Genomic DNA, 287634 nt, shown 5'->3' with positions numbered 1-287634 from the left:
CTGGTTCTTGGTCCCTCGAAGCGCAATCGCTTGGTACATACTACAGTTAGGTGCAACTTATGTCTGGAATGGCCCTGCCCAGATGACCGAACATTAGGTGCTAATTGCCTTCATGACTTAAAAAAATCACGAAGTACTCGTGGACTTTGTGATGTTCCCCGGAAGTGGGGTCACCAGTTATGAGGCTCACGGTGCATGCCCATTGGTGCAGGCTTCGGTGTGTCTGCCCTTTAGGAGGAAATGCTGCAGACTTTCAAGTTTTGGACCTAATAGGTGGATAGCAAAATCATGACTTATGCAATGGAATGTGGACTACGGCGCCCGTCTGCACCAATTTCCAGTTCGAGGTGCTGTGATGTCATGCAAGCATTCTAGCCAGTGCCGGCGTTTTTTGCGCATTACACCTTGCACTCGTGTCATTTTCTTATAAATTGCTGCGTAATACTTCTGAGTGCTATGCAGCATAATTGAATAACAAATGCAATCACTACGAGATAGTTATAATCGTGCGAGCGGTCATTTTTTCTTTGAAATAGTTTGCACCTCCTGACACATGCTTGTTGTTTTGCAGCGAAGGTTATATAGTGCATGTTTTGTCACATTCCTGCACATCATGGGATCACGAAATATCCATTCACTTGTTTTCATGTTGCTCACGTACCCGTAAAATGATTTATTTACCTTTTGGTTGCAAAGATACCATTCGGGGCTCGATATAGCAAATGGCCATAAGTAATGTGTTTCATAGGCTATAAACGAAATGTGCTCATAGTTCTCGGACTTTTTTTTTTCTTTTTACGCCTATAAATATCTCTTTAAATGAGGTGTCCCTCACACGCTCTAACAATGTTTTTCAATGCATGCAAAATTATTCGTACTCGGCCTACAGTTGTGCAAGATAGCTTTTAAGGCTATGAGTCGGAGCAGTGCCTCCTCTTAGTTTTTCAGTGCTTGAACGAAGGAGCGGATTTCAATGGGAGGCGGCCGTCGCTGCTAGTGCGGCGTTTTGCTGCCAGGCACCGCAACTGGAGTAGAGGTGCCGCCGCGTCGTCTCAAACGAATGCCGCGGCTGCATTTGAAGCTGCTATACGACTCAGTTTTCGGCTGTAATCGCATTGTTTAAGATGTAATGGAAACCTAAAAATGATAATCGAGAAGCACTTCTTGTTCTGGGCACTCAGCTCATTTCAAAGGCTTGAGTAGTCCGGGACTACTTGATCGAGGCTCTCGCTCGTTGTCTGCTAGCTAGGGCAATACCAGATAGCTCATGCAAGTAATCCGCGGAATATCGTTTTGTTACCGTGGCGTTCGCTAGACTGAGAGTTGCTTTTTTGACTAACTGAAAGTCGATTTCTGAGAGAAGCTTTTGCCAGGAGCTATTATTAAAAGCTTGGGTTCCTTATGTTCCCCTGTGCTTGCTACTCTCAAGTGGCATAGCACATTATGCGGAAGCGTAGAGTTCATGCAATAAATAGCACAAAATGTCACTAGCCTGCTTCCAGGGATATAGGTCATCCGTTTCCTTCGAAAGCCTGTCATGTGTTGCCACCGAGAAAAAGCAAGTGTCAAAAAATGAGCAACTATGGCAGGTGATTTCACCATTTGAGAGCTTAAACAATGAAATCATCGTGAAATAGAAAAGAACAGCTCCATATGCGGCGCCATTTCTGCGACCGTTGCCCGTTCTTCTAACAGGCGCTGTTAAAGTCTGAAGTCTAGTGCCGACTCTCAACTTGAGCCAAGGTGACAGGCATGAAAAATCCAGCCTGTGGTCAGTTGCTTGAGCTTGTCTGTGTATTCTTGGACGGATTGTTGTAGCCTTAATATCCGGCTGCTCAGCTCTGTTTCTGCTTCCATCTGGCATCTTAATTCAGTAGCGAGCAGAGTAGAGGCCGAATAGCTGTGTGCTGCCCATGGGCTACCATTCAGCTTGCCATGTTGCCAAACGTGACGGGTAGTCTTCAGCCGCCACTACTCATAATTTATAAAATACTGGGGTTGTAAATGACGGCTACATATTAGAGCGTAGTATGAAGATTGATCTATTATGAGACCAATTGTTCTGCCCGATTACAGCAAGCACGCTCTCCCGAACACCAGCGGAAGCTGCAATTTCACGGAGCTACAGCCGTACAGTGCATTAAAACGATATTTTTAAATTTCTCATCAAAAGCGAAAATAGATCCGCGACGGTGTCCGACATCTTCTCGCGTTGGCGGCATGAACACAAGTGATGCAAGAAATCATCATTGCATGAAAATGTCATGATATGATGTCAGATATTATAAATGTTTGTGACGTATCAGAATGTCACATAATTTGGTGGCATTATATAACATCTTCGTTTGGTTGAAATGGCCAATCATGAGTGCAGTGCATAACCAGTTGAGGGGCAGAAAGCTAGCTTTGTCTCCAATCCTTGAGGCAGTAAAAAACCATGTTCGGTGCAGAAATATCCCAGAGAGAAGTAGGAAACGTTTAGTGCATTGAATTGGAAGAAAATGAGGATAGTTTTTGCCTTTCAGTCGTCTCAAATTTCCATCGAAATTTTAATGGAGTTCGTCAAAAAAACTTGAAGTTATTATCTTCAGATTCCAGTGCGGTGTTTTTCTTATCTTTTCTTTTTTGTAAGCAATAGTGCAGTTACAGTCTATAGGATGCTATATGTTTTCTTGGCCAATCGCCCAGAGTGGGTATGTGCCATGGATTCCAGGCTACAAACAAACAAGTCGTCTCAGGTGAATTCATAACCGGACCTGCGATTTTTTTTTTGTAACTAATATCATTTCTTTGTAGAAAGTTTGGCTAGAGCTCAAGAACATTTTGCGACAGGGCATTTCTTTCAAGCAGCTTTGCAGCAGCGTTCCTGTCGGTTACTCCTTACAGCACACTACAGCGTTGCGTGTTGGTGCCCAGTCATCTCTCGAAATCGCCTCGAGTCACAGGTCACGCAAACTGCTCTTCGAAGCACAAGGTTTCACCGACGTGTTCAACAGGCAGGTGAGACAGCCGGCACGTTCTTCACCCCCTGGGAAATACAGTGAAATGAAACCCTGCTATTCCTATTCACGGGACATATAAGAGCGACTGATCTGCAACCGTTTTACCATTGGCCTTCGTGACACGAATTTATCGGATATTGTGTGGCCGACCAGTTCATTTACATATGCTTGAATATAAGCGGAGCGCGTACACTGAAGGTAGATTGCCATCGCTCTGATAGAAAGCGCAAAAAAACAAATCTTTGGGTGGCACAGTGCCTGGACTTTCCTATCTTCACCACACACACATATCAGAACTTATTGCAAGGAACCTTGTTGAATGAATGACAACAATGCCAGTGCAGTGAGCCTGACGAAAGATGTGAGCTTTGTACACGCAGTTTTATTCCACCATTTCCTCCTGGTCATCTGTGCAAATTTTCCGCCGCTTGGCATGTGCCGCCATGCGTTCTTCCAAGCTTCCTAAAAAAAAAAACGCAAGAGCGGGTATGAACTTCCCAGTGGGTCCCCTTCCAAGTTGTACTTGGCATAAATGTATGGGATTACGGACTAATTATGACATATGGCAGAATCTTGTAGACGAAGTTTTAACAGGGACCGGCAAATGCAACGAATAATATAAAATAAAATCGAATAACTGAAACAAGCTTCAAGAAGTATCCAGATGCAGAATGCTGGCAAGTCTGCAGTTGTTTACACTAGTTGCAACTTTACTTTTCTGCCACAACGTTTCACTGAGTGAGAAAAACGAACTGAAACTGAAATACACTCATTAATATACACTCAAGTAATATACACTCAAACCTCATTATAGCAAAGTTGCATCTTACATGAAAATAAGTTCGTTATATTCAAAAATTTGTGATAAAGGTTCATTTCTAGCACTACTGCAAAACTATATTTCTACTTCATTTAATTTGTTTATAACCAATATTTCGTTTTATCGAGGTTTAGGTGTATTATAGATAATGCTAATACACATGTATATGTATCTGTCACTTGTACAGTGATGGAAGTGACTTTTTACTTTTTGGAGCATACTTTGGAGCAGGAAAAAGTACTGCTTCGGAGCAGCCACCGATGTTTTCGGAGCAAAAAAAAATGCTAGTTTAGAGCAGCTACTGGTGTTTAGGAGCAGATATTAAATTTGCCTCACAACAATGAAAGTTCAGACCATTGTCAAAGCATCTTGTAAATACTAATATACTTAACACATAACAATCAATGTGAGTTTGATGAAGCAAACAATGGCAGGCTGTGAAAAATGTGCTGTGAAATGGGCTACAATTTAAAACACTGGTATTTGTGACAGAAATCAAACAGCAAAAGCTGAATGCCACATTTTAAAGTAACCACACTCCCATATAACTGTTGCTAAATAAGCAGTAGCAGTGATGGAAGTGACATTTTGCTTTTTAGAGCAGATTCTGGAGCAGAAAAAATGGTGCTTTCAAGCAACTTCAAGTGTCTTCGGAGCAGAAAATAATGCTATAGCTTAGGGTTGCTATTAGTGTTTTCGGAGCAGATGCATGTTTCTAACGACTCCTGAATTCTAAAACATCACTTTAGTATCTAATAAATACTTATATGTATTATTAAACATGTCATATGCTAGTATGCAGCTAGTATAAAAGCAGTGCAGTTGGCGTAAATCATGGGCGGGGAGAGGGAGATGGGGGTCAAGAGAGTTTGAATTTTTCTGGTTTTCAAGCTGGGGGGGACACCTTTTGCAAGTATCCCACTTGAGATTCAGCTTATAATTGAGTTAACAGTTGTATAGCGCGATCAACTTTTAAAAACGCTTTTTATATTTTACTGCGTACATCTGTTAAATGCCCCTCAGCTGTGTGAACTATGGAAATCGAAAAAAGGTGATAAAAAAAGACTGAATAGAACAATGCAATTGCTCGAGCTCGAGACCTATGCTCGTTTTTTTTTTAATTTTAAAGCATGATTTAATTCCTATATAAATATGAATTGGACACCATGGCCTAATATGTGTCACCCCTTGAGATTTTTCTGGATTTATGCCACTGAGTAGCATACTAGGATGATAGTGTATACAGCTTGCTTTCGGTTTCGCTTAGGCTGACGGGATGGTTTCATGGTTCAACTTCATTCATTTTAGTTTGCCAACATCTTTTTGGAGCAGGTTTGGAGCTGTTACTAATAAATATAGCACTTTGGAGCAATTGGAGCAGCACTTCCATCACTGCAGTAGATAATCAGTATGAGATCAAATCAATCTTGATCGTTTTCACATTTCACCATACTAGCGTGTAAGTCTAGCTGGAAAAAAAAACCTGCCGAATGTGCCATATGCCTAACATGCCAGTTCTTGAAGCATTATATAATGAGACTAGAGCCGATAATGCAGCACACTAGCATACTGAGGTATTAATATTCAGATTTTTTTCAGTTTATGACTTATGAGAACAGTAAAAGTTTGTCATTCATGTTCTCTCAGTGCCATTTTGGAGCAGGTTTGGAGCAATTAGTAACAAAAAGTGCTGTTTGGAGCAGCATTTCCTTTAGGAGCAGTTTGGAGCGATTGGAGCAGCACTTCCATATCACTGCTTGTTGTGCAGCACAATGTGTGATTATTAGAGCATAATCAAAAATTGGTCAAGAAATTAATGATGACTTATATTTAACTGCCACTAGTAAATTTATAGCATTGCTGCTCGTTTACAACTGCAACGAAACATGGGAAGCTTCGGAAAATCATTCTCTAAGCAGGCCACAAAATAGCCAACGTTAGTCTGGCACTGCGCTGGGGCTTTCCACTGTGTTGTGTATCACGTTTTGTCGCATATGACCTGCACAACGCAGAAAATTAGGAGCTAGACTCGGGGTACTCTTTATCTCAATGCTGCCTGGCAATGCAAGGAAGACTGTATCGCAGCAATAGGCAAAGATCTTCTTTTAATTTTTCTGTTTGTTGTAAGTACTTGGCATTGTGAGTTACAATCGAACCCCTTTATAAGAGAGACTGATGTAACAGAGAAATGGGAATAAGGGACAACAGAGTGCCAACATTGAATTAGGGTACCCTTCTTACAAGAGACACCTCGTATAAAGGACAAGAATCGCTCCCTGTTGCATGTCTCTTATAAAGGGGTTCAACTGTATTTATGCAGGAATGGGTTATTATCACATGATTTCAATTCTTCCTGTAGAACTTGCATTAGTCATGAACTAACCAGCTCGTTTGAATGCTGTCCTCACTATATTCGCACGTTCTCGTGCAATTAGGAAGGCAACTACAATCCATAGGCACACAGTGATAACGAATAGTAAAAGACGACGCACCACACAGGGGCCTTTCAAGAAGTGGTTTGTGGTTCCGTGCAACACGTGCCAGTAGGCAGCGAGGTTGACTCCGAACATCGGGCAGGGTGGCCAGCATGCTCTCCATCACTGCACTCCTTCACAGCAGCAAAGTGGGAGTTACAGTAAAGATGCGGTGACTCCCCAATCGCACAATAATCTTGCATCCTCTACACGTGAATACAATGCAATGTGGACACCGATCATATTGGGTCCGTCGTTATGCTTCATACTATGTTTCGTTGAAAAGCACACTGATGCCTATCCCACACATGCAACATTAATGCTGATATTGATGGTGCAGCCATGCTGTAATCGCATAAAGTGTAGCAATGACAGTCGGTGAAGTGGACGCAGCAAGTTTGTTTCGCGATCCTAATATACCCCATACGAATGTGCATTCAATACCAACTTCACATGGGAATTTCTGATCGCAATTAGGGCTGACCCAGGTTGTATTTTTTTAAATACGGTCGTTGTCTTTCAGACAAAGAGCTTGAACTTACATTTGAAAGTCACACTCATGGCCAATGGTGGTGATGCTACCTTTTAAGGCCTTGCACATCCTATGATAGTTTTCTTGACTTTATTGTTATTGCCACTTGTACATTTTTTTTGTCCCCTCATTAATGCATGTCTTTTCTGATGGTTCTTTCACTAACTGTATAAACTAAATGCATTAACCCTTTGGGTTCCAAAACTTTCATCCAATTTTCGGCTCTACCAATCCGAAACTATTTGCCATTTTCTCGCACCGCGAAGAAAAACACAAACTGCAGAAGAAAAATTTGCAGGGTAGTTAATTTTTGCTCCCGCATTCTACGAAAAACTTCTTTACCGATGTTAGGGCAGCGTATAATACTGCTTAAAGCATTCTTCTGGGTGTAGGCCAGGGTGGTTACTACAGGTTTTGCAGAAAACAGAGGTGTTGACTCCGCTATAGTCATCATCGTCTCGTCACTCACTTCTGCCGAATTACTGTCATCCCTGTCTGGTGAAGCACGCAATTTTCTTCCTTGCTAAAGTCATGCTCACTTTCGCTAAAAGCACCAGGTGTTGACGTTTTCACCAGGTAAAATGCACGTGGTGAAGACGTGGCCATGCTTGTCAGCGAACTGAGCGGAAATGGGTACGCTCTAGGCTCATGCTGAACACAGTGCTGCTGAACACCCAGTGTAAAAAAGGTAAACTTCAAGAAACAAAGCTCTCCTATTCCTAAAGAGATGGCACTTCATGTATTTAATAAATGCACATGACTTGCAGTGAGAAAACTGCAAAATTTAAATCACAAACACCCTTGACGGGCAGTGCCCGACAACGGACCACTACGACCGTGTTGCGTTTAACGGACCGCAGAGGGTTAATAGCAAACCTGCTGTCGACAACATGCACATTGTCTTATCTGTATCCACACTTAACCTCTGTTCTGTACACTTCCAACGATCTGTATGAAAATCTTCGTTTAAGCTACGCTGCACGGTAGCTCCAACTGAAAAGACAAAGCAGTGACCTACTTAATTCTGGCTTGTGTCCACAGTGCCTGCAGATGCGTGGCAACAGCCTCTGCCTCCGCACTGCTCTGCTGCCACTCCAGTCCTTCGAACTGGCAGTCGTACAGCACCAAGGGAAGCTCTGCATATTGTAGAGTACGCACACTTTGACATCACGAAGTTAGATGTTTCAAAACAAAGCACTCACTCTGAATCCTCCAAATTCTGATCTAATCATGCCGAGCTTAGTGCAAGGGCCGACAGCTATACTCCGTTTCATACATCAGGTGCAACAGAGCAGAGGCTATGCAAAAAAATTATGGACCATCTCCTCGAAGAAAACCCCGATAGGACGCGAAGCAGCAGCGATGTGCATGGCGTTGACTTGGCTGAGACGGGCGTCGACGCGGGTGCTGGAAGAACGGTTTGAAGCAAAACCCGATGTAGCATTTACTCGAGTGAACGTTTGTTCGAAACGCAAAGACACAGGAGGTGGGTTGAGTTTCCTGCAAGTTTCATTGCAAAAAGGTCGTTCACTCGATGTGCGTTTGACTGTTGCGAGCAGTGGAGAGGGTGAAGAGAGAGATGACACGTTAAGAGCGGCGACAAGCTAGGGAGAGGGTGCAGTCAACGCGCGCACACTGCGAGGGAAGATGTGGCCTACTTGATGCCGCCCCAAAACCTGCGGCAAGGGGAGCACGGTGCGGACGGAGGGACAACGTCACGCAGGCTAGTCAAAGAGCTGCTTTGCATCTAAAAGGTCGGTGAGTGAAATGTGCAAGCCCATGTGCGTCGCGCTTGAATTTTTTTATTGAAAGTGCTCGTGCAAACCAAACACTAGTTCGTGCATGAGACATGGCGACGGGCCGCTCATTAATTTCTGGCCACAGGGGGCTTATTAACATCCATCCACGCAAGGTAAAGCAATTATATTGCATTCTGGTCACACAAGCATGCAGCCGTAGAATCTTAGCACCAGAAAGTGACTGCACCATAATCTCTGCAGCACGATGTTTCTGCACTGAATTTTTGCATATGAATGCTATACAGAACCAACGTAGAAGGCGATAGGCTGGTTACTGGGCTTACCTGATGCAATGGCATACTGTGGCTTGCAAGGGTTCTTGGCAACATCCAGCAGCTCCGATATGACCTGCGGGGAAAACACGTGCCCCAGACGAAAGACATGGGTAACATGAAAACTCGTGAGTCAAGCACTGTTTCCTATTAATGATGTGTCCTGATTGGGAAGTTTAATCTCATTGTCATTTTATTTGCTCTATTGTAATGTGAGCGTTGTTTTCCAGATTTCACTGCTCAAAGCCAGTCTTTCTATTTGTATCGAACAGTAGCCAAAAAGAATATTGCAATGCACCCAATTCGAACATAAATATCCATTTTTGGCAGTTCCATGATAAATGTTTCTAACATGTGTGCACACACCCTAACTTGGATCCATCACAGATCACCAGTCAAAAGGATTTTCTACGGATTTCTTCGGCATTTCTCTAGCATGTGTCAGCCGCGCTAAAGGTTTCATTGGTGAGCGGTGGTGATTTTTACCAATAATTTGTGTTTGCTTCTTGTTTTCACAATTTATTGTCATTAAGATGGCAGGAAACCAGAGATGCCCTTCCTGACAACAGAAAAAGCATTATTATAAAAATGACACAGAAATTATATTTCATCTTGTCTTCTTCTGCAGCCTTAGTCTGCTCGCATTTGGTTAAAGGCACAACAAAGTGAAACAATGACTTTGGTTTATATTGATAAACTGTACTCCGAGAGCTCTAATGTCCAAAGTTTTACCATCATAAATTCATTATAAGAAAATGAAATCAAGGTTGAAGTTTCATTTTTAAATTTCACACCAAAATCTTCTCATGTAGCGTCATGAATTTCAAAATGTGTTTTTGTATTTTTGCAACATTGGCTTTGAAATTTTCTGAAACTGTGTGTGTTAGGTCTGTGGCCTCCACAGATGACTTAATGTACTTCATTTTTACCGATTAAGAACTACGCAGGACGTAGTAGACACCGTCAGAAATCTATGATATCACAGTGTTTCGTGCAAGAATTTCATGACGACATCTCCACCCGCATTAATTTTTTCCACGTTTACTCGCTTCTAAGCATGTCTCGAGATAAGAGTGGTGTCTTCGGAATTGGGGAATCGTACTTTACTCACACACAAAAAAATTAATTTTCTTTTTGGTGTCCCATCAACGTAAATTCAAGATCAAAATATGCACTACATTTCTCACCTGTGGTTCCTCGAGCCGCTGACCGATAAGCAGAAGCACGGCCACGATGCATCGCACCTGGTGCCACAAGAAGGCCTGACCCACTATCTCTAAGCACAACAGGTCATAGCTGTCTTCCGCGATGCCATCCTTGTGGAATGTGGTAGTGTGTGAGTCATCCTCACTGCAAAAGTAACACATCGGCGCAATTGCAGGTTATTCTTCACAAAACAAACAATTCCTGGCACGCCAATGTGGCTTCTGGAATAGACGCTGAGCACGCAGATTTGCGAAGCTGCATGAACATATCCAAACCGAAAATGTATGCATGATTCTATGTTACACTTTGATGCTGTTGTTTCAGTTGCCTTAGGAATGATTTGATCACATTTTTGTTTTCTTACAATAAATAATATTGCAATAAATAACTAATAAATGAATGAATAATAATACAATAAACAATGCTAGCAACATGCTTTTAACATAAAATCTAATTTCTCTTCAATCAACCCCATTTGAGAGTTCCTAAGCGCAAGTACTCTGTACTCACATCATTCACACTTATTCTGCTCTATTGTTTTAACCTTCGCCTTCAATAATGTTTCAGTCTAAAAGAATTCAGTTCTTTAATTTTTTTTTTGTTCATGACGATTTTTTGAGCTGCTACACGATGAACGTAACCGAACTTTTAAGTTCTCTATTCTTCTACAACAAATTTTGATCTCTCAACAAAGTCTGAGTAAATTTGATCTAAATTCAGCACGAAATGCTTTGAAGCTGTGAGAATCGAACCGCCGTAACTATGGGCTAGAATACCCAGCTGGCGAGGCAAGAAGTGGTGGCTTTGACGGTGGCCACTGGAATATGCTGGTACGAAGGATGCGCCGCGTGTAGTTGGTCACACCGTTGGCCACATCCATCTTGCACAGGTTCCGGAAGTCGTGCTCGCCCACCAGGAGTGAGGCCCCCTCCCACATCCTCTGCACACAAATGAATGCACAGGCACGCGCTGGTAACCTGCAATGCCTCATTTCTTTGCTGATCTGTACTTACTTGTTGCGTGCACTAAGCACAAAGCTGGCTGCAAAAGCTAGTTCATGTGCATTACAATTGTATTCTATCATCACCAAATTAAGTGTGATCAAGTAATTGTTAAATGGAATGCCTATCATGAGTTTCAAGTTAGAAGAAAGTGCAACTTTGCATGAGTGGTTTCCCAAGATGGTTGTAGGTGCAGAATGTAGTGTAAAAGCTAATATCACACTGACAAAACGTTAAATGGCGACAGTCAAAAGAAAAGAGTATATTTGTCGTGCCTGAACTTGTCAACCTTTCATATGTCTATTACACTACATCAAAGCAAATGTGCTGAACACAAAAAGCCTTCCCCGAGAAACGGGGCAAGTAATTGCACTTCAGAGCATGCTGCAAAGAAACTTGAGCACTGCTGAGACTCATTTCTTTCAGTGAACAAATCCTTTAGAGAAAAAGAAATGATCAATGCTAGGAGAATACACGAAGCACTTAGGACATCAACAAACATTTCCCTGAAGAGCAACAAATCTAACAACCACAGACCAAAATTACACAATGATTTAACTGCACTGCACTACTATATACAGCATGCATTTGATTTTGCCAAAAATAGAAGTTTTGTAAACATTACCACATTGATCTATTGATGTTAGTAGTATTACATTTAGCATGTGCAAATTTTTCATTTATTAACATAGCTGCCTTTTTAAACCACTTTTCATTCAGAATCTCTGTGTTGCAACTGAGGGCTGTGCACACAAATTTTTCCTATAGCAGCAGCTTGGAGGAACCAAAAAACGCGAGCTGTCGAGTTCAGAAAAATTTGTTTCAGAGCACCAACTCGGAAGAAGATCAGCTCTGAAATCAACTTCAGAGTGCTACGCCACCTGTGAAGATCTAGAGGTATGAAAGTAGTGTTCACCTCGACATCCAGATTGCCGCGAGGGAAGAAATACCGGTATGTCCGCTGACGGCAGTCGAAGCTGCAAATACAAGAAAAACGAAGTAAGCTGAGTTCCACACAATCGAAGCTGTCGTAACATTGAAGTGCTTTCGTGCAAAGTCTCGCTACCGCTCGTGACGAGCAACTTCTCTTTCAGGCATACAAGTCTTGCCCACCCTCGTTAAGGTCATGGTGCACATACCCCCCTCCACCGCACCTATTCTCATCACGCTCAACGAAGCTCAAAGCAAGTACAATCAAACCTCATTAAAACAAAGTTGCATCTTACATAAAATATATTTGTATCCAAAAATTCGTTATGACAGTATATTCTTAACACTATATCTATTGCAAAACTATTTTTTATCTACTTCGTTATAACCAATGTTTCGTTATATCCGGGTTTGTTATATTGAAGTCTGAGTGTATTGAATAGCGAATAGTGAACAGCCACCATGACCCATAGTCAACCCTGTAACCTTTTGCTCAGAAGGGAATGTTGCATTATGGCGTACTACGCATCTAGTACGCTACCTCCCAGTGCCAAAATCAATCATATTATAGATTGGTGCTCCTTTCGAACTTAAAATAGCCATGTTACACTTGTCTATTACTTCAGTTAGTTGTATTTCTCTACAGGCAGCGGACCATTGTTTACCTCTTAGTTCTTTTATCCTTTATTTATCGACTATGCCTAATTGTCTGATGGCACTACTGCAGGGTTTTTACAGCATAAACATACCTTCCATTTTGACGCCACGCTAGCACTTGAGACAACTTCTTCCACTCTTTCATGTTTTCAACAAAAAGGAATTTCAGGAACAGGTCCGTCCCGGTATGTAGTTCCCTTATTTTTAAAGCATAGTCACATTTATACAATTGTAAATGAGGTTCTCTAAAGTATTTGTTTTTGTTTATTTGTTTTATCACTACGTATTTGAAAAAAAAAAAAAAGCCTTCAATTGGAGTTTTTGTCAATGCTAGGAAAGCAGTTCCCACTCGAGTGCATTTTCCACCTGAGCGCAGCTCTGCCCGGCACTCTCCTACCATCTGATCATGAACCTAGACACCTGTTTTCAAGTTTTCTCTAGTTCACCCCTTTTGGAAGCCACACTGAACATTTGTTGAGACACTGTTTTCGATTAGGTGTTTAATTATTCTGTTCAAGAGAACCCCTGCTCCCCCTTAGATGTAGACCCTTGAGGTTTTTGAATGGCAGCGTACAAACCGTGCACTGAAGGCTTGGTCGACAGGGGCCCAGGCCAGCACGCGGATTTCTGGTGGCAGGACACCATTGATTATCTTGACATAGTCAAGCTCCTTCCTCTGGGACGCTGCACAGAGTTGACCCTTCCCTCATTAGTTCCTAGTGTGAAACAGCCAGCACTGTGGCTTCTAATTGAACATGAACTGGCTAGCCAAACAATGTGTATTTCTAAGCCAGATGCAGCCAACAGGAAAATCCATTCGCACCTCGACATCTCGGGGTAATGTTACTTTAGTAGAAACATGATGTGTTATGCAGTTGATAAGAAGGTTGTTGATAAAATACACTCAAACCTCCTCATAATGAACACAGATACATGCAAACTTTTTTTAAAACGAAGTTGCATCTAACACTGAAATAAGTTAGTTATAACCCAAAATTCTGAACTTTGAACACTATATCTAATGCAAGACTATTGTTTATTTATTTTAATATAAGCAATATTTTGTTATATCTGGGTTCGTTATATTGAGGTTTGAGTGCATAACAAAATATTGGTTATAACGAAGTAAACGAAAAATATTCTTGCAATAGATAGTGTCAGGAATAACCATTATAATGAATTTTCGTATACAACAATTTTGTTAGCAATCTTTTTACCAATGGCATCAAACTTGATGGTCACATGACCTAAGGCTGTCAAGGTGCAAACACACTGCCACAGCCGCCGTCTGAGTGAGTGACTGAGTAAGCAAGGAAGCCAGCAGGCGGGCTTGCTTGCTCAGAGTAGGTGGTTGGGTGGGTGCAAGCCCGCCTGCTGGCTTGCTTGCTTACTCAGTCACTCACTCAGACGGTGGCTGTGGGAGTGTGTTTGCACCTTGACAGCCTTGGGTCATGTGACCATCAAGTTTGATGCCATTGGTAAAAAGATTGCTAACAAAATTGTTGTGTACGAAAATTCGTTATAAAGGTTATTCCTGACACTATCTATTGCAAAAATATTTTTCGTTTACTTCGTTATAACCAATATTTTGTTATACACTCAAACCTCAATATAACGAACCCAGATATAACAAAATATCTGGGTTGAGCATTTGACGCAGAAGGGCAAGGCATTGCTTGCAGCGGCAATACAAAAAAAATAAAGAAGCCGCATGGAAATTTGTCTGGACATCTGGTGGCAAAATCCTTGCACGCAAAGATGAAGGATTGCGAGCGATACACATTGCGGATGAGACAAGCCTGGCTAAAATTAGAAATTAGATGTGGCATATGTCATAACAAATTGAAAAACACTCCACTATGACTGATCTTGTAAATAACCAAAAGTATTACAGTGTTGAAGACTTTAATAGGGCATTTCAATCCAGAAAAGGCTTGTTTAAAGCATTGCATATAAATTGTAGAAGCATAAAAAGAAAGGTCGACGACATTGCTAATTTTATATGGTCTATAGCTATCGGATTTGATGTGCTAGTTTTCTCCGAGACATGGATTACTTATAAAGAAGATGCGCCGTTCTTTCCAGGCTATAGTCATGAACTTCTCTGTCGTAACCAGCAAAAAGGTGGAGGTCTTGCTATTTATTTTAAGGATACGCTTCCGAGTGAACTGCTTGATGAGTATACTGTTATGGATAATGACGTTGAATGCATTACAATGTGTGTTGGCCCATTCATAGTAATTGGCGTATATAGGCCACCACATGGCCACAAAAAGAAATTTATTGAGTTTCTTAATGTTGTGTTATCCACTGTTCGCGGGAATACTCCTTGCATAGCTATGGGTGACATAAACATTGACCTCTGTTCCAATGATCCTTATGCCAAAGATTTTGAAACGCTCTTACTTACATACGGAAGTACAAGTTTTATACGTTCACCTACTAGGATTACATCAACAAGTGCTACGCTCCTTAATATATGCGCCTCAAATTTAAGTTCACAGAATATAAAATCCGGGGTATTTGCGTATGACATAAGTGATCATATGCCCATCTTCTTTCTTGCACGAGTTACTTCTCAAATTGGTCAGAAAACAGAGACATCTTTCCACCGAATTAAAAACGGCAAAACTCGGGAACATTTTTTTCAGCTAGTTCAGAACATAGATTGGACCACTGTTTATAGACAAGAAAATCCTGATGATGCTTATAACACATACATAACGTTATTGAGTACTAGCTATGATGCGGCATTTCCACTTCAGAAGCGCTCACGTGGCAGAAATAAGAAATGCAGAAAGCCTTGGATAAATTGTGATCTTTACCGGCGTATAAAAATAAAGAATAAATTGTATAATGATTTCATCCGTTCGCGGAACACAGACGCCTTAGCTGAGTACAAGAAATACAGAAACGTTTTAAATTCAGAAATACGGAAGGCTAAACAGAACTACTATGAAAAATTATTTGAAAGCATTTACAATGACCAGAGGAAGCTATGGGAGGTCATAAATGGGCTTACGAAGAGAAATAAGGGTTGTAATAGGACACAGGACCTAACAATTAATGGTCAGATTTTCAGTGGTGAAAGGTTGGCCAATGTCATGAATGAACATTTCATAAATGCGGGTTCCTTTATTTTAACGGATGAAAAGCGAGATAATGTTCCAACTCCTGATAAGCCTCCTTTGCCGTATTCTATTTTTCTTGCACCCACAGATCCGGTTGAAGTAGAAAGATTAATCAGAAAACTTTAAAACAATGTCGCATCAGGGATTGATGAGATAGGTTCTGTTGAGTTAAAAATGGTGTCACCATTGATATCTAATGTCTTGGCCTATATTATCAACCTCACCCTCACTAACGGTGTATTACCAGAGCAGCTAAAAGTAGCAAAAGTCACTGCAGTACATAAAGGTGGTGATATCAATACTTTAGCGAACTATCGACCTATATCCGTGCTTCCAACAATATCAAAAATATTTGAAGGGGTTATTTATGATAGACTTGCATCCTTTTTTGATAAGCACCAAATAATAACAAAAAGTCAGTATGGTTTTCAAAAAAATAAATCAACAGAACAAGCTCTACTGTATATCAAAGATAAGATAATCGAAAATATGGAAAACAAAAAATATACTCTTGGGCTCTTCCTCGATCTTCAAAAGGCATTTGACTCCATACAATTCAAATCATTGATTCATAAATTATCAAGTTATGGGGTGCGTGGAGTTGCACTACAACTGTTTAAAAGTTACCTAGAAGATCGTTATCAATATGTAAAACTGAATAACACTATTTCTGCAAAGATAAAGTTGAACCAAGGAGTCCCCCAAGGGTCTATACTGGGGCCATTACTGTTCCTTGCCTATATAAATGATATTGTCGATATACCTCATTCTCCTGAACTTATAATGTACGCTGACGATACGAATGTTTTCTTTTCATCAGACAATCTAATATCACTTGAGGTCAGTGTAAATAATTATCTAAGCAATCTTTCAAATTGGTTAAGGCAGAATGTACTGCGCTTGAATGCAAAAAAAACAACCTATATGATATTCCGACCTATAAACAAACCTATTAGTAACATAGCTGTAAAATTCGAAGGAAACTGCATCGCACATGTTAGGGAACAAAAGTTTCTTATTGTATGGTTTCAGGAGGAATTAAACTGGAACACACATGTAAATCATCTGATCACCGCATTAGCGGGAATAGTTGGTTGTTTGTTTAGAACAATGCACTTAATTCCATTGAGGTTAAAAATAAGTATGTACTATGCACTCTTCCATTCTAAAGTAAGTTATGGGATGTTAGTCTGGGGAACGACATCACAAGGGAATTACCATAAGTTAATAACTATACAAAAGAAAATATTGCGCTGCTTTGAAAATTACAGGGAGAATCTACAAGACTTGCGCACTGCTCCACTATTCATTAAACATTCTATACTCAGAATTGATCAATTATATCATTTTAAATTACTTCAGTTAATACAAAAGACTAAGCTATATGAAGAAAGTTGCACCGAAAGACCACACTACAGTCTGCGAGAACAAAAAAAACGAGCTCCTAGAACAAGAACCAAGTATGGAAAACAAAGTATTGCTTACCAGGTACCTCAGGTTTTAAATACCCTTGCAGATCAATTGAACTTTAGGGCTAGTAGCGCGACTTTCAAGAAACAAATAAAGAACTTATTCATAACCACCGGTCTACACTATCGAAACTACGTAATGGAGTCTCATGCCTCTGCAAATGCTTAAATTGTTCATAAACTTCTGTGTCAATTATACGAGTGTATACAGCGGAATTCATTGTATCCGCATGCATTTTGTGTCTGTTTTTGAGTTGTTTCATTGATATTGTTTAGTTGTGAATTTTAACGAGAGTGACCTCTAATTCTTAAAATGTGTTATGTAAACTTCTTATGCTATTTATGTTTGAATTTTGTGTTTACAATTTCAGGTTGCTTGAAACCAATGTATTGAATATATATATTGTTTGTCAATGCTTATGTCTAAGCTTTGCACTGTCACGGACTGCGGAGGGACAAGGGCCTTTGTCAGGCTGTTCGCCTTTAGCCCTTTGCCCCTGCAGTGAGCTCTGTATCCGGCTTACTGTAAATAAAAATACTACTACTACTACTACTACTACTACTATTGCTTATAATAAAATAAATAAAGAATAGTCTTGCATTAGATATAGTGTTGAAAGTTCAGAATTTTGGGTTATAACTAACTTATTTTAGTGTTAGATGCAACTTCGTTTTAAGGAAGTTTGAGTGGGTGGGTGATTGGGGGGGCGGGTGGATGAGTGAGTCAATCAGTCAGCACAATACAAAAAGTGAGCAGAAAGAGTGGTACAAGAATGCAGAAAAATAAGATGAGGGAGCAGGAGGTCAGAGGGAATCAATCAAGGACAGAAATCAAATAACAAATACAGGAGTCAGAAATGTCAAAACAAGGGCCAGGTATCTCCCTTTTTTTAACCACTGAATTCACGCAGAAAGTGTAGGCATTCCACTTCAGGTTTACCGAAACAGAAGGCAGAATATTTGAGAAAGCAAAGTAGTCCAACAGTTCAATGCATAAAAAAAAGTGCAATGCAAAAACTGAACAACTGAACTTTATTGCACTGCTGATACTGATCGAAGAACAAACCTTCACTTGCACTTGGCTGGTAGCCTTCCTGAGCAAAGACCCCGACACCTTCGGTAAGATTGGTTCTCAGGTCAATGGAGATTACCTGCATTCAAGCAAGATAGCATGTGTGAGAATTTATGCAGTGAACTTTTCTTATTGCTTATTTTACTTTGGGGACTTTTGTTTGAGGAGAGTGATACAGGCAGTTTGCAAAGCAGGTTACTGTTTCTTGTCTTCACTGGTTACAACAGTTACGTTACCGTAGTTCACAGTAGCTACCCGATACCTTCCTTTTTATTTTCATGCAGCATGTTCTATAATATGGATATCACATACTGGTACTCTTGTTTTATCTTACATCAGTAAATAATGTCTAAAAAAGTGACAAGACTGTTTATAGCTGCAGTTGCCATTTCTTTTTCTTTTTGAGGAGTGCTTTATCTTATGGGTGTCTTCTACACAATCCCCAGCTTGTCACCAAGTAGAGAGTAGCCCAACACCTAAAACAGAGTTATACGCAACAGTATGGTGCCTACATCTTTGAAAATTTTACACCTATACAAGTTTAATTGTGCACCACAAAGGAACCCGAATCAAAATGCTATTCTGCACGAAACAGCACGGCATGCCAAGACATACACGGCATTACCAGCCGGAAAATGCCAGAAGTACAGCATTCTACCAGAAGGTGTCACAGTTTGGCCGCAAGGGCAAAGCAGTAAATGCAGTAGCAACTAACTGAAATGCTACTCAAGCTAAGCCTAGCGGCTAACTCTATAAGGATCAAATTTGGCATAACTGCAAAACGCTGCAGTAGGAGAACACGGCCACTCCAAGGAGCGACACGGATTTTGTGCTCTGTCACTTCGACATGAAGTAAGCGGTGCAAGCACATTATGTATGTGTCTTCTACTGATGTCAGTTGATATAGCGCGCACATGACTACATCTTTCTGATCAAAGTTTGCAGCGGCTACCTGACCGACGCAGCCCCCCCCCCCTCCCAATCCCTCATGCTTCTTCGCCAGCCAGCACATCTCATCTCTAGCCTTTGCAACCTTTCAGCCTCACATAGTATATACAACAATGGGGATGACATTATCGATTCGGACTTTATGCGGGGCATGATGGCGACAGCATGACTCAAGCGTTCATATAATTGCTGCTGCAACAAAACATGCAGGCAAGCCTGACCAATATCGTGGATGTGAGGCAAAAACGTATTCTAAATGATTCCCAATTCCTAGGAGCACAGGGTTTAATTTGAATAGTAGAGGGGTACAGCACCTGGGAGAAGGCGGAGACACCTTTGTCGGTACGTCCACATCGGTGGTAGTGCGAAGTGGCACGATCCTCGAGTAGGCGGGTGTGCTCGAGAGCGTCAAACAGCGCCGCCTCCACTGTTCGGCCGGTATCCTCCTGCAGCACATACCCGTTGTAGTCCCAGCCCAGGTAGAGAAGGCGCAGTGCCACGTGCCGGCGCTTGAATCTGCGCACACAGTAATTGTACCTCGTGTCTCACAAAGGCTAGGGCAGACACACCATGCTCGATAAAGGCAACTCGAAAAAACAATAAAGCTCGTGGTTATACGTGCACCAATGTTACGATTTGATCATGAGGGATGCAGCAGTGGTAGACTCGGCATTAATTTTGATACCTTGGTTTTCACTGACATGCACCCAAATTTAAAGCGATATACGCAGACGTTGGCACAGGTGTATGCAGAAATTTTTATGCTCTTCCTTTAGTCAACTGGTAACTGCACAAAATCTCCTCTGAACTAAGGTGATGCTATACGAGGCAATGTTGTAGCATCACTTTTGATGGGATTTGTCCAACTACTGAGCATCAGAAGCATTTCACTTCCTGCTGTTGGAGCAAATAATGATTAGATTATGGGGTGTAACAACCCAACACCACTCGTACTACGAAAGACACTGCAGTGGAAAGCTCCAAATAATTTCGACCGCCTAAAAGGCTCTTTAACATGCACTTAAGTTGAACAGTACACATGCTTTATCATTTCTCTCCTATCGAAATGCAAACCACTGCTGCAAGGACTGAACCAATCGTTTTTGAGACAACAGCTGCATTAAAGTAGAATAATGATAACTAGCTCCTATGAATCAATGATTAGATAGTTACAAACACCAGTAGACCAGCAAGTGAGTACGACATTGACGCCACTACAATACCCTATTGCACTCTTGTTGATGCCACAAGGTGGCATCAACAACAAAAGAAACACCAGTAGACCAGTAAGTGAGTACGACATTAATGTCATTGCGATACCCTATTGCACTCTTGTTGTTGATGCCACAAGGTGGCATCAACAACAAAAGAAATGTGATGTTTATGTTGATGCCACGAGGTGGCATCAACATAAACATCACATCTCTTTGTCTAATAAAGGCAGCAGTTGGGGGGAAGATGAAAACCTGCACAAGTGCAAAATTCTTGAAAGCATTCTGTCACTGGAGGCAACGTTTCGTTAAGTGGACTGTCAGTTGCAGCCTAGAAGAAGACAAGTCTGCTCATTGAAATGCTGATACTTGTTCAAGAATTTTTTTAATCTGCTTGTCTCGGTTCTATAATGGCTGATGGCAAAGGTAGGCATGACGACGACGACAAAACACTGACCGGGTGAAGTCGAATGGCTTGCCTGACCGTGCCTTCTGTGGTTTGTCCTTGGACTGCAGCAGGTTCTGTAACTGTTGCACGTGTATTTCCAGCTTTCGGATTCGCTCCACAAGGGCCTGTTAGTGTAAATGAATCAAAGTGAGAGGCCATATTTTTGGGAAGGGTTTCAAAGCAAGTTCACTGTGATGGCTTATGACAAGCATAATATGCTGCCCCAAAGCTGCAACTTTAGGTAACCTAGTTCATGTCTACCAATGGGAAACGTAATGCCGAAATGTGAAACGAAGGTGTGAGATGTAAGGAACGTTATGCTTGTTACAGGCTAATTGACAGGTTCAAGGCTTGAGAATAACTCAAGAGCTTCCAGTTAAGCATGTGAGATTAGTTATTCTTAGTATAGGGGGACAAAAGAGGGAAAAAAAGAGAGAATGGGGGAAGTGTGCTCGATAGCCGTCTCTGTATAGGCCACCTCAACCAAAAGATCTGAGGGGGGGTAGGGATATGAAGGAGGTAGGAAGAGAGATGAGGATAAGAAAAAAGGTAGTGAATCGAGTGAAGGAAGAAGTGTCAAAAAAATAAAGGCAGGAATGTTAACCAGTCTAGAAAGACCGGTATGCTACGCTACACCCGGGAACGGGATGAGAGAGCTTTAAGATGGAGAGAAAGAAAGAGAGAGGAAAGCACGTATACACAAAGTCGCACACATCTCGGTCATGATGGCTGGATTTATGAACCACTTAAGGAGAAGCCGGTTGTAGTTGAAAGAAACGGTTCAACATGTAACAACTGTTTCACGCTTAGGAGAAATCTCGGAGCGCATGGCGTCAAGATGCGGCCAGCGCTGCAGTCATGCCGGCAGCAGCTCATGCATGCGCAGACACTTGAGGAGCGTCTATTGAACCGGATCGTCTGCTACGGCTGTTCGCGCTGGCTACATTGTCGGACAGCCTGCGGATTTCATCGTTGCTGCGGAACTAGGGCAATATCCTGTACTAAACACTGTGCAATGCCAACCTCTTGGCCTTCATTGGCGACTAAATGGGGTTCTAGAAACAGAGTTTGACAGCATACGTTGTTTGCTCTTTTGAAACGCCGTAGTACTGAGTGTGTTCATGAATATTGTGTGTGTGTGTATGTGTGTTTGTGTGAAATGCAGTACGCTACGACGGGGAATACCATAATGAGCACGTACCGTGCGTGGTATTTATTTTACACTTAAAAAAAAAATAGCATTCTACAGCGAATTATGTGCAGCTATGCGGGTTCAACACAATAAAACAAACGAGAACACGTTCAGAAAAGCTGTAGGTTAAGACAACGACCTCAACGTGCTCCTTCTCGATGTCATTTCATTGCTTGAAGCAGCACTCACTCACCGGCATCGAGATGCACACGTGAAGCTGACCCCAGCGGCAGCGATGACAGCGCTAATTTTGGACGGCAGTCAGGCGTACTGCGGCACGATGAGAAATGTCGGTCCAGTTTTCGCCGCGATGATGAAATTCACCCCCTGCCTGACAATGAGCCCAGTGCGTGCCGCCGTAGCCGACGACGCCCCTGAAGTGTCTGCGCACGCCCGAGCTGCTGCCGGCGCGCGACTTCCACGCTGGCCGCATCGTGGGGCCACTCACTTCGAGATTTCCCCTAAGTGTGAAACAGACTGTACAAACTGTTGGATAATTATTGATCTAGGCCTGTGAAACTTTTTTTTTACAAATGTCACCGAGAATATAGCGACATAAGCATCAAATTCACACACATATGAACCAGAGAAAAATTTTTTTACAAAAGAGAGAGATCACAATTCCATGCATTTCTTGGTGCCAACAGCAGACAAAATTTACCGCACCTCTGCGATTTTATTTGCGATCAAAGCTTTACAGGTAGCGTTACAGGTATAACTTCGGGTAAGCTGTCGACTAGTGCACGGCAACTTGTGCACTACGTACGCTTCTTAGCTAGAAACTGGAAAACTGAAACTTGATTTTCGTAGTGTGTTACAGGAATGTAAACTTTTTCCTGTAGCTTTTTTTCTTTCTTGTTATGCAGCGTGAGTGTGTGTGTGCGTGCAAACATGTACGTATAGATTTGTAAACCTTTATATTTGCATTAGAAGTTTTCATTTGGTTTCACTGATGAGAACAAAATGATCGGACTGTAACTTGCATCCTTAATTTACGATGGTAAACATCTTTGAATGCTTGTGGGGATGAAATTACCTTTGGAACTACGCACAGACGGACAGTCCGCATTGTTTACTCGAGCTGCTGCCAGTGCATCTGCGACGCTGCTGTCAGATTGATGCCGATCACAATCAACACGATGGTGCCATCACACAACAGGTACATGAAACTATTTCCGCGTCAGCCTCTCAAAAAAAAGTTGAGCGCGCACGTGTTTGCTTTTACCGGTTTCTCAAGCTGCAACAAAGACTCCTCGGTGGATTCTCCTTCGCGGTTCGTGCGATGCTGTTCCTTCTGAGCGGCTTCCATAGCGACGAACAACGATCGTACGTTGGTTGCGTCTTCACACTGTCACCTCAGCCTGAAATGCCAATGCTGAAACGGCGACATTCGACGAATGATGGCGAAAACTTCCGTCCAGTGTCAAGCGCACGGAGGAAATAAATTTGAGGAGGCGGCCATGTTTTAAAAAGCCGGTCGTTAGCTGTGATAGTTCTAAGCCAAGTCAAGTCAATCTTGCATACAAGTTATGGTTTCGTTTTAGTGCAACCAGTTCCGCACCAACCTTGCAGATAAACCTAGAAAGAAGCAAAAGGTACACAAATGTGTCAGAATATCGAAGACTAATTTAAATCAGACCCGTCATTACTCCATACCATTCATTTGTTTATGTTCTATGCACATTTGTGCTGTTCTGGAGGTTTTAAACATCCCAGTGCGCGCACAATCATAGGGTTAGTTATTCCTAAAATATATATTTCCCCGTATAAAGCTATCACAAAACTAGTTGTCAGAAGTTCACAAGACACCGCCTTGACCACTATGCACGCTCCTAATTTTGAAAAGACAATCTGCTCGACGCACCCATGGGCAACATAGTGAGGACAGTACTACATAGACGTTCAAAGTACGGGTTAATTTCTCGATCGTACACCGATTGCGTTGATGGGGACCTCACGGAACACTTCATTAGGTCATGGAAGAAGGAACAGCATACTATTGCTGTAAAGCGTGACTGAGCGCGCCTTCTCCGTCAAGCTTCGGGTGTACGGAATATATTATTATGTTTTGTTTATATGCGACGCTGCGCATTTCAGGTCCACTGTCAGCAATCACTTTTTGTAACCACCCCGCTGTTGTCTTTTCTCTTGATTGTTTAATATCGTACCCCTCCTCTCTGTAACGCCTTACGGCATTGAGAGTAAATAAAGGAAAAAAAATATCTTCGGATGTTTATTTCCACATTTCCATCAAACGAGCTGTTCGCAGATTTTTGTGACGTGTTTTTTTTTTTGTTCTTATGAACACTTATTTGGTCGTTATGAATGTACTTACTGTGATTCAGCGGCATTTTAATGAACGTCTTCATTTAAGGTGTGGCATCAAGAAGAACTGCTGGCGGATACCTCCAATAAAGGAGTATATCGGCCACAGGTACGTAGTAAGTTTATGAAGAAAATCCGTGAACATCGATTTAAATGTAAAAATATAAACTGCGTGCAAAACACTATCATCAAGAGAAAATAGAAGGATGAACCTAATGTAAAACAAAGAAAACGATATCACTGTGGCGTACCTGAGTGGTCCAACACGTCCTTCCCCCTAAAGTTTTCGACCTTGCATGTGCATATATGAGCATGTATGTTCACATTTTTACGAAAACAAAAAACTTCTGCAAGACGTCTCGACGTGTGTACAGACGTATTGGTGTACGAGAAGACCTAAAATAGACACTTTTTAAAAAGATTTTCACCTCAAACGCACTTGCATACAGTTCATTGACCTTTGTAACTACTGCGGGAGCCTATTCTACCAAACAAGATCATAACGTCTACGTTGTATTGTTGTAGATATAATATAACGAGTTCTCATCGCAACAGGAACGAATCGATTGAGAAAATCCGCCATAACAGCACTACGGCTTGCACCAAAGGCTTCATGCACATATATGAAAAGAGGTTCGATGCTGACAAAGTTATAAGCCCAGCCATTCCAGCTAACCGTAGAATGTTTATTATTATTGTAGCAAACTCCATTCAGCTTATTGGATGGGGGCAGGCAAGGTAGAATCCAGCACTGGCAGTGTATTATTTACTCATGGTCGGCAAGATTAGTAGCTAGCTAACAGGCACGCAGGCACATTTTTTTTTTTTTTGGGGGGGGGGGGGGTGGTTGACACCTAGATCTGAAAGGGAACGGGCAGGTGAATGGTGGTCATTTCGCGCTATGTGGACTGTGGCGAAATGAATTTTCGGGGGAGTGGGCCACGTACCCGGTGTGCCAACCATATGGCTTCGCTACTTGTCAAAGGGTGTCTTGTGAAATTGGCTGGCGATCGTGAAGGACCTGGCTGTGTCAATCAAGCTTATTGCTATTTTGCATAAAAATATCAATGAAGTTATAGGGAGAGAGATGTAGGGGTTCTTGATTTCTCCCCCCCCCCCTCGTGCAGCCATGGGGGCAGGCAAAGCGCCTGCGTAAGAAAATAAAAGGCGTCGATTGTTTCTGGTACATTTCAGTATAATATTTCACGGCGGATAACTAAAAATAATAAAAAATGTTCAAGAAAAAAATTTCGACAGGGAAGAATTTGGTGAAAGCTTGTTAGTGTCACTTGGCGTTGACGTGAAAGACGTATCGCACGTGCCGGCCGGCGCGCACCACGGGCTTGTGACGAAATAGAGGATCCGCAGCTAGCGCCACGCGCCGGCGAATCGGCACTCGCGCGATCGGAACGGGCGGTGCTGGGCGGCGGCGACACCTGTTTTTCTTAGCCCGGCCCAGCAAAACCGCCAAGACGTCCGCGTTGACCCACCTCCATCAGGGTCGCCCCGAGAGCGGCACCCGGCGAGCGAAGGAGATGCCGGTCGAAACGGTGCAAGTGAAACCGTTCGATGGCCAGAAGCCCGGCACGAGCGGGCTTCGAAAGCCCACCAAGACGTTCATGCAGCCCAATTACACGGAATGCTTCATCCAGTCAGTCTTCGACACGGTGGGACCCGAGGTTCCCGGTTCCACGCTGGTCGTCGGAGGCGACGGGCGCTACTTCGTCAAGGAGGCCACCATCAGGATCATTCAGATGGCCGCAGCTAACAAAGTACGTGTACCACCCATCGTATACTGGCCGTCGTCGATTTAAAGTGAGATGAAATGCTCTCACGCGCGTTTGTTTACAAACCGGACACCTCAAGTTGACGTTCAGCAGCAACACCCCTCCCCCACACACCCCGCCTTGCGGTAGTCCGGTCAAGTACGTCGCGGAGAGAGCACTCGCACAATTGAACACGTAGAAAAAATGCTGTTCAGTCGTGTCGCGCACGGCTATAGTGCGATGACTCGCGATCTAGCTTAATTGAAGTGTGTACATACATCGGGAGCACGTGACGTCTGACGTGAGCGAGGCTGGTCACGTGACGCAATGACACGTTCGTCCTTGACCATTCTGCCATTCAGTTGTAATCGCGCGCGCGGTGCAAATGCCTCGCTTGTTGTGGCCTTCTGTGAGCGATACAAACGAACGTACGTGTGTGTTCACTATCAGCCGCGCGGTAATTTTCCCTGCCTCGTCTCGTTTTCACTGCTTTAGAAATCGCTTCATTCGGAACGTCGCCGTTTGGGGGAGATATCAGCGATATTCTTGAGTTCTCGCAGAAAATCAACTTCCCGAGTGTCGCTGCGTGCGTCTTTATTACTATTAATGCCAGAAATGCCAGGTGCGATTTAGCTGAGAAGTGTGCAGCTTGGGCTAGGTGGTATGGCATGACGATAGTTACGGCGCGAGAATAAAACGACGACATAGAGACCTTCGTCTCCTTCTTGTCTCTGTGTCGTCGTTTTGTTGCGCTATAACTATCGTCATGCGATTTAACTGACGTTACTTATCAAGCATACGCTCCTCGACCCTTTTATGAACGGATTTGAATTCAACGCTGCACCAAAGGTTCGCATTATGCCCGACTGCAATTCGGGCACAATGCGAACCTGTTTGCTACCGAAGAAGGTGGGGTGGGGGGTCTTCCCTATTTTCTCCCTGCCCTCCCCACCCCCCGCGCAGCCGCAGTGCTTTAGTGGCTAAGGTACTCGGCTGCATTTTTGATAAAGGATAAAATGCTGTAGGCCCGTGTGCCCAGATTTGGGTGCACGTTAAAGAACGCCAGGTGGTCGAAATTTCCGGAGCCCTCTACTACGGCGTCTCTCACAATCATATTGTGCTTTTGGGACGTTAAACGTTACATATCGATCAATCAATCACTTCCTGCCCCCTCAACAGCAAGCAGTCAAAACAACACGATTTCCTGTCCACTCTCCCGCCCTTTTCCGCGGTACAAAAAGTTGCCAGACGCGCGTTGCACTAGAAATATAGCTCGCTCAGTTTTTAAAACGCTTTGGTATGAGGTAATAACCACGTGTACTAATTGCAACGTGTCAGCGCGTAGTATGTCCTCTGCCTATTAGGTGACGTGAAACCCCACATATCAATCTGCCTGTTAAGTGAGATAGTGCGCATGGAGAGAGGGCACACAACGCGCGCCGACTCGTTGTACGCATGCGTGTGGTTTGTATTGCAATGCGCCTTTTGGATGAACTGCTCTTCTTGTTTATTTCAACGCCGCGTTAGATTTACTCCAGGGCCTGTGCATACCAAGTCAGTATATTTGATATTTCTGTGATTTAAGGCAAAATATTACAATGTATAGCAATGGCATCACGCAAACAAAATTTTAGTACGATATGGCATATAGCAAAGCGGTACAAAAGGTGTAATACACGTGCCAACAGTACACGACGCCTATTGCACATGCATTGGGTGTCGCAGATTGTAATTTGCCTTGTGTGTGGCGAGTGGGGGCAAGGGGGTGGGGTACGTCGCCACAATTGTTCAGGCAATCATACGTACATTAAAAAAAAAGTTACAGCAGTGGAATACAGGACAGAAAGGATATACGGAATCAGCAGGCGGCATGGGTGAATCGGTGTATAAAAAAATGCAGCGGGGTACAAAAGAAATGCGAAAATTCAAAGAGAAATATCAAAGAAGAAGGTCGCTGTCCTTGATTGAAAGTTCATTATCTAGATCACTTAGGCTGCTCATAAAATTCGGTCCATCGCTTACCAGCTGTAAACCACATCTGCGTGTATAGGTACGTTGTAACAATTTGTAACGTCTCACGTCACAATTTATGGCGCCCTGGCGTCAAGATGGTGCCCGAACTTATGCGTGGCGGCAACCACCTGCATTTTGTCTACAACATCCTCGTTTTTTTTTTTTTCTTCAACTGTTGAGGAATACATGTACCAGTAACGCAGACAGGGGGTGGCGCTCCGGGCCTCAACCCCATATCTCAAGAGGACTTGTGGGGAATACTGGACTAATCTTTTAAAGGTTATCTATAAAGTTAACAAGGTAGTTATAAAGTGGGAAAAACAGGTATCCAAGCCTACTGAAGTAAAATGGGGTCTTAGACAGGGGTGTCCTCTGTCACCCTTGTTATTCATGATGTACCTACGAAGATTAGAGGCCAAATTAGAGGGAAGTGGACTGGGCTTCAACCTCTCTTTCATCAAACAAGGAAAACTCATTGAACAGGCACTACCAGCATTGATGTATGCAGATGATATAGTGCTAATGGCCGACAACAAGGAAGATTTGCAGAGATTGATGGACGTCTGCACTAATGAGGGAGATAGGTTAGATTTCAGATTCAGTAAGGAAAAATCAGCAATCATGATTTTTAATGATAATGAAGGTAGTGAGCTTAGAATACAGGAGGTCACGCTAGAGAGAACAGATGAATACAAATATCTGGACGTATGGATAAGCAGTGGGGCCGAGTACCTAAGGGAACACGAAATATACGTGACGACTAAAGGTAACACGAATGCAGCGCTGATGAAAAGCAGGGCACTGTGAAATTACAATAGCTATGAGGTTGTGAGAGGAATATGGAAAGGGGTCATGGTTCCTGGTCTGACGTTCGGCAATGCGGTCTTGTGCATGAGATCAGAAGTTCAAGCAAGATTAGAAATTAAGCAACGTGTAATAGTAGGCTTGCCTTAGGAGTTCACGGGAATACACCAAATCAGGGAGTACAAGGTGATATGGGATGGACATCATTTGAGGGCAGGGAAGCTAGCAGCAAGATAACATTTGAGAAGCGATTGAGAGAAATGGGGGAGAAGCGTTGGGCTACCTGTAATGAAGAATGTCGATACAAAATGGAGAAAGTGAAGCAGAAAATTGACTGGTAAATACTTAGAAAACAGCAGGGGGCCAAACCAAAAATAATTATCGGTTAAGAAGAAGGTGAAGGAAGCTGAGACCGATATGTGGAGAATCGGTATGATTAAGAAGTCCGCACTAGAGATCTATCGAACTTTTAAGCAGGAAATTGCCAAGGAAAGGATCTATGATAATACTCGGGGTAGTTCTCTCCTGTTTAAGGCCAGGACGGGAGTATTGTGAACCAAGACATATCGGGCCAAATACGAAGGGGTAGACACGGTATGCAGTGCGTGTGGAGAGAAAGAGGAAACTGCCGAACACTTGATAACGTTCTGTAAAGAACTTCACGCTATAGTTCAGGATGATGGCGCAGAGTTCTTTAAAGCACTGGGGTTTAAGAACAGGGAGGGCAAAATAGATTCTAAGCGGGTAGAAATAACTAGAAGGAGGTTGTCTAATTTGTGGCTGAAGTCAAGGCACGAATGAAAATTAAACCCTTCACTGCAAAGTACCAGTCCTCAACTTCACTATTTTAAGGAAAAGATAACATCTAGTTTTTGGTTCACTAAGTATTACTGCTAAGTGGCGTTAGCCACCGCCCTATATAAAGGGTACAGCCATACAATTCATCTATCCATCCATTTTCTTTGTGTTTTTTTTAAGTCTATACATGAAAACAAAATGGCACTTCACCGCATGTGCCTGCCCTGCACGCAATTCGGATCAGGGTGTTCCCCCCCACCGCCTAAAAAAGTTCAGCCTACGCACCTAATACAGACTAAAGAAAGACACTGGGCTGGTTTGGTGGGATTCCATAATACAAATGTTAAACAGCGCTTAGACACGGGACGAAGGAAGAAAGTGACAACACACGGAACCGTTTGCCTTGTCATGCAGATAACCAGCGAAAAGGCACTGCCCCCCCCCCTCCCCGCTGGTTATCTGTATGACTGTTCATGATAGAAAATCCCCAGCGCGTATCACAAGCCAGCGATGACATCAGGAGAGAACACGAACGTGTACATGCTGAAAACCTCCCACGATTCATTCCTTCCAACTAGCCCACTTTTTCGATATCACTGCCGCTCGATCGACCGAGCGGCCGTGTTCTTATGCTGCTAGTCTTCGCGGCCGCAGTTCCATCGTGTTTCATTGTCTCTTCAGGCCTGCCTAACAGCCCGGCTTATACGCGTGCGCGCAAAAAAAAAAAAAACGAGCAGAAGCAAGGACCACTATATCCGGAACACTCGGGGAGATCTTTCTCGTGCGGCGGTATACACGGGCGATGTCAAGTGCGTAGGAAGGTCATCGCGAAGCACGCGTGGCCGCCCTCGCTGGCGCACTGCCCGGCCGCGCCTGAAGTTGGCGCTCGCTCTGCGACGGGGAACGCCGGGTTTCTGACCGTAGTGCTGTTGTTAACCCCGCGAGTGATTGCGCAGTGCCAGAATTGCTCGCGATATGCGATTCCTTCCACTCTAGTGGCGTTAGTTGCGTAGTACCCTTTGAGGGACACCATATACAGCAGGAGTTTTCAAGCCCAGTACGTCCCGTTGGTGGGCCGCAGAATTTAGTCTTCTGGCTCAGATTTGGGAGCACGTAAAAGAACCCCAGGTGGTCGAAATTTTCGGAGCCCTCCACTACAGCGTCTCTCATGATCATATGGTGGTTTTGGGACGTTACACCACACATACCATTCAATTTAGTCTCCTGATGGGGCCGGGACATGGAAGATTGGATGATTTTAGTGGGGGAGCCAGAGTTTAGTTTGAACTCTGCCTCCCCCCGCTAAACTAAATGTCATATAAAGTTGTCAGAACTAAATTTCATATCTAAAGTTGTCAATGAAAGATGCCGTGTAAGTATATAATTTCTCGCGGACAATTGACATCAAAAGCTGAGAAACGTATACCGGTCTAGAGTGTCTGAAGTAAGGCGTTCTTTTGTTTTTCTGTTTAGACAATACAGTTTTTTTCGAAAGCACTAAAAGGCAGCCTCCGGTCGTTTCCGCACATACATCTCTTGTTCAGGTGGAAATACTTTGGATAGGCTTCAGCGCAATTTAGAGGAAGACAAATGGAGACACATAGAACACATCTCTATTTGTCTTTGTCTAAATTGTGCTGATGCCTATCCAATTATGTACCAACTCGCCCAAGTCAAAGTGCTTTTAGAAATACTTTGGTGCGGCTAAATTGACGCCACGAATTAACATTAACTTTTTAAATGATTGAGTTTAGTGCAGTTTATATTAGGAAGTTCTACTGCGTGGTCATTTTTGTGCAACCCGTTTTTTTTTTTTTTTAAGAAGTCGCACAATTTGCACGTAGTTCGAGGTATTCATCGTCCAATTCTCAAGGGCGAAATCGAAACTGATATACCCGGCGCGCGACAACCCCGCTACGTCAGATCGGAACTACCTAAGCTAGCGGCTAAATTGAAATCCGCGCGCAATCTACGTGCGAACTATACGCGCGATTTTTGTGATGTTTAAGAAATTGGCATTCCTTAATTAGAGCAACTTTCTAATATAAACAACTGCATTCAAGTCAATATTGAAAAAGTTATTGAACGTGTTAATTTACGTCAATGTCATTTTAGTGGCGGCTATAGAAAATTCCGCGTCGACATAGAAGACGTGCGCGAAAACGACAGGATAGGGACTGTCATATGATATTTATTTTAAATAAAACAAAAAAACACGTTTATAGTTCTTGTTCCACGTTTAACACATGGTGAGCGCATGTGGTGTCTCACGGAAAAGATGCGGGAGACGTCGCTCACGTCTGTGCAAACACGTAGCTCATGAACGTAACTGTTTAATGTACCGCGGAGTGGTTGACCACTCCGCGGTACATTAAACAGGTACGTTCGCGTGTTCGAGACGCAAGCCGTAGGGTAACTTGATTTGGATGGTTTTACTGAACTGCCCCCGGCCAATGCTGAATAAAAGCCACATTGGCAGAGAAAAGGGCGTTAGGTGTGCTATAAGAAAAAAAAAATGCAAGGAAAGACTAATAGTCAGGGTAGGAAGTTGCCGGGTGGGGTGGGGGGCTTGCTTCAACTGTTCACTTTTGGTCTATGTGAATGATAGGGGTGGGTAGCGGCTTGTTTTATCTTTACTCAACACATACCCAATATTCGAACGACAGGAAGTACAGCTAAGCGTGCAAGAAGTCGTGATAAGATACACATTAGTGTAAACACGGAGGCAATCGACGAAATAGACTACACAAACGATCTGTTTTGTGTTATTTTGGTCTCTTCAATTGTCTGTGTTTGCACGCATATATCTTTTCTTCATCATAACACCCAATGTTTGCGCCGACTGTGCGATTGTTGCATATATAAGTACGTCAACTACTCTTCAACTGAGCATAATAAAACATGCGCATATAATTCTTTATCCTAAGCATGTCATTCCGATTTCCAGCCGCCTTTGGATCGAAGCTGAATGCAGGAACACTCGTGTTCTTAATTTCAGGTGCACGTTATGAGGAACCACAAGTCAGCTGATCGGCCGAGTCCAACACAACGGTTCTTGCTCCTTAATCGGTTCTAGCACGAAAAATTCCACACCCCTTAAAAATATTTCTCCAGAGAGGGACCATTATGGATGGATTGCAATGACATCACTGAAGCCACCATGTTTGATCCCCAGCACGGGTGTTTCCGACATCGCATGCAGGTTATTTCGTTTTTCATGGCGCTCAGAGGCGTTCCCTCATCACGTTGAAGCAGGTTACCCGCAACCTTTTAGCGATTAAAGCCGCCATTTCGGAGTAGCCAGTATACGCTCAGAAGCCGAGTTAATGATGTCACGTGCCAGCCGTCTTACGCATTCTCTTTCAAGAGGCACTGACACAAATATTTCACACTTTTTTTTTTGCAATAGGTAGCTTATGACCCACTTCTCACAGCTGGAAACCTTGTTTGCGCGAGTGCACGACGATTACTTTAGAGACGTTTTTTAGAGCGCCCAGTCTGTTTCAGTTTCAGAGATCACCGAGCCAGGCAGGAACAGTTCCGGGTGCAAGGTAAACACATCTGGTCGCGTGACCGCGCAAAACTCTGACCTGGGCACCGCGCGCGAGGGTATTTATATGCACAAGCGGGCGTAGCGCTAACACGCAGGTAGACAAAAATTAGCTCCTTTGTCATTCCCTTCAAGAATCACTCATCATCACCAATGTTCGCGAAATGGCGTTGCACAGGGAGGGGGGGGGGGGTTGATGCCCCATCTTCCTAATACGTCGTCTTCAATTGAGTTCGATTGATTGCAAGGGCTAAAGGGTGCCGGCAAGGTGAATAGAGGCTTGCTTCAGTGACACCCCACCCCTGCGGATCTGGAGGAGCCGTCGGAAAGCTACCACGGCGAATCTAAAGACGAGTCAGGATGCAGCATTCGCACTCGGCAACCTGCGAGTGTTCTGTAAAGCTGGCTCCTTTGCAGGCGTGATCTGAATGAGGGGAAGTCCACTTCAGTGGCTTCCTTGATCATGGTAGCGGGTTTCCAAGTGTTCTACAAGATTGAACCGGGCCCTCAGCGGCGGTTTTTGAGTTTGCGTAAAAACAGGTTGCATTAGTTTCTGGCGAATTAAATCACGAGGTAATGTCGTATATCACAATAAGTACAAAGTATGCAGCAGCGTTACTTTGAAAAGAAAATTCGCTGTTTTTGTGCTTGTGTGAATCTTACAGCACCTGCTTGGGTTATACCGGCTGTTAGCTCTGTTCTTAATCTTTCCATGCACCCCTGTGACAATGTAATAAGCAGCTCATCTTCGTCGCAAGTTTGAAGCAATGAATGACATCCGAACTGTCAAAACGACCTCGGCTCTATGCTGGCCCAACATGCCTTACCTAGCAGGTCATAGCCCGAGCTTGGTCGTCAAGGTTGGGCTAAGGGTGATTTTTGTTAATGGCCTCACACCGGCCGACCTTGTAGACAGCAGGTAATGCACAGCTGGATTTAACAATCTTTTGTAAATAATCTAGTGCATTCTAGCGACAGTCGATGTGAACGCTCAAACAAGAAATTTTCGCTGACCGAGAAAAAAATGTGCGCAGTGTAGGAAGTGAGTGAGTGCCCACAGATATAACGCGATGTCAGCTTGTGGCAGGCTCAACTGGCCAACGTGATATAGGGTCATCAAAGCATGACCTTATATAAAGGACCGCGTACGGTCGCCCAGGCATTGGGTGCCGACCATTTTCCTATCATTTGCCTACCGTTGGCTGAACGTCTTTGGGCAACTAATAACCAGCGAAATTGTTTGTCAATCAAGGGATTCACTTTGTGCCACCATTGGTCGGCCGACAAAAGGGGTTGCCGAGCACTGCCCATGGCTTGTTTAGCAATCATCGGCCGTCGGTCAATTTCACTTGGTATAGCAACAGTTTTAGAAAGTTATAGGATGGGGCGACAGGTTTGCTCAAGAAGCTTACACTGCAAAGCGACCGGGAAGGTACGCGACGTTCTCCAACGTCATCGCGCACGAATACGCTACGGCCGGGTTCGTCGATTTTTCGACACGGCGCAGGGAAGGCACACGAGACAGGTCATCAAGAAACACTGGTTTTCGGGCCGACAGGGAAACTTCGCAAGACGGATGGAGTGAATGCTTGCAAGCAGGCGCTACGGCCGTCACACAAAGGGCACCAGCCGAGCGCACGTACGAGAAGACGCCTGCTAGAGCAGTGCGTCTACCTTCCCAGCAGGTCTGTGTGCATCTACTGCAACACGCGAGCTCCGGGCAGAAGCAAGCTAACGGGAAAGGGGGCTGTCATGGGCGCCCAATGAGGATCGGCAAAGCACCATGACGTGTGCTAGCGAGACACGAGTGGATGACATGGTCCGGGCATGTTCGAACAGGCATCTCCGTGTTGAAAAAATGGACGCGTGGCTCGCACCAAACAAAAAGACCTGGCAGCGAACCACGGTGGCCATGTTCCCGGCGCGTGAGCCGCCCAGGGCCAGCACTTGCGCTAGCCGAGGAACGAGGCGCTGAAGGTGAGGGCGCGCTAGAGTACCACAAGGAAGAAAGGCTAGCAGCTCTTCCCCTATTTTTAACACGAAAGTGTTTTGTGCTGGGGTCTACTACGACTTCGCTGACGTATTTCCGTCATGGATAAGAGGTTAAATATACTTAACAGATTGCGAAGGAAAAAAAAAACGATAAGGAGGGGATCTTCCGCGGGCGTCGAACCAAGACCTCTTTATATACAGCGTGGGGCGCTACCCACTACTCCACGGTGCTTTTTATTGCGATAACAATTATATGAACAGTATCGGCTATTTTTTGCCGTCGCCACCGCTGCCGCCGTCATTCACGTATATGTATGTAAGTCTATATATACGGGGAAGGATGCGCTAGCCTTGTCTTTCTGTGGAGCAAACATCGCCTTTCTGGCCGGGCTCGTCTGCGCGCGCGCTTATCTCGCCAGTGAACAGGGGAGGCGCATATGGCTGCCGCTATCGCGCCTTGTGGCCCCACAGCAGGCTGCCCTCTCAACACGAAAAAACGGTGCCAAAAGTCTACCTGGAGGGGCCGTGTTCTCTTACACCAGTGTTTTGTAGAGTTACGTGAGATTGGATTTAAGTGAGTTGACTGCCAGTCTCACCTCGTATATCAATGCCGTCACTACGCACGAGCCTTGTTGTGGTCATCTACTGTGGCCGCGCAGCAAGAAACTTGGTTCCTTAGCAAGCGCATGTTTACCACAACTAATATTGCTCCTTAATATGCTAGCCTTGCTTCGTAAAACATTCGAATGTGTTGCTATCGCATTTATTGCTTCGCCGCTTTGGCGAAACTGTGACTTCTTTTTAGGCCGCTGTGGTAGCTCAGTGGTGGTGACTTCCTTTTTTTTTTTTTTGTCGTACGTTGTCAAGAATGCTAACGGCAAGCCATTGTACCGTTTGGCGGTCTCATAGGTTCAGCGCGTTTTTGTTACCCGTTGCAAGATTGTGCGAAGGTCTTGCGTTGGGCGCGCTTCAAGGTTGTTGCCGCTAGCGTTGCGACCAGCGCCTCCGCCACCGAGCGTAATCTCTTTCGTGCCCGCGCTTATCAGACTCGTGATTTAGGAGAGCACGAAGGTCACTTCACTCGCTGCCGTGACCGCGTCTACGAAATGAGCGCGCTGCTGACACACGACGCAGGAAGAATTGTGACAGTTGCTCGCGCTTGACCTGCGTATACTTGTGCGTTCGTTTCGAGAGCTTTTCTTTGTGTTTGAATAGCGCGCTTTAAGCGTCGAGCTGGGATAGTTGTTAGTGCGCACACGTCCTGTGCATGTATCTCCTTGAGGTATGTGCTGCAATTTTCGAGCTGGTTGTCGTTCTTCGCGTGATTTTGCAATTCGCTGCTGTACCATTCATTCCTTCGCCCTTGTGGCGAAGAAAATGCCCCAAAAAATGCTCAACTACCTCTGTGAAAGCGTGTTTCACTTTCGTGTTATGCCGATCTCTAGGAGAGGGAAACGCGGCGGTGAGCGAAGGAATCTCCGCGTGCATTCCGTGGCTTCAATACGATAAGAAGCACACACAAAAATAAGCCGTCTGCTCATACGGACGTACTATGACCAACCACACCCGGTTGGTCATAGTACACGTTCCCTGGCAGTGCCATGCACCCCCCCCCCCTCCTCGCCTTCGCGGCATTCCTCAATATGCCGTCCGCGCAACAGAGACGACCAGCTAGTTTCACCTCTGCTTCAACGGTGTTCGTCAGTGGTCTGGTCGTAACAGTGTCATATGAGAGAGTGTTTCACCGTTGCTGCTGTTAGTGACATCTAAAAGAATTTTGTCAAATGTGGCGGTGTCTCTTTTGAACTGACTATCTTTAACAATACGTAGCTGAAACCTAGTTTGTTTTCGCTAGTTACAGCTACAAAGATGGGGGGGGGGGGGGGGGCAGTGGTCTTAACTTTTTTTTTTTTTTCGTAAAGTCGCCGGGACGCTTCCGAAAAGTCACCAATTTTTGCCAAAAGTCGTTAAACGATGATGCGTGGTGATCATAATTTTTCGCGAGTCTAAAGTGTTTTTACTTGTTAAATCACGTGAAGAGAATTTTTATTTAAACACTATGGTAAATCAATTTCTGTTGCGGCGAATGAAAAAAGACAGTGCCGCTAACTCCTGGCAAAGTGACTGTGAACAGGTGAGCAGTTGTAGTCCACCTGTATGCGGCGAACCGTGAGCCATTGAACAGAGCCCTCAACTGGAAAACGGGAACGGCCGCAATCAGCTTGATCCTGTATGCTTCGGCCTCATTTATTAAAGCTCGTTCTGAGCATTCCACTGTTCTTACAATTTTTTAATGTTCTATGTCTGTTTTCGAACGCTCTACCTCAAATTTTAAGGTCCCCAAAAAAGTCGCTAAAGCTCCAATGAGACAGAATTGTCGCTAGCATGACTGCAAAGATGCTAAATTCAGCGACTTTCTCGCTAAGTTAACGCCACATGGGGAAGGGGGGGCTCACATAGGTGCATACACGTGGAGCCTGTAGACCTGTTTAAAGGAGAGAGGTATCATTACTGTAGCATGGAAGCACAAAGGCTGACATCACTGTCACGGCAATGCTCTTTTGCCTTCGTTGAAAACTGGCATGGGAAATGTGCAGCACCTAAAGGCGGCGCAATAATCCACCGCATGAGTGCCATGAGGGGCCATTTGTTTCCACCATGCATGCTGCAATGTCCTTCTCTCCATTCACAATGCCCCGCATTGTGTGTAGTGAGCAATAGATTCTGTATCTTCAAAGTGCATGTCGCTGTGCCACCTTCTCTTGTGCAAGCGGTACACAACCCGGCCTTGCAGGTTGGGCACATCGTGGTCGGTCAGCACGGGCTGTTCTCCACGCCTGCTGTCTCGTGCATTATTCGCAAGCGCAATGCCTTGGGAGGCTTCATTCTCACCGCCAGTCACAACCCCGGAGGCATCGACGCTGACTTCGGCATTAAGTACAATGTCCAGAATGGGGGTAAGTATCCCTTCATTATCATCATTATTAGCCTGACTATGCCAACTGCAGAGCAAAGGCCTTTCTTATGATCCGCGAATCAACGTGGTGGTGTGCTATCTGCTACCACGTTATACCTGCAAACTTTTTAATCTCGTCGGCCCACCTAACTTTCTGTCTCCCCTGCGTTTGCCTTCTCTGGGAATCCAGTCAATTACCCTTAATGACCACCGGTTATCCTGCCAATGTGCTACGTGTCCGGCCCATGTCAGTTTCTTCTTGATTTTAACTATGATATGCTTAACCCCGGTTTGTTCTTTGACCTGCTTTGTCCCTTCATTATCATCATTATTAGCCTGACTATGCCAACTGCAGGGCAAAGGCCTCTTTTATGATCCGCGAATCAACGTGGTGGTGTGCTATCTGCTACCACGTTATACCTGCAAACTTTTTAATCTCGTCGGCCCACCTAACTTTCTGTCTCCCCTGCGTTTGCCTTCTCTGGGAATCCAGTCAATTACCCTTAATGACCACCGGATATCCTGCCAGTGTGCTACGTGTCCGGCCCATGTCAGTTTCTTCTTGATTTTAACTATGATATCCTTAACCCCGGTTTGTTCTTTGACCTGCTTTGCTATCTTTTTTTCTCTTAAATTTACACCTATCATTTTCCTTTCCATCGCTTGCTGCATCATCCTAAATTTAAGCTGAACTCTCTTTGTAAGCCTCCGGGTTTCTGCTCCGTAGGCAAATACAGGCAAGATGCAGCTGTTATATACCTTCCTTGTGAGGGTTAGTGGAAGATTACCATTCATGATTTGAGAATGCTTGCCGAATGTTATCCATTCCATTCTTATTCTTCTAGTTAATTCACTCTAATGGTTCCACTCTGCTGTTACTACCTGTCCTAAGTAGACATATTCCTTTACCTCCCTTCGTTATGACACATTATGACAGGAAATAACTAATCACTTTAGACTGGTATAGTTATCGGACATTTATTAAGCTGAAAACCTTTGATGCCTCATCGAATGTGAAAATTGACTGGTGGTGCATGTCGGAGACATCAACACCACTAATTAAAAAAAATAATCACATATTGACGTCGTCTTATATTGCAGAGACTGACATCATTATATGGCACCACTGAAAAGTTACATAGTGACATATTCATGCGACATCATTTGTTGGTCAAAGGCCGTTCCTGGTGGAATTGCAAAACCCCATTAGTTGTTCAAAGTTTTGAGAAGGTGGTACAGGAGGTTCAATGCATGAACATAAAAGAAAAAGCAAATGTATCCACCTTTGAGTTGATTTGAATGCAGAAGGACTGCTGAGAGTTTTTCGTGGTGTGAGCGCCGATTGACACTCTGGTTCCTTGCACAGTGCTCTTCCGCTTTATCTACCAGCTTCCAGTTTAAGTAAAAAGTGTGCAAAAAGTTAAAGTCATATAAAAAAGGTGCCTATAATTGAGATTCGTGATATATATATATATCAGTGCTAAATTTAGTTTGTAATGGTTTCATACGTGCAACTGATCAAGTGTCTGAAATAATTAACAAGACAAAAAATAATGGCAGGACTGCAATTTTTATAGCAGAATTCCTGTATGCAGATGTTCAGCATAAGTTAATGTAGAAACTGTGCGGAAGGTTTTAGTATTGCTTTAACTTCTGCTCTGAAGCTCCTCCACGAGGTGGCCAAACTGCGCTGAACAAGTGAACATTGAATAAAAAACTACCAAGCACCGAATCTTGAAGGAGCACTGACATCAAATTTACTCATGCCAAGATTTTTCCCCAGCGAGTAGCTATAGACCCCGTAGCAGCGATCCGCGACATAAAACGCAACTGAGGCATGAATAACTATCGCTTTTATTGATTTATATTACTGTGATCTAGCACTATTTGAAAACGATCGGCATTCCCGCCATTTTTAGCGCTGAAAGCACCAGCAGTAGCGCTACCTCGTGGTCACCTCCAGATCACGCCACAGCTGGCCACTTCTCCACAGGAAAGAGTGACATCAGGCTCAGCTGCTCCGCGAACACTTCGTCTGCTGGGCGGACACATTCAGTCATGCCTTGTCACCTGCAATGCTGTCGTCGCTGTACAAAGTGTCAACTCAGGTTCAATACGATAGTCTGGAGCTTGGAATCCCCGCGATTCGTGACGTCGCGAATTATTTTTGCTTTGATTGACCTTTTGCAGAACAGTGATAACGAAATGGACGCCGTTCCAAGCAGCACTGCAGAGGTGCCCGAGGATGCACGCTTCAGCCATGTTCGCTCGTGTGTCTCAGATATATTGGTGTGTTTTGGCGTGCAAAGCATTCAGGTATATGTAGAGGGGTCAATGCAATATAGCTATCGCGAATGAGCATCATCGGAAAAATAGAATACGTTTCCTGCTTGTCAGGTTCTTTTTTGCGCCTCGAGATGGCCCCTATCCAGGTGGAGCCACCTATCCAGCCTCTCGCGGTTAATGCGGTATTACCACTTTCACGTGGACACAAAGTCTACACATGAACTAAAATTCAATGATACCTGCATGTTAGTTGTTAGCGATGATATTTGACTACACGCTCTTCCACTTTTGATAGCTTGTGGTTGTGTTGATGTGTAACACATACGTGATATGAAAAGACACCCTCATTGTGCTTTTTTTGTACTTCGAACTAGACGACTGCAACTCACCTGCAACTCGCAACGATTCCCCGCCATGCTGACCGACAAGCACACGTTCAATCATGCTCTTTTCTTTCGCCATTCTTTTAAAGGTGGTTTTTATTTTCATAATTTCACGAAATCATTCGAACCGGTGCGATGAAAATCAGACGGGACGAGCCACGGCCTAGCTAGACTGCACCTGCAAGTGCTAGCCCGGCCCTGGCCCGGCCGTGGACGAGCAAGTGCGTTTCTGCACTTCGGCGCCAGTCGGTGCCACGATAAGAACACTCGGATCGTACACGTCGTTGCTATAAGGGCATCGTCACTCAGGATGGTATTTGTGGAATGTATCACATCGAACACGTAGCACTAGTGTCGATGTTGCAGGGCAGTCAGTCTATTTTCGTTTTTTCTCCTTAACTTTTCTATGCTGTGTGACGTCGAATTAAAATAGCTTCTATGCGACGGATGTGATTCAAATTTGGCCAAGAAGACCTATGCATACCAAGCGATCGAATGATGGGCACATCTCAATCTTGAAATTTGATGTCATTGCTCTTTTAATGGCAAATGCCATTTCTTGTGTGAAGTTGCATGACGGGCTGACGCACTGCTGTCTTCGAGGAGCATTCAGTCACAAACACAAATGTTGACTGCATCACATGATGCCCCCTCTTCATCTTTCTTCATCCACAGTTATGTTCAAACCAAGATGGTGTCGATATTGCGAGTTGCGCAGTTTTGCATGAAGTTGCGTGATACATGCTTTAAAATGATTGTTAATTATGTTCAAGGCTCTACTCATCAATGCTTTGGGGATGATTTTTGTGTGTGCCTACACAAATCAGTCTCACAAGCTATCTTAAATTCATAACAGTGTCAGTACTCCTTTGACGGGACACTAAAGGGGAACAATGGGTCACTTTATACTTATAAATTACACTCTAAAAACAGTGATATAGTTAATTTCAACATCTTATGGGCTTTAAGAGAGCAGTAAATTAAAGTCGAGGTTTCATCATGGATCGCGAAGCATACTTTTCGTATTTTGGTGACATGGTTCTGCAGTGTTTTTTTGAAACTTACCATGCCAAGTTTATGATGCCCTCAGTGGCCTGCATACTTATTTTTAACTGATTAGGAACTATGATTACTGATTGGTAACTAGTAAATGCTATCGAATTTATGTCACATGTTTGGTGTGGGAATTTCGAGTTGCCACCCACATTTTTTTTTCCCACATTTTGTTGCTTAACCAGAATTCTTTGCATGGTAAAAGTGATGTTTTCAGCTTTCTGAAATCATAGCTTACTGCTATAGGAAAACTTTCTGCCTCTTTAGTATCCTGTAATCTGCGGAATAGTTTGTCGATGTACATTATCAAATGTCTGTCTCCGATTCGCCATGTGAAACTTTCTAATCTTGACGAAGCCTGGATCATGACGTCTCGCAGGTCCAGCTCCGGAGTCTGTGACGGAGCCCATTCACAAAATGAGTACGTGCATTCGGGAGTACAAACACTGCCCCGACGTGGTTCCGGATCTGGGCAAGCTGGGCACCCAGACCTTTGACATAGAGGGCCGACCTTTCACCGTTGAGGTCATTGATGCGGTCAACGACTACGTTGAACTCGTGCAGCAGGTATCCAACCAGGCTACTATGCATGTGCACGTACTTACCATATATGAATGCGCACATGCTCGTAATATGCACTGAGACTTGGACATAAAATTCTTAGATGGGTGAATTCTGGTTTATACAAATCTGGATGATGGTAGTCGCACATCACGCATGTCATGAGACCAGAGGGGGAAAATTAATAACTGAAAAAAATGAGTATTCTTATGATGATGGTCAATGAAAAAATAGCACTAATCTGCATGAGGGTAGTCTCACATCACGCATGTCACAAGACCAGAGGGTCTTGTGACATGCACAACTATTAACAAAAAAATGGTTGTGCTCAAGATGATGGTCAATAAAAAAAATAGTGCTGAATGAATAGGGACATGAGAATAGGACACTTAACACAGGCACACAAAGGCACTCTTCTCGTGTCCTTGTTTATTCAACGATATTTTTTCGTCAACGGCATGTACCAGCAAGCCCAAATTACAGCCGTGGTAACGATGGCTGATCGTATACACTTCACGCTTTCAGCTTTGCTCTCCGACGGTTTTTAATGCTAGGAATGGGCTGAATTTGTTTTCATCACTGCTTGGCCAACGTATCATACGAGCAACACATTATCGTGCAGTCAGTATCATTGCCTTTTCACCTATAATTGATGAAATTGTACTGCGGCTGTATAGTCTTTTACTGTGTAACGTTTCTAAAACTCGTAATTTTATAATTCAGTGCAGAAGCTTCCATAACATTTTAGCGATCCACACTCCCGTCTAATGTGCTAATACGCAAACGCGTCAATCTCCTTTACTGGGCTCAACGTCGCACGAGTCGGCTCTTTGTCGTCTGCTTTGCGTAACGTTGATTCTCACAGCGCGCACAACCTGCTGTAACATTGTAGGGGGTTGGGAAGCGTCATTATCTAATCTCTTGAAGAATCCAGCTATAAATGTTACAAATTTTCGCTTTTGAACTCGGGTAATTCAAGGCAGTAATCATGATTCGATTGTTGGGAATTGTGCATGGCGCCGACATAGACGAAGAAGAGGAGTAGTGAGGTAGAGGCTGGACATGTTTGGGCGGAGATCTGGTGTGTTTCAATCAAGAAGAGGGAAGCAGGGAGCTTCGCCATATAAGGACAGCAGCTTGTCCTTTTTTTTATAGCAATCTTTTTCTCTGTGATTGTTCAAAGAAACTTCAGCTTGGGATAACAGTTTATGACATTCCGATGATATTTCACTATATTAAAGCAAGATTCTTAACCTGGCCTTGTCTAGCGGACTGCAGTTGCCAAATGGTCCAATAAGGGTCCGGACAGTGAGGATGATGGAAGGGGGAAGAGAGAGGGAGAGCACTTGAAAGAATGCCTTTCCCACATCTTCTGTGAGGGTCATTTCTGAAGGGCATTTCATATCAGGTTTCAAAACATATATACACTGATTTCTATAATGACTGAAATATGGATGCCAATTCTGACAGCTTTCGTTCTACAGGAATGTTTCAATTCATAATCATTGCATGGGGTGCTTTACAAAAAAAAAATGCTGTAGAGCAGTCTGGTCTCAGCAGCTTACCCCAGCAAAGCACTATCAATTGAAATAGGCAAGGAAATAATGCGAGTACTATTTAGCATAGTCTTGACTTTTTGTTTCATGTGAAGCTGTGGGCTGGGCATTGTTTGTACCTTCGTGTTATGTGGTTTTCGCTTATCCTTTCTTCATATTATGTGCCCTTAAATGGCCCTTGACAATGAAATCTTTGTGACATTTTACTGTGATTTGTAGCTTTGCCTGATAATAATGTAATTCAATCGTAAATGTGCTAACGTAACATAATCAATGCTAGCATTGTTACAATCAATTTTAGCAACACTTCAAAACATTTTTAAAAGGGAAGCTGGAGCACTTCATAAAAAAAATGTCATTATCCTTGATGTCTGAATTCTAAAACTAATGTACATTAGTATTCACTCGCAGGGGAAGGGTAGCACTGTTTTCTTTTGTGTAGCTCCTTCTGCAACAACTTCGTCCTTGTTGACCACAGTATTACCAAATTTTCAATCTGCTTTAGCGTCACCGCCAAGCACATTGCAGTACCATACCTCTCTGGCTGTGCAGATATTTGACTTCGACGCAATTCGAAACCTCATCAAGGGTCACGACGGACGTCCCCCTTTTCGCGTGCTCATCAATGCCATGCATGGTGTAACGGGGCCATACTGCCGCCGCATCTTCTCCGAGCTGCTGGGTGTGCCCATCGAGGACATCCGCAACAGCGAGCCCAGCATCGACTTTGGTGGCAAACACCCGGACCCGAACCTGACATACGGCAAGGAAACTGTGGACGAGATGAAGAATGGGCCGTACGACTTTGCTGCCTGCTTCGATGGTGATGGGGTATTTAAACTTCCTTCACTGTATCGTCATAGCTCACCCTCCGTAATACCCTTGTCATGTGCACATAGAATCACTGAAGCCATTATTTCTTATGGATCACTTCTGTGAAAGTCTGAAAAATGTGGCGAGGTACAAAAAGACCTTAAATTTTCATTCACGCGATTGAAGAGCCAAGCTACTAAAGAAACCCATGTGTACACGGTTCGCAGAAAGAAAGTTTGATTGAAGTTGCGACAATCGCCCTCTTTGGCGATTCACTTACTCAACAACAAACCAGGTTTGTTCGCCTGGTAGAGCGGACAGCCATAGAAAGGCACTGGTTGCATATTCAAGTCTCTGTGCAGGATAAACCTTCCTTCATTTAAGAAGCTTGTACCCCTTTGGGTTACCTTTCACAGCTTGCTGCTATGAAAAGTTGCATGGTAAATCTATAGTGAAGTTGTTATACAGACCCTGTGCTGTCGGATTCATCGGTGTGGTCATGCTAAAAAGCTCGCATTACCAGGTTAGAGAGAAGGGAGTTTGATGAGAGGAGAGGGGAATGGGTTGGCAATTCAGAGGCTGGCAATTCAGAGGCTGGCCATTCAGAGTGGACTGTAAGGCAATCGTGTGATGAAGGTTACGTAAGATGTACAATTTAACAGTGCATTGAGTGGAGAGCTGTTGCCTCTGTGATGGCAAAAGATAGATTGGCACAAAGACTTAGCAGCAAGAGAGAAGAGTTTAGTGAAGGAAGTGTCTAGGCTCTTAAAAGAACTGCTACATAAAATATTGTGCAACCACACATCCTGGCGGCGACACAAATGAAGGCTGAATGACTCTGTGCAGTGCTTTAATTGAACAGCGTGATGGGTCTCAGATGTCATCATGCATTGTGTTCGCCGCAGGACCGCAACATGATCCTCGGCGCCCATGCCTTTTTTGTGACCCCCTCCGACTCGCTCGCCGTGATTGCGGACAACATGCATGTCATCCCGTACTTCCAAGCGACGGGCATTCGGGGACTGGCACGCAGCATGCCCACTGCGGGCGCTGTAGACCGTGTGGCCACAGCCAAGGGACTGCCCATTTACGAGACTCCTACTGGATGGAAGTTCTTTGGAAACCTCATGGACGCTGGACGCCTGTCGCTGTGCGGAGAGGAGAGCTTCGGCACTGGCTCCGACCACGTCCGGTAAGCAGATGGCCCCGTCGAAGATATTGACCTTACATGATTGTGACTGAAATATTTACTGCTATCCCCGTTAAAGGGGCCCTGCGACACAAATTAAGTGTGTTGTTTTCATCGCTTCTTCTCGAGCTATGGAATGCACCGATATCAGTGAACGAGTGGCAGGGCCAAAAACAGAGCTGTAATTATTTCTATAGAGAAACCGCATTGTTATTGGACTAGAGTGACACACAGGGCCTATTTTTGGGATCAAAAGTGGCGCTTTATCACGTGGCAGTGACGAGTCTGACGACAAAGGCTGTGCGTTTTCCTTGGTACGAAGAGACAAATTGCATGTAGTATTTATGCGGTCTTAAATAGGCCACACTATTGTGAACTAAAAATTATAAAAGCACTTTTTGTACTTCCTCACATACAAAAGAATGTTTCTTTAAATATGAAAGTATGAAAATGATTGCAAAATGATGCTAGAAGCACTGCAGAATGGCCACCACGAAGCAAGTCGTCTAGTACGTCTCTATGAGAGGCGTGTGGCGATTAGAAGTCACCTTTGACGTCAGTGGGAGAGTGAAAGGGGATATTTTTTTTACCCAGTTTTGCTGGGGTTTTAAAGTTTAAAGGCTAACAACATCCTTACCGTGTACCAATTTCGATCATTCTTCTTGCGATCATCTCACTATTCAGCACTGCATGAACTCCATTGGTGCGGAATGCAGATGAAAAAGATTTACAGGACCAGATTTATGAGACTCGCAGAGTTTATGTATATTTGCAAAAGTTCAAATACATATGCTGTTTTTCTACACTTGGCAACAACTTGACCGTGGCTACAGTGACGAGGCTTTTGCACATTCGTGTTACTTTTCAAGTAGTACGGAAGCTTGCAGCTGATTTCAGTCATAATAATTCGTCATGGACAACGCTAATTTTTGCTCACAACCAGTGATGCCAACGCCATAATGTCTGCAGTACGAGCTCTATAACTCTATCAGGCTAGCGCGTGAAAAGTGTTTGGCAATTTAGAGCATTGTGTGCTATACGAATACCTATATACGAATGTAAACTCGTGTGGTTAGATAAAAGTATGTTGTTTAGAAGCAATGTTGGATGATTTATAGTTAAGGGTACTCTAAAAAGTGAGCGTTGTGTCTCGCACTGCTCTCGATAGAGTGTGTTTAGAAAAAAAGATTGGCAGATCTCGCATACAGTGGGAATCAATGATATGCAAAGCACGAATGTGAAAGTGTGATATGTCACTTCAAAATCAGCACAACATTATGAGGCGAGATAACAAAAAATGTGAATGGGAGAGACATTTCAATTGTTCAGTGTACATTTTAGTGTTATGTTATGAATATATTTTCCTTAGAGAAGTAAACTGCGCATTCGTGGCCGCACACTGATCAAGTAGTACACAGTTTTCAGTGCGTTATATATATGTATTCACATTTGTATTGTAATTACTAGATATAACATCCCCTATACTTTCCTTGGCGCTATTGTTTGTTAGTTCTCATAAACATTTCGTCTGGCACAGGGAAAGGAGTACTAGAAGTTTTCCTTCTCTTGTCAGTGTTACATTCCTATATTGTATAGTTACCTTGAAATCATCTCTCGCAAGTCCAATTCTATCGACCGCTTCCCTGCTTTTACTGGTGCCATTGTCGGAGAAAGAAAAAGAATTTGGGAGGAGCGTCGAGCTACAATATTGAAGTCTGGTCACAGAAAACTTAAGGAAGAAATAGGCCCTGTTAAAAAAAATCGTAGCATATCCATGGAGTGAATGATGAGTGGGGCGAAGAGTCAGTCAGCCCTTCCGTGCTTCTGTCCTGCTTCTGTCCGTCCCTGCTTCCATCGTCCGCGTATCCATCTATGCGTCCGTTCGTAAGTCCGTCCATCCATCTGCCTGTCTGTCTGTTCGTGCGTCCATCTAGTGAACACTCCAAGTGTCGCCATCTCCCATTTCACATTCCCTGTGGCACATACCCACTCTAGAGCGGGTATGTGCCATCGGTGGCTACGTACTACTACATACATACATACAAGGGATGGACAGACTCGCGCCTTAAGGAGCTTCGCCCCTAAAAGAAAAGAAAAAAAAAAAAGCCAGCTCTACCATTGGTTGGCTCTCTTGAGAGCCTATATAATTAGGCACTGCTCCTGAGGAACATTGTTGGATGAGGTTGGTTTGCCAAGGCTAGCGAAATCGCAGAATGCTCCCTCCCTCCTAGTTATTTCCTCCCTCCACTACTGGTAGCACAGATACTCAATGATAATGGTACACTAGAAGACGAAAGGCACAGTCTAGGAAGCGGTGTACTGAATTAAGTTCTCGAAGCAGTTCATTAGTATTTCCCAAGTACGAAGAGATCAAACTGTTGTTACCACACCTCCAGGAGGCTAGAGCTACTGTCAGCAGCATCGTTCCTTCCTTGCCCTCTGTAGTTACCTGACCCTAGGGTCTAGTCCTCTCAAACACTGATGAAAACTTTTTCTTGGGCAAGCTGGCTCACTGTAGGGCTAGGGAGTAGCAGCGCGAATACACGAGACAACACGGACACACAAGAACCGACTTGCAACTCATTTTTAATGGTAGAATGAAACGCATTTTATATGCCTGAGTGGAGCACAGAAAAAAAAAAAAGAAAAGTGGGTTAGAAGGTTTATCAATGGGGTGGGTTAGAAGGCACAGCACCAACAATGCAAAAACCCAGCCAAGGCATAATTGGAATAAACACGTGATCTATGATTTTTCTTTTAGATCCAAGACCAGGCGGCTGCATCAAAGACGGCAGGAGATGGGGTGTTTAGTATGCACTTGTTATCAAGTTTCTCAATATGATACGCTTCTAAAATGATGCATGCAGTCTTGTTTTTGCTCCTACCTAGAATCTTCGTCTCTGATGCTGCCAGAGATTAAGCGTTGCACATTGACGTTGATTTTCTCTGACAATAATGACCCTATGATGGTTAAAATAATGGCAAAATAGTTTTTAAGGTATAGTTTATCAGTGTTAACTTATTCATTGTTACGATTTAGTGTCCGTTCAGTGTGACCCAGCTTGTGAGTGCACTATACTGGAAATGCGAGGTGATGTGACCTTCATGTGAAGCACTCTGCATTGCTTCTGTGAGAAGAATGGGGAATTGATGCGGAACTGTATATATACCCTCACCTGGTCCGTTAACGCGACACACATTTATAGCACAGTACACCGCTGTTTCAAAGGGTGCAGTGTGTTACAAACATGACGCTGCACGGCCGCATTTGTTTGAAGACAGTCGCGTGTACTTCCAGGGAGAAAGACGGTATTTGGGCAGGCCTGGCTTGGCTGTCAATACTGGCATACAGCGGCAGGGGTGTTCAAGAGATGTGCGAGGACCACTGGGCACGCTATGGGCACAACTTCTTCACGCGCTATGACTACGAAAACTGCGAGACTGATGCCGCCCACCAGATGGTGCAGCACATCGAGAACCGCATGAACAACCCGGACTTCAAGGGGCGCCGCTTCCTGTGCGACGGACACACCTACACCGTCGACAAGTATGACAACTTTAAGTACACCGACCCCATCGACGGCTCCATTTCGGCCCATCAGGTATGTACGCAAGCGTCTTGACAACGAAGCACTCGGAAACCTTAGAACGCTTTGTTACACAATTCATACAAGGCGGAATGTTCATGAGAAGGTGAAAGATTGAGATGATTTTCGAACAAGAGGTGCTGCACAATGAGTACATGGTATTGACATGATAGCATTTTCAACAAATACACGTGATACATGATACCATTTTTAATGAATGCACAGTCTTCATGATGGCAACTCACTGGAGATAATGTTTTGACGAGTGTTCTAGGCTTCTACGAGAAAAAAAGCTGTTTCTGCCTTGATGAGGACGTGACCACTTGTCGAAGCGTTCACTCTAGTGACACTTCCTGCTCAAGAAACTGTTTCTCTTCATTACACAAGTAATCTTTCTTTGAAGCAAGGCCTCAAAAACGCAGTTGACGAACCTTTTGGGAGTAGCCTGGCCCGCACGTGACTGTGGGGGTCCCGTATTTTTAGGGGCGAAGCTCCTTAAGGCGTGGGCTGTGCATCCCCTTTATGTAGCCGCCTCTCCTTTAATTCTTGCACTGTTCACTAGATGGCGGTGCCGTCCCCTGTATGTAGCCACCTCTCGTTTAGTTCTTGCAGTATTCACTAGATGGCGGTACTTGTAGCTGATGATGAAGAGATGCAAGCTGTTATTAACTAGACGGTGGTACTTGTAGTTGATGATGAAAGATGCGAGATGTTACAAAATAGGAATGATGTCACATATGGCGCGTGTCATTGGTGAAAGGCAATCGTTCTATTTAGTGCGGCGACGTACGCTAGGGGGAGCGTTGTAGTAAAATCGAGTGGGCAAAATGTACGGAGGATTCATGGTTTACCAGGTTCACCTCCAGAGTTTCACCTGCTCATCATCATTCACTTTGGGACTTTGCTACTGAAGTTTTGTGGCTTTGCTGAATGGTACTAGCATTATTTTCTCACCTATTTGTATTAGTGCATTGTTCTGGTGTGCTGGGCCGGTGCAACTGGTCTCTAGCGTTGTTTTCGCGAGGCACATCGTGCGGTTTCCATCTGTTGCGGTGTAGAGAGACTGTATATTTCAGAACCAGAATACCAATTTCAGTCATTCAGGAGATTGGTATAAGTACATTGTTCGAGTCCTTATTTCATGTTCTTCTTAAAAATGTCCAATATGTACAATATGCGAAAGGCTGAAACGGCAATGTTAGCTGACCTTTTGTTCAGTCTAGCATTTAGCGCACCCAGTGAATTTTGTTAGAAACTTGAAATGTTCATTGTTTTTTCTTGCTATAACCAAGGAGCACTGCTCTTTATGCTGCGCATGCTGACTGGGAGCATAGCCGGGATTTTATACCTGTGTTACATTGGCCTATTTGAAAGGCCATCCAGTCTCTATGGACTCTGAGTTGTTGTGCTGCTACATGGCAGATCTGAATAGCCAAACTGCTGTTAAATGGTTCAGGCGTCTTGCGAAAATTATGTGGCACTGCAGATCTTTATTTTCGTAATCATGTCACCTGAAAGTAAACATGGTACAGTCGTCTCTCTTGGAGTCTACTTTCAGAGCAAATCTCAGCTGCATACTTTTTCTCCACGTAGCCTCTAACATTCACTTTGGCTGCGCAACAAAACACTTCAGTTTTCTGAAAGGAATACACCATGGTGCCTGCATGCTGCACTTTTTCTTATGTTTTATGGTTTCAGTGATTGTTGTTGCAAAGGTATGAGTAGTACAGACCGTAAGTCGCGAATATCCACACTATAACCAGAACATTTTCAAGGGCCGCACTTTCACAAAACGTGCTGAACATGCATGCAGCCTCATGTCTCCGATAACAGAAGCATGCAATGCATGGTGCTAACCACCAATTGAATTTCCGATTGTTACTGAAATTTGACGTTCAAAAACCCATGTTGCCAACGAATCTCTCTGGGGGGGGGCTCAACAACAAGCAACATCCTGAAAATTTGCAGACTAGTAGTTCTCAGACCACCTCGATTATGCAAATCACACAGAAACTACGTCGAATCACATCCAAAAAAAAATTCCGGGCGCTGGAAGACACCGATCGTTATATTTTACGTGCGTGCACCCGATTTGGACATTCAAATCCTAATGTGAACTACCATTCGAGTGCTTCACATGCCACTCTCGTTTTTTTATAACAATATGTATCCCTTCAAGCGCAGCCACTGTAAAAAGTTTCGTTGATTTTATACCAAATTGCAAGTTTGATTAGGCCTAGGCTGCCTTTCGGTATGTTGTGCGGGATGTTTGTCCATGACATGAAGGTAGGCGTGACATGAAGGTAGGGTGGAGGGGCGTCGAAAAGGTCGCACTCAAGCAATGAACCAAGAATAGCGTGCGTGATACGAAGTTTCCATTGGTGGCCGAGAGACCAAGGACAACAAAAACCTGCCAAGCTTATGTACTGTGGGGTCTCAAACTGGCGAGCGAGCGCCACGTTCTTGGAGTGAATGGACACAGCAGACACTGTTGGAACAAACCCAAAACAACACACACGTTTATTTAACACCGTCTGCCAAATTTTTATAACATCAATCGTGATCAACACACTAAGACATCCTTACACAATATTAAACAACACTTAACAACATGACAAACAAGGTTGTATCGTTAACGCCTGACTCACCTCGTGGGCCCACCACTGCGGCCCACGCCAACAGATACTCGCTAAACTCTCTCTGCCGCCAGGGGTCACCGCCGGCGCTTCCGCTGAAACAATCATCATGATGATAGCAGTGAGCTACGCTCGCGAACACAACGCCATCTACAGCGCAATACTTGCGACTCCTGAATGCGGCTTCTGTGCGAGACACATGCACCACGAGGCGCAAACAACTTCACAAGGGGTGTCAGCACCCGCACAGTAAAAGATCGCGCACGGGCAGCAAAAGCGAAAGCTCGCGTCATAAAGCTGTAAAAGGATTTAAATTTATGGACAAGCTTGTAGCAAACGCGATATCTGTCGCAAGCTCGATAACGACTCCTCTTCCTCACAAGAAACTGTTAAGCTCAGTTGATAAGGACGGGACCACACGTGCCCTGTTAGGCCGCTTGTGGCTGAAGCCACACTAGCGACGCATGCAATGTAGCACCGTCGGCGCCAGTGCAAAGGCTTGTCACCAAGGTAACCACAAGCACCTCCTTTAAATGACCGCCCACGCAGTGTGGCGGGGTCTTTTTTTTTTTTTGTTCTTTCCTTCCCCCTTTGTTCGTTCGCTCCGCGTCCCCTCCTCCTCCTTCGCAATAATCTCGTCACTCGCTCCTCAGCTGCGCATCTCACGCGCCTCCTTTCAGAAGTGCACTTGCTACCGTGTTTGTCAAAGATTTTCTGGCAACCTCATTTTAACCGGTATTACAACTTGGGGGACTGCACAGTAAGCGGTATGCATATACATGGTTTTATGGGAAGTCGAATGGGAGTAAAAAAAGACCGCATTGTAACCGGCACTGCAAAGCTGTTACATTATGGTCTGCACTGTACAACACATAATCTGCCCGTAGATGTTTCCCTACTACCATACAAGTGACAATAAGTTTTGCACGTACAGAGCTGAAATTATCGTGATGGTCTAGTTTTGTGGTCTCTGATTGTGCTATAATATGCCCATATAAATTTTTTTAAATGTTCAGTGATAAAAATTTAAAAAACCTATGCAAATTGATGTTTTTAACATGCTAATTACCTTGAAAACTGCTTTAGCTAAGATAGAATGTATTGCATATGTGCCTCTAGTGAACTAAAATATGCTTTGCCCAAAAATTTCATTTGTATGTCATGAAAATTTTCGAAATCTCTGTTAACAGACTCATTTAAAGGCATGCTAAAGAAAAACACTGACTTGGTTTAGCTATCATAAGTTCGCAATTAGCAGAGAAAATCAAGGGTGAAGTTTCATTTTTAAGTTCGGTGCTGGAACGTAAGTGCATGGCGTCACTAATTTCAAAACGTATTTTTCGTATTCTCTCAACATTAGCTCGAAATTTTTAAAAACTTCATACACTAGATCGATGGCTCCCACAGATTACAATGTGCATCATTTTTATCAAGTAGAAGCTGCGTAGGATCCAGTAGGCGCCTTCAAAATCGATGACGCTGCTGCGTTTTAGTGCGGTAATCTCGAGGCGGCGTCTCCACCCATATTTTCTTTTTGCCCGTTTTCTCGCTTACCAAGCATTGTCTCCCGGTAAGAATGGCGTTTTCTCAGAATTGTGAAACTGTACTTTAATTATACTCAGTGTCCCTTTGAAGACCCTTACCGGATCATCATAGAAGTATGTCCGTAAAATTGCTGTTATTCTCCCTTAAATAGAGATGCCTGGTGGTCATTTTGTTCAAACGCTTCGTTGCAGGGTTTGCGCATCGTGTTCACAGATGGCTCACGTATTGTGTACCGCCTGAGCGGCACGAGCGGCTCTGGCGCCACCATTCGCATCTACATCGACAGCTATGAGCCGAACCTTCAGAAGGCCAAGGAGGACTCTCAGGTACGTTATGTCACGTACAGCAAAGTATTCTTTAAAACGACCATGACACCCAGTTTTCTATCTCGGTCGGTGTTACACGGGTTGATCCTTGTGCATTGACAAACAAGCTAGCGAAATTTTTAGCGCATTTGATCTCGCACTTAATTTATAAGTGAGTGAATACACGCGAGAGGCCCGAGAGCTAGGCAACACTGGTACACTTGCAAACCATCACATAACAAAGTATTTCCTATGTGAGCTTCTGCGTTCTAGTGAATGCTTTTGTTCTGTCCTCTGGTGCACGTGGAGAGAGCTTTTTTAGATTTCTTCAGCTTGGCATTGATATTGGACTGCACCAGTTTAAATGGTTATGGAAGACGACTGCTTTGCTCTATGCAGAACATGACGCCACACGCCGTGGCAAAATAGCTGTCTTGTTGTGCTCTGAAATATCCTTCCTCTGTCCATTTTCATGTGTGTATAGGCACGGTAAACTCTCCTCTCACACTGACGATGCCAGGAGGTGTAACTGTAGAGAAGGACATGTATCCAAGTTCCGGCAGCCTAAAAAGTGCATTTGCGAAAAGCACATAGGAAAAAAAAATGTCTTTAGAAAACAAAAACAATAGTACTTCCTGTGTGAGCTTGTGCGTTCTGGTGGTTGCTCGCGGCAATGTTTCAGGCCAAGAACAACCATACACCATGAAACATGTGCGGCGGCACTCGCTGTACAATACCTTTAGCAGCATTGCCTGCCAAGTATGAAATATGGACTACACTCAACCCTCACAATAACAAAGCATCTGCCTCAGAAATTTGTTATATCCATAAATTTATTATAAACTAACATGTTATAACCAATAATTAGGTATACAGTTAAACCTGCTTATAACGAACCTTTATATAACGAATGCCACGACATAAAGAAGTTTTTCGATTTCCCGCCGTTGCTCCACAGAAGCACATGTATTTGTGACCTCTATGTAACAAAGTAACAGCGGGAGACAATCTTGATATAACGAATTTTGCCTACAGACAATCTAGGAATTTCCTCCGCATTTTCGCATTTTGGTACAAGCATGCATCATCTGCAGCTGCCCCGCCGCCGACGAAGTGGGGGTGGCGGCGGCAGCACGCATGGCGCACCAGGCGAGAGAGCACGACGCGTGCAGGAGGGCCTTCACCACACAAGCCGCCGCTGCCGCCTTTCTCGCCGCCGCGTGTGCATGAACGAGTGTGCAGCCTCCCTTCGCTCCAAACAAACAAACAAACAAACAAAAACTTTTTTGCATGTTGGCAGTGCCACGCTTCTAGATAGCGTCACATAGTGGGGCCACGCTGCATAAGGAGAGCGCTTTACTAAATAGTTTCCCGCGATATCTGTGTCGCTCGCTCTTCGTTTTCGACGCCGCGTGTGCATGCATGTTTCACTGCATATTCATGATGTGGCCCCCAACGGCGTTCGGCTTTGCTTTTTCTTTTATTACGATAGCAATTATGTGGACTGTCTCGGCTGGTTTTTGCCGTCGCCGCTGCCATTCATCCCATATGTATACGTATCTTGTATATGAAAGCTCAAACAAAAAAAAAAAGCCTTCGCGCACAGCGCCAAGCTTGTCACGATGCGCCGATGCATGCTTATCTCTCACGTGTACTTTGCCCCCGCGAAGGGGGGGGGGGGGGAGGATTGATGCTTGTACGCACGCTCTTACCCTTTGGTGGGGAAAATCGCACGCCTTCGACTTTGACTGGAACGGTTGCGTGTAGTTGCCGGGCGCACAAAGATTGCTTCGCTCGCTGGACAGGTGCCGTTTGCGAAAAGAGTATGCTTTTTAAACTCGGCGAAGTAACAACTGGAGCACTTCTTAGTTCGCACTCATATCTGTACCTGTTATTACGTTTCATGCCTCGTTTCTGTTTAAACAGTGCGTCAAGTACGTGTCGAGCATTAAACCTTGTTAGTTGGTTCTCGTCCTCGTGTGTAATTTGTGCGTGAGCAGCGCAGCGCGCTGCACATTTCGATCTGCTTGCCATTCTCAGTGTAACATTCCAAGTCGTTGCTATCGCATTCAATGCTTCACCCTTGTGGCAAAACTGACTTTTCTTAATTTCGGACAACCATGTTGTTACCACCGAACGGATGTCAGATTAGGCGCTGATTGAAACTCTCGGAGACCACTGTGGTGAAGGTTTTTCGAAGGTCCGCTTGTCACGCACTTCCGTCTTGCGCCCCGACTTCGCAGGTTGGTAGCTTTCACGATTAGCCGATTAGTTTTGGCAACACGAGGGTGCATTGAATGCAATGTAATTAACGGAATGGCAAAAAAATTTTAATGTTATAAGAAGTAAGGCTGGTGCCAACTCTTTTCGATCTGATATTGCGGAACTCCTACAAAACGCTGGTGCAAGAAAATACGGCTGCTCCAGGGAGAAGTGCTCTTTTCGCACAGTCCCTTCGCGTTGAAGCCGCACTGATACTCGCCGAGATAGCAAGCGTGCCAGCGATCACGACCACCCTTAAAATACAAGTTCTTTATTGCTATTCGAGTGATTTCTCCCCTCTTCGCTTATTTTCATGCTCGTTCAAAGCGGCTTGTTTACTTTCTGTTTGAGCATTCGACAGCAGTTCTAACACGGTGGAGATGTTATCTTATGCAATTTCCAGGCGATTGGGATGAGCCAACTCATTTAATCTCTGCTTAAGCAGCGCTCGCGCCCTTTTACCCGCTTGTGGAAGTTGCGATGCGCGGAGGCATGTTATCAATTTGGACTTGTTACGTAACAGGGCGATGACGGCAAAAGCCCGCCGAGAGTGTTCATATAATTGCTATAGCAATAATAACACAGATTTTTTACTGTAAAATAAGTGTTTTGGGTTAGCTCTGTCTTCAGCCCGCCGCTTGTTTGATTTGCGCATTTACTTTCCGAACAAGAGTACCAAACGTGGTTGCTTGGGCGAGTTGGTACGATATTATTCAGATAAAAACAGCGCCAGTAAAGAGGAACAAGAAAAGAACAGAGCGTCGTCCGTCTCCTTTTTTCTTGTCCCTCGTTGTTGAAGCTGTTTTTGTGTGAGTACTTTTCGAAGTTTCGTACCGAACCTGCATATAACGAAATCCTTTTTATCACGAATTTTTCCAGGAATTTATAAATTTCATTATATCCAGGTTTAACTGTATTCAAATTTGTTAGATCTAAGTTTGCTTACAAATTTTAAAAATTTTCATAACATACAAATGAAATTTTCAGGCAAAGTAAATCTTAGTTCACTAAAGGCACATATGCAATACATTCTATCTTAGTTAAAGCAGTTTTCAAGGTAATCAGTTCGTTACAAAACATCGATTTGCATAGCTTTTCTGCAGTTTTCACCGTATTGCAGTGAAAGTACTGTAACAAACAAAAGCAATGCTCTTGGAAAAATAAAGCCAATTTGTTTTTGTTTTTGTCTTCTCATTTTGCCTTCAACCCGTGCAGACGATGCTGCGTCCCCTGGTGGCCATCGCCCTCCACATCTCGGAGATCAAAAAGTTCATCGGGCGCACTAAGCCCACTGTGATCACGTGAGCTCGGAAGCCCCGGCCTCGGCTCAACATCACTCCTACCGCTGCCCCAGCCGCTCCCGGGGCTCAGCTAGTCTTCACTTACCCGGTGATAGGACGGCGTGACGCAAAGCTGCCAAAAATTTTAACAAGTTGTGGAAAACAGGGAAAAGCATTGGATGCTGCTGCTCTGGTTTCGTCCATGCTCGTCATAGTCCGCGGCCACACTTGGTTCTTTGCCAAGCAATAAAAGTTGCTCGTTCGGACTGGCTTCGTTGCAACAGTCAATCAAACCAATTGCCACGTTTCCTGTAGAACGCACCCACGCAGTGTTTGTGCTACACCAAACCTCGGTGTAACAAATTTGGATATAACGAATTATCGGTTATAACATAATAGCTTATAACAAATTTTTGTATATAACAAATCATTGAAGCAGATGTTACTTTGTTATTGTGAGGTTTGAGTGTAATCCATATTTCATACTTTGTGGGCAGTGCTGCGAAAGGTATTGTGCAGCTAGTGCTGCCGCTCACATTTCATAGTGTAAGGTTGTTCTTGGCCTGAAACGTATTGCAGTAAACGTTCATATAACCGGACCTTTTTTAACTCTGCACACAATGACCCTCTCGACAGAAAATCCTTGCTGGTACACTCAAACCTCCTTGTAGAAACTCGCATCCGTCACGAAAATACTTTGTTATATCGAAAAATTCGTTAGAAACGAAAATTTTTAACACTATGGCAAACATTGTTCTCTTCTAACCGATGATTTGTTATATCCAGATTTGTTATGCAGAGGTTTCATTGTACATGTCGAAGAAATCGAATTTCTCCTCTACTCGACACTGTGTTGCTTAAGTAGTCTTAGTTAAAGCAAATACATAAAAACAATTTATGGATATATAAAAATAGAGGTTAGGAGTTTTTTACCTCTCGCCCTGAATTTTTTAAATTTTTATGTGCATATACAGTACTTCCACGTGTCCATGACTGTAAAGAAGGCAATGCTATGCGTATTTATGCGAACTTGTGGTCGGGAAATGAAAAAACAAGCAATGCAAGCTGTGCACTGATAGTGGCGAGAACAGTATTGGGACCAAGGAATAAACCAATTTGTGGTAAAGCACATCAAGATATATTCATGCTGCGTAGAAGGTCCTTGCAATTTTTCTGGTGCTCGCAGAAGTTCTGGGTTAAACTTAACCATTATTGTCGTGTGCATAATCATAACTGCAGGATCGAAATTTCAAAGCTTCCCAGTCATTTCAGTGCTGTCTGCACTGAGCATTGATAAGTTTTCATGGGTGAATCCCAAATACATCAAAATGTGACCATAAACTCCCATGGCAATACCTATGCCCACAAGTGTACACAAGGGTAAGGTGAAATCGCCTGCTCGTCCCGAATCCGTCGTGCCTAGTTGTATCCTAGCATGGCACCACATTGGACGTGTAAGGCACATAGTTAATCGTGCAACCAGGGTGCTTTTGTCAAAGGTGATCGAATGCACTGTGGCTGACGTTTTGTGAATGATGTGTTTAAGAATGGTTTGTTTTTTAGGGCACTTGTTCAAAAACATTGCTTTATTGTTTTTGCACAAGAAAAAAAGACCACCTTTATAATTTGGTACTTCTGCATTAGAAATAAGAAAGGCCAGATGGAATGCCGCGGAGACTGACAGGTGGCTGACCTTTTTTCTGACAAATTGACAGTCTTTAATGCTCTAAAATTTTTTAAGCCACTTACACGCATTAAACAGATGTCAAGTGCGGTTTAATGAAGTGTCAGCTGGTGTAGTAGCCAGTGTGGTGGCCTCAACACCCAGCTCACACCCGCTACTCACTCCTCCACTTTTCATGGTGTCTTCTCTGACCACAACAGCAGCACCTATCCACTACGAGATGAAGGTCATCGATATTGTTAACGTAAAGTTTGACACGAGGCGTAGCTATTATCTATTTACAAGCTGTATTTTCACTGATGCATATAGCATTGACCAAGATGAAGCAACCTGGTTGCACATACAGTGGACAGACCAGCCCTTTTCTTCGTCGTCTTCTGTGTGCAGAATCTCTGATCACTGATATGTCCGCTACGTAGCATTACCCCCCGGTTGTGAAAGTGCCGCCTCGGTGCACATAAATTACAGTCTTCAAAAAGCAAGTGGTAGGGTTTTAGCCTACTGCTGCGCACCACATCAGTCGCCGTGGCTGTAGGCAGGGAGGTCTCAGAGACAGCCTTTACAAAAACCTTGTGCTGCTATTTCCCGTGACAGCCATATATTCACTGTTGCTTGATCAACATGCACATATACCCGGAATAAGCTAGTGATCATCACCTGACCCATGGCCGTGTGCCACAAACACTCTGCTGGAATGGCTCAGGGGGGCAGTGGGTGTCACAACCCACTGCCGGTGGGCAGCGGGACCCCTTAGTGTGCCTGTGTGCTTGGGATGGGTGCACAGGCTGAGCCTGTGTGCTTGGGATGGGTGCACAGGCTGAGTCAGAAACCCAATCTGCGGTGAGGTTATACTCAGTGTGGATTCGGTGGCTTTAAGCCTTCCATCGCTGCCCACTTTTTTTTTCAATGTGCCCGTTTTTAAAATTTTTCCATGCCAACTTGGGTCATCGTAGGTTCTGACCATTAAAGCTATATAGACTGTGACCTGCAGAGTTGACTCACTTTCAAACATATTTCTTGAAGCCAGAGCTGTGCTTTCCACAGTTTTTCTTCAGTGTTGTCTTTGTTATAGCCTATAGATTTCTTCAACTCGCCTGTGCTGGCCTTGCTGATATTGCTCCGGAAGTTGCTGATATGGCTTGCCTTTTGAAATGTGATTGATTAGTTTTGTTTCTTCATTTTTTTTTTCAAGTTTATGCAGTGCCCATTTGGTAACTGGTGCACAGTGGCCCATAACTAGGCTTGTTGGGCAGTGAAGCTATAGTCGAACATGACTTGAGAAGTTAGCGACATTTCCTTGCCAAAAGTAGACACATGAGACTAATGAATGTGCAGTCAAGACTGAGATCATGAGCCTGACTGTCATTGAGCCAGCCTTCGGAGAATAGTGCCGAGTGCGACTACTTGCTTAGCCATGAAAGCGACCGGCTGCTGCGATTCGGTCATCTGGGTGGAGCTTCTCTGGTCTTCTCACGTGGTATCTGATTATAGTGTGCCGAAATGGTTTAAAAAAGCCCTTGAGACACTTCCACACTATGATTCATCAAGGTGGGACGAGACTTCGTTTGGTCAAAAAAAATTATTTTGAGATCTGGAGCATTTCTTTATATTCCAGGTGTGTCTCACTTGGGTACTCGTGGTTTCAAAACTAGTTTTAGTGCTTTCTCTTCGATGTGGGTGGGTGTGCCTGAATGTGATCTCTTCATTTTCCTAAACAGAACAATTCTGTAGACTTGTGTACCTCTTCCTTGGGAACTGTAGGCCATAAGCAAACAAAAATTATCACATTTTTTAATTAGTGGCACTTACACAACTGAAACGAAAATCGGTAGCATTGGCATATGTGTACTTTTTTGTATAAAAAAAAACATTCACAATTAAGTGCCAATTTTCACATATCAACAAATGTAAAAAACAAGTATTGTTTTAGTTGCATTCTCACAATTTTAGTTCCATTTATGTAAAATGTTGGTCGCTACCTTTGTAACCAATTGCAGTGCTCTGCGAATAGTAGTTCTTAAGCAAAAGGCACATATATAGCAAAAATAAAAAGGTAATAAAACATTACATACAACTTAAAACTCTTTGTGCTTTAATGCAACCTGTGTCTAGCTTCCAAATACCTTGCAAATTTTATAACCACCGCTTTCATTACCACTGCTGAAGATCCAAATTGTAGTCTCAACGTACTTTCAAGGGACCGACAACTGCCCAGAACATGAAATGAAATGACTGCACTGATGGAAATATTGAACCTCATAGTGGCTCAAACCAACCTTGTTTTTCTAGTCAGAAGTGACTTTATTTTTTTTTTCATTGAGAACCGCGAGAAAAGACCTGTGCCATCTCTGGTGGCAGAAAATTGAACTATTTGATGTACCCGGTCACATAACTGTGGACTACTGCACGTGGTCAACATTTTCTTGTTCGTATTGAAATATTGTTCACTTTTTTATAGTAAACAATATTATTATATAAAAATGTACATATAGTCCTACATTTGTAGCATGCATTAAAGCATGATCCCACGCTTGTCAGTGCATATTGAGCAACTTTTTTGTGTGCTCATAAAACTGTGCAAGCAGTTTCCAGGCCACTAATATTTTGGAGCAAAGTGGTATTTCTACGTACATTTTGTCTCGGAAATGACGTGTACTGCTACTTGGCACGGCCGCGCATACTCGCAGTAATGTTTTCAATGACTTGGCTTGGCTCGTGTGTTGAGAGAGTAGCGATGACGGGACAAGCCATCCAGGACACAGGTGCGACAACCTTTGGCGCAGGCGCATGCAACGCGGTACCAATACAGAAAAGCTGTATCAAATCACATCATCCCGTTGTAACGGCTTGTTATTTTCAAAAATAGTTGTAAAGCTCAGAATAAACATGGTTAAGCATAGTTACAGGAACTGCAAAAGCGGAACGACAGCATGCATAAGTCACTAGAAGGGATACTGGCATCGCTATCAATTCTCAGCATTGCTGTACGAAAAGGGAAAGCCATGTTCAGAGCCTTTCGGACAAAAAAATACTGCTTATAAAACAATTACGTGCTTTTGGAATGAACTACTGCAGCTACAAACACTGTGAAAAGTAAGCATTCTGTCGCGCTGGAAAGACTGGCTGGAAGAAAAGCAGTTGTCAATCCTTTTAAATACGCTCTATTACATATATGAGATTTGATGCAGTAGAATCTTTAGTAGTGATAGGGAATTCTTGATAGCTAGCTCTGTGAAAGGAGCTGAAAAGGAGCTTCAAACCTCATTGAGTAGGCCTGAAGGAGCACTCTTAGTCCACTCTGTTAGTGGTCTGAGCACAATGTGTTATTGGGCTGCAGGCTTTGATTGTCAGGAGATTGAGCATGACTTCGAGGTACTCCAACATGGCTTGAGCAGATTTTAAATGTAATGTTGGTAATATTTAGGAACAATGCAATTCAACTTTAGTTATGAAAGAACCCCCTTGGAAAGCCTATGGACGGGGTTGGGTATTTTGCCAAATCATCGGCTTGTGTACAATGAATGAGGTGAGAGGTGAAAGCTAAGAGCCACAGGGGCAGTCCCAGGATTTCTTACTAGGAAGTGGGGGAGGCACTCAAAGCAAGTGAATTTCTTCAAGGGGGCAAGGAGGTGTAAACTTATCCATTGTGTTTTGAATATGCTGCCTCTCACTAGTGCTGTCCCTGAAGAGCCGCTTGATACAACATTGGGATATAGGTCGGGTAAATCAGTATGAGAATTCAGGTGCATCAAGTTGGTCACGAGTGACTTTATCTTTATAGCGCAGGTGGGCAATTGGGATTTTTGGGTGCATAAATGAAACCTAGTCGAAGGCTGTGTGTTTCGAAGAAACTATATTGATGCAGTTTAGTGAGCAGCTGCTTTATTTCCCAGAAGGGAAATTGTAAATTATTGCTGCTTATAGTTCAAAATGCTTGTTGCATGTACAGAGGAATCGTAGCAAAGTAAACTCTTCATCGATTTCCATGCGAGGCTACTCTTGGGAGAAAATTACTGCTATGAGAGCACAGGCTGTGACTGTGACGACTGAGATAAAGTGTCTCGTGCCAGTAATTTAAGGGGACACTAAAGTCAAATAACAATTTACGTCGGTATCACAACATTTAAAAACAACAATTATATTATCAACAGTGTCCTACTTACCAAGAAATTAAAGTAAATGAACAAGAGCACAAGCACCGCAGTAGGAAATTTTCAAAATGATCCCGATGATATCGGAAGGACCGCCTACAATTAATCACTAGTAACTGATGTAACTGCACTAAATAATGAACCTTCCATACCTTAAGAGACGCACTAAAATGCTGCTTGTTCGTTTGTGCTTGATTCATGAAAAAAATAACCGCTGGACGTTACTATGGGGAACGGCGCGAGTGGTTCAAAAATTTAATTTTCACGTAGTTACACGAAATAGGAGGTACCATTAGTGGGGTGCCGTTGAAACAAAAAACGTCTCCAATCTCTAAGCCGATGGCGGCAAATTGATCAATGGCCATTATTCCTGCTGTGGCTCCAACTGCTTTCGGTCTGCTGCTACTAGCGCAGTAAAGCTGGACAACGTTGTGCGCGGCAGCAGGGACGTGAAACGATCCAGGCAGTCGGCTTCTTGAGGGGGGTAATTTGAAGTGCGCTAACCCGATGCGGACCACTAAAATGTGATTTTATTTCAAAATAAGCTCTTACTTGGCATAAAAGTAACAATACGATGTTTCCGGACCGCTACTTCAACAATCAACGTCTGCTTAATAGTTGCCTTTAGTGTCCCTTTAAAGAAGAGTCGATAAAACTGAAGGATTGAAGATTGTGTTTTTTAAATTGACATTTATTTGATTGTCCCCTAAGATTCGATGCTTTTTGTATGGAATAAAATCTCACCAACAGGGTATTCGCTGAAGTCGGCAACTGTTTACTATTCTGACTATGATGAAGTGCAAAACATGGAATTGAGAAAGTTTGCACCAGGCTTGCAGCTGTTTCCTGTACCTCGCAATTTTAAGATCTGCCACTGATGCTTCTGTGAGACTGGTCACTCCATACAACAGATACCTGTTTGTTTGGTGTATATTTAGTCAAGGTGCCTTGTTGAGAACGCCTTTGGTGATGCAAGATTAATGCAACCATTGGCAGGCATTCATTTTGCCAACCTATGTTACATTAGGGATGGACAATATATGCTGCAGCTCAGAAACCATACTTCTACAGAAATGTGGTAAAGCTGTACCTGTTGTTGTGAATCCATTGCAAAACCCGAGAAGGAAGGTAAGGACAAGTAATTATTCATACCTTCTTGTGGGCTTATTCTCAGCTTTTGTGATGGGGTTGAGTATGTTGTCTATAAAAGGGCGCTATGACATCAACACGCCTCCCTTTCTCACATATTCAACAGATTATGCCAGTACGCACAAACACTTGCTAATTCCACCCCATTCACTACAGATGTCAATTGTTTCAAGTTTTCTTTTTCTAAGAGGACTAAAGTACATTGATATGTGGGGTTAAACGTCCCGAAACCACCATACGATTATGAGAGACTCTGTAGTGGAGGGCTCCAGAAATTTTGACCACCTGGGGTTCTTTAATGTGACAGTTGTATAGCGCCTACATAGTAATAAGGGCTGCAGCGCGAGCACGAATGTGCTAGAAGAAACAGACAAAGTCGAGGTACGGAAGGCAAAAGAGGACAACACGAGCGCTGACTACCAACTGAATTTTATTCACAGCACACATGATAATATATACAACAGGAAACCAGCACACGTGAGCAACGTGGCATATTCTGGGGCATGTTCTGATAAAAAGAAGGTACTGAAACTAGCTAACCTTTATCTAAAAGTGCGAACTCTTTTTCATGCAAGGCCACTGAAGGTTGGCCTTGCATGAAAAGATAAAGGTTGCTTTTAGATAAAGGTTAGCTAGTTTCAGTACCTTCTTTTTATCAGAACATGCCCCAGAATATGTCACGTTGCTCACGTGTGCTGGTTTCCTGTTGTATATATTATCATGTGTGCTGTGAATAAAATTCAGTTGGTAGTCAGCGCTCGTGTTGTCCTCTTTTGCCTTCTCCTCTTTTGCCTTCCGTACCTCGACTTTGTCTGTTTCTTCTAGCACATTCGTGCTCGCGCTGCAGCCCTTATTACTATGAATTCAAACCAACTAGCCCAAATCGCCATTCTTCTTATAGTGCCTAGAATGTACTATTTACAGTATATTCTAGGCACTATAACAGTAGATTGTACTGGCTGTCTGATAAAATCGTGACACCTGACTGTCACAATTAGAATCACACCTTCCGCAGGAAGCGTTCTCTGCGCTGGCTGAGATTGGTGCCGTTTTTTCTTTATTCAGCATAAACCATTGCCCGTCTGCATTGGAAACGTGCCGAGTAATGTTGGTTGCTCTTTTTTGTTTTGTTAAAAGCGTGCGTTTTAAGAAGCTCATTTACTACCCCCCTCCGCTTTTTTTTCTGTTTCGAGCGCCTACTTAAGTATCATGCTGCCAAGATCTTGTATCTATAAATAGAAAAGACACAATTAAAACGTTCGCTTCCCTCTTACGACACACACAATTAGCACACGGCATGACACCCTCTAGTAGCCTAGTAGAACGCTATTATTACATGCCATTCGGCGAGTTCGACAGCACACTCATCTCAAAGACCCAAGTGTGAGGAAAAGACACGTTTATTTCAACAATGCGGCGAAAAGCGTGTGCGCAGGATGGGGTATTTACAGATCGAGCAGGCGAGCTCAGTCCTCGGCCTTCTCAGGAGGCGGCCCGCACGGCTGCAGCATCTTCTCCATGATGTTGAACCGCACCCGCGCCTTCGTCTCGTTCTCGACGACCGCGAAGTAGTTGAGCATGTCGAAGTGGCCCAGGTACGAGGCGTAGCTGTCACGGTGCTGGTTCACGAGCCACTCGTAGCGGGCCGTGTCGGCGTGTCCCGTGCCGATGTACTTGGACTGCAAGTGTTCCAGCTGACTGTGGATGTTGTAGCGGTCACCCATTTCGCCGGCGTGTAACGAAGCTGGCGGGATGGAGAGTCCGAGACGCTAACCTCGAGCGAGCGCAGCGCAAGCAGGCAACGTCGACGCTGCGCGGAAGGACACCTGGAGAACGTGAACACCAGGTAGACCGTCGTATTTTTTTTTTCTTTTCTAGAACTGTAGCACACTAGAATTGTAGAACACTCTGACTGGCGGAATGGCGCCTCGCCAACGCAATGAACCAGAAAGAATGAACGCACGCAAAACGCCGCGTCGCAGAACACCTACCAGTGGCCGCGTCGGTTCTGAACAGAATTGATGATGATCAGCAAATGTTGTGACGCAATCACTGTGAAAGCAACAAACGTTAAAAAAATTTGAACTTTTTTACTGTAAAAATAACTATTTCTGCAACAAGTAAATAAACTTTCTGTTTAGAAATAAAACATGACTGTCGGGGCCAAGTTTTTGCCACGCATCGTGTTTTTGTTTTTTAAAGTACTCCAACGTATTTTTAATTACTTTGCACTCAATATTGCAGGTATAATTAACTATAATAAACCATTTTGGTATTTTTAAAAATTTTTTGTTCATTTGCGTTTCTTTCTTCTGACAAAGAAACGACAAAAAAAGCATTGCCTCCGAAACTACACCAACATTAGACCACCACACCAACAAAACAAAAAAAATTGTTTTGTCATTTGTTCACTTGCGCTTATATCTCAAAAATAAAATTTTTGAATGCTACTGTGAAGTTTGTTATATTTGCTATTGTTATTGAACAAGAGCTCAACCAGCTGCACCTTTAGGTGGAGACTGCTGCGCCGCACGGAGGTGACGTCATGCATTTTTTGGTTGGGCGCTTTGTTTGAATAGTCGGGAGTGTCTAGCGGTACGCTTAGACATAATGATAAAAGCCGTTAAAATTACGTCCAAACGTAAAAATAAACAAAAAATATTAGTTAGGTCCAGCACGACAACAATACAAAACCAGCTTGTTTGCTATCCGAAATCTATCGGCAGTTGTGGCGTAGTTGGGTAAAGCAGCACATTAAAAGCTGGTGAGGTCGGTGATTCAAGTCCCATTGCAGTCATCGTTACTTTTTCTTTTTTTTTTTGTTCACGCGTGTATTGTTTTAACATTTGCGCTTCCTCACCAGCCTAACTTGCTGCTGCTGGTGGTCCCGTCCACAGACCCTTTAATTTTGGATCTTTGATGACTCTCGCAGGATTGACTATATTTATGATAAAGTGTTTTGCGAATTACCGCTCTTAATCGGCGTGGCGCAAAAAGACAAGAAAAACGCGAATGCAGCTGGCTGCATTGGTTTCTTCGACACAGGTGTCGGGAATGTTGATTTATACGGTTTATCAAAGGTTTATGACAGAAAAGTGCACTGCAACGTAGTCTCGGGCAACTTTTTTTTATGTTGCTCTGTGTTATCACCTGACGAGGTAACCGGCAGGCCGCTTCAAAATACTGACGTGCCACCGCAATGTTCTAGGCGATCAACACTCGATAAACGATGCCCAAGAGCAAGTGCCGACGGCGCTAGCCTATATAACTACAAAACAGCTTGTCTGTCTTGCTGAATAACATGCACGGCCTGTGACAGCACGGGAGCATTTACGTAGCAACGGATGAGAACGGCCGTACGTGTTCGCACTTGACAAAACAGCCGGCAATGCAGTAGATCTGGCCTTCGGAGATCACAGGCTTCGTAAGAACACTACAATAAAGTTGTTTACATCCATCATATGAACACATCGCCGACGCACTGGGGTTTCATGCATGTGCGTCCGGACGTGAACTGTGCGAAAGCATTTATTTCATCGTCGACCTTGCCCTTCGCGACAAGCAAAACTCGGCAGCAAGAACACTTTCAACTTTGACAGCACCACGCTTGGCATTGCAATCTAGAAAATGCAGTACGTCCAACAACAATAATACGCACTTCATACTGAGAAACTTATGGCGCACATTCAGAGAAGCTGCGGCGCGGTAGACAGCCGCGCTAGCTCCAACCACCAGGTTCAACTGGGCATCGAGCAATCACATGAAGCAGCGACGACACAGGGCCTCCGGTCCTCCTTGGGGGCGGCCTAGGCTATGGTCACGATTTTATTGGAGTTTTCACCACCTACACAGAGAACGACCAACACACATCGCAGGCAGCTACTATCTTGCAGTGTTTACCTTTCGCGAGCCGCAGCGCCCACTGTATTTAAAGTACTTGTAATATGTGTTTAGTTAAAAAAACCTAAATTGATTGACTCGTTAAACACCTCTTTAGTAAAATTTGTAGGTTTAACGCATTACACATGCATATTTTACACATTTAATTAGCTTTAGGTAATTTTTGAAGTGACGTCACTTTTATGCGGCGCAGAAGCCACTTCTGTGTGGGGCTAGCCCGTCCGCGCTTCCGTCCGTACGAGCTTCCGACCGTGCCGAAATCGGACTGTCGCCTGCGCCATCGCAAACTGGTAGGTGTTCTGTGCCATCGCTTCGACCGGCAGTTTGACCTCAGGCAGCCGGAACAACAATGGGGCGGCCACCGACATCCGAGTACTGGGGTATTTGCAAGGATCTCTGCTTTAATCCAGGTGAGCCAGGATGCGGTGGAGAAGTCGCGACGTACAATCGCCCGGGAAAGAAAGGAAGCAGACCCACATTCAGGCGCAATCGTTGCAGGAAACAGCTCTCCCAGCTCCGCGGGACGCAGGCTCTGCAGGGTAGGCAAGGCCAAGGTTCCTTTTTTGCCTGTCAAGACGTACTGGGTCGTCCTAACGTAAAACTCTCTCGACGCGAAATAATATGGCTCACGTACGCCATGGTGAAAGGGTTCTCGTCAAGGAACACGAGAGAGCTTACAGAGAAGAAGTTTAAATTTAGCAACTCCACGCGGACCGACTGGATAAATTATATAAGAGAAGTAGCACTCGAAGAGCTGCGCGCACAGCCGGCGATGGGTGGAGTGGGCGAGGTCGTCCAAATCGACGAATGCTTGTTGAGGGGTCGGCGCAAGGCGAATCGAGGTCGCCTGCTGACTGGCGACAGTGTTCCTTCAAGGCGCCGCAACAATTACGGTGGCGTTTCTAACAAGGGCCCGTGGATTTTCGGCATGCTGCACGTGTCCACGAAGGAGTTGAGGCTGTTTGAAGTGGATAAAAGGGATGCTGCCACCCTTGGTTCACTGATAGCCAAGCACATTCTTCCCGGGACGACGGTGTACAGCGACGAGTGGACCGCGTACCAGTGCATACCCAGACTTGTGGATGCCAACGGAACACCGCTAAACTTGGACTGGCGCACCGTGAACCACAGTGTCAACTTCGTTGATCCTACGACAGGCGCCAACACGCAAAGGATTGAAAGTGAATGGCAAAAGGCCAAGCGCCGTCTCGTTCGCAACAGCAACAAGACGACTACCTCACTTATGCCGTCTCACCTCGCCTCGCTTTGGTGGAGATCAATTAACGCACGTCCCAACGTGAAAGACCCTTTTCTTCGATTAATGGAGGTAATTGCTCGCCGGTATCCGGTTTAATTGTGATTAGCGCGTAGTGAGACATATTGTTATTTTATTCTTATGTTTATGTTGTCATTATGTTGTATTATTATTATTGTCAGTATTATGTTTTTATGTCATTTTATTCTTATTGTTGTATAATAAGCTCTTGAGCTGAGAAACAATACACAATCATTATTTGGAATTTTGTTAGTTTGTGGTTATTGTGGGTGGGGCCCTGTAAGCGACGGTGGCTCGTCGGCCGGGTCCCATTTACAGGTACGCGCAAGTCACGCTTAATTCGCTCCATCTGCTTCGTTAAAGCAGCCTTCCAGGCGTACATAGCTGTAGCATATCCGACATACCCCGATTAACCAGCCTTGGAACGCTTATTCATACACGAGTCCGAACGATATGTCTTGTGCTGACACAGCTACGCTTCCCCCCGTCGTAGCGCGCGGTCGACGCGACACGATCAGCTGAGAGAGAGAAAAAAAAAAAGAAAAGTAAGGGGGGAGGGAGGCAACGCATCACCTCCTGCGACTCTATTCAGTTTTCCCCGTCATCCCTAATACTGAGACGCGATATCTTAATCGCACAGCTGCGCACACAGCAAGAGAACGCGCCTAAACTTCTGCTAGGCTCGGTTCATTCCTTTAATTAAAACGAATTCTGTAATGCGCGGTTCATTCCGTTAATTAAAACGGCCTCTTAACTGCGCAGCAGCGCCGCGCTCGACTTCTGCTAGGCGCGGTTCATTCCGTTAATTAAAACGGCCTCTTAATTGCACGGCAGCATCACGCTCGACTTCTGCTAGGCTCGGTTCATTCCGTTAATTAAAACGGCCAGCGTCGCTTATGCACTCGCGAAATGCACCGCAGATAGCACCAAACTCTTACGGAGAAGCCACAACTACAGGAGAAAAATTTTCAGCCAAGAAATGCACCGCAGATAGCACCAAACTCTTACGGAGAAGCCACAACTACAGGAGAAAAATTTTCAGCCAAGAAATGCACCGCGGGTAGCACCAAACTCTTACGGAGAAGCCACAACTACAGGAGAAAATTTTTCAGCTAAGAAATGCACCGCGGATAGCACCAAACGCTTACGGGAAAGCCACAACTACAAAAAAAAACTTTTTAGCCAAATTTAGCAACAATCTGACAACAACCATCCTTTCAGTCTGGCAACCACTTATGCAACGCCAAAAGGAACCTTGCCCGTCATAGACAAACGACGGACGGACGGAGCTTCTGTGACGGAGCTAGCGGATGATTCACGGCTTGCCGATAAAACCCTCCGAAGCTTCGCCCCACTCAACATATCATTCACTCCATGGATATGCTGTGAGGTGCGAAGTTTTAGGGTCTTTACTATGAGGTGGTTCTACATACATACATGCACACACGACGACCGAACACGCTTAAAGGAGCTACGTCCCTGAAATTCGAGGAGCAGTAGAGCACCTTGGTAAACTTTTCTGGCGCGACCACTACAACTATACAGTTGCAAGCTATAGGTATATCCACTATACGCGATAATAATCATTTTGTGAATAAGGGAATACCCACTATGCCATTATTCATTATACTGTGGAAAAGCGAGGGAGCCGCTACACACGTCAGTCAGTCAACAAACTTTATTTGGGTCTTGAGGAACTACAGAGTCGTCGTAGCGGGCCCCGCCCATGTTCGGATCGTCGGAGCCGCTCATTCGCAGTCCCTTTGTAAGGCATGCATTTATGTGCGGCTTTTTTGATGCTGTGGCACAAGATGTGAGTGAAACAAAGGAACTTGCCGGCTATTTGACCGAACTTATCTGCAGGGCAACAGCGTGAAAGACCAGGACAGTAAATGCACACACAGATACATCCACACATAGCGCTACATGTGGTTTGGCTATCAGCGTGTGTATTAGCAAACATGTGGTTGTATATGGGTCTTTTGCCGTTTCCCTACAGAGTGAAACACATCTTTATTTTGTTTACTATAGGTGCAAGTAAACAGCTGTGTCACCTGGCTAGGCCCACTAGGGCACAATCAGGTTGATTGATCGATATGTGGAGTTCAACGTCCCAAAACCACCATACGATTATGCGAGATGCCCACGGTCAGGCTAAACAGACGGCCGAAATTATTGCTATGGGACACAATTCATAATACGATTTGTGGCATTATTTTCAGGGGTGTGCGAATGTTTGAAATTTTGAATATTTTTATAATAGAGCTTACTATTCAATTCGATTAGCACCGGAATTGTACTATTCTAACTTCCCGGAGACAAATGCAGTCGACATCTGATTGACAATGGCCCCTTCCGATTTTTGTTATGCTTCACCTCCATCACAATTTCGTATTGCGGCAAAGCTGCCTCAGGCTCCGCTACAGTCGCAAATGTATTAATTAAAAAAAAATAAAACGCCTATTCCAACATTGAGATTGTCACGTAGTTTATTTACGTATAGACCTACTGGAAGGCCGAGGAACGCCAGAAGAGCGAGGAACGTCAACAGGCCGAAAATACAAAACAAGCGCAAGCTCGGGTCGCGCGTGTGCACCAACGCTGTGGCTTGCCGTTTCTTGCTGCTTCGTCGTCGTTCGCATAGTTCCCTACATTGGCCCCCAGTGAATAGCGTAGCCCACCTGGCGACTTAAGACGTAGTCACTATAGCGGGGTCGTAATACGTCTCAGGCGACTCACATGCACAATTTCTCGGCCACGACGGCGTAAGTCATGAGACTGTGTCAAAGGCTCAATCTCATAATTGACTGGTGACGTACGGGCGAGAATGTGGTAGAGCCTGTGGTATCATGCCAGTAATTTCGACGAAAGGCCAGGAGTGCTCGGTGGAATCCAGAGCCAAACGAGAGCACTAGTCGTGAAAGTAGAGAGATGTCGGTTGGTGTCATGCCGTAGCTTCTGGTGGCCTTGGTCCTCGGTTGTCAGTGAACAAGCCAATCGTCTGCAATCTTCTGCATACCTGGCAACATCAGAAATTGCAGTGTACTCAGAGGAGTCGGGCATGTATGGGAAGATAGTGCCCAGCATGCACGATGGACACTATCTTCCCATACATGCCCGACTATCTTCTATGGACACTAACTGAAGGAAACAACCTTCTTTATACGGGAAGATTATTCAGCACGCGTGCGCCTCGCAAGGCAAAAGTTATACTCTTTTGGGCAGCAAAGTAACGCAACCTTTAAAGTCCGCTTTGACAAACTGACAATTGATAAGAAACAATACACCTACGATGCAATGACTGATTCCGTTGTTGAACTAACCACATAGCAATTTCCACGTGCCCACAAGTCCGCTCTCTCTCATGCTAACGTTCCAATCAAGCCCTTCACAGCCATTTCAGCTTTCCATAACACAACTGTAATGCTTACTAACGTCCGGAGCTACCTGCCCAAAAGAGAAACCGTTGAAGCTCTACTGGAAGATAAGAGTACTGATTTCGCGATATTTACTGAATCTTGGCTTAACCCGGACATTCAGGATAACGAACTACTTTCCGCAAAATCTTCATACTGTATTCACAGGCAAGATAGGCTGGGGCGCCGGGGAGGCGGGGTTGTGGCACTTGTAAAGCCTAGTTTGCCTTCCTCCAGAATTGATGCAGAATGCCGTCATGAAATCCTGTGCGTAAGTCTAACTTTTACAACCAGTAAAATAGTACTAATCACATGTTATCGAGCCCTCGACTCTGACGATAATTTTACACAAGAACTTTACTCTGTTGTCTTAGACCTAACTTCTCGCTTTCCCCGTTCGAAATTCTTGTTGTGTGGCGACTTCAATTTCCCAGACATTGATTGGGTTCACCTAGCTTCTCACTCACCCCTTTCAAGAAACTTTCTAGATTTGTGCCTTATGTTTAATTTTGCCCAAATGGTTACTATGCCCACTTGTGGTACCAACATACTCGATTTATTTTTGGTCTCAACTCCCGATCTTGTAAACTCAGTTCCATGCGTAGATGGTATCAGTGACCATAAAATTTTATTAATTGGCCTTTCCATTCCTATTCCTACCCGACAACCTCTCAACAAGTGCATCCGCAATCATAACAAAACCAATTTTTCCAAAACTAATGAAGAACTGCCAGATTTCTATGAAACATTTTTTCATTGTGCTGCTTCGCGAACAGTCGAACAAAACTGGGTGTTATTTAAAAACAAATTGCTGTCCTTAATTGACAGACATGTACCTATACTCTGTATTCGTGGGGATGCCGAAAGACCATGGTACTCAAATTCCTTGGGGAGGCTGTCAAAAAAGAAAAAACGGCTCTTTAGAGAAGCCAAGTTATCGAAATCCCCTGTTAAATGGGAAAAGTATCGCACATGTTTGCGCCAGTACACTTCACTGTTAAAAAATGCAAAAAGGCAATTCTTCGGTCATGATCTTCTCGGCATCCTGCGCGACAAACCACAAAAATTTTGGAAGTATTTGTCTCCTAAAAACAGTGCTGCTCAAAACTTGCCATTTACTAATCCCGATGGTTCGGCCGTTTCCGCCACTGACTCCGCCGAAATCATGAATTCCCATTTTTCATCTATATTCACGCATGAACCCTCCACCGATGTTCCGTCCTTGCCGCCCAGAGACTTCCCGCAGATGCCACGAAAAAATAACAAATCTAATCGACAACCTTAAATTCTCGAGTTCCCCTGGCCCAGACAATATACCTGCTAAAATTCTGAAAAGCACAAAAATTATATACAGTCTTATCCTACAATTTCTTTTTAACCAATCCCTTGACACTGGTTTTATTCCTAAAGACTGGAAGATAAGTAATGTCACCCCCGTGCCCAAATCAGGAAGCCCTTCAGACCCCTCAAACTATCGTCCTATTTCGTTAACATGCATTGCCTGCAAGCTGCTAGAACACGTAATCTACTCCCACATTGCAACTCATCTGGACCAAAATTCCTTCTTTTTTTCTAACCAGCACGAGTTCCGGCGTGGACTGTCGTGCGAGACACAGCTGTATGAATTTTCTACTGACCTTCATTTTAACCTAGACTCTTCTTTATATTATTCTAGGTATATTACATCAAGCAGATGTAATATACCTAGACTTTTCCAAAGCTTTCGACCGTGTTCCCCACCGCCGTCTAATAAGTGAACTTTCTTGTCTCAGTATAGACCCCTTAGCCCTATCTTGGATTAAAACTTTTCTAACCGGTCGTGTTCAGTATACTGTTGTCGCGAATAATGAATCAACCCGTGTTGATGTAGTTTCCGGTGTACCGCAAGGTTTCTTTCTTGGGCCTCTTTTGTTTATAATCTTTATTAATGATATTCCAGACAAAATTTCATCCACCATCTGCCTTTTTGCAGACGATTGTGTGCTTTACCATTGCATCTCATGTTGCACTGACCAAATTACACTCCAGAATGACTTGCCTAACATACATAATTGGTGTTCGCAGTGGCTAATGCAGCTTAATACACAAAAATGTAAATTCATGCAAGTTTCGCGCAAGCGCACTAACTTTTCCTTCCAGTATTTTGTGAACTTCCAACCCTTAAACCAGGTCGACTCCTATCATTACCTTGGCGTAATAATAACAAGTAAACTAACATGGTCCAAGCACATAGAACAACTAGTCACCGCTTCAGCACAAACACTTGGCTACATTAAAAGATGGCTTACGTCCTGCCCACCGCAAATCCGAAAATTAGCTTACGAAACCTTCACGCGTACTAAACTCGAATATGCTTCTGCTATTTGGAACCCTCACCAAAATTACCTAATCGACGCATTAGAAGCAATTCAAAATCGTGCTGCCAGATTCATCACCTCACAATACAGTTCTCGCTTAAGTATTACCAGTATCAAACTATCCCTCAGCCTCCCTCCTCTAGAAATTCGCCGCAAAGTCACTCGGCTCTGCCTTCTGCACAAACTATACCATAGTTTCCCATCGCAACGCAATACCGTTCTTCTACCTCCCGCCCGTTCATCACGTCACCTCTTTAACTCCCTATGTTTACAGCGCTTACATGGTTCAACTAACGCTTTCAATAAATCATTTTTACCTACTGCCATTGAAGACTGGAATAACCTGCCTGAATCCATAGTGCACGAACAAAACCCCTTAAAATTTAAACAGCTAATCACAAATCACTTGATATGTTAGTTAATTTACAATTGTTGCCATTTTCTTCCACGTATATATATATATATATATATATATCCTACTGTTGACATTGTTTTTATCATGTAGTTCACTTTCGATTATGCTTTGTACCATTGACAATCATGCATCTGTTGAATTGTGTTTTTGCCTCCCCCTTATGTAATACCCCGCAAGGGGCCCTTAAGGGTTCCATAAATGAAATGAAAACAGAAAGAAAGAAGAAAACCCTGTTGTCGCATGCATAGCGGTGTTATACGCATACGTGACGAACGGAAGGGCAGTGTCCCAATCGATCTGGTCTGAAGCTGTGTACATCGTCAACATATCACCGAGAGTGCGATTAAATCGTTGTGTGAGGCCATTCGTCTGCGGGTGGTATGCTGTCGTCATGTGATAAACCATGTTGCACTGAGCGAGCAAGGCTTAATTGAATGGCGTCAGACAAGAAAGCACGCCCCCGGTCGCTCAAAAGTTCGTGGAGAGCGCACCATGGCGAAGAACGAAGTTGCGCAAGATGAAAAACGCAACTTCCCTTGCAGTTGCTGCGGGTAGTGCTGCCCTCTCCGCGTAACGCGTGAGATGGTCCACGCCGACAATTATCCACCTATTTCCAGAAGACGACGGGGGAAGTGGTCCGTATAAGTCGATACCGACGCGGTCAAGTGGACGCGCTGGACAAGGCAGAGGCTGAAGTGTACCGGCAGGGCATTGAGGTGGGTCTTTACGTCGCTGGCATGCAGTACAAGCACGTACATACTTGCAAACAAATGTGTACATGCCGCGCCATTAGTACCGCTGACGTAGACGGTTGTACGTTTTGAGAGCGCCGGCGTGAGCGCTTTGCAGGTCGTTGTGGAAAGCTGTACAGATTTTCGAGCGTATGTGGTTGGGTATCACTAACAGCCACCTCCGGCCTTCAGACGTGTAATTCTGCCGATAGAGGAGGTCGTCTCGAATAGCGAAATGTGTGGCTTGACGGCAGATAGTTCTTGAGACCAAATTAGCTAACGGATCAGTTAAAAAGGTGAGGAGTTGGGAAATCCACACATTTTTGCGTTGTTCCGATGCCATGTCTGTGAAGTCGATTGGTGTTATGACAGCTGAAGAAGGTGACAAGGAGGTTGGGTCACCCGGTAGCGGCGAGCGGGATAGCGCATCAGCGTCGGAGTGCTTGCGGCCGGATCGGTATACAACACAAATGTCGTATTCCTGTAGGCGAAGCGCCCAACGACCAAGGCGCCCCGACGGGTCTTTGAGCGATGATAGCCAGCATAGAGCGTGGTGGTCCGTGACGACTTCGAAAGAGCGGCCATAAAGGTATGGGCGGAACTTCGTCAAAGCCCGGACAATTGCGAGGCACTCTTTTTTCTTGACGGAATAATTACACTCGGCTTTCTTGAGGGTTCGACTCGCGTAAGCGACCACGTATTCTTGGTATCCTGGTTTTCGTTGAGCCAATACAGCACCAAGACCGACACCACTGGCATTGGTGAGGACCTCCGTAGGTGCATCGGAGTCAAAATGACGTAGTATTGGAGGTGATAATAATAACCGCCGAAGCGCGGTGAAGGATTCGTCGCACTCTTTTGACCAAGCAGAAATGCCTTTGGAAGTTGTCAACAGGTTGGTAAGAGGCACGATGATGGAAGAGAAGTTGCACACAAATCGACGAAAGTATGAGCACAGGCCGATAAAACTTCGAAGCGTCTTGATGGAATTTGGCTTCGGATAGTCGGCCACGGCGCGGAGTTTCGCCGGATCCGGGAGAACACCCTCTTTGCAGACGACGTGACCCAGTGTAGTGAGCCGACGTGTGGCAAAATGGCACTTCTTGATGTCAAGTTGAAGTGCAGCAGAGGTGAGACACGTGAGAATAGCACGAAGACAAACAAGGTGAGTCGAAAAGCCGCGAGAAAAAACAACGATGTCGTCTAGGTAGCAGAGGCACGTGTTCCACTAGTAGTCGTGAAGGATGGTGTTCATTATCCGTTCGAAGGTAGCTGGGGCGTTGCAGAGTCCAAACGGCATGACGTTAAACTCATACAGCCCATCAGGTGTTACAAATGCAGTCTTCGATCGGTCAGGATCACCCATTGGAACTTGCCAATATCCTGAGCGTAAATCTAAAGAGGAGAAATATTCTGCTCCTTGCAAGCAATCGAGAGCATCGTCGATGCGTGGCAACGGGTACACACCCTTCCGAGTTATCTTATTGAGCCAGCGGTAGTCAACACAGAATCGGATAGACCCATCCTTTTTGCGCACAAGTACAACAGGGGACGACCTAAGGCTCTGCGATGGCTGGATGACACCACGCTTGAGCATATCGTCGACTTGTTTGTTGATAATACGGCGCTCTTCCGCTGAAACTCGATGTGGTCGTTGGCGTAAGGGAGCATGAGTACGGGTGTCAATGTGGTGCGTGACGTTCACTGTACGACCCAAAGATGGTTGAGCGCAATCGAAGGCAGAACAGAACTCTCGAAGAAGGGACAAGAGTTTGCGTCTTTGTGTCAGCGATAGCTCAGCGGCAACAGAGGGCTGCAATGAGTCTGGCGCGAGCAGTGTGGCCACAGGTGGCGTCATAGCATTGAGCTGGAGGTGCGGTGGGTGTTCGGCAAACTCCAGAGGGCGCAAGAGGTCAACATGTTGTATGTTACCCAAACATTCTCCGCGAAGTAAGGTAACTGGCAACGACAGCGAGTTCGCAACGAGCATGGCAGTAGCACCGGATTCCACGGTGAGTATGGCAAGGGGCAGGTGTAGGCTACGGCGGTGGGTACATGCGTCAGACGGAGTGAACAAAACAGTTCCGGCAGCAGCGGCCGTACAGGTCAGGGCTACAAGGGTGGATGTTCTCGGTGCTATTTCCGTGTTTGCAACAACGACAAGTTTGTAAGCTTCAGAAAGAGAATCTACCAAACAAGCGGTTGGCAGCAGTGTAAGGGCAGCTTCTGCACGTGAGCAATCTATGATGGCCCGATGACGCCAAAGAAAGTCCCATCCAAGAATGACTTCGTGGGAGCAGGATGCCAGCACAAAAAATTCAATGGCATAAAGTTCACCTTGGATAATGACCAGAGAGTACACACAGCTGTAGGTTCTATACAGTGCGAGTTGGCCGTGCGGAGCATCAGGCCCGAAAGAGGCATCGTCACCGTTTTCAACTTGTGGCATAAGGTCTCACAGATCATGGAAACGGCGGCCCCTGTGTCGATAAGCGCTTGTGCGGCGGTCCTCTCAACATTGACGTTAATAACGTTTTGCGGCGAGAAAGATGGAGGCCTTAAGCAGTTCGAATTGTATGCAGCTGTTGCCTCCGGAGCTGCAGCGATCAGTTTCCCTCTTCCGTAGCAGGTCGGCGACACACAGGTAACAGGGAGCGTCGTCGGGGCGTTGGTGACCGATGGTTTGTGTAGGGTCGATGACCGTCAGTGGTGTACCTTGATGGCGTCCTAGACGACGACGCAATTGGCCTGCCCACAGTGTCAACTGGAGGGGGATCTCGGCGACAGTGACGGGCGATGTGTCCAGCGATACCACAGGCGAAACAGATGGGCCTATTATCGGGCGTCCTCCAAGCGTCTGAGTGACAGTAAAACGGAGCTGAAGATCTCGCGTAGGGATATAGCGCAGCAATTGGGGTTGTAGGCGTGACATAGGGCGGCGTGGCAGGTTAAGCATACGGCATACGCTGTTGCATAGGCCGAGAAGCGACGGCGTCGTACGTGAGAGGCGTAGTGACAGGTGGTTGCTGATGCATCGGTGGAGGGGCCTCAGTGATTTGGGTCCGAATAGCGTGTTGGAGGTCCGGTGCCAAAGCTTGCGCGTGCTCATGTGTCAGTGGCAGCAGTGACAACTGGGGTACTACCTCTTCGCGGACGAAGTCCTTGATTGTCGAAAGCAGCGGCTGCTGATCGGTAGGATGGACAGCTAGGTGCAAGCTTGCGAGCGTGTCTGGCATCGTGAGGGCTTGAAGAGCAATTGCAGGTTGCCTACGCAACTCATCGAAGCTCTGACAGAGGGAAACGAGCACAGCAATTGTGGGAGGATTTCTCGCTAGCAACATCTGAAAGGCACCGTCGTTAATGCCTTTCAAAATGTGCCTGATTTTTTCTTCCTCAGGCATGGTAGAGTTGACGCGGTTGCATAGATGCAACACATCTTCAATGTAGCCCGTGTAGGTCTCGCCTGGTTGCTGCGCACGGTGACGTAAATGGTGCTCAACGTCCGACCCAGTGGAGTCCGTGAAGATAGGAGGGTCTCGTTGAGGATACACGGCGCCGCAAGTGACATGGACGGTCAAAGGTCCCACCTGAAGAGGCGTCTCAGTGGCCATGTTCGCGTCACGTAGAGGGGGAAGCTTACGGTAGTGAAGTTCCAGGTTTGTACGGGAGTCCACACGCCTCCACCAGATGTCACGTAGTTTATTTACATATAGACCTACTGGAAGGCTAAGGAACGCCAGAAGAGCGAGGAACGTTAACAGGCCGAAAATACAAAACAAGCGGAAGCTCGGGTCGCCCGTGTGCACCAACCCTGTGGCTTGCCGTTTCTTGCTTCTTCGTCGTCGTTCGCATAGTTCCTTACAAGATGATAAATGTGGCAGAAATTGGGGCTCAAATAATGTTGTTCGGGACCTAAAGTTTGGGCAGGAACTCCGAAAAGTTGGATGCCAAAAATTTTTAGCATTGCAAATTTTAGATGTTCGTATACCCATACTACTACTAGGCGGCTTGGAACTCTAGACTCGAAAAGAGCAGACAATTGTCCTCCACATTAGTTGGGCTTCCAGAGAAGTTGAAATAGAATGAGAGGCAGAGTAAATAGCATCTTTGCCTCTCACATGTAAAGTGTTATCAGAAAAACTGGTTGCTCCAAATCATGTACATAAGCACAATTTGGCCTCTGTGTTGCCTCATTCTTGAAAAGCTGACTATGAACCACCACCCTGCCAGCACTTTTATCGACCTAGACAAAAGAAACACTTTTGTGCTGCTATTTCATGAGGATATGCTTAGGAATCATCTCCCATTTTTTTTTGTAATTTTGCTTCGAAGTATTGGAAAAATATTCTGGAAATATTTGACCTAATTCGCACTCAAACTTCAATATTCAAATTCACTTCGCACCTCAAATTTTTCTATTCCCACAACTCTAGTTATTTCACTCTTCATTACTCTTGCTAATGTGACTCCTAGCCCAAGATGAAACCTCTGTAGTGTCTTTGTGGGAGAGAGTTCGAAGCACCAGAATGGCTCTGTAATAAAAGACTTGAGCGACATGCGGAGAGCCCAGGGTTCAAATCCCATCTGGTCTTGGATATTTTTTTCTCTCGTTCCACATATCATGTCATCATGCGATCATGGACACCGGTGGTGGCCGGTGACTGCACCTCCAAAATCGGCTGGCATTGTGACCTCGTAACAGCTTTCGCTGTAGAAAACACGTACACATGACAGTATCAAAACGTAAATATTTATTTTATGGCCAGGTCAGAAAGAAAGAAGCCGATAGGGTTCTTTCTCAATCACAAACATAGCAGATCCACTGTTCGGAGTGTGCACTACTTGGAGGACAGTGTCGACAGGTAGGCATCATAGGCGGCCTTCTTGTACCGCAGTGCGGCCTCCTCCGGGTTAGCCGAAGCAACAATGCCGCGTCCGACTATGATGACATCGGCACCACGCTCGGTCACCGCACACGCAGGGTCGCAATACTGCTGGCCGAGGCTGTCCCCACTGGCGTCCAGCCGCACGCCTGCGCACGAGACAAGCAGTCCTCATGCTAAAGTGTTAACAGTGCAGAAAAGACAACGACAATGGAGAGTCACTAATATGACAAAGCAGAGACCTTCAAAAGAACTTTACTGCAAAAAAAAAAAGATATAGAGACAGCAATGTGGAAAAGAACATGGCAATAATGTCAACGTGATCAACAGATAATATAAAATGCAAGCCTACATCACTTGTGCAGGTCATTGGGACCAATGTTTTAAGGTCTTTTCCCACCTAGGCAATGGACGGCAGGCTCACACAATTTGCACCTAACCTAACAATTTCTGCTGCCTCAATGAATTCGCATGTGAACAGTGGTTCACTTTGCCCCGTCACTCAGCACTTGCCAAAAACAGGTTTGCAATTTGTGATGTAGCACGTGCTGCAATGAAGCGCTGAGTTGTGGCGTTGTGGCTGTTTATATGGCAAAAATTGTTGTCATGTTCACTAAACTTGTTTAAGCATTTGCCGGTTTGTCTGAAAAACTGTTTATCGCAGGCTAGTGGGATGCTGTGGGCCGTGCACTGTACATGTTCAGTGAATATGTGGCTATGCTTTCCTGGAATACAGGTTCGTTCTGGTCTAGATGTGGTTTTAATGGCAAACTCTAGCCTGTTTAACCAACTTGCCCATAGAACTGCTCTTCTAAGCCATCCTCCTCAGAAAATACGCCTGACACATTACCAGTTTCTTTATAGCGAGGATGTCACTCTGGCACACTTGATGCATTCAGGTAGTTTGCGAGAGATTATTGGTCAACTGTCAGCTCGTAATAAGATCATGTGCTATGTGACGCCAACAGGCCAAAAAAGTGTTCTCTCGCGGCAATGGCAACAGGTGACACTGACTGATGCTTCCACATTTGAATGCTCACGTGTTATTTTGATGCGTTCGGTTTAAATCCATGAAGAGCGAGAAATACTTGGCGCAGATCACGCCTCAGTGTTCGAAAAGCTTCAGGTTTGTAGTAGATCATTTTCTTAAAATTGTGCACAGGACGTAAACACAAAAGATTGTCCCAGCGTTTGTGCGACCACTAGCGAGAAGGCTGGAAAGTTTGACGCGCATTGTATAAAAGACAGCGAGCCCCAATAATGATCAGTTGATCGACCCTTGATGCTCAGTTCGCCGCAATCGGTACCATTGTGTATCGCTGTAATCTGATTTTCCGTTTGCCGGACACAAGTTCAGCCAAATAAAGAGTTTCGCCTTGAAGAAACTCACTGCAGCCTTCGTCCACATCATGACCCTGTAACGTAGATATATACCGTACTACAAAGTGGATTAGGAAATGACCGCCACTGTAGCTCAATAGTTGAGCTTTAGATGTGTTATTCGAAGGTCACAGGTTTCGGTCCTTGCCGGCGGCAAGTTATTTTTTCGTCCACTTTTCTTTCTTCACATTTACATTACAATTACTTTTAATAACATCCCTTATACTTTCCTTGGTATCATTGTCTGTTGTGATTAGTATTGTGTATAAGAAAACGAGCCTTTGAATTAACACTTCTTCCCTTATTACCAGTAGTGCTCCCTGCCCACTTTATTAGGTACCTACTACCCTATTTGCTTGCCTGTAACAAACCCCTCGAGACAAACTATTCGCCCTAATACAGATTGCAGAAATATTTTGAGAAAGGTACCCATGTATTACTACCTTGCTCTACCAACTTGTCGGTTGCACACTCTTTGCACCAAACCCACATTCATATCAAGTGCTCGCTAACACTGTTAGGCTCTTCCGTTCGTTGGACGGAACATGAATAGCTGCGTCATTGCAGAGCGCAGATGTGCGTGAAACCACAGCTCCACCATAAGTATAGGTGGTGTTCCGCACTTTTAAAAGTTTGATGGTTTTTAAGAGCTGAGCTTTCAGCTTTGCTGCTGGCTAGTACACACATTTACAAACTTTTTGCAGGATTAGGTGCTGCAGCCAATCTCTTTGTTACAAACCTTATCTTCATTTTATGCACATAGCCTTTGGCTCAGCATGTTAGAGCAATCTCTTCTACGTTTTATCTTCACGTTGTTAAGGGCAGGCCTGCAACAATGGCACACCAACTCGCAGCTAGGTGTAACCGGTGCAAGCTGGATCAATGGTAGTGAGCCCTGGCTATCGCAAATGATGAGAAAAATTTCTTCGTCCATTCTGTCATCTCTGATTATGTTGCAAACCCACTGAAACATGCATCAATAATTAAGCTAGATGCTTACCAGGCGTCATGTGGATGTGTCCTGGGTTGTGGGAAACTCTCGACTGACAAACAAAACCCAGCACAAAGTCGGGAAAGTCCTCGGCCATTTTTACAGTGGCTGCAGAGAAAAAATCAAGAAAACTTGAGTGTTTGTTAGGTCCTTGCAGAGCTGGCCAATTTACGACCAGAGACTTGTATAATTACAGGAAAAAAGAAGAAAATGCAGAGAAAGAGTAAACAGAATAGATGCCGAATCTGGACATACATTTGGGGCCTACTGCAAGGTACAGATGTGTGAAAGAGCATTGGAGGTGATATACACTATGTATATGGGTTACTGCTGGTTAACCATTTGAAGATCAAAAACATACTTGTACGTCATCTGCTAACAGCCACATAATGGTCAAAGCCATACATGTACGTGACTGCCTGCATGCCTAATATCCACATCCTTTTCAATCTTTTATTTATTTGCTTGGCACATGCTGCTAAGCTACAAGAATAAGAGCGCAAAATTTTTTCCTTACGCTCCTTAGTTTTGTTTTTTTTCCTGGCCCCATATATGCATGTTTCACTGCAAATGTCGAAGAACCATGGTTTTGCATGAGGAAAGAGCGAACAAAACATTTATTTGATGTATGATGAAGAAAGATGCGCGCCTGTAGAACGCAAAGGAGTAGAATGCCACCACTGTGTCGTCTTAGCAAAGCATTGGAAACACTTGCCTTTTTGAGCATCGCGTTGCACTGTCAGCGCAGCATGATAAGCGCTACGGTCCTTAGAATTACTTGTGTGTGCCTTCTCTATTATAAAGGCACACATACAAAACATCGACGTGTTATGGTGCCTAGGATATGTGCAATAATTGCTCTTTGACAATCGCACAAGTATGAACGTTGAAACTTGAGCAATATTGGTGGGCGCTACGGAAGGGGTTGGCCGTTGGAGGTATCGTTTGGTGCCTATAGGGGGATCATTACCACGGACAAACAGATAAATGTACAGACTGAAAGAAAGACAGACGGACCAAAATTTTGGCATCGAAGGTCCCCAAGAAAGACCATCTTCTTAAAAAAAAAAAAACGGAAGGACGACATTCTTTTCTTTCTTTTTGTTGAAACGCCGACACTGCAGGATTATAAGCGCTGAGGCGAGGGCAACACGGGAGGGCAAGGTCGGCGAGGCAGAGTGGGAGTTATGGCGCAGGAAGCATGGCCGTGGAAAACCCGAGAGAGCGAGGAAAAAGAAAACGAAACGCGAAGAATTTTCTTTTTTTGCACTTCTTTTTGTTCAAAAGAGACGATGACAGCCATGTGTGTCGGGTTTTTCTTATCTTTGTCATTTATACATGTGCTCCAGAAGGTCTTGTCAGTCGTGTTCATTTCTTTTCGGTGATTACTTATCGCATCCGCAAAGCAAGTCGGCGTTCGCACTGCTGTGCTACTACAATGAGTTCATCTCTGCTTGCGACAAAAGAGCCGAAAAAGTTTTCACTAAGCAAGAAATTGAATCGCACCACTGAATCACGCAACAGGAATGTGAATGAGCTGGAGGCCTTCGCGCTGCAAGATTTCTGCTGCACGCGTAAAAAAAAAAATTACCGACTTCTTTAAGTAAACGTGCATTTTTTTAGTGTTCACTTGCGCATTTGTTTCTTCTCGTGAAAAACGAGTTCAAGGACCCACCGTTTTAAAGGTAAGTCGTTTTGGTTGGCAGAAAGTAAGTATTTATGCTTAATATTCTGGCTTTCACTATAACGACCTTTCAAAATAACGAACGAATCGCCGCAGCACCCTGAAGTTTGTTATACCGAGATTTCACTGTAGTGGTCAGGTGACAACCCTAGTATCGCTTGTGATTTCTCTGAATACAAGTGAACAACAGTTTCTGGTCGACGAATGCCACAATTGTGTACTCACCTTCAGTATAGCTTTTAGAGATGAGTGTGCCCGCAGAGCTCATCTCTGCGATGAGCACGCAAGCCTGCTCAGGTCGGCTGGCCTGCAAATAACCACATTGGCACATTATAAAACATGACCAGCAAGATTCTTTCGAATTTAGATAAATGATCCCATGTCCTGAAAACTTGCAACACACCAGTAGCATCGTGGGAGAATGCCACATCGTCTAGCCTACAAATAAAGCATGCATCTACAAAGAACAGTCTATAGACAACATCTTATAATGAAATGGGTATAGTACAGAGTACAGAGTATTTGATGCGAAGTAGTAGCTGTAGTTTGCCTTGAAATTCTCATTGAGATATATGTCCCTACAACCTTTTTTTTTTTTTTTTTTTTTTTGCACACGGCTTTGGGCTTATGAACTTTGATAAGCCATAGGCAGGGTGCAAAATAATGAGGGTTGTCTTCTAACTTTATTTTCTGTTGGTGCTAGGCTTAAGTGTGCTGGCATTGGCTTGTTAGGTCCATATAAGTTTGCTCCATTAGAATTAAAGTATCATTAGCAGTTCAGTACTATGCCTTGTGTTCTTTCATCTCCGTCTGTGTGTGTTTTAATCTATGATGATTACAGCAAGTAGTAAGCACTATGACAAGTCAGCGTTTGTAGCATTGGCAATGAAAGGGACGCTAAAGTAAAGAACTTAAGGGGGGACGTGGCAATGGGAATTGTAAATTTAATCAAAGCGTTCAGTTTTTCAATTAATTTTTTTATGTAATCCTGAGACCATGTTTTACACCATAGTGTGATTTTAGATCAAAATAAGTAGTAGAAGTTGAGAGACAAGCATTTTAATGGTGGGCTGTCATCAAAAGCTATGTGAAAATTGGGCATAGCAAAATGCAAATTTGCACTTTCCCTTGGCAAAGTGCCGCCATATTGGCATCATCATAAAGAGGACAGATCAGAGTTCAAGATAGCCACAAAGATGCATTTCTCCAATGAAAAATAAAGCCAGCTTCCTTCAGAATTCCGTTTTATCAGCTTCTAGCTCTGACATCTTTGAGCTCCATTTTCCCAGCTTTCATTTTTTGAGCAGTTGCTGTCAGTCATCTCTGTGCCAGTTCACAGCAAATTAAGCAATAGCCATTCCAATTCCTGCACTTCGATTCTGAGACATTGGTGAGCGCCGTAAAGCTGTCCATATTTGTGTGCACATCATACAGACTTTTGTAATTGGCTTTTTGTAGATGTTAATACATGTCCAGGACATTCCAGAAAAAAATTTTGTGTGCTTACTTAAATATTAAAGATAAACCAATAGCATTACGACACAAAATGGACCGTTGTAAATATTCTTATGCAAAAATTTTGACGAACTTGTGTCTAATTAGCTAAGTAATTTTGGGGTGGCAACGAGAGTCTATCAAGCATTGTAACTCAAAAGTTATATTATATAGCTTAAAACCGATTTCAGTTATGCTATCAGCACAACGAATGACACCTACATGCTGAATTTCATCCATTTAGCTTCATAAATAATAAAGATAATTTTCATCACCACGTCCCCCCTTAATTATTTTAGGCTGATGAATTCTGCTATGAGAACTCTAACATCATTAATTTCACCACAGCAGGTTTACTAATACATTAGATGAAAAGACCGATGTTTTAAATTTTCTGCCAAAATCTTTAAGGGTGATGCCCCATATTTTGAAGTGTTTATTTCGCATTTTGGCCATACTGGCTCAACTAAATTTCCTGAAACTTGGTAAGTAAAGTCTCTGGCTGCTCTACATAGCAACTCTACGTTGACTGTCAAAATCCACAACATCACGGAGACTAGTGTGGGAACTTCTCTCCCATCGGCAAGTAAGGCATTTTTGATATAGAGAAACAGCGATTCACTAAGATGAGAAAAATAGTTTTTCCCTTTGAGCCCCTTTGAGTGCAATAAGTGGCTATGAGGAATCATCGTCACTACTGACCTGCTGAAGTGCGGTCAGAATTCCTGGTCCTGGCAGTGAGTGCGCGGTCACCATATCGGTCCACAGCTGTGTGCTGAATGGACCACTCGTGTACTGCAGCTGAACCGTCTGACCAATGTCTGCAAACTTCCTGTAAATATGGTCAAAGATCTGGGACTTAGAACACAAAACAGAAATGCATACTGCTGTAATATTATTAAGCCATACTAGAAACTAATCCTGCTGAAACGAAGTCAGTAGGAACTATGAAACATTCACTGTTATGGAATTCTTTTGCGGCAAACTTTATACAAGCTGCAGGAAATCCTTGCAAATCGAGAAAATCTTGTTCTAATAGATATTCCAATGTCAGTGTTGTTTGTTGTGACCAAAAAAATCGGCATTGTCTATGAGTGGAAGCTCAAGGTAGATGCAAGTGAAGAAATTGCAAGGATCTTCTTTTCAGGTGAGTATCGAACCAAGGCCTCGTGTGTGGCAAGGTGTTCTACTATACAGCCACACCAGTGCTTGAAATTCCTTTGTAAAAGACTTCTAAATGTCATACAGTGGGAGAAGTCTGCATAGATACTTATATTGCATGGAAGAAGCAAAGAATCGCACCAAACATCAAATGATGTGAATTTGCGGCTGCCCATCCATTATACAGAGTGTGCCGCTGGGCAGGTGAACGTGGAACCTTATAGATGCATTGCAGGCATCAGCTAATTCGCAAAAGGAAGAACGATGGTGCGGCAGGAACTTTGCAAGTGTACTTGCCATAGGCACTGTAGGATAGTTTTAAACTGCCAATGTTACTTGCACAGATGTCCCTTGCCTAGCTGCACTGTTGAAGGTGATCTGCATGTGGTCCGCTTATGCTGTCATGTTGTAATTTTGAAAGCGAAGCTCGAGTGCCCTTTCTCTACTAAGCGCTATGGAAGACTTTTCACAGCGGCGACGCAGTCTCCCTTACCTGTCCTCCATGATGAGGAAGTCGTGCTTGGTGGCTATCTCCCGCAAACGCAGCATGGCCTCCCGGTTAGAGTCCTCCAGCAGGTCCACATGGGTCTTCAGGACGCAGATGTGCGGGCCCAACTGGTCAGCCAGCTGCAGTTTCGAAAACACATGTGTACCAAAGCTGAGGTTAAGTAGTTAAAGTGCCCTTGAATGACAACAGACACTATGCCATCCATTGAGGACATGGATGTCCACTACAGCTGTGGTCAAGTGGCTAGAGTGCCCTTACTGCATAGCACAAGGTACTGGGTTTGATTCCGGGCCCTGCTGGATAGGCATGAATTCTTTTTAATAGGGAGAGTGGTAGGACAACCTGGCACTTTGTGGTGAGAGTGCTCATACGTCAAAAAAACGGCACCTTCTTTCCAGTCTCATATGCAAGAGAAGACATAGATCTTAACAATTTTTTAAAAATTCTTTATCAATTGCTATGAAACTTGCTAAGAATATGTATAATTGCGTGCAGACTTTAAATATGCAATCATTTTTGTGTGTAACTATGTAGTTTTTAAAGTGCTGAACATTTTATATGCTTTTCTGGGAGTAAGAATATGTCTGTACTGAGACAGTTAGAATGTAAATCAGCATGCCAGAATAACCTGGAACAAAAGCTGTATGGAAGAGAACAAGAATGGATGTCCTAAACCCATTTGAACAATACTTATTACATTTTAATAAGTTTGCAGAGTGCAACTACATGTGGACAGACACATGTAATGGAATTGACAGAATAAAGTTTATTTCTTAACAACACACAGGAAACCCACTACCTGCCACTAATAAAATTTAAAAATTTATAAACAAAATGCTTACAGACGACACATCTTTATTCACTTGTGTAGCCTAAGCACCCTTTGGGTATTTCACTCGGGAAGCTTCGGAGCTGCGTGAAAAATTTCATAACGCGGAATAACGCAAAGCCACTTCACTGGCGGGCACTAGCAATGTTCACGTCTCAGCTGTCTGCATCATTACCAGAGGAGCTGCTCAGTCACCATCACAGCTTTCTTCACTTCCACACACAAGATAAATATCTGTGCTCGAACCATCATCATTGAAGAAGACAACAAAAATGAATAGCTTCTTTTTCGTGATCACGTACTAGCTATGCATGGGTTGCCGCCACCGCACGGCGTTTTTCCATACAAAAACTGCGCCTCTGCCACAGGAATAAACTAAATCCTCGAGCAAATGCTGCCTCCTAGTGGATGACACGCGATGTAACCCGTAAATGCGCGATTCTCGCATGAACGCTAAAGGGGAGTCGAGGGGATTCGGCGAAGAACGCTAGAGGGGATTCGGCTAAGATGAGTTATACTCGTCCTAAGCAGTTTGGTGACACTTTGTGCAGGATGAGCTGTTAAAGGGTTAAATGCTATACTAAAAATGTTTGGGGCTTGACATGCCAAAACCAGATTAGGCTAGGGCTAGATAAGAGAAATTATGAGGCATGTCATCGTGGAGAACTGTGGATTAATTTGGACCAACTCGGTCTCTATACTCGAACGTGCTCAGGCACATCAGTGTTCTCGCATACACCTTTCAACGAAATGCAGCTGCCGTCGCTGAGAATAAAGCCCGCATTCTCGAGCTAAATTTTTATTGGACTCCATTATAAATGAACGAGAATTTCGTGCCTCCAACAGTTTGTCGGTACTGGTGACATCGACTGCCACGGCCAGGTTGGTCTGCTTCTGGTCCATCAGCCCGAGCAGGCGCTTGGCAAGCAGGCACCGGGCCATCAGGCTGCGGTGGGCATAGGTGTCCTGTTTGTGCAAGAAGACAGAGGGAGTTGCAATAATTCTGTCAGTCTCACAGCACTACAAATGCCGAAACAGCGTGCTCTGAAAAAATTGTGACACAAGCGCCTTGAAAATTTCGTAGCAGCGTAGAGCGTTAAGCTAAAGGCAATGCTTTACCACACAGCACAGTGAACAAATGTAAAAGCTTTTATTTAAGCAGGCTGCACATTGACGTTATTGAAAATACCGCTCCTCTCGATGCACATGTATAGAGCCCCTGATGCGGCACAACTAGTGCTTTTGATCATCAGAGTAGAATGATACAGTAACAATGAATAATTGTTGGGGTTTAGCATTTAAAAACCAAGACATGATGAGGAGACACAGGAGCGGAGGGCTCGGCAAATTTTGACCACCTGGTGTTCTCTAATGTGCACCTAGATCTAGGTAAAACAGGCCGCTATCATTTACCCTCTGTCATAATATGGCTGCCAAGACCGACCTTCGGCCCTGCGACCTCTGGGTCAGCAGCCGAGCACCATAACCCTTAGACCGCCACGGCAGAGTAGAAAGCTGGGTGAATTGCATTAAAACAATTACAGCAGTTCCGTAAGGTGCTGACCACAGTTAAGAAGATTGATGCTGATTCTCAACTGAATATCTTTAACACAAAGGAAGGACTACTGCATGTGGGTTGTAGCGCCACGCTAGATTTGGCTAAGTGGCCGCCCCAAAAAAAGAAGCGAGCTGCGTGGCGCGAGACACGAGAGATTTGCAGAACAACTTAGCTCCTGGCCTGGTTGGACGCTGCAGCAGCGACTCCGCCTACGCCTGCGTCACAAATAAAGCTGTGACCTCGGCACGGGCTCATCGCCACCATCTCGCCTGTCCTTCCTCGAGAGGGTGATCGTAAGATCGCAGAACGAGATAGAAAAGTCATGGCTAGACACGTGACAGCTAACAAAGTGGAAAAGGCCGTCTTTCTAGTTTGTGTCTTACGCTGCAGCAATTGAATTAACATGAGAGCACATGCCCTCCTGGTGCAAGAATTGAGCTGCAAATCATAAGGCGTGACAGAAGCGACACTCCTGGAAATAAATGGACGAGGTGTTTTTTTTTTTTTGTCCAACACGGCCTATGCCCGATGTTTTCTGTTCAGTATTTATCTCACTAGAGACACCTTTTACCCACCGAGCGGCCGTCTCTCCCTCTCTCTCTCAAACACATACAAACGGTCCCAAACCTGAGGCAGCAGTGTGCCATGCTGAAGCAAATTGCATTAGGTGCAAAGACTACTTAAACGGCTAGGTAGACCAGTGTATTGTTGCTTTGATATAAAAATTACAGGGGTGTGCATGTATGGTATGATGGGTCCTTAATGTTTTTTTTTTTTTCCACCGACAGCATGGTTGCTACTCAGGCACTGCACTTCGTACAGCACGCTACAGTAGATGGTCTTGAGCAGTGCTTGGTTTAACCGTACACAGATTATTTTCATTATCAGAAAAAGAACTGGTGTATTTGAATTCTTCAGCACGTGGTGTTCCAGGGTGATCAACTGATTTCTTGCAGCCTTTTTTTTTTTTTTTTTTACCTGTGTTCTTGGATAAGCATGTGATCTTATCTTTTTCTGTAGCCTACATATATGTGCGTCTTAGTAATGATAAATCGGTTGAAAGTCTGAGCTGGTCCTCATCTCTTGTGTTCATTGTCTAAATGTTTGTGCAGTGCAGCTTTACAAAAAGCGTTAGAAATGATTGTGCTACCTCCCTGCAAAGATAAGCAAGAGTGATTTCTAGTGTCAGTGCATAGTGTGGTCGGCGGTGTTGATGATTGGAAACACCCTTTTGTGGTTTCTTTTTCACCGCATGATCGCAAAGGAGGCACACGAAACTTGATTTTTATCTTTCATTGGCACTTCTCTGCTGGGGCGGTGGAAATTGATATCCAATTTTATTTGCAATGCTCTTAGCTCGTTTATGACAAATGTTCACGGCATATTTTTTTTCCCCTTAATTGCAGAGTTCACTCTGTCCAAGGTGGCCGCACATAGAGAAAATGCTACGTGTGCGCATCAGCACGTAAATGCAAGAAAGAAGCAAACATGCATTTTGTGTGAGCAGACAGCGATAAGGCGCTGTGCGCAGGGAACACCATGCTCTGACATATTATTAAACATTATGAAGCACGGAGTGATAATGACATCAAAATATTCCTAACCTTTTTAATAGTTTTTTCTTTACTTTACACACTTTTTACATTAAATAAACAGCAATAAAGTATTTTGACCAACTGCAAAAGTTTTATTCGGAAAAATTCGGCCCTCGAAGCGTTAACTCTGAGCTCAAGTGAATGCAAGTATAAGCGGGCACCACTTCAACTATAAATAATTTTATTTTTGGAGCCTCCAATATGAGGAGTGGCTGAAAGTCAACACGCTTGTGCTTTCTCAATTAAAATTTCCTGCCCCACAAACAACCACGGCAGACAGACAAGAAAACACATCATGTCTGCCTTACTTTCTTTTCTTAATATAGGGTGATATATAGAGTACCCTGATAGAGCGACATAGCATCATATGCGGACACTCCACTATATTGGGGGCGAAGACCAAATCATTTGGTCATTAGACCAAATAGCATTCCCATCCCGAACTTTTAAATTCATTTTTACAATTGAGTTGTCTTAGCCTAACCATAGGCCACTATCGTCTACATCGCAGTGGTAGCAGCGGTTGTAGGTGCTACGCAGGTCACATGACCAGTAGGCGAGGCGATTAAAAAAATAAATAAAACTAAATTATGATGCTGATCATGACTCGATACAAAATACTAAGAAAGCTATTTGCTATTTCTTTATTCATGTTAACATTACAGACTTGAACTAGTCCTAATAAACCTAAGGCAAAGCCCCTGGGAGTGTAAGAGGGTCAAGTAGACAACAAGGAGCGCACGCTTGGCAGAAGTCCGGCTGCACTGCCGGCAAGTCGTGTGACGTGAGGCATTTGTAGTGTTGATAGTGGATTTACAATGCTGCGTGATTTTGCTTGCCAAGTCTATACACTTGAGCGCTTACAGCTTCTTTGTATGACCGTTTTCACACTACGTAACTGGCTGAATTTTTCAGTTATGCCGTAGAAAATGCAAGCTCTTACAGCTTTTTGTTTTACCAAAAGTTGCACAACTCTAGAGGCCCTGCAGATCTTCCACGTCAAACTCACGCGTAAGATGTCTTCGGTCACAATACGCTACCAGCTTGCCCCGATCTGCAACTCATCAAACGCTCGCGACCCACCTTGGTGGGCGATGGCAGCAAGAGGGAAGGCACCAGGGGTGCCTTGACCGCTTGCACGAAGGCAGAAACTTTGCTGGCCATTTCCTCGCTCAGGCGCTTCTTGGCCACCAGCTTCTTCATAATCGACGTGATGTGAAAGATGCTGCATCATCAGAAGTAACCACTGTCACTATGATTGCACGATTCTTCGAGCACTACGAATGTTCAAACTAATATTACAGTGTCTGAGTTCACCGTGACATGAATTCAAGATTTCTGAAGTACTATTCAAAGCGAGACAAACAATAAAACAGTGCTTAAGATTGGATGAGACAAAGATGTGACAAACTCACAACCCAGGCTTATTACAAAACAACTGTAACATATCGGAAGCAGGTTTCTGCGCAGCATGATGAAACATAAGCAACATGCTGCTCACACATGCCATTAAGGCCGAGCAACAGAGATAATTGGCTCAAACACATTATCAAGAAGCTGCTGTCAGACCAGCAACCCCTAGATGTCCAATATCACTGCAGTGAAGGGAAATTGCGTGATTCATTATATCGCATGTAACTTGCCTGAAAAGACAGCTTCACCGCATCGTGCGGTCACTATGACACGAGAACATCTATTCAGGGGCGATCTGCGTCGTTGCAAAGGCACACTGCGTAATAATTGTGCACTATACCGGCATACTGATCATCTTTTTTAGTGTGTTATACGGGCCTATATGATCTACCATAAGATGCCAAGCAAGCCCCCCGCTCCCCATGATGAAGGTTAATCCAACCAGATTTGGGAAGGGGAGGTGCTTGAATAGTTCCAGACCGTTCACTAAACCCTGTTTGGCGCCTATTTCAGATATCCTGAAAAAAAGAGGGGAGCGCTTGCTCTGATGGGGGTGCTTGCCCAGCATTTCACGGTTAACTATGGAAAGTTTCAAAATGTAATGTATTTTACTGCCTGTAGCTTGTACTTGATTTCTACTACTATTGAAATCCTGCTATTACTATCTGGATTTGCTTTCAAATTATTAGACACCAATCATCATTCACTTCTACTTAGCTTCAAGCTATCAACAAGGAAATGTACATTTAAGGGTTCATTTTTTTTGTTAGACACAACAATATTGAGAACTAGCAGATAATAATTGTAATTACTTTTAATAACATCACATCTATATGACAATTACTTCTAATAACATTCCCTATACTTTTTTTGGCATCATTGCCTGTTATTTCTCATTATTTTGAACTAATGAAGTGTCATTTGCACAATCCCAACTGTCAACTGTTAATTTCCTACCATAAAGTCTGACAATGCTTCGTACTCAAGACAACCAAAGAATGGCATTGAGTGTCACACACAGAGGGACACATACCGGGTATATTTCACAGAATTAAAATAAGCAAAACAATGTCTATGTCAATTTGTCACGGGGGGTTTTCCCAAAAGAAACCGGCTTCTTCACCGTAAAAATGATCATGTTCATTTCAGCTTGCCACATGAAAATTTTCTGAAAAGAGACTGGCAACTCCTTCATAAGCAGAACAAAATCCATGTCATCCACCAAAGGGGAATTTTCCAGAGGGCCTGTATACTGTTCATATGCAAAGCAAAGCACAGAAAAGGCTCATAAATTCGAACTCGCTTAATTCGAACTTACAGTTACAGTTATTTCAAACTCAAGCCTTGGTCCTAGCACAGCCCTGCGCATTTATAAAGAAGAAAAACTTTGGATAATTCGAACGAATTGGTATTCACGATTAATTAAAACTAGCAGCCTCTGGTTTTTCATTGCTCCTCGCAGAAGTCAGCCACAAGGGGTCACAGTGTGTTCCGAAACCAAACCAAACCGAATTTACCAGAGATGCAAAACAATGAGACAGCAACATTTCTCAGCAGATAAAAATTCGGATGCTGTGCCGAAGTTCCTGGGCAAGCTGCAAACGGTGCTCACAGGGTCTCGACGCAAAAAAGCAAATGCAAATTACTGATTAGTTTTAATTTTGATTGCGTTAACACTGTCATGTTGTAATGTAGCTGAGGGGCTTGGCCTCTCTGTCTCGACGTGGGAGCAGCCAACATAAGTGTCGGGACTAATCCTCAAGACAAGATTAAAATTATTTATACCATACCATACCATACAAATAGCATGATAAATTCCACACTAAGGCTTACTGCTAACATGAATGCAAGCCGGTGCATCACTAGCAGGTCAATTCATGCTGTTTGCTGTTCAAGCTCCATAAACTTCTGCTGCAGACGAGTACCTGGTTTACGATAACGTGTCTGATCGTGGCTTCCTCAAGTTCTGCACGCGCAGCGTGGTGCGATGTCCGTTCATTCTGGTGCCCGCCCGCTTAACTCAGACTTTGCTTAATTCAAACAACTTCATAGTCCCCTTTGAGTTCAAATCAATGAGCTTTTACTGCATGTGCGAATTCAAAATGGGAGATTCTTCCAAAAGGAACCGCTTGTTTCTTGATAAAAACTGTCATGTACATGTCAGTCATTCACATGAAAATCTTTCTAGAGGAACTGAATACTTCTCCGTAAAAGCAACGAAGTTCGCATCCATTACGGAACAGCCTTTGTCCTAGCTGTGGGTGTCTGTGGCATTATTACAGCTGGTTAGGTCAAGCTGCTTTTATATGATGACGATATATCTTATGAACGTCCGAGTATGAACTAAGACAGAGATAAGGTGGAAGAGAACGATACTAGTGACGTGGTCTGGGTATATATGTTTAATATTGCTAAATGAAGCTTGCAGCTGATAGTAGCGCTAGTGTCATTTTTTCTCTCCTTTGTTCCTATCTTAGTTAATGCTTGAAAGTCCTTAATTAAGCTCTATATGTACCACCTAGCTCGTCTATCGATCTTACTTTAGATGATGACAGTTGAGGAGCGTTTGGAGTCTTTTACAAGTTCTAGAGCTTTGAGCACTTTCTAAATTGTCCTCAAGGCTGCTTGCAGCAGCCATAAAGCGAATTCTGGATCTGGCATTGTGCATTGCATGCCAGCTACTCATTACTGGTAAAGATTTCCAGAAGGCATGTTTTCCTAATGTCAAACGGTTTGCTGGCGGTACAGGAGAGATTGTTGAAGGCCTTTATTGACAAGAGCCATCACACAAACAAAACACGAACCCAAACTAGAGAGGTCTGTGGTCCAGTGACTGGCGTCTAGAGTCGTCAACCCTTGAAATGGAGGCCAACTTATGAAGGCCTGCTCATTATTTTTTTTTTTCATGGGGCCACAATGGACACAGACTGATCTGTTCTGATCTGGCTTGCCCACACAGTCAGACATGCACTTCTTTTATTATTCAGTTAGTCCTGTCAGAGCATCATCCAGCAGTGGTAAGTATAAGATGGTGCTGGCTCAGCTATACTTTGTTCTGAATGGTGAAGCACACTCGAAATACAGGGGTCTAGTCTGCGTACACACCTGGTGACTTCCCAGGGTTGCACCATGCCAACGGAGCGATGACTATTTTATCAAAGCAGCAATAACAATAAGAACAGTGAGCCCTTTTACAGCAAATCGCTACCACGACAACTATAAGCCAGCAGGGACAGGTAAAGGTCTTTTCAGATGCAGTCGTTTGCTATCCCATTTGACAACAAAGCTGAATGCAACAAAGTTACACTGACTTAGAGGCTGCAATTGTGGACAATCCCAGCAGCATGGGGTAAAAGCACGAGCTAAAGTGCGCACATCGGTAGACATGGAAGTGCCTACCTCACCTTACAAGGCTTCGCGCTCCTGGCCGAGGCTACTAAGTCACCCACAACAGCTGTACACAGCAAAGGGTGTGGCAGGTGCAGTTGTGGCTAAGGTAAGCTGTCAACAGCCACAAATTTTTCAGTTGAAGGACAATGCAGCATTGAAGGTATGAAGAGTCTGTGCCTACTATGGCAGGAAAGGCCACAACCAGATTGAAGAAAAATCACGAAGTTTTTCCCAAAGCATCAGCTACAGTGGTGCAGCAAGATGTGAAAGCCAATGGCAGCAGGGTCTTCATCGAGTGAGCTTCCCAGTGTGCACAGTTCACGTCATCACCAAGCGCGGAAACCACCGAGATTTTGCCATCGACATGCATCCCCGAAAACCAGTAAATGTTTGTCTGGACAGCCCACGGCGTTGGTTCTTCAATTCCTTTGTAGGTTTGTTCTCATAATTTATAAACGCACAGTGTCTGATACACGATTTACTTCGATTGCGCTGTTTAGTAGCCAGTTTGACATTGAAGTTGTTACAAGTGCCACGACAACTTTAGCAACAAAAGGCAAGAAAGTTACAGCCTTGAAAGAGACAAATCCACCTGTGGAAATGTTGGCTCTAGCGCCCACCCACTGTTTACGAATTTCTCATGACAACTTTATGAATTTTTTAGTGATATTTTTTAAACGGGGGAATGCCTAGGCATCACGCTACACACTAGGCCTGGCCATCTTCATATAAATCTAAGCAGCCTGTACACTTATATGCCTAGTACATTCAATTCTATAATAAAAACTAAAAGAGCATTACTGCCAAAAAGTTTTTGAACAGCATGGTCTCCTAAGCACATTAAAATTCTTGTGTGACATACCTGTGTATGAATTTAATTCGTCATGTCTAAACCTTGCTTTGATTTCAAAAAAATGATTGCAAAGGTGATAGTAGCATTTCTTTTTTTTAACTGTAGCAATTTTTCAATGGTTGGTCATTGTTGAAACAAGTCATTTTTGCAATACTATCATTTTTAATGTATTTCATTTTTTCATAAATTTCCTCTGCACAGTCAGAAACAAAGATGACTAAGTTGTTCTAATTTCCCTTCACGCAAAAGAGTATTCGGAGATCTAGTAATATCTGGAGTTTTATGTAAAAAAAACCATGATATGGTTATGAGAAATGCCACAGTAGAGGGCTCCAGAAATTTCAACGATTTGGTGTTCTTTAAGGTGTACTGACATCGCACAGCACACGGGCCTCAACTGTTTCACCCCCACCAATATGAAATTGCAGCGGTCGGGATCAAACCAGCAACCTTGGAGTCGGCAGCCGAGCACCGTAGCCACTGATCCAGCATGGCAGGCAGTATTTCGAGGTTTCAGGGGCTAGCAAAGAGAGACGACTAAACCAGCCAGAGGCAGCTCGTTACCTGTGCAGTTTAATGTTCCACTTAAGCAGGTTTTCTTTGCCACCCTGCTCACGGTCCAGGAACACAACGGCGTCGGTCACAACCAGGCCAGCTGTGGACAGTGCCTGCAGACATCGTGCATCTTTCATTATTCAGCTGTTTGCGTGCCAAATCAACAATGGTAGTCTCACATTCAGTCAGGAGGGCTGTGCAGCACTACAGGTATGCCTCAAGAGCAGAACAAACAAGACAAACTCACTTTGCTGTCATGAAATGTGCATCTGAAAAGGACCACTTCGTAAAGCGGGCGCTTCTTTACGAAAAAGATCTCTCAGTTCAGGTGAAACAACACAAAACTTTGCTTCTCATGCTTCAACATCGTTGCGAAGAACTGTTAAAAGTGCAAATTGTGAATTTTACGTTCGAAGCGAATAGCGATTTTGGTCCAGTGATGTTCCGTACTACGTCGAAGAATTCCCATTCAGAGACATAAAAATTTCCTATTTCGGGGATTTTCCCCTGCAAATGTTGACGAAATTCCCAGCACATTTCCCTGCACAACAGTACTAATTTCCACCCCAATCCACGCACACACATACTATATACGCGTCTCACGTACTGGGGACTTTTTGAATCGTAACTATAACCCCTTCACTGCCGCACAAGCATGACTTTATTAGACAGCTTTGGTTGCGTGTCCGTCCGCAGCAGCCGTATGGGCGCAGCCTGCCAGCAGTTTCCAGTGGGATGCTGCGTCTGTAAGGGTGCTGCTGATGCGCAACTAAATCTGTCTATTAATTCATATACTGTTAGTACACTGCACATTGTGGGCTTCAAGACTAACACCAATAGTGAACTAGAAATCGCTCTGCGTAAATATTAGAAACAAATCTCAAAGGCTATGCTTGTGCGATGCATGTGCCAGAACCAATTACAGCAGATGAAGGTGCACTGTGACCGCTAATTATCGGTCGTCATAGAAGAATGTCCCCATTCCTGAAATGCCCTGTAATATCACGAAGATTCCCCTTTTGCTCGAAATGACAGGCTTAATTCCCCAGAAAATGGAAAATGGGAATCTTTGTGATATTACAGGAAATTTCAAGAATGGGGACATTCTTCTATGACGACAGGCTTAATTCCCCAGAAAAGGGAAAGCTCCCTGCACGGAACATCACTGTTTTGGTCGAATAATTTCAAGTCGTATTCGAGTAGTATATATCACACGTTGTGAAGGAAAATGGGCATATAGTATTTGTCATGCCCTAACCAACCTACACACTATATTATCTTTAAAATTGGGACAAGGCTTGTGCAAAAGCCTTTTTTTTTGTTTAAAGGAAGTAGAAACAAATTTGAATAGTAGTGGAATTCGACTTTTAGTAGAACACATGTGATAACCTGTAATATATGTTACTATTTAATAGTTCCTATATTTGGAGCATAAAAGCCTGTATAAAAAGATTTTAAACATCAAAAATGAGGAATCAATGTGAGAGTGATATGTTCAGAGTGATATGTTCGCGGAAATTTACAAATTTTTACAAATATAAGTTTTCGCTGTTTAGCACCCTCATCACTGCAATGAAAGCACCTTTACAAAAAATTTATATGCAAACTAATGTACATTTGAAAAGGTGCTTTATCAGTTTAGCACCACTCCACTGCAGTGAAACCATCTTTACGAGCATTGCACACAGACTAGTATACACTTATTTATTCATTACGAATACTTCTAAATTTTCAATAATTTAAATTCGAATCAAAATGAATACTTTGATATTCGTTCGAATATTTGAAGCACTCGAATATTCATGCAAGTCTAGTTAGAAGTTCTTTCATTTCTTATGCTTTGAATGGTAACACGATGTGCTGGTAAATTGACAAATAAAATGTTTTATTCATGTTGCATATGATAATTCAATTTGCATGTACATGGAAATCTGTTTCTTGTTCAAACTTCTAAATCTGTACTAACTATACAATTCACTAAATACAGTAGACTCTCATTAAATAAAACATGAAAGGACAAGAAAAATGTGTGCTCCTTAATGGGAGCTCCATTGAAATGAAATGAGAGATGATCAGGGGTGCAAGATTCAAGTAGTACAAGACCACTTATTGTAGAGTCAGTGGTTCCATTTAAGCAGCATTTTTATTAAAGATAGTTCTATTTACTGAGCATCTACTGTATTGTACAAACTGTAGCTGTACTAACTGACCCCTTCTCAAGGTGTTGGTTTCAGCGAGTTTTAATTGCACAATATTAGCTTTTCACTGCAAGTATAACAACATGCTCCCGGCTGCCTAATGCGCGAGGAGCATAGCAAAGCGAAGCTCGAGTGACGAAAACTTACTGCTTTGCGCAGTACTACATTCCTTCATCCTTTTGTTCATGCAATGTCATTTCATAAACACTACATAAACTGCATAGATGTCAAGGTCAAAAATGTTTCTTGGGTCTCATGTGCTCTTCTCTCTGGCTCAAGTATCTTTCACATGTTTGTGAGGTTCTGATGACACATTATAAAACTGTGTTGCACTGCGATTTGCTGCTTACCTTTATAAATAAACATAGAGATAACAAATATGGATACACAGATGCAGACACACAACAAATACAGATAAAGTAGTCCTCTTGGTCTTTTATACATTTCAATAAATATGGATGTATGTAGTTACAGTTGAAGCCAGATATACTCAATCTAAAGGAAGCCGCGAGAAACTTTTACGCATAGGTTATTCGGTATGTAGAATATTTCATACCTTGAAAATATTTTAAGATTTTACAGCTGTTTCATATACAGAACAATTCAGTATATATGGCTTCTTTATATGACCGTCTCACCATAGTAATTTAAAACTAAGCAAATCTACAATGTTTCTAGCCCCTATCACCATGAACAAGCTGTACAAGCATCAAATGCACATTTTGTTATAATGAGGATCAAGAAACACAAAAGAATACTGTTTCTTAGGGAGAAACTGTGAATGAGTGTATACTCCTTTGAAAACGAAACAACTGATAAGAATTGTTTCTTCAAACAGGAAAATTCTTCAATACACAAAATTGAGCAAAAAAAGACTAGTGTCTTTACAAGGAAAGCGTCAGGTCAAAGCACATAATTTAACAATCATTTTACATATAGGTAAGGTGACTAAGAATAAAAATAGATAGCACATGTGACTGGTGACACAGCCACAATGACAAGTGATTGTATGCTTCTTCTAGGAAGCCTACCTGTGTGTGCATGTGGGCTTCTAAACAGAATTTACACATTGTGACAAGTGTCCATAACAATAGCACATAACAAGCAAGTTCGATGTTATTTATGAAGATGGCACCTGATGGGGGGTAGTGCGACTATTTTTAGGGCTGACAGGCAAGTTTGTAACATAAATGGCGCTGCAGTTCTTAAATACAAACAGGCTGACTGAAAATAAAAACAAAAAAAAGGCAAGGCAATAAACGTGAATTTGAGGAAGTAAAACAAGACCTAATGTTTCAGAATATAAGAGGTGAGAATATGAAAATACACAGCCGTGCATTGACGATGTTTCACTGCTTTCAATATCAAGATTGTAAAGTGCATTGCCACTGACAATGATAAGAAACAAAATTAGAGTAACTAAATTTTGTTAAATATACTATAGGCTTGGTAAATTCATGAAAATACAGCGTAACACTGCATTTACACTAGTGTGCACTCTTTGTTGCAATGCAGTGCGAGATTGCGTCAGACGTACCGCTATGCAAGAGTGAAGAGCGTCACTTGACGTAGGCAGAAGCGACTCAGACAAACAGGCACAACGGGACGAGCACTGCCTGCCAACTATGCCTCAGCTGAAAGAATGCCAGGCCTTTTGTAATCTTTGTGCTGTCACACGTGTACACAAGTATAAGACAATCTCGGTTATCCTCATCTAAAGACAGCATTTCTCTCAGGAGATTGCAGCTGATACTGCCATGTGTACACAAGCTTAGGCTGCATTGTGACCACAAATGGCTCGCATTTGAGAGCGAGACACAGCTGGCTGTCGGTCATTCTAATAATAATATCTGGGGTTTTCTGTCTCGAAATCTAGATACGATTATGACAGATGCCGGAGTGGAGGGCTCCGGAAATTTCGACCACTTGGGGTTCTTTAACGTGCTCTGACAGCGCACATTACACGGGCCTCTACCATTTCGTCTCCATTGAAATGCAACCGCCGCAGCCGACATTAAATACGCAAGCTTTTGGCCAGAAGCCGCTCATTCTGCTGCGGCGCATTTTGCATTTTTATCATTGACTGGATTGTTCCGTCTCACACTGAAAATAATATGACTAGTCCTTCCCAAGCTGACACCGTCTGAAGGAAACACCTCCGTTATTGCGCCTCAAATAGTACGAGAGTACAGTAACCAGGAAGTAATTAGTATCCACATCAGGTGTGAGATATGATGCACTGCCTGCAAATGCGTCAAATTCGCATGGCCCAATTCTAAGGCGTTTGATATTACGTTCCGAGAAAAAAAAAACGAAGAAAAACGTTTTGCGAGTATCTGAAGTTAAGATTAATTAGAATTTAATTAAATACCTAATTTTTCTGCAATCAGTCAGCTTCAATTCATGCTTAAAAAAATAAAATCTCATGTAGAAAATATCTGCCAAGCTTGTTTTTCTGGTTCTATTTGTTTCTAGCAAAGAAAAAAAGCTCTACATTAATCCTGAAACGTGGCACGCTGAACAATCATCGAACATGGTAGTGTCTCCAGTTAAGTGATCCTCTGCAGCGATACGCATCACAAAGTTATATGACTGTTAGTTGTCCACTCGGGAAGCTTGCACAAATGTGCACATTGAGTTTAAAGCCACTTGAAGAAACCCGCAGTGCGTGTGCCTCTTTAGTTGATGTGTTCAATTGTACACACTGCTGTTGAAGGGGTTACACGATTCAGCATGAAATTTAAAGTGTAGTGGTGACACGTAGCTGCTGCGGTCTTGGCACAGCACGTAAAAACATGGAAAGTCGGAATTTTTTTCAATTACACTTTATAAGCTGACGCATGTTTGGATTGGCTACTAAAAACATTATTGCAGATGAAAGAGAGGCATGGTTGCACATTGTCTCATTATATTTCATGCGGCAAAGTCTGACATAACTGTTGTATGGTTGCGGTTTATGTCTATTGGTTTGCCGTTAATGAAGTTGTGTGACAGAGACTTGGTTAGTGTGATCCTCTGGTCTCCCTTTGGTCCAGGTCACAGTCACACAACTTTGTGCATTCCATTGCATCGAAAGATTCGTTTGGACATAACCTCATGACCGCAAGCTGCTGTTGTAACATGCGAAAAACATATGCCATAGAAATTGTTGGAAGTGTAAAAGAAAAATATCACTGAAAAATATTTAGGGTGAAACTTCTATTACCAAAGTCACTTGAATGGGTTCTATGGCGTAATCAACTATTTTCTGGCAAGCTAATAAATTTAGAGTTGTTAATAATATTTTCAGTCTGAATTAATTCTATATTTTCCTACGCTATTCTTTTTTTTTTTTCTTGAGCTCAATTCTTTATTCACCATTAATACAGAAGGAGGTCCCGGAGTTACAAAACTGTCAGGAGGACCTCCTATTAGTCATTTGTCAATATCAATAAATTGCATGTGATGGTAAAATGCAGTTAAAGAGTAAAAAAAAAGGATGCGAGAAAATAATAAGCTGGCTATATAGGAAAAAAAAAACAATGAAAAGAACCAACAAAAAATAAATCTGTACAAGAAACGTAATTTATGAGAAAATAGTACAGAACTAACTACAGATGATAAAAATTGCAATCAATGTAACTTATATAAACATAAGAGTTTGTCAAAGAACATGGCATACAATTTATATATAAAAAATAAAACATGCTGGCAACTAAATTTAACAAAATATTAAGTTTCTAGAAACAACAAACCATAAATTGGAGAGAGAAGTTCAACACAATTCTATGATACATATTATAGAAGTGGTATTGTAATGAAATGAATTAAATGATTTATGTATATAAACATAATGGATCAATAGTGAGCAGTGTTGTTAGTAGGGGTGTCTTCATGAGTTTTTTTAATATTATTGTTGTGTGGCATGCTTTAATCTCTAATGGCAATATATTCCAGTATTGAATGGCAGTGAAAAGAACTGTGAATTTCCCACAATTAGTATTTATTCGGGAAAGTAAAATGTTGCTGTTAGACGAAAATCTAGTGTTGTTACTATCAGTTTGAGTAGATGCTTAAAATGTATCGATATTCGATTTCATAGTTAAGTGTGTGATATATTACTAAAACTAGTTTGACCTGAACTGTGTAAGATAGTGATAGTATGCTTAATGAAGTGTAATTTAGTACCAAATGAGACATGTAGCTAGAAAAACTTATGATCTGCAAGGCTTGATTCTGTAAATGTTGTAGATGTGTTAAATGTGTGGTATATGTGTTTCCCCAGGCGGAAATGCAGTATTGAAGGTGGTTATGTATAAATGCGTAATAAAGTGAAGTTCTGATATGCTGTGGGAAAAACGAGCTTGTTAAAATTAGTACTCTGATACCAAGAGCAATCTTTTTTGAGGTCATTTCAGCATGCGGGTTAAACTTAAGATGACGATTGAGCTTGACCCCAAGAAAGATGACTTCATGTGCAAGTAAAACAACATGATCATTCAGGATGAGTGGGGGTGCAGATGGGATGACACCTTTATTTGTATGCAAAAGCATGAATTGGGTTTTAGATGCATTGATACAATTTTTTTTTTTTCACCAAACAGATAAGCTGCTCAGGTCACAGTTGAGTCGGGTTATTATGGTATTCATGCAATCACTAGAAGTAAATGTAGAGGTGCCATCAGCATATAAAATGGATGAGGTGCTAGTCAGGCAGTTGGGAAGATCGTTAATGTACACAGGAAATAAGATGGGACCTAGAAGGGAGCCTTGTGGGACACCCATTATGACTGATTTAACATGTGATAGTGACCCTTCGAAATTTAAAATCTGCGTTTTGTTAGTTAAATAGCTGCGTATGAGTGAAAGTGCTGAGCCGCATTCAGACAGCCTCCAGTTTAGACAGCATGGGCTAAACTAAATAATGTGGACACAAGGAGGGTTCACGGAGAAACCTGCCACCGTTATGAAGCGTGGAAGCTTGGGCAAGTTGGTAGGACATAACTGAATTCAGGAACAGCGCAACCTACAAGTAGTTACTTCGTAACTACGGAAGCGAAAAAACAAGGACAGAAAAGAGCGCTGACTTTCAACAAAGGTTTAATACCGGAGGGATGTACATATATAGGCGAAAAATGAGAAAAAAATGAGAAAAATGGGCATGCGTAGAAGGGTGCAGGAACAACAACTGCGATACACTGTCAGCAAAACTGTTGTCTCTTGTTGAAAGGGCTGAGAAAACAACTGCATATGCAACTTAAAAAAGATCGAGATACGCAATCTCCTTTTTCAACAATGCAACCGATGGGCAGCTTACACATTTACCATCAAACTTGTTTATTTGGTAAGCTTCAATTATCTCACGTGTGGCCTGCGAGTTGTGCTTGCTTAATACCTCGCAACGCTCAAAAACTGGCACGCAGCCGCAGTCTCTGCAGTGGATTCCGAGGTGTCCTTGAACTGCGTTGTGAACTTTGTTATTGTGCTCTCTTAAACGGTCATTAGGGCACCTTCCGGTTTGCCCTATGTATACCATTCCGCACGAAAGCGGAATGAGATATACGACACCAATGACACAAGGTACAAAGCGCGTCCTGTGTTTCACAGTGCACCTTCTTTTAATGGCAGCTGGATTATTCACCAGCTTACAAAGCTTTATAAGCTTTTCTGGGGCGGAAAAAATAACAGTGACACCAGCGCGTTTACCGATTTTTCTCAGCTGATGCGACACGTTATGCAGATACGGAACTCGGAACTGCAACATATTTCATGGGAACAGACGCGCTTTGAGGCTGAGATCGCCCTCCTTGATATTTAATTTGCTTCAAAAGTTTTTCCGCAACAGCAGAAATCAGGGTGCTCGAGTAACCGGCGCTTAAGAGGCGCTCAACCTGTGCTTTAAAACTGCATTGCATCGAGTGCGGGCATGACCTCTTGAGAGCGTTTACCAGGCAACCTTTAATGATACCCCTTTAGTAGTGGGCACCCCGTAGTGGGCAGTCAATAGGGATACCCCGTAGTGGGCAGTCAATCTTATGCGTCTTTGCAGTAAAAAAGTATGCGAAGACGCATAAGATTGACTGCCCACTACGGGTTATAGTTTCTGAGAACGGGACCTGGCAAAAACAGGTTGCCTTGTTTTTAAAAGAACAGCTCAACCTTTTAACTATTGACGATCCTTTCCTGGTAAAAGACTCTGAGGCGGTTATTAAGTTTTTAAGGTCTAATGACATAGGACTGAAGGCTTTCTCAATAGACGTGAAAGATCTATATTATTCACTTCCACATAACGAACTGCTCCGGTGTTTAGAAGAATGCATTGATTCGTTTGGGTCGATAAACTTCCAGAATGCGTAAGGTATGTCAGTCCAAGGTTTTCTAGAATTGCTTTCATTTTATTTAAAGTCAACGGTTGCATCTTGGAATGAGCAACATTTTATTTAAAAAAGCGGCGTTTGTATAGGTTCCTGTTTGGCACCTGTCCTGAGTGACATCTTTCTCGCGCATAAGGGTCCCCACATTCAAAAAGATCTTGACTTGTCTCTCGTTGTGAAGGTCTGTAGGTTCGTTGATGATTTCATTGTATTTATTGATTGTTTAGATACTGATTTTGGAGTTGTTGTCCATAGTCTTCTAGATTTGTTTAAGAAGCACTTGTTTCCTCTTGAACTTACGCATGAGTTACCGTCTGGAAATTTGATTAGGTTCTTAGACCTAACACTCTGTCTTAGAAGTACTCATTTGTGCTGGCTATTTTCACCGAGGAGTGGTAAACCGCTTTTACCTTTCCACTCAGCTCATTCAAAATTGGTGAAAAGGGGTATCATTAAAGGTTGCCTGGTAAACGCTCTCAAGAGGTCATGCCCGCACTCGATGCAATGCAGTTTTAAAGCACAGGTTGAGCGCCTCTTAAGCGCCGGTTACTCGAGCACCCTGATTTCTGCTGTTGCGGAAAAACTTTTGAAGCAAATTAAATATCAAGGACGGCGATCTCAGCCTCAAAGCGCGTCTGTTCCCATGAAATATGTTGCAGTTCCGTATCTGCATAACGTGTTGCATCGGCTGAGAAAAATCGGTAAACGCGCTGGTGTCACTGTTATTTTTTCCGCCCCAGAAAAGCTTATAAAGCTTTGTAAGCTGGTGAATAATCCAGCTGCCATTAAAAGAAGGTGCGCTGTGAAACACAGAACGCGCTTTATACCTTGTGTCATTGGTGTCGTATATCTCATTCCGCTTTCGTGCGGAATGGTATACATAGGGCAAACCGGAAGGTGCCTTAATGACCGTTTAAGAGAGCACAATAACAAAGTTCACAACGCAGTTCAAGGACACCTCGGAATCCACTGCAGAGACTGCGGCTGCGTGCCAGTTTTTGAGCGTTGCGAGGTATTAAGCAAGCACAACTCACAGGCCACACGTGAGATAATTGAAGCTTACCAAATAAACAAGTTTGATGGTAAATGTGTAAGCTGCCCATCGGTTGCATTGTTGAAAAAAGAGATTGCGTATCTCGATCTTTTTTAAGTTGCATATGCAGTTGTTTTCTCAGCCCTTTCAACAAGAGACAACAGTTTTGCTGACAGTGTATCGCAGTTGTTGTTCCTGCACCCTTCTACGCATGCCCATTTTTCTCATTTTTCGCCTATATATGTACATCCCTCCGGTATTAAACCTTTGTTGAAAGTCAGCGCTCTTTTCTGTCCTTGTTTTTTCGCTTCCGTAGTTACGAAGTAACTACTTGTAGGTTGCGCTGTTCCTGAATTCAGTTCTGCCACCGTTAGCAGGTACAATACGTTCTCATGTTTACAAGCATTAACACACCTGAGCTATCTCAATGATGCTAGACCCACTGCTGACGATGTCCTCAATGATGATACACTTCTGGCCAGGATGGAAGGTTCCCTCGATAGGACGTTTCGTGCCGTACGCCTTGACTTCCTTGCGGACCATCACCATTGGCTGCTCTGTAGCCATTGACACGCACTGCGCACGGAAGAGGTCGCACACTTCAAAACGACTTGGTGAGCATTGTCAGCCAACATTTTTGAAGACATGCAAAACAGGAGCACAATTTATACTTAACTGATCACAGATTGTAAATTGATGCCCATTTAATGACTAAATTTCTTGTAATGAAAGTCATAAATTTAGACAACAGCAGCTTATTAGCAATAGAGAGCTCTCGTTCATGCCTTTATGGTTGCCTCCTTCGAGTGGTAGTGTATCAAGGAACTGCATGCACGTACATTACAAGCGTATCTAATGCCAATAGACAAGTTGATAAATGTGGACACCCTCGAGAAAATTAGTTCATGCATGTGTGATAATGAAAGTCCACAGATTTTGTCCTGGCGGTCAAGAAAATGTGAAGTTCTAATAATGCACCTTTACAAGCATTCTACAAGACTATAGCATATCTTTTGGTCATTAACTTTATTTATGTTCTACTTAATTACTCCTTTATTATGTCCCACCTGGTCTGCAATTATAGTTTGTTTTGTACAATTAGGATAACTATTACTTGATGAGCTTTTGCATTTAAAAACTTTTTTCTGGTCTGTTAGGGTTTGTTTCTACATATAAATTGTAACAGAATAATCTTGAACATTAGTGTGCTAAAAAAACCTCATTTATGTGGGCTAATTATCCACATATTTATACTAATTATTGTCCCCATACTTTGGATAAACGCCATGAACAGCCAGACACCAGGTGCAGGCAAATTTATACATGTGTTGGCACCGTTCCCGCGACAGCAGCTAATGGAGACACTACTGCGGGCACGTTTCCTCTCGGTCTGTCTCGATGCCGAAACGTGAGCACCCCGCCAAATCTACGCAGCCTGTTTGGTCTATTCTATGTCCGCCAACAGCTGAGCATCTGGTTAACGCGTTTTATTTCCATCTGAAAATTCTGACCAACGATGTTCTTGCATGTGCAACGCGAAACAGACATGTCTTACTGTGGCGATAGGAAGCGCCGTGTACGGAACCCCGCACAGTAGATCGCCCTCGATGTTGTCTTCCTTGATCTTGGCCACAACAGCATCGGCGATGTCGTGCTAGAAAGCGAAATGAACTTTGTTTCAGCTGCAAGCAGGATGCGTGGCAACCCATGCATGCTCAGTCGAAAATATACGCCGACTCGGCTTAACAAAGTGTACGTACAAGAAGTTTCGGGTAGCTCACGGAGACCCGGAGGTCTACGTAGAACGGAGAGGTGATGCCGCTCTTCAGCGTGAATGAGCCAAATTTCACGGCTCCGGCGTCCACCAACTCGCACGCCAAACATTCTCCCATGGTCGCAGCAGTGCCAACGCAACACGTGAGCTGATCGACTTGGTGCCACACGTGATGACGGCCACAGTCAGCCACGGAGTTCAGTGGACAGGCGAAGGCCTCCTACTGTTAAGCGACGGGTCCTCGCGATGTGTTCGGCGAGAGATCGTGTTCGGTGGATCAGCCTGGACCGCGAACCTCAGATAGCCCGCGCACAGCCGGCGATTGCGCGTCACGTGCCGCAAAAGGAAAAGCTGGACGTGCAAACAAGTGCGGACGTCGATGCAATAAACGAGCGCGTTGCCATGACAACAGCATCCTTTTGTGATGATGATACTTGATCACAGGAGAAAAAAACTTAGACGTGCAAATAGGCATGAACATCGGCGCGTCGACGGGAGCGTTGGCATGACAACCGCATCACCTCTTGATGATGATGAAACTGATCGCCTTGAAGGCTTGTTCCGCCTTGGCTTTCGGCACCTCTGCTTTTTGATCGTGTGTTGACGTTGCGACGATCTGCAAGGATCTGCGCGAGGATCGAGCCACTTCAGGCATTTGAGACAGGTTGAAGAAGTTTGGGAACTTAGTTTCGGAGGTTGGACATCGCGGAGAACAGCAAAAGAACGTTTCTTTGTCGTCGGTGTTGCCCGATTCGGGCTTAGGACACTTCGTAGACGTGTAGGCATATCAGCGGGTTCGTCACCCCTTCGATCGGCACACATTGCCGGGGGCCAACAACCTCCCCGAACGCATTAGCGGCCGTTCAGGTTTGTGGAAGCGACTGCCGACATGAACGTGACCGCGATTGCTTTGCGGCGAGTGGTGTGTCGATCGGGATTGTCTGCTAGCAGGGGGCTGACAGATCGCCGACGGTTCGTACAGCTGCCCTCTCCGATAGTTGGCAGCACCACGGCGGCCACACCTCCCGCTGTCATGTCAGCTGCTTTCCATGTGTCATCTACTGACCGCGTAAGGTATGAATCGCCGCGTTTCGTTCTCTCTGTTAAAAAAAAAAATGAACTTCATTTTCGACGCACCCAGCTGTGCGGTCTCTATCGCTGCAGAACGTTTCTTTTTACGGATTCGGCACGGGCGCGATACTGTTTCGTGTATGCCACGAAGTAGCAGCTTCTGAATAATGCATCTAAGCAACAAACGGCAGTCCATTCATCTCCGTCATCGCCGTTTTCCTCCTTCAAAAGACATAGACAGGCAAGGAACGAGTAAAGAGAATAATCATTTGTGTACAGGTTCCGTTAATGGTGCTTAAATTTGCACGGAAGAGCGCCGGTATTCTAGGCAAGTTTAGTTTATCCTGTCACCTCAAAGCAACGTTTGTTCTACTCCAGATTCAGTGGCTATACTTTCTGCCGGGGAACGCACGTCGTCTTTAACCGTGTCAGCCCTGCGGACCTAAGCCGTGCAAACAAACAAAACATTCGCAAAAGCCCTGTCTGGGAGACGAAAAATTTCCTTGTTCCTGGAGGCTCGATATGCACCCAGAAAGAAACTAATACAGAGAGAGGGGAAGAGAAAAAGAGCGTTGTTCAGGGACGTGCGGCCCCACGACTAGCTTCTTCACTCGAGCGTACGCCTCGCTGTTGGACGCAGGGCGGAGAGCATGTCGAGCGAACGGCGACGTCTACCGCGGGTCGCCTCGGCGAACGACCTCATCGTGCGCGAGGCCCGAGACGACCTCATGAGCATCGTGCTGGACACGAACTTCGGCGAGCCCGCCCTCGCCGAGGCTCTGAAGGCCCTCCGCGACGCCCTCGAGTACAACCTGCCGGGAGGCAAGCGAAGCCGACTGCTGGCGGTCGTCCAGACCTACGAGCTGCTGGCCGACGAGGCAGCACCGCGGTTGCACCTCGCATGCCTGGTTGGCTGGTGCGTCGAACTGGTAAGGCTTTATTCACGACATCGCCTCGCAGTGACTGGTAACAGATAGTGGTTTTCGTCAACAATACTAGAACAACGAAGTTGTAAAGCCAAGTTGTAACAACAAGTTCTAAAGCTTGTGAGTCTACCAGATGCATGGCAATAGTACAGAGCTCAATACGAATTGTCTAGAATAATCCAGCAGTGTGCTATGGACTGCACTAGTGACGTCTTCTGACTGCTATGGATCGATATAGCTTGGTTGAAATCACGCACCAATGGTCGCAGCGCATGCCTAAAAAGTTTCAAACCATGTGATGTCGATACACACCATTTACACTGTCTGAAATGTGTCGCCCCCACTTTCTGGATAGGCGCTTCGAGCTCGGTACATCTAGAACTCATTTGCATATGCAATTTTCAGCAAAGGCATGGTAATCGCTTCTAACACACTCGAGCAAGAAGGCCTTGTACTGTGCGATGTCAGTGTACTTTTATGAGCATCAGATTGTCAACATTTTCAGAGTCCTCCACTATGGCATGCCACATAATCATATTGTGATTTTGGAACATAAAACTCAAGTATTATGTCTGTTCGATTTGCCTGCATCACGTGAACCACTTCATGAAACGCAGCGGTGCCGCATTGACGACCTCTGAACCCCGCCATTCGTTTCGAAAGGTGCAGAAGAGGTGCAGTACTGGTTCACGATTTTGCTGCACCTCATACGCTGACGGTGCCAGCTTGGTACAGCCGTGCGTGCAGCTGAGCAGACGACACAGCGCTTTGGTGTAGGGGCCGTACCCGTCTCTACTAACTTGGTGTGTCTTGCCAAGGTGCTTGCACCTCATAAATTGTTCGCATCTGTGGTTTACCATCGGTCAGTGTTAGCTAAACGATGTAAATTAAGCGAACAGAAACAAGGCATGCACGGCCTTGTCGGCACATCGTCATTCGTTTCGGGTGTCGTGCTGTGCCTGCACCGCTTGAACTCGTGCTGCACAATTTCTGAACTACGCGTGCGCAGTTGTGAACAGGTTCGGATTGGTGTGGGTGAATCGAACGGACCTTCCACATTTATTAGAACACTCAAGTTTAAAGGCAACTGGTACAAACTCATTGCTTATGGTCGTTTAATTTTAAGAGCAACTGTTTTCACTTGATACTAAGGTTTTCAGTTACACTGCTTTGAGATAAAACAAGCGACAACTGATCGAAGGCGGTCTTTTTTCAATCAAAACTGAGAGTTTGCGACTGGTTGCCTTGCAACTTGAGTGCGCTGGAACACTTGAGAGCAACCAAGTTTCCTTACGTGTGGATAGTGCGCTGATGTGGATGAGGAGCCTTATAAGCATTGTTTTTCGAGGCAACTGATGATGGTGTGTGCAAACATAGATGCACTAATCACATGACTTTTCAATGTGGCAGGTTAGCTTAAACCAGCCAATGTGAGCTGCCATTCCGTTTACAGTTACCATGTATACGTTCAATGGTTATCACATGTCAGGCACACAAAAATTTATTTTTAAGGAATGAATATTATTGATCACTCAGAATAACATGCAATGCACCCGTGACCGAAGTATGGATAGCTTCAGCTTGACTTCTTTGGTCAGTCGACCATGCATCCTTCTCATAATGTCGAATGTTTGAAAGAGTGATGCACAGCCACAAGAGTCTGCACGAATGGCGAGCCAACAATTATGCACACTCATGTTGTTGCAGTGCTTAATTAATCTATAATGGTGTGAGCTTTACAGGAACATGCAAAGAAAAATATTCCAATGCATATTAAAAGCATATTCCATGCTCTTAGGGAGCTATCCTATGGAATGAAACATAGTGGTAAAGTAGACGTAAGCAAGTACGTTCATGACAGGATGTTTATTCTAGCGTTCATTGCTATCTTATGTCCACACTACAATGTACATGATTATGCAAAAGAACCATGCAGATTTCATGCAGGTTGGTAAACAAAGCGTGTACTCACTCATCCTGCTCTTCACACAGTACTCTACCAATGTGTACGCACACTAGTCGGCCCTTGCCCATCTTGCTGCTTGTCCATATGTGTGGCCACCAACACTCACAGCTGTTTGCACTTGCACGGCTGGTGACTGTGAATTCACGTCTCGTACTTGACAGTAATTGCATGTCGGATGTTTATGCTAATTTGTGTAGATTACATTCCATTCTTATAAAATAAAGCAGTGACCTAAACGCAGCATAGGCTTATCACAGTTATAGAGCAAACATAGACGCATATTTTTGCTGGTTCTGAGTGAAGGGCAGGTGGGCATTGGAAAGTGGTTGCCGTATGCAGTGTGGTTGTCATGGTTTCCAAACAAAAAATATTTCCGCTTGTCTCTTTTCTCACAACACTGACATATGTCAAATTCAGCCAGGTGTGCAGCGCACTTACCAGCCTCTACACTACAGACAAAAGGCTATGTATACAAACTAGACAGATGAGGTAATGACCGTGGCACCCATTCCGAGCAGGCAGGCAGGCTTTTCATTTGTTCCGTTCTGAAGGTGCTACTTTTGAGGGCGCGTGCCAGCTGGCTGGTGGCTTCCGTTGTCCTGAGCGTTTATTGACAAACGAGTCATATGAAGTCCTTCTTTTTTCATTTTAACACTCATGTGTGCTTGAATGAGTTTGTGGTAGTATAATCTTGACTTGGGCGTAAACAGCACAAACTTGCATCAAAGTTTGCATCCACGCTCTTAAGCATGTAGATCTACAGTATACATTCCTTGAAACGTCTATTTTGAACTTGTGGTAGTCTTTAGAAAACATCACTATTTTCCATGAAGCACATTTAAGATAATACTGCAGACATTCAGTGCAAACAATTTTTGTTTTATCACGCTTTCCTGTATAAAAGACGAAGATATTTTTTATAACCTGTGCAGTATGTTAGGATAAAATGTACTCGCGGGTTGTTTCGATTGTTCTTTTACGCCATACAAAAAGACAGAATAATGTAAATGATACCATATTTTAAAAGAAAAAACAAAACATAGGGTATCGTGCAACAAGCTTTATTATTTAAGTTTCGTTATTTGAAAACTCCAGGCCCATTTCTGTGACATAACTTGCATTACCTTTGCCTACTTCTGCGCCGAATGGAATGCATTGACCTTGGCACAAGGAAGTAATGGCAGGTCTAAGTTTAGAAAGGGGTCTGTGAGGAAGAAAGGCTGTGAAGCTTTGGGGCGCCTGTTTTCCTACTTCTAGGGGCTGCATGTGTTAGGCATTTGTGAATAAACATTAGATGCGACTTTTGACAGGGACTTTTGCGGCTATACTCGTATACGTTGTACTGGTCAAGAGCGGTGCGGCTTTTCATCGTCAACGAATCCCCCTTCAGCCAATGGTGTTGTGGCTGCTTTGTGGCATGTTACTGTACGATTCCTCATGTGAGCGCGGCGTCCAGTGCAGTGAATTAGATGCTATCCGGAAAAGACACTTTTTAGTGTCCTACGTACAGCAATTTCCACGTAATCATGTCATGATCATTGGTAGAGATGCACTTTTTAAAAATGAAGCACTCTATGCATTTTGAATAGAAACACATAGTTTTCAACCCACATTTCAAGTTGTTCGTAGCACGACCTCTCAGCAGAGGTTGCTGCTGCAGTGGCTACATTAAAGGAAACAGCTCCTGCACAGCCTTTGGTCTCAAGGGCGCTGGCAAGGAAATCGTGCTTATGCCATATCTCGAACAAAGTTTTGCCACCACGAGCATTGCCATTCATTCCCGCTATATACATTTTAGGTCACGTTCATAACTTTAATAACTGTATGTTTTACCCACCTAAGGGCACAAAATTTAGGGCCTTTATATAGCCATGTAACATTAACATAGTTCACATCCTTTTACATATTGTCACGAGGTCGTGACGTGGCCAAAGACAGGAAACTTCGTGTTGGGATTTAACTGTTTATTTGGGCGTACCTGTGCCCGGTAAAAGGAAAGTCTAATTACAGCAGCAGTCTTGCACAGATAGCAGCCTCGGACTGATAGCGGCGAACGCAGCGTCGGCCTTCGATCAACAACTGACAAGCGGCGAAGCGCATCGGCATTTATACCCTTGCCATCGAATGTTCTAGCGTTATCGCTGGCGGTGACGTAGGTTCCAGAACAATCTGTACCGTTCGCACAGTGGGCGTGATCTTATCGAAATGATCTACTACAGTCCGGAACCTTCTCGAAACCTGCAGGCGCGGTTTGCGCCGAGATTCGTGTGGTGTTTCGGAACGATAACAAAAACTTGTGAAATGGAACGTGGCATTGCCCCCCTCTGAAAAAAGGCATCGTCCCGATGCTTTAACTAAAGATGAAGGTACAATAATAATGCAAGAAAGTACAATGAATAAATTACAATACAACAATAATACAAAAAAACACTGTTTCAGTTTGTTAACGTGCATGAAACGGCTTGAGGCGTACGACATGGACGACTTCAGGTCGCGATCGGCGTTGTTGAGAGTTCGTGATGCCGTCGGGGACAACCTCGTAATCAAGTGGGCCGAGACGTCGAACCACCTTGTACGGTCCGAAGTACCGTCGCAGAAGCTTTTCACTTAGTCCACGTCGGCGTATCGGCGTCCACACCCAAACACGTTCACCGGGCTGGTATTCCACGAAGCGTCGTCGAAGATTGTAACGGTGGCTGTCGGTCGTCTGTTGATTCTTGATACGGAGACGTGCAAGTTGTCGGGCTTCTTCGGCGCGTTGAAGGTACTCGCTCACATCGAGGTTTTCTTCGTCGGTGACGTTGGGTAACATGGCATCGAGCGTCGTTGCCGGGCTCCTTCCGTAGACCAATTTGTATGGAGATATCTGCCTCGTCTCCTGCACCGCCGTGTTGTATGCGAAGGTCACATACGGAAGAATGGCATCCCACATCTTGTGTTCGACATCGACGTACATTGACAGCATGTCGGCGATCGTCTTGTTAAGCCGCTCGGTGAGGCCGTTGGTCTGTGGGTGGTACGCTGTCGTCCGGCGGTGGTTTGTTTGGCTGTATGCCAAGATCGCTTGAGTTAAGTCGGCAGTGAATGCCGTTACTCTGTCGGTGATAAGGACCTCCGAGGCGCTGTGACGTAGGACGATATTTTCGACGAAGAACTTAGCTACCTCGGATGCACTGCCTTTTGGCAGGGCTTTTGTCTCGGCGTAGCGGGTGAGGTAGTCGGTAGCTACCACGATCCACTTGTTTCCGAAAGCCGACGTCGGGAACGGCCCCAGTAGGTCCATACCAATCTGCTGGAAAGGTCGGCAAGGTGGATCAATTGGCTGCAGAAGTCCCGCTGGCCTTGTCGGCGGTGTCTTGCGTTGCTGACAGTCCCGGCATGTCCTCACATAACGAGTGACGTCGGTGGTAAGACGTGGCCAGTAGTACCTTTCTTGTATCCTCGCGAGCGTGCGGGAAACACCGAGGTGCCCTGCCGTCGGATCGTCGTGCAGGGCCTGCAGGAGTTCTGGTCGCAGAGCTGAAGGCACCACAAGGAGGTACTTAGCTCGAAGCGGTGAAAAGTTTTTCTTTTGTAGAAGACCGTTTCGTAGAAAGAACGATGCAAGTGCGCGCTTGAATACCTTCGGGACTTCGGCGGTCCTGCCTTCGAGGTATTCTATTAGGGCTTTAAGTTCCGGGTCGGCCCGCTGTCGTTCAGCGAAGTCGTCGGTAGTTATCGTTCCCAAGAAGTAGTCGTCATCCGAGTCGTCGGGTAGCGGTTGGTCGACAGGCGCACGAGAGAGACAGTCAGCGTCGGAGTGTTTTTTGCCGGACTTGTAAATGACAGTAATGTCATATTCTTGAAGTCTCAGGCTCCATCGTGCGAGGCGACCTGAAGGGTCCTTCAAGGTAACTAGCCAACAAAAGGCGTGGTGGTCGCTCACAACTTTGAAGGGCCTGCCATAGAGGTAGGGGTGAAATTTCGACGTAGCCCAGATGATGGCGAGGCACTCCTTTTCTGTTGTGGAATAGTTTGCTTCTGCTTTGGATAGCGATCGACTGGCGTAACTAATAACCCTTTTACGTCCGTCAGCCTTCTGCACAAGAACGGCGCCAAGACCTACGCTGCTTGCGTCAGTATGCATTTCTGTCTCGGCGAATTCGTCGAAATGGGCAAGTAACGGAGGCGTCTGGAGGCGATGTTTAAGCTCCTGGAAAGCGTGTTCCTGTGGCGTTTCCCACTTGAACTCCGAGTCGGCCTTGGTAAGGTTAGTGAGAGGATCGGCGATGCGGGCGAAGTTTTTCACGAACCGCCTATAATAGGCGCACAGGCCCAGAAATCGGCGCACGGCCTTCTTGTCAGTGGGCGGCGGGAAGTCCGCGATGGCGGCTGTTTTCCGTGGATTGGGACGAACTCCAGACTTGCTGATAACGTGCCCCAGAAACAAGAGCTCCTCATACGCAAATCTGCACTTTTCTGGCTTCAGTGTGAGTCCGGACGTCTTGATGGCTTGAAGTACAGCTTCAAGGCGCCGAAGATGCTCGTCGAAACTCGAGGAAAACGCGACGACGTCGTCCAAGTACACAAGGCAAGTCTGCCACTTCAATCCTGCCAGTACTGTATCCATAACGCGTTGAAAAGTTGCAGGCGCTGAGCAAAGGCCGAAGGGCATCACCTTAAACTCGAAGAGGCCGTCCGGTGTTATAAACGCCGTCTTCTCTCGGTCTCTTTCGTCGACTTCAATTTGCCAATAGCCAGTCTTGAGGTCCATTGACGAGAAGTACTTGGCATAGTGGAGCCGATCAAGTGCGTCGTCTATTCGTGGGAGAGGATACACGTCCTTTCTTGTGATTTTGTTCAGGCGGCGATAGTCGACGCAGAAACGTAGGGTCCCATTCTTTTTCTTCACTAACACCACGGGGGATGCCCACGGACTCTTGGACGGCTGGATAATGTCATCTCGCAGCATTTCATCAACTTGTCTCTTCATTGCCTCACGTTCTCGCGTCGAAACCCTGTACGGACTCTGACGGAGTGGTCTGGCATTTTCTTCGGTTATGATTCGATGTTTCGTGATTGGGGTCTGCCGAATTTTCGATGACGACGAAAAGCAATCTTCGTATTGCAGGAGCAGGGCCTTGAGCTGTTCTTGCTTATCGTTCAGAAGTCTGGGATTGACGTCGAAAGCTATGGGAGGGGCTTGGTTCCTCTGAGCAGGTTCCGCAGAATCGGTGAGGGCGAAAGCACTGGTGGCTTCGACAATTTCTTCGATGTATGCGACCGTTGTTCCTTTGTTCACATGTTTGTACTCATTGCTGAAACTCGTGAGCATAACCGTTGCTTTGCCTCCCCGCAGCTCTGCAATTCCTCTTGCGACGCAAATATTTCGGGTGACCAACAGATGCTGACTGCCTTCAACGACGCCTTCCAAGTCAGGTGATTTAGGAGCGCCGACTGAAATAATGACGCTTGAGCGAGGCGGAATAGTGACTTGTTCTTCCAGCACATTCAAGGCATGGTGTCCTGACGGCGTGCGCGGCGGTAGTGCTTCTTCTGTGGATAAGATTATCGACCTTGTTTTTAGGTTGATGACAGCACCATGGAGGCATAAGAAGTCCATGCCAAGGATGACATCTCTCGAGCAACGCTGTAGGACTACGAAGTCTGTAGGATAAATACGGCCGTTAATGGTGACTCTCGCTGTGCAGATTCCTGCAGGCGTTACGAGATGACCTCCGGCTGTGCGGATTTCAGGGCCTTTCCAAGCTGTCCTAACTTTCTTTAACTTCGCGGCGAACGACCCACTGATGACAGAATAGTCGGCTCCAGTATCGACGAGAGCAGTCACACTGTGGCCGTCGATAAGAACGTCGAGGTCGCTAGTTCGTCGTCTCGCATTACAGTTAGGGCGTGGCGTCGGGTCACGGCTGCGTCGGCTTGTTCCGCTGCTTCCATGTTGCGTCGTCCGGCCACCTTCGGTAAGTGACCTTTTGCCTTCAGGGCTTTGCCTGGTTGGTGTTGTGTTCAAAAAGCTCCGTCGCGTCGGCGTCGTCGTCGGAGGATCTTCGGTAGTTCGTCGCACAGCAACCGCACCTACATCGGTTGCTGCCCTTAGTTTCCCGGATACGGGCTAGGAGACCGGGCCCGCGTTGGGCCAGAGTACTACCGGGGGTGCAGTGACATGCGGCGGCTGGGCGACGGCGAACGGGAAGGGCTTCGTGGTGTCCATTGAGTTCCTGCCAGGTAGTCGGCGATGTCACGTGGCCGATCTCCTGGCTGCGGACGCGGTGCATTGACGGCGAAGCCACGCAGTCCCATCTGTCGGTACTGGCAACGGCGGTATGTGTGCCCGGCCTCGCCGCAGTGGTAGCAGAGCAGGCGGTTGTCAGGTGCACGCCAAACGTCCGTTTTCCTCGGTGCACTGCGCTGACCCGCTGGGGAACGGTAGAACGTCGGTCGGGGTGGTGGCGTCTGGCGACGGAAGTGTGACGGGGCGGCGTTTTGGCGTGGACGGGGAGGAGCGTTGTGGCGCACTGCAGCGGCGTAGCTCATAGTTTCTGGCTCGGGCGGCGGTGTTTCGGGAATTCGAAGCGATTGCCGGACTTCTTCTCGCACAATGTCGGCGATTGAATCCACTTGAGGCTGCGCCGAAGGCAACAGTTTGCGCAGCTCTTCCCGCACGATCGCTCGGATCGTTTCACGCAGGTCGTCGGAGTCACTGGCTTGAGCAGCAGCGCATTCTGGAGTCAGGCGACGATTATATTGTCTGGTGCGCATGTCCAGCGTTTTTTCGATGGTGGTCGCCTCGGATACAAATTCTTGAACGGTGTTCGGTGGATTCCTCATTAGTCCCGCGAAGAGCTCCTGTTTGACCCCTCGCATGAGGAAACGAACTTTCTTTTCCTCAGGCATGTCTGGGTCAGCGTGACGGAATAGGCGGGTCATCTCCTCTGTGAAAATTCCAACCTTTTCATTTGGTAGCTGAACCCGGGTCTCGAGTAGAGCAGCGGCCCTCTCTTTGCGAGCGACGTTGGTGAACGTTTGCAGAAATGCGCCGCAGAAGACATCCCACGTTAGAAGTACACACGACGGAGCTTTTCTTCGTTGTCCCAGTGGTTGAGGGCGGCCACACGGTCGTATGTTTCTAGCCAGGTTTCCGGGTCTTCAAACGATGAGTCACGGAATGTTGGTGGTTCCCTGGGTTGATGAATGACGATCACGGGCTGGGACGCTCCGGTTGTCATTGTCGCTGCAGTCGAGGTCATGGTCTTGGTCTTCCGCGCCTTGTCTTCTAGAAGGCCGTACTCCGGTGGGAGACCTTGCTGTCGGCGGCTCGTTCGCTGCTCTTGGTTGGCGCCGGTGTCTTCTCCGCGACGGGGGCTGGGTTCACGGCTTGACAGGGGCGTCCGGTACATGAACGAAGCAGCACCTCCACCAGATGTCATGAGGTCGTGACGTGGCCAAAGACAGGAAACTTCGTGTTGGGATTTAACTGTTTATTTGGGCGTACCTGTGCCCGGTAAAGGAAAAGTCTAATTACAGCAGCAGTCTTGCACAGATAGCAGTCTCGGACTGATAGCGGCGAACGCAGCGTCGGCCTTCGATCAACAACTGACAAGCGGCGAAGCGCGTCGGCATTTATACCCTTGCCGTCGAATGTTCTAGCGTTATCGCTGGCGGTGGCGTAGGTTCCAGAACAATCTGTACCGTTCGCACAGTGGGCGTGATCTGATCTTATCGAAATGATCTACTACAGTCCGGAACCTTCTCGAAACCTGCAGGCGCGGTTTGCGCCGAGAATCGTGTGGTGTTCGAACGATTACAAAAACTTGTGAAATGGAACGTGGCAATATCATCGTAAATTATGCGTCATTGTTACTCTTTCATCATTTGTCATGGTGCTCTTTGGCCAAACATGGTGATTGCATCATTAAAACCTACATATTATTATCATCATGTGAGCGTGGTGCAAAAGTGGTCTTCTATAAGGTCATGGCAACGTGGCAGCGCCATTGGCTGGAGGGGGGTCCATTAACAGCAAAAAGCCACACTGCTCTTGATTATCATGCGGTTATAGAATCCGCACTAGAAGTCACAAGACACCACATTTATTTATCCGTTTATACACGCCTACACACATATATATGTATACTACATACATACATAATGCAAATTGTTTATAGAAATTGAAGTCGTAAGATGAAGGAATGTGCGAAACGTGAACCACATCGACAAAATGTTCACAAAAACGGTGGCATAGTAGGCTATGGTGTTGCGTCACTGAGGATGAGTTCGTGTGTCCAATCAAAATACCTGCACGCATTTGCCAAATCGTGCCCATGATTTAGAAATGTACTTGAAATCTTCACTATTCGATAGCCATCAATGAACTGATAAATGAACTTTACCTAGTGGTCAGTCCTGATCAGTAAAATGCAGAAGCGATATTATTGGACAATGGCTGGGCTAATCTCAGTGAAACTTGTTGCATTTGAAAAAGTTCAACTCTAATGACTTTACGATGTACAATTAGTATTTAGGGTCTGTAATTTTTTAGTAGTATGCCTGAATACTGGCAAGTTAAAAAAAAGAAAAAGCTCAGCATGAAGTTTATGAATATGCAACTCTGCTTGAAAAGCAGATTGTGTAAATTGCATCTCACGTAATGTGTAAAGTGTGCAAATTTGATTGATGAATTTACGATTGATGTAATGTTGTTGCATCATTAACGAATGTCTTGCAATAACTAAAATAAGACACAAATTTCCCTGCTGTGCTACACCATGTGTCTTACCTGGTACATGCTCCTGCTTTATCACTGCAAATCTGACTGATATCAATGTGATTGCCCTTGATCAATTCATTTTCTCGCTGAAACCTGTTCGCATGCTTGCTTTGTCATCATTGCAAGTAAGGCATTGAAGCATTTATCGCACACACGCGTGTTGTGCAGCTCCAGTGCTACTTCCTCATCTTAGATGACATCATGGACGGATCGTCAATGCGCCGCGCCCACCCCTGTTGGTACAAGTGCCCCAATGTCGGACTACGGGCCATCAACGATGCCCTCTTTTTCGACAAGGCCCTCAGGTGGGTGTTGAGGCAGCGGCTTCGTTCACTGCCCTGCTACCTCCCGCTGATAGAGCTCTTCCACGAGGGCGACCTTCGAACCGTGCTCGGTCAGGAAATGGACATGGTGGCTGCTGCTCCGGGCAGCAAGTGCAAGCCCACGATGGACCTGTACTGGGCCACCGTCACATTCAAGACGGCCTTCTACTCCTTCGCCCTACCCATCCGTGCTGGGATGTTTCTGGTGAGACATCTGTCACACAGGTGATGGTAATTACAGACTGGTTTCTACTATGCTTTGACATGAATGGCAAGAACCTTTATATTGAAGCAAGGCGTAGAATACATTCTCTTTAGGTGAGGACACTCACAAGATGCGATTCACCAGATTATTTAAGTCGGCGTGCTCCTCGGTTCGGCAATGACATCGGATATCCATCAGCGAGCTGGACAACAGAACTTCATGACAAAAATGTGGGGGACCCTTTAGCTTCGCCCTTAAGAGTTGTACGCAGTAGCGATATCCGGCCCCTAGTGCGTCCTTCAACTGCTAAGTGCATACTTATTAACGTGTTTGTTACATATACACACATGCACACACACATGCACACAGTAGATTGTACCAGCGCACACACGAATGGTACATACAGGTTTTTGATCTAAAGCAAGAGCCCTAATCTGCGTTCGTCACAAGTGCTTGCGCGTAGAACGTAAGATGTATAGGGCCGTGTTATCGGCTTGGACTTTATGTAAGCATGACCATGACAACAAAAACTTGCCGAAACTGTCAATATCATTGCTATGCATTAACAGTGAACATTTCGGTTCTCCTGTCCTCTCATCTGTACATGTCAAGTTGCGTTGTCAACGTAAGCATTAAAAAAAATTGTTTAGCTATGCATTGCACAGCTTATTTCTCTTCCTTTCTGTTCTTATGTCGGCTGTGGGGCTTTAATAACCTGGGCAGAAGCTTTCTTTAATTTATAAATTTATTTTCATCAAACCATTGAGTTTAGATTGAAGGTAACATTTATAGGATTATGTCTAGTTTTCAGTGGTTCATGTCAGTTTGGTGGTTTATGAACATAAACATTCTTAATTCATCTGAGGTCTGGTAAAGTGTAGCTATGCAAAGCATCACTTCATCTCTTGTTTTCTCTGGGTTATCCCTCTGTTAGACGTCATATCATATTTCAATGACAGGAACTCTCACATAAACACACACACACACACATTATCTTGTGGTAAGTCTGGTTGGTTCACCAGCATATAATGTTTACTAAAAACCACCGGAATTTTTTATGTTTCCCAGAACGGTGTGGCTAGCGTTACGTCCAGACCTAACTGTAAGCACCGCAATCTTTACGTCCAGCCGTAACTATAGCCAACGGTATGCTACGTCCACGTCCAGACATAACTATAGCCATTGCTTGTGTTACGTCCTTAGTCCCATGGAGACGTTTGCATCTGCTACGGTAATGTTTGGCACTGCCGCTCGCCGAATCTAGCGGTCATAAGCTCAGATTCACCGATTTACCGAAATCACTTGTGTGTTGAAAGCTGCGTCATTTATTGTGCCAGATTTTTTCGCATATTAGCAGCTCTGTTGAGACAGACCAGCTGACAAACTTTTGGAAGACGTTGCCGGTACCATTCTACCGTATCGGGGGCTCCCTTTTCATTAGATTCCTTGAAGCGGTCAACAAGCAGAGCAATCATGATAGAACCCTGCCCACACCGCGGTTAGTGGTAAACACCGGCTTTCCAACTGGATGCAAGTACGGTTTGCATGCCCATGCTGACGTGTAAAACGTTCACTAGGGTTACGCCCGTACGGTAACAGTAGTTACAGCTGTCCCACGTCGCGACATGTAATCTCGTCGTCTAAAAACCTCATCCCCGTAGTTTTAATGGCGCAGCCCGTGCTAATGTAGTATCTACAAAGGTGTTCTGTGGAAGTATCTCTAAACGTTGGCCCGCGCAGCCTTCGTATAGCGCATTGCCACTTGTAGCAGCCTCTAGCCGCGATATTAGGCTACAGGAGACAGCAGCAATTTTGGAAGAATTTATCGTGATTTTAAATACATTATTGTGAATAATTCTTTGTTGATCACATAGTTTGCATCATTTTAGAACCTTTCATTTATTTTGCACTGATATTCAGCATTGATAGCCTATTTTAGGCCTGTATTGACCACAGCCCGACAGCGTCACGTCAGACAGTATATGAACGACACGTAGACATGAAATATAGATTAATATAGATTATGATTATTGTTGAGCGACAAAAAGACATCCATCTGACTCATTATATATATATTTTTACGGGTGTAAAGGTAAAAACATGAAAAAATCACCTCAGAATAAAAAACTGATTGTCACTGAGGCCATAGAGTTTGCTGTGGGAAACTCTACGACTCATAGAGTTAATACACAGACTCTACAGGAAAAGCTCCCAATAGCGCCTATGCTGGGATAATCTCTCGGTGCGCTTTCGTCGCTAACACTCACTATCTTGCTACAGCAGAATTGTGCGGCGCTGTAGCTATGCGGTTTTGCGCGTCCGCCGTGGCCACGAAGGCTATTTTCTTTAAGAAAAAAAATATGTATATTGTGAGCGCTGACTATGTACTTCATCTTCATCTGTATGACCAAACCATTGTAGTGATCATCATCCTATGTCACGCGGGCTGGCTCTCTGGCTCGTGCGTCTGGATTAAAAAAAGATAACCTGGTTACTGCCGTACCGGACGTGGTCTCATAAGTGGTGGAGCGTGCTTTGGTTCCCACGTCCTCCTGCTCTACCCGTCACCCCTGGAGCTCCAGTCTGGTCGATGGTTGTGCCCTCAAGCAACAGCGATGGCAGAACCCAACGTGTCCACTGCTGCAATCGCTCCTTCTCAGCCACTAAGGCTTCACTACACCGTGAGTACCTCTCATCGAGACCCTCCGGTATTTTCCAACCTTCGCAACGAAGACGTCGAAGAATGGCTCGACAGTTATGATCGAACCAGCGTTTGTAACTATTGGGACGAGGCGCACAAACTGCGCTATGTTCCTTTTTACCTCGATGGCGTCGCTAAAACCTGGTATTACAACCACGAGAGCGACTTCTCCAATTGGTTGGCCTTCATGGGGCATCTCCGTCAAGTATTTGGCACGTCTGCAGGATGCTCTGCAGTAGGGAAACAGAAGCTCGCAACCCGCATTCAGGGGGACGACGAATCGTATACGTCCTGCATTGAAGATATTCTGGCTCTCTGTCGCCGAGCACAAAATGACATGACGGAGGCCGATCGCATCTGACATCTACTGAAAGGTATCAACTCTGTGGCCTTCAATGCTCTCGTGACCCAGAATCCAACTACCGTCCAGGACGTCATCACTACATGCCAACGCCTGGACGCGCTTCATTTCATGCACCTTCCACATGCCTGCTGCGACGCTCGCTTTACCAGAAAGCATGCATTGCGGGCCCTTATCTGCACAATTGTCAAAGAACTTCACGGCCTTATTCCAGGCAACCCAATCATTGCGTCTGTCTGCACACCTCCTCCCAACCTGCGTGAGATAATCAAGGACGAACTGGCATCAATGACAAGCGCTGCACATGCCCTGTCTTTTGTGCGCTTCCCAGTGCCTTCGTACGCAGAAGTTGCATCGCCGGCCCCTGCACAAGTTCCAACCGTGCCTGCGGACGTCGGATGCGACCATGTGGCTGTGTGGCGTGGCCTTGGCACGCAAGTGCCAAGGCCATGCCACTATTCTACATGGCGTCCTCCGCGCTCCATCTGCTTCCACTGTGGCATAAGGGGTCATACATCCCGTTTCTGCCGCCGCCGTCAGCAGGATGAACGACGTGGTTACCCAGCTTACGAGAGAGACCCGATGGAAACGATCCTCTCGTCGGTCGCCCTACCCTCCACGGTCTCATGCTGGGCCTCATCTTTCTTGTTCATCTCGCCGCCGTTCTCCGTCAACGTTTCAGCGTACGTCATCACCCCTGCGTCCCGCGCTGATCTCTCTGGACTCGAAAAACTAGAAGGTGCAGTTTTTGAGGGGGGAACTGCTTGTTGTCGGAACGTTACAACTCCTTCATCTCGTCCAGCTAATTTACTGCCTGTTTGTGTGGAAGGTGTTTTTGTTGACGCCCTTATAGACACTGGAGCCGCAATTTCGGTAATTTATCGTGAATTGTGTTTTCGCCTGCGTAAAGTGCAAACTCCTTATGCCGGTCTCATGTTGTGCGGCGCTAATGACAGTCCAATTTGCCCGACCGGGTTGTGCACTGCTCGTGTTCTCATCGATGGAATCCGTCATCACATACAATTGGCTGTGCTGTCTTCGTGCACCCGTCAGATAATCTTAGGCTGGGACTTCTTGTCAGCGGCGTCTGCTGTAATTTCGTGTGGTCGGCCCCTCATTCGTATTACGGACACTGAGATTTCTTCTGCTGCCGACCTTTCGTCGCCCAACCTTGTGACAGCTGCGGATTTCCTCCTGCCTCCCGGACAAGAACGTGACCTTACGATCAAGTCACGAGATATTCTAGATGGCGACGCTGTGTGTGACGTAGTGTCAGGTTTTGGGCCCAGGACCGCTAGCCAAGAAACAATCGAGCCACGAGTGCACACACACACACACACAAAATATATTTACACGGGAAAAGCAACTATTAATGGAGCATTTCAAAACATAGTCTGTCGCATGCAGTTCTATGGGAAATCTCTCACTAATTAAGTCTCTCGCCGTTTTTTGCTTGGGCTTGGACGCTGATTGCTCAGCGTGACGTGCCATCTGTCTCGTTGGCGTCTTCAACGTGAGTTGGCCCACGCCATCACACGGCCTTCTGCCGCAGTAGCAGCAGGAGGGTAGCGGTCGTTCGGAAGCTCCGCCCTGGAGCAACAGCTCTCAGCCGCCGCGTTCGTCCCAGTAGCACACCTGGGTCGTGCCCGCCACCTGGAACGGCAGCAGGACCAGCGGCCCACAGCAAACCGGAACTCGTAACAAATCGAGACGACAGCCGGAACAGCGGAACCTCGCCTGGTCCCTGGGCCAGTTATCCAGCCGGAGTCCAGGACAGTGCAGCGCCTAGAGGACGTCTCCTAGTTCCCCGGACCGGTTGTCCAGCCAAGAACAGTCTGTCCTTGCCCACTTCGCTGCTTCGAATGCTGTCCTGCGCTTCCCGATCCCATGTGCTCTTCTTTGTCGTCTTCACTCTTCTGCCCATATTATCATACTGTGGTTGTTCCTTGCCAGCGCTGCATTTTTTGAGGGATCACCATCGCATCTTGTTTAGTGCGGTTCTCCCGTGGTTGTGCAAGCATCACGGCCTGCAACACGATGCCAGAACCACTTCTTTTGCCAAAGGGGACCACTGTAGCCAGCATTACCGAAGAAGCACCGCTTTGTGTCGTCACTGGTTCATCTGCTTCGTCATTCTCAAAGTGTATGCCAGCAGAAGATGCATTTCCTGCTCTCAAGGCCACTTTGTGTGAACATCTCAACCCAACGCAAACTGATGCCTTGCTAGCGTTATTAATGAAGCACAAAACTTGCTTTGACGTTTGTTCCGAAGGTCTGGGTCAAACAACAGTGATCGCCCATCGTATCGACACCGACGAATCTCGTGTCATTCGCCGCCGCCCTTACCGTGTGTTGGCTTCTGAACGCAAGTTTATAGAAGAACAAGTCAATGACATGCTTGCGCGCAACGTCATCAGGCCTTCGACAAGAGCATAGTCTTCTCCTGTCGTACTAGTGAAAAAAAAAAGGATGGCTCGGTAAGGTTTTGCATTGATTACAGATCACTCAACAAAATCGCTCGTAAGGACGTCTACCCAATGCCTCGCATTGACGACGCTCTTGACACTTTACAAGGTGCCGAGTACTTTTCAAGTCTCGACTTACGCTCCGGTTATTGGAAGATTCCAATGCACGAGTCTGATAAAGAGAAGACTGCGTTTGCTACGCCAGATGGGCTCATTAAATTCAATGTGATGCCTTTCGGCCTGTGCAATGCCCCAGCCACATTCGAATGGATGATAGACACGGTACTGCGGGGATTAAAATGGAAGACCTGCCTTCGCTACCTGGATGACATTGTCATCTTTTCGTCCACCTTCTCACAGCACCTGGAACGGCTAGACGAAGTCCTCACGTGTTTAGCTAAGGCCGGTCTCCAGCTCAACACTAAGAAGTGTCGGTTTGCCAGTCACAGCATCAAGGTATTAGGTCACGTCGTCAGTAAACATGGCGTTGAGCCCGATCCCGACAAGGTTGCCGCGGTACTGCACTTTCCTACACCAATCGCACAGAAAGACCTCCGCAGCTTCTTTGGCTTGACGTCGTATTTCCACCGCTTTGTACGTGATTTCCCTACTATTGCGGCTCCTCTGCACAAACTTCTGACCATGAGTGCACCCTTTGTCTGGTCGGATGACTGCGAAGCCGCTTTTCACACCCTCAAGTGATGCCTCACATCACGGCCAGTGCTTCGCCATTTCGACCCTGCAGCACCTACTGTGCTACACACTGACACAAGTGGACTTGGCATCGGTGCTGTTCTTCTTCAGCGGAACCACGCTTCCGAAGAACAAGTCGTGGCCTACGCGAGCCATACTCTGTCACCTGCTGAGCGAAACTACAGCATCACTGAGCAAGAATGTCTCGCCATCGTGTGGTCTGTACAAAAGTTTCGCCCTTATTTATACGGCCGGCATTTCACAATAGTGACTGACCATCATGCTCTGTGTTACTTATCGTCTCTCAAAAATTTGTCGGGACGCCTTGGCTGTTGGGTACTACGATTGCAAGAGTATGACTACAGCGTCACATATAGGTCGGGTCAAGAGCACCAAGATGCCGACGCTTTGTCATGTTGCCCGCTCTCGCAAAGCGCCGAAGTGTCACCTTCCATCTGTTCGTCACCGCCCACCAAAGTTACCAAACAGACGGCTGCTGCTTCGAAACAGTTAGTTGCCTCGGCGAACCTTCTTTCGTCCACAGATCTGGCCTCGCTCCAACATGCCGATACCTACTGCCGCACAATCATTGATTGGCTCACTGGCTTAACGCGTGCTCCAAACAGCCGCCTAAGACGACAACTTGCCCGTTTCAAGCTTCAAAAGAGAACATTATGTCGACAAATTTACCATCCTCTCGGTAACCAATGGGCTCCAGTCATTCCTCGCTCACTTCGTCTGGATGTTCTACAAGCGTTTCATGACGATGCGACAGCTGGCCACTTAGGGTTCCACAAGACCTACGACCGCCTCAAGACTCGCTGCTTTTGGCCTGGCCTCTCCACTTCTGTCGCCAAGTACGTCGCTTCCTGCGCGTCATGCCAGCACCGAAAACGTACCACGTCTCTTCCCGCGGGGCCATTGCAACCACTGCCGTGCCCGTCCACTCCCTTTGAATTTGTGGGCATAGGCTTCTACGGACCTCTTCCGCTTACGCCAGCCGGTCACCGTTCGATTGTTACTGCCATAGACCACCTTACTCGCAACGCGGAGACGGCAGCTTTTTCATCTTGTGCTTCCTCTGAAGTAACCGATTTTTTCCTTCGCGCCATTATTCTACGACATGGCGCACCGCATGTGCTCCTTGGTGATTGTGGCAAGACATTTCTTTCTTATGTCCTTGCTGAAGTCTTACAGGCCTCTAACACCATCCACAAGACCACATCAACGTATCACCCAGAAACTAATGGTCTGACTGAGCGTTTCCACCGAACTTTGTCCGACATGATCTCTATGTACGTGCAACCGGATCACAAAAACTGGGACACAATACTTCCTTTCGTCACGTTCGCATATAATACTGCCATACAGGGTACGACGAATTTGAGCCTTTTTTTTCTCGTGTATGGCCGTGTACCGACTTTTGTTCTGGACACCACCTTTTTGTCCACATCTTCCAATCCATCTTCATCTCTCCCGGAAGAGTTTGCCGCTCGCATCGCCCGCTGCCGTGAAATCGGCCGCGCCAACACTGCTACCATTCAGGACAAGAGAAAAATCGACATTGATGCAAAGCGCCGAGTTGTTGTGTTCCGCCCAGGCGACGAAGACCTTTTGTGGACACCTGTTCATGTACCTGGGCTCTGCGAAAAGTTCCTTCACCGATATCTCGATCCATACACCGTCCTGGAACGAACATCTGAAGTCAGCTATCTCGTTTCTCCTGTCAACGCAGCTCCTGATCACCGTCGCCGCCACGCCGAGATCGCCCACGTTTCTCGGCTGAAACGATATATTCGGGGTCCCTACCCTTTCTAACTTGCTGCCCTCTTTCGCGAAGGAGGGAAAATAGTGTGAGCGCTGACTATGTACTTCATCTTCATCTGTATGACCAAACCACTGTAGTGATCATCATCGTATGTCACGCGGGCTGGCTCTCTGGCTCGTGCGTCTGGATTAAAAAAGATAACCTGGTTACTGCCGTACCGGACGTGGTCTCATAATATAAGCGACGCCCTTGGAACATTAATGTTGCACTGTTTAAATAAATACTTGCACGAAAAATTAATTAAAAGTATAATATTTGGCTGGGCTTGAACTGACGACCTCACTGTCCTGCACGCGCTGCATTAGCCGACTACGCCACTGCTGCCGATCGGCTTGGTGGGTTTAACAAGCCGGTTTTGAATTGTTGTCACGCTGGACGTAACTCTAACGTCTTATTTTTACGTTGGGACGTCGTTTTAATGGCTTTTACCGTTACGTCTAGACGTAGCTTTTGCAAAAGGTGAAAGTTACGTCCAGCCGTAACAATAATCTGCTGCTAAGGTTACGTCCGTCGTGTGGTTCACGTGTGGTTCGCACTTGACTTTGATAATCACATGGCAGTCTCGAGCCTTTGCTCGTGTGTCACTGGGATAATTTCGCTTTGCGATGCGCTTGCTGCAGCAGAACTGTACGGCGCTGTAGCAACGCAGTTTTGCGCGTCCGCCGTGGCCACGAAGTCTATTTTCCTTAAGAAAAAAAATATATATATACGCGACGCTCTTGGAACATTAATGCTGCACTGTTGAAAAAATACTTGTGCAAAAAAATAATAAATAAAATAAAAATATTTGGTTGGGCTTGAACCAACAACCTCACCGTCCTGCACGAGCTGCTTTAGCCAACTACATCACTGCTGCCGATCGGGTTCGGCGAGTTTAACCAGCCGGTTTTGTATTGTCACGCTGGACGTAACTCTAACTTGTCTTATTTTTACGTCTGGACGTAACTTTAACGGCTTCTATTGTTTTGTCTAGACGTAACGCTAGACACTTCGTTTCCAGAAATAATCATTGATTAATATGTGGGGTTTAACGTCCCAAAACCACCATATGATTATGAAAGATGCCATAGTGGAGGGCTCCAGAAATTTCGACCAGCTGGAGTTCTTTAACGTGCACCCAAATCTGAGCACACGGGCCTACAACATTTCCGCCTCCATTGGAAATGCAGCCGCCACAGCCGGGATTTGATCCCGCAACCTGCGGGTCAGCAGCCGAGTACCTTAGCCACTAGACCACCGCGGTGGGGCCATTTCCAGAAATAAAAAAAAAAACTTGAATTAACAATAATGTTCACACCCAGAGATATGCTCCAAGACTAACTTGCGTAACTCCGAAACATACCCTGGGGTTCTCCAAAGGTGTTCCAAGACTCCCCTTTTTACCCCTTCAAAACTGCTCTGAAACAGCATTATTTGTGCTCCTTGAGTTGCTTGAAAAGACTGAACTCCGCATTCACCCCTGCACCTTTACATGGGCATTTTGGTAGCGAAAGCATCACTTGATGAAAACCACTATAATCTGGGAGCTATTTTCACATTCTCCATCTAATGAACATGTTTACTTCGGCGGCATTCATTTACTCGAAAAAGTGGCGAGCCGTGATGTCGCGGCACTTTTGACCACGTCGATGCACCGAATCCGCCAGCACATTACCGGCCTAAAAAGAATGAATGTGGACAAAATGTACAGAAACAGGACTCTCAAACAAACTTGACAAGTCTGAACTTGCGTATGAATGTGTTGAGACGTTTGGAGAACGTTTTAGGGAATGCGTACCGACTTTCGAGGCGTGCAGGTGGGTGGCCACGTTATACTTAATTCAAGTGCTAACTTGATTAGAGTTCATGCACAGTCTCAGAGATGTGCGTCCAAAAGCAGATTTCTGGAGCCAGTCGTCGTTGTGGCGAAACGCACTCCGTCTTTTTCATTTGTATTGAGAGTTGTAAAAGCTTCGCGATGTTAAAATGTCTTTGTGGAAGAAAGATTAAAAACGGGCGGTGCGCCACTCGCCGAGCTCCAGCCAGTCTCAAGAAGCTGAAGCAGACAGTCCACTAAGTGGACATCACGAGAACTGCGCTCCTGGTTGCATCTGCATCTTGACCAAAGATTTGATTTGGCTAGACTTCAAGTGGCGAATTAACTCGAGCCAGTACTCTTGTGTCAACATTGATCGCATGCTTGTGCATCGATGACGATGTGGAGCTCTTAATTTACTGTTGCTCCAATGCAACTTATTTCTAGGGTGGACCTCAAATGGAAAATTAAAGGGGTACTGACATAAAAGATTTCAGGTCTCTTTTCATCGAATGAAACGCTAACCTCTCAAGAGCGTAGGAAATCTACTGCTATACTCGAGTGCGCTCTGAAAAAGTAATTATGGTATGTTTTTAAAAGATAGTTTCGGTTCCTAGACAGACGTCACGACACGATATGAGCTTCTCTTCATGTGCTCACGCATGATATTGTCACATTTATGCAACCACCATGCACAGTGGCTTCACTGGCGACATTTGAAATCAATTAATGGTTTCAAATGTCACCAGTGATTTAATGAAAAATCAATATGATAAGTTTATTAAAAGAGAAGACCGTTTCCTTGTAAACAGCTGGAATCTTTGCAGCACCTGGTGGAGCTGTTCTCAACTGCCCGCTCCTTTCTGCATGACCTCAGAGGTTCACTTCAGCAGCAACAGTAGTTAAGGGCAGACATGGCTTGTGGAGATATTTTCTGTATTTTATGTCCAGACATGATTAAACTAAACAGGCTTGTTCAGTTTTTTATGGTGATTTTAAGTGTGCAAGAATCTTCTTGTAGTTAAACTGGTTTACAATGTACACAAAGCTGCCTCTCTATTGTTTATAGACAGTACGAACAACATTAAACAAAAATTACATATTACTGGATAGCTATATACTACAATTTCAATAACTGCAATGCTGCAAACTGTTTTCAGATGAAATCAGAACTAGTAGTTCTTCAGATCAAAAATTGAAAAATTTATGAGCAGATGAAAATTCTGTTCTAAAAATTTTGTATTCACATTTAGGTCTTTATGTTAAAAAAATTAAATACAACTCCAGGTGTTCTAGATCATGAGATATCTCTACAACAAGCTAAATAAGTGACCCAACATTTTTCTATGATGACTTTTTTGCTATTCACCAACATCCGAAACCAGGGTACATGAATGCTGAGGTGAGAGTGGTACTGACACAAAATTTCATGGTTGAGGTAGCTTGCACGATCTGTTCCCGTGAACATGCTGTACATCATCTGCAAAATATCAACAGCTAATATAGCTTGGAAGGTATATTACAGAAATTTCGAAGTTTGAAGAATTTTGAAGCTGTTGACATCATTAGAAGCGATCCCTTGGAGATCCCCTTACTTCCCTCATGTCACCCCGCTGCAGTCAATAAAAGAAGTTATGATGACATCATAGCCGCCATTTTTCTTTTGCCATGTTTGTTCCAACAGTCTATACTTCTCGGCGGCTGGTCATGAGTGCGTGGCTCCGGCGCATGCATTGAAAGTTTTGTGTTTGGCGACACTGCAGCCCTGTTTCCTATTCAAAGAAACTTCATGATGCGAACCGTGCAGAATTGCATCACAATCTATGTGCTGATGTAGTCGAGAGCTGCTCACGCTAGGTGGCAATAGCTGCACCCTGGGGATTGTCGTTTTTGGAGCTCTCTCAAACTGAAACTGGTCAATAATGAGGGGCTTGTAATTAATTTTCTGTTGTGTGCTGCAGCAATTGAAATGCTGTGTTATGGCTGCCAGGCGCCCAGCAACACGTTGCAGCAAGAAAACGTGAGACCAAAGTTTGTGTCAGTATCCCTTTGTCGTAGATCCGGATTTCCACGAATTTTTTTCTCTCACCAATGTCTGTGTGTAATAAAGACTATGGTATTTGATGAATGTGTTATGATGAAGCTACAAAGCAGTAATGCTTTGGCGAGAACAACACGTTTTCTGGTAACCATTGGTCACCTTGCAGGCAGGCGTCGAGGACAGATCGTTACATGAGCAGGCACAGGAGGCGGCGCTGGCTCTGGGTCGCATCTTTCAGGTACGCGACGACTACATAGACTGCTTTGGCTCGGTCGAAGAGATTGGTAAAGTGGGCACTGACATTGTGGATGGCAAGTACTCCTGGCTTCTGGTCACTGCCCTTCAAGTGGCGTCGCCCAAGCAGACTGAAACCATAATGGTGAGTTACCTCCTCAAACCAATAATCGAATTTGGCTGAGGTAATGGTAAATCAAGGAGTAATGATGCCAAACTGAAATATTTTTGACTTGTTCTAAATAAAAACACGGGTGTCAAGAACCGTTCAATAGTGTTGTAGTGCTTAGGATTTCATTAAATATACGATAGACTCATTAAATTGAAACTGAAGGGACCGGGAAAATATGTTTCATTTAACAGGAGTTCTGTTTACCTCGAGATGGTTCACTGAGAGATGTTTTCTGAGAGAACAGGGGTGCAGAATACAACTATGAAATCAGTCATATCAGAGGCAATTGTTGCATTTAAGCAGCAGTTCCATTTGACAGATTTCCATCTACCGAGAGTCCGCCTAGTGCGAAATTCCGCGACATCGGGCACGAGTGATGCAAAAGATCATCACGTGATGACATCACCATATCACGTCACAAATTCTGCAGTGACATCAGGTTGCGTAATGCTGCAGGAACGAAACCGCACAGCGCGTGACCTTAAGAGTAGAAAATCATGCGCGGTGAACCAAGTCAACAGCTTCAAGTACTTAGGCGTAACGTTCACTAGTAATCTTTCCTGGAATTTGCACATAGATAACATCTGCTCCTCCGCTTTTCGAAAACTGTGTTTCTTGAGACACAAACTTCGTAATTCGCCTCCAAGTGTTAAACTTCTTTGCAACCATTCATACGTTAGACCAAAACTTGAGTATGCTGCTGTAGTATGGGACCCGTATACCAAAAATAACATTGATAAATTGGAAAAGATTCAGAGGAAAGCTGTCAGGTTCATTTTTTCAAAATTTCGTCGCACGGATTCTCCCTCTGAATTAATGATTGCCAATAACATTCCCAAGCTTCAGTTAAGAAGACAAAAATTTCGTCTCGATTTCCTCTCCTCACTTACTAAACATGAATTGGCTATCGACCCCTCCCTGTATATATCCGCCCTGACCACAAAACACACGCGGCACTATAACCCTAGATCGCTAACACCATATCAAGCGCATACCGATACTTACAAATTTTCATTTTTCCCGCGTACCGTGGCTGAATGGAATTCCATTGCTGAGCCATACTTATTAGATACTGTATAGCCCCATTTTTCGTTAGTGTTGTTATTTGTGTTGGATTGGCAATGCAATGTCCGCCGTTTCATTTTTTGTCCCTTTTGCTATTTTTGTATTATTGTGCTATTCAAATGCTCGTCCTGCCAGGACCACAACTGTGGTCTGCAGTATGTATTAAATAAAATAAAATAAATAAGTCCCTGTGCAGAGCTATGATATGTGGAAATTGTATACAGTGTTCATTCGAACCCAAAATAATAAAAGTGCGACAAAGTAATTGTTGTGGCTGAGGCATGTTCAAATTCTTCATGAGAACTAACATACAATAATGCCAGGGAAAGTATAAGAGATGATACTAAGAATAATTGTAATGTAAGTTTGAAGAAAGAGTATTCTACCACTGAGTCGCATTGGCACTTTAAATTTGAAAAAAGAAATGTGGATGAAAAGATAACTTGCCGCCGGCAGGATCTGAACCTGCGACCTTCGAATAACGTGCCCACCGAGCGACAGAGATGGGCTAGCCAATTAGATTACTGTTTCAGCCCTGTTCACCGCCCCAACTTGCGTGCTTTTCCGCACGTTAGTATGTACAATGCATGGACGGACGCATGTTATCAATTCGGACTTTATACGAAACGTGACTGCAACTGCAAGAACTTGCCAAGAGTGTCTATAAAATTGATATCGCAGCAAAAGAAAATCAAAACAGAAGCATTGCACTGATAATTTTTGCAAGTACTTATATTTACACAGCATGCACGCTTGCTGTTAGCTTTCCTATTGCAATCCCTTTTTTCGCTGTCCTCATATGTTCAATGCCATGGCTTGTTTATTACGAGTTTAATCTACGAAATACGAGTGACAGTTAAAAGTCCATCAGTTTTTCCAGTTCTGCTTATAATAAGAGCATTTGGGCTTCTTTTTCGCTTAGCCGTTTGTAGAATTTTCTAGCTGTTTGTCACATTTCTGGGGCTTATTTTCATTTTTGCAATAGATATGGTTGTTTTAGTGACCATCACATTCACCAGTAGCGCATTTTCTGTTCACTATTAGCACATTTTTCTATGAATTTGGATAGTTTAGTGTTGAAGTCAAACATACATTGGGGATGATTAACAAGTATTGCAAATTATGCTCTGGCAAATGAGCATTCAACCAAATGGACACTGCCCTAAAGTGGATATGTGCTTTCCTTTATAGTTGCGAATATTCTCGCTTTACAAAATACAGTTGAATCTCATTAATTCGAACACACTTGATTCGAACTTCGGCTTAATTCGAACTCACGATGAGGTCCCGTGTATTCCAATGGGCGAAAAACCCCCGTAATTTGAACGCACAAGCACTTGCGACGGTTAGGTCAAACATAGCACGCTCCAAAATGCTCTCAGCACCCCGCCCAATCCCACAGCGGCACCTGCGACACCTCAATGCTGTGCACGAAGGAAATGAAAAGGAAAGAAAAGGCTGCAGTGGAATGTTTGCTCTCTCTCGAATGCCGATCTGAGACGCGCCCGTGTCACGCTTCTCCCTTTTCCGTCCCTGCCACGTAAAGACCCTTCTCCTTCCAACGTCGTGCGCGGAGAGAGAGGAAAAAAAGGAAAAGAAAGCCGTCGCTGGACTGAACAAATGGTGGTTGAAGGAAAGGAAAAAGGCACTGTCCTCTGCAGCCCTTGCGGGAGCACAGCTCTACGCCTTAAAGGCGGGGGGGTCTCTCCTACGTTGGTGCCATGCTTCCCCCTTTCGCGACTCTGCCACGTAACTATTTTTCTTTCAACAATGCGCGCAAAGAAAAAAAAAGCTGCAGTGGAGTGTTGGTTTTCTCTCAAATGCCGATCTGCTTCTCTCCGCGTGTAGACGCTCATCCTTCCCAGTCACGTTTTGGCCATGCTAAGGCTGAGGCTCCGCTACGCAGTCGTTGTTGTAGTCTTTAGAAAGTGTCGGCGCTGGCCATTTCCGAGCGCAACCTCTCTTGACAGGAGAATGCTGAAGCTGAAATAGAAATGCTTCGCAAGCTGCGTGCGAAATTGATTGACTTCTGCAAGGCAAACGTGTGCCGACGCGCATCATGGATTACTTCAATTAATAACGGATGTCCTGTGATTTGTGATTAAATGGCAGTCTTCTGAAACTTCCCCCTCGTGTGTTAGCTCAATGCACATGTGCCACTGCATGGAGAACCCTCTGTTTATTTAGATTTTCTTAATTCGATCTTCTTTTAATTCGAACAAATTTTCGGGCCCATTCGAGTTCGTATTATTGAGATTTGACTGTAATTAAAGTGCCCCCTTTTTTTAACAAATGATGGGACTTGCTCTTCCAGAAGTGCTTCTTGCAAACATAGTCGCAAGACGTGAGCTCTCGATCTTTTCTTGCTATGGCACAAGCCCACACTTCCAACCTGACATGGTCACTATAAATGTTGTAGGTAATTTGTAATTAGTTTCTTCAGACAGGATGCGTACCAACTGTCGCAGTTTGGTGCAGCACATTTCTGCACCAAATTTAAGAAGAACCGGTGGAAATATGCAAAGCACTTTTTTTTTTGTGGCATGCAAAGCACGCGCGGGGATGAAGTCGGTGCTACGTGCGCTAAAGAGACAAGGAGCCTGAAAATTGTGAAGCAATGTGCAACAGCTTGCTTGACTGCATAGGTAACTTTCCCTCCCAAGGCTACCTATGCACACGTGCGCACATGCGAGCGAGGAGACCTATTCACGCTGAAGACGTCTGCCACAACCCGTAGCTCGTTTCAAGTGCTGTATGGCAGCTAAAATACTGGTGATGTTACAGACAGAAATCTGGGAAATATTTGCTATGTATGAGGTGGCATTTAAATTTTTGTGTACCGTTCAGGTAAGCAATGGCAGCACTCCAGAAGCGTCATATGTCGTGCTGTGGTGAAAACCGAATTTTCCCCGCCATGCTATTGCGCTGCCCACGTATGCCACTGCCGCCTAGAAGGTTCACCTCAAGTATTTTTTCTTCCATGCTCTGAGCACATCTTTTTTATCTTCAAAGGTGTGGCTTACTTTCAGTGTGATTGTGAGCGAGCGCACTGGGCACGTGGCATCATCTCCCGGCAGCCGTGGTGGCTACACAGCTTACGATGCTCGAGTCAGCCAGTGGCTGTGGAGTTTGGGTACATGGTGCAGCTATTTGGATATACGGCATAATTTGTAAAAAGTAGGGAGAATGATTTCTAGCCAACTCTGAGAATCGTCAATTCCAGGCCACATCCTGCGCTAGAACGTTTGGCTTGCGCATCCTTAGGAGCCTTAAAGGGGCACTAATGAGCAAAATGAGTTTTCACATTTTAGTAAAGTATGATTTCACAATTCCAAAAACACTCACCATTGTCGCAACTTGGTGAGTGGTGAAAAAACATGCGGAGAGGAAATGCAAAAAAGCAAAGCCACTTTGGGATTCCCACACCAAGCACCATGACATAAGAAATTTCTAAGGTGTCAACTGGGTCCTACTTGCCTTCCAATCGATAAAAATTGTAATCTGTGGGAGCCATAGACATAGCATATGAAGGTTCAGAAAATTTCATTAAGCGAGCACCACAAAAATGACAAAAATTCTTACGTTGCGTGCGGAGATTTAAGCGAGAGATTTAAAAATTAAACTTCAACCTCGATTTTCTCCGCTAATTATGGACTTATATCATAGTGAAACATGGCATTAGAGTTCTCCGAGTGCAGTTTGCCAATCTAAACCAAGTCATTGTTCCTCTTTAGTGTCGTTGCTTCAACTACCGATTGGCAGCATTTTCAGACTATGCTGAAAAATTGTTGAAGGGGCCCTCTAAAAATCCTACCCTAATAAGCGTAAAAGTGGTGGTTGCATTATACCATCATGCATGCGTGGTTACGCCAACGATTTGTTGTTTCAGGCGCACATCGGACGCGGTGCTCCCGGTGGCACTGATGAGGCTGCAGTGAAAGCCGTCTACAGGGAGCTAGATCTCCCAGGTCACTATGCGACCTACCGCGAACGTGCCCTTCGTGACCTAGACGCCCAAATCAACAGGCTGCCCTCCAATCTGGCGGATGTGTTGCGTCTCCAGAAGGATGCGTTATTGAAGCTGGACTTGTAGTGATGTTACTTATTCCCTTCTTCTTTTTTATGGACGTTCCCACCTCTTTTCCATTTCTGATGGACATTAACACCAGCCGCGAATGTGAATGTACATTAAAACCACTTGTATTTGCCAGCAGTGCGTTGCATGTGATTAATTTTCATTGGTCCATGAATGAAATGCCTCTGTACCTAGAGATGATTTCTTCCTTGCAGTGAAAGACAAAGACAAGATGATTTCTTCCTTGCAGTGAAAGACAAACTCCCCAAGCTCTCTGTGCCAGCAAAGCTGGCTCGTCATAGCAAAGCTTGAATGCATTTTGACAGTACGAGTTTCACTAATGTCAAGCTTGGACAGCTAAGCAGTTTTGGTGTTACACTGTTGAAATGTGGTGACCATGACTAGGGATGCGAGCGACAATGCATCATGGCTGTGCTCCTTTGAGCGCACTTGCATTTAAAAGCCAGCGTCACAGAAATTTCAGTGTCAGCGGTGTTGGCAATGAACGAAAAATTTGCACTTTGCGTAAGTAGGTATCACAATTACAGCAAATGATAAAACGCATAGTTACAAGCAGTATTGAACCTCTGCCTTCTGTGAGGCAAGCAGGTGTTCTGTTGCACAGCCATGCCAGTGCTTGAAGTTGCTTTGGAAAACAAAGCACTTTCAAGCTTCGGCAATACAGGCGTCATTTTGGGCAAGGAGTCGCAGTACCAGATGTAATATCACTGGGCCTGTGAAAATATTCGAATGCTTCTAATATTAGAGCATTGAAAATTATTGAAGTATTTGTAATGAACGAATATGTGCATGTTTGTACACTTGCAATCCCCTATAAAAGTGGTTTCACTGCAGTGGAGTGCTAAACCGTGAAACCATTTATTATCATTTTATTCATGTACATAAATAACACGAAAACAGAGGAAATAAGTTGGGAACACGCTGACAACTGCCACCTATAGCGGCACAACGCCTGCCTGCACCTTCGGGAAGGCCAGGCATAGAGGAAAGGGAGAAGGAAAGAGAAAAGAAAAGTAAAAAAAAGGGCGAAAATACAAGCTGTAACAAGCATGCTCTTCGGAGGAGTTTCAGCAAAAAACTTGCCAGGGCAAGCAAGACAGCTGCAGCACAGAAAACAAGAGGCCGAGAGCGCAACACACGAACTTCGTCGTCTTTTCTCTTCCTGGCACAGAACTAGCGCTGATGTGCACCGGTAAAATTTCCTCCCTGCACAAAAAGGAGCCATCCTGGCGACGGCGACTTAAGGAAAAGACGCTATAGGTGGGTCGTGGCAGGGTTTAAGTTGTGTGACGTGAACTGTTTCGCGGCCTCGGCAGCGATCATCGGGCGATGGGTTGACCGGCTCAACGACGTAGTTTACGGGAGATGTCTACTCCAGTATGCGGTAAGGACCATGGTACCGTGACAAAAGCTTAGTGGGAAGTCCGGGAGTTGTGGACGGGACCCAAAGCCAAACCAGCTTTCCCGGGGAGTAATCGGCATCTGAAGCAGCTGTGTCATGATAGAATTTTTGGCGCGACTGATCTTGCCTGGTGTACGAGCGAGCCAGTTTACGGCACTCTTCAGCGTAAGCAGTAGTTTGAGAGATGGGTTTGCCCTCAGGAACGTCCGGTTTGTACGGCAGAATGGTGTCCAGAGAACATGAAGATTCACGTCCATACAGGAGAAAGAAGGGAGAGAAGCCAGTGGTAGTTTGAGACGCAGAGTTGTAAGCGCAGGTGACGAAAAAAAGTACGCGGTCCCAGTTTGTGTGGTCTTCCGACATGTACATCGCCAACATGTCGGCAAGGGTACGATTGAAGCGTTCCGTCATGCCGCTAGTCTGAGGATGGTATGCAGAAGCGGTGCGGTGTACAATGCGGCATTCTTGAGCATAGCCTCGATGGCATTTGAGAGGAAGACGCGGCCACGGTCACTAAGTAATTCACGTGGGGCCCCATGGCGCAGAATGCGATGACGAAGTAGGAACCAGGTGACGTCTTTCGCGGTGGTGGCTGGTAGCGTAGATGTTTCTGCGTACCGCGTGAGGTGGTCGATGGCGACTATTATCCAGCAGTTGCCGTCAATAGTGGTCGGGAGTGGACCCACGAGATCGACTCCGACACGTTCGAATGGTCGGGCAGGGCAATGGCTGTAGACAACCAGCGGTGCTGTGAGTAGGAACCTTGCGACGTTGGCACTCCGGGCACGACTGAACGTACCGGCGAACGTATCAATACATGCCTCGCCAGTAGTACCTCAGGCAAAGACGCGAGTACGTCTTGAACGAGCCAGCGTGACCGCACTGAGGGTCGTCGTGGAAGGCACTGCAAATGTCTGCGCGCAAATGACGGGGGATCACGAGGAGCCACTTGCGGCCTTCGATCAGGTAATTGCGACGATACAGCAAGCCTTCACAAAGCGCGAAGTGTTAGACGACGACGTAGGGTGCGTGAGGTGGAGTTTGGGCCCCGTTGAGACAAAATGTCAAGCAGGGGAGCGATCCAGGGATCTTTGCGCTGTTCTTCCGGCATGTTGATGATGGCCAGAGATGATGAATAAGAAGTGGAAGCTGGTGAGCCGGCAGTGTCAGAAGGCAGTGGCGATCGAGATAAGGCGTCAGCGTCCGAGTGTTTTCGTCCAGAGCGATGAACCACACATATATCGTACTCCTGTAATCGTAAGGCCCAGAGCCAGGCATCCAGTCGGGTCTTTCAAGGACGACAGCCAGCATAGCGCGTGGTGGTCGGTAACAACATCGAACTGACGCCCATAGAGGTAGGTCCGAAATTTACCGATTGCCCAAACAATTGCCAAACACTCCTTTTCTGTGACGGGGTAATTTGACTCCGCCTTTGTGAGCGTACGACTGGCATATGCTACAACGTACTCGCCAAAGTCTGGTTTTCGCTGGGCGAGTACCGCGCCAAGGTCGACACCGCTAGCGTCCGTGTGTATTTCTGTAGGTGCGTTGGGGGTCATAGTGGCGCAGAATTGGAGGAGATGTGAGGAGTAGGCAAGGCTTCGTAAATGACTCATCGCAATCGGCACTCCAAGCTGAGAGGTCGTTGCTGCGGGCGAGAAGCTGTGTCAAGGGGGATATAATGGAGGCGAAATTGCGGATGAAGCGCCGAAAATATGAACACAGCCCAATAAAGCTTTGGAGTTCCTTTAGAGTGCTGGGCTTGGGATATTCAGCAACAGCTCTAAGTTTGGCAGGATCTGGTGAAATTCCTTCTTTGGAGACGATGTAGCCTAGGGTGGTAAGCTGACGGACGCTAAAATGACATTTCTTCAGGTTTAACTGCAAGCCGGCGTTAGTGAGGCACTCGAGAACTTGTTCAAGGCGAGCGATATGATAGGGGAAATCTGCACAAAAAACCACTATGTCATCAAAGAAGCATAAACAGGTCTGCCATTTGAGGCCTCTGAAAATGGTGTCCATCATCCTTTCAAAGGTAGCAGGCGCGTTGCAAAGGCCGAAAGGCATTACGTTAAATTCGCATAAACCGTCAGGAATGACGAACGCCGTTTCCGGACGGTCGGCTTCAGCCATGGACACTTGCCAGTAGCCTGAGCGCAAATCCAGTGATGAGAAATATTCGGCTCCTTGAAGGCAGTCCAGGGCGTCGTCGATGTGGGGTAGGGGATAAACATCCTTCCGTGTAATCTTGTTTAGGCGGCGGTAGTCAACACGAAATCTTATTGAACCATCTTTTTACCGCACCAGCACGACAGAAGAGGCCCAGGGACTGTTCGATTCCTGAATCGCGCCACGTTTCAGCATGTCATCGACGTTGTCGCTAATAACGCGGCGTTCGGCCTGCGATACCCGGAAGGGACGCTGTCGCAGGGGAGCATGATGACCGGTGTCAATACGATGAGCCACTGCAGACGTACGCCCCAATAATAGCTGGCCAATGTCGAAAGAGGCACGAAAGCGTTGAAGCAGTTGAACAACTTTTGTGCACTGGACTGGCGTAAGCGCGTTATCGATGCTACGCAGGAGAATGTCTTGGACAGGGGAGATTGTAGCCGTGGGTGAGGTGACGGCATTTATCGTCAACAGTGTCTTTTCGCACGTTGCATCCAAAGGGAAGATGGCCTCAAAACTGTCTAAAATATCCAACACATTCGCCGCGTAACAGAGTTGCCGAGCAAGGAAAGGGATTGCACGCGTAGACCACACCGGCACCATGCACAAGGGTAACGACGTCAAATGGGAGTATGAGGTTCCGTCGGCGTGCACAGCCTTCAGGCGGTGTAAACAGGGCGGTAAAATCACAAACTGAGTCAGAGTAAACAGACGCCAGGGTGGCAGAGAACGGAGAAATGATAGCGTCAGGAGCGACAACCAATTTAGGCACCGGGCTCGGGTCGTCGACGGCTGTGGTATTGAAAGGGGACAAAGCGAGTCGAGCTTCAGCGCAGTCAACGAGCGCATCATGTGTAGAAAGAAAGTCCCAAACGAAGATCGCGTCATGGGATGCATCTGGTAGGACAACGAATTCCACAATGTGTAATGCGTCGTTGATACCAAGACGTGCCGTGCACGCCGCCACAGGCTTAACCTGCTGCGAGCTCGCCGTCCGTAATAAAAGATCAGAAACGGGTGTCGTCACTTTCTGCAGTTTGCGGCACAAAAGATCACTTAAAACAGAAACGGCAGCTCTTGTGTCGACCATCAATAATAACCGCAATCTCGTTTGGAGGCGAAAGATGAGGCCTTGAAATTTTCGACGAGGGCGCAGTTCGTGCCTGAGGAACTGCGGCTCTTAGTTTACCTCTTGCGTGGGGTTGGTACGACGAAGAATAGGAGAAATGGAGCGGCGCCGGGGAGGAGGAGATCGACATGAGGGGGAACTAGCACAGCGAGAATAAGCGCCCGATGACTCGGCGGAAACAAGGTATGCTGGCTGCTGTGGCATGTAGTCGAGGTTGGGGATGTAATCATTGGCATAAAAACTGCGCTGACGACAACAGTGACGTGCAACATGGCCAGGAATGCCACAGGCGTAGCAGATGGGCCTGTTGTCTGGAGTGCACCAAGGGTTGTGAGGGGGTCCGGGAGGCGAGAGGGGTTGCGCGAGAACCGGGCGTATTTGGTGAACAGGGCGTGGTGGAGAGTAGTTGGTGACTGGGGCGGATGGTGTTGGCGACGGTCGAGCATAGGAACAGGTAACGGCCTCAGCATAGGTGAGAGGCGCTGCAGGCTGCGTTGGTGGTACAGGAGGTGGAAATGCCTCAGCAACTTGAGCTTGAATGACACGACGGAGTGAGTGATCCAGTGCCGTGGGACTCTCGGTGACAGACGTGGCAATAGAGAGCTGACGAGCCACTTCCTCATGGATGTATTGCTTAATTTTAGGCAGTAAGGTGGAATATTCAGCGCCAGTGCTCTTAGCTTCCAAAGATCAAGTTCCACTGTGGGAATTCCGGCGCAATGGGTAGAAAGGCGCTCTTTGCGCAGCTCGTCAAAGCTTCGGCACAGTTCAATGACTTGCGCTACTGTCCAAGGTCACTTGGCTACCAGCATATGAAATGCATCGTCATCTATGCCTTTCAGTATGTGCCTTATTTTGTCAGACTCTGCCACAGACGCATTCACGCGTTTACACAGATCGATGACGTCCTCAATATACCTCGTAAACGTCTCACCGTTCCTCTGGGCTCTGGCACGGAGGCGATGTTCGGCGCGAAGCTTGCGCAATCCAGGCCGACTGAAGAACGAAGCGACGATTTGCTTGAATGCCGACCAGGTGGTGAACTCGGCTTCATGGTTGTAGTACCATAGCTTCGCTACATCGGTCAGATAGGAGCCGACGCGCGTCAACTTAGCAGGGTCATCCCATTAGTTGAGACCGCTAACACGCACAAACTCTACCAGCCAGTCTTCGACGCCAAGTTCGTTGCCGCTGAACATCGGAGGGTCATGTTGACGAAGCGTCCCAGCACACATGATTGTAGGTGGTGCTTGAAAAGGAGCGGCGCTCTCGGCCATTCCGGGGGCAGATGGTAAAGTACGGCTGCGGAGCTCCAGGACGAAAAGAGGAACGACCCAGCAGCGCTCCACCAAATGTAACAAGCGTGTTCTTCGGAGCAGTTTCAGCAAGAAACTCTCCAGGGCAAGCAAGACAGCTGCAGCACAGAAAATATGAGGCCGAGAGCGCGATACACGAACTTCGTCGTCTTTTCTCTCCCTGGCACAGGGCTAGCGCCGATGTGCACTGGTACAAAGCAAAAAAATTGTCACATGAAAAATAGTGTTGGCTACTCCTTAGCTCTCACAGGTGTTGAACATAGAGCCTATGAGGCCCGAATTTCTGAGCATAAAAGACCTGTAGCATGTATAATATGCAGTTTATTATAACTTTCAAAACATGACACTCGGAACACTAAATTCAACGATCACATACATGTGAAGTCCTGTAAGATGCGAAATAGTTTGCGATGTCTGATTTCACAGGCTCTCTAGGTAAAAAACCTGGAAACAGACAAAACTGCGAAAAATGAGAGCTTCTGCGCCACTCGCTCGGGTTACTCTATGGAATTGCATTTATATTTAGCAGCATGACCCAGGAGCGACACTTCATTTAAGAGCTAAAGATCAAGAGTTATATTAATGCGACAGCGTTAAAGAGCTTGTTTAGCAGCAATTACAGCGACGGTGACACCACCTGAAAGCCATCTTGGAAACTACTTCTATATTTTTTTTTACCCTACATGAGACTAATTATTTCTCTTTTGCAAGAGGGGAAAAAAAGGACAGAAAAAAGGACCAACAAAACATGGAACAAATGCCAAGCCGTATCTTTTTCTTCGTTTGCAATATTTCACGGTCTATTGCGAAGTATGTATACAGGACACGTGTGTCTGTAAAGCATGAAAGTTACTCTCACTGCATTTACAAGCAGAGGAAGTTTTTTTTCACTATTCACAAGCAGAGGAGTGGCTGTGTGGTAGACCACCCGCTTGCCATGCAAACGACCTGGGTTGAATTCTCACTCAAACCCCAAATTTTTTTATTAGTTATTTCACTTGTCTCTTTCTTGATTTTTGGGCCACGACAAGATGATTTTGCACTCACAACCAATGATGCAGACACCGACACCAATGCCAAAATTTTTGCAGAGCGAGCTCTTCAACGCTATCGCGTTAACAATGGATAAACAAGGCACGAACTGAGTTTTAAATGCAATAATATATCTTTATTTATGAGCAGTGAAATTCAATTCCACAATATCTCCCTTGAAAGCTACTGTTATTACACGCCACTGTTAGTCTCACATGAGCATGGAAGGATGTCTTGAAGGGCAAGGTGGTACATGATACTGTGGTGAAACAGCAGAAAAACGAGATGAAGAAAGAATGTTCACACAGCACAAGTGCTGACGAACAACTGTGTGCAAGTTTATTACACCGGGAAATATATAGCGAAACTGCATGAGTACAAGCTGTACTAAGCAAGTGGAAGTGTAGTACAAAAGTTGACACTGTATCAACCAGCTAGTAAGTACATAAACATTGCTGTGTGCACATGGCTCAAGGACACTTAAACGGTGAGAAAAATGCTAATTTGTGAAATTCTTAAGAAGTGAACCACATAGAATGCAGCATTAGTAAAGTTGAACTGCCCAGAAATACTGCATCCATTTCACAAAGCAGAGTTAAGTACCACATCTGGAATGTATATGCAATGTGGTAATATGAAATTTATTCAGCAAACGCAAGGGACACAGGCTGAGGATAACCTCTCCAATGACCCAAGTGCTCGAGGGAAAAGGATTATGTTCCCAACTTCGGAACATGTAAACAAAAAATTACCAACTTCCCTAATATGCAACAAAAATTCTTGAAAACTTTATGCATTCTTAGCATGTGCACGTCGTTATTTCTGCTTACCCTGCAGCCAAATCGTAAAGCTGTTTCAAGCTAAAAATTTGGGGCATACGGTAAGTTAAAACATGATGCTAATTACAGGGTTAAAAAATGCCCCTGGGCAGCATAAAATCGATGAAGCAATGCTAAATGGTGCCATAGATAAGAATGCTTTTGATAATTTTTGTCAAAAAGTAAAAATGGCAGTGATGTGCATCTGATTGCCTCGATCTTTGCCACTTGGGTGCCGAGAGTTGGTGATGTGACTATGATTATGATTTGGCTATGATTTCTCATTTTTCCATAATACTGGACTAATGTGTTAGGCAAGGCCCACATCAAATGACCTGAAATTTCACCACAGTAAAAGATTCGTCAAACTCCATTGCTTTGACGTTAATGTGTCGTTACATTGAACAATGGATGACAAAGACTTATTGATTATGACTGTAAGCTTACTAAATATGGAAAAGAAATGTACAACTCTGTGTATGGCTGCATTTAAAATACTCCCACGTCTCACATTGACAATGAACAACTCTTTAGAAATTGTTAGCCTTGAAGAAATAAGGCCCAATAAATTATTTTTGCAAAAATTCAATTTTTCTAAATTTTTATCTCAACCAACAAATCCAGCTGATGCTCAACGATTTGTTTTACGGGCCTAAAATCATCATTCTTATCTCGAAAATGACCCTAATCGACAATTTGAATTTCATCAGTCTGCGTGCGTCAAATGACCTCTAATGCTTATATGTCCAATGCAGCGGGTAGCAATGTGACCACATAAAATTTCGACCTCAACTGGAAAAACCATGGCTGCCGTGTTTGTCTGGGTGGTGCCAAGGAATAGTGAATGCACCAAAGACTTCTTACCGACTGCCAAACATGCCTTTTTCAGGCCTGCTTCACGATATAACTTAGGAACAGAAAACTACTGCTTTTAATGAATCATTTCTGTGGTTATCCTATTTCTATCCACCACCAACCAGTTCGGTTCAATTCATCGCTGCCAATTCGTCTTCAGTGCGGAAGGCTTGAGCGAATCGTGAAATGCAGTGTTATGCAGTACAGAGTCACAAACTACCTAATGTGACAATCGCCAAACAGGCAGGCACTTAGAAAGCTGGCACAAAAATAGCTAATTATAGTTCTAATAGCAGCTGCATATCCCAGAAGCCCACGTGTTGTTCACTATAGCCACGTATTACAAAGAATGGCGACAATGACGCATTGCATTCCATCTTTGATTGAGGAGCTGATTAAAAAAGAAAAAAAAGGAGAACTTTACAGGCTGAAGTGCAGGCAACAATAGTCAAAACGCGCTTTGGTGTTCCGTAGCGTACGCAACTCGACAAAACACTCTACCTGAACAAAAGACTCAACGGGTGCCTTTCTGCTTAACCACCCGCATTTGCTGGTGTGAACTTGAAAATTTACTATGTGAAAATCGCACATCAGAGACATTGTCTTGCACCAGAAAATTGATTTCCCGGCATGCTATGCTACAAAAAGAATTATTCTACAATGAAAAACTTATGAGCCCACTTTGGTATTGCAGAATGAGAACTTCATGACTTTTGTTGGTCCAGTTAATACATGTAACAGAAGACTAAGTGGCATAAGCGTTCTGCAGCTAAGTCATTGCCTAGTAGTGTCAGGGAATATATAGACAATTTTTCTGAAGGCAAGAAATGCACGAAAGATATACAAAATACAAAAATATTAGCAGTTCAGAATTACATACTATGGTGGCTTTTTGCAGCCCTGCAGTATATTTGTCCTTGCCTCGTTCAAAAAAAAAACTATTACTTTGGTCGATGCAGCATGAGCTGGTGTGACTTGTGTTACTACACTGTTAATTATAATTATGTATCACAATGCTAAACTTCCCTAACGACAGTCCCTTTCTTCCCAGGGCTCACCTTTGCACAGAGAAACATTGCACAATACAATGACCCAATATGAGAAGTTCAAACGTATTGACACAGCTAAAACATTGTACCTCTGTAGAAAGACCTAACGTAACACTCGATTGTGAACACTGCTTCTTGGATGTTCATGGACTCACAATAAAAACATGAGCAGGCTATAGGAAATTGTAGCAAGCTTGGTGGTTTAGAAAGGCTAAATAAATACAAAAGGATGAAATTCTGAACAAGAAAAACTTCTCTTTGTTCCAACTCCCAAAAGAGCTGGAGCTGGGAAAGCCTTTTGGACCCAAGCAGGCATGGCATCAACAAAAACAGTGTGTCAAAGGCTCAGCTCATGGCGTGTCGGCGAGTGTGTTCAGCGGCCAGCCGGTTGAACATGTCCCTCTGGTACTTGAACTGGTCAGCCTGGTGGGTCACAAAGAAATGTGGGCAGATTACATTAGTATCGCAAAGCTGGACAAATAGTGAAGCTCGTGGCCAATAAGTTTCTTAGCAATGCCCTAATTAGTCAGGTCGTAACTGGCATGATCATAATTTGTACAAACTTAATTAACAAAGTCTTATCTAAGCATGGTCGCAATTAGTCGTAGCTTAATAGTTTTTAGTCAGCTAGTTCTCTCTATGACCTGCCTTAATTTTTATTTAGTTTTATTTATTTATCGATACTGCAGGCCAATATGCAGGCCCATACAATACTACAATGACAAAGCATTCACAAAAGACTAGCAATGCAAGAAGAAAAACATATAGTGCAAGACGCTTACTTTGCAAAACAATTTACACTTATAACTGTGTGATAACCACAAAAGTTGATAACTATAAAAAAAACTCAACACAATAACAGGGCAATACAGACAGCATGAAATTTACGACAGAATTGCACGAAAAGTTAGCTTGATGTTAGCATAGTTCAGCTTAATTCGCTTGACTAAGCATAAAGACTAAGAACAAACATGAGAAGAGGACAAAAAAAAGCATGCACCAAAATATTGAAAAGCTTAACACCCACACTGTGAAAAAAACTGCGGGGTGCTGCAGCCACCATAAAGATATTGAACGGCCGCTTATCAGGCCTTGCCGTTTAAAACTGACAAGTGCAATACGAACATTGTGCGCTCCTAAATATGTCCGCCAAGTGATACAAAGCCATGTGCCACAGAGAGCTCAAATTTCAAATTAAACCTCTTTTGTCCTTTTCCTAGAGGGCACCATACCCCAAAATGGGGCTATGACGTACGACTCCGAATACACCTATGTGGATGAACGTGCCATGCCCTGCATCTAGGACAGGCTTTATGTACGGCGGGTGAGGAGAACATTGAGGCTCTCAGGCACAGCATTAAAGGAGCAGTGACATCAACTTGACGCATGTCGCGTTTTTTGCGTCAACGCGTAGTTATCGATCCCCTAGTAACGATTCGGTACTAATCATGCAGCAGAGGGATGAATTATGTGTAATATCGACTAGTATGACTAGTATCGAACCGAATTCAATACAGGTGCAAAGCCCACCAATTTTCAGCGCCACCAAGCAATTACCTCCCACCGTCAAGCCCCAACTGATCCTGTGGCCACATGAATTGGTGACATGATCTTCAGTTGACATTTCGTCTGCTCGACGCACGCGCATATAAGCATGTCATTGACACCACCCATTTGTCATCGCCACCGTCACCAGCGTCCACAAGCGATGATGAAAACACTAAAGAATATATTAAGAAATTGCAGCGAAGCGAATCATTTTGGGTTTGATCCTCTTAGCAGTGGTTCTGCAATCAACGCTGGACCGAGCAGCGATGAGACAGCTGGAAATGCACGCTTGGGCCATGCTGGTTGGTAAGACATATAAACGCTGTGTGCGTGTTACTTGTTTGCAATGACCGTAGCTTCGAACAATCACAATTGCACTCGCGACTCCACAACAAATCACCCGAAGCGGCACAATGAAAATGCAAGACTCACACGAACACACTGCACGAACCAAGTGAAGCCATTGCTAGGCAGCCAGGTGTTGCCGCCAGATGGTATAAACACCGCGATGACAACACTAAAACTGTCGTCGTCCCTGCTCGCTCATCGTCACTTGGCACCTGAGGCGTGGCCTATGAGATTGCTGAACATGTGAAACTATTGTCAATGTCTCATGGCCGGGAACGCGTCGATGAGCCTTGGAGGCTCTTTGCGCTATAAACAGAATAACTTCTACGTAACAGACATGATTAATACTTCGTTAAAAAAACTCATGCATACCAAGCATTCGAATGAATGCCACATTTTGAGTTTCAAATTTTGTGTCACTTCTCCTTTAACTCGTGAGAAAGAAACAAAGCACATTACACCCACGTGTGTGCGACATGGTGATATGTGTGTCTCACGTGACCATCAGACTCTGGTATCATAAAGGATGAGAAGGAGTTCGGCTTGCAAAAGATGCTCCTCACATCATGGTTGCTCACTGCTTCAAAATATTGCTTGTAATAAACAAATTCGAATAATTCTTTCAGTATTACAATCTCTATAGGGCACATAACTTTCAGTGCATGACTAAATGTTGCTATGCGGCTTTAAGTAAAAAGCGAGTTATACTCGTAAGTCACAAAAACTCTACAGGACACATGACTCACAGCACAATAAGGGAAAAAAAATTATTTAGTCTGTACTAGTAGATCAACCTATCAAAATAAAAAAAAAAACAACTCTTCCCACATGAAGAAACCAGGCAGGTTTAGTGAGAAAATACATACACAACAAAAATAAACTCCCGTATATATTTTGAGCTCTTGTTTCTCAGAGCCGAGGCGATGTCACGAACAGCTTAAGAGCTGTTCGTGACCTCTACGATTCACCTAAGTAAGGCCTTTGGACCTCTATGATTGTACTGGCACTCATAATCACACTGCGCATGCATGAGATCAAGGTACCAAAAGTGCTGTCTCATGAAAGCTAGTGGCTCCTTCCCACTCTCATTACGCTTCACTGCATCACACTACTGTATTGCAGCAGGGTTAACTTAAAAAAAAGCGCTAATTAAAAAAAATTTTCTTGCTTGTATAAAAATTTGCTTGAACGAAAACAGTATAAAATATTACTTGAATAAAACAATGACATGGTATGCAGAGCCATACGGGAAGTTTTCGCTACAGAAACAAACAATTGTTCGCTCACATGTGCACGTGCTATTGCAAGTTCCTTATCGTACTAACATGTCACACCGTAATTAACAGTAAGTAACAAAAGCCATATGGCAATATGGCACAGCAGCTGTACTACTTTGAATTCACGAAGAACTATAGGTGCCCTTGCCCCTTTTTCATTGGTGTGGAAAAAAGGGAGGGCATTGCGACTTGATTTGATTGATATGTGGGGTTTAACGTCCCAAAACCACCATGTGATTATGAGAGACGCCATAGAGGAGGACTCCGGATATTTCGACCACTTGGGTTTCTTTAACAAGCACCCAAATGTGAGCACGCAGGCCTACAGCATTCTCGGCTCCATCAACAATGCAGCCACCGCAGCCAAGTACTTTAGCCACTAGACCACCGCGACAGGGAATCATTGAGACTTTTTTGTAAAAACTGTTGGGATTCCTTAAGTTCAAGAAATCGTAAAACCACTATTCCTTGTCATTAAGTAATTAAAAAAGAAACAGCCCTGGGGGTTGCCAAGCAGTAGGAGCGGCAGCGTATTGTGTTCTTTTGTGCATTCTTTGGTTTGTCAGCTGGAGTACAAGAAAAGACGCCATAGCTTGGGGCCCTAATGGCTTGAGGGCCCTGGTAGTGATATATTTTCATTTTTTTTGCAATGGCGTATGGATTAGGATTGCGGCAGTGGTTGAGTGGTCAGAGCACCTATCTACAAACAGGGAGGTACAGAGCTCGATTCTCAGTGCCACAAGGCATGCACCAGTTTTCGTACTGAAGAGGGATACCTTTGACCTGGTGCTCGGGATGGTGGGTACCCGTTTCTTGAGAAGGTGGTCTCTCTTTCCCTATCTTTCTTCACCACTCCCCCACCCCCCTTCTTTTATTAATGCTGAACCATGCTCCTTCAAAGGACCAGTAAACGACCCCGAGGTTCAAAAATTGGAATGAAGGAAAATATGCGCACTTTTGCAATGTGAGCATGCTGCCGTAGGAATTTTGCGACTATGGGCGATAATAAGAAAGTTACAGGGGTTAGAACATCCGTTTCAGCTGGTCTTAAGTTTTGGTGCAGCGTTGCCAGTCTTCTCCACCTTAGCAAGAGAAAGGAGTAGCCCGTTGTCATGACTCCACCCACTTCGGCAACGTGACACGTCAGCAATACGTCCTTGGCTGCATGCCAAGGAATGAGCAAGGCTTCCCCCCCCCCCATGATGAGCACGTCATAGCAGCATGAGGAAGAGGTGTGGGGCGTAGAGCACCCTTCTCCTAGTGGTAAAATAGACGCCTCTTCACGTCGGAGGCTTTTGTTCTAGCAATACTACTTCTCCTGGTAGTCTTAGGTTCTACAAAACGGCAGAGGGCAATACAGGAAAATGAAAATGCTGACTGCAAGGCTGAATTTTCATTTTCATCACTGAAGGGTCAAGGCGCCATTTCGTATGACAGAGCACTAATTGAGAAGCTGAGTGATGCGTGAAGTTGCCCTTGAGCATGCTCGCGCCACTGCACATACAAGGCGAATTAGACAGGTGCGGGAATCGTTTTTCGAGATGGAGCGTCTGCACGGAGTGTAGGGCACTAATATTCGGAAAATCTGATCGCCACGGTCTACTGCACGAATGGGCGAGCTTGTTGGGGGAAAAAAGCTAGGAGGCTGTTTAGTGGCCTTTTAAGAGTTGCAAAAGCATGCATCTATGCTCTCCATAAACAGCCACTGCCACTACTAGGGAATCCATTAGTAATGTTCCTTTAAATGCGATGCTCTTCACAGTAGAGATGCACACTACTCACGAGTTCAGGCACAAGGGGGTCGTCAGGATTTGGCTGAGCCAGCAGGGCATGCAGTGAGAGCAGGACGACTTTGAGGTTCAGGGATGGGCGCCAGCGACCCTGCACAGAGCACGCCATGACAGGGGGTCACAAGGATACCCAAAGCAAGCATTTGTCAGGGCTAGGCTGCACGTAAAGGCACACACAGAACTCTGTGACAAAACAATCAAGTGCATCAAAGGTTCCGCACACTGACAAAACCACTAACAACAAGAACAACAACAAAAAAGAAAACATTTTTTACAAATATTTTAGGCTCCGTTGCAAGCATCACTTCCCTTGGTCATACCACTAGTATAGGGACTCACTATTTTCATCACACTTGCTCCGCCTAAAGGGGAACTCCAGTGCATTTCCAACCATAGGTAATGCCATTTTGAAATAAACGTAAACATTTTGACAGCAATCTGTCTGGCTGGGTAGAAAAGTTTAGAAAATTGAAAATCGCTCCAGCCACAGTTCAAAAAACTGCAATGTGAGCATGTGCCGCTCGTGGGCATGCTCACATTGCAGCGGCACCGTTCGTGAGCATGCGCCGCTCGTGGGGCAAACACCAACCCACATACGCGACACCAGCCACTTCTTGGAGCGCATGAGAGATGTGACCGTGAGCAGCGATGAGTGCTTCGTCTCGTTCGACGTCGTATCCCTGTTCACCAGTGTGCCCGTAGCACTAGCGGTATCTAGCGCACGAGCAGCGTTGAACCAAGACGAGCTCTTGGATGAAAGAACCTGCCTGGGCGTCGGCGAACTCTGTCGCCTACTGGAATACTGCCTCAAGGGGACGTATTTCAGCGTCAACGGGAGCTTCTACAGACAAGCCAGCGGGACCGCGATGGGAGCGGCGATCTCCGTTACGGCTGCGAACCTCACAATGGAACACATAGAAGAGACGGCACTGGGCTCCTTTATTGACAGGCCGAAAGTATTTGTGAGGTACGTGGATGACTGTTTTTGCATAATAAAGAAGGCAGCAGTAGACAGCTTCCTCGAACATCTAAACTCCATCGACCAAGCGATACAGTTCACGGTGGAACGAGAGCGAGACGGGGCGCTTCCGTTTCTCGATGTTTTAGTCAGACGACAGGGCGAGCGCATGACCTTTTCGGTGTATAGAAAGCCAACTCACACCGGCAGGTATTTGCATTTTTCGTCCTGTCATCCAACTGCCCACAAAGCTTCAGTGGTTTCGGCACTCCTCTCACGTGCACGAGTAATCTGCACATCGGAAGGTGAGAGGAAGAAAGAAGAAAAGAGGATTGTCGCCGAGCTACGAAGGAATGGCTACACAGAAGCGTTCATCCGCCGGGCGTCACGCCGTTTGTCGAGACGACAACCACCGCACCGCGGAAAGACACCTGCAAGCGACACACCGCCCGACCCCCTTTCCGCCCTGGCCACACCACCGCACACGAGAGAAACGAAGACGCCGAACAACCGCGTCGCCATTCCATATGTGCCGGGCATAAGTGAACAGCTCTCGAGAATCCTAGGAAAAGCCGGGGTCACGGTAATCCATAAACCTGTTTCGACGCTCGCTCGCTTGCTACCGCGGCCGAAAGACCGACCCCCGAGAGAGCTACACCCGGGCGTTGTCTACAAAGTGTCGTGTTCTGGATGTCCAGCCTGCTACATAGGCGAGAGCAAGTGCTTCCCGGAAAGAATGCGCCAACACAAGAACGACGTCAGGAAGATGGAAGTGCAACGTAGCGCTCTGGCGGAGCACTGCGAGAAGCACGACCATAAAATTGACTTAGACGGCGCTTCTGTTATTGAAACAGAACGGAATTCGGTAAAGAGGCTCTTGCTCGAGTCTTGGCACATTCAGCATACGCCTGCCAACGTGAACCGCTCGCTGGGAACAATGCCTTCGGTGTACGTTCACGGTCTCCGAAACGTGGTGGAAAGGGAAAGCCGGAGCCGTGGTGAGAGAACACGACGCGACAACACTTCCATGACCAAGACAGTCACCCCCTGAGGAAGGGACCGAGTCGGTCTCGAAACGTCGGGCTCTCTTTGAACTGTGGCTGGAGCAATTTTCAATTTTCTAAACATTTTAAATAGCATCAACAGTCCTGTAACAGCTAGAGTGGTTCATTTTGCTGAGAGACTAGTCAATAATTTTGCTGCTCTACTATTTCTGGCACATTCCATAGGATGTGTTTAAACCAACGTTAACGGCTACACCAAGGGACTTGACGTAGCGCACGAAAGGTACAGGCGCGACCGCTGCTGCAGGTAACACGGCTCGCACCCACGTGGTCGTGCGAAATGTCCGTCGAGGAGTTCCAATGAGCGCGGCTCCCAGCTGCGTGTTACCTCTAACAGTGGCCGAGAGAAAATGCACAAGCTGCAAGAGAAGTTTGTCAGCGAACTTAATTAATTAGGCCAGTTGGTTCTGTAAATCAACGATGTGGGTATACTTTTTTGTAGACGCAAACAGGGAATTGACAGCGGCACACCTGTCTTTGCCCTATGCACGCCTTCAAAGCGCACCAAAATTGTCGATATGCAGCAGAAGATTTGTTTTATCCATAGTGAAGTTGTAGAATTCAGCTTTTCGACTCGACTGAAAACCTGCCTTCTGTCGAACCACGAACATATTTGTGCTTTCGTCTAATCCCACAACCTCAGGATAAAACGCTTATTTCTACGCCTGTGTCACACCGGGCACTTTTTCTAGAGATCAGCGATGATCAGAAAAATTCACAATCCGAAGTGTTTGTGTGACTGAGAAATTATAAAATTTATTGATTATGCGATGATGTCAACTGTGGCTGGGTCACGCAAACTATTACGGCTTACTTAAGAGTAAACCAGACTTTCTACGTTCCATGTTCCCATAGAAAGATAAATGAGTTAAAAGGCGACGATGTTAGCGACAGAAAGACAGGCAATAAGTCATTTGCTCGCACAGTTGAGAGCCCACTCACTGGAGTCGCTTTAAAAGAAAATTCGAATACAAGGACAACACAATGTGAACACTGTGACGTACACTGCACAGCGATTCATGTTGAGGGTGGCTACTTGGTGTCCCACATTGTTTCAAATATTACACATCAATGAAGTCGCTGAAACACCCTTGCGATGAAGTTTCAGTGTTAGTTTTCACATTGTGCTACTTATTTCAGGTGTCACTACACACATATTTGCCACGGGTGGAGGACGACAGTGACCGATGTGTTCTCAGTAACTGGGGGTGTTCCATTAGTCTAACGTCTGAGTGTTGCCTCTGTGCCATTAGTCGGCGCTGAGCTTCACATTGCCTTTAATGAAGTGGGCAAAGCAAACCTATGCACTCTTAGAGGGAATCCAGTTTTCTCGTGTGATCACTGCAATGCAGGCATTCTTTCTATCGCCATTGGTCGGAAAACAGAAGTTTTCACTAGCACGTGAAATTAGTTCAGGCTTGCAGACTGCATCCTGGCTCGACACAGCATGTGCTCGAGTTGCAAGCGTTTCATTGTAATAATTTTATCCGCATAGAACATAGGAATACAAGCAGCCGCGCCCAGCAACGAAGGCTAAAACTAAGTAAAAAACAAGCCAAACCGGAAATTTCCAGGGCTGTTTCACGCGAACGTACAATGTTGCCAGAGACTGGCAAACGCTGGTGAAATCGTCCATACGCCGCCACGACTGGCCAGGCTGTAAACGTAGCACAGGTGCTTCTATCACGTGAAAAGAAAGTTGGTGATGTCATCGAATGCGGAATCAAGCTGTGCACTGATAAGTTGAGTGACGACTGCAGCTACTGTCCCAGTGCGGAAGCATCGCCTTTTGATTTCGACCCGCCGACGTGTGAAGCATGTCACATGCCCCAAATCGATCTCCTCGTTGCTCAATATTGCGCATGCTTAGTGCAAGACCCAATGTTAATGATGCCTAACATTATATGCAGCTAACAATGCGGAACTCTGCTTGCGTCGTCATCGCCTCGTAGAAGAAAGCACGTGCTGCATCCGTCTGCTGGGTGAGGCAGGGTTTTGAAAAAGAGTAGGAACTTACATCACATACACAGGGTGGCCTGCGTTTTCAAGTGTGAATGCAGATTTGGCTACCAATTTTTAAAGTTCATTTTTTAAAAAGCTACATGACCTACGGTTGTACAATTTGGCACATATTACCAAATATGGTTGAGAATATATATATATATATGCAAAGTCTTACTGAAGTCGATAAATATTAAAAAAAATCGCCGGAGTTCCCCTTTAGCAATTTTACTGAACCAAGCCAACCAAAGTGGAAACTTGTTTGTTATTTTTCAAGTTTTCTGGAAATGTCTCATCCCTTCAAGACTCAAGATTTACCTGCTCTAAATAACTTATCTTGAGACATTTTTCCGCAGTGAGTACTCATGCCCAACTATTTGCTTCCTAGCAAGTATTTATGGACGAGCTTTATCCTGTAGAGAAGCGTTTTCTTCCAAATACACTAGTGGGTTATTAAATAACATGTTCATCGAAAACGTAATGTAAGATCCATGTGAAATCGCACCGAAGTGGTTTAATATTTTCAGCATCAGTTTCGAAGAAAACCGACCCTAATTTGGTCTCAAACGCTAGACCATTGCATATTGGCAAATGAGACAAAGTACCTGCTATATTAGGTGTCCTATGAATACTGCGAGTTGTGTCAGTAGTTGACATAAATGACAGAATAATAGATAATAGAAAACTGGATCCAATAAGGACAAAATTACATAGCATGATCACTTCATCGACCAGTGCATCTTTTCACTTTGAATGCATGTCGTGACTTGATGTCCCTTTTCTGAGACTAGTGACTCTAGGTATTTTGTTATTGATAGCCGAGGGGTGCTGCTTGTCTCCAAATAGCAATTAACACGATAGCCTGGTCGCAGTATCAACATGGCCACATACCACGCAAATGCCATCTTACACCTCCATCCCAGCGTAGGGAACAGAGAGGCAGCTTTTGCAATAACAAGCTGATTCAGTTTTTAACTGATACACACAAACAAAGGACGGGCTGGTCATGTCCGTAGCTCACGAGTCGAGAATCCGAACTAACATGAGAAACACTTGTGTCTGAACTGTGTTCGAGTCTCAAGAGACTATAGCAAAAGACAACAATTCGTCGTCAACCTATTGCTTTAGTATGGCTCACCTTGGGTGGCATCTGGAGAACATCTAGGCAGATGCGGCCTGTAGAGTCCACGTTGGGGTGGTACACTGGTGTCTGGAACACTGCTACGGGTGCCTCAAATGGGTACCTGTATAGTGTACCCTGTATTTCAGTTTTGAACACTGCTACGGGTGCCTCGAATGGGTACCTGCACAGTGTACTCATTATTTCTATTTTGAACACTGCTATGTGTGCCTGAAATGGGTACCCGCACAGTGTACCCATTATTCTCATTTTGAACACTGCCACAGGTGCCTCAAATGGGTACCTGCACAGTGTAACTATTATTTTCGTTTTGACACTGCTATGAATGCCTGAAATGGGTACCTGTAGTGTACCCATTATTTCAGTTTTGAACACTACTATGGGTGCCTCAAATGGGTACCTGCAGGGTGTACCTATTATTTTCATTTTGAACACTGCTACGGGTGCCTCAAGTGGGTACCTCTATAGTGTACCCATTATTTATTTTCTTTTGGTCAATTATTGAACACTGTGAGCTGTAGAAAACCCTTAACGGAGTAAAAATTAGTAAAATATAGGTAGAACTTTCAACAAAACACAATCAGAACAGTTATTCCACTCTCAGTATTTCGTAAGACACAGCACAATGCGCTGTTTTTCATCATTCAGCACTCAAGCCATGGCACATATGTAAACATCAATGAAATATGTAAACATTTTGCTCAGCAGGCTGCCGAAGCTGCTGAGGTTTGGGCGCCTTTTTCAAAATAATGTAGCACTGTTTCATATGTTATAGAGGTCTCTATGGCTGTGCAGGCTGCCACCAAATGATTACTGGCCAGAAAACTAACTTATACTAATTATCGCCCATTGAAAAACTATTCGAGGCACCTGGCTGTCGGGAGATGCTTTCCAATTATGCTAGTGATTTGTAATACAGCTGTCTGTCAGTGCCCGTGCTTCGAGCAGCTGCAAATTATTTATTAGCTCTAGGGATCCCTAAAATTTAGCTTTGGCTTCTCTAAAAGGCCAACTCGATATTTCGAGATCAATGGATCTCCATAAAACGTTCCCTTGCACATTTCCATTACGTGTCCCCAATTCCAGGCTGGAGGGATATGCAGATTCTTTACAAATGAATTTTATAGATGGCCTGGACTCTCCCAACTGGCTTCCCACAATTATTGGCAAAATTGTGTTTGACAACATCTCCATCAAAATGACGCAAGTGCCCGTACCAAGGTGCCACTACATTGTCTCCTGTTCACAAGGCAACGACTGAGTGTGTTGTTTAGCCAATGCTTCATTGGTTTGGCGTGCCAACCTCAGTTTGTTGTGTGCCAGAGTGCGAGGAATGGCAAGTGGTGTTGTGAAACACTCAGAGCTAACGATCACCCTTTATCTTGATATTAGAATGTTTTAAATAGTAGTGCCATTTCACCACAGGGAAACTGTGCTAATACTTTACTGGATGGAGAGTGCCCATGCGCAAACATTACAGAAATGTGCTAAGCGTGGCCATTACCATACAAACACACTTTCTACAATGTATACAGGGTGCAACGTGACAAAGACTAGCGTGTCGTGTGAAAGGTGGCTTGTACATGACGTATATTAAATTCTTTCAAGTCTGCCAGCGCAATTTTAAACACCGCTATTGCCAAACTTCTAATAGCAATACTGCAAAGCTTCAGTTAGTCCGCAAACTCTCCAGCGATAGCATTTTGCCGATCGTGACCCCGCAAAATCAGCTGCTTGGGCAGGTGGCGCCATCTGAGGGTGAAATGTGCAACCAAGCAAGTACATAACTAAGCAGGTGTGCCCTGTTTCACTGCAAAAGAATGGCGATTTTACTTAGCCACCATATGAGCCTGAATCATGACTGTAATTTTCTAACAGCTCTGAGGAGCACGGTAACTAACAGACACAGCACGGCTGTTGTGACGGGGTCACCTTTCCCTTGAGCATCTGCTCTTTACCACCTTCGCAGCTTTCATACTTAGCGCTGGTGGGACTGGCATGTCTTGTGTAATTTCTGGTTTTCGTTGACGTCTACGCCAAAAGAAGACAAAACTGCTTGGTTGGGTTTTACTTTGGGTGCTGTGCTTTTTGGCTTATTTAAAATTACTATCAACTTTAACAACTATTTCTACTATCAGGACCATGACAGGGGTATTCTAAGAACATAAAAGCACCATTACTTTCACAACGTAAGAAAAGCGCTGGAGGGAACACTCTCTTGCAGGTGATGCTTTCTATTTAACTGCAAGCATACTAATCTAGCTCAAACTTACGTGGTGTGGCGAGCCATACTTGTAAAGTTCTGGCACAGATGCTCAGTGAAAGTTTGATGAAATGTCTGTTCAATGAAACACTGCTATAACATACATCACTACCCAAGTTGATCGAATAGCGCAGCTGCATAAAAATTTGCAACAACTTCTAAAGTTCGCTTCTTCTGGTGAGACGATTCATTTATATGGAGCAAAAATATATGTGAGCACTGCAAATCATTTATATTAAGATGTGCAGTTTCTAACCTCCTTACTGGAGTGGTGAATATTCCTAAAAAAACAAACACAAAAAATAGCAACATTTTGGTGCAGAGATATGGTGAACATAAAACAACAGCTTTCTATAGTGTTTCATGTTTAGAATGCTTGTCTGGCAGACATCAAGCTTACGTCAGACTAAAACACGAATGCTGAGGCTTTAAATGCCAGAACAACATGACTGAGGCACACAGCAATTAAACTCGAGAGTAATTTTGGCTACCTGAGGCTCTTTTGATGAGCACCTAGGTATTGGTAAACACAATCTTGCATTCAATCTCCACACAAATACAGTTGTGGTTTGAAATTAAATATTGAGCTATGCAGTTCAACAGTTTACTCGTCAAGCTGCAATGACGAAGGTTGCTTATTGCGCCAGCATCCAGACAAGGTGGCGATGCCTTCATCGGTGCACTATATTGTTAAACACACTTGATTTCACTTTTAACAGCGACCATTTTTTCAATGCGCCAACACTTGTTGATTTGTCGAATTGTGCGAGCTGTACCTACTGTGCTGCCAGGGAACTTGTTTAAGCAGTTTTTCGATGCACTAGTACATGAAGACATCAACGGGAGGGCTTGCTCACACCTGCGACTAGCACCAGTTAAGTGACCATTTACAACTGTTGACCAAAGAGTGTCAATGCAATAGATGTTCAAAACTGCATGCAATTTATAACCATATAGAGTTCATATTTGCTTGCATTGCTATTGCCTTCAAAACAAAGTGATATGAAGTCTGTTTTTACACAGGAAGATTATTCCAATGTGCCATTTGTTCCAGATCACTCTTTCGATTTAATGGCCCCAATCATTGTCACTGCCGAAGGTATAGCCCAACTCGTCACGAATCTTAAAGTTTCTACTTCATCAGGTATTGATAACATTAACTGCAAAATACTGAAGAACACCACAGATATTTCCAGCCTCTTCCTCTGTCTCCTATTTAACCAATCGCTATCATCAGGCGAACTGCCCAAGGATTGGAAGATTGGTAAGGTGATTCCCGTATTTAAGTCCGTTGACAGGCTTTCGCCCCGTAATTATCGACTCATTTCACTTACATGCATCTCTTGCAAACTACTGGAACATATCGTGGCTTCTCATATCTACGATCACCTTGAATCGCACAACTTCTTCTTCTCCCATCAGCATGGCTTCAGAAAAGGCTACTCATGTAACACCCAGTCATTCGAATTCACGACTGACCTTCACTTTAATATGAACGCTAACGAACAAAGTGATTGCCTCTTCCTTGATTTCGCCAAGGCATTCGATACTGTCCCTCATTGTCGTTTAATGTCTAAATTGGCCGCACTCCGTATTGATTCATTAATCCTGTCTTGGCTACGAAGCTTCCTCTCTTCACGTCAGCAACTTACGGTGATCAACGACATTTCATCTAACCTTTGCGACGTCACATCCGGTGTTCCCCAAGGCAGTGTAATAGGTCCATTACTTTTTCTAATATAAATTAATGATTTGCCCGATAACCTTTCATCCACAGTTAGGTTGTTCGCTGACGATTGCGCCATATACCGCAACATTAAATGTTTTAATGATCATTCCGCTTTCCAAAATGACCTTGACCTAACCTTCCGGTGGTGCGAAACTTGGCAGATGTCCCTTAACGCCTCTAAATGCAAGTTAATCTCGTTCACTCGAAAGCATAACAATTCAGCATTTCACTATAAGATTAATAACGCCGTTGTGTCAGCTACACCATCTTACAAATATTTAGGCGTTCACCTTACATCGGATCTATCCTGGACTACGCATATAGCAGCTGTCTCATCGAAAGCATCTCAATCTCTCGAATATATCCGCAGAAACTTGCGCAATGCTCCTTCTAACGTATGCGCATTATCATATATTACTTATGTTCGCCCACAGCTACAGTATGCATCATCCACATGGTCACCATATCAAGATTACTTGGTACGTATGTTGGAAGCCGTCCAGAATAGGGCAGCGAGATTCATCTCCGGAAACTACGACTATCATTCAAGTATTACCCTAATAAAACAAGACCTTGCATTTCAGTCACTAGAAATACGCCGCAACATTGCTCTTTTATGGCTGTTTCATAGGTACACTTATAGTAATGAAATTCACTGTTTGTCACTTTATTCTCCTGCGCGCACTTCCCAGCACATTCACAATGCCCATAGTTTTATGCGCATTCATGGTCACACGCAGGCATTTAACTTATCATCACTACCTCGAGCCATTGCATATTGGAACGGCCTTCCGGATCATGTTGTATCCATTTGTAACCGTGAAATTTTTCGTGACAACCTGATTTCGCTGCACTCTAGCATTCTATAACGCTGTTGCACCTTGATTTTTGTAATCTTTTATATATGTATATATTTTTTCGTCTGCTTTTCTCCTTTATTGTTATTTCGTTTGTATACTGATGCCCCCCTTACTCAATGCCCTTCAGTGGGCCTGTAAGGTATTTTGAATAAATAAATAAATAAAATAAGCTGACGTTCTGTTCTTGAGCATCTGATTGGCTCAGAGGTTTGTAACTCAAAAATCAAGCAGCGAGCAACTGATCCAAAGCAGTCATGTTGAAACGAAAGCAGCCATTTGCAACCAGTCACCTTGCGACTAACTCGGTGGCGCTAGCTCGTCTAGTTGAAGGTGTGAATGAGCTCTAAAAACTATTCTATCTCCTAAGCCAGCAACAATTACTACAACTAAGGCTGCAGGCACCTGTGGTACCATGGAGGAAGGAGGGAGCATTATGTCACACGAGGTGAAGCTCACCATGTCGGCCCAACGCGTGATCAAAACATCAGTACGTGCGGTAGGATTTAGTACTCTCGGTGATGTTCCATTTTTTGAACATCCTGTGTGAGCCACCGTTCTGCGCTGAACAAGCGCGTTTTGATTAAAAGCTATCGGGCGCCACAGTCCGAAGTCTGGCTGCTTGCATGATCTCACTACAAAAGGTCACATATTGGGTCGACACAGCTGGCTTCAAAACGACTTGGCTTGCCAAGGCAGGCGTGACGTATCGCTCCCTCCATAGAGCTTCATACAAAAATACCTAGAGGGCAATCTGGCACTACTGTCTACGTTGGCTCCTTCAGCGGCGCTTGTACCCCCATGGGAATTATGGAAAGTGCAGGCTTCGGATGGATCACGTTCTTGAGATTCATGACGCTTGTTTGCTGAGTGTAAAACAAAGTGATATGAAGTTATGTCTAATTTAAACTTGCTTCATTTCTTTGTACACAAACTTTATTGCAAAAGGTTTTTGTGACTAGGCGGTAGAAGTGAAACCTGGACAAATCTAACCACCAGGGTATGCACTGCTCTGCCATTGCCTACCAGATTTGGCATCAAGATGTAATGAATTATTCTTTACAACATTTCAAAACAAACATGCTTATTTTGCCCTCAAAAGTATGCAATATTTATTTATGAAAATAACAGCACAGTATTAAGTCAGAAACATTTAACGTTTTCTCTGCTGCGATGCCAGGTGCGCCTGTCCAAGTGGTCTACCCCAACGCACCTCTCGTTTTGTTATGAATTCGAGTCGGAAAAGTGTGGCGACGCGTGCACTTTATGTCGCCATTGTTTTGCAGTTGACTTCAACGAGTTTTGGCAAGACGCACTAACAACAAACGTGAACTCGATGTAATATCCTGCACTGCCATGGGACTCTACATCTATGTGCAGCGGTGAGAGGAAAATGCTTCACTTAAGCTGTTAAACTTGACTTATACAGCTACAACGTGGAAGTCAATTGAGAGGCCCAGCAGTTTTCAGCTTCTTTGAACAAAGGCACTGTTTCAGCCTTTTTCACCGCACCCCACTACCCGAGCTGCGTGAAGTATGAAACTGAAACTGTAGAAAAAAGTCCGTTGACAGTTCACTAGCTAACCCTATCCAATCCGAAGCCTGTACTTCCCATAATTCCGATGAAGCTACACGATCGCAGTGCCAGATTACTATCTAGGTATTATTGTATGAAACTGTATGGCTTCCTCCTTTTTTTTCTCGATGTGCGGTACACTTGATCAAGGACAGTCTGACAAAGATATGAACACACTAACCAAATACATACATCCAAATGATATATAAATTGCTTGTTCTCATTAAAGATGCTTGTCACAGCTTTTGCCAGCACTACATATGCAATAACCAAGCTGCCTAAAGCTGAGTCAAGCAAGCTATTGGCCGACTCAGATTATCTGCATGGCACAGAAATACAAGACACAGGAGAACTTTTAGAGTACAAGTTCATGGTAATCACAAAGCATAATGACCAATACTTTCTCTGCTACGCCATACGTACGAAACAATCAACAGCAAGGAAACTGAATCGCGTAAAGGGCAATGAGCAATTTACCAAGAATTGACGGAAAATTTGTGTTTATTAGAGAACACTTTCGATTAAGTATGACGTTCTTGCATAGCTACCTCTACAAGCTGATTATATCATTAAATGTATCGAAACATTTAAAGCGTACTCGTTACATTTTGTTTTGGGATTAATTAAGCGATGATATGAGCGCGGTGGGCAACGCACCTTTCGGGAATGCGAATGTTGAGCTTGAAAATTCCTCCCTCGTACGGTGTCCCGTTGGCACCGGTGATGACTGTAACAAACGCAAGTAAAGACAGGGTCAGGGAATAGCGTCAATCAGGCGCAATGTGGTCACATGAAAATCGAAGGTTTTCAATGCGGTAGAGAAACGAAACAACACACTTGCGGCGCTCCGCGTTTACTAAACAGTCAGAAACGGCGCGTCTTATGCCAATTCAAGCTGTCCAAAACGAGATACTCGCCTGCTTCGAAAGTGTCCAACATATCGGCGACCGGGTTGCAAACGATGCCCGGAGGCAGCTCCGAGTTCAGCATCGCCAGCTCTCGCTGAATACGAACGTTACGAAGCATCGCGACTCTCGTGTAATTGAGTTCCGTAAAGCTCGCTGCGTTCGTCTACTTCTGTGGCGACGGCTCCGAGCTCGATCTTCCGAGCAATACCACGTCAAACAGAAGACACCGAAGATGAAGAACTCGAACTGGTCGCGGTGCCGGCCGTCGTTCCGTAAAGGCGCGCGCCAGCTGTTAACGGACAGGCCGAGCTGCGTCGCCAGCGTCGCTGCGTCACAGAAGGCTGCGTTATGACAACGCCTCCTCTAGGAAGATGCCTGCCGCGTGAGAAGAAAAACAGCTGCCACACTCTTTCTCTCCTTCATTCAAAAAATGTTCTCGGTCGCTAGCGTCACTTGTGGCGGACGGTGCAACAACGCAACACTTTGCATAGCCCCAGAAACAGTGGTGCACAGTTGCAGGTCTCGAACAATTCTCGACTGACGCGCCCCTATGGGCCGCAGATGAAAAACGTTTAGCTGGTACCGCCCACTGCCGTGATAATGAATGGGTGGATGAATATGGCTGTACCCTCGGAGGAGCTGTACCCTTTATTTATTATTTATTTATTTATTTATTAGAATACCCTCAGGGCCCGTAGGGCATTACAGAGGGGGTGGGTACAACATTTTATAACACACAAAAAAAAGACAAAGAAAAGAAACAAGTGTCAGATGCGCAAATCACGAAGGCAACATAAATCAACTAAAAATGTATAAGTAAGAATTCAAGCACATACAAGACAAAGGTAGATAATGGAAACTGCGTATAGTTACAAACATTGCTGAGAAATTGCAGTCTTGAATAACAAAGGGTCTGTTATTGTTACAACGGAAGAGGGAAGGTGGTTCCAATCGGCGGCTGTTTTCGGTAAGAAGGCTGCTGAAAAGAATTTGGTTATGGTGGCTAGAATTCTAGCCAACAATTCTAGCCAGCAATTCTAGCCACCATAATTTGGTGCGGCAAAACGGAATGGCAACCTTATGCTGGTGATCAATGCGCGCGATGAGTGGTATGACGGTTGTGAAATGAGGTCTCGCTTCATTGATGGATTGTGAAAAAATATCTTATGAAAAAAACGCAGTCACACCAGTTTCCTCCGGACAGTTAAATTGGGCAGGTCAAGGTTAGATTTCATTTCTGATATGCTAGCAGTACGGGAATAATTAGAACAAATGAACCGAGCTGAGCGGTTCTGAACAGATTCTAACGCGTTGATTAAATTTTGCTGCTCGGGATCCCATATAGCGGACGCGTACTCAAGCTTTGGGCGAATTAGTGATCGGTATAGTAGAATTTTGAGGGACAGCGGAGCGCGAGAAAAGTTGCGGCGTAAGTATCCTAGCATTCGGTTGGCGTAATTATTACAGATGTAGGTAACATGCGTGTGCCAAGATAGATTGTTGGCAATGTAAACGCCGAGGTACTTATATGAAGAGTTATGCTGGAGGGGAACTGCGTTAATTCTGTAGGTACAGAGGAAAGAAATAGATCGCCGGGTTATTGACATGCATTTAGATTTGTTAGAGTTGAGAGTCATAAGCCATTTATTGCACCAGGTTGAGACAGTGTCAAGGTCTGACTAGAAATTGGTTATCTAATTCATTGCTTATTTCGCGGTAAATTACACAATCGTCTGCAAATAGCCTTATAGTGGAGTTAATGCTGTCGGGGAGATCATTAATATATATCGGGCGGTGGCTAGCGCTTCCAAGCCGTAATACTTAATGAACCAAAAACTAGATTATTTTTTTATCATTAAAAAGTGAGTTTGAGGATTCATACTTTGCAGTGAAGAGTTTAATTTTCCCTCATGCCTTGACTTAAGCCACCAATCAGATAACCTCTTTCTAGTTAAGTCTACCCGCTTAAAGTCTATTTTGCCCTCCCGGTCCCTAAACCCCAGTGCTTTGAAAAACTCTGCGCCATCATCCTGAACTACAGGGTGAAGCCCTTTACAGAACATTATGAAAGGTTCGGCAGTTTCTTCTTCCTCTCCACACGCACTGCATACCGTGTCTACCTCTTCGTATTTGGCCCGATATGTCGTGGTTCGCAGTACTCCCGTCCTGGCCTCAAACAGTAGAGAACTACCCCGAGTATTATCATAAATCCTTTCCTTGGCAATTTCCTGCTTAAAAGTTCGATAGATCAATAATGCGGACTTCTTAATCATGCCCATTCTCCGCATGTCAGTCTCCGTTTCCTTCACTTTCTTCTTAACCGATAGTTCTTTTTGGTTTGGCCACCTGCTGTTTTCTAAGTATTTACCAGTCAATTTTCTGGTTCGCTTCCTCCATTTTGTATCGACATTCTTCATGTACAAGTAGCTGAAAACCTTCCTAGCCCAACGCTGTTCCCCCATTTCTCTCAATCGCTTCTCAAATTTTATCTTGCTGCTAGCTTCCCTGCCCTCAAATGATGTCCATCCCATATCACCTTGTACTCCCTGATTTGGTGTATTCCCGTGAGCTCCTAAAGCAAGCCTACCTATTCCACGTTGCTTAATTTCTAATCTTGCTTGAACTTCTGATCTCATGCACAAGACCGCATTGCCGAACGTCAGCCCAGGAACCATGACCCCTTTCCATATTCCTCTCACAACATCATACCTACTGTATTTCCACAGTGCCCTATTTTTCATCACTGCTGCATTCCTGTTACCTTTAGTCGTCACGTATATTTCGTGTTCCCTCGGGTACTCGGTCCCATTACTTATCCATACGCCCAGATATTTGTATTTATCTGTTATCTCTAGCGTGACCTCCTGTATTCTAAGCTCGATCACTACCTTCGTTGTCATTGAAAATAATGGCTGCTGATTTTTTCTTTCTGAATCTAAAATCTAACATATCTCCCTCATTGCCGCAGATGTCCACCAACCTCTGCAAATCTTCCTTGTTGTCGGCCATTAGCACTATATCATCTGCGTACATCAATGCTGGTAGTGCCTGTTAAATGAGTTTCCTTGTTTGACGAAAGAGAGGTTGAAGCCAGGTCCACTTCCCTCTGATTTGGCCTCTAATCCTTGTAGGTACATCATGAATAATAAGGGTGACAGGGGACACCCCTGCCTAAGCCCCCGTTTTACCTCTGCAGGCTTGGATACCTGTTTTTCCCACTTTATAACTACCTTGTTACCTTTATAGATATCCTTTAAAAGATTATTGACTACATATTCCACGCCTAGTGTGTCCAGTATTCCCCACAATTTCTCTTGAACCACGCTATCGTACGCTCCCTTGATATCCAAAAATGCTAGCCACAGGGGCCTGTGTTCCTTTTCTGCTATTTCTCACTGCGTAGTTCTCACTGCGTCAGTGAGAACAGATTGTCTTCCAACCTCCTGTGTTTCCGAAACCCATTGTGCAGTTCCCCCAGCAACCCCTCATCCTCTATCCACGCCTGCAGTCTTTCCTTTATAATCTGCATCGCCAGCATGTAGACCATTGATGTCACTGTTATAGGACGGTAGTTGTTTATGTCAGCTTTGTCCCCCTTTCCTTTATAGATAATGCTCATCCTGCTAAGTTTCCATCCATCGGGGAATTCACCATCATTTATTATTTGCTCACTGCCTCTCTCAAAGCCTGCTTAGACTTTGGACCTAATGTCTTTATCAGCATAATTGGAATGCCATCTGGGCCTGTTGATGTACTACTAGGAACCCTCTTCTCAGCCCTTTCCCACTCTCGTGAAAATGGAGCCATTGCACCACTTCATTCATCCTTGTCTATTGTGGTGCATAAAGCACTTGTTTGTTGAAATTTTTTTGTCATCCTCGTTCTTATATATTCAATAGCTTCGTCCCCTTCTAGCCTAGCACCTTGGGCTGTAGTTATAAAACTCTGCTCTAGGCTCGTCTCATTTCTTAGGGAGTTTCTATGGTTCCAAAATTTCGCAGCTGCCTTTCTATCTTTTTTATGTACTTCTGCCAGCCACTGAGCTCCCTTTCTTCTAATCTTTTCATTGATCAGAAGGGATGCATCCCTTCTACAGCTTAGAAAGGTTTCCCATTTTCTTTCAACATCATCTGTCGGTTCACCCCGCTGCTTAGCATGTCTGTGTTCCCTAGAGAGCCAGACATGCTAAGCATGTCTGTGCTTAGCATGTCTGGCTCTCTTAACTTCCTCATCCCACCAACTTTTGGGTTTGTGTCTTCTTTTCCGGGGTGACTTGTCACGCGTCTTAGCAAGCTCTAGCTCAAAGAGTCTGATTAGATTCGTGTATGTCCACACTGTCTTATTATCCTCCGTGATTACTTTCTCAATTTGTTTAGTGGCTATTTCAATTTGCCTTTCTGGATGAAAATTTTCCTGTAGTTGCTCATCTTGTCTCCTTCCCACTTTCACTGCTCTTCCAAAACTTAGCTTGATACGTTTGTGATCACTACCCAGACTTCTGGAGCCACCTTCATCTATGTGCATTCCCCTGAGCTTATCATACATCCTATGTGACATCAGTGCATAATCTATCGTCGACTGCAGCCTTCCTACCTTCCATGTTATTTGCCCTTCACACTTCTCGGTACTGTTGCAAATGATCAAATCAAGCCTTTCACACATATCCATGATCATTTTGCCTGTCGGGTCGGTATACCCATCTATATCTTCTTCGTGCGCATTCATATGTCTCCTGGTATAATTATCTCGCACTCTCTTCCTAACTCCTGAATGTCCTTTGATATACACTCTACCATTGCCTGGTTTTTCTCTCTGGCCTTTGCTTCCGTCTACAAGTACACGAAACCAAGGAGTGTCATTTGACCTGCCACTTTCCCTTTTAGCCATAAATGTTCCTTGCACTCCTGTTTGAACCTTTGCCAGTCTGTACTTTTATGAATGGATGCCCCAATACCACCCCCCTTTCTGCTGCCTTCTGTTCTATTACAATATTCCCACGCGTAGTCCGGATTGTTCGGAGGTTGTTCCATGTCCCTGAGATGTGTTTCTACAAAACCGTATACCATCGGCCTCTCTTCCCTTAGCTGTTCTATCTCTTCCCACTTCAGCCTGTTCCTACCACCCTGCATGTTAATATACCCTATGTCTGAATTGGCTCGGCGCTCGTGGCTACGTCTATGCCTTGGACTCTACCTAACTTAGATACTGGTGCCACTTTGGAATCGTACGTATCTGTCCATACCACCTGTCAAAGAGTCTCCCTGGTTGTTTTCCTCGTTACTAGCTATCCTGCACCCCGAAGGGCCCGCTTGCCCCTCCAAAAAAGCTACTGCGCGTCCTGCAAGTCGCCAACCCACCTCATGACCTAGCCGCCCATCGAAGTGAATTCTGTCTCGTTGAAAACCACCCCACCTATGCACCTCTCTGTTATAATAGTCTCGGTCGCGAGCGCCACCGCGCGGCGCTTGCTCAAAACTGGAGGCAGACCAACTCCGCTGGGAGCGCGAGCCATTCCCCAGGCATTGTTTAGAGAAGGCGTTGGTTATGACAATAGAAAAATCACGTGATGCTCGAATTATTTCGCCGTCTCAAGCTGTTGTACCAGTTCTACCGCGTGTTTCTGAAAGCACTTTTTGTGGATACGCGCCCGTATAATCCGTGATATTCGGTTCTTGGCGAATTCCCCAGTATAGTGCCTAGAATACCCCCTGCGTGGGTGTGTGCCACGGTTTCCAGGCTCTTCTTACGCCGTGATTGTAGGACTCGTGTTGAGCACATGCGAGAGCACCCTCAGACCCTGGGGAATGCTTCCACTGATACTCTCATACGTCACTTGTGTATCCCAGGTGAGGGTAACATTTGAAACGCGACCACGACCAACACCACCTGCCACTACCGTTTACAAGCTTTCTATATCGAACCCGCGGCAAGGTTCTCTTTGGCGTTGCACACCTTTCTTTGATTTGATTGATTTGTGGAATTTAACGTCCCAAAACCACCATTTGATTATGAGAGACGCCGTAGTGGAGCGCTCCGGAAATTTTGACCACCTGGGGTTCTTTAACGTGCATCCAAATCTGAGTACACGGGCCTACAACATTTCCGCCTCCATCGGAAATGCAGCCGCCACAGCCGGGATTTGATACGCGACCTGCGGGTCAGCAGACAAGTACCTTAGCCACTAGACCACCGTGGCGGGGCCTACACCTTTCCTCCGTGGCGTGTTGCATAAGTTGTTGCCAGACTGCCGCCAAATTTGGCAAAAAAATTGCTCCTGTAGTTATGGCTTCTCCGTAAGATTTCTGTGTCGTCCGCGGTGCATTTTTCGAGTGCATGAGCGCCGCTGGCCGTTTTTTCCGCGCCCTGCAGACGTTAGGACGCGTTCTCTTTCTCTGTGCTGATGTGCAATTAAGAGGCCATTTTTTATTAACCGAATGAACCGTGCCTTGCAGACGTTGGGGCGCGTTCTCTTCCTGTGTGCGCTGCTGTGCAGTTAAGAGATCGTGTCTCAAAGTTAGGGAATCATCGACGCGTCGTCCGCAGTGTATTTCGCGAGTGCGATGAACTTGTCCGCGAGTGTGTGTACGACGTTATTAATGCAATAAACCGCGCGTTACAGAAGTCGGGGCGTGTTTTCTTGCTGTGCAATTAAAATATCGCGTCTCAGTATTAGGGACGAAGGGGAAAACTGAATAGAGTCGCAGCAGGTGGTGCCGAACCCGCGATCGTTGCACTTTAAAATCTGGTTATTTGGGCAGTTTCTGGGGTTGTTCGTTGAGACTTTTCATTGATTGATCAGCAGGGTGCGTTCACCAACGAACGCTGACCCTAACCGAGACGCTTAACTTTTTCGTTTCACAGTTTTGTGACATCAAAGCTGCTCAAGTATAACCACTAACTACGAGTTATCTGTAATGTGCCGTGATAGTCGATTATGCTGTTGCCTCGTTTCTTGAAAGCGCCCGACGGTCCTCTTGTTGCATAGTTTCGCGATTCTGGCTCAACTAGCTCGCAAGGTCCGTGTACGAATATTAAACAACTGAAGTATTATGACCGCTCTGTACAATAAGACTGTTAGTTTTCACTTGCAAGCACCTCCACAATACACGTAGATTAATTTAATTAAGGGAGCTACCTTTAGGCTGCGACACGCAAGCCGCATCTGGGAATAAACTAATGAGCAATTGATGCCATCGTCTCCAGGACTGTGGCCGTTGATCTGAACCTATAATTACCTCACTCTTACCTGCGAATGCTCAGCCACTGGTGACTTGTGGTAATATGCACAAACTTACCGGGATTTCGAAGAGCACAGCAGTGTTCGTGCCATTCTGAAATATCTGGCATTGGCACGCCGACACGTACTTACACCTGCAAGCCAATATTGCGCACGACACAATTCTGACTTGCCCATGAATTGAACCTATCGCGATTACTTACTAGGCACATCAATTTCCTACGTCTATGAACAGCCTATCTATTTCTGCCTGTTAACAACCAAGCCAACTTTGCGTATCGCAAAATGCATGCCCTAAGGCAAACATTGAAAAAATTGAGAACAAAAGCCTCACACTTCGCTTTTATTATATGAGGCTACTATTCCCATGTTTACTAAATTGGTTTAGTTTCAGCCAGACTACATAATATTTTCCGTTTACACTGCACATGAGGCACATACGAAAATAAACAGCGATTCACAATTCATGCATTTGCCTACTAGTGAAGAGCAGTATTTTACATATGGTTTCTGTGTATTACCTTTCTTTTTCATGATCTATATCACATTTTAGTTTGCAGGATATACATGCCTACCTTTAGTGTTTTAAATTACACCGGTTCTCAGTATATTATGGAAGACTTGCCACACAGGCCTTCAAACTGCTTTCTACTTCAACTAATAAGCGTCGTCAGGCTACCCATGCTCGGTCGCAAGTCAAGAGCAATGCGGCTTTTTGTCCTCAAAGGGACCCCCTCCAGCCAACGGTGTTGCTGCGTCAGCGTGGCATCGTGGTCGCTTTGCAACGTGCTTCAACACGTTGCTTTGAGATTTCTCTCGTGGACGTGGCGCAAAGGCTATGACGACGCCATTTGTTGGAGGGGGTCCTTCGATGGCAAAAAGTCGTACTACTATTGCCTCGTAACCAAGGATAGCTTGACAGCTACAGAAAGTGCGAATTTCGTCAAGATACCATGACAGTGATGGAAGAGCTGCTCCAATTGCTCTAAAGGAGAAATGCTGCTGCTGCATGCTTCTCCAAACAGGTTTTTGTTAGCAACTGCTCCGAAATGGCATTGGGGGAACTAAAAACAATGAAGTTAAACCATGTGACCATCCAGAGAGCCCAGATAAAAACAAAAACGGGCTGTATACTCTCATCTAATATACAGCTTGTATAATAGCTGTATACTAGAAAATTGACAATGCTACACATACACGCATTTTTTACATATATCCTATGTATATTTTTACTTTATAATCATAAAGCTTTGGCGAAATGTGGGCTAACTTCTTAGTCGTACAAGCCTCTGCTGTGACAATTTATTGATGTGTGACTGATTATATTTAGCATTTTCATCAGCTTTGACCTCGTTTATGTCACAAGAATAAGCATTGTAAATGTTAATTTGCTTAGCTCATTTGATTTCTGAAAATTTTAATGTGGCTACTTATTCAAAATATGGTAACACTAACTAGGTGTTCCAAGATCATCCATATGCCTTACGATTCTAGCAAATCAGTGATTATTGTTTGTGAAATATGTCTAATAAGAGAATATATATGAGCCTTAAATGATGCATTAAGCTCTAGGAGTCATTTGGAATGTTTTGTTATCTGCTCTGAAAACACCTATAGCTGCTGCAGGCTAGCATTTTTCCTGCTCCAAAAACAATCAAGGCTTCTTCAAAGCACTACTTTTCCAGCTACAGAACCTGCTCCAAAAGTCAAAATGTCACTTTCTTAACTGGATGGCATCTCATTAGATAACCTGCAACTGGGGTATTTCGTTAATACTTAATGAGCCATTACAGCACAAAAATAAAGTGTAGTGCCTAGTACTATGCTATTAGTGTTTTATTTCGTGCTGCAATGGACTTCCTTCTGAATTTCAGTTTCACAGGTTCCATTGCAAAGCTTTGCAGCCCTATCTCTCCTATGCACATTCAACAATCTCAACCAAACTATTGAATTCAGAACATACAGCAAGCATCAGCATTGCATGAATTTACCAGTTTTTTTTCATGCCTCAAACAAATTGGAATTTGCCAATTTATATTTTCAAAATGCTATGCAAATTCAACACACTGGGGCTGCACATGTATGTGCATAGTCTCACTACGTTCGGTGTTAAAAAAGCTCAAATGGCTTTAAAATTTTGAGCAAGGAGTTGAGATAAAGTGATAAGAGATAGTGCTGCATAAACAGTAGAAGGATATACTGTGCACTGCTGGTTGTTTCCATTGGAACTGGTAGTGTTCTCTCTGATGACTTTTGTAGTAAAATCTGCAAGTTCTGTGAACCCGATTCAAATCCATTATCTCGGGTTGGTATTATGGGGCTTTGTAAAGTGAGCACAGCACACGACTACTCGGACATAAAAGAAGAGACAAACCGCAGCGTGGAAGTGTGGAAATTTGCAAGAGGTGAAAAAATGCACTTGCATGCGCTCGGTTACTACGAAGCAGTGCCAAGTTCCCCGGTGTACAACCAGCTAGCAGCGGAGTGCTAGGTGGGTTGTCTCTACAGTGCTCGCAAATCTTTAAACGCACAGTGCCAATGAAAGTGTGGCCGTCAAGATGAAAAGCAGACGGCGGCAGAGTGGTGCAAGTGCATGGAGGACCATGGGAGAGAGAACTTGAAGTAACGGTGACTATGCTGTTCAGGCAGCAATGTGTTGCCCATGCAAATAATGCAGTCACATGAAGCCGTGCTTCGAGTGTACCGTGATGTAGGGGAGATGATATGCTATGTCCAGCTAAAATAGTCTGTACAATACCGACAGAACGACATGAGAGAGGGACACATAGGTATAACAGCCCCTGCATACCAATCACAAATCTGGCCACAAGGACCCTAAGCATATAATATCCGTCAGCTGAAGCTGAGCCAATATCGCGCACACCGGAGACAGTGTAAATGAAAGTGAAGCTATTAGCCCTAATCTGACATCTCTCACATTGTGAAAAAAATATGCGACAAAGCAAAAGCTCAACTATCTTGTCAACGTCTTCCTTACTATTGGCACATTCTTGGTAGAAGCAGGAAGTAAACGAGAGGCAGAATGAACACAGCAGCAGGTGGTAGCCCCAACCTGTTTAGGAGAGTAGAGTGCGATAAATGCCAAACAGCCAAGCTCATTTTATCTCAACCATACACACTGGGTCGACCCTTCCTCCCCCACACAGAGAGGCCTGCCCCCGTGAGGGGAGGCAAGGAACGTGCCCTCGAGGCACACCGCAAGTCTGTACAGCGGCCACCACGAGGGCCCGAGCAGAAGACTAGAGTGCTGTCGCGGCACGACCCCTAGGTCCGCACCGTCACGCGCACACACGTTCGTCCTCGTCATCAACACTGTCACGTCGAGGGCCTCCGCCGCTGAGGCGGCGTCGTGCCACCGGCGCGTATCCGCTGCGAGCGCCTCGTTGTGTGCTTGGCCTCGCGACAACGCTGGCAGGTGAACTCATCGGGAATGTTGTTGCGCCGAATCTTGGCGCACGACAGGTGGATCCACGTGAGGCACTCGGAGCACTCAATCATGGGCCGCCCGGCAAATGGCTTCAGGCAGAAGCAAGTGATCAGGCCGGAGTCTTCGTCCGCCAGTGTTTGTACCTCGGACAGAGAGCCCCCACCTGCGGCAAAGCAACACAAAAAATAAAATTCATGCGTTGCCATGGTCGCCAAATTCAGAGCTGCACTTTTAAATCGAGAGTGCAGGCACCTCGAGACGAGGCAGTCTACGCTGACAGCGTGCTAAAAATCAAGCTGATGCGAAAACAAAAATGTTAGCTGCCTCATGCATTCGTACCACGTCATTGCATTCCTCAGCAATCATGCCTGCTTTGCTCCTTGTTCAGCCAATTGGCGTCACTGCAAAAGCAGTACCTCCTCGGATAATGTCTTCAGACATTTCAAGAGTGCCTAATTATTGCATGTTATCATGCATATTGCCCACATTTAGTCCACTAAAAGCTAGTAGAGTCAGATTTCACGTGACCATAAAAATTGTCCCATTTAACAAAATTACCAAAAGTATCAAGACAACTTAAAAATGTTGATTAAATCAAGAAGCTAATTTTTTGAGCAATACGTAAATGCAGTGCTTATTCAGCATAGAGTGCTGTAAGCCCTCAATTGTCATCATCGGCTACTTCACAATGTGACCGCAGCCCAACATCCTTGCATCTTAAACCAAAACGAGCTCTGAACCCATGCCTTATTACATAACAACAATGCAACTGGGGGTGGCAACCATGTCTTTAGAAAAGTCCATGGCCATTGTGGCTGCCTGTGAACACAGTTTTCGCTCCTTTGTGTCGCACGTTAGTGGTATTTCGCACTGGGCGTGCTTTGAGGATCATTTACATTAGCCAGGTTATGGCCAAATAAGAACGAATCGAGTTTGATTCTACTAAATAATGCATATGCTGTCCTGGACCTGACAACCTGTCCAAATTACTCAATTTTCATATTAACAAGGTTTTATTTACCATATATCTAAAAAAATTCCATTTTCTATTTATCTCTAGCTGATCTACACTATGTGTACTATAGCATATTTGTACTTCACTACCCTATCTACTTTTTTACCTAACTCTCATAAATCTTGACATATCGACTCCTTACGACCAGGTGTATTAGTGTCAGCCTCAATGTGGAAGTCTTGGCAACGGCAACTTACCCGGCAGTCGCTTTGCCGGAGCCAGGGAGCAAAAACGAAAAATACTGTCGCCATACCTGCTGTAAAAGCAGCTGCCAAATGAACCAGAGGCACCAAACCATAACAGGAGAGCGACATGCAAGTAATACATACAACATTGCAGCTTCAGTAAAGAATCTCTGGAAACTTCCGCAGAGCATGCTCGGTGGGACAACTTAAAATAATCGATGTGCGGCTTCCCAGAGATTACAATTAAAAAGCAGTTCAGTGAACTGCTTGAGTTTGTCAGTACGAAATTTATGAGAACAAAGTAGCTCGTTAATGATTTTTGACTCCGTAATGCAGCTTCTTCCGCAAAGCCAATGCATTACTTATGTGCACGACTCATCCGCAAACAGACAAATACAAGTTATTGCAAACACATTCATGCAGGGGGGGAAGTCATGTATGAAATGTGAGTAAGTTGAGACTAAAGAAAGGGGCACCATTAGTTTCTGCATGTTGCATGCAGGGAGAGCTCAGATCTGTTTGCGTTAGAAAGTGGTCACGGGTCTGACAGCAACGTTTGCAGATAACCAGTGGTGATATCCAGGAGGGGAAAAGAGGCATGCCGCGACAGCAGTTTATCCATTTGTGGCCGGCTATGGAATCATATACACTCAAACCTCATGACAAAGTCTCAACTGCCACGAAAATACTTCGTTACACTGAAAATTCGTTATAAATATACATGCTTGGAACTGTGTCTGCGACGAAGCTTTTCATCGCTTACTTCATTTATAACCAATAATTTGTTACATCCAAGTTCGTTATATCGTCACAAAGACACAGGTATGCAGGTACAAAATAGGGCATTTACTTTCGTAACCCAAGGGCCAGAAACGCGAGCACCAGAGCACGCGCACACAGAACTACTTCATTGCCCTCCTCAGAGGCTGGCTACTATAGTTGCCAGCCTACCTTGCGTCAATATAGAAGTTTGAGCGTATATGGAATCAAATATGAATACAGTGCACTGAAGTGCATGAGTGTGAGCTTCGATGTGAAGCCTCGACAACGGCTACATGGCCGGCTATTGCTACACTGCCTCCAGGCACCATGCGACTGGTTAGGTTACTACCATGGTGCCAAAAGGGACATCTAATTTTTCTTTTTTGCTTCCGTACAAGCTTGCAACACTTCAACACATCATGAGCGGGCTAAACACGTGCATACCATTAACGGACCCAAGCTTTCTGCAAGGATTACAAAAGGGTTTCCAAAGCATGGAAGGCTCTGGAAGAATAAAAGAAAATCAGTCTTTCTTTCAAGCCTACTTATAGACAAGACACGAGAGAGCATGAAGCTACAAAGCTAAATGCAAAGCTAGACGTAGTGACGTGGGCTTTAAGCCTTCCTTACATGCCTGCAAACTAAATTCAATAAAATGTTTAGACAATTACGCAAGTTCTTGTCACATTTCTGCAGTTACTTTTTTGAGGGTGAATTATTTCATTATACTTTGAAGAAAACAATCTTTTTGTTCTTATCACAATGAACAAATCACTGCCTCGCCAAAATAGACCAACTGACGTATGGATCAATAGCAGGAAGGACATGACTCAAAACAGCAGAAGCACATTTATGTTTGGGTCATCATTTCTTACTACAGAGCACACATGTCCCTACGCTGATATTACTGCTGACAGAGGAAACTTAGAGGATAAGGTGAATAAATAGATGCAGATTCTCAAGATGACATTTGGCAAACATACTTTTGTCTGAATACCATGTCCCCCTTATTGCAAGGTAGATGATGTTTCTGAATAGATGATGTAAGGACTTGCAAGTCTATGCTAACCGTTGGAAGTTGTTACTCTATTTATATTGGTTGTTTAATTAAAACTACAGCTTATGCATAACTACTCCAAAACAGCTATAACATGGAGATGTCTATCCTCATCGGGGGACTGCGGCTCATTGTGCACATGCTGCAACACTTTCTTCAGACATTGCACCGTCGTACAAAAGCGTGCTGCAGTGACAAGGAGATCAAGGCGCTCAGACTCACGCAAGGCATCGGGCTGCATTAAAAGCACGTGGCTCATTGTTGGCTGCACAGTGGCACGTTCGGGCAGCACAGCAGGGCAGCCCAAGGGTTTGCCAACTGAAAACGGGGGTTGGAGCCAGGGTGAGCACTCATGTGAACCGGCAGGCAGGTGTTTGCTCCCGACCGAAAAGGACTTCATAAAATTCCACTGGTGGATCTGGCAAGGGTATTGCAAGTTTTGACTAGCTGCATTGGATCGACTCACCATACAGCCTGTTTTTTCGATCCGTTTGCCAGGCCTGGGGGTCGGGTCGCAATTATTGAGGCCCGTCACGACCCTCCTGCCGGCCGTGTGCACGGGCCGAGCCCGTCTGGTATTTATGGACTTTGCAGAGGCACTGGAACTGCAGTGCTGCGCTTACACAGATGCTGAGTACGCTGTCATTTGACTGGTGCAGAGTAACGCTGAAATCACCACAGTGACTCAATAAGCAGAAAACAAATGCAATTTCTGCAGCAATTTAGCACGCAGTGGTTCTCTTCCTTTTGGATTTGGCCAGCGACAACAGTTTGGTCGACTATCGCAGATCCACAAGTGGAACTCTGTCACGAGTCTGAGCACAGCCTCGCCAGTCACTCTTTCGCGACCGTCTGTTTGCGAAACAAACAGGCACACAAAATGCATATTGTTTGGCCACGGCTGCTGAAAATTGCATTCACACCCTCCGTTCACTGCATTTTCCCCTTTCAAATCTTGCCCAATAATATGCCCACATAAAACTTGCAGTGAGAGAGTCTGCTTTGCATCCTGCTTGCCTATATGCTAAAGCTTATGCAACAGCCACCCTACGATTTTGGTAAGTTGTGTCTAAAGATAAAAAATTATAGCACCTTTACCAATTCCTTAGCTTATGCCAGTGCTGAATACATGAACGCAAGAATCATGCAGACGACAGAAATTGCACAGCTAAGGTAGACAGTAACAATGGTTATTAGGCTGAGTTATTTCATAGATAACACATAAGAATCAATAGAATAAAGAGCCTGTTCAGGATTAGTTTGTTTTTAGCATGAAAAAAAAAAAAGCTGAAAAACTTTCATAAGCAAATGATCTAGTAGAGCAAGCTATGAGAATGCTTTATACGCAGAAAATAATCTCAATATGTGCTAAATACCTTGATGACCAGTGCTGCATTTAGTTAAAAGTGCAATTACTGCTTCCATTACAAGTGCTTTCCCAACGAAATAAATGGAAAAGGGGCATTGAAAGAACACCTTAGCACTAGAAGTGATTAGTGGACACTGCACATTGCTTACAATGAAAGAAAGCACTTCTGGAAACCGCACAGGTTCATAACTTACGTTATGTGAAATGGGAGTGCCGCACTGCGACGTTAGTTCAAAAATGGCACATTCAGAAGTTTCACAAGTAGCACTGAAAACCTTGTTCTCTGATGTGAATGATAACAAATTGGAGCAGGGTAAAACGTAACCTAAGCATGCAATTATAATGCTATAATTGTGGCTACTTTACGGTGCTGTGCATTTGTGACAACACGGACAGGCCAGCGGTACTTTTCAAGCACACATTCTAGGCATTTCTTACCTAGAAAAATCCCTAAGCATATAATGTCGTTAACAAGGGCACCTTCTGGGTCTTGTTGGTTGAATATATTCCAAGTGTTTAGTGCAGAAGACTTACAAAGACAAGGGACACACACTTACACTACTTGCTTACCACAGGCGCAGGTTTTTAATTCGGCCTGGGAGTTGAGATGCACCGATAGCGTAGTGCACACAATAAATCTGTCATTGCTGTGCCAAAATGACAGTTTCTATGTGTAAAGTTCATTCAGGCATTATGCAGCATGTCTAGAACGAAATGTAGTAATTAGCTAGTGCTGCTAAGACATGTATAGTACTAATTGTGCAGCAAGCCCAACAGCAACACAGCAGATGTAATACTGTAACAACATTGCGTGAACACACTGTGCTGAAGCGTCAAAGCGTGATCTCTCGCACTTGCCAAAGATGCAAAAGAATGAGCACGATAAACCTGGCCTGTTTTAATACCTTGCACATGCACGTTTTGCCTGGCATAAATGAAAAGTTGAATGCGTAGCATATCTGTAGCCAAACATTACTGGAATGCAATTGCGTCTCCTATCACGCAGCAACCCGACAAAGCACCATTTTCTGCACAAATAATCGGCAGGAAGCTTGCAAGCAACAAAGACATTGCTTGCTTTTAGTTTGGCACAGTCTTAGTACCTGTTCCCTTTTTTGCATGCTGCCGGGTGAAAATTTCAGCCTGCTATAAAGCAATTATTCATGGGAATGATAAGTGCAAAATAAATGCTTGAAAAAAAAAAAGCCCGGCAGCATGCAAAAAGGGTAGCAGGTGCTACGACAGTGCATAACTAAAAGCAAGCAATGTCTTGATTGCTTGCAAGCTTCCGGTAGCATTCTCTAACTGCAGTTGGCATTCTGTTAAGAAGCCTATTTATTAGTTAAGAAGCCTATTTATTAGCCACAATGCAACTGTTGTATCACTTGAGCAGCAACACAGGACAGGTAACTGCTCTAGCAACAGCATCCAAAGTCATCATAGAAACATAACAAAAGATGGCCAACATGCTTTCTCGAGCACTATGTGCAAAGACGTGGAACGTAACTGGCACAGAGCAGTGACTACACATTCCAAGCTTTTCTCAATCAGAACAGGGGATGGTGGGGTACCTATTGCACATGTTCACCATTGCGATGCAAAAAAGGTGCCAGGGACGACCGACTGCTTGGCAGTGACCACTCACTGTTTGTGTGGCCACCTAAGCAATGTAGCATGCAATCCAAAATGATCCAGAGGATGACAGCACTAAGCTTGAAGTGTGAACAGTGTTACAGCAAGAAATGGGACTCAATCCACATAGCATGCTTACTTTGTGCCTACTTTGTGCAGCAAGAAATGTTGTACACGCACAGACCACCTGACAAAAGCAGCTTTTAGAAATGGCAGATTCACCACACGCAACGACAGGCTTCGATGCACGCACGTTGGCTAAAGGTACCAGGGTTCGAGTATCTGTCACCCGCTCATCCTACACCTAAGGGTCGCAAAAAGTTGACGGCAGGCATGCATCTCCCACCTCGCACGACTCTTTCGGAATTGACTGCGGTGCAGGCGTCGGCGTCAAGCTTTCTGCTAGTCGAATTCTTCACCTCTTTTCATGCTCGAAAGCGTTTCGGGCGGCACTAACACCTTTTCGTCGCCCGGGCAGCGCGAACTGGGAATTTCAGACTAACGTGGCCTGCACAGATCTAGCTGTGGTTGACCGCACAACCCAGCAATCGGCGCAAGAACGAAACGAACGCAACGCGATGACTTCGATTCGTGACAAGACTGTGTGCACGAATGATGGAAAGCACTGCTCGCAATACCGTGCAGCGCACTCGAATGTGACGCGTTAGCGGCGCCCTACGCTTGTCGACCGCTGCAGTGCAGGAGTTTCGTGGTTTTTCAACCGCAGAATACGAATCGGTGGACAAGTAGGCACTGGCCTCTCGCGCAAGACGATTTCTCAGGTTCAATTAAGCTCATTTTCGCGCTCTCAGCGCGTACAAGGCATGAAAGCGTATGCACCTTTTTTCAGCGCCAATTGTGTGGACCACGGCAGCCCAGTGCCCTAAACCCGAAGTCCACACTAGCGCGCTTGAGCAGTCCTTAAGTGCTGCAAAAGTGCCGCAGAGGCCACGAATCGAAAAGTGCGGCGCAGATACCGCGCCCAAGCCACGAAAGTCGTGTTGTGCCGCCATTGAAACCTGAGGACGGTCGACGGAATCTTGTGAGGTCTAGGGTTCTCTATGTGCGTGCCTCCTCGGATGTAAGGCTCGCGTTCTTAGCGACGCCATTCGATCGAGACCGAACAAGCGAGGGACGCACCCCCTCCAAACCTTACCTTGAAGCTCGCTGTCTTCTTGCTTGACGCTGTCGACGCTGTCGGCCGAGCAGTCCGAAGGGCTGGCCGCGTCCTTCTCTTGCAGTTCTTCCTCCTGCTTGATGCTCTCGTAGTTCTCGTACTCGAGGATGAACTTGCAGAAGGAAATGAAGTCTTCGGAAGTCCGCTGGCGTTTTCGTGGGGGCTCGCCGTCGGCCTGCGCAACAGCAAACGGTGAGCGCTCCGAGTGCACGATCACGGTCCGCCCGATTATACATGGCGTCGTCAAGAACGTCACGATAGCGTTGAGACCCGTGACCGACCACTGGGTAGTCGAAAAAAGGAGAAAATTTTCGGGAACTCACCGTCGTGGAAGCAAAGCACTCGCTCCTGAACACGAGAGTCTTGGTGGTGCCTGCGAAACGGGAAAAAAATCGGGGTCATCGTGACAGAAGTTGCAGACGTTCCGGCTGTCCGCGGCTACACACAACACTCTGACAGCAATCAGGGACTGCGGAAGCGTGATGTCGGCATCGTCAGACACTCTCGAAGGCGCTAAACCGCAGTCGCCCGGGCAGGCACCCCGATGGAAAGTGCCCGTACCTCGAAAGAAGAGCTCCCTCGCGAAGTTTTTCTCCGCTTTTTGCCCTGTCTGGAGACACCTACCATTCACGTCTCCTTCCATGCTCGTCGAATTCGCGCTGGAAATCGGAAACGATCATTACATTATCGTCCAGCGGCTTCGACCGGACTACGCAAAACTTTTTGGCTCTTCCGAGATTCGCTTGGGCACTCAGCAGACTCGCCGCAGCCAGACGATATCCCAGGATTCCTCGTTGTTTGGACGAGCTCACCAGCGCCTCCCGACGACGGGGGTGGCCGACCAATTAGCCGTGTCCAGCCGCCGCGCCCACCCCGCGGAATGGAATCGCCCGCTGCAAGATTCTGTCGATTTTGTTTTCCGAAGAGATAACGGGTCTACAATCCGTAGTTTCCTCAGTGCCACTCTACACACATCACATCGGCGAGTATTTTGTGGAGTCTTGCAGTGGGGAATTTTTACCTGCATCGCATCTTTCTCACCTAAAACAACTATCGCGTGCAGCAGCACCGTGTTGCATCGCGATCGGCGCACGAGGAAAACACTTGCAGCCATTGCACGGAGCGTTTCCGCGGTACGTCATCAAAACGCACGCGCTGCACCTTTTTGCGGCCATCTACGGCCTTTTTTAGAAGGTCCTACGATATCGACTTTTACCTTTTTTTTCTTCACGCCCTTCAGCATGCGAAGTGCGCCTGCCAATGAATCGACGAAAATAGTGATAGTTTTCACGGTCAGCTGATTTTGTGCTTGCCTTACCTGTACACAATTCCGTGGTCCACTGAAGCGGTTGCTGCATAAGAGTATGTACCTCTACACCACACGGGCATTGCTTTGCAGACTCTCTTTATTGTCACTAAAACAGACTGTACATTTTATTTTCGTCGTGGAATAAATACATACATCATTGATGAATCGCCAGAGTATTTAAGCAGGCTCTCTCTTTCTCTATATAATAACAGCGTGTGTACAATCGAAACGACAATGCCGCGCAATGAAAAGACCCCTTCTTTACTCTCGCGAAAGTGCAAATAGAAGAAATCAGTACACCGTCGAAAAGAAAAAAAAAGCACGCGTGAAACGCAACGAGACTAGAACTTAACTCGAAGGGGAGGGGCGGGGAAGGGCAGAGCATTTGTTCACTAAGTGATCGGGCCGCCACGTCGCTGCTGTGAGCTACACTGTCCAATTGTCGGTGCCAAGCTTCCATACATTTTCAGCGAGCACACCGCAAGTACGCCTGGCCTGCTGACTGAACGAAACAATTTCCCCCGTTTGCTAAGGAAAGCAGCAACGTGCAGCCTTGGTGCTCGCAGGCAACGCTTGTCCGCAAATTCTCTGAATCCCGACGACCGAGTGTTGGAGAAAACGCCTTTCCCTCACTCGCTGCCGGGTATGACCACCAACAAGGCAGTGAGAAGAGCAGTACGCAGTTTGAAACTGAAGCAAAATGCAGTTATGGTACAACAAAAAAAAACTTTTGTAGACATTAACGAACACAGGGGCACAAAATAAGAATATACGCATAGCACGTCTGCACTAAACATTTTGCAGCTTCATCCCCAGACTGTACACATTTGCTAATTCCTCTAATCCGCCTTTTTTTTTAGCTGCTTGTATGACTACCAGCAGTTAAACCGAGTCAAATCTGGCAGCATAGCACATACAGCAACATACAGTTGGTAGGTAGACGCAACAAAATAAATTTATGCACCTAGCTGCTGACACTGGCCCAAGAGTTCTTTCTAGCACATGAAACCTGCGCATTCTTGCACATCACTGCTGCTGAATGAGCAAGGCAGCAGAGGAGGACAAGTTCCCGCAAAACACTACGCATAATGCTATGCTAAACAAGCAGGCAGATGCGGCGACACAATTGCAACACGCCACTTTCAACAAACGAGACAACGCTTCTGCGTGACCGTCTTTCAACATACATCCTTGCTCGCAAAACACTCATTGCCGATCACAACAAAGATCAAACATGAGAAGCAAGGAAAAAAGCGTAGATGACAGCCGAGATGCAGAGAGACGCATCTGGTATTGTGTTGTTCGATGCGGCATACAATGATCCGAACCGGTAACGGTCTAGCAAGTCTTGCAAAAGTTTTCTCTCCACTTGCAGTGCAAAAGGTCCTGAATTATACACGAGTACAAAGGTGTTGGGAAGAGTTCGTCAGACTTATTCTATGACCGTTCCAACTTCTCAGTGATGCTTTAAGAGTTGGCTAGCACACATAAGAAAAAATACATTCACAGCTCATGTTCAAGGGCAGCATGCACAGAACGCTCAGGGAAACCACAGCTTAAAAAAATACGGCAACTTGCCGACAATCAAGTTAGATAGAAAATAGAATACAATTAAATGTACTAACTACATTGGCCTAAGTGTTGTTGCCCACAGCACTCCCTTATTGCCAACTCTACACAGCCTTGCAAAAGCTATGCATTCGCATCGTCCCGTGGGAACAGAGAGCCGGGGCTTTTCTGCTGCTAGTTTTCGATTAAGCGATGCCGCGTGAACGAATGTTCTGTGGCAGTGTTAGTAAACACCGCTCTCTTAATTCTTTGAAACACAGAGCCAACACATGCCACCAGCCTCTCCTGCGCTACACAGAGTTGGCAACACAGAATGCTCCATATTACTACAGTCACATCACTGGAAACGTAATATGCCATGGCACTATATAGATTTTTGGCCTGTGCAATGTTTCTTCAAAGGTGCAGCACACTTTTGACACTGCGGTTTTAAGCGGCACAGCTAGATGTTTTTGCTTCCAGTGCTGACCACCACGATAAGGGATGTTGACCTGCCATCGTGCATAGCTGGAACCTTTCAAAGTATTGTCCTGTACCATCAACACAGGCGACAACAATTGAGCAAGCATCACGACAACTGTGCGTTGAGCGAACCATGCTCACTTTTGAAGAAACGAAAGACAATAGTGGTTCTGGCAACATGCAAGAAAAGGAAGTTCTTCAATCAGTGGTGACAGCGGGTGACGTAAACAGATTTCCGCTTACACAACCCCGTTTAATAATAGCTTCAGGTGCACGTTGCGAATCGTGCACAATTGTACAAGCATAGCCGTACAGGCATTGTAGGGCAAGAACATCGGGCAGCGTCGCACATGCCCACAACTTTGTATCGTGGGCTTCAAGCCGATCCGGCGCAGCAACTCCGACAAGCAAACACAATGTTTTCCCAAGCAAATATAGCAGTGTGGGTAGGGAGCTAACTTCCTGAATGTTACTTCATTAGACACAGCATCTCTAAAGAGTTGCGGACAGCACCACAAAACTGCAATAATCAGCGGGCTTAAAGGGGCAGACAACCGCTTAGACGTCGAATTTATCTAACCCCATTAATGGAAAGCTTGTATGTCATGTTGACTAAAACGAGCCCTGTTCTTCTCATTGGACGTGGATTTATATTTTTATTTCATCACTAAAGTTGGTCGTGGCACCTAACTCGGCAAAGAAGTGCACATGCGTATGATGGCGATCACCTGACCTTTTTATCGATGCACACGGTTAATGCTCTTTATATCGGTGTTGAAATACGGCACACTTTTTGGTTATACTCTTTTCTAACCTGGAATGCGCCGATACGCTTTCGTTTGTAGCGAGCAAAACAGTGGCTCCACCTTTGCTTGGCGTACGATCATGAATGGCAGCATGTGGCCTTCATGATCGTCTCTCGGAATGAAGCTAATAGCAGAAACCACGGGCCGCATGAAAGTTGTGGCAACTGTGAACAACTTGGAGAAGTATTTGACAACGAGCATTCGAAGAACTTAATCTACTAGCAGTAACATTAAAAAAAAATAAAAGTGGCAGAATGAAGCTTGTTAAACACAGCAGTACCGACTTCTGTGAAAGTAGAACGTTGAGCGTAATGAAAAGTTTGCCAGGGGGTTTGCTGGAATTGCTATCGATGGTCAGCGTCACCAGAGAAGGCCCTCAAGTTTTTTTTGGTGGCTTCTCATATAGAAAACTTTTTGTGAAATATCTGCGTGTTCTTGGAATTAACCGCTGCAGGCTTAACTGCTATCGAGGGGGAGCTTTTTCGTTGTGCCGCAAGTCGAGCAAAGCCAGTCGTCAGTCTCTTCAAAACTAGTGCCTCAGTGGTTTGCAATCCACAACTCTGTTCCTGTGTAGCTTCTGACAACTCTCAGCTGTGGAAATATGAAGGATTGTTTTTCAAGCAACTTCTCAGTGAAGGTGCATCATTAGAGTGAAGCACACTGTTACACCAAGGAGGTGTGTCATTTGGGTGTCTGTCTGCCATGCACTTTTGGCAGGAAAGAAGCGAGCACTTAGAGAAACGCAAGCATTCCAGGTGGCCATCATTATTGTGACAGCAGAAAGATGCCCCAATACTCCCATTTGCTTTGATATACTTCCAGTGTGTACCAAGTGCTACACTGCGGTAGTGTGTTTGATAGCCAACTCATCATTATTAGTGTTGTTTAGGAGCATTAGCCAAATACAGCAGAGCACTTTCATAAAGTGACAGCAGTCACTTCCCAGTGTCGAGAAGGAGCGTGAAATGATAGAAAGTTTGCAGGAAGAGATATAGCTGTCAGCAACAGGTCTGACAATGAAAGTGACGGTTAGGGCAGTCACACTGCACAACCGCACTGCGACACACGATGTGGCAAACAGTGCACCGATGTGTCACAGCTCGAAGCAATCATTACTGACCCAGTTCTCCATAGAATAGAAAATAAAAGATAAGAACAACACCTTGATTCCAAATGCAGCGTTTCACACGTTTATATACGTGTGATTAGAATACCGAAACATAGAGGCAACTTTCTTAATCACCAAGCGCTATTTGCCGATGGAAAACTATTGCCACGAAAATGGGGAGACAGTGTTGCACACTGTCCGAAGCCGGGATATCTTATCGTTCATCATGTGAGTTAATATTTTTATGGGGCAAGACAACGCGCACTGTCACTTAAGCTGAAGTCAAGGTAACCATCAACAAGAAGTAAGCTCAAATAACAGGCCTCCTCACAAAAAGCCTGCTCTGTTTTCAAGTATAACATAGACATCTGAATTACGGAACTTTGGTTATTCTTGACTGAACCCAATCTACCTTTGGGACGCATGGATAATAAGAGCATTCCCACCAGGCAATAGACACTATTCACTGCATGCTGAAAGCTGAACTTTATAATGGAAAAGCAAGGCCTTGTCAGCCACGATTTTTCTGTGCCTCAGATGTGTCATATAGACTTGTCTTGTCCAACGATCGCAGTGGGTTGAACACAGGTGGTGATTACAAAATAAGCCCTACGGAGTAAGTGTGAACTTGCAGGCAGGAGTCGCATTCTCCGTCTATCAAATTTTGGAAATGAAATAAACTTTGCAATCAACACCTTTGGTGCCAAACTGAATGGCTCAGCCCACAGCCCTTAAAAGAACATTTTTAAGAATGTTGAATTGCAAATGAGTAAAATTATGTAAAATTACTCACATTTGAACTACACATGCAAATTAAGGGGGGAGGGAGATTCCAATGATCCGGGGCAGTTCTTCAAGCTATTGATGCAGAAAGTTGTATACTAGACCCCCGGAACATGTGTAACATGAACATTATGGGAGAGCACCATATACCAATGCTACACCGCTAGTGTTAACGATATTAAGAAGAAGCTTGAAGTAGCCAGTCAAGTGAACAGGCATTAGTGTGCAACATCCCTTCTGCACTCAAAGCAGGGGGCACATTGCTTGTGTTTGGGCACTTAAATTCATGCACAGTCAACTTGTGTCAAGCAAAGACATTCACACATCTCTGATTTGCAATTATTGAGCATTGTACAATGTGGGGGCCATGACGTGCAAGTATCGAATTTCTTAATTAACATATATTCAGGCCCACAGATTGAAGAAACCAAACAAACGAAAAAACTATTTTGGCTTTGCAGAAAAACACCAATAGCGTGGAACAGTATTACCTGCACTGTATTGCACCCGATTGCCTTCCCATGCACAGAGAATTTCCTTCCTATGCATAGAGAATTTGGAACACCAAACGCGGACACATTCTACTAATTGCTCTTCATGTGCATTCTTTAATTAGTAATTTCCTGCAGCACCACTGTGCTTTGAGAAGTGCTCACTTAAGCTGTGTTGAAAGGGTCAAATTGGAATTTTCATGCTGGCTTAAAACAGCGAGAGTTCTGACTAATTGAAGTTTCGAATTATGGCAAGTTGACTGTATTAGTACCCAGGCCCTATTGACCCAAATAGATGGCATCACAGCTGAACCACACGCCAAAAAGTTCAGCTTGCCATACATTTTCATCACACACAAAGGAGCATAAAACAGAACCAAGGCTACGACATGTAAGCAAACAAACAAACAAAATGGCAGTTTCAAACCAGACTAAGCTTCAAAGCCAGATTGCTGTCTCTTACAAGACAGGGAAAATGACTCAGCTATGTACAAGCACCAATTTTTAAAACATGAACAATGACAAAACAGGCAGCATCATAAACTTTGATGAAACCGTACAAGAAAGGTTGATCAAGCATGGAAATAAAATGCTTCGTTGCCCAACGTTAATAAAAGAAGTGAACAACTGTCTGTTATAAAAGCGAGCAGAAAAAAAAAATCAAGCATCCATGTCTTGCAACAATGAATAGACACATAATAAAAGTAAGCAATGACAAAACAAGAAAAAGGGCACTGTAAAAGGCCTCATCAGCTAAGAACATGAACAACAAATAAGATGGTACAACATAATAAAAAATGTGCGGGGACGAAGGTGTGCGTGAGACGCGCGTCAATATGGACGCAAAAAACCGGGAAAGTGTAAAACCGGGACGAAAGAGTTATGAATTGGATGAAGAAACTGCTTTGCTAGCGTGTGTGAGAAACTAAGCAATGACGTGCCGGCCAACGCAATGTGTGAGGTGTTTGAAAGGTGGCCACTTCGACTGCCGAGACCCGTCAGACAATCTGGTAGTTCTCGATGGAACCCAACATACCGACACCAATTTTTGAAGCTGAGTTTACTGAAAAATAGTCTTGCAATCGCTACAGTGTTAGGAATAACTTTTATTGCAAACTTTCAGATATAACGAACTTTCTTGTAAGATGCAACTTTGTTGAGGTTTGAGTGTAAATCGCACGGATAGGCCATGAACTAAAGATGGTGTAAATTAAAATGATTGTTGGGGTATTTATGTCCCGAAACCATGACATCATGAGGCACACCGTAGTGGAGAGGTCCAGAAAATCGACCACCTGGGGTTTTTTAATGTGCACCCAAATCTAAGCACACGGACCTCCAGCATTTCGCCTCCATCGTAGCGTGGCTCCCATGGCCAGAATTCAATCGCGCGACCTTTGTGCCAGCAGTCGGGCACTATAACCAGTAGAACACTGCAGCGGCCCAAAAACGAAAGTGTGCGCATTGCTTCACTTTCAAAGTGAAGCACTTCAATTCGAGGGCACTGTGCTACTGTAACCACAAGGCCCAAAGGAGCCCACGGTAGACCGACGGCATAATCTTCCAGTTTAGGCTAGTTTTATATTATACCTCTTCGGCATCCCTTTAATAGATAGAGTGATAATGATATGGAAAGAAGAAAACAATAACAGGTGACAATGGGCATAGTACAACGAGTGTCAATGGTTTGTGCTAAAGTGCATCGACTTCTTCCACCAAGATGATGAAGATGAATGTGATTTTTAAATGCATTAGCGCAGTTTCTCTAAAAGCAATACGTATTGATGAATGAATTTTACGTTGATGTTGAGTTTTTTAGCCAACTTCACTTGCACTGTGAACTATATCTGAAAAAGTGATGACTGGTCTCTGCACTAGAACACCGTGCCCTGTGTGATTTAATGATTCAATTCATTCAATCATATTCTACTCATTTTTGCTGTGTCCAAAGGTAAACCTCCCCATCCAAATCGTGCTGAAACAAAACTCCAAGTTCATTGCAAAAGGGTTGGGCTAAAGAAATGATGCAAAGCTGTTTTTCAAACTATCCTTACATTAGGCATACCTTTCCAGAGTTAATTTTCGGTGTCCCCTCTAAAAAAAGGCTGAACGAAGCCGCACAAAATCACGGTGTCACAATTTGGTGCCCACCCGTCAGGGTGCAAACTAAGTACTGCTATGCAAGTTAAAGAAAATATGAGGGAGTGGAATCTGGTGTTTCATTGACGAATTTGGAGGACCATCCGACAGAAGAGTATTGCACGCAACTATGGCTGCCAGTGCTCATACTGTTGTCTGATGGCTGAACGGGATGTGGAACTGCGTGCAGCCTGACCAAATCTTTGTTGTACACATCATCCGTGTTACGTGTTTTTGCTTCAAGCTTCATGAACGCTTCAAGTTGCCCTAGCTCATTTTTTTTAGCTCGTTGCACACCCACCACTGACTGCATCATCTGTGACTTGAACGTGCATGCTGTACTAAAGCTCAGTAGCCAGTTGAGAACTCTGCGCTGAAGCTGACGCTCCCACGGTGTACAGAAGTGCTATGCAGTGAATGACAGAGTGCGAAACTGAACTGAACGTTTCAAGGAAACGAAATTGCACAAAGCCGTCTGGCACGAAACAACCTGGAAGACAAATACAACATGTTTTCATGTGAATGATAATTCAGGCGACAATGCAATGCACATCTTTTCTAGGACAGTGTGCTTGGGGGAAGAATTTACTTGTCCTGGCTTGAACGTGTGTCAATCACTGCCATGTAAACAACTCAGCGAGTGCAGAAGAGGCATGCACTGGCCTCTGCAGAGACAAGGCAATGTTGCGAATGAGGATACTGTGCTGTACGTAGCCCAAACCACGCCCAGCGATTGCACGAGCCCCGGTTACACATATACAATGTAAGCACTACAAGGGTCCAATGAACAAGTGTGTTACTGTGACAATGTAAAATGCATTCGTCTCTGCAATCCATCCAGGAATGAGGCTAAAGAACAGTCAATAGAGTGGCCTGTCAGAACGAAACTCCGCGTAGGCACAATCCGATGCTTGCTGCACTCCAGAAAAAAGCGAACAATGATGTGGTGACGATCTGTAAAGACTGCCTCCGCGGTATTTGATACTGGAACCCGCCGCTGACCGATCGAGCGCACCGGTACCATAAATGCTGCGGAACGCTACGACTCACCCCAGTGGCTCTATGTCCGCATGTGATGCCTGGTGAGCGTGAGTCGCGTCGAATACCGAGACGTCTGACCAGACGATCCAAGGCAGTATCGAGAATGCAACTTTAAACAGCCTAACAAACGCTGCTGGACTACAATGTTGAAAATGGAGTTAATTTAAGTCAGAGTAATGAGCCAGTGAGTAATGTTTCATAGGCTCCTTGACCCTACACGTAATACCAGTTACTTAGCTTGAGAATCGCAACATGAAAAACAGTTATGAGGAGTAACTTCCTGTTCGTCTATAAGCTCAATGCTGCCCTAGACTGCCTTATGGTTGGCTGAATGGCATCTTGCAAGGCATTTCACAGTTCAAAGCCCATCATTGGCAGAACAAAAACAACTGGAACATCGTCTACGATGGAGTAACGGAAGGTGAAACTGCGTTATTAACAAGGCCTGCCCACGTGCCTGGTGAATTGACAAGTGACGTGTCGGCAAGCCATCTAGCGTGAGATGCCGCGTGACAGTCGCACCTGACAGACAGGGCAGCACCGCTGTCTCATCTTTGTTAAGTAGTGCCAGGCACATGGCAACTGCAAATTGCGAGGCACACCGTTGAGCCCAATGCGCCTGACTGAATTCTAGCTATGTTCTTCCAAATGTCAGCAGAAGCGGGCCTCACAGGTTACGGTTTGCAATGCCTTGCGGTCGAAACACTGCCTCCTGGCAACGGTAATTGAGAAACTCAATTTAACAAGAACGTCGGCATCATAAAATTTAGAGGAACGAATGTTAGCAGCATGAAAAAAGCTGAGGAGGCTGGCGGCGCTTCTTCTGCGTCACCGCTGAATGGGCAAGGTGCCAGCAGATGAACGTTGACGCAGCTGACTGCAACTGCATTGCAGGAGTGACAATAATAATGATAATAATAATATTAACAGTAACTGATGGACCCCGCATAACAAAGCAACTTGCAGCCGGCGGCGAAGCTCCCAAGACAAGGCAGCAGACTGCTTCCGAGCAACAGGTAACATTGCAATGGCAAGTTGCGTAGTCGCACTGTTGCGTGTTACCGCGCACCAACTTGCCAAACGTACCTTAGGTAGTACAGTACGTACTGGGAACTTGCTTGAAACAACGCTAGTTTCTTTGAGACTAGCAGTGGCTGAAAGCGTCACCAAAACACTCAAACCCTGGTCTGTTGAGACTCGACCAACTGAAGGCAGGACTAACACCGTCAATGTGCAAATAAAACGGCACCTAAAAGAAAAGTCACTGCCATCCGCTGGCAACTGTCGGTAGTCAAGCGAGGCCTAGCTACTAGACATTCCTGTCCTTCTCCTACTGCTGTTTCTATCACAAGTGTGGCCTCCGTACCATTCTCTCCGAGCTGCCTCAGGCTTTCAGTGCCGTTCGTCTTCCTTTGACTGGCGACCCGTCACAACGAAGAATGTGAACGGTGAACTAGCCCGGCCGTCGGCTGATGCAGCGCTGCTTGGAGCAGCGAAGGTCTGCACAGGTCGGCGGGGGTCATAGGACGCCCTCCATGAAACTGGTGTCCAGTGTCTGAATGAGGGTTCGCACAAAAGCCATCTCCTTGCGAGTGTTGTCGAAGATTACACGCGGGTCGTCTGACGTGCAGCGTAGGCAGTTGGGCGCCATCACCATGGCCAGGTTGCTGGCGTCCATCTTGGTGAGGGCAGCATTTTCAGGGGCAGCAAAAACCTGCAGAGAAAAAGGTTCATCGTTGAGCTGTCCTATCATTACAAGAGTAAACACTGACTATCATATGGACACATTTCATGCCAAACGCACTGAAAATAACATTGATGACTGCAGTTCCAAGTGCTTTTTAAGTAAGTGATCAATTTTCAACTCGTTCTCAAACTGAATTTCAATATAAGAGTGACACCTTTTCAAATGCTTCTGCTATCAAAACCCAGAAAGTACAAACTGTGCTGCAAAAAAAAAAAAGAAAAAAAAAACCCTGCCCTTTTAAAGTCCGTAAGCATTGAAGGATGTCATCACCCACTGCTGAGCAACAAAAGAGCGTGTGTTTTCTGTTTCTAAAGAGCTACAGGGCCACTTGACAGTCTTTGTTTCCCTTACATGGCTATCACACTTCCCATAATCTGACTTCTTCTGACAACGCATGCTGCTTCAAAGTCGAGTCGCCACCCAATTAGCTGGCTCTGGCCGGGACCACAAGACAGTTTCGAAGGGGGAAAAAAGTTCTTAAGGCATGAAAATAAAGTTTGTTTGGATTACAGCAGCCTTAAAAAATCTCCACTAATGCCCCCATGCGTGCTATGCTTGGGCATGAGAAGATTTGGTCGTAGCATTCGAGCTACAGCAACGCCATCTGCTTGTTGGCAATCACTGCCGCCGCACACTGTTGGGGGGCGGCAAAGTTGGCGGCTCCATGGCATAAAGCAAACAAAAATTGACGCTGGTCACAAAAAGATGTAAGCAAATATTAGTCTGGTTGGTGGGATTTAAAGGGATTGACAACTGACCAGAACATGTAATTAGATCGCAGTAGGAATAAGAAGACCATGAACTATAATGACAGATGATAAGTACATTTTGAAAGGGTTTGCAATGCAATCACAGAAGTGCTGAAGAAAAGGGGAAACAGCGAAGAGCGGAAGGCAAAGAGGGACGAGACAGCACTCGGATGACACGAGCGCTGTACCTCTTCGCTGTTGCCCGAGTGCTGTGTCGTCCCTCTTTGCCTTCCGCTCCTTGCTATTGCCCCTTTTCTTCAGCACTTACGTGATTGCACTGCAAACCCTTTCAATATGTACTTTAACCCATGAGACCAAATAGCAGTTCTCTCAGATGGCAAGAGCATTTCTTCACTCGCGCAGCCAGCATCAGTGATCACTGCGGTGCAAGAGGAACCTGGTTCTACGTCTGCCATTTGAGAGTGATATTCCGCACTTAATGGTCGTGCTGTATACAACTTTATCCCCACATACAACGGCATAGGCTTATATCCTGGCGGGGCTCAATACCTGGGCTTGGCCAGCTAAACTTCTTCAATATTGTAATGCCTTCCATTAGACAGCAGAAATCATTGAGGTTTGGCCAGCTGGCTTCGTGCATAGACGACACATTAACCCTTTCACGACCGTCGACAAGTATAGTCATCATCAGATTTTTTAATAAAATGATCGATGGTGACTGCACTTGCCATCAACAAAAATTTGTTTGAAGTTTATTACTATTTTTCATTTTACAGAATATATTGAAACACGCAACCAGTAAAGACTATACTTGTGTTTCTTGGTGCTAGATGGCCGCACCTGTCCCCGTTGTGACACTTGTGTCCCGGCTTTTATCTTATAGGCATTTTTTATTGTACGGTGTAGCCCTGTTTAACGAAGTTGGCAGAAATCGGACATCACTTCGCTATAACCACTTTTTCGCTATATTCGAACTCTAAAAAAAAAAAAAAAAGCCTGAGACATCAAGTAGGTCAAGAAGGAAATGTTATTTATACCCCCTGGAAAAAGTTGTCAAGGCTCCCCAGCACGCAATTCGTTTGCGCGGATTTTAGAACGCTGGCCTCAACACTGTCCATCAGAGTGCAATCGTCCGGTTCAGAACTCAAATACATACGCCGTGCGTCGATAGCTGTGAGAGCTACGTCAAAGGTCACTGGCTGAGGTGCAGCAATGTCGTCGCCTTCGGGGCTCGAAGAACTGCTATCGGCGATTGTTTTCTTTTCCGAGATGTTAGTGGCGAGTTCGTCGGTGGTGAGTTCCTCAGTTGTGACGACGTCTTCACCCACTAGAGCGAAGTCCCTATAATACAACCCGCTTGTGTCAAGGCTTGCATTGCCAGTGGCCTCTCAAAGCTGCCCCAAGCTCGTCACAGCCACGGCACCAGCTGCTGCTGCTGCTTTTTCGGCACCGCTGCTTCCCCGCGAGAGACCCGCTTTTTGGAAGCAATGAGGGATCGTCTGAGCCTTCACGTCCCTGCTGGCTTCATTTGCGAAAAATATTGCCTTCACCAGCAGCATCTTAAAGTCAGCCGAGTTTGGATCTCGTTGAGAAGACGCTTGATGACACAGCGGTGATAGTGAACGTTGAAGTTTGCGATCACTCGCTGGTCAGTCGGCTGCATCTTGGCGGTTGCGATGGGAGGCAGGAAAAGGATCTTGACAGCGCCGCTCACATGTGCGTTGACATGATGTGAACTGCAGTTGTCAAGCAGAAGCAGCACTTTCCGCTTTTTTGCACTCATTTCCTGGTCAAAATCGGTGAGCTATTTACGGAAGATGTCCCCCTTCATGCATGCCTTGGTCTTGTGTGTCTACGCTACTGGCACTGACGGCACGTTGGTAAAGCCCCACGGTTTCTTATGCTTGCCGATGACCCATAGGGGCCGCTTGTCTGTGCCATCCATATTCGTGCACACTAACGCCGTGATACGATTTTCGCTGTTTCTTCCTCTCATGCATTCATCAGTATTTGCTGCGAGAGTTTTTGCTGGCAGTAGCTGAAAAAACAGCCCAGTTTCATCAGCATTGTAGATATCCCTCTCAGCATATGTGTCAAGAATGCAGCACCTGTGCTTCTCCATCCAACACTGAAGAACGTCCTCTTCAATGGTTGCGGCTTCATCGACAACGTTTTCGTAGCTGATGTCATGGCAGTCTTTGAACCGCTACAACCATCTGTTGCCTAGATTAAAGTTCTAGTGGCCTAGAACAAACCCCAGTCTTTTGGCCTGCGCGAGCAAGATTGGCCCACTGAGAGGAACGATCTTTGTGCAAGCATTTACAAGCCATTTGTAGAGCGCCACTTCAGCATCGCCATAACTGGCAGCGCAATCCGCTTCTGCTCACCGCTGCCAACGTCGTCTTCCGAAACAGCATCAATTTTGCTGGCATTCTTTATGATGGTCGCCAAAATGAACTGGGCTTAGCCATAATTCCGTACAATGTCCGTCTTCTCGACTTTCTGGCGAACTTCATCCAAAATGGCGCCTTTAACATTGAGAGAGAGAGCACCTTTTGTTTGGCCGTGGATGAGGTTTACGTTTCGGGTATCGCCGCACTCGACATTGTCGATGAGTTCGTCGGTGCCCAGGGCAGGTTAAGCTGTTACCGAGGGAAAGTCCAGTGTGCTGCGATGACTCGCTTTTCACTAGTGAACAGAGCTGAACAAGCGTACAAGTACTTCTGCTGTCCAAGCTGTGCTGCTTTGTTTACATTCGTGAATCATGCGAACAAGCATGAAAGGCTTAGACAGGCATCGCTGGTGGCGCCATACCGTGGAAGAAAGCAATTTATGAGTGCACCTACTTCACTTTTTCCCCACGATGCGGCACCACAAGCACGACTGGGCTTACGTGGCCCCATGGGTGGCCCAAAGGCCGGAAGCGTGGGGCAGTGTTCTTGCAAAGCAAGCCAGGGAATGTAGCTCGCAGTGGACGAGATAAGACACCAGCAACCTTTTATCCGGCGGTCAGCCTGCCTGGCAACAAGAAGCGTTCGCTTGTTTTGGTGACTGCGCGATGCGGTGAAGCAAGCCTTTGCAAAGATTCAAGCGAAAGGGCAAATAATCTTGGGGGAAGCTGCCGGAAGCAAAGAATCAGTGGTTCGCTATATCCACTGAGGTGGGTTTATATACTACGTTAAAACTTAACTTAAAAGGCATTGAAAGTGCAGAAATTAGAAAGGGAAATTAATATCGCTTCATTAAAACCGCTATGTTACTGTAAGTGGGTTCATTATAAATGGGTTACACTGTATTGCTGTGCAATGAAGCCACCTTTAAGTTAGCTTTTTCTACGCAATCAGTGAAATGAAGGATAGCCACTGATTTGAAAGAATGGTACTAATTTATTCACACAAAAAGCTCTACGAATCAAGCAGAAAAACATTTTTAGTGCTTTTGGCACATTTTTCTTTCGGTTGCAAAATGGTTCAATCACTACAGCGTCTATTAATCTCCGAGTGCAAAATAACTCTGCAAAGCATGCACAACATGTACCTGCAGGAACCGGATGAGATAGGCGAGAACCCGCTGGTTGAGCTCCGGCATGCGCCGGACGAGTGCCAGCACCGCCTGAGGCTCGCCACAGCAGTCGACGCACTCCTGGTACAGGGCTGCGGGTATGAGAGGGTCGTGCAGTTCTCGGTACCACAGCTTTAGCAGCGACGCCGGCACGTGTGGGTCGCTGCCGCTGGTGCAGTCTACCGTTTGCCACTCGTCTAGTCGCACCTTCAGTGCATTGACCTGCACGCAGGGTGATACGGTCCATGTGTCCACTGCTTCGCAGCACCACTGCTGTAATGCAGTAACTGAGTGCAGGTTCATACATAATGTGGGTTTGTTCGGTGGACTTCTGTTCACTTTCAAATGACATACAGTGTTATAGAGTACTCTCATTGAACAGAAGCTGAAGGGACCAGAGAAGAATGTCTAATTTAAAGGGTGTTCCATTTACCTAAAGATGAACCGTGGTGCAAAATACAAGTACGAAACCAATCATACCACAAGTAGCCATTCCATTTGGGCAGAAATTCCATTTAAGAGATTTTCATTTACTGAAAGTCTGCTATATACTGCTTACAATGCAACTGTGCAAAACGAACTATCACAAGACTCCTTGAATATCCTCCTGCAGTGCAAGGCAACAGGCTTAATTCTCAATAGAGATGGTGTGGTGAGCACTGAGAAAAATGTGGAAGGGGAGGATTACAGGCAAAATGTGCAAAGAGCGGTGCACCTGCTGCAGTTTCAGTGCAATGCATGGCATGTAGTATAGTATAACCTTGTTACAGTCGAATTTAATTAATTCAAACACACTTAATTCCAACCTCCGGTCAATTCGACCTGAGGCTGTTGTCCCACCAAAGCTATGTGTATTCCAATAGGCGAAAACGCCCCAGTAATTTGAATGCACAAACACTTGCGATAGTTAATTTGAACATACTGCGCTCCGAAAATGCTCTCAGCACCACGTAGCGGCAGCACCTCCGACACCTCAACGCTGTGTGCGAATAAAGAAAAGAAGAGAAACAAAGAAAAGACTGCGGCACAATGTTTGTTCTCTTTCAAGTGTCGATCTGCGACGTGCCTGTGCCACGCTTTTCCCTTTTCCATCCCTGTTACGTAAAAACCCTTCTTTCAACATCGTGCGCGAAAAGAGGGAAAAAAAAAAAAAAAAAAACCACTGCCGCGGAGTGTTGGTTCTCTCTTTCTCTCTGCATGGAGATGCTCTTCCTTTCTCGTCACGTGCTGGCCACACTGCGGCTGCAGCACAGAGGGTAGCACTGGAGACACAATCGTCGTTGTTTTAAGAGTGTGTCAGCGCTGGACATTGCTGCGTGCAACTTCTTTTGCCAAGAGAATGCTGAAACCAAAGTAGAAATGATTTGCAAACTGCGTGCGAAATTGATTGATTTGCTGCAAGGTAAACGTGTGCAGACATGCGTCATCGATTACTTCAATTAATGACGAATGTCCTGTGATTCGTGAATAAATTTAAGTCTTCTTAAACTTTTTCCCGTGTATTAGCTCAATGCCCATGCGTCACTGCATGCTGAGCCCTCCGTTAATTTAGCTTTCATTAATTCGAACTTCTTTTAATACAAACAAATTTTTGGGCCCCTTCAAGTTCGAATTATCGAGAGTTGACTGTATAACAAGTCTGCTTACAACAGACATTCGGATATTACGTAGCAATTGGCATTTTTATGCCAACCTCCTTATTCGTTTCATTGATTGAGCTTCATTTACTACGGATTCTGGTGCAACGGACATTTAGACATAATTGACTCAATTGTGAGGCCAGCAAGGTGGTCAGGACTTCTTTACAGCGGGCTTTTCTACCATGGACATAGTAGACATGGCATACTATCGGGACAGAAACGGCCTGCGGTGGAAATATTGACATACCAACTTAAGAATGAAGGCCGTTGATCTCTGGTTTGTTAACGGCCAGTTATATCTATCCAAGGTGACAAAAAAATCAGCGTGCAGTGTGCTTGGTCTTGTGCTTTGGGGCGCTGACACGGGAAATTGCTCGTCACTGCCACCGCTGCTTTGGGCGGTCGCTGCATGCAGAGCTTGGTTAGGTGGTCCACTGCTGATGTGTAGAATGGCAGAATGGCCATCCTGGTTCTGAAGAGCTTGTGGGTGATGTAATTCGTCACTTTCGACGGAGCACATTACTGCTTCTTCGCGTCCGCATGTCCACGAGGGCGATGGTCTAGCCATGGTGCCCGATGTTTCAAATTACGTTAAGGTCGATCGTGAGTATAAAGAGCTGTCCCATGGTGGTCTTTATCACAAAGTATGAAGTGCTGATAAGCAGCGGGTCCAATTAGTCGCAATTTCAGTGGGTCCGAGACATGTGTCTGCTATGTTCGCGCCAAGTGCGGCGTGCTACGTGATCTGATGACTGAACTTTCAGGGGGGACATGGGTCTTAGAGCTCTCTCATTAATTTTATGAACCAAATGTGACAAAAGTTGGCATGCTTACTTAGTGTGTTCTCCTGATTCTAAAAATGTAGTGATCTTTTCTATAGCTTCATTAGTTAATTAAATAATCAAGATAACCATTTCTATTGTTCTTACCACAATGGAAAAATAACCACCCGTGAAAAATTTATAAATGACATAGGGATTGACAGTAGAAAGCATAAGACATACAACATAGGAAGCACTTTTTTGATTGGGGCATCATTTCTTACTTTACAGTACACTAAACTTCACAGCTCTGAATGTGGCCATTGTGTGGTCACACAAAAGACTAGTTCAAAAACTTGCATCAAGATAAATCAAAATCTGCTTCCTATGTTGTGTGCTCCAAACATATAGCTTCATGCTGCAAAAAAAAAAAAAAAAAAAATATTCTGCTGTCTGTAATAGTTTCCGATATATTGCAGTAATTTTCATGCAGGGTGTGCAAAATTGCCATTTTGAGAAAATGAAGAAAACGTATAATTCTATCATTTTTAACTGTAAAAATGTATGTACTTAGAATTACATGGCCATTGACATATAAATGAATGCTAGAAAGCCTAAGGAGTGCACCACTGCAAGCTGATCGAAAATTGAACGAGTACTTCTCGAATTACAGCACAGTTTATTGCATGTAATTAAATACAGAAATTTTTATATTAAAATAAAAAAAATGTAGCTGCCCATTAAAAATAGGCTTCCAGCATTGTTTTTGTGCACATTTAGCTACATTGTACAAAAACAATTACAGCTCTAGCTGTTCTAGGTCCACTTTTGCCGAACAAGCGAAAGAAAGCAATCAAAATCTGTGCTTCAAAAATAATGCTATTAAAACTTTATTTTGCCGTTCCGAGATGAAAAATATCATGGCACACATACCTTTAGTTAGTTAATAAGCACCAGGAATGTAATAGGACTGATTGTTTGCACGAGCGTGTAGTTTCTTCTAGTCCTGTAGCAAGTTGTCGCCATGTGCTCGTCTGCCGCGAGGCCGCTTATCAGTTTGGTGACTGTACTGACAGCGATGTTTTCCGGCTTGTCCAGAATGAGTTACCTGTAAATGTCGCGAACCAAAGTTGCTTCCTCGCCCATCGATTTCGAGGCTACGCGAGTGCCGAGGTGCCAGTTTCCTTTTCACGTAAGACTGCCGCATTTTCGAGTGGAGATCGCAACAACGTTGCGAACACGTGGTTAAAAGCAGTCTACCAGTTGTCAGTAGCCTCTATGGCAGGGGCGGCGAGCATTTTCACTGCGAACGGATTGACTTTCTATTGTTCGTCCACGCGCGGCGTACTCCACTCTGACGACTCGTCGCGCAGTTCAAGGTCCTTTCGTCGGGCGGGGGAACCACGGCATCGGCGCGTTTAGCGATAAGACTGCGCTTCAGTTCCGTCACTACAAAGATTGATATCTCTTCTAGCTTCACTTCTGCTTTTTACTTGCCATCCTCTAACTGATCAGACTGCAAAACACAGCCGTTCTCAGTAACATTGTCGGCAACCAACGGGCTCGTACGTGAGTTAGGCCTACATCGGTGACTCAGCGACTGCCGTTGACCGCGTTGAGTTCATTATCCTCGTTGTCCCGAGCCATAGCGGGGCTCTTTCTGAAGTTCACAACGAACGAACGACCCCCACACCCGCTTCAGAATTTACTATAGCGCGGAACTTCTTTACTGCCGCAGGCAGCCAGTAGCACTATGACAAAATAGCGCATATCCGTGCGCGTTCCGATGGTGAAGCAGACGCCGAAAGCGCCCCTTGGCCAATCAGATGCCTAGGTTTTGTTACGTGCCCCAAGCAGCCAATTGAGTTGTGCGCTAGTGCTTCTCGATGACACGTTTTTGCTAAAAAACTAATGAGCAAGGCGAGCCAGTGGTGGCGGGAAATTGAAGGTGAAAAACGACCCTTCCAAACGAGACAAGATGAACACGATAGCTCGTATGTAACGGCAACAGTTCGGCGCGAAAAAAGCGCAATTTTAGCATCAGTTTGCGCTCACATTCATCTCACAGGGATGTTATAAATTGGTTTTGTGCCAGAAATAATGTTGCAAGAAGCTAGAAACTCGCCACCTCAGCAGGTGCAAAAATTGCTTACAGCACTTCTACGTAGTTTATAGGCAAGATATTTTGGAATCGGATAAAGGGTTAAAGAAACCAAAAATGTGATCTTCAAAAAAAAATTACATTTTTATGTCCCCATTGAGAATAAATTTGTTTATGACTTGCAATTCTCTCTTGTTATAACAGACCCATTCAGTGTTTACGTAGAAGTCTGTTGTAACAGTACTTTGATTTTACACACTCCTTTTACAACAGACCAAAATCCTCTTCACTATGGAGGTCTGTTGTAACGAGGTTACACTGTACTGCAAAAATTTTGAGTGAATGTGGTGGTATGGTAGAGCAAGTGGTGGCTTGGAGGATGCTTACCGCATGTATTAAAAGATTTTTTTTTTTTTTTTTGCAGTAAGACTGAGGCTTGGAACTGATGACTGAACTAAGAATTCGTGCTAGAGGATTGCTGAATTACAGTTGAGTGACACTGATGCCACTCAGGGTAAGACCATGAATGCAGCTGACATAATTGATGTTGCGAAGTTAGGGAAGAAAGCACGACTCGTGAGGTGCAACAAGACTTTTCTAGCAATGCGCATGATAAAGAAGATGAGATAACCGTGGAACAGACACTGCTACCTGTAATCACGTCAAGCACAGCTGAGTGCATTGCAGTACTGAACTCTTCGCGAAGAACATTTGTTCAGCACTCTATAAGCCGAAATCGCTTGGCTAGCACTGAAGAATCGCTACTGCAATGTTTACTTTCGAAAAACAATAAACCTTGTTTGCCACTTGACAGGCTTGTCTATGCTTGCCCATATATTAGGTCTAGAGCCTTTATAAGGGATACTGATATAATAGACAAATACGCATAGGAGCTACCAGTGAGTCTACATTGAAATAAGGTTTGATAAGGAAACGCATACATGGTACACCACTTATGAGAGGCACCTCACATAAAAGGCAAAAATTGCTCCTCTGAGCAGGTCTTTTATAATGAATGGAGTTTAGCTGTATTAGGAATGGAAAATGATATTCAGTGTGGATGCGATGATCAACAACATGACCATCAAGTTACTTGAAGGCGGAGGCACGCACCTCGTCGATGTCGCCCGGCACGCGAAAGATGCCCTCCGTCTGGGCGCCGTGGAGCCGCAGCACTGCTTCTGACAGCGTCGTCTGCACCCAGGGCAAACATCGGTCGGGGAAACGTTCGCACTGCAGCGCCATCACTTCCTCCAGCCGGCTGCCAAACATGGATGGCCGAAAGAGATGCGCCCTCGACTGGGCCACCTCCTCGGCCGTCGGCCGCCGCAGGCCCCGTTTCGGTCCGCACTGGGCACCGCGCTCGAGGCGTTGCGCGCAGGCACCGGCATAGTCACCGACTGCCATGTCGTCTCTGTACAAGAGATGACAATTGCGTTACACACATACGTGTCAAAACTAGACTTGAGCGAATATTTGAATGCTTCAAATACTCGAACAAATAGTAGGGTATTCAAATTCGAATATTTGATTCAAATTTAAATTATTGAAAATTTCAAAGTATTTGCAAGAAACGAATAGATGCATAATTATCTGAATGTACCACCTGTGAAGAAGGTTTCACTGCAGTGTAGGGGTGCTGAACCATGAAAACACTTATTAAGAAGAAATCCGCTCTGCCCCCCTACAAGTTTAAAGGGGGCCTGCAACACTTCTTGAGCATAATCAGAAAACTCTGCCGATCTGTAGTTAAGACTACAGAGGACGCGGAAGCTAAATATTATAGCGCAGCACGTGGTTTGCGATTCACAATAAATTCTCAAAGTCAGCCGAAAATTGCTCTCTTCTCTCGGCAAATGACTCCACAGGCTTAGAAAGCACGCATTATGTACCTACCGTATTTACTCTGGTAACGAATGCACTCACATAATTAATGTACCCCCAACTTCAGTCATCAAAATTGGGTATTTTCTTTTTTCCCCGCGTAATAAATGCACCCCCTACATTCATCCGCTGCAGTCCCGGTAACCGACACTTGGCGCCTTCTCACACATTGAATTTCTTCCGCTCTTTATCGTTTCGCCGAACCCCCGTGGCTCCCCCCACCTTCGCGCGTTGCCGCGTACTGTCCTGTATTGTTTTTCTTTTAACCTGTGCGCGAAACGTCCCACACCTTATCTGTGTGCCACAGCGAGGTTCAAGAACAGTGCGAGTGTAGACATTGCAGATGATAAGCACGCAGCGAGTGAAGGTCACGAAGCTGCCCGCGCCAAACCGATGATCGCTTCCTGCGAATATGAAAAAGCCCAACCATGCGCACACGATTTTTGAGAGACGAGGGCAGAATTTGCTGTTGCGAAGGGTCATTCGCCACTATTGCGTCGCAGATTTCTGGAAAACCAGAAAAAAAAAAAAGCTTGGCATCCAGAAAAGATCGTGATGATTTCCGCAGCTTAATAGAACCTCCCATTCTCGCATCGCTTGTCATCCGCGCGTAGAGGACCTTCTCATGTAGAACCAAGGCGGCCGTATTTTGTCGTTAATCTTGTTATCGACGATTTGTTTTGATGCTTGGGGGTAGCTTGCTGCAATGATGGTTGCTTGCTTCAATGTTAACGCCGCTGTCACAGTTGTCATGCGAGGTTGCCGTGAAGTTGGCAAAGAGTGCCGTAGCATGGTAGCGCGCACTTTCAAGCGCCCCTTGAGATCACAGCAGATGTTGCGGTTAAACGATTGCGAGAAATGATATCCGCAAAACGCTTTTATGGCATGCGCGGACGGCCTGGGGACAGCTTACAGAAGATTGCGCCATGAACCAGCGAAGATGAGTAAAGTGCAACAAAGAAGCTGTTTCCAAACAGTGTACGCATATGTCAATTGCCAAAAGCTAAGCAACCCAACTTTTTTTTTTGCATTACCGCATTTTTCGCTCCTTCTGAAAAAGTTTTTATAAAATTTACCCTGCATAATAAACGCACCCCCCAACTTTGCTCTGATATTTCAAGAAAACAAAAGTGCATTCATTACGCGAGTAAATATGGTATTTTCTTTCCCCGTGCATTTCTCCCTGCTTAGCTTCCAGAGCTTTCGTAGGGACAAGAAGCAGCGTGAAAGAAATCTTTGAAACTCCGCATGTACTTGACGGATTCTAAAAATTCTTGTGGCGTTGAATTGATGAGGCAATAAGCTTCTTTAGTGAATCCATTCCAAGCCTATTTGAAAGTCGGATAAACCCTTTAAATGAAAATAAAATAATGATAATCATCATCATCAGCCGGACTACATCCACTGCAGGACAAAGGCCTCTCCCATGTTCCGCCAGTAAACTCGGTCCTGTGCTTGCTGCTGCCAATTTACACCTGCAAACTTCTTAATCTCATCTGCTCACCTAACCTTCTGCCTCCCCCTAACCTGCTTGCCTTTTCTAGGAATCCAGTTATTTACCCTTAATGACCAGCGGTTATCCTGTCTATGTGCTACATGCCCGGCCCATGTCCATTTCCTCTTCTTGATTTCAACTATGATATCCTTAACTCCGGTTTATTCCCTAATCCACTCTGCTCTCTTCTTGTCTCTTAAGGTTACACCTATCATTTTACTTTCCATTGCTCACTGCGTTGTCCTCAATTTAAGCTGAACCCTCTTTGTAAATGAAAATATTCCCCTCAAATCAATTCATTTTGTACACTTAAAAGCTTGTTAAGACGGCTTATATGCTCTAAGTACGATAAATGTTAAAATGTTACATATTTCAAGGGTTATGACTCGCATCCTGCTGAAAGTCAAATTCTGCTACTACTCTAAGTTGTTTCCTTTGAATGAAAAAAGAAATGCCATTAGCATAGAAGCCCTATTTCAAATAAAAAAAATATTGTGCAGGTTACTTAGGCTATGATAAATATGCCCATTTTTCTTTATATGTCATATATACTGTTCGAATTCGATTCAACACCATTCAACCAAAATCACTATTTGTTTCAAATTTTTTGAACCTGAAATTCACTATTCACAAAAACTTAATCGAAGCACTTCTTGAAATCTTCTAAATGTGCCTTTGCAATCGTATCACGAGTTCTAAAATTTCTCACATGGCATACAAGAGGTTTTTCAGACATAACTGTGCAGAGCGATGCTTCAGCAGAAGTCATGAGACATGAAGCTAAAAAACAGGAAAGAGAAAACACCTGTTGGTTGAGTTCATACATCACTGAATCTCTACTAACACTGGCACCAACAGTGATGCAATAAGTATGTGACATAGATTGGGCAGTAATCGTATGCACAAACGAAAATGAAGGACGAATGGACACAGACAAGCGCACATGTAAAGTTCTTATTGAATGGCATATGACATCAAAGCTAAGTGCAACGACTGGTCTTTGCACAACTATTCAAAATAAACTCTATCATGTTGCCATAAACCTGATAACTAATGAGGCAGGTACGAATAATCAAGCACTTTAGAATATACAAATGTATCTTATAGTATTCGAATTCGCTTCAAAATGGATTTAAATTGTTTGAAATTCGGAAATATTCAGAATGAATGAACAGTTGTACATTTAACTGCATGTAGTCACTGTGAAGGTGGTTTCACTGCAGTACAGTAGTGCTATACCGTGAAAGTATTTACAAAAACCGCGCTGCTGCAGAGCTGTGCCTCAAGGTTAAACGAACATATTACTCTCACATCAATTCATAATTTTAGGACCCTGCTTCTTAAGCTTGTGACCTGTCCGGCAGCCGCCGACGTGTACGCCATTGTTTCCAGTGTACACCTCTCCGGTTCAACAATCCTCACTCGATGGCGCACCGCCACCCAAGGCGTCTAGATGGGTATACCGACCCAACCGGCAAAATGATCATGGATATGTGCGAAAGACATGATTTAATTATTTGCAACAGTACCGAGAAGTGTGAAGGGCAAGTAACATGGGAGGTAGGAAGGCTGCAGTCGACGATAGATTACGCACTGATGTCACATACGATGTATGTAAGCTCAGGGGAATCGACATAGATCAGGGGAATCGACATAGCTCAGGGGAATCGACATAGGCTCCAGAAGTCTGGGTAGTGATCACAAACGTATGAAGCTGAGTCTTGGAAGAGCAGTGAAAGTGGGAAGGAGACAAGATGAGCAACTACAGGAAAATTTGTATTTAGAAAGGCAAATTGAAATAGCCACTAAAACAAATTGAGAAAGTAATCACTGAGGATAATAAAACAGTGTGGACATACACGAATCTAATTGGACTGTTTGAGCTAGAGCTTGCTAAAGCACGTGACAAGACACCCCGGAAAAGAAGACACAAACCCAAAAGTTGGTGGGATGAGGAAGTTAAGAGAGCCATAGCAAAATGCCAGGAAGCCTCTAGGGAACACAGACATGCTAAGCAGCGGGTTGAACCGACAGATGATGTTGAAAGAAAATGGGAAATCTTTCTAAGCTGTAGAAGGGATGCATCCCTTCTGATCAATGAAAAGATTAGAAGAAAAGGAGCTCAGTGGCTGGCAGAAGTACATAAAAAAGATAGAAAGGCAGCTGCGAAATTTTGGAACCATCTAAACTCCCTAAGAAATGAGACAAGCCTTGAGCAGATGTTTATAACTACAGCCCAAGGTGCTAGGCAAGAAGAGGACAAAGCTATTGAATATATAAGAACAAGGGCTACAGAAAAATTTCAACACAGAAATGCTTTATGCACCACAATAGACAAGGATGAATCAAGTGGCGCAATGGCTCCATTTTCACAACGAGAGTTGGAAAGGGCTGAGAAAAGGGTTCCTAGTAGTACATCAACAGGCCCAGATGGCATTCTAATCATGCTGATAAAGACATTAGGTCCGAAGTCTAAGCAGGCTTTGAGAGAGCCAGTGAGCAAAATAATAATCGATGGTGAAGTCCCCGACGGATGGGAACTTAGCAGGATGAGCATAATCTATAAAGAAAAGGGGGACAAAGCTGACATAAACAACTACAGTCCTACAACAGTGACATCAGTGGTCGACAGATTGGCGATGCAGATTATAAAGGAAAGACTGCAGGCATGGATAGAGGATGAGGGGGTGCTGGGGGAACTGCAGAATGGGTTTCGGAAACACAGGAGGTTGGAAGATAATCTGTTCTCACTGACGCGGTGCATCGAAATAACAGAAAAGGAACACAGTCCCCTGTGGCTAGCATTTTTGGATATCAAGGAAGCATACGATACCGTGGTTCAAGAGGACTTGTGTGGAATACTGGACACACTAGGTGTGGAAGATGGAGTCACTAATTAAAGGATATCTATAAAGGTAATAAGGTAGTTATAAAGTGGGAAAAACAGGTATCCAAGCCTGCAGAGGTAAAACGGGGGCTTAGGCAGGGGTGTCCTCTGTCAACCTTGTTATTCATGATGTACCTACAAGGATTAGAGGCCAAATTAGAGGGAAGTGGACTGGACCTCTCTTTCGTCAAACAAGAAAAACTCATTGAACAGGCACTACCAGCACTGATGTATGCAGATGATATAGTGCTAATGGCCGACAACAAGGAAGATTTGCAGAGATCAATGGACATCTGCGCTAATGAGGGAGATAGGTTAGATTTCAGAGTCAGTAAGAAAAAATCAGCAATCATGATTTTTAATGATAATGAACGTAGTGAGCTTAGAATACAGGAGGTCACGCTAGAGATAACAGAAAAATACAAATATCTGGGTGTATGGATAAGCAATGGGGCCGAGTACCTAAGGGAACACGGAATATACGTGACGACTAAAGGTAACAGGAATGCAGTGGTAATGAAAAACAGGGCACTGTGAAATTACAATAGGTATGAGGTTGTGAGAGGAATATGGAAAGGGCTCATGGTTCCTGGTCTGACGTTCGGCAATGCGGTCTTGTGCATGAGATCAGAAGTTCAAGCAAGATTAGAAATTAAGCAACGTGGAATAGATAAGCTTGCCTTAGGAGCTCACGGGAATACACCAAATCAGGGAGTACAAGGTGATATGGGATGGACATCATTTGAGGGCAGGGGAGCTAGCAGCAAGATAAAATTTGAGAAGCGATTGAGAGAAATGGGGGAGGAGCATTGGGCTAGGAAGGTATTCAGCTACTTGTGCATGAAGAATGTCGATGCAAAATGGAGGAAGCGAAGCAGAGAATTGACTGGTAAATACTTAGAAAACAGCAGGGGGCCAAACCAAAAAAAAAATTATCGGTTAAGAAGAAGGTGAAGGAAGCTGAGACCGATGTGTGGAGAATCGGCATGATTAAGAAGTCCGCACTAGAGATCTATCGAACTTTTAAGCAGGAAATTGCCAAGGAAAGGATCTATGATAATATTCGGGGTAGTTCTCTGCTGTTTGAGGCCAGGATGGGAGTATTGCGAACCAAGACATATCGGGCCAAATACGAAAGGGTAGACATGGTATGCAGTGCATGTGGAGAGGAAGAGGAAACTGCCGAACACTTGATAATGTTCTGTAAAGGGCTTCACCCTATAGTTCAGGATGATGGTGCAGAGTTTTTCAAAGCACTCGGGTTTAGGGACAGGGAGGGCAAAATAGACTTTAAGTGGGTAGAATTAACTAGAAGGAGGTCATCTGATTGGTGGCTAAAGTCAAGGCACGAGTGAAAATTGAACCCTTCACTGCAAAGTACGAGGCCTAAACCTCAAAATTTAAAGGGAAAAAAAAATAAATCTAGTTTTAGGTTCACTAAGTATTACGGCTTGGTGGCGTTAGCCACCGCCCGATCTAAAGGGTATAGCCATATCAATCCATCCATCCATCCGTCTGTTTTCGATGGCCCGCGTGCTTGCCTTTTCGCAACTACGTCCACTTGGTTCTCGTTGCTTCGTAGGCACGGTAGCATGCGGCAGGTTCCTATGATGATTTTAATGCATGGTACTGATACCCTCCCAAGCCCCTTCACCTGCCTGCTCTTGCGCCGCCACCCAAAGTATAGTGAACTAGATAGGGGTAGTGGGACGAGCGGAGAGCGAAAGCAAGCAGCGGCGGCGAGACAAAACACACGAAAATCTTCATCTGCGGCAAGGTGGCGCCATTGCACCTTTCTCCTGAAGCCTCAGCACAGCAACATGCATTCTGACAACAGGCACTGGTGATTATAGTCGCTGCGTGGTTTTTGGTGGTGTGATTAGATACGAAAACCTTGGAAGAAAAAGTTAGATACGAAAGTTAGATACGAAAACCTTGGAAGAAAAAATTTTTATTTTGCGCGAGGTCGTAAAACTGGGTATAGCAGAGTGAAACTGCTGCCCTCGTGACTACACTGAATTAGCGGGGTGGTCATTTGTACCCTTCACATGATTTGTAGTACAGGGGTGGGCAGTATCGCGATGCAGTAGTAGCTCAGAGATATACTTATGAGTTCCTGTATCGAGATACATTCGCAAAATGTATTTGTATCACAGGAGTGAAATACTTTTCTTATGCATCGAATGTATTTGAATAGTGCGAAGACACGGTTATCTCGCTACTCTTCTGTCAGAACTGAGCCAATGTGCATCGAATACCGAAAGAAAAAATTGTATGCGCTTAGCTAGGCAAAAGTGCCACGCCAGTCAGCGACACATGAAGATCAGCGAAGAATTCCCCGCATGCACAGAATGTTCTGTGTGGTTAATAAGTGTTTGACGCGACTGACGGCAGCATCGAGGAATCAGTGCTGACGATCTTAGATCTCGCTCAAGACCGATTAAGCACTGCCAGTTTTTTTTTTCCGGGACAATTTCTGTATTCAGTAGTTACTATAACACGAAGTTGTGTTTTCGTACATTAACAGACAACCTTTTCTATATAGCCAGTCTTGAATTGAAACTAAACCGACGCTGTCTACTGCCAGTTTAATTTAGAAGTTGCTGTTACTTTAGTGCAATTAGCATTTACCCAAGGTACAACACCACCCAGTCTTTGTAGTTCTAAGTGATGACAGCAGCTTTATGGGACGTTCACTCGACCGAACTATCAAGATGCGTTTTCTACATTGAGGAATCAAAGGAATGAAATTAAACTGTCCGGCCATTTCTGGAGGGCCCATGGGCTAAGTTTTTCATTCCGAGAAATTGAAATAAATGGAATGGTGACATTTTAATTTTCCAGAATGAAATTGGAATAGAATGGAAGTGCCCATACAGCAACATTGGTATGATCAAGGTTTTTAATACACTCAGACCTCAATATAACAAACACAAATATAATAGTAAAATAGTAAAAAATAAATAGTAATAGTAAAAGTTATAACAAAGTAAATGAAAAATAGTCTTATAATAAGGAATAATCTTTACAATAAATTTTTGGATATAACAAACTTACTTTCTCGTAAGATGCAACTTCGTTATAATAAGGTTTGAGTGTACATTATTTTTATGAGGGTTTTGCTGAGACGAACCCGATTCACCATAAAATGCAACCCGTTGCAAAACAGGAGGATGTACAATCAAGGTCGCACTGTACTTGGCTTTGTCGTGGATACTCAAACATATCTGCGGTCCCACATTTCACATTCATGCTTCATTCGACGCCGATTCATGGCTATCGTTTCTTACTTTACCAGCAGTTCGAGTTGTGCTTATATGAGCTTGCTCCCACTAACTTATGGGAAGCAGAAACAATACTCTTTTCCCGTCTCAAACCACTACAAATCACGTGAATCTTATGTACCCAAATTAGCACAGATCGGCAACCCTATCATGCACAATAGCACGACACTTGGTGCAAGAAAGTGATCATATAGGTATCTCTGCAGCATATAGGCTACTCGGTGTCACACACGGGGATACACTTGACGAGAGGCAACCACGTTCACACAACCATTTATTCTCCGTGCCACATCCCGACTACCCGCGTATCGCTTCTCTCCTTCCCGTGCGCCCCTTCAATGTTCCCGTGACACTCGCGCGCCACCTCGTTCCTCAACCATAAACTACACACAACCTTAGAGATCTACACGCAACCCCACTCGCGTGCCACCTTGTTCCCCGGCCGTCAACCACACCCAACCCTCTGGCACTTCCTCTCATTCCTCACAACTTCTCCCCACCCCCCTCGCATCGCGTCTTCGGGGCGGAAGGGAGAAGCAATGGTTCATGGTACAGTATCAACTGATCAGCATGGGAAATGGCTCGACGACACTGTGTAACTGGATCACCCAGGATGAAGTCATTTTCACCAACCTGCCTGACCACACGATAAGGTCCAGCTCGCCGCGGTGCCAACTTGGCCGAAACAACTTTGACTGCAATACTCAAGGTATGAGTGTCCAAGAGCACAAGGTAACCTTCTCTGATGGTTGTTGACTGTCAATGATGGTCATAAGTTGACCTCTGGGTCTGCCAGGCAGCTGCTTGATGCTTCTTGGTGTTTTTCAGGGCTTCTCCAAGACACTGCTGGATTTCCGCAGCAAGGGCATGGTGCGCTGCCTATGCCCCCCTTGTCTCCTGCAGGTTCCCACGGAGTGCGCAACTCTCTGCTATAGCAAAGCAATGCCGGAGTATATCCGGTGACTACGCTCTCTGCAGTACGCATGGCAAGGCTGACGATCTCGGGTATATGACGGTCTCAGTGTTTGTGGTTATTGCAGTATGCTCGTAGGCACTGTTTAATCGTGCTATTATGATGTTAGACCATCTGTCTAGCCGGCCAGTAAGACACAGTATGCCGATCCCTGACTCCCCAGTGTTTCAGGAAATTGCGCCATAATGTGCTGACGAAGGGCTTCCCGTTCTCGCTGGTGATTGCCACTGGTGTTCCATGGAGACAAAAGACTTTGACCATACACTCTAGTATTTTTGTACTGGTTGCTGCTCGCAAAGGAAATAGCTCTGGAAACTTAGTGAACTTGTCAATGACTACGAGCAAGTATTTGTGGCCACGAGGTGTAGACGACAAGGGTCCAATAATGTCGACGCTAAGCTTCTCCATGGGTGCTGTTGCCCACTGACTGTTCATCAGGTCTTCAGGCTTTTTGCGCCGAGCTTTTGTGCGCTGATATATAGCACAGCCCTGCACATACCTTGATATGTCTGCCCGCATGCCCAGCCAGACGAATCGTGCCATTTTCAATGCCAGGTGCCGGAGGTGAGAGGGCAGCCATGGTATCTTCTTGCTGCCTCTTTGCTGAACAAGCAGGCCACTTGGCTCTAGTTCTGTTGTTTCATCCAGATCATGGAGAAGGCGATGGTCAGGGTCTTAATTTGGAAGCGTAACCCCTTGGACCACAGTTTTCAGTTTTGAAAGACGGCTGTCACGGGCCTGCTCTTGCACGAGTTGCGCGGTGTCAGGCAGTCGTATCATCTTCCAAGGCAACTTCCACTTGCTCAAACGTAATTTTCCTTTCAGGTTCTTGTGCAGCAATAGGAAGCAGCTTCTCGTGCAAGCTGCCGCTGGGACGGTCCTCACATTGAAGGGGCGCTCTACTCAGGGCATCTGCGGGTATATTTGCCAGCCCCCGTCTGTGCCTGATTCGGCAATTGAAAGCTTGCAACCGGAGGACCCAGTGTTTGACCCTGAGTGAAGCTTGGTCGGTGCTGAACATCCACAACAGGGACGAGTGGACGCAGTGTATCTCAAAGTTTGTAAACTCAAGATATGCCCTGAATTTGTCCACAGCCAACACCACTGCAAGGCATTCCCATTCCTGGACAGTGAAGTGGCTTTCGGCTTCTGTGAGAACCCTGCTGATGAAGGAAATGGGCTGCAGTTCGTCGGGGCCAGCCTGCTGTAGAACAGCTGCAATGCCAATGCCGCTTGCATCCGTCTCAACCACGAAAGGTCGATTTAGATCTGGAAGGCTCATAATTGCATTGTGAGCCAAGGATTGCTTGAGCGCAGCGAAGGCTTCCTGCTGACACTCATCCCACCACCATGGCTCGCTTTTCTTCAGAAGGACAGTGAGTGGATGTGCCGTCAGTGAGAAATGCGGTATGAAGCTCCGATAATAACCAGGAAGTCTCAGGAAAGCCTGCAATTGTTTAATTGTGCTGGGTCGCGGATAATCCAGTACTGCCTGCACTTTTTCTTCTTATGGTTTGCACTGCCTAGGGGAGATGATGTGACCCAGGAACTTAAAGGACTGATGGCAGACCTGCATTTTATCAGGGTTAATTGTAAGGCCAGCAATGTCAATGCGCCGCAACACCTCCCTAACATGCTAAACATCACTCAAGATCTTCAGAGTAGACGAGGACATCATCATCCAGAAAAGCCATGGCGAAGCTATGATTGATTCCGTGCAACAACCGGTCCATTGCGGTTTGAAAAGTTGCTGGGCCACCAGCCACCACAAAGGGCATTTTCGTGATCTCAAATGTGCCCTGGTGGCAGATGAAGGCTGTTTTAACTATGTCAGCCTCAGACACGGGGTTCTGAAAGAAACCCTGGGAAAGGTCAAAGCTCAAAAATCACATTGCAAGGCCCAATTGTGCTAGCAGCCAGTCTGTTCGGGGCATTGGGTGGGCAGGTATGCGGGTGCGTGCATTTAATGGCCGATAGTCCACAGCAAGTCGGTAGCCAACAGATTTCTTGGCAACGAGCACTGGAGCACTAGTCCAAGGGCTGGTGCCATGTCTTATAGGGTGTTGCTCCAAAAGGTAATTTACACAGCATTCAATGATCTTCTGCTCTTTTTGTATCCCTCGTGACCTATGCCTCTGCAGCGGTGGCACCTGATTTCACTGCCATCGAGCAGTTGGTATCACTGCGGTTTTGGTGGCGTAGAGACATATGTCCAGGTAGTAGAAACGGGTGATCTGTGCAGCTGGTCTCCGTGGTAGGATGGCTGTATCATCGCGGGGTGCAACGGCCAGTATGATGCCGCCGACAGGTGCTGCAACGGCGCCGCAGCCGCCGCCATTACTCTGAGCTGCGCTCCTGACAGGCCAGCCGCGTTCACAGCAGGCCGGAAGGCAAGGTCCCTTGCAACTTGATCGGTTGGAGGTGGCAGCAGTTTTTACTGGAATCGTCTCCAATAACGCTCCATGAGGCCGTCAGCGGCCTTTGCCAACTCCGCAAGATTTGTGAACTGCTTGCCCTCTGCCAAATCCTGGAGTGCGGATGCATCTGCCACAACACACGGTTGACTTTTTCTGCGTCTGACACTTCGCCGCCGATCCTGTCATAAAATTCCACGATCGTGTAGATAAATTTTTTAAAATCTTCTTCGGGGTGCTGGGTGCAGAGGTGTAGCTCCTGCCTCAGGTGCCGCTTTGCATCAATAGACGAAAATTCCACAAGGAACGCTGCCTTGAAGTCATCCCAGGACGCTAACGATTTGACGAAACGCAGCCACAACTTTGCGCTCCCCTCCAGTGCAGTGGGCACGATATGCGTAAGCCTTTTGTCGGTGGCGATGCCGGTCACCAAGCAGAAGGTCTCGAGGCGGTCCACGAATTCTTCGGGTGTCGCCAAATCCAGCGAACCGAGGGGGAGGGGGGGGAACTTCCTGAGGGCCTATGGAGCATAGTCAATCGCCGGCTGGGTCGCCGCCGCCGCTGTTGTCATGGCACTTGCAGACATGGGCTCCACTGTCATAAGCCTTTGTCTGACGGCAGCCGTGATTGGCTCGCGCTGTATGGCGGAGCCGTTTGTTTGCGCAACCAACTGCTGTAGCAGCTCTTCCTGCACATTGACGCTGTCCATTCCGGTTGCCATGTCAATCCCGGACGAGCCCCCACTTGTTACGCACGATGATACACTTGACGACAAGCAACCACGCTCACACAACCATTCATTCTCTGTGCCACATCCCGACTACCAGCGTATCGCTGTTCACGTGGCACTCGCGTGCCACCTCGTTCCTCGACCGTCAAACACACCCTTTCATTCCTCACATCAGCTTGTCCTAGCAGAAAGTAAAAAGTTTCACATTCCGGTTTCACACTGTAAACAAGGAAGTGACATTGAACAAGAGGAGCTAAGGCTGGCCATCGCTTCGTCTTATGATCTATTTAACACTGGCACACTGCGTGATAATTTTGACATGCATTTATAATACACCACTTGCGTGACCCCTTCAGAATCGATGACTTCATCCCTAGGGTAGAATTTTGTACATATTTTATTTGTGCTCAGTTTTTGTCAAAGCACTTGGCCGGCAGCTGTCATTGAAGAGCTGGTTTTGGAACACCTGCACGGAGGGGGGCGGCAGCAATTTGGTGCGAAATGCACCACCGCTTGCTAAAGGGCAGTTTCCGGCACAACAGACAACAAGCACCCACCGATGCCTCTGGACATAGCTCTCCAGGTAGGGCCGAAATGTGGCCGATGGTGGGAAAATTCCCAGGCAGACGGCCATGAGCTCCCAGCCACGCAGTAGGCTCTCGGCACGTGGGTTGTCCGTCGTCTGCCGGCAGATCTGCATGTACAGCTCGTCCCGCAGTGGTGCCTGGCTCCACCCGCGTGTGGCAATCTCCACAGACACCTGCTCGGGTGTGGCTTTCCACTTGCGGTCACCCATGTAAGCCTACGCATTTGAACGGAGGGCAGGATGAACAAGTGCACAAGTGTGAGCAGTCAGCACGAGTGCTGAAAGCAACAGCCGTTCAGATGGCTGCTGCATTTGTCTCGAACAGTGCAGGTACCGTCATAGTTGGAAAGTCAACCTTACATTACTTTATAAACCATGCAGAATAAAACATAAAACTGAAACAATAATAATGAGGCACACTGCAGTGAAGTGCTCTGAAAGTCTTGACCACCAGGATTTTGTAACATGCACTGACATTGCACAGTGCATGCATCTTAAGCTTTTTGCTTTCATTCATCGAAATTCAACTGCCGTGGCTGGGCGCATAGAGTTTCCTATAAATACACTAGAGGCAACTCTGGCGCTGGTGTCTATGAAAGCTGCAACGCATGGCACTTCAGGTAGCAAGGAAATTATGGGTAGTACATGGATTTGTCTAAACTTCATGCTTTCAGCTCTGGTTGGCTTCACATGGCTCTAAGCTGTTTTGTCACGAAACAACAATCAGCAATAGTTTATCAGTTATGCTTCACCACCTTAATCTTTTAAGTTCACCAATTTGAATCGTATCGCAAAGCTCAAAACGGTTTGTACTTTTATTCAAAACAAAACAGAAACACTGCAACAAACAAAGCCACAGATGTGTTCGAAGCTCGCAAGCGCAAAGACTAGGCAAATTCGTGTACTACCCATCATTCCCACAATCGCTAAACGATCGCAGCGCCACGCCAGAGTCCCCTCTAGTTAATTTTCGGAAAGTCTATGACTGGGCGTGAACCTGCAACCTATGTGTAAGCGCCTGAGCACCGTAGTAAAACTGACGCAATGATGTGATTATGTTGATTCAGCTATGGTAGATGTAAAGCATGAAATGGTGCACCTGCATAAAACCATGCTACATGGGATGCAGAATGTTTTTCTTTTTTTTTTTCACAATGTGATCTGCTAGTATCCTACATTGATTGTGTGGTTCAGCTAACTGGCTTACACTATCAAAAGCGCAATAAGTACCCTATCTGTATGCGCAAGCGCATTATGCTTCCTTTGTTCCTAGGGCACGTAACACGTAATAAACGAGAAGTTATACGCAGCTGGGGACGGTACAAAGAAGGAGTGACTGTAGAGGTGCTGTCACAATGTCCGTCAACTGTTCTGAGACTGCATGCACGGGGCAGGTGATGACGCACCTGTATGAGCTTGAACAGGTGGCAGGCGTCGTGCTTAAGAGACTTGTCAGTGGTCATAATCATGGGCTGTCGGATGGGGTCCTTGGACCAGGAGAGCATGTCTCGCAGGGAGAACTTGCGCCGGAACAGGCCCCGCTTGTGCCGGTTTAGGTTGTCCTGGGCATACTGGACGATGTCGCTCTCGGACGGGGGCTTGCGCTCGGCGGACAGCGGCCGCAAGGCGGGCGATGTCTCCCGGGAGCCACCCGCCACCTGGAATGACTGCGCACGCAAGCAGATCGAAGACAAACAAATTGTGGTTCAGTCGTTGCTTGTGAACAGTGTGTACAAGCGCGGCGCGTTTGCTCTATGAAGTGGAAAATGTGAACAGGGTTTTCATGGGAAAGCTACGGCACGTGCATTCCATCTTAACTAGAACCACAAATGGTACTTCTACTAGCTCAGCAAATGTGGAATGCAGAAAGGCGCACTTGCGAATCAAGCAATCAGTCTATTGGCGAGATATTGAGCATGGATGGCCATTAAAGGAACACTAGGTTAATCATAAACCCATAAGATTAACTGACGTTTTTCTGCTATTTCAAGAAAAATGGCTGCAAGTGCTGAATATTGTTCAGATGTGTATATAAAATAGAAAGCCTGACATGCCATAATGACATATTTCAGCGGCACTTTGTAATCTGACGATGAATGGGTTAGTTGAATTGTGGTGTACTATACACAGACCAATGTAGTATATTACCTGGCCACGAGTTTCAATCATCGGTATGTAGCTGCTGGCTCTGCAACAACCTTATTTCATTAACCATGAATCACGGGCAAGCCTTCATTACTTTTGTAGCTATTGAAAATTGGTACTAACTATAAGGCAAGGATATGCCCCCCCCCCCCCGTAAGTGGTTGTACAGCTAACAGGTGGCTACGGCACAACGCTGATAGGAATATAGGCATCAAGAGGTATCATGGTGCAAGCAGATAGGGCAAGGACAAGGAAAACCCAGCGGGACAAGCACTACTTTCAACCAAATCCACTTGGAAGAAGACATAATGGGACAAGCACCAACTTTCAACTGAATACAGTTGAACTGGATTCAGTTGAAAGTAGTGCTTATCTCGTGTCTTTTTCGTACCTGCCTGCCAGTGCTATGGCCACTTTTTATGCACTTAACGAACCAGCTTCAAAAGCTACACAGACAAATATAGGCAGAAAAACAAACTGATTTCAGGCTGATTTAGATGTTCGCTCAAATTATGTTTGGTGATAAGCATGTAAATAAGGTTTCTTCAATGTTAGATGCAGTCAGTAATCAGCTGCTTAAGTAACCCCACCTCTTACCATGTCAGAACTTTAACTAAGGCCACATCATACTAAGATGTACATCGATACAGTGAAACCCTGTTAATACGTACCTGCCGGGGACAGTGGCATAACTACGCACTAAACGTACTACACATTAACCACCAGCTACAAGTTTGCATCTCCTGACGTGCGCCATTGCCACCAACAAAGGAAGGAACTCAGTGACATGGGAAGCATTGCTTAAAGGGCCCACCCCAAAGCCATTTCTTTCTTTATGCCAAAGAACAGGAAAGCTTCTGACTCTCACACAACCGCTCGATAGCCTGCGGTGGAGACGCTGAGGAGCATTTCAAAACTACAGCAGGATCTGGGATACACAGCGTGGATACAGCGACAGAACGGACACAATCAGCTGTCCATGATGCAGTTTTTCCGCGGTCTGCTTCTTAGCAAAAACTGACACAGTTTTCTTTTTTAAATTGCGGTATAGCTGCAGAGAGCCAAATCGTTTACTGCATAGCTAGTTGCGTGCAGCACTTCCCTCATTTTGCGCACACCGTGACTGCCGAATTCAATCCGCTCGCTGTAGAGTACACCCTCTCTGCTTCAGGCCATGCATAGATTGGGCAAGTAGCCTACTGGCTTAACGCGGCGACGAAGGCCTTTTTGCAAGCAATGCTCTCTCCGCAACGCTATAGCAGTCCTGGCAGCTGACGGAGGTGCGTTTGGGCTGTCGCTAAATAAAAGCGTCCAGCATGCTAACAACAGTGCTGTGCTCGCTGTACGGTGCATGTATTGACATAATACAGCAAGGTTTCTCGGTGCTTGTGACCCGTAGCTCTAAACTTCCCGACAGCGAGCTGCTTGTGCTTCTGTAAGGTGCGCGCTTGAACACAGTCCTGTAAAATGAAGCGGCAGCGATCAGCTGCCCAGCACGTTCAGGCAATAGCATACTAAAAGCAAGCAGTGAACATAAAGTGATGCTACGCCACATGTGTGACCAAGCAGCTAACCAGGGATGCTTACTGTGATAAGGCTTTTCGCCAGCGATAAGTCACACCGGCACGTTTGTCGGTGGTCACCCCGTCGCCTTCATTTTTCCCCTGATGATTACTCGCAATATCATTGCCGCAATTGCGCTGAAGTTGGAATAACTTATCGGCTGATCTCCGCACTTATCAACATGACAGAAAACCGTTCACGGCACATTGTGGTGTCTGCAAGTTCAGCGGCGCAGTAAAATTTTGTGGCGCAAAGTGTTATTGCTGTACGCAGTTAGTACACACTAACCAATAGGCATAGGCCGAACACTATGGCCTAAGTGGTCCGCGAATGCATTAGTCTCTATGAGACTCAGTTGTGGATTCGTCGCAACTATGTTTTAACCGCTAGTACGCTTAAAGCGGATACGCACTAACGAGGTTTGACTGTATATATAAAGACCTCTACCCTAAACCTGCCGTCACCCTTCATGAAAAACAAACACTGTGCGCACCTGTGACTTTTCCAGCAGGCTTCCACCATCCGGCCGGGAGTGGCCGACCCGTCGCAGGGAAGCATGCTGGGTGGCCGCGGGGTGCCCCACAGGGGAGCCCGACGTCCAGCTGCCGTTATCACTCTCGGCTGCACACCAAAGTGCGTCACATAAGCCTGCAGCTTCAGTTCGCCAAGGCGAAAATGTACAGTCACGGATAGTAGAAATATGAACAAGTTAGATTTAACCAAAACACCTTCTTGTTTTGACCACTAGGCTCAACAACATGACTTTGCTTGTGTGCTTAAATTTGGGCCCTAAACCACCTTTTGCAACAACATAATTAAAGTTCCAAGAGTGTTCTGGAGTGATCACTCACGAAAAAAATTCTACTTTGCAATTTCTTGTTCATATTTCATTTCTATGGGACGATACAAAAGTTTGGTGAATTTGCAGCAGAGGCTGCCGGAACGTTCTACAGTTCAATTTGAGACGACGGACACTTTGAAGAACCTGCTGATGCCTTTATTTGCCACTTCGTCCATTCTCGTGCCACTTTAATAGGACAATAGAAGAGGAGAAAGACGACGCAGAATAAGAACAGCCGGCCTGGCATATCGGCGTTGTGTCTCATTTCTCCCTGACATGCATTTTATAATTTACTATACTTGGAGCATATAAGTCGGCATAACAACCTTTTAAACTAAGATGTGATGAATTGATGTGAGGTCAACTTTGTTCATCTAACCTTGAACTGGGGCTTCGCGGCAGTGTAGATTTTAAGTGCTTTCACGGCACAGCACACCTTCAATGCAGTGAACCCACCTTTCTGAAAGTTACATGTCTAATATAACCATCTACTGCTTTGTTCGTTCATTCAAACTACTCGAATATTCGCACCAGCCTACTAAACTGCATTGTGATATCTTTCTACCAAAGTGCCTGGTGGGTGCATGTTTTCAACTGCCAATAACACGATGAGAGAACCTGAGGCCAGCTCGTGTAGAACTTCTGGTGCTTTTGGTAGTAGCCTTTCAGTGGCCGTTAATCACCGTGTTATGTGCTTGAGAACATGAGCTGAATTCACTTCTTTTTATTTCTTTCAATTATTAATGAAATCTTGTATATTTCATATTTGATTCGATGTTCAATATATTTGGCAATTATTTGGCAGTGTTCAATTCAAATGTGATTTGAAATGACATTTCACTGTCCGCACACCCCTACTTAACAAGGCAAGTTTTATGAAAACTTATTGAGCCATAGTGATTAAAATACCTAACTACGTTTGAAGTCTCTGATGTCATGTGGCATTCAGCTGGGATGCTGGCATGGAACTCAGAAGTGAAATGCGAATTTTCATTCTCCCTTATAACAGCAAAACTCCTGATCGCAGAACTAACTTTGCTAGAGTCCTCAGGAAATAACTTATCAATCTAAACTGATAAGTTATCCCGACTTAGTGCTTATTGTTCTGATTTGGAACAGATAAATATACAGAAGGCCCTTGTTAAACAGAACCTGAAGGGACCAGAAAACTATGTTCTCTTTTACAGTAGCCCTGTTCACTGAGAGATAACCAAGGGTGCATATTTCAAGTACAAAACCAATCATATTCAAAACAAATGTTCCATTTAAGCAGCCATTCCATTTTAAACGATCCCCGTTTACCAATAGTCTACTGCAGTACACACATCTTACAACTGGTATAAAAAGTTTAAAAGTTCAATAAAACTAGCACCGCAAAACCTCCATCCAACCAGGTCTCACCAGAGAAGCGACCCGCCACCGTATCGTGGCCGTCTCCCTCGTCCTGCGAGGATGACGGTGAGGATGGCGCACTCATGGCCTCGTCGTCGGCAAAATCTTCTTCGTCGTCGTTGTCGTGGCCCCAGTCGCCGGCCGCCGAGGAAGCCGACGACGAGGAGCCATCCTCGAACAGGTCTAGCCGATAGCCGAGCAGTTTGGCCTGCTCCAGGATGTAGTGGTGCAGCGGCAGCTGCGCACCACACCGCAACGCTTCCCGCTGCACAGCATACCACGTACATACTGTAGGAGGGGCTGTGACACAGTTGTATAAGAATTCTTAGCCTAGACGTTATGTCGGAAACAACACATGTGACTGAGCAAGCAGGTAATCCGTTGGGAAAAGACAACAGCAACTCCAGTTGGTAATTCGCCATGTCCGAGTTTGGTCATAGTTCCACGTTCAAACGCCTCATTTTTTATTCCATCTTCTCCATCACATTTTGTACATCTGTTGCAAAGGTTACAGACAGAATCAAACAAGCGCTCACAAATGAGGACGGGGCTAACCTTGCGGTGTTGCCGTGGAGACGGGGCTGGACTTGTCTGCGTGGAGACGGTGCATGTTGTCGGTTCCTCTCGTACCTGCAGTGGCAGTCCAGCATCGCAGTGAGTCCGTAACGAATGGAAACCTCAGGACTACAATGAAATACGATGAAGCGCTTGGCTTTAATAAAATACTTCATTACAAAAGTCCTTTTGCTCGACTGATTGTGCAATGCAATGCATGCTATTTCACCCAGGATGTAGGGAATCCTTTCTTTAGCAAACCATTTCATTCTAGAGCTATGTGGCTGTAAACAAATGTATGTCTGTTGAGGGATTCTAGTCGCAATTGCATGATGTGTGTATTTATTGTGCATGTATTTGGGCTGCACTTCAATAATACTTATCTGTGCATAGCATTCATGAACATCAATATGTTTTGTTCTTGTTTACTTGCGATAAGTGTTTTAAGCAACAAATATTGCGGAGTTGACCAAGACAGCCTTCTAATGTGTGTTCCACTGCAGCATTCTTTTGACAGCAAGTGAAATAGCAACTTGACTGAATTTCAGTGCTCATGTTGCTCACAAGTCACTAGATCAGCCTTTGAAAAACTCCCACTGCCATGCAACACCTGTGCTGAAGCAACCACAGTCATCACTGACTGGACCCCATCTGTGAGATCCGAAATGCTTGGCATGTGAACCACGTGAAAGGTGAATGCACTGCCAGCCTTTGTGACATGCAGATTCATGATAATTCAGGCAAAAAAGAAAGAATGGAATGCCTGAGGCTATTTCATTGCATGCAGAACTAATAAACTAATAAGAACAATGAAACGGTGAGGAAACTAACAGCCTGTAGAGAGCAGCCATTTGCAGACAAGCTGTCTGAATGGTGCCAGAATGGACGTCAACTTGATTGCTCGAGTCATTGGCAACTTTATTTCCATGGCAATAATATGCAAAAGTGACTGTTGCTTTGACTTTGGATTTGGCTTGAACTAGAGGCTGTGTAATCACTCACAAAGGTTGGGTAGTAGTAGTCACAAAAGAAATGCAACAAATGCAGATTGCAGCAGTCACACTACCCTCTGAATGTGCTACACTAACGTGAAATTCATCAAAATAAGTGTTTCTTAAGCTAATGCTGCTGACTGACTGCATTTGCTTCTTGTTATATGGAACCTCTTCGGCCTTTTCACTGTCTGGTGTTCTTAACCGTGAAGCATCCCCAGTGTTGGCATGGTTTCGGGAAGATCAGGGAGGCTTGAGCCACAGAGAAATGACACATTGTGAAGTCAAAATGACGGATAGTTGTGGGAAGGGGATACGACAAACTCTCTTACTGCTGATGGCAGCAAGGGAGGAAGCAACGGTGAGGGCACCTGAACTTCACACACACCGCACCAGACAAGCCAACGACAAAGGGAGAAAGAGAAAGAACCTGCAAACCTGTGGCAGATTACATACCCCTGAACCCATAATTGCATGCATGCCGTGTGGTCACTCCATCCGAAGGAGTAGTGCGAGCACAGCACGGGAGGGCGCGTGTGGTCGCTCCATACTCTACAATACTACACGCAAGAACAGGCATAAAGACATGTTTCTAGACAGATTTTCCATCCATGGAACAACCATCACCAGAATCACACAAGATACGCCAGCTTTGCACTTTGGTGTAAATTTTTGAACACACAATGAAGAATGTACTGGTACATCAGTGACACTGCAGGGAGAAAACGTGGGAACGTACCAGTGTTACTGATGTACCGCTACAACAGCGGCAGCAAAAAGATTAAAAAAAAATTCTTACACAACTACTGCAAGTTAACTTCCATTGAGGCACCCTGGCAGCTAGTGCAAACTATAGCAGGAATTAAAAAAAGAAAACATGCTTGCAGTTTACAAAATGCAAGGGAACAAAAGAGGCACTTACTCTGGTCTGCGTTCCCACGGACTCTTTTCTAACCGGTGACCTCAAGATCTGCTCTTCGAGCTCTGTGCTCTCTTTCAACGTCTGCAACACCCACCACAACCCAACGCAGAGCGTTCAAAATAAAAAGCAGGAGGGAAAAAGCATACAACGCAGGACCCCACATTATTGTCAAACTGTCATTGTGCCATGCAGAAACAAGGCTTCAAGCAGCAGGAGTTCATCTACGGTGACCAGAGAGTGGCAATGTGCGCAACGTGTGGTGAAAAGTTCTCCCCTCTGTCCCACTATTCTACATATTTCCACAGTAATCATATGCAAAAGAAGCGGAATTCCTTGAGAGAAACTTCATGTCTTCAGTAAGAATTCATGAAAAATGCTGAGTCATGGGAATGACATATGGAAAGATTTAGTAAGAATAATACTGGCAGGGCTGCATCAGGCATAGTAGTTACGAGTGTCACTTTCAGAGATACAATTAGATTTCCAACACTGTGCATAACTAGCTACAATGCATCAGAATCTTGTAGCAACAGTGTTCTAGGACAATGGCAACGTTGCTCGTAGATGCTGGCACACCTGGTGATTCGTGACCCAAAGTTTCGTTGAAAGCGACACCACTCTCGAAAGCAAATGACCGAGAATACTGCCTCAGCTGCACACTGGTGCCAATCTTTAGGCATTACACATCTGCATCCACAGCTGGCAAACATTGGCCTCTCTGGTAACGGCAGCTTTGATCCCCCCCATCAAAACTAAATAAGGTGCAAGACCCCCCACAAGGGTCCATGCACATCACAGATGCAAAGGGACATGCACAACGCATATGGTATAACACAAATGCACACAAAAGGCAGTAAACAAGATAAACAAAATAAAATTCAGAACACAAAAATGGCAAGAAGCAACCAGGCAGAAAAGTAGTGGTGTGCACTACGCTGCCAACTAGGAGGCTACCATGACACGGTATGATCTTGCAGACCCGTCATTGGAGAGGGTGCACAGGCTATGGCAGGTGTGAATGTTTCTTGCTGCCCAATCAAGCGACATGATGAAGAAACACATTCCATACAGTCTGTGCTATTTGTGAACTGAATCCTATCAGTCTAAATTGGAGTATTTCCTGCACACTAAGTATGTATGCCATTTTCAGGACACCTCTTTTAATGTAACGTAATCGTCGTATATTCTAAGCCATTCCGAAACATAGTGCAGCGGGTGTTCTCCATCAAAAAATGCTATACACCTCCTCTATTCCAAGACGATCACTTTTGGAGATGGCTGTGCAACTGATATTAGAGCACACCGACTGTATGGGTGAAGAAAGGCAGGCAAGTAGTCGCTTCAGTCGCTGGATCAAAGAGAGCCTATGTCACGAAAAGTGATAATGTTGTCGAAAGCAATTACGGAATACGGCTCCAGGCGTCCCACAGAGTCTCCTCTAGGAAAATACTACCATTGCGTTAACCACTCAGCCACTACTGCAGCGACTCCAGGAAAATACTGCTGGTCAAGCAGTACTATTAGAAAAGCAGGATTATGAAGTAAGATCAGTGATGGCTGTTGCCTGACAAAATTATCGAAGGTGTGCCAATATGAAATGTGCACTGATTACTGTAGGAACTGGCTCAGCAATGAGTGTTTTGTTTTATAAAATATACATCAGGCATTGTACTACCACCAATTTCTGGCAGCCACACTTCCATATCCCTGCCCAGTAAGCTGTCATCAACATGTAACCTAGAGTGCTCACAGACTGAAACGTAACAACAAAAATTTTGGTGCAACCACTGCATTTGCAACGCCTCTAGACCACTGTATCATGTCACTCAAAAATTGGGCTACTAAAAGTAATACTGGCTCTAATGTAAGTGTCCGAGTTGAAATTGTGTGGATATGACATAAACTGTAAGCGGTTAAAAGTGGAAGGTGGCAAACTGAAAATTAAAGCATGTGCATTAGTTGTCACATTTCAGTCTGTGAGCGCTATACGCTATATTCACTCGATCAGTCTCGCATATTGACACTAAACTATGCAAACTCATATGTTGCTTTCATTTCTGGACAGACACACGTCACCCTTGTTTTCCATTTTTATGAGCTCTTCACAAAGTGGTAGCATTCACATTTACAGAGTACCGTACCCTAAAAAGCTTTCTGGTTGAATGAAATGCGCTACATATATATATGATGCTACTGTCATGTAAAGCCCTCTGAAAGGGAGCCTTTGAGGTATATTAAATTTTTAAAAATGCAGCGACCAAAACTTTAAGACAAAACGATTTTATTAAGAAAGAAAAGAAGCAGGTTTCTTGATGTGCAACAATCACTGATGGAAAGTGTTCTATTTCTTGTCTTTGTTTCGAAGCACCACTGCAAACAGGTGGTCCAGATGGCCTTCAAAGTTGGGTAGCGCGAAGTTGTACAAGAGTAAGAAGCAACACAGATGCACAGGACAGATGCTACTTGCAACTAAGCTTTATCCTGAAATGTCTCCCTAGGCGCAATGTAGATGCATTGCAGGTGACAGTCAAAAATACACTGCAGGATTGGAAGAGCAAGACATACGCACATCACAAAACGCTTAGTTACGAGTAGCGCCTGTCCTGAGCATCTCCGTTCTTTTTTTGTGTTGTATGATTTCGCACTATCCAATATTGCGGATTATGGCCCAACTAGTGCAGCAATGTATTTTTTAAATGTCCACACGGCGTCATTACCATTTCAAGAACACCTCCTTCTTTTTTAACCTGCTGGGGGACTAACCGCTCAGCAATATGATTTTCTCACACAAGCCAGAAACTTTCAGAAGCCAATTGTGGCTGCTTCAATTAAACAGATGCCATCACTACATAAACAAAGCATTACGCAGGGAACCTGCAATCTTCCAGGCTCCTGAGGAACCATTAAATTGTCAGCAATATCATGCAATATTAAAATAATGACAAATATGTGCCTTTTATTGCCCGTAACGGCTTAAATCACCATGGCCACTGCATCATTAGTGATCAAGGCTAGCCATTACAGTCACTAGGTGCCTCAGAAATCATGCTGTGACACAAAACAGCGGGTGGCTGTAAATGTAGTTGAATGCACATCTACTTATACAATACTGAAACCTTTACATTCTTATTATGCTTCGCCACAATATTTCATGTGATTGACTGTGTCACACCTTGCATAATGATGAAGACAACCTTGAAAGGCGTTATGGCTGCAAGCGAATCGGCACCCAAGATTCGCTCCCATGAGGACGAAATTAAAGATTTATCTATGCGTTGGCTATATGGCATATGTGGCGATTCTGTGATGATGTTCCAGTCATCGGGCATGCCTGTTAAATTGCCTCAACTACACGCCCCTTCAAAACAAGCAGGAACATAAAGCTGACCTAATAAACTATTCTGATTGTCAAGGTAATAAAAAGTGGGCGTTCTGATACTGTTTCAATTAAGAACAGTCCCGAGCACTCAATCTACGAGGGTTTAAACATGAGCGGCTACATACTATGTTCTATTTCAGTTCCATCATTGTTTTTTTTCTTCCCCCTCTCAAAAACCAACTAGAAAATAACAAAGGCTTGGAAGCCCCAGTATATCTACTAATATAACATAACTTAAAATAAAGTTTGTTGTTCTATTCTGAAGTACAAACAAAGACTTCTACATTTCAATGAGATGTGCACATGCATTTGGGATGTACGCAAGATCTACTTACACTTGATCTGGACATATGCAACTCCAACCAAGACCTAGCGGTACTATATTATGAGAACACTCAAAACAAAAGCATGGCTGAAAAGAACCTGTTCTGCATACCAAGCATCAACAATATTACTCTTTCTGTGAGTACGCTACACAGGACACTAAAGATGGGGCTGTGTGCACCGCACCTATAAGATGACGTCCTCTAACAAGACAAAACTAAGACATCATGCATCTTTCTGAGATTGCAATTTACTCCATGACATTATTCATGTGCCTGCCCACAGGTAATCTTATGAAAGGATGCAGAGAATAAAAAAAAAGTCAATGTCATTTTCAGAATATCAGCAAATACAGCCTCCACTCACAATACTGAAGTGAAATTGTCCATCACCTCTTTAAAGGGACACTAAATTCAAATAACAAATTATGTGAGAGAGAAAGCTCAATGTATGACGTCTAAAATGACAATGCTATCAGCAGCAGTGCCCTCCTTGCCGAGAAATTAAGGTGAATGCACGAGACCACATGCACCATGACCAGGACATTCGCAAAATGATTCCGATGACGTCAGGCATACCATCTACAATTATTCACTAGTAATTGAACTAGCTGTACTAAATAAAGAACTTTCTGCGCATCAACAGACTTAACAAAATGCTACTTGCTTGTTTCTGTTTGATTCATGGAAAAAAGATCAGCCAGATGTTACTATGGGGAATGGCGCGAGTGGTTCAAACATTCAATTCTCGCCATGTTGACCTGGATAAGTCGTGCCCTCTAGCGGGGCCCATTTGAACCATGCATGTCTGTCATCGCAGAGGCCATGGCAGGAAATTGTTCAATGGCCGTTGTTGCTGCTCTGGCTTCTGCTACCTTAGTTCTGATGTGGTGTCGGCAGCCGCGCAGTAAAGCCGTGCAACGTTCTACACAGCGACGTGAGACGTTCTGCTTGAGGCGGGTGATTTGAAGTGCTCTAACCCAACGGAGACCACTAAAACACAATTTTATTTGAAAAGAAGCGCTTCTTTCGCACGAAAGTAACACTACAAGATTTTCGGACCGCTATTTCAACAATCAAAGTCAACTTAATAGTTGCCTTTAGTGTTCCTTCAATGTAGGTCGCCAGCTTTCATGAAAAACTTTTAAAAGTTGTACTTCAAAAGATATAACCATGACTACAACTGTAATGAAGAAACATTCAATATGCCTCAAATTCCCCAGGCTGATAGCTTGGGACTTGCTCTCAAGAGGCAAGCAAGCTGACGCACACATTTTTTTTTCCTACCTCATTTTGCTTCTCGAAATAACTTTGATACGCATGCAGCAAAGCAACCAACTTCGCATTACTTCGTATGTTGCTCTCAGTTTAGAGAGAGAGAGAGAGAGAGAAAAAACTTGCCCAGAAAACAGCATATGAAATGTTCGGTATTCTAAAGACTAGATGTCATACTGCAAAAATAACTGCTTATTGAAACTAGCACATGGACAGTATATATGTACTTGGCAAGTTTCAACTAGATCAACAAAGAATTTTAAAGAAAGATTCAAAGAGTAGCATCCCCTTCTTAAAGGGACACTAAAGGTAACCAAACCACGTATACAATGTGTTTTATCACATGGTTAAATAAATAAAATCAACTTAAATCAACTTGACTATTAAGCCGACGTTGATTGTTGAAATAGCGGCACAGAAACCTCATAGTGTTACTTTTGTGGCAAGGAAGAGCATATCTTAAAATAAAATCACGTTTGAGTGGTCCGCATCAAGTTAGCGCACTTCAAATTTCCCGCCCCAAGAAGCGCACCAACCGGACCGACTCACGTCACTGTTGCCGTGAACAACGTTGCTCGACATTACTGCGCTAGTGGCAGCAGACCGAAAGCAGCGGGAGCCACTGTCGCAATAATGGCAATTGATCAATTTCCCGCCATTGGCTCAGAGATTGCAGAGGTTTTTTTTGTTCAAATGTGCCCCGCTAGATGGCACCACTTGTCCAGTGTAACTACGCGAAAATTGACTTTTTGAATCACTCGTGCCATTCCCCATAGTAACGTCCGGCCGTTCTTTTTTCCATGAATCAAACAGAAACGAACAAGCAGCATTTCAATGCCTCTTGATGCATAGAGGTTCTTTATTTATGCAGCTAGATTGATTAATAGTGACTAATTGTAGGCGGTCCGTCAGATGTAATCGGGATCATTTTGAGAATGTCCTACGCATGTGTTCTTATGCATTTACCTTAATTTCTCGGTAAGTAGGGCACTGTTGTTGATAATATTGTTGTTTTAGATGTTGTCATACATTGAGCTTTCACTCTAATGTAAATTATTATTTGACTTTAGTGTCCCTTTAAGCATCAAAAAATGACACAAAACTCAATATATTACTTCTAATACCCTGAATGCAAATTTAAACTTGGGAACTACAGTAACTTAGTTGCTTTAAAGCCGTGCCAAAGTTCTTCTGGGTGCAATTAAGTCAGTAACTAACAAAATACTAAGTCAGTAAATATTACTTAATTTCTTTTTTCCAGATTGTATCCTCCATGCCTGGAAACATAGAGCGATGAAGCTAGAGTACACGAATACAATGACCAAGTTCAGTTGATGAGCCTCTTGTGCAACGGTCTCTTAGGGAAGATGACTGAAATCCATGCCTGAGTGAGCCAACAGCAAGGGTATTACTGTCGAACTGCACATTATAGCGTCACAGGTGCCACCTGATGCATCGTAGTGGTTGCAGTACTCTAGCGGCCAGAGTTTTTGTTCACACACCACTGCTATTGTGCTAGTTACAAAAGATTATCGAAAGCATAAAGTATCAGTTGCATGCATGATTTCATACGCAATATTCACAAGAAATAATAGACAATGATGCGGAGAGAAGTATAGGGGATGTTATTAGAAGCGATTTTACTGTAAATATGAAGAAATAAAAGTGGACAAAAAGATAACTCGCCACCAGCAGGATCCTCTTGGTATTATTGTTTCTTAGTTCTCGTTAATATTGCGTAACAAAAGAAAACAAGCGCTTAAAAATTTATACTTCTTTTTTTTCATGATTTCGTGCAGTATCTGTCATAAAACACTGCCAGGTTGCATAACAGGTCATCTGTGAGTTATGGGGAAAGTTTCTGGTCATCGCAACGGCTGATTTATCGCCTGAATTGCATAGCAAGCAGTAGAGCAGGGACAGCAGATATCGGGTTGCTGCCATAACTGTTGGCGTCTCCGATTCACCCGGGTGAGCCGCCTCGAGGGAGCACTGACCTGTAGCTTGGCTAGGGGGATTATATCGCAGTTCTTTGGCCGGTGCCAGACGGTCAGTTGGCTGCTGGCGTTGTAGTAGTAGAAGCGCGACGTGTTCTGGTCAAACAGCTCCCACCACTGGTTGTCATCGGTCAGCTTGCTGCATGGACAAAGGAGTCTGGCTTGAGTAAATGCACATCCCCTGTGGCACATATCCGCTACGCGCGTCCGTCTGCTAGTCTGTCTGTCTGTCCATCTATGCGTTTGTGCGTGCGTTCATCTAGTGCACACTCCAAGTACCGCCATCTCCCATCTCGCATTCCCTGTGGCATATACCTGCTCTAGAACGGGTATGTACCACAGGGGATGTGATATGGGAGATGGCGGTACTTGGAGTTATTCGAACGGGCACTGGTGGCTACATACATCAACGGAGGATGGACAGACCCACACCTTAAGAGTTTAGCCCCTAAAATTAACCTGGCATCCCCTACTATGGCGTGCCTCCTTCAAGTTTTGGTTTTAGCGCATAAAGCACCATCGTTATTTTTTTTAGATCCCGTAATAGTTCACCTTTATACACTTGTAGCTACAACGTTTGTATTTGTGCCTTGGCTAGCAGTTTTTGCGAGAGCATTAATGCGAGAGCATTAAGGAGCACATTCTACAGAAATCTTGGTGCATCAGTGTCGGTATGAGCGTTGTTGGTTATGAGCAAAAATTTGAGATACACACAGGTAAATAAATAATAGAATCTACGGTTCGAGCGGGAATCGAACCCAGACTTTATGTGTGCCACAAGCAGGTTGGTAGAGCCTTGCCTTAGCTTGAAACATTGTCGAAAAAAGAAAAAAGAAAAACTAGAAGAATGGTGGGTAGTGTGAAGAACCTCTTTAACGCATCTAATACTGTGTGGCTACAGCCTAAAATTGCACCAGGTGTCAAAATATGTGAATTCCACAATGAGTGGTTGGTCTAAAAGCCCACCCATTACAAAGTGTTCAAGCATAATTTATCATCTTCGCCAACAGCAACAACAAAGCGTGCAGCTGCACGTGTTGGCCAACGAACGCATTGTGGGTACTTCGCCGACTCGCGAAAAAAATTTCGGTGTAGCGGCCACTTTGCAACTGTATTTGCAATAGGCATTTCGGGATAGATTGAAGCGACCAATATTACGTGCACAGTCATTTCTTTCCTCATTGCATGGTTAAGATTTCCACTAAAAAATGAAGCAAGGCTAGCAATTGAGAGGGTGATGCAGACACGGCCCAATTATGCTATCGCGTTCTGCTCTTGAAGGCAAAGCTCAAGCGCCTTTCAAATTTCATCTTTCTTTGGATGCCTTTGTCTGAAACCGCATTATTCTTTCCTTCGATGTATTGAATGAAAGCCTCTGACAAGTTATCAATAAGCGAATCCCCTCAATAAGACATACTGCCACCGCCAAATAATGCTTTTGAGATGAGCTTTGATGAAAACATGGTCTAAAAAGATACTGCTTAAAATTTCATGAAAAGTACTTATGTATTAGAGGCATAATCTATAATTTAAGGAGCTATCCTTTATTGCTATACGCACAAAATAATTGCGAGAGCATTTTGCGCTACTAAGAAATGCGCTTTCAAATACACCGACACTTCAGTACAAGGCTTATAGAAAATGTGCTTTTAACAATGTAGGATGTTCTTAAGTAGAACACTTATAGATTTTTAGCAGATGTCGGGGGCATATATTGCAGATGTGCAGACAGTGTGTGTTAGCACAACTTTTGTCTGCTTACTGCACACCGCTTCGACATGCATAAATAATTTCAGTTTTTACTCATGGAAAATCATTGTAAACGGAGACAGAAAAAGATCAACACAAATGGCGAATTCAGCAGCAGAAAAATGAAAATTTTGTTCCCCAGCGTGACAAGAGAAGGAAAGGTGTGATCTACTAGTTAAAGGGATAGTGACCAGCAAAAAATGACAGCATATCTACGGGGTGAATGATAGACAGCGGGGCAGAGCTGGGTCCGCACGTCGATGATGCGCCGCTTCGGCCTCCTGTTGTCGTACTGCAGAGTCCTCGCGGTAGCACCGCGCAGCTTCGTGGCGTACTTTTGCCTCGTGCGCCCGCAAATTGGGGACCCTTCTTCGAACGCATGCTGTGGCTGCTCAGCAGCCTTCTCCATCCTCTGTCGCCGAGCCTCTGAATGCCCACGCGCGCCAAAATGGCGCTTTTATTGTACTATAGAGCGCCCCCTCGCGTATGGTGCCGCCGAAGCACACACGATTGCCTCTCTCTCCTTCCGTATGTGTGACGTCGATCTTTATTTTCTACAAGTAACACCCTCTAGTGTGGTACTATTTGCATCTTTCAGCATATAGTAAAAGTACTTCACTCTATGACCGGTTCAAGAACTAACGAGGGGTGCTTACCCACAACGGAGAAGCAACAGCCATGCCATAAGGAGCTTTGCCCCTGAAAACAACTCCTCCTATTTCCCGAATTTCCAATGCCATTTAAAATTCTGTTTCGGTAAATAGTCACTTAAAATCACTTTTCACTGAGACTGTGCATCACTATCACGTAAGCTGTTATACTGTATACCATGCTAATATACCATTTAAATGATCCAACATAATATTTGCAGTGCCAAAATATTTTATTTCTGTAATTTAGACATTTTGTAGGATTCATGCTTCAAAATTTTTTAATGACTTACTGATTTTCGGCAAGTTCTGTAAAAAAAGGAAGAATAAAAATAAGCAAGGGTTTGAGTCAGAATTCTTCTTTCTAGTGCAGCGAAACTTTAACTCTGTCTTTTTAATGCAGCCAGTATCATTCAAACTGGTCACGCAGCTGTCTTGTACAAGCATTATACCTAGGCTTCACGAGGGAACTACAGTTGTCTGGCAGCCAAGCTTCTTTGAACAAAATGGCATCCAACCTGAACCAAGAGCACAGTATTGGTTAGAGAAAAATTTATTCTGCTTGAATTTTCGTTCAGGCAGCTATGCCACTCCTGTTTTCCAATATGCTTTGCACAAATAGCAACTAATCTTTTGCTGGCTATAATTCTGTACCTCAGAAATCCCATAGAAACCCTATGCGAATCTATGCCTATTATCAGAAGCATTCACAGCCCCTTTTCATGTGTGAGAGAGTGTGCAAGGTTCTCATTTGGATGCCACAACAATGAATTCACTTTAGTAATTTTCACTGCACCATAGCTGAGCTATGTGGTGAAGTACAGTACTCGCACCCTGAAATGGGAGAATTTAGAGCTAAGCAACGCCCATACTTTTAGTTTCCACCGTCTCCAGTTCGGGCTGCATCAACGTAAGTTCGACTCTAATGCAGAGATCAGAGCCAACACTATCCGATTCTTCACAACACGACATGGTTATCTCGAGGAATGGTGCATTCGTTGTGCCAAAAATTTTAATGTCGCATTTGAATCTGAGTACTGTACATGAAATGTTACAAAGTAAACCATACAACATGGGGCCTTGAAGACAGTGAACTACACCATAACATTGCTGAAGTAGCATTGGGGCCATAATTTAACTCATTATATCTAATATTCATTGTAACAGCATAAGCTCTAAAAGATTGTGTGTAAAAGCTATATAAAAAAGGAGGATCAAAAGTGTGTGTGTCAAACGTCACTGGCCCTAATAGATAAATAAGTGTCTTTTTTAAACCACACTGCCTTACAAGTTTCTGCAGTTTTATTTAAATTATTCACCTTGCCATGTTGTTAGGCTAATTTCCTAGCAATGTGTGAACTATATCTTTCAGTTATGTTTTCTGCATAGTGATGTAAGCATGGTACTACGTATACGATTTCCTTCAGTTTTTCTTCGATACGATTTCGTTGAAAGTTAGCGCCTATGTCGTGCTCTGCAGTCTTTGTCCCCATAGCCAGTGCACACTTTCAGATAAAGATAAAGAAAATCGTGATATAAAAACATAATATTCTTAATTTAAAACTCATCAATAAAACAATCCTTGCCTCAACCCTTGTTTCAATTCAAAGTAGACCTACTGGATCTGTTAAACGTGAGATGACCACGTGTGCGCATGCACGCACGTACACATGCACGCACCCACACACGCGCGCACACACACACACACACACACACACACACACACACACACACACACACACACACACACACACACACACAATTACCCATCGTCATAATGCAAGCTTCCAATATTTTTCTCACTCTGTTCATACATTTTAATATGACACTACCAGTCAAATCCCCCCCCCCCCTTTTTTACACCTTGCTGTTTGAACGAAAATTTAAGATTTCCTGAACCACATTTCAAGCGAAAATTTTACAGCCACAGCCACAGTGGTCATAAACTGTCTTTCAATATCTGCTATGTTTTTTACACCAGGTTTAGAGTTTTAAGCCATGCGTAAACTGAATACACTCAAATCTCACAATAACAAACTTTTATTTTAGATGAAAATAGGTTCATTATATTCAATAATTTGGTACAAAGGTTCATTCCTAACAGTACAACTACTGCAAGACTATTTTTAATTTACTTTGTTATAACCAATATTTCATTATATCTGGGTTAATTATATCTAGACGTCAGTGTATTTCTTTGTTAAAACTGATATTGCAGCGGCTCTCATGTTTTCACATCCTAGCGACTCTTACGCCCATGTCCAGTTTCCCACTGTAGAAAGCATGTCTTGTTTTGGCCCTGCCATGAATAGTCTATATGAAAATGCCAGCACTCACATCTTGACGCCTATGGGTGGATCCCAGACGCACTCGCCCGTCGTCAGGTTGGCGTACATGTGCTCCTTGGTGCGGGGTTCGATGATTTCCACCCATTCCACCCTGCGTGAGAACAATCGAGACAGGACATCAGCGCAAGCCCACACATTTCTTCCATTCGCACTTCACGACAACACCGGAACTGGTCACAAGTGTCCGAGAAGCTATGCCATAGAAATCTTTTTGCCATTGTTCATTACATATCACAAACTAGAGGAGGAGACAAACAAACGTTAAATAATTAAAAAAATAAAAGAAATATGACAACATGAAAGCTCACTTACAACTAGTCCTTATTCTAGAGAGCACATGAACATGTACAGGGTGGCCTAAATATAGTGCAAGATAGTGCAAGATGAATAAACAACTATAAATCTTTTAATGGATAAATGAAATGAAATGTACTTTATTTTATTTGTAAGGACAGTTAATTGTATTAAAGAACTGAAATTTAAGTTTTGAAATGCCCACCTCGTGCTTCTATGCTGGCTTGAACGCGGTCTCGAAAGATTTTCAAAATGGATGCAATAGATCTTGGAGTTGTAATTTCTCCCACGCCTTTGGCAGAGCACGCTTGCATAACTCTATCGACTTGGGTTTGAAAGAGCGCACCTTTTGCTCCAGGATTCCCAAACACAAAGGTTCATAAGGGTGAGCTAAGCAAGGTGGACGATTGGGCCAGTTGGTGATACATGATCTAAGAGTACGACGCGGTAGTAATGTTTTCTTTTTTCCTGGTTGTTATTTATATATGCAATGCAGGATGAATAAACCTTCAGTTGATAGTCTGCGCTTGTCCTTGTCTTTTTCCCGTCCGTGTTTTCTACCGCGTACTACTCTTAGTTCATAAGGGTGAGATAGGGCAAACCTGACAGCCAAATATCCTTCCTTCAGAAGCAAAGGAAAGTTTGCCCGACACTACTCAGGAGTCATCCTCGCTTTGTGGGCAAATAAAATAAAAAGCAAGATCGAAAACACATTACAGTATTTGTTTTTTTTTGGTCACCCAGAACAGCTATTACCTATGACAGGCATGATAAAACACGCTCCGAGGTGAATTCTGCACTTTGCAGGCCCCCGTCCACTTTCTCGGACAGTAGCCCTGCTATCTGCCATTGCATTGTGTCATTTACGAAGCAGTCTTGGTTACTACTGCATATGGTCTTAACCAGCCCAACAAGCCAAGGCAAGAAGCTTACGCTGAATAGATATATCAGACAAGTAGAAGAGGTGTGAAGTTAAGTCTGAAAGACGTGGTAAATTAAATGTTAATTAATTTACTCGCTATGCAATACACGTGAACCAAAAGTGTCACCAAGAATAATTGTCAGCTAAATGAAACCAGCTGTATGTTTTGAAATATGCCAACCTGAGAGCTGAAATGTCATTTCAAGGCACACGAAGAAGTTTGAATGACACTTGAAAAGTGTACAGATTCTTTTAGGTGTGGCACAATCTTGTCACATATTTTTGTCTTTTTTATTATTATTTATTTTTTCACTGCCGTCCATCGCTGTGGATGGGCGATAATAAAGAATACAGCTGCCAAAGTGTGAATTAAAATTGCTCTATGTGCCGGGTTGTGCCCAAAAGAACAAAGAATCCTCACAGTACTGAGATAGGAGAAAGATGCCGTCATTTGTTGAAAGCTGTTCTTAGCGTCGGAAGTGCTGGATAGATATACATGTCATCGTGCATTCCAGTGTTATTGCTTGGAATTGCATTCATTTAAGAATGAGCACCATTACTACTGTTGCACGCGCAATTAATTACAGACATTATTTCTTTTAGGTGTTATGCCCAGAAGAACAAAGAATTCTCACAGTTATTTCACTACAGAATCTGCAATATCCCTTCGGGAAATTTTGTATGTGTAAAGGCGCTTACTTCACTGAGCATATACTTCATAGCACTTGTTAGTCGGAAATAAATAAGTGACTGGAAAAACTTGAACAATATACAGTGTTGACCGAATGAGCAAGTATGACAATTTTTACATACGTTCACTTTTTATGCAAGGCTATTATAAGACTGCTGGTTGCTCATTGCTATGGCAAAAGCAGCTAGAGAGTACTGGCGCTCTTGTGTCAGAACAAAACGAAATCACATAAAGCATAAATTAACAATACTGCGAAGTCAAGAAAATTAAGGTATGCCCTTAGTTATTTTGTTTTCTTATAAATAAATAAATCATATAGATCTGCGTTAAGTTCTAATTGGAAATCTAGCTTGGTCACTCACAGGTAGTTACCCTTGGACCAAAGGGGGCATTCGTGGCATCTATATAGCACCAAAAGCGAGCGCTGGTTTCAAGCTTTGTGGAGTTCTATATGCCAATCTACTTCACTGGCATTATGCAATCAGTTCTATCTCGAATCACTTCACAGTTAATGATACATGATTTTCATACGCATCATAAGCTTTATTAAAAGTCATTGATCATCCATGGGACACTGCATAAAAATACTGTCTCACACGTGCTTGCATTTTATGTTCATGTAAAACTGCCTTGTAGGCCCTTTCACTAACATCTCTTCCCTTTGCTCCAGTGGCTATAACATTGTATTGCTGTGCCATTAAACGGCCAAGACATAAAAAACAGCTCTCATACGATCCCCACTCTTTGAGCTAGTGACGACACAGAAACAGGAGACAAACATTGAGGTCCAAGGACTAAATGGCTACATCACAAAATGAGTACCCCAGCCAGACAAAATAAGCAACTGAATTGCAACGATATCAGCTCGGTCTCGGTGAATGATACGGCCTCACGAGCTGCCTCTGTTTACGCAGCATTCATCGCACCCTCCAGATAACGCATCAAGTCGCTGGAGACATTCGCAAAGCCTAGGACAGTCAATGACACAACCTCCGCATGTTATGCCGCCAAAGCAGTTCCAGAGGCTGGATCAATGTGACACACAGGATATATCTACAGACAGAGTAGAAAAAAGACCTGAGGAAAAAGTAACACATCCCAATACGGTACAGTTTTGATAAATCAGTCGTCTTTTTAATCAAGGGCAAAAGTGATTGTCAACACTTTTTGATTGTCAAGCTGCTTTATTCACGAAGCAATGGGACAAATGTGAAATGTGTTTGCTAGTCGCAAGCACTGAAATGTAACACTGAACATATAGAGTGTATAACTACTAGTCGATTTTTTTCACCCATATTTACTGTTTGCTGTAAGGAGCAAGTCTGTATTTGACACATGTAGACTACGGACCTTTTCATTGCACACAATTACTTGCCACTTATACCATTTTCACACACACCTTGCAATTGTGATGTGGCTGATATGGGAATTACTCTCTGGGGGAATTACAAACTCATGTATTGGCTATCCTGGATTGATTGCAATTTGTTTCACTAAAACATAACAGAGAAGCACACGGTAGACATTATGGCAATAAAAAATTTCCCTTTCAAGTCTACTGATAGTTAGAGGAAATGGCCGGCCACTTTGACATAGCAGACAGTGCAGTTGTCGCAGGTGAGTCAAGAGAACAGCTGATGTTAGCAGGACAATGAAACACTACTTAAAAAGCATTACGGCCTTTCCTGTCATGACTGTCGGGATGCAAACATCTATGCCAGCTACTGTCACTGGTATAGCATAATGTGATCAGACAGAGGTCACGGTCAGACTACCAAGAGAATGTCAAAAGATGCCAAGCTTTCAAATATAAGATATTATCCACATAACCTTTATCAGCCTATCTTATATCCCCTGCAGAACGAAGGGCTCTCCCAATGATCTTCAGCTCACCCCATCCTATGTGAGCTGTTTTCATTTGATACCTAAAAAATTTCTTAATTTCATCCTCCCACTTGACCCCCTGCCAGTGCCAGATATACTGATATATCTCTTTGTATTCATTCCAGTGCTTTAACTGGCCAACAGTTATCTACCCTACACATCAAGTGACCTCCTAGGTCCACTTTCTCTCCTCTTAATGTCAACTAAAATATTGCGCACTCCTGATCCGCTACCTCGTTTTCTTATCTCTTAGTGCCACACTTACTGTTTGCTTTTCTATCGCACGCTGCATGGAGCCTAACTTCTTCTCAAGTTCCTTTTGTTATCTTTGAGGCTTCAGCTATATATGTTGGCGTATTACTGTAGTCTTACTACAAAGAACTGCAACACTGTTAATTTCCAAACACTACATTTCCTTCCCAGCGCAACATCTAGAAAAAAAAGAAACTAAACAATGAGCACTGACACAAAAATTTTGCATCTGTTGCTATAAGTAGCTAATGGCCCACTTATCATGGCTGGAAAGATCGTTTGCTAGAGTGCAAGATAGTTAACTATTTGGAGACTGTCTGATAGTGCCCAGTCGCGGCTTTGGTTTCAAGGAGCACAGAGTGAACCATGACCCAGAGCGGTTTTCATGTAACATAGCTGGTTACATTAGTGCAAAATGCCGCTTGCACACGAGCGCTACTTTGACAACTCTTTTCAGTGATGGCTTCCAGCGTGCTGCTATAACACCCTCTGAGACATACATACGCGCGTCCCCTCGAAAATGCCCTACCCAAGCAAAGACTTTTGGAGCCTTTGTACTCCTGTGCAAGTCTGACTCCTCTTTCCATCGAAAAGGTGTGTTAGAAGAGAGTGCGAGGATCATGGCAGCAAACACAAACTCGTGACGCAAGTGGTGGTTGGTTGTTTACACGAAAACCAAAGGCACGTTCCACGTACGTGCAATCGTACGTCACACACTTTAAAATTGATTTTAAATATGTTTTAGGCTAAATTGTGCATTGATATCAGTATTTCGTAGATGATGCCTGTGCATCCTCAAAAATCTGTCCCACGAGTTATTTCGCTTTCAAATTTTGTGACAGCGCTCCTTTCAGCTTTACTCATTGCATAGTGTCTTGTCTATCACAAGGCCTATTTCTTGACAATGGACTAGAGCTCAATAATGTGCAATGCTTGTCTTTATTCGGCACTGTAGTTGCTGGAAACTGCGGGAGGGGAACAGGAACTTAGGAACTGCTGCGACATTTGCAGGTCACCTTTGACCTTTGCTTAATCGTAACCTTCACAATGTGCACAGCACGGCTAATTTCGCATTTGGTTTCAGGGTTGCCAAAAGGTTAATGTAGTTTCATCAAGGTCATCTAGCCCCCAGGAAAACCACTCTTGCGTGTGCAAACTGGGAGGGCTATTTTGCACGATGCAACTGGTGCACAGATACCAATCTTCACATTCAGTTCGATCAGCACATGCTAACCCCTTCCCCCACTTTTTTTTTATATACAAAAGACAGCTTCCTGAAACAACCTCCGATGATGACATTGTCATGACTTGCAAATGTTATTACTTTAGTTTTTAATCCTATTCGTCAAAAATTGCATAAGACACCTGGGTCAATCTACTGAAACATTTTGACTACATATACCTGTTTCATCATTTATGCATATTGCTGCTATTATGTAATTGGGATGGAAGTCTATCAATTGATTAAAGTTCATATGGGATGCTTCATTTGCTTAGTTTTATTTTTATTTATATATCTACATTTCCTTGCTTGTTTATGGCATGCATACACGTCATACGATAGCCTCAAACCAATAACTGTCTCTTCGTATAGCTAGCGTTCATGTAGCCTGTCCCCCCATTAACCTAAGGTTATTAAAGTGTTAAGACTGTAGCTAATGTGGCTCAAGTATATATTACGCGGTTCCAGGAAATAAATCTTGTTGTAAGTCAGTGCTGCTGTCTGTCTCCTTCTTTTCTAGTCCCTCGTTATTGGCGCTGTTTTTTATGTGAGTTAAGACAGTATTACATAAGAGCAGCAATGACAACAACAATACAAATCCTATTTTGTAAATGTGGCTACATGTACTTGTTGGCTGTGGTAGTCTTGTCTCCTCATGGCACTGCTTCAAGTCCTACTACGTGCAGCTGTGAGGTGATACTAACTAGTCACGTTCAATACTCAAATGTGGCTACATGTACTTGTTGGCTGTGGTAGTCTTGTCTCCTCATGGCACTGCTTCAAGTCCTACTACGTGCAGCTGTGAGGTGATACTAACTAGTCACGTTCAATACTCAATAGAGTGTTACAACACTAAAGTTTTTAGGTGCAATCGCAACTTCCTACACTAAGAGAAACCAGCCACATCTTTCAACACACATTACCTTGCAAAAAAATCCGGGACATCGTTCAATGCCAAGCACAACACTGTTTTCGCATCACAAACGTTTGCAATGTGAAATGATGTAAACGTGTGTTACAATAGCTTTAACATCTGCTCAACAAGCATGGAAAGACGAATGTTTGTCTACACACAGAAAAATCACTTGATTGATTTGCAAGTAAACAAAGCTTCCTTCTTTAAAAGCCTTCAAACAAACGACATCAGCCTATAGACAAGTCAACTGTACTTTTGTTTGTGGACTGTAATACGGTGATTTGTGTAGGAAATTGTGTCCCTATTTTTGAGCACTGGTATGCACAATTATTAGCAAGCATGTAGACTGTTTACAACACTGACAAGAGCACACAAATGTAAAGTTATGAGTTGCATCAAAATTACAGCCAAATTACGTGCCCACCCTTCACGAGAATCGCCGTCCCAATTTTTCGACTGCCACTACCTGGACGTTAAAAGTGAAACGAAATCGAGAGCGTCGAGAGAAATTTCGTCATCAGGCTAATAATAATAAAAAAAAAACGGCACCAGCGTTTTTGTTTACCCTACGGGGTGCGAACCTCAAAACAGCGATGCACTCTAAATGACCTGCGCAGGCATACAAGCGGAGTTCTCCGTGGGTTTCATGCGCCGCTCATGGTTTGCGCATCGCCAAAGTAAAAGAACGCGCACCGATCGAGGCACTTGATCGTGACACGACGCCGTTCTATATCCGCGTGGCGACAGACTCGTTGTCGACACTCAACTCCTTACAAGTGCAACGAGTGAGGAACGTCTTCGAACACAAAGTAAAACAACAAACGCAAAAGTAAAGGTTCCAGGCAGGCGAATGTACCGCAGCGCGGGCCTCGCATTGCTGAAGACGGGGTTTCGTTCGGCATACGGCGAATCGGGGTTCTTAGTATGCAGAGGCCGTTCCAACACGTTGGTGGACGGTGTTCGCACGCTCGCACCGGCTGCTTTCGACGGCACCGCGCCCAGCTGCTCGCAGCCAGGAGTCGGGGTGCTTCGAAAAACGGGAGCACGCCACCGCCCAAGGCCAACGCGGCGTCTTGTTTAGCGGCGTGTCAAGTTTCGCTTCGTCTTATCGTGCCCGCCAATTTTTCTCACTCCTTTCCTCTTTCGATCGAGATCGAAAGGGTGATCGGGGATCTGCATCTTTTTTTCCGCTCTCCTCCGCAACCGTGAAGCGTACGCGACCGAATCGCCGCGGAAAACCCACAGAAGCGAAGCGCGATCTGGTACTAGGCAAATGGAAAGCGAAAGCACAGGCTTACTTTTCGTTGGCCATGGTCGAACCAGGACCAAAGGTAGCGAGACGAGCATTAAACTTTGGCAAAATCGTCTCCAAGCACGTCGAAGCGCCGCACCGAACCCGCCATCTTGCACTCGCTACAGGAGCGCGGAATCATGGGACAAGCTGCGCTTGTGTGTGTTTGCATTTGTGTTTGCTTTCCGAGTTTTGCTTGTGCTTGTACGTAGTGGGCCAGGCTCTGTGGTGCTGATCGTCGCACGGAATCACCCTGTGCGCTCCACTTCTAGCTTGTGTGACACTTCGACGCCTTCTAAGCAAATTATGATTCTTGTGCGTGTGGTTAAGAGTTGTGCGAGTTCCCGATATCGTGGCGACTGAGCGTTCCCGACGCTCACAACTTGCTCGTAGTGTCCGAGAGCGCTTGCTCGAGTGTTGCGTGGTTTTACAACGCAGCTGGGTCAGCTGAGCTGCAGCCATGAGCCAAAGCTCGGCATCTCTGAGCAAATCGAGTGAGTAAAATGCCCGAGAATTGGAGAAGGAAAACAAAAAAAAGCATGTTGGTCGCATTTCACTACCACGACATCTCAAGTCGTGCGATGAGCAAGCACAGTCCTAAGTGTAGCGGTGCTAACTTGTGCTTGAAAAAAAAAAAAAAAAGCTCGCTGGTTTTGTAAGGCGTGGCGTCTTAATTGCATTCTGGAGCATTGGTGTGGGGCTGGGTTCCCTAATCTAAGAGCATATTTATTCTTCACTCGCACGCTTAGCCGCCCGAGTGTCGATCTCTTGTGTGTGGCCATGATCTATGAGCTTCGGTAACCTGAGCTGTGGCGAAAAGTAAAACACCTGTGCGTACGACTTAATTGTTACGAATGGTCCAGCTTCCTATACGATACGTAGACGGTAGTGCGGCTGCCTTTGATAGTTCTACCCGCTAAATAGTAGGCACACTTTGGTTTTGCTTTTTACGCCCGGAAACGTAGCGCATTGTGTTCGGACACATCGCAAAATCGAGCAGGATGTTATGGAATGAAAAAAAAAAAAAAAAACGTACTTTGAAACGCCGTGCGCCGTTTCGTGCATTTTTAATCTCTCAAGTGGGCTTAATTGTTGTGTGTCAAGATGTTTGTACATTCTTGAAATTTGTTGCTGGTCGTGGTACCACGTACTGCTCTTAAAAAGCAGCTTTTGGTCAAAACATACGTCGAACTGCGAAAAGCTTCAACTAAATTTAGGTAGTGCTTATTAAGTGAGTACTTGAAAGCTGATAGAACCAAGGAACTGATTTTGTAGTGAAAACCTTTAAGTACACTTTCTCTGTGTTGTCAATGTTAAATAATAAACAACTTTCACTTGAATTTATAGAGTGCACCTTTCTAACCCACTGTAAGAGGGTAAATTACGGCAAAGAGGGCTAATTAAGAGGGCTAATTACGGTAACGTGGCAGTTTCATTGATTGCCACGAATCCATTAAATATTCTGTCATGCTCACTCAAAATTAATTTGTAGAACTTAACTACGGCTCAACAGATTAGCTGGTTCATTTTTTTCAGTGTGTATGCACTGCTCTATGTAGCTTGATTTATACATTATAAATGGGATTTGTAACCTGTTTTTACTATTTGTGCATGTTTTCTCACTTCTAATTATACTGAATTGAAACTGAAATTATAGTAAAAAAAGATCCACGCATCTCCACGATGTGAATCATGACGAGTGGGCAAAGCTCTGGTTATGGTACCGGTGAGAAGCTGTACATTACCCGAGCATCGCCCCGTATAATCTGAATTAAGCAACATAAAGTGCATGCGAAAATGTAAATGTACTTCACCTTCCAGTCGTTTTAGTCAGTTCAAAAAGACGTAGAAAATTGCTGGACTGGAGGATAAGCCTCGAAAGTGAATCCAAGAACCTGCCATCTTACCAGTGGCAAGAATACCATTTTAATATGGGTAACTTGTTTAGAACACGTAGTGCTTGACGCGTGCCTTTGTGTTGCAGGTTTCCTTGAGAAACCTCAACATGATAGGCACTTAGAAGTGTGGCAGCTTGGGCTAGTTGGTATGGCATGACGATAGTTATAGCGCGAGAACAAAACGACGACACAGAGACTTTCGTGTCCTTCTTGTCTCTGTGTCGTCGTTTTGTTCTCGTGCTATAACTATCGTCATGCTAGGCACATTTTAGTAGAGATCAACTCATCAGTACTTTTCTCGATTGGTTATTTTTACTGGGAACAACAATCTCTTACCTTACAGTTAGCCTATGTTTATGTTGATGTCTATTATAAAACATTCTTTTTGTGTCTCACATACGTTTTGACCATAGCATTGATTCTATACTGTAGTCACAACGGGGGAGAAGGCTAAGTCTTAAGAAGCTTCGTCCCTAAAAGAACGCTGGTAGACAAATCTACCAGTGTACCAGACGAACTGGTAGACAGACAAGTCACATATCCGAGGGTTGTGATGCGATCACGATGCAGGATCCAGTGACAAGGCAACAGCAAGCGTGGAAGAGCCTAATCGCGTGGAGTGGCTGGAGAGGCTGGACCGTGTTCACCTTCACCGCACCGACTTAAACCGGCTTGTCATGGATTATCTGGTCACCGAGGGCTTCAAGGAGGCTGCTGACAAGTTCAGGCTCGAAGCTGGTGTTGTACCGCCCGTGCCACTCGACACATTGGACGAACGCATCCGGATACGCGATTGTCTCCAAGAGGCAAGTCTCTCACTTTTACCTTATGGTGTGTGTCGTACTGCTGTGGTTGTGAGTTCATTTATTGCATCTATATTTCTTTGTATTGCCATTCATGAATCCTGTTTTATTTTTTTTTGTACCCTTTTCGTTAAACACTAGGTTTATGAAAATTGGGTACTTTGGGCCCTATAGTCGGGTACAGCTTAAGAAGTCGTCTGCACTGGTGTAGTGGTTATGGTGCTCGGCTGCTCACCAAAAGGTCGTGGGTTCAATCCCAGTTCTGGCAGTTGCATTTCATTGGAGGGGAAATGCTGGAGGCCCGTGTGCTGTGAAATATCAGTGCACGCTAAAACCGTTCAATTCACATGCACCAATTGGAACCGGTTCACGGCTGTGCACGCAAACTTCAGATTGTGCAGTGTGAGTTCAGCGGTGCAGGCACAACACGACACCCGAAATCAATGACGATGTGCCGACAAGGTGCAGGCCTTATTTCTGCTCGCTTAATTTACACCGTTTAGTGTTATGGCAAACCGCACATGCGAACTGTTTGAGGCGCAAACATCTTGGCAAAACACACCGCGTCAGTGGAGGCAGGTACGAGGCTCTACGCCTAAGTGCTGCGTCGTCTGCTCAGCTGCACGCGTGGCTGCACCAAGCCGGCACCATCAGCATTGGAGGTGCAGGAACACCGTGAACCAGTGCTGCACCTTTTGAAAGGAATGGCAGAGTTCAGAGGTCGTCAATGCTGCACCACTGAAACGAATGGCAAAGTGCAGCACCTCGTGAACTGGTTCACGTGGTGCAGGCGAATCGAATGGACCTAAAGAATACCTGATGGTCCAAGTTTCCTAGCCCTCCACTGCTACATCTCTCATAATCATATCATGTTTTTGGGAGGGCTAAACCCCATATAATATTAATGTTAACTCAAATTCAGAGCAGCCACGTCCAAGTGACTCAAGCGCAACAGTTGATCGCCTCCGTGACTTAAAAAATGGTCTCGCTCATTCACCCGGAAATGCTCTCCGAAGGCGGGCCCTCTGGCTATCGGTATCATGACGTCAGTTAGGATTGCGCGCCCATAGGTGCAGGTGCTCTTGTCTTTAAAGTAGTACTGAGACGAATTTAAAATATCTTCAGATTGTTGCTCCTAATAAAAGCATTCGAGTTGAGTACCCTAAAAAGAGTGTTTTAGTGCCTGGGAATGCATCGAATATATATTTAATACTGTTTCCTGAGAAAGAGCTCTTTGTTTTGATATCGAGGAAGCGGCTTCTCAGGGATACGTTATCGTAGTGTGACATCATGGGGAGACAACTTGTGACATACTATGCAGCGATAGCTTATTTCAACATTGGAGCAAAAGCTACGAAGGTGGGGCTTCCGCGTATTCGTGTTGCTCCGCAAGTCTACGGCAGTTTACTGCTGTTTTTGGTTTTGCTTGCTCACATCGTTAGCACGTTTAGAAGTACATACAGTAAAAAAAAAAAAAAAACTATGAGCGCGAAAAACATTTCAATTATTGAGTATCTTATATTTGTGTCCTATTATGAGTAAATGTTTCTTGGAGAACTAAACGGCGCGTTTACCGCTGTGCACTCTCATGAATGCCATATTTCCTTGGAAAATGGGTGGGCTGAAAGGGTGGCGCTGTAGAAGAAATGAAAAAAAAAAAAAGGAATACACTGTTGCCAGGTGAACAATAACTGTATTTTGCCAACAATTTCACGCGACTGCTTCAGCCTGATAATAAATAAAGAAGTACTTATTGCAGCAAGAAAAATGAGAGAATTATGTGCACACTTAAGCACTATTTTTTCGACGCAGCAGCAGACAAGTGCCTTGGTTCTATAGCATCCACAGTGCTGCAAAGAAAAGTTGTCGCGGAGTGTAGTAGCAGATATGACATCTACTCCTGACACACGTGAATAGCGATAAGTGAATTGTCGTCCAGCAACCTCGACAGTGATTTCTGCTATTTGGGCTGCACGCAGGACGCAAGATTTGCAGACTCGGTGAACTGTATCTCACTGAACGTTGTCTCCATTCGGTTTAATGTGTATGATGAACGTTACTTGACTCTCTTAGCATATGTTTGTCTTCAACACTCAACGATAGTCATTGTCAAATACGCTATTAGTGCACGACTAACATCCTATTGGTTAACACGATGACCACCAAAACAACTGTATTTGGTAGAAAAGATATAAATAAGACCCAGAAATTGTGATAAGTAACTGGAAAATGTTTCAAACAACTTCACAACAAAATAAGCCCAAATTTACATAGTGTAAGCAGAACTGGCTTTTTGGATATAACCATGCCATCTGCTGATGCATCGACAAGTTTTAGTTAGTCATCAGCGTTTCTTTATCTAGATCGGCAGCATCGCCTTGAAAAAGCAGCCATTCGCATTTAGTGCCACATTCAGTAGGGCGGGCGAGACAGAGGAAACGATATGCTCATTAAGTTAATTGAGTCCATTAAAGAGGCCTACTGCAATTGAATTCAAGGACCTCTGCGTGACATTGAAAATTTTTTTATAGGGTGTTTCTGCTCAGAGTGTGAGCCAGGAATGCATTTGGAAGGCAAAGAGAAGAAGGCCCTATTTTTCTCTGTGTAACCAACCCCTGCATGTGATGAGTACCCCAAGTACAAACTGTGCAAAATTGCCAGGGGGGTGGGGTTGAGGGGAATCTGTATACTGTTGTGAAGTCAATTTGCGCTGTAATATTCACACACTATAACTTGCACCCTGACTTTATTTTCAGATCTGTATATTTTGCGTGGGTTATTCGGGAGAAAATAGAGCTACTCGTGGCCAATTCAAATGAATATTGCGATTGCTGTGCATTGCTTATAATGCTGCACAAATTCAGGTGTGGTAGTGTCAAATCCGTTGGTTTCTGTAGATGTTTGCCGACAATCGTTGTACTAGCTAATTTATTTGGTTTACTAGAAGCGAACTCATTAAGGGTGTGTGTGTGGTATAGTGGTTTGGGTTCCAGTTCACAAACAGGTTCTCTTGTTCCCAGGGGGGCCTTGCTATTGCATATACTGCAGCATTATTAATAACCTACAGCTTTTGGCCCTTCACTAAGCATGTGGTTGTGTCTTTTGTCTGCTTTGAGGCCACTATTCCGGCGCGCCCACATCAGTTATTGTAATAAACTGAAACCTCAATATAACAAACCCGGATATAACGAAATATTGGTTATAACGAAGTAAATGAAACATAGTCTTGCAGTGGATATAGTGCTAGGAATTAACATTTGTAACAAATTTTTGGATATAGCGAACTTGTTTACGTGTAAGATGCAACTTTGTTATAGTACTGCAATGCCAAGGTATGTAGTTTGAAAGATGAGTGCTGCTTTTGATAATTAGCATTATTTGCAAATTGCAACGGCAAAAGGAGCACGAGTGGCGCTGCTTCCACTTGCCAACTGAAGTGAGAAATGCACGAACCAAGGCCTCAGGTGTGGCGGCCTTTTCAGAACGCCATTAGGTGTGATGTCGGTGCCATCACCCAAGAACATCACTACTGCACCTTTTCACGGTTATCCTTCCGTGCGTTACATACGTTGTCCTTGATGTTCGGCTTTGGTGTGTCTTGAAATTCGAGGCGCGTAGGGAGCAAAAACATGGCATTAATACTGAGTGGAAAGGCTGGTGAGAAATGAGAAGTTTCGTAGTCTAGCAGACCAAAGTTTTGAGATTTTTCTAAACTCGTTGTAATACCTTAAAGGGTAAGGTAAGTGTTGCACTGCTTGCTAAGCTTAAGGATGCGGGTTTGACTCCTTGTCATGGTGGCCTCGGTTCGGCGGGGCTGAAATGCCAGAACATGCATGTGCTTATATTTGATTGCACAATAATGAACACCACAATGTCGTAATTAGCCAAAAGATCTACAGTGTGCCTCATAATTGTATTTTGGTTTTGTCTTGTAAAACGCCTTTATCATAATCTGCAAGTGCACTTCCCTGTGCTGCCCATTCGCCTGGCTAGTGGCGGCACCTGTCGTGCTTCAAGTGGAGACGAAGTCTTAGTTCTACATTCCAGGGCTGGTTTATTATGCGTGCTAATATCAACAGAGCTGAGCATCTATATATTTTGTGCCATGGTGCAAGCAAACTGCACATAAGCATGCTGTTTGCGGCAGTGATTAGCCACCAGTGGTTGGTCAAATTGCATTGCTGAAAAGCCAGGCTTACAATTGTGAAAGTGGTTGGTCACGCATTTTTGCAAAAGTTAAAAACAGAGGTGTTAATTAAGACATAACACGAGGGAAGGAACCCACAGGACGAGCGTGACTAGCAACTGAAAGTTTTATTGCCTCAAGGCGATGTAAAAGAACAAGGGGCAGGAAAACATGGCACATGAAACTTGAAGCTTTTCGTCACGATAAAATTGGCAGAAGCTGTTGATTGAGAAGGTCTATTATTATATTGCGAGATTTTCCTGGTAGCTTTTCACAAAGGTGTAACACAGTTCGTTTGCTTGCTGTCACAGGGTCGTGTGCTGGAAGCAGTGGCCCTTCTCAATGGTCTTCGTCCCGAGCTGCTGGACAATGACCAATGCCTGCTGTTCCACCTTCGACAGCAGCACTTGATTGAACTCATACGCGAAGGGCGCACAGAGGAGGCGCTCGCCTATGCCCAAGACCACCTCAGTGAGTGCGGAGAAGAGAATCCTCAGGTGGGTCATGAACGAGGTGCTGTGTAATTTGTAAGTGAATAACTTCAAGATTTACATGTCCTACAAACTAAACGAGTGTACAGCAATGTGACCTTCAAAGGTGTACCTTGTGGTGACTTCGTTACTCACCGTAACGCAAGGGCACCGCAGGTTCAGGCTTAGCGAACCACAGGGTCACCGTCGCATGCTCACGTGTAGCGCACGGCTCCGCGCGCGCTCATTTAGCAAAGCATTTGGCGTGGCTTGGCAAGACAGTGTTCAATCTTAACAAAACACACAAACACTTTATGACCCTTGGCGGCACCCCAAACGCTGTACAACGTCCGGGGCGCAGAGAGCAAAGGCTTCAGCATGCTGACGTTCACCAAAAAGGAGAGACTGCAAGTACGACGCAGCTGACAGTGGCGAGCTTATACACCCTGGTCGGAAAAGATTTTTCGCCGCTATGCGGCGCACTCTCGCGATGGCCACTGAGCCTGGTCACGAGAGTTGGGTAAACCTTGTACACGTAGGCCACCGGCAAGTGTGGCTTGGCATAGTACGACTCTGTCAAGCACTAGACACCGTTGTTTGGCTTATCATATGAAACTGGAGCTAGCATAGAGGTAAACACGCTCGCCAAGGCAGGCTATAGTGCGACGATTCCCAAAGGGGACGCGGATGAAGAAAAACACGTGCTTACCGAGTGCCGCTCAAGGAAAGAGAGAGCCTTCTCGGTGCACACATGGCTCGGTCCCGCCAACTCTCGCAGGTGGCGTCGTAGAAAAAAAAATGGAGTGGCTACGTGGCGGAAATGCTCGCGAAATGCTCGTAGGCTTGCCGCAGATTCCCACATCCTCCTCTCATATACCTGTCTACAAAGGTAGCCGATCGTCGCCCATGCATGCAAAGACTTCATGCAATGGGCAGCAGCTAGCCTCAGCCTAGCCCTGCAACTGCTGCTAAAAAGTTAAAAAAAAAAAAACATTTGAAATATACAGTGGCTTCGTGGAAGGGGGTAACAAGTGTTCGTGATGCTCACGTTGGAGAGCATCCACGGTGGGAGGGGAAGCAACGTGTAAAGTTTTGGCTGGGTGAACAAGTGTATGCTGGAGTGCAAGGTGGGAGGACTGGTTGAGGCCCTCATGCGAGAAACGGGCTCACCTTGGGCTTGTTGCTGTCGGCAACAGGCCCACGAATCCGACGAACGCGGCCTCGGAGGTGGTTTGCATGGACCTCGCGGGGACCAGGTGGCCCTTCTGCTGGAATCGGGTTGCCATACCGAACTGGCTGCGAGGCATCGTGGCCTTGGTGGAGGGTTGTGCACAGTGTCTGTGGCAGCTGGCCTCGTGCAGGAACCCTGATGGAAAGGGCGGCAGAGCTTCACAGGGACGGCAAGGAGTTGGGCACAGCCTTGCTGATGACAGCGAATCTCCGAATGCCTCCAAGACTTCTAAGGTGGTATAGGGGTTGATGATGTCCTAAGTTGTCGCCACCACGCACGTAGACACATGCACACATTCCTACGATGAACGGGCCTCTCCAAATCCGCCACGCGAAGGAAGGCGCACAGCGTCCTTCGTTCCTCTCCCCCATGCAAAAGCACCAAATCATGACCCCTTCCACCAGCGAGGAAAAAATGAAAACATGCGAAGAAAAAAAAACCTCAAGTCAACATGAACACTAAAAACAAATCAATAGAAACTGGGGGGGGGGGGGGGGGTCGACTTTTTTTCAAGCACTGGCTGTAGAGAAGTTAGCTAACTGAGGCTACACAGTAAAACGAGGGCCTTTGGTTGTGGAAATAAGCCCGCCATCCGGTGCAAAATCACTAAGGTGCCGGCTTCCTCGGATTATACCAATTCGTGTTTTGGATGCGGTTCGCCGTGCCGGATGTGCACTGTTGCTTGCACAAAGTGCCACTGGGCGCTGGCGCAGGGTCGTCAAAGCTCAACGCAAAGGCTTTCAAGTCTGTGGTGGGGGCACGGCTGAGCTTTCCGGAAATGGGATCTTTGGAAGTATTCGGGTGGAGTTCAAGCTTTCTCCACTCAATATGGACAAAGCCACTTAGGAGCGAGCGAAGCTGGGAACCCCTTGTTTGCGTTGCTAAGAACCGGATTCCTTCTTGCGGTGGAACTGGTCTCTATTAACTTGGTATATTTTTTTAACTTGATGGCAATGTCCAGAAAAAAAAGTAGGATGATAGTGACGGTGCTCAGGAGTGGTAAAGGTGTCCAGTTTCCAGAACAGCCTAGCAGAAACTGGTGCACAGGGTAGCTTATTGAGCTCACGCATTTGTTCTCGTTCGTTTCACCAGTGTGCGCCATTATACGTAACTTATCAGCACGGCAGTTGACGCTAGCGTGCTTAGCTTAAAGAAAAATGGGTGGCAATGCGTAGCTAAAGAAGTCACAGTTTCACTGCAAAAGCATAGCAAACAATGCAATCGCAACAAATTGTAATATTATACTAATTGAGGCTGGTAGCTAACTTTTTTGGATCCAATCTCACACAACTCTTCAAAGCTCGAGTGCAAGAGAATATGGCCACTCCAGGAAGAGTAACACTTTTTGTACAGTCTCTTCGCAATGACACTGCAGCATGTCAAAGTGTATACAAGCTGCCAACTTATGGCTGCTGAGCTAGCGTGCGTACTAGGCCCTCGCGACCGCAACTTTATTAGCAAAGTTCACAGTTTCTGCTCGAGCAACCCCCCCGAACCGTCGCTCTAGACGTTTAGTCCTCGTTAATGATGGGCAGGGTGTTTGCTCTCTGCTTGGACAGCAGGCCACCAAGCTCTGCTTCGGCCATGTTCATCATACCGGCTCATACCGTGTGAGTGGGGTGGGGGGGGTACGTTATCAATTTGAACTTTAGTCCCATGTGACGAGAAGGGCAAAACTCGTCAAAAGTGTCTATATAATTAATAACTATTGCAATAATAAGGCGTCCAGTTACACAATTACACAATTTAGCTTAATGTGTGAAAAATGCAGCACTGAAGAAATTTTTCTTCCCAAGAGCTGGGTATTTGGGCTACATGTGCTTCGCATGTTGTCCTTGACTGCTCGAAACTTGCTCAAAAAGGCTGTTCTGGCTGATACAAGCTTGCTACAAAAGGCACTTTTGCCTGGTCCCAGGACTGCTCCCAAACCCAAGTACCCATATTGCACACCTGTGTAAACAATTTTGGAGCATAATAACGTTATATATTTCAGCATTAAGGCTCGCTGTTCACACACATTATTTCTGTGCTTGTGTCTCGGTTACCACTGACTCATAAATACTCATAAATGAATTTTGTTTGGTGCTGGAGCTCCATGTGCCTAATTGCCACAAAAGTGAAATAGTGCCTGATTTGCGATAAAAATTCCGAAAGTGAATATATTGGGTTTGGACTGTTCAGTGTGGTGCAATGTTCTAATAATTATAGCTCCCACCCACTAACTCAAACTCCACCTAATTTGAACAATTTTATAGTCCCCTTCAAGTTCGAATTATTGAGTTTTAACTTTTATAATATTTAAGCATTTCAACATAGTAAAGGACTTATGCTCAACATAGCACTTGAGCTCAACATAGTTGGCTGACAACACGGTGCAAAGCGTGTTGAATATGTGCACATGTAATGTTAAAAGCAGAGTAAGCCTTGTAATTGCACAGCATTATTGAGAGCACCTGTTTCATAATATACTAGCATATTAAGCATGTTATAATGAAATGTCGCTGCTTGCAGTGACTCTTTTAAAATGATACATGCAGCTAGGGTGAGACTAGTACTAGATATTTCGAAGGTACTTTGAAGATCATTTACTCGGCATATACAAAAAGTATGTACAACATACTGTGTTCAGAGTAGCGCAAAATACATGGAAAAAGTGTTTCCTTACATTGAAGATGCTTCCAAAATATGAGTAGTGTGAGGCAGTGCAGCCCTGTCTAGTTTGTGTACCACTTTCAGTGTAAACAGCATCGCAGCCTGTTTACGAGGAACAGAACTGTGCCTGTATTGGCCAAGAGGGTTGGTCTTATGTTGCCTTGCTAAGGGATCGTATTTTTTTTCCAAGTATTTGTATTACTATGTGCAAGGTACCCCGCGATGTATTTAAGTGTCAGGAAAAATACTGCCTTATTTGAGAAGTTTCTAGATACCAAAGTACTCTGGAAACAATTAAGGGGACCTTGAAACGGTTTTGGCGATTTCGTACAAACACATTGGGTCGTTATATCAAGTCTTAAGGGTTATCTAAAGACTAATTTGAGCTCTCTGCGCAAACTGTGTAATTTATTACAATGCTTTAATTTAAAGCTGCCAATCGCTGCAGATCAGCACAGATCATTGCGACTCGGCCAAACGTGTTTTCAACCGTTCATTCACAGAGTGACTTGCTCTGGCAACTTCATGAGGCCAGAGCATGTCAGCAGCCACATCACTGTGGTTGCTGGCTGTAGAATGCGCGGAAGTAAGATCAGCTGGGAGGGTGGCGGCACTTGTCGGAGTAGATATGAACCACTCGGCAGTCTTCATCTCTGTTGCCAGACGGCATACGTGCTGCTGGGCACACTGTGTGATGACCTGCGAGACTTGTGCAACCTATCGCTGTGCCATCTCGAAGGTCTAGATTGGTAAAAGCTCAAATCGTCGAGCGTGCTCATGAGAGCTCTGTGATCGCCAGCGTGTTTGTGAGTTGAGTAGGCCATGTTGAGGTGAGAAGGATGGTATCATTGTCCATAGCGGTCTTGGTGCACGGCATTTCACACTAAATTTGTGGTGTGAAAAGTTTGATGATGCTCTAGCCTCAACGCTGACAAAACTTCAAAAAACCGTTTCAGGGTTCCTTCTAAGGTAGAGTAACGTGAGTGCAGTAGTCAAGATATGTACAGATACCCCAAAAGTAAAACAGAGTGCACAAGATGTGGCCAGCGTGGGGAAACTGCATGCCAGCGGGCTTTACCAGAAGATGCGCTGCAGGTACCAAGAGTGCGTCAGCATATCTGGCTGAGCCGTCCTGATATTTGCCCGAATTTTTTTGGGGAAGTGAACGGTTTCAGAATGTTGCGACGCGAGCACTGGAGGAGAAGCACACAGGACAAATGCTTGTCCACCTCCAGTGCTCGCGGCGGGATGTGCTGGAAGCCTTGAACGTGTCATTCCATACAGACCTGCCCAAAAAACCACAGTGCCAATCTCAGTTCACTTTTTGTCGACAGGTGATATCAGAACTGGAACGAACGCTAGCCCTACTGGCATTTGAGGAACCGCAATCGAGCCCGTTCGGCGACCTACTCCACCCGTCACAGCGCCAGAAGGTGGCCAGCGAGGTGAATGCCGCCCTGCTGGAGGACCAGAGCACCACACGGCCGCAGCTGTCCGTGATGCTGCGCCTGCTGCTCTGGGCACAGGAGCAGCTGGAGCAGCTACCACCGGGGGCACCGCGATTGCGCTTCCCGAGAGTCACGCAACTGGCTGACCCGTTCCCCCAACAGTAGCAGTACCGACAAGGACACGTTGCTCGAAACTCACCGTTCCTTGCACCATTCGCCGCAACAAAGGAACACGCATGCGAGGACACGAAGCTGCCCTTGAATCGCCATTATTCTGAACCGGTGCTGAAGAAGCACGTTACCGCTGCCGCAAGACGACCGGCACGATTGCGTAACGCACTTCAGCTGCACAAAGTTTTGGCTACGCCTGAAGCAGTGGTCCTCGTTTGAGAGGCTTATCTGCTATTCCCGGTGGATCGGAGAATTTGGTAGGCTTCACTCTGTTTCTTTTGGACATAATAAATGATTCCACTCTGTTTCTTTTGGACATAATAAATGATTCCACTCTTGCTCTAGAAGCTTGCATCAATGTCGTGAAACATTGAATGTGTGTGCTACCAGAGTTGGTGGCTCGCAGATCGGCGTGCAAGTAAAATAAGGGAGTCGTGAAACTTTACAATGCATTTCTGCATTCGTTGCATTGTTAAAGACTGGCCTTTGTGGTGAGCACTATGACTAATATAGCGAGCTTCAGTTGAAAGAAGTTCTGGAAGTCTGTAAATCTCTGATTAGAAAGAAACCTGAGCTTGATGCAGATAACAGTTTCCAAATTCGAATAAAAATGCAGAAAGGGAATTCTCTTTTTAGGCAAATGCATTACTGATATCAATTCCAGCAACTGTTGGAAGCAGGATTTCCAGTTGAAACCTCAAGTTTTTTTGTAAAATGTGCCAAAAATCAGTTCGGCAAAAGACCAGTCTAAAATTGCATTGCCTAGTATCGAAAAGTTGTTAACTCTGCAAAGGTAGATGATCAGCTAACTTGTCTGGTTGCTTAGTACTCAACACAGAGGTGAGAATTTTGCTGAAAGGTGCAAAGAATTGAACTTCTGAAAAATGCACCGAGACGGGACATCGCAAAACTTGGAAAGATGTTGCAATTACTTAGCTTCATTCTGTCAAAGCGAAATATACTCTCGCGAAACTCATAACTAAATAAGATGAAAACAGTGCTCTTAATGGCACGTACTCAAAGAATATTCAATAATCAAGACACTCATGCTCTTCAGGAGGTCTATTGAAGCAACATGACGACGGATGAGCCATAGCGTGTGTGAATCACGTGGGCCTCATAAATTTCTCTGGCATATTAGTTAGGTCAAAGTGCTGCGTGCAACCACACTTTGCACGGTGTAGAGCGAAACTACCGGTTGTTGTGTGATTCATGATGGACCTTACCTAGGCTCACCTAGGCCCTGTTGTCCAGTGTGTGACTTCCTGCAAGATAGTGGTATGTCATACACTACTCACGATTGGCATTCAACGAACCCTTGTGCGTGCTTTCTGGAGCGAGACTTTCCAGCAGCTTCTTCCACATTCACTTTGCCGCACAATCTGTTCGGTTTGTTGGGTGCACTGAAAATGACCGAGACTCCGACTCGAGCTGCATTTTTTTTGGTCTGTGGAATACACCATGAACATATGGGATCACTGCCAAATTATTTTGTTCAATAAAGTCACGTTTGTTCGTAGGTTTTCGCATAGAGATTTTTTTCATGCTAACTAAACAGCACGGGTGCGGGAAATCCCAACTTGGTCAGTCCATCAACCTGGGAAGGAACCACATTTATATGAGGCTTGTGTGAATATTTAAATGAATATCGGAGTATTTGAATTCTCTTCGATTTGAACTTAAATAATTCAAAATTTCAAAGTATTCGAAATAGGTGTATATTAGCCTCCAGGTAACTCTCCTGTAAAGGTGGTTTCACAGCAACAAAGGGGTGCTGCACCGTGAGTGCACCTGCCCAAGAAAAATCCGCACTGCCCCAAAGCCCCCATTCAAGGTTAAATGAACATGTTACCCTCTCATTGATTATGCCTTATTAGTTTAAAAGCTTGCAATACTGACATGCTCTAACTATAGTCAATTTCAATATGTAACATATTTTATAGAACATAATAGAATAGAATATTGTTTAGTTTTAACACAACTCAACATGTTGCATCTCAAGGGATGATATGGCTAAAGGCAGATTAACTGCCTGACAATGGCCCGATCACCCAAGCACTGTTCAACAGCATTTTGAACATATCAATATGTTATACAATGAAATGGAAAGTGGAAACACTAAGGGAGAAAAAAAAGAACATTTACTGTCAGCAACAGTTCATAACACAAACGAAATAATTTAAACAAAGGTACTTTTCTTTTTAATGTCGTACACCTTATAGTGCTCGAGGTCTTGCTCATACTGTGAAGGCACACAGGACAACAAATAAGTCTTAACGACATTTTAAAACAAACATGTTGACATAGCTTCGTTCACATTATTTAGAACTTGGAGATGTTGATTTTAAAAAGGTGTCAGGTATTTAGGTTGATTGCTTCCGTATGGAGTTCTACAAAGCGGAAGTTGGAAGTGGCTATATCTTAGGATATATTGCTTGCGTGTAGTTAGGTACATATGTGAAAAGGTTGATTTATTTTTTTGTATTTTTCTGTGTATATATGTAGCAAGTCTGAAGTTATATAGCTGATCAACATTTTATATCTCATTTTTTAGAATAATGGTGTGGTCAAGCCATCCAACATTTTCTATGTGTCGAACAGCTTGCTTTTGACTGCCTACATATGTTTGTTTTGCTTGCAGTGTGCCAGATCACTAAACAGTAACGTAGTTGAGAATTGATAATCAAATAATACAGCCAACATTTCAGCTAAGTCGGAACCAGATGGTGGATTTTAGAAAACATTTGATTGCACCTAGAAATAACAGTATACGACTTGTTTACATGACGAGTCAATTTGAAATGCCGTTCAAATAGTACTCCCAGAAATATAAATAGTGACACCAGGTGAATAGAACAAGCTTCAAAAAAAAGAGAAATGCCAGTGTCATCTGGTTTGTTCCCTAGGTTTGAAAAAAGAAAGTGTATTAAAGACGATAGTCTTTCTTGGGGACCTTTGACGCAAAAACATTGGTCTGCCTGTCTGTATATTTGTCTGTTTCTCCACCGTTACCACGAACCGGGTACTTAAACAGCACCAGCCGATACCCCGAACGGCTGACCCCATCCGCAGCGCCCACCAATGTTGCTCAAGGATCAGCGTTCATACATGTGCGATTGTATGCAAAAGCAATTATTGCGCATATCTGAGGCACCATAACAATACGTATATATTCTACATGTTCGTCTTTTACTAGAAAAGGTATACATAAATAATTTTAAGGACCGTAGCGCTTATCACGCTGCGCTGACTATGCAACGCTTGCACGAAGAAGCGAGTGTTTCCAACGCATTGCTAAGATGACACGGTGGTGGCACCTACCCGTCGCCTTGCGTTCTACACCTCATCACCTCACACGCTTTGTTTTGCAAATAGAACTGCCAGATGGCGCTGATGTCTCACGTGTGACGTGACTTGATGTGCTCGTTCGCCTCCGCTGCACGCTCGAGGCACTCTCACGAGCGCCTCCGGAATACCATTCGCCTATTTTCTTGCGCGGAACATCAAATAAATGTTTTGTTCACTCTCTCCACACGCAAGACTATCGTCTTTCGATGGCATTTGCAGATTACATGCAGATACAGGGCCAATTTTTTTAGCTTGAGACACATTTAGCTGAAATTGTTTGAGACACAACCATATCAGCAGTTCATGCAACCAATGGTCTGCCGGTAATTCCAAGTGAGCTAAGTTTTTACCGAAATAAAATAAACTAGCATCATAGGCACAGAGGACCATTTTGGGTCTAAACAGTATGTTAACTATGTCGTTAATATAAATGATAAAAAATACGGGACCCAGAATGGACCCCAGAGGTACGCCACATCTCCTAAAATGCTCACCATACTCTGTTAAGGCTTGCTATATATATATATATATATATATATATATATATATGTATATATATATATAAACCTCGTGCTTCGGTTTCTTGCTGTGCCGATATCTGGACGGTTCTTCACGCTGTCTCGTCGCTGTCCCTCACAATAAACCTCTTCACATTTGGTGGAGGGTGCTGTTTGTCCCCGTCGCTATACCCTGGAGCTGCGAAGCCGCACGCTACCGCCCGTCATGACTAACAACGCCTAGCCATCGGCGTCTTCGCCCCACTTCGTCAACTGCCCTGGCCGTCCTAGGCAACGGGACCCGAAGGTCTTCAGCGATACGGTTGGGACCAACGTTGAAGATTAGCTCGAGAACTACGAACTGGTGAGCGCCAATAATAAGTGGGATGAAGCCGACAAGCTGGGCCACATCATATTTTATCTCACTGGCGTTGCCGAATTGTGGTTTAACAACCACAAACACATCATCTCCACATGGAGCGTCTTCAAGACGTCGTGTGCTGAAGTGCTCGGTCAGCCGGCTGTCCGCAAGCAGCGGGCAGAACAGCGCTTGCGCGACCGCTCTCAGCAGACTGGCGAAAGCTTTACCAGCTACATTGAAGACGTCGTCGATCTTTGTCGACGTGCGAATGACACCATGCGCGAATCTGACAAGGTCAAACACATCCTGAAGGGCATCGACGATGGCGCATTTCAAATGTTCTTGGCTAGGAATCCGAGCACAGTTTCCGAAGTCGTCAGCTTGTGTCACAGCTACGACGAGTTGAAGAAGCAACGCACTCTGACTCAGCAGCCTCAGCGTATGACTCAGCAGCCTCAGCAGCCTCAGCGTGGTGATGAGTCACTGTCCAGTTTCGTCACCATGCCTGACAATTCACCGTTGCTTCAGCAAGTCCGAGCCGTTCGTGAGGAAGTCGCCCGTCAACTTTCCCTAGTGCCCTTTACTCACAAGACCACCACCCGTCTACCTGCCCCGCTTCGCACTGCTATTTCGGAAGAGGTTGCCCAAGCTGTTCCCCTTGCGCACCACGAGACGCCTCTATCTAGCCGTGTTCACTGCCCAGGTGTCGCGCAGCCGGTAGGCGCTCCTGTCGCCTATCCCCCAGCCGTGCAGCCTGTGGCCGCGCCCCTAACGTATGGAGCGCAGCCTGTGGCTCCTCCTGTCGCCTGTTCGCAAGAAGTGCGGCCTGTGGCAGCGCCGCTCACATATGCAGACGCTGTGCGTAGGCTTCCGCAACCGCCCTACACCACGCGCTTACAGCCCGCACACCCGGCTGCTTATACTGCACCTTGGGCGGCATTACCAGTCGCCAATCCTTGGAGGACGCCTGATAACCAACCAATATGCTACGCCTGCTTCACTCCCGGACACGTTGCCCGCTACTGCCGCCGTCGACCTCAGACGTTCGGTGACTATGCCTGATCGTCGCAACCCGGCAGCCAACCCTTCGCCCAATACGGGCCGGTCTCGTCACCTCGGATTCGCTCGCAGGATTTCAAGCTGGACGGTTGTGCCCTCGCGATCTCCGACGCCAGCGTAGCTCCCGCCGACTGGTTCGCCCTCCGCGGTCTCCTGACGCCGTGCAGCTCTCGCATTGTGGCGTCCCGCCCTTGGACTGCTTCGACCGGATCCCCACTTTCCCATCCCCTTCTTTTTCCGTCGCTTGCCTGTCTACTTCTTCGTCTATTTTCCTTCTATTCTTTTTATCCCTCCTTTTCCCCACCCCTATAAGGCACTGCGCCGTGCCGCCTGAAGGCAGACAGAAATTAGGTGCCTTTTTCCTCTTTCTTCTAACCACTACCACCACCCCCACCTCGCATGCCCCTCCTAACTTAGACCCCGACTTCGTGATGCCGCGCGCACCCTCTCCTCGTCGGCGATCGCCCTCCCCCACGCGTCGCCGGCCCGGACCCTCTGACTAGGAAAACTAATCACCTCTGTTCAAGAGGCAAGAACTGTGCCATTTTCGAACTGTCTAAGCCCTCCGCCTCTCTCCTGCTAACGTGGTCGCAGTAACTGCTGAAAGTTATAGTACTTTCGCCCTTGTGGACACTGGCGCCGCTGTTTCTGTTATTGCCACTAATCTCTGTCATTTATTACACAAAGTCACGACGCCGCTTTCGGGACTGTCGCTCCACACCGCAAGCGCACAGCAAGTAACGCCTCTCGCAGCCTGCACTGCAAGGGTGTCCATCGAAGGCATTTTTTACATAGTGGAGTTTATTGTCCTCGCAGTCTGTTCGCATGATGTCATCCTCGGGTGGGCCTTCCTATCCCGCCATAATGCCGTCATCGACTGCGCACGCGTTGAAGTTGAGTTTTCACCCTTGTGTGATGTCCCATTACTTGACGCTCTTCATCAGCCGCCGAAGTTGTTCGTGCATGAAGATACCGATATTCCATCAGAAAATTTCGCACTCGTTCTCGCTTCATGCAGCGCCTACACTGACCCTGCAGTCTTTTTTATGCCTTCCGATATCTTCACGAGTCGTCTAGCTCTGCCGCTGCCTTTCGCAACGATTGACCTTGCCGCCGGAAGAAGCAATATGTTCATACTCGATCCACTTTCCACACATGTCACTTTGCTTGCAGGGAAATGTCTCGGCCGCGTGCAGGATCTCGACCCTTCGTCTTTGGTTGATGTCCCGAAGGACTACTGCGACCACCCAAAAGCACTGTCGGCACTCGGGGAGTCGTCCAAGGATACGTTTTCCATCGCCATCGCCGACACCCCCCCTCCCACCGAACATGCCGACCTGCTTGATCTTCTGCATGAGTTCCTGAATTCTTTCTATGTGTCGCAACCTCAACTAGGCCGCACGTCGCAAGTCAAACATCATGTTGACACCGGCCTACACCAGCCACGAATGACTAAACACGAAGAGAACAGAGTCGATGCTATTCTTAGGAAAGTAATTAAGCGCGCACTTGATTTACCCATCAGCACTTCAAATCAGAAACTCTCTGCATTGGGAGTCTTTAACTCTATACAAGAGCTCCAAGAAGCCCACCTCACAAATCAATATACGCGTCTTACGCAGACGCCCCCCGGGCGGCGCCTACTGGACCGCCTCTTGATCCGGCACGAATGCGAAATCGAAAACGCGGAGCGTATTACTGAACTTTGGAGAACAAAACTCTGGGTGTCCCCGCTTCCCCGCAATATGACCAGGGAGGCGCACCAGGGTAGAAGGCAAGCGCGCGCTGAGGCACTTGAACAACGGCTTGGCTCCCGTAATGGGGTCTATTACGTCGATGTGGCCGGGCCGTCACCTAGGGGATACTACACGGCGGCGGTAATACATCAAGGAACGCAGGTGGACGGCCTCACTTTCAAAGCCACAAGCTCAAGTAAGGTGGAGGAGGTGGCCATTGCACTGGCAGTATCCCATCCAAACTCAAAACAAATAGTTTCAGACTCTAGAAGATCCTGCGAGAGCTATCTTGCAGGAGAAATCTCTCCATTGGCTAATAGACTTAAAATTCAGCATCAGGAACCGCGATCCTACCCCAAAACGTCTTATATGGACTCCAGGACATCAGGGTCTACAGGGTAACGAGGCTGCACATGCAGCGGCCCGCGTGCTTACTTCCCGGGAAACTCCCCGTTCTCCTGATAGACCTGAACTTCCCACACCTTTAACACGGTTTCGAGAAATCAAAGAATACTACATTGAGCAACGCCGCTTGTATCCCGCACCAGCGAAGGGACTCTCGAAAACGGAGGAGCGCATCCTGCGGCGTCTACAGACAAATACGCTGCTCTGTCCAGCCATACTCAAATATTATGACTCGAAAATAAGTGGGCAGTGCCAGTACTGTGGGGAAGTGGCCAACACTTACCATATGGTCTGGGCCTGCCAAATGAACCCAAAATTAACCCCCTTTCCCAACCCCACCAAAGAGGACTGGGAGACGACCCTACTCAATAGTTCCACACTAGAGGAACAGCGAACTCTAGTCTAGCGGGCTCGGGTGGCGGCCTCGACTAATGACGTCCCGGACTAGGGATGTCAACCAGCCCGGTGGGGATAAGGGCTATCTGGCACAGCCAGCATCAATAAAGTTTTTTTTCCTCCTCCTCCTCCTCAACTAGGCCGCACGTCACAAGTCAAACATCATGTTGACACCGGCCTACACCAGCCACTGCGTCAAAGACCATACCGTGTCTCCACTGAAGAGCGCCGCGTCATCAACGATCAAGTCGAAGATATGCTTCGTGGAAACGTCATTCGACCATCTCACAGTGCCTGGGCGTCTCCTATCGTCCTGGTGCGTAAGAAAGACGGATCTATCCGATTTTGCGTGGACTATCGTCGTTTGAATAAGATAACCCACAAGGACGTCTATCCTTTGCTGCGCATTGATGACGCCATCGACACGTGCCCTTCACGGAGAGGAATTTTTCTTGTCGCTAGATTTGTGGTCTGGCTACTGGAAAGTCCCAATGGCTGAAGCCGATCGCTAAAAAACTGCATTTATTACACCTGACGGACTATACGAGTTTAACGTCATGCCCTTTGGGCTTTGCAACGCGCCTGCCACGTTTGAACGACTTATGGATAATACGCTACGTGGCCTGAAGTGTAATACGTGCCTCTGCTACCTCGACGATGTCGTGGTTTTCTCGCATGACGTTCCTACGCACCTCCTTCGCCTCAGGCACGTTTTGACTTGTCTAACCAACGCTGGCTTGCAGCTTAACCTGAAAAAATGCCGCTTCGCTGCACGCGAGCTCGTCATCCTAGGCCACATCGTGTCCAAGCACGGCGTATTACTGGACCCAGCAAAACTTCGAGGAGTTGTAGAATTTCCCAAGCCGATGACCATGAAGGAACTTCGCAGTTTTGTAGGCCTATGCTCTTATTTCCGGCGCAGTTCGCAATTTTGCATCCATCATGTCACCATTAACCCAGCTTCTTCGCGGTGACGTGAACCTCTCCTCCTGGTCCCCTGCATGTGACGTTGCCTTCACTACTGAGCCGTCTGCTCACCTCCCCACCTATTCATCGCCACTTCGACCCGACGGCTCCTAATGAAGTGCACACCGACGCCAGCGGCGTTGGGCTAGGCGCTGTCCTCGCTCAACGAAAGCTCGGCTATTCAGAATACGTTGCAGCGTATACGCTAGCCGCGCTCTGACGAAAGCCGAAACTAATTACAGTTTGACAGAAAAAGAGTGTTTGGCTCTGGTGTGGGCGCTTGGAAAGTTCCGGCCGCCCGTTCGATCTAGTAACTGATCACCACGCGCTTTGCTGGCTCTGCACGCTGAAAGACCCTTCTGGCTGCCTTGCGCGATGGGCACTCCGCATCCAGGAGTACGACATTCGCGTCGTATACCGCTGCGGACGCAAACACTCTGACGCTGACGCCCTGTCCCGCTCACCTTTACCACCAGATCTGACGTGCGGAAACACTTGCCTCCAGACCTTGTCATCGCTAAATCTTGACTAGATTGCCACCGAACAACGTCGTGGCCCGTGGATCGCATCTCTTCTTGAATATCTATCCGGCTCGCCCAACCTTCCGGTATCTCGATCCCTCCGACGTCAAGCTTTCCACTTTGCCATCGCGATCAACTTCTTCATCCACGCAACTACGCTCCCGATGGCCGCCGGTGGCTACTGGTCATTCCACGCACTTTACGACCGCAAGTATGCGCCTCTCTTCACGACGATCCACAATGTGGCCACGCCGGGGTGTTCAAAACATATGAACACCTTCGCCATCGCTATTACTGGCGCGGCATGTACAATTTTGTACGCAAGTTCATGCAGTGCTGTCCTGACTGCCAGCGACGCAAATCAACACCGCTACGGGCGACTGGCGCATTGCAGCCACTTCCATGCCCTGCCAAGCCACTTGATCACGTTGGCGTGGACCTCTACGGCCCCCTTTCATTGACACCAGATGACAATCGGTGGATTATAGGGGCGGTCGACCATCTAACACGCTACGCCGAAACAGCCGCTTTGCCGAGCACTACCGCTCAGGACGTCGCCTCTTTCATTTTACGTCGCTTCATCTTTCGACATGGCGCACCTCGAGAGCTCCTTAGTGACAGAGGCCGCGCTTTCCTCTTTGAGGTCGTCGAAGCTTTGCTTTCGGAATGCCACGTCATTCATCGGAAAACGACTGCATACCATGCGCAGACTAACGGGCTAACGGAACGGTTTAACCACACGCTGGGTGATATGCTCTCAATGTACGGGGCATCTAATCACAGCAACTGGGACCGTGTTCTCCCATACGTCACATTCGCATATAACAATGCTATACAAACAACCACGGGATTTTCACCTTTCTTTCTTCTTTACAGACGAGAACCTTCCAATACAATCGATACCCTACTTCCCTACCGTCATGATGCTTCCGAATGTCCACCTATCTCCGATGCTGCTCGACAAGCCGAAGAGTACCGTCAGCTCGCCGGTACGTTCACCTCGGACGAGCAGCAACGCCAGAAAGAAAACCGTAGCACCTCCCTTCCGGATTCCAGCTATGCCCCAGGGTCTCTTGTGTGGCTTGCCATCCCATACCGAACTCCGAGACTCTCATCGAAACTTGTCCCCCGGCACGAGGGGCTTTGCACTGTTTTAGAGAAAACCTCTCCGGTTAATTTCCTAATTGAGCCAGTTTCCCGATCGGACGACATGCGTCAGCGTGCACGTGACATCGTCCATGTTACCCGCCTGAAACCGTATCACAGCCTCTGCATGCAACTTCTTAGGTCGCCAGCATGGCTCCTTTTTCCGCGGGGGTGATTGTGAAGAAGAAGATGTACCTGCAGCAAGCAGCATCGTCAACGCCCGGCTCTCTCGGCTCGTGCTTCGGTTTGTTGCTGTTGTGCCGATATCTGGACGGTTCTTCATGCTGTCTCGTCGCCGTCCTTAACGGCTAACACACACACACACACACACACACACACACACACACACACACACACACACACACACACACACACACACACACACACACACACACACACACACACACACACACACACACACACACACACACACACACACACACACACACACACACACACACACGCACGCACGCACGCACGCACGCGCACACGTGTGATTATTTGGTTCTTCTAACAATTCTAGTCCCGCCGCGGTTGTCTAGTGGCTATAGGTACTCGGTTGCTGACCAACAGGTCGTGGGATCGAATCCCGGCTGCGGTGGCTGCATTTCCGATGGAGGCGGAAATGTTGTAGGCCCGTGTGCTCAGATTTGGGTGCACGTTAAAGAACCCCAGGTAGTCGAAATTTCCGGAGCCCTCCACTACGGCGTCTCTCATAATCATATGGTGGTTTTGGGACGTTAAACCCCACACATCAATCAATTCTAACAATTCTATTTCAATATTCTTGTTATAATTCGTATATCGTCTTGAGTTTCGGGTTTCGTTTTCCCTTCATTATTACTGCTTTGTGTTCTGTGAAATGGAGTGCCAATGGTTTTTCAGGCAAATTCAATCTAAAACTGGCAAATACAAGGTCTATGCACGTTCCTGAAGTGGTTGTTAGTTGTTTCCAGTCATATGAAATGGATCATAGAGTGTATCGACACATCACATACTGCATAACCCAGTCGCTGTCTATCAACGTCTACATTGAAGTCGTAAAATAGTATAAAATATTTGTGCTTGTACTTTTTTTTGTAACCGTAATTGCAACATACACATCTTTCGTCTTTGGGGAAGAAATTACATGTTCTTCTACTAAAGTTGTCTCACACTAAATCTCTTACGAAAGCATTTCTTCAAAATTTCTCGTTGAGTACAATCTGTCAGTCATTACACCATCCGCAGTCCCACAGTACACATCCTTCAGAATCGTGATAGCCAGATTTGTTGATTTCGGGAACACCGTGCCTTTAATTGCCATTCGATGTCATATTAAAATATTTTAGGAGTGTTTCGAGTGCACCGTATGGCTTTATCTGGGACTACATAATCTTAAATGTAATCTCAACACACATATGCTTCCTATATAGAAATGGTTTTTTATATACTATGACATTGGACAGTGAGAATGGACGACAAAGCTCAGTCCTATTACCGACATATTATTTTTTCATAGATTAATATTTTTTTAAGGTTTGAAAGCTTGTGTGGGTAATGCGCTCTAAGTATGAAGATCTTCATAGTGTAGCGTATTTTACAGGTTATCTTTTGCATTCTACCGAAACTGTCAGAACTGTCTTATATAGACCTCCAATAGGACCTATAACAATCTCTAATTGGTCCTATATACAAGAATGTCCAATCGAAGGCTTAATACCACATGGCCATGCATAATGATATCCGAACATTCCGATCAGAAGAACAATATCACCATATGGATTGACCTCAATTGGAATTGCACAATAATTTGGATTTTTGAAAACTCTAATAGGGTGGCAGATTGAAAAACACGCCAATTGTGACCATTTGGAACTATTACTTACAGTTGGGCTAACTCATTGAATTTCAAGGTCCCAATCGATTTTAGCATCATCCCATGGGGGCCAAATGGTATGACGACTTTGTCTTACTGCATTGTAAGACAAACCTACCGGAGATGAGGCAATGGGCTAGCATTGTGGACATTTCAGAGCATCCCATTGAAAGCAATTGGATAACGGGTCACACCAATGGGGGCCAATTGACACCAACTAGAACTTCCAATTGGTTTCAATGTTTGTTTTTTCCGACTTGGGAACTATGGTGGCTGTGGATCCGCTGTAAATTTCTTGCAGTATTATAGTGTTCATGGATGCCTTGATTACATAGTGCTTTCATCACTGCTGATGTCTCGACTGATCCAAACGCCTTCTCGTAATTTATGAAGGCTACATGTATAGGAACTGGTTGTATTTCGCGCATTTCTCTATCGCCTGATTCATAGTGTGAATTTGGTCGATTGTTCAGTAGCCTGTACGAAATCCTGCTTGATCCTTTGATTGATTGAATATCGCTGCCCGGTCGCGGTGGTCTAACGGCTAAGGTACTTAGCTGCTGACCCGCAGGTCGTGGGATCGAGTCCCGGCTGCGGTGGCTGCATTTCCGATGGAGGCGGAAATGTTGTAGGCCCGTGTGCTCAGATTTGGGTGCACGTTAAAGAACCCCAGGTAGTCGAAATTTCCGGAGCCCTCCACTACGGCGTCTCTCATAATCATATAGTGGTTTTGGGACGTTAAACCCCACATATCAATAAATTTATTCGCCCATACTCGACAGCGCTCGGCCACTATATCAGGTGAAGTCATTGATAAGCTGCACGCCACGAAGCAACTTCCTATTAAGATTTGTGCTTTGCATTATAGTGTCACGTGCTGCACTTTTGATACGTATCGAGTTCTTTGATCGTTCACTTGCGCTAGATGCGGTATCAAGCTGTCCGGTTCTGAAAATTCACTTCCAATAATCTGAAAAAGATCGTGAACATAGATGCACTGTTATATAAAATTGACAGCTTTGATGCGAAAGCACTGTCAATGCACCAGGACGAGACGGAACTGTCCAACATCCCTCGCAACGTAATGCCGAAGATTCTCGAGCTACATACGTGCTTGCTAGTTATTAAGAAAAGAGGTGTTCTTGGAAGAGTTCAAACACCCTGGACATCAGAGTTGCCAGGTGCCACCGAGCAAACAAGCAAACGGTCACCCCAAAACAAGCCCAAAAAAGTTCTGGCGCTTCTCCGAGTAAACCCAGAATAAGCGGAAGTTAAACAAATGATCCCATTCTTGAAAACTGCGTTGTAATACGGAAAGAAATACTACAACTACATCTGGAAGGCGTACAAACATTTATTTTGCCTAATGAGAATATAGGTGCATGAATAAAAGTAAGAATTTATTAGCCTTACATACGGTCATCGTCACTGACATCTGGCAGATCAAGATAGTCCATGGCATCCAAGTCCGCGGAACCATACATGTCCTTTGCGTTGAATGGTTCCATCATTTTTGCGGTCGGTTGAAATACTCGGTGGCGAACTCTACGTAGCGAACGTGCAGGATGGCGCTCAGCGTTGCAGTTTTCGTCTTATTTCGGAGGCGCGATTTCACGAGGTTCATGTGTGAAAAACACGCTCGACATCGGCGTTGCTTAGGGGTACGGCCAACAACGACAGAGCGAATGCTGCTAACACCGTGAAGCAGCTTTCCCTACTCCCGTCTGTGAAATACATGACTTCTATTTAAAAAGAAGTAGTGCTATTTTTTGTTGCATTTTTCCAGAGAAGGTGGACCTGCCTAAATTCATTGTCCAAAAGAACTACATCTCTATTAATAGGTGTATTCTCACATCATAAACGGCGTAATCTCGCATCATAAGGATATCATGCCTCATAAGGACATATGCGTTAGTCACCCTTCACTTTCACTGAACGATAAAAAAGTTGAATTCTTGAACAAGATGGGAGGTTACACCGTCTATGGCAAAGGTTTTATCAGTTTATGTGAATAATTGTACGATGCCGATTTGCTCATGCGCTGTGTTCATGAGGTCCGAAAAGAGTATATCTTGTGGTGTATTAGTGAACGAAGATCAGTTGTTAGTCTGCGCTAGTTCGGTGTGTTTCTTTCATGTGTATCAATCAATCAATCTGTCAGCGGCACTCGAGTTCGCACAGCTGAATTCTCCGGCAGCGTCTCATTCTTCGGCGGAGTCTCCGTGCTTGCTCGGGAAACGCTGCACTGCGTTAACGTGGACTCCGAGCCCTGAGCGCGTCCACTCGACGCGGTTGCCCATTGGTTCAACGAACATTCAAAAAACAAAAAGTGAGCCTTCGAGCCGGGACCGCATAGCAACGCATCGCCAGAGAGGGGAGAACGAGCCGAGATTCGAGCCGGGACCGCAGAGCAACGCACCGCAGAGCGCGCCGAGACGCGAGTGGCGTCGGACGTATCCGATCGAGCTCCTGCACCGAGTCCAGTTTCCTTATACATGTAACCACTTCCGATTCACCTGTAACTTAGCACAATACAGTTTTTCTTAAAATTTGAACCTTGCCTTGACTACATTCATTCGGACATCGCTGACATGGCGCAGCCGACAAGATGTGAATTGACCGAGCTGCATGCGGAGGAGGAAACGACGCCACGAGAAGGAGCGACGCCGCGCCGTACATCGTCTCGGGACTCCGAAACGACCATCGTCGAAAGCGTGTTCACGACCCTCGACCACAGCACGATGGCCAATGCAACGAAAAAGCAACTCGTCCATGAGCTGAGAGCACGAGGTTTATGGTGCTCGGACGAAAGGACAAGCTCATCGCAAGAATCATCCGCGACATCACTCGCCAAGCCCTAGAGCCGACGGATTCGTCAACGAAGGACCAGGCTGCCTACGACGACGACAGGCAGGCGCACCTGGAGACACTGTCCGCCGACAACGCGAGGCTTTGCGCTGAACTGAGTAGCCTGCGAGCCCAGCTTAACCGTGCGACCACGAGTGAACGTGAGACATTGCACGAAGCCCATCAGAACGCTTCACTGCCAACGGAACGGGTGATGACTCCAACTTTCGGGCTGCACCATTCCGTCCCTGCTGACATAACGATGTCCTCGGGTTCGACGCGGCCACTGTCACTGAACGACGGCACCAACCAAGACGCGGCACGCCCCGCCGCGCCGACCGTTTCAACGCACGAGGGAGAACCTTCCATGGCCCAGATCCTCGCCGCGCTCGTGAACACACAAGCCCTGCTCGCCAACACGCTGTCGAGAGGTCCACCGACGACGAGCCCGATCCAGATTCATTCCACAAGTGACACGTCATCCTCAATCCCTTTGTTCGATGGGACGCCGCAACAAAGTGCTCACGAATGGATTACGCAAGTGGAGAGAATCGCAGCGCTCGCCCACCGGACGCCATCGCTGAAGTTGGTGACAGCAGCAAGCCGCTTGACGGGATCTGCCAAGGATTGGCACAGCGCCTACGACTCACAGTATGACACCTGGGAGCAATGGAAAGAAGCGCTCATTCTCCGATTCAAACGAAAGCTGACAATGCAGGAGTTTCTCGAACTGCAGACGAAGCGACGCCTTCAGAGCCACGAGACCATCGTCGAGTACATGTACTCGAAAAACGCCATTCTGAACAAGGCGCCGTACCGTTTAGCAGAGGAAGAACGAATTTCCCTTATTCTCAGCGGCATCGAGGACGACACATGGGCCAACCCATTCGCGGCGCAGCTGTGTGGCACAGTAACCGAACTCATTGACAGAGCGGCTTTGCTCGACGCGAGGCATCGCACGACCGTGTGTGCCGAGAACGACAGGAAACCGTCATCTTCTACAGCGAGCCGTGGTCAGGGTTCGAACCAGCGGGTGCCAGCCAGCAGCTCTGCCAACTTGCCGAAGGCCAACCCGCGCAGCGATTTCTCGGGAGCTCCACACCCGCGGCCCATCTCTGCTCGTTCGTGCTTCAACTGCGGCGACATCGGTCACCTGTCCCGTGATTGTAGAAAGCCGAAAACGCCAGCAACGATCAGAGTGGACGAGAAACGAGCGAAGAGGGACAATAGCAGTTACGAAACAGGGACTACGTCACCTAGGCAAGCGAACTGTTTTTTGAATTCGACGGGCGGCACATTACCAATAGTGTCCGGTACTGCTAACAACCGACCCATCCGCGTGTGCATTGACAGTGGCGCCAACTTATCCATCATGAGTGCCAATGCCTTGACGGATGACATTCCCACGCACGCATGGGTATCGCGCGAGAACATTGAAGTTCTCAACCGCAGCATATGCCCAACTCTCGCTGCAACGCTTGATGTGACACTGGGCACCACGAATGTGCGACTCGAGGACGTCATGGTAACGGAACTGCCCAGCGGCATCGACCTGATTCTGGGATCAGACTGGCAACGAGTCGCGAACGTCGACGTAACGTTTCACACGTCAAACGATGTGACTATCGTTCCAGTCAAGCCCTCCGGAAAATTTTCATCGTCCAAAGTGCCACCCCGAAATAAGGCACACCACACCGCACCGGGGAAACGCTTATTGCGACGTTCTGCCGGCAATCGGACCAGAGTGTTTCCAAAGACGAAGGGTACGTGCGCCTCAACACGAAATGTCCCGCACCCGACGAAGACTTCACGAGTCTTGTCGAAGACGCCACACGGAAGATAACGAAGGATGCCACCGAGGCAGAGAGGGAACAACTTCACGCAATTCTGTTAAGGCATCACCAAGCGTTCACTTCCAAAGGCGACACTTTGGGCGTGTGTCCTCACACCGAGCACAGCATCGAACTCAGAGACAATATACCAGTGTCATCGAGGCCGTACAGGTGCTCACCGGCTGATCGCAAGTTCATCCGAGACCAGGTGAATGACTACCTCTCCAAGGGCATCATAAGGCCGAGCGAAAGCGAGTACGGTGCTCCAACGATAGTCGTCGACTAACCGCACCACCCGACGACTCCGCGAAGAATGGTACACGACTATCGCAAGCTCAACGAGAAAACCATCAACCCATCTTATCCAATGCCCGTCATGGAAGACGTTATTGACGATGTCATGCGCGACGGATCGGCTTACTTCACTGTGTTGGACGTGAAGACGGCATTTCTGACTATACGAATGAAGCCGGACGACGTACACAAGAACGCATTCGTCACTCCAGACGGAAAGTACGAATACCTTCGAATGGCCTTTGGGTTTTGCAAGGCTCCTCAGACCATGCAAAGAGTCATGCGTCGCACGTTCGATGGCTTACCTAGGACAGCTACGTACATGGACGATGTCGGGCAGGGAGCCACAACAGTGAGGGAGGCTTTGGATTTGCTGAACGAAGCACTCAGGAGAGTCGTGATCAACGGCTTGAAGATGGATCTCCGGAAATGCCAGTTGATTCAAGACAAAGTATCTTTCCCGGGTTACGTGATCTTCGCCGAAGGATGAACACTGGACGAATCCAGAGTTGCCGCTGTCGAGAAGTTCGAGCCGCATCGCAACGCAAAGAAGCTGTACTCCTTCCTGCAGTTCGCTAACGACTGCCGAAAGTTCATACCGGAGTTTGCAAAGGTCACGCACAAGCTACGGCACCTTCTGGCGAGGGACGTTCTTTTCGTATGGGCTGACGCTCATGAAGCAACCGTCAACGCCATAAAACACGCCTTAAAGAACCCGCCGATTTTGGCGAGCTTCCGCCCAGACTGCCCGACTAACGTTCACGTCGACGCTTCGCAAACCGGGCTGGGTGCGGTGCTTTCTCAAAATCAAGACGGAAAGGAGCGAATCATAGAGTACGCAAGCAGATCACTAAACGAGCACGATCGTGGTCTACACTCTAATATGCTCGACTGCATGACGCTCCACTGGGCGATCACTGAGAAGCTTTCGGTCTACCCAAGAGGAGGCCCTCGGTTTACAGTGTTCACGGACAACTTCAGCTTGTCATACCTCGTCCAGAAGGGAGCCAGCAACCGCAGATTTGCGATGTGGACGCTCGACTTAGCAGAGTACACCTTCGACGTCCAGCACAAGCCAGGACGCCAGAACTCCGCTGCTGACGCACTCTCGAGGCAGTCGGAATCTGCAGAGGCTTTAGATCAGGGCGTTTAGACCCGAGACCTACACTGCTACGCAGTAGTGGTCGGCAAACACAGTCGCCTACGCGGGTTTCAGGAGAGGGATACTGACTGCAAAAGATTTCGATGGGAGGCCAAGCACAAATCTTCAGACTACGAGATCGAAAACGACATACTGGTGAAGAAATCTCTCGAGGAAGGACGGGTCCGTCGGAGGGTGATCATTCCCGCTGCCCTCCGAAACAGTGTGATTATCGTTTTCCACGACAACAACGGCCACCTAGGCGTCGAGAAGACAAGAGACCTGATCCAGCGAAAGTACTGGTGGTCATCGATGAGAAAGGACATACGCGAGTATGTTGACTCCTGCCACACGTGCTAGACTATCAACGCCCGCACGACACGGAATGAAGGTTGCCTCATCCCACGCGATATTCCTACTGAGCCAAACGCGGTGATATCCCTGGATGACATGGGTCCGCTAAACGAGAAGGGAGACCACATCCTCGTGTGTATCGACCACGCCACGAGATACATGGACGCCGTGACCGTACCGAGCACTTCGTCGACGCACTACCTTGACTTCATGACAAACCGGTGGATTCCGCGATTTGGAGTTCCCAGCGTAATTATTACGGACCAAGCCAAGAAATTCGTGAACAAGAAAACCAACCAATTCCATCACAGACTAGGAATTGTTCATCAGAACTCCACAACGTACTGGCCACAATCAAACGGACTGATTGAGCGAATGGTAGGAGCATTGAAACAGGTGCTACGCAAAATGCTAAACAACAAGGACAAATGGCAGAAGGAACTACCCCGAGCAACGCTAGCAATCAACGCCACGAAGCATCGTCACAGTGGCCACAGCCCATTTCGACTCATGCACGGCTACGACCCAAAACTGCCAGGAGAGCTCAACCTCGCCTCAGTCGAGGGAGGCATCGACGAGTCTCATAGACTACATGACTTGGCAAGGGGACGTGCGGAGACAAGAGAGAGGCTACTGCAGAGTCAGCGCAAAACAACGGTCCGATACGACAAGAAGCGGTGAACTCCGAGGTTCATAACGGGGGACCTCGTCCTGCTTGAGTTGAGCGCTCGAGGCACATTAGACCCTCGCTACGAAGGTCCGTTCGAGGTAACGGCCCTCGTCGGAGGAAACAGGGCCGAGATCCAAAGAGTACCCCACACACCGGGCATGATCAACCAAAAAGTCGTCAACGTGGAGCAGCTTCGTAGATATAAGGAGCCGCTCCTAGAAGTTACGGAACCATCGCCATCTAACGACACGCACGCCTGAGGACAGGCGCAAATTTCGGGAGGGCCGTGTCAGCGGCACTCGAGTTCGCACAGCTGAATTCTCCGGCAGCGTCTCATTCTCCGGCAGCGCCTCCTTCTCCGGCAGCGTCTCCGTGCTTGCTCGGGAAACGCTGCACTGCGTTAACGTGGACTCCGAGCCCTGAGCGCGTCCACTCGACGCGGTTGCCCATTGGTTCAACGAACATTCAAAAAACAAAAAGTGAGCCTTCGAGCCGGGACCGCAGAGCAACGCACCGCAGAGCGCGCCGAGACGCGAGTGGCGTCGGACGTATCCGATCGAGCTCCTGCACAGAGTCCAGTTTCCTTATACATGTAACCACGGCCGATTCACCTGTAGCTTAGCACAATACAGTTTTTCTTAAAATTTGACACAGAGGCAGCCAGAATTCTCCACAGCAAACCCCCCTCAGACGTTATTCATCACATAGTCTGGTTTCCCGCTCACATGGGACCAGACGTACTGCCGGGTCACCTGAACCCAAACGAGATAGCCCACGACTGTGCGCGAGGTTTCACAAGCCGCGACGGGGTGGTCTCTCGGGTGGGTTCGGGAGAGCTTGTCCACAGTGATCCTCTCGTTACTTTTCACGAGATAACATCTCATTACAGAGGAGAGCGACAGACTTTTCCTTTTCCCCATCATAAGCTCCACAGATCACAAGCAAGCACGCTCCGCATGCTCCAGACGGGGTCTTACCCCTCTAGGGGCTTTCTGAGCATGCTTCATCCGGATATTGATCCACTTTGCCCAGATTGTGGTGAATTTTGCTCTTTGAGTCACATGCTGTGGCAGTGCTCTGCGTTACAGGATTTTAAAACAGAAGAAGACTGGACGACGGCAATCACAGACCCCAGACAAGACGTCCAGCTTCAGGCTGTCCAGAGGGCCCGTGAACGAGCGGAGAGGCATGGCCTCTCTGTTCCGACATGGGACTAGCCAACGGCTGGGTGGGGACCTACATAGTTGGCCCGCTGCCTTGCCTCTCAGGACCAAATAAAGTTGTTTGTCCTGTCCTGTCTTAAAATTTGAACCTTGCCTTGACTACATTCATTCGGACATCGCTGACACAATCAATCAATCAATCAATCAATCAATCAATCAATCAATCAATCAATCAATCAATCAATCAATCAATCAATCAATATATCAATCAATCAATCAATCAATCAATCAATCCAATAAATAAATAAATAAATAAATAAATAAATCAACCAATCAATCAATCAACTAATCAATCAATCAACTAATCAATCAATCAATCAATCAATCAATCAGTTTATTTGGCATTCGTCCTAGGGTGTGTGCGCGGAAGTTCCAATATGCTGGAAGTGCCGAATGGTAGGAAAGTGTAGTATCGCGCCATGTTTTTGACAACAAACTGCGTGCTGGGCGATGCAACATTATTTAAAGAAAAACACAAATACCCCCCCCCCCCTCCCCCCCAAAAAAAAGGCGACAAGTGACCACACAAATCCACAAGCGTCTAGGTGAGAAAACAAGCCCAAATCCGCTTATAATATGCGGAACTGGCAATTCTGGTGGACATTGAAGACTGCTGATTTTGAGTAATCAGTGCCTGCCAGCGGCGCACTTCTTGAGGGTGTGGTCTGTATGATAATTTTGTGGAAAAAAGAGCGAAACGAATGCACGATAGAATTTGTTATAGACAAGCTGCAAGTGGGGTTGAACTTTCATTTCAAGTGTTTTTTTCATTCGACTGCATTTACCCCTTTGACGTGATCAATGTGTTGTAAGTGCGTCAACTACTCATTATCTCAAACGACTGGCTCTCGCTACAAAAATATCGTCACAATGTATTTTATAATAAGTAAAAAGTCTTTATTAAACTGCAATTACGTTTATCCCGATTCATATTCTCTTTGGGCTACAAATATAGTGCTAGTATTTTTCTTTTTCGGTCATGTTCATTTTGAGTAAAGGTAATATATGAAGCGGGACATCGAACATAATAGTGTCTTCAGCTAGGTGAGTAATCAGCTAGTAAGTACACTGCAGAATGAAGTTAAATGTAAACAGATTTATTAATTGTGAAATTCAATTTATCCACTCTTCAAAGTAAGTTGCTCTTTATTAGTCACTAGTCAACACGACTAGCTGTCCATGTGGTATTGGGCCTTCGATTTGACATTCTCATATATGGAACCGATTAGAGATTGTTATAAGTCCAATTGGAGCTCTATATAGGACAGTTCCGTGTGCAATAAGTTGTAGAAAAAATTATGTCCCGAAAGGTGCAGCAAGACAGACTATGACTTTGCGAAACTCCAGTCGTAATTGCCGGTACTTTAGGCTTACAGGCTCATCTATACACGGCTTGGATTTAGACCATACACTAACTAAATCTGACGATGCCGATGCGATGCAGTGAACTGCCGATCCCGAATAAACCCAATCGGGATAAAATTTCTGTTTATTCCGATTGGGATAAAATAAACCCAATCGGGATAAACAGTTAGTGGTTGCCTAATTTCTCCAAGTTGCTTACAATAAATATTCGTGGTAGAGTAATTCTACATGGTCAGGCCCCATCATTATCAAAATTGACAGTATGACACTGATAAAATACATCAATATTCTGGAGGCCAACTAGTCGATATGCACACCTTATTAGAAAAGGACGACATACATTGTTCAATGGAAACCGATTAACAGCATATTGGCTCACGCATTTTTTAAACTACACTCAGACGTGGTATGCAACCCTTCACGCTCAGCTCCCACGAATGTAAAAATATATGCATTCTCCTACAGTGAACAATATGGGCTCACTTCCTTGAGCTCAATTTTCGTGACACACAGCTCGTCACTTCAAAGTATCATGTGGATTTTTCGTTTGCAGATACCTGCCTTGATACAGTTGGCCTGCCAAGATTGTATGCCTTGCATACTCAAATAGCAGTGTCTTTTGCTGCCATGTCTCCCGTTACTTTTTCTCAGTAGCATAAACTATCTGTACTCATTTTGTCTGCACTACAATGGAGATGCGCCTCAACTTCAGCATAGCCATAGGCGTCGGCAGCGGGTGCAAAAGGCCCACTTTCCCCGCTCAAGCCTCCCCAGCACTTGCCCTCAATCAAGGTACACCAGTGCTCTCCTACTCCCCCAGCCATGATGCAACACTGATTTGCACCCCTCAAGAACAAATCCTGCCGACGACGATAAACATGGCCAATGTTGAGGTGGTATGGTAGGGTATAGCCCCCCCCCCCCTTTCAAATGAATTTGCCATTCGGACACCGAAAAATTCACTGCACTTTTAGAAAAAAACCTGTGGAAGCTCGACGTTGAGCGGCTGTTTCAAGCTGTTTCAGTGCCGCGCCAAACTGCGCCGCGTGGCTTCAGGCTGATGCTGATGATGCTGATGACCTCTGATGGATGGCGCTTACCCACAAAGGGGGATGGGCCAAGAACCGGGCGGCAGGATACTTAAATGAAACTAAACTGAAAATGAAGCCAATCTGAAAAAGTAGCTTAAAATAATACTACCAAAAAAACAAAAATGTTTGCTGAGCAAGCGGTCAAACCATCTTTTGTTTTTGAAAGACATAACTACGAATTATAAACTAAAAATCTGAAAAGGTAGTGGTTCACTAGCATGGTAATCTTTTAGTTGCGTTGATGTAATCAAACACAGCGGAGCATACATCCCTGTGGCAGTAACCAAATGAAGTTGCGCCAAGTGATAAAATTACTGGTAGATTTACTTGTATTCCTAGCTTTTGTAATGGGGCTACTAAAAATCTTTTTCTCTGATAAGAATAACGATGACAGAATAAAAAGAAATGTTCAATTGTTTCAATTTCGTCGCACCGAATGCATAGCGGTGACGCCTTGAGCTGAGCTTTATTAAGGTAATAATTTAGTTGTGGAACTGCACAGCGCAATCTGGTATAAGTGACCTCTAACTGGCGAGATACACACCACTGTTAATTCCAGCAATAGCTCAAATGCTCGAAATCTTTGAATTTATCCAAATTACCTTTTCCCCATTGCAGGCAAGTATTTCGGAACCTTAGCGCGGTTACGTAAGCCGTATCTGGCAAAACTGGGATAATGGGCCCACCCAGGGATACTTCAGCCGTAAGCAGTATGCGCACACTAAACTTTGTCTTTCTCAAATTCCGTTTTAAAATATTTTTTAACTTCAATGTACCTTGTCTAAAAAGTATTCAAACGATTTCGATGAAACTTTTAATTCATGCATGTACTACAAGCTGGGAACAATCTGAACTAAGAAATTGCTGATTTCTTAAAAAAAGGGAAGGCGTAAAAGAAACCACACGGCATCTTCTGTGGCTCTGTGAACATAGTAGGTTTTTTGACAAAAACTTCATAAAAGATGTACTATTATTTAGTTCAGACATAACCTACGAGTCTCTGCAATAACACGGCTGAATATTATTACATTGCTCTCGCTGAATGGAAACAAAAGGTTTACATTGAAAAACTATGGACCACCTCCCCGAAGGCAACACTGATAGGATGCGAAGCAGCAGTGCTGCGCACGGCGTTGACCCGGTTGAAACAGGTGTCGATGCCGGTGTTGGAAAAACGTTTTGAAGTGAAACTCAGTGTAGCGTTTACTCGAGTAAACGTTTGTCTGAAACGCAAAAACACGGGAGGCGGGACACGTTGAAGGAGCTTGTGCTTGGCTTCCTTGGCTCGCGTCTCGTCGCTGTTACCCGCGCGCTATCTGTATTCTCGGATGCGCTCGGTGTTCTTGACTCGCACCTCGTCCGTTTCGCTGCTCTTCCACTGCCGACGCTTGCGTTCGGCTTCCCTGGCTCACGCCTCGTCAGTGTTGACGTCGCCACTCGGCTTCACTAACCCTCGCAACCTGGCGATAGCCGGGAAAGGTACGTGCACACTAGCGGGAAGCTTGCCACGGCGGCGCCCCGCCTGTCGGCGCAATCCCGTGGCAAGCAGCGCTCGCTCCCGCCGGCTCGTGGCTTCTTCTCGCCGACACAGGGAGAGAGGTAGCGCGGGTGAGATGACGCTCACGTGAGGAGTGGGCTCGAGCGTTGCGAGTGGTGGAGAGGGTGAAGCGAGCGAGAGGTGACACGCGGCGAGCGCGCGGCAGGCGAGGGCGAGAGGCGTCACCACGCAATGCTAGGAGGGCGTGAGCTACTTGGAACCGCTCCAACACCTGCGGCGAGGGGAGCTGTACGGACGGAGGGACAGCGTTACACAGGCTAGTCAAAGAGCTGCTTCGCATTAAAAAATTATTGACAATCTTCCCGAAGGAAAACATGGGATGCGAAAGAGTGTGGTGATGCAGAGTTGCGTCGCGGGTTGCGGAGAGATCAAGGAAAGTCTCTGCCCTTCCCCAGCTTTGACTGTGCGGCGCGCCGACGAAACTTCCAGAACCCAGTGCAAACGTATATAAGCGAGCAGCGGACGGCAGTGATCAGGAGATGAAGAGAGTCTCTTTCCGCCAGCGTGAGAAGGCTTGTGCTACAAGCAGAAGAGTGCGTGTTTACTGCCAGTGGGCGAAGACGTGTTCTGCAGTCACAGCGCGTGAGTGGCCGCCGTCCTACCGGCGAAGAAGCTTTGTTATAGAAGTTCGGACATTTGACGACGCGAGCTTACTTGGATGAGGAACTTCGGGAGCAACAGAACGGCAATCAGCGCTGGACTTTGAGGGAGTATTTTCTTGAAGAGAAGCATTCAAGGTTGGTTCCAATAACTTTGGACTGAATTAGTTTGACGAAGATTTAGTGCATAAGTGTTCTGGTTGGTTAATGCACGAGAGTGCATTGTAGTGCGTAATTTAGTTAGTGCCCATTGTTGTGAGTGTATCTGATTGTGTTGTATGGCACGTTGTTTAGAGGATCTCGTGATTGGATTATTGCCAAGTGTGTATGTTTGTGTGTTTTTGGTGATGTCGTATTTGAGAATATATTTTAGTTTTGTTATTAACTCTCGACTCTGTCTGGTTCTTTGGACCACAGCTGGCGTTCGCCGGTGTGCCAAAAACGACCAAATCTAAGTTGTCCTTGATTTCGTGGTGCAATTCGGAGGGCTGATACTTCAGCCCCGAGAATTAGCCTGGTGATTGCCTCCCAAATTAACGGGACCAGTGGCAGTCTAAAAATTAGCAAAATATCATATTTTACAGGTTATCACATGCATTCCACCGCAAGTCAAAGCCTGCTACTAATCAAAGTTGCTTCCGTTTCCATTGAACCAAGAATGACATTTGCACGAGTCTTGTATCAATTAAAAAATAGGTAGTTTTGACATGACGAATATGCTCACTTTTTATAACAATTAAGGGACATATACTACTACATTTCGAGCTGAAATTTTTCATGAAACCAATATGCACTTTGAATTAATTTTGAACATCAAAATTACTGTTCGCCGAAGCTACGTCGTTTCCCTTATCAGCCTCCACAAAGTTGCAGACATTTACGAAGACAATGGAAACAGCATTATTTGGTAATATGCAGTCAACCGGCCCAATAATATTACCAAGCGAAATCTGTCGCACTGTGATGATTTCGTTAATCGCCATACGTCATCAGAAAGACGACCAACTGCACTGCTTGAAGAGCACAAAAGGTTTCCCAGTCGTAT

General features: G+C 45.1%; 9 protein-coding genes and 1 long non-coding RNA gene across 16 annotated transcripts; 4 read left to right on the top strand and 6 right to left on the bottom strand.

The window, feature by feature from the left end:
• Positions 1-2739: 2739 nt before the first annotated feature.
• Positions 2740-23653, bottom strand: LOC142786492 (tRNA pseudouridine(38/39) synthase-like). Of its 4 annotated transcripts, none has more exons than XM_075884206.1 (12): positions 23390-23653; positions 20982-21097; positions 19628-19829; positions 18360-18444; positions 13272-13377; positions 12023-12083; positions 10882-11045; positions 10087-10249; positions 8912-8975; positions 7847-7964; positions 6315-6430; positions 2740-3028 (listed from the first exon to the last, which is right to left on the bottom strand). In XM_075884206.1, the coding sequence occupies exons 1-12, from the start codon at positions 23471-23473 to the stop codon at positions 2940-2942; spliced, it is 1368 nt and encodes a 455-aa protein (XP_075740321.1). In that variant the 5' UTR covers positions 23474-23653; the 3' UTR covers positions 2740-2939. The 4 variants fall into 4 exon arrangements, with proteins under 4 accessions (XP_075740321.1, XP_075740323.1, XP_075740324.1 ...); XM_075884208.1 differs by lacking the exon at positions 23390-23653 and adding an exon at positions 23201-23363; XM_075884209.1 differs by lacking the exon at positions 23390-23653 and adding an exon at positions 22358-22575.
• A 2262-nt stretch (positions 23654-25915) lies between these two features.
• Positions 25916-58090, top strand: LOC119181323 (phosphoglucose mutase 1). The gene is made up of 8 exons (XM_037432533.2): positions 25916-26261; positions 38207-38369; positions 42470-42657; positions 44760-45038; positions 45926-46212; positions 49508-49811; positions 54169-54303; positions 57760-58090. Exons 1-8 carry the CDS (start codon positions 26025-26027, stop codon positions 57847-57849), a joined length of 1683 nt encoding a protein of 560 aa, XP_037288430.2. The 5' UTR covers positions 25916-26024; the 3' UTR covers positions 57850-58090.
• An 8100-nt stretch (positions 58091-66190) lies between these two features.
• On the bottom strand, positions 66191-66968 carry LOC142786502 (splicing factor 3B subunit 5). The gene has a single exon (XM_075884231.1). The coding sequence runs from the start codon at positions 66530-66532 to the stop codon at positions 66275-66277; it is 258 nt and encodes an 85-aa protein (XP_075740346.1). The 5' UTR covers positions 66533-66968; the 3' UTR covers positions 66191-66274.
• Positions 66969-81633: 14665 nt separating this feature from the next.
• On the bottom strand, positions 81634-110912 carry LOC142786521 (uridine 5'-monophosphate synthase-like). The gene is made up of 11 exons (XM_075884247.1): positions 110542-110912; positions 110337-110435; positions 109196-109357; positions 99207-99310; positions 94070-94211; positions 90671-90799; positions 88990-89123; positions 88038-88167; positions 86067-86148; positions 84167-84265; positions 81634-81935 (listed from the first exon to the last, which is right to left on the bottom strand). The coding sequence occupies exons 1-11, from the start codon at positions 110671-110673 to the stop codon at positions 81742-81744; spliced, it is 1407 nt and encodes a 468-aa protein (XP_075740362.1). The 5' UTR covers positions 110674-110912; the 3' UTR covers positions 81634-81741.
• Positions 110913-111121: 209 nt separating this feature from the next.
• Positions 111122-141378, top strand: LOC119181434 (Farnesyl pyrophosphate synthase). 2 transcript variants are annotated; one of them, XM_037432680.2, is made up of 5 exons: positions 111122-111629; positions 112267-112555; positions 123454-123813; positions 135864-136076; positions 141058-141378. In XM_037432680.2, the coding sequence occupies exons 1-5, from the start codon at positions 111445-111447 to the stop codon at positions 141259-141261; spliced, it is 1251 nt and encodes a 416-aa protein (XP_037288577.1). In that variant the 5' UTR covers positions 111122-111444; the 3' UTR covers positions 141262-141378. The 2 variants fall into 2 exon arrangements, with proteins under 2 accessions (XP_037288577.1, XP_075740363.1); XM_075884248.1 differs by lacking the exon at positions 111122-111629 and adding an exon at positions 111640-111867.
• Positions 141379-148429: 7051 nt separating this feature from the next.
• On the bottom strand, positions 148430-168871 carry LOC119181409 (ubiquitin-conjugating enzyme E2 T). Its single transcript, XM_037432639.2, has 5 exons — positions 168507-168871; positions 168247-168316; positions 161162-161267; positions 155993-156091; positions 148430-151460 (listed from the first exon to the last, which is right to left on the bottom strand). Exons 1-5 carry the CDS (start codon positions 168613-168615, stop codon positions 151383-151385), a joined length of 462 nt encoding a protein of 153 aa, XP_037288536.1. The 5' UTR covers positions 168616-168871; the 3' UTR covers positions 148430-151382.
• Positions 168872-172740: 3869 nt separating this feature from the next.
• LOC119181432 (uncharacterized) lies at positions 172741-207418 on the top strand. 2 transcript variants are annotated; one of them, XR_012889070.1, is made up of 2 exons: positions 172741-174343; positions 207032-207418. It is a non-coding gene; the product is annotated as an uncharacterized LOC119181432 (long non-coding RNA). The 2 variants fall into 2 exon arrangements; XR_005111206.2 differs by lacking the exon at positions 172741-174343 and adding an exon at positions 187374-187512.
• LOC142761645 (uncharacterized) lies at positions 178835-187477 on the bottom strand. 2 transcript variants are annotated; one of them, XM_075884202.1, is made up of 5 exons: positions 187004-187477; positions 186703-186752; positions 186359-186554; positions 182424-182519; positions 178835-179345 (listed from the first exon to the last, which is right to left on the bottom strand). In XM_075884202.1, exons 1-5 carry the CDS (start codon positions 187020-187022, stop codon positions 179071-179073), a joined length of 636 nt encoding a protein of 211 aa, XP_075740317.1. In that variant the 5' UTR covers positions 187023-187477; the 3' UTR covers positions 178835-179070. The 2 variants fall into 2 exon arrangements, with proteins under 2 accessions (XP_075740317.1, XP_037288576.1); XM_037432679.2 differs by lacking the exon at positions 182424-182519 and having other exon boundaries at positions 187004-187174.
• On the bottom strand, positions 187768-248613 carry LOC142786489 (rho GTPase-activating protein 39-like). The gene is made up of 12 exons (XM_075884200.1): positions 248471-248613; positions 240981-241082; positions 236245-236383; positions 229271-229351; positions 227357-227431; positions 226811-227066; positions 225062-225189; positions 222267-222527; positions 220832-221076; positions 207721-208021; positions 202082-202327; positions 187768-197801 (listed from the first exon to the last, which is right to left on the bottom strand). The coding sequence occupies exons 1-12, from the start codon at positions 248482-248484 to the stop codon at positions 197607-197609; spliced, it is 2043 nt and encodes a 680-aa protein (XP_075740315.1). The 5' UTR covers positions 248485-248613; the 3' UTR covers positions 187768-197606.
• A 26-nt stretch (positions 248614-248639) lies between these two features.
• On the top strand, positions 248640-261669 carry LOC142786490 (glucose-induced degradation protein 8 homolog). Its single transcript, XM_075884201.1, has 4 exons — positions 248640-248957; positions 250932-251167; positions 255662-255847; positions 261038-261669. The coding sequence occupies exons 1-4, from the start codon at positions 248924-248926 to the stop codon at positions 261314-261316; spliced, it is 735 nt and encodes a 244-aa protein (XP_075740316.1). The 5' UTR covers positions 248640-248923; the 3' UTR covers positions 261317-261669.
• Positions 261670-287634: the final 25965 nt, after the last annotated feature.

Source organism: Rhipicephalus microplus, unplaced genomic scaffold (genome assembly GCF_043290135.1).
Source record: "Rhipicephalus microplus isolate Deutch F79 unplaced genomic scaffold, USDA_Rmic scaffold_24, whole genome shotgun sequence".
Taxonomy (NCBI): domain Eukaryota; kingdom Metazoa; phylum Arthropoda; class Arachnida; order Ixodida; family Ixodidae; genus Rhipicephalus; species Rhipicephalus microplus.
Note: the sequence above shows the minus strand (reverse complement) of the source record. Positions and strands in the feature narration are given on the sequence as shown.

Coding starts and splice junctions, on each gene's coding strand:
- LOC142786492 (XM_075884206.1), bottom strand. CDS start 23,473: ATGGAAGCCGCTCAGAAGGAACAGCATCGCACGAACCGCGAAGGAGAA. Junction 19,830..20,981: donor AAGCCATTCGACTTCACCCG/GTCAGTGTTTTG, acceptor CTGTGTGCGCAG/ATTCAAGCGCCGGCACGTGG. Junction 10,250..10,881: donor CTTCTTGCCTCGCCAGCTGG/GTATTCTAGCCC, acceptor TTACTTTTGCAG/TGAGGATGACTCACACACTA.
- LOC119181323 (XM_037432533.2), top strand. CDS start 26,025: ATGCCGGTCGAAACGGTGCAAGTGAAACCGTTCGATGGCCAGAAGCCC. Junction 49,812..54,168: donor GCTCCATTTCGGCCCATCAG/GTATGTACGCAA, acceptor GCTTCGTTGCAG/GGTTTGCGCATCGTGTTCAC. Junction 54,304..57,759: donor AGGCCAAGGAGGACTCTCAG/GTACGTTATGTC, acceptor CAACCCGTGCAG/ACGATGCTGCGTCCCCTGGT.
- LOC142786502 (XM_075884231.1), bottom strand. CDS start 66,532: ATGGGTGACCGCTACAACATCCACAGTCAGCTGGAACACTTGCAGTCC.
- LOC142786521 (XM_075884247.1), bottom strand. CDS start 110,673: ATGGGAGAATGTTTGGCGTGCGAGTTGGTGGACGCCGGAGCCGTGAAA. Junction 90,800..94,069: donor TGCTGCCATCGCCCACCAAG/GTGGGTCGCGAG, acceptor TTGCACAAACAG/GACACCTATGCCCACCGCAG. Junction 86,149..88,037: donor TTCTGACCGCACTTCAGCAG/GTCAGTAGTGAC, acceptor GGTTATTTGCAG/GCCAGCCGACCTGAGCAGGC.
- LOC119181434 (XM_037432680.2), top strand. CDS start 111,445: ATGAACGTGACCGCGATTGCTTTGCGGCGAGTGGTGTGTCGATCGGGA. Junction 112,556..123,453: donor TTGGCTGGTGCGTCGAACTG/GTAAGGCTTTAT, acceptor CGTGTTGTGCAG/CTCCAGTGCTACTTCCTCAT. Junction 123,814..135,863: donor TCCGTGCTGGGATGTTTCTG/GTGAGACATCTG, acceptor GTCACCTTGCAG/GCAGGCGTCGAGGACAGATC.
- LOC119181409 (XM_037432639.2), bottom strand. CDS start 168,615: ATGCTTCGTAACGTTCGTATTCAGCGAGAGCTGGCGATGCTGAACTCG. Junction 168,317..168,506: donor GTTGGACACTTTCGAAGCAG/GCGAGTATCTCG, acceptor CGTTTGTTACAG/TCATCACCGGTGCCAACGGG. Junction 161,268..168,246: donor AACATTCGCATTCCCGAAAG/GTGCGTTGCCCA, acceptor TACACTATACAG/GTACCCATTTGAGGCACCCG.
- LOC142761645 (XM_075884202.1), bottom strand. Junction 186,555..186,702: donor AGTGCTTTGCTTCCACGACG/GTGAGTTCCCGA, acceptor GCTGTTGCGCAG/GCCGACGGCGAGCCCCCACG. Junction 179,346..182,423: donor AATGCAGCCCGATGCCTTGC/GTGAGTCTGAGC, acceptor GCTTTGCCGCAG/GTGGGGGCTCTCTGTCCGAG.
- LOC142786489 (XM_075884200.1), bottom strand. Junction 236,384..240,980: donor CCACCCATAGGCGTCAAGAT/GTGAGTGCTGGC, acceptor TTGTCCATGCAG/CAAGCTGACCGATGACAACC. Junction 197,802..202,081: donor ATCTCATCCGGTTCCTGCAG/GTACATGTTGTG, acceptor TTTTCTCTGCAG/GTTTTTGCTGCCCCTGAAAA.
- LOC142786490 (XM_075884201.1), top strand. CDS start 248,924: ATGAGCCAAAGCTCGGCATCTCTGAGCAAATCGA. Junction 251,168..255,661: donor TACGCGATTGTCTCCAAGAG/GCAAGTCTCTCA, acceptor TTGCTGTCACAG/GGTCGTGTGCTGGAAGCAGT. Junction 255,848..261,037: donor GCGGAGAAGAGAATCCTCAG/GTGGGTCATGAA, acceptor TTTTGTCGACAG/GTGATATCAGAACTGGAACG.